Source organism: Sorex fumeus, unplaced genomic scaffold (genome assembly GCF_029834395.1).
Source record: "Sorex fumeus unplaced genomic scaffold, SorFum_2.1 ptg000015l, whole genome shotgun sequence".
Lineage (NCBI taxonomy): Eukaryota > Metazoa > Chordata > Mammalia > Eulipotyphla > Soricidae > Sorex > Sorex fumeus.
In genome coordinates, this window is record NW_026606072.1 from 2,276,822 (window position 1) to 2,492,180 (window position 215,359).

The window sequence follows — 215,359 nt, forward strand, 5'->3', positions numbered from 1 at the left end:
ACATACACTGCTCAGGACAGACAGAAGGGGCTTCTAAGTGGTAAAACATTTTAGGGGACATTTTTTGTGAGACTAGAGAGCCCCACTTTCCGATTAAAAAGAACCAGAAAAATGTAGGTGTTTAAAAAGATAGTACAGTGGGGTAAGGTGCTAGACTTGCAGGCAGTTGACCAGGGCTGAATCCCTGGCATCTCAAATGGTCCTCTGCACATTGTCAGAAGTGATTCCTGAGCACTGTGTCGAGAGTAAGTCTTGAATACAGCCGGGGTGGCCCAATTTCTGGGGAAGGCATAATTTCTGTTTCCTTGGTGGGAAGGCCCCACTTAAGCTGTATTAGTGACCTGGAAGGAGAGAGAATTCTTAGCCCTCTCTTCCCCATCCCTTTCATTAAGCTTGATGGAAACCAACAGAACCATCCTAGTCTCATTTACTGCTTTTCTAAGAATGATTAGCTCTCAGTACGGCAACCCCAAGGGCCTCTCTTTCCTTCCTCTTCCCTCAGTCTTCCTCCACTACTGAAGTCTACACCTTCCTAAATGCCTTTTTTCAAGACCACGGTTTCTCCACAACTCTAATAAATGTCTACTGAGTCTAAATTCCTCTTCTGAGATTTCAAAGACTTCCTCTGTCACCATCAACCTCCACCCTCTTGGAGCTGAGTACTTCCTCCTCTACATGCCTCAAGTGTTTTTTTTCACAAGCTGAACTGACTTCCAGTCTTCCTTCTCATTCTCTATTGAGTCCCACCCATGCTATTCCTTCCCTCTTGCTCCTCAGAGGGAGCCTAGCTCCTCAGGAGTCTCTCTCACTGACTGCTCTTCTCCCTCTGATTCTTCCTTTCCCTTAACAAGTATCACTAATGCAAACAGGTTTAACTCTTTATCAGAATCACTCCTAGGTTATGTGCAAATGGCTCTGTGTGTATATGAACCCTGCCTTCCACCAATATAAGACTCTCTTCCAGGACAGAAAAGTCCATTTCCTCTGATGACATGCAATTTGTGATGGTAGAAAAAGTTTAGAAGTGCAAACCAGATTTAAGTTGAATTCTCTGACATCGTCATGTGCTGGAAAGATCTCTGAAGTTACACAGATTAATTTCAGCTCTGTCAACTCTCAGGAGGTGAACCCCCACCCAAATATGTTTTCTTGCCTATAGAAAGGAAATACAAATACTTGGTAGAGGTGCTCCAAGTATTTAATGTAAAAAAATGTAAAGTTTCTTATATACAGTTTGACCTACAACTAGCTTCTCCATTTCTTATTAAACTCTGGAGGAATGAGGTGGCAAGAGTTGATGCTAGAGTTCAATAAGGATGCAATATTGCAGACTTTCAACCCAGATTCCTGAGTCTGAGGGGAGAAGAAGTGAGAGAAGGCTCAGTCTCTGCTCAGCCTAATCAGGGTCCGCTTGTGTTTAACTGTCAGAAAAGGAGGTTTACTTTATAAGGTGAGAAGGAAAGACTGTCCAGATGGGTCCAGCATTCCAGAGGCTCATTGCCTGAACTCAACTCCAAAGCTCTGTGCCTTAGAGATAATACAGAGCCCTGGTGGAGAGGTCGACACTGCCAGGCAAGAGCAGCACCCAGCAATGGGAAGCAGACATGAGGCCTTGGCAGAGAGATTCTCCAGGAAGTGGAACAGGCTAACAGAGACACATAAGGAAGGGCTCAGCCAATCCTTCAGTTACCTGGATTCTAAATGTCACAGAAAAATATGAGGGATAAAATAATAGCATTAGACTCTTTTTCTTTTTTGCGGGGGGGGGTCACACCCAGCGATGCACAGGGGTTACTCCTGGCTCATTCACTTAGTTATTACTCCTGGTGGTGCTTGGGGGACCATACGGGATGCTGGGAATCAAACCCGGGTCGGTTGTGTGCAAGGCAAATGCCCTACCCGCTGTGCTATCATTCCAGTCCCTAGTATCAGACTCTTACACAGAGTTAGCTATTTGCCCTTTTGCTCCAAGAATTTCTATAGCATTAACTTATCTAAAGTGAACATCTACAAGTTGTTCACTCGAGTCATCTTGAATAGGATTGGCAGAACACTAGATGAAGGACAACCATGCGAGCAAGCCGGGTTCCGGAAAGGATTCAGCACCATCGACCACATCCACACGATAACCAAGCTCATTGAGTTGCCTCGGGAGTTCAAGATACCAATCTGTCTAACGTTCATTGATTTAAAGAAGGCCTTTGATTCTGTTGAGACAGAAGCGGTCATTGAAGCCCTAGCCAATCAGGACATTCAAACTCAATACATCAGGATCCTCCGTGAGCTCTATTATGGATTCAGTACCAGGATCTCACCATTCTACAAAGAAGTAATCATTGATGTCAAGAGAGGGGTTTGGCAGGATGATACCATTTCACCGAAACTCTTCAGTGCCACCCTCGAGAACATCATGCGACAACTGGAATGGGAAGGAATGGGAGTGAAGATAGATGGTCGGCAACACACCACCTCCGCTTTGCTGATGACATTGTTTTAATAACATCAAACATCAGCCAAGCGGCACAAATGCTGGCCGACTTTGACCATGAGTGTGGAAAGGTCGGACTACAGCTGAATCTTACAAAGACAATGTTCATGAGAAACAGCCTTGTCCCTGATGCTCCATTCGCTCTCAACGGAACGACCATCTCTGAATGCAACAGTTATGTGTACCTAGGTTGAGAAGTCAATATGACAAATCATCTGGCACCCAAGCTGCGCAGGAGGAAGAGAGTGGTTTGGAACGCCTTCAAGAGCGTTGAAGAAATAGCTAAGAGGATGAAGAACCTCCAGCTCTGGGCACATCTCTTTGATTCCACTGTTCTTCCTGCATTAACATACGCTTCAGACACCTGGGCCCTACCGAAACAAGATGAGAACGCTATTCGGGTCTCCCAAAGAGGAATTGAAAGAGCTATGCTTGGAGTATCATGTTTCACTCAAATGAGAGAATGAATCCCGAGTTCCGACCTCGAGTTCCGACCTCCGTCAATGATCAAGAATCAGGGTGCTGTCCGTTTGCCAAGGCGTCAAAAATCAGGGCTGGTCACATAATGAGATTTAGAGACCACCGCTGGACTAGAGCCATTACTGACTGGATTCCACGGGATGTCAAAAGACCGCGTGGCCGCCCACCTACCAGATGGTCAGACTTCTTTATCAAGATCATGAACGATCAATTTGAGGCTCTTCGTGTTCCTAGAATGAACAGACACCATTGGGCTACACTAGCATGCGACAGGGACAAATGGAGATGTTACTGGTGCCCACTCAAGCAAATCAATGATTAACGGGAAGTCAAGTGATCAAGTGAACTTATCTAAGCCTCCTAGCAGCCATAGGTGGTGGTTACTAGCACTGAGAGGGATACCTGCCTTTCCAGATTCATTCACTCTCCTTCTGCACTCTCCTCTGGTCCCAGGAGGTTAAAGCTTATGAATGGCCCTAATCTGGCTCTGTTGTCTTCTGGATTCTGGTTGGAATTCACCATGGTATGGTGGGAGAGGGAGTCTAGCCAAAAGCACCACCATCCAAGAACGGGCATAGCAACATCAGCGGTGAGGGATGGCAGTGTCTTTCCCTGTAAACTACATCTCCTTTTACCCCATCCGCTTCAGTCAAACTGAGTTATCACCGATCTGGTGAGATCCCAAGGCCTCCAGCAATACCAGATTTCTGATGCTGCCCCTAGTGCGGATGCTTCACTGCTTCTTCTAGGTTCCCCCCAATCCCACTAACTTTAGTAAATAGTTTCTTGCTAATCAGTTCTCAATTGAAACACATCTGTTTCTTGTGGGGACCTTAGCTGAGAGAATGGTGGTCCCTCTTTTACAGATGATGACCCTGCTATTCAAAAAAGTTAAGTATGGCCAAGAATGCACTAGAGCCTGCATTCAAGCCAGGCACCCAGAAAAGTTAGACCCAGAGTTGAGCTCTGAATTTTGCTGTCAACATTATGGATGGGATCCAGAGAAAGGCCCTTGATAGCAAATTTGGACTCTGGTGCTCTACAAGCCCACCTCCATAAATCAGACTACCCAGCTCCCACTAACGGCAGACTGATAGGCTCTGATTCTGCATGCAGTCACTGACTGGAAGTTGCCACCTTGCCAGGGCATCATTTTTCACTGTAGTTTTTTTCCTCCAGTTCACAGCAAGAGCTCAGGCGAGAGCACTAATACAGCAAGCAGGGCACTTGCCTTACATGCAGCCAACCCAGGTGAGGCCCCTGGCATCCCATATGGGCCCTGAGCACAGATGAGTCACTCCTGAGTGCATAGCCAGGAGTTACCTCTGAGTATCCCTGCGTGTGACACTCCCCCCCTGCACACACACACACACACACACACACACACACACACACACCAAAAAAAAAAAAGAGAGAGAGTACAGTCTGTTGAACTATCTCTCCAACCAAGAATTTGATTTTGAGACTACTTTGAATAATTTACTCTTCCTTTGATATCCTTTATATTTATGGGCTGTCTTTAATATATAATAATTTGTATATAATAGACTCTGGAATCAAATTGTCTTAACTCATAGTATGGTATATATGCAAGACAAATCCTTCCCTTGCAGTTAATCCTAAGGCTCTTATTCTGCTCTTCTGATATTCTGGTACCTTTAACCCACACCTTTGATCCCCCAACCATAGCCCAATACTTCTGCAGGACTGTGTGCCCTCTGGGATCAGTTAGGTTGATTCTACTAGGATCAACTGCCCATCAACCAGCAAGACTCAGGACTTTCCCTGGTTTTCACATGTACTTCTTCCTATCCCTACTATGTAGACGTCACCTTTCTCTTTAGGATAATCAGGGTCAATTACCCCCCCAAATAAAGAAATTACTTTATTATCTTGCTAGATTATTGGTGCATGAGTTTAAAATGATCAAACATAAATTTTAGATGTGAACAGACATAAATTTTAGATTTGGGGAAATAAAATAATCCTTTGTAGAGACATGCCCCCTTCTTCACAACTGCCACATAATATATCCACTCACTTCTGAAACCAAGATATTCAGTGTAATAGAAATCAGAGCTGTAGAAAGAGGAAGAAAACTCCCCAAGTAGGTCATTAAGAATGATGATGAAAGGACCACTTCCTACTTCATTTTCTGGAACTTGTGTTTTATCTATCAGAGATGCAAATACCACATAGTGACTCCATGCATAAATTACAATTTGAAGACCCATGTTCCAGCCCAATGGTGAATCATCCCCAGCTGGCATCTTAGCTAAGCTTTTGTGAGATCATTCCAAGAATGCTACCAGTCAACAGCTTCCAGATGGCCTGGTGTGTGGTAGGATCTGTAGATCTTGTACTTCTGTGACCACTATCTCTACTTCTTCACCGTAAAGGGGCTGCTCATGAACAAGATATTGTATGGATTTCTGTGTTGGCAAAACATACTCCCTTAGTCCTTGAGTATAGGTGCTAGTGGAAATATGATGGATAGGGAAGGAAAGTTTATCCCCAGAAAATGTACTAATCCTAGGAAAAAACAATCACCTCCTCCCAAGAAAATCATCTCACACAAATTTCAGGTTAAGGATAGTATTTTAGTCTGGCTTTGAAACATATTTCTTATGACATAGGTGCTAATGATAATCTAAATTTAAAACAAAACCTAGGAGCAAATATGCCAATTCCAATGGAAGGAATCTGATATAATCATCCTTCTTCCGAGTGGTGAGGTGACTCCATGAGAGATAGTACAAGCCTTAGTTCAGTCTCCGACACTATCATCCACAGGATAGCTAGTTCGATACAGTGGTAACTATCAGCTTTGATAGGGGTTCCAGGCCATTGCCTTGACCTTGTCACCCTACCATCAAATTACTACTGGTTTTCAGTCACCTGTCCTCTGGCTGTAGATGTGAGTTTCTTTATAACTAATATAGATAATCTTTACTTTTCCATTGCATACCAACATGGGCCTGTTCCTTCCTTTCTTTAGATACAGTTGCAGTTAACAGCAGATGATCAACTCTTCAACCTTTGTAGTTGCTATTGTTTCTCTCTCCCCGACTTCTTCAAGAAAGAAAGCTATAATGTAAGTCAAGGCCTCCCTTTCCTCTTGTACTACACCCCAGTTTCAGGGCTGAGAGTCAGTACTTGAAATACTTCAGCTCACCAAGGAGTTTCCCGACTTCACTCACCGTGCACAAAGGATCCTTGTTACCTCTAACCAGTGAACCAGCTGAGCCTAAATCCCAGTCATAGTGTGTTTTCCAGGATCACGTTCAGTCCATCTGTGTTTAGTTTTTATCGCTAGATATAGATCCTGCAATAAGGTTTTGGGTAAAAATATGTTACTTAGGAGATGACAACAGGATGCATCAATAAGATAGTGATAGATGGGAGAGAGTGTTTTAAGGAGTGAACAAAATAGGACTCAATCCCAATGGGAAACTCTGGAATACTGTATGGCAAATGATACAGAAATTTCCTACTCAACAATTCTGGATATTGGGATATTTTATCCAACAATTTCATTAGTTAAGATCTGTACTTAGGGACATAAATTCTTGGAACTGTTATCCTGTCCTTTTCTTGGGTAAAGCATGCTGTTTGTCAAAGAAAGCTCCCAAGCTGGTATTCTCAGGAGCTCCAGGTACAACTGTTGTCATGGAAGGGATCTGAGAGTACTGAGAATCTAAGGGAGAGAAACAATGAACTCTCTAACTTTGGTCAAGTTATTTATCATCCCAGAATCTCGTTTCTATTGTCTAAGGATAATACTAGTATGTATTACAGAGACTCATACTAAAGACAAAATGGGATATTCCAAAGTATCTAAGTATATAAAGAGCACCTTTTGCTGAAAGTAGGGAAAGGAACAAACTTGATAACTTCTCAGTATTTGTATTTCCCGTAATGCCCCAAGTGGGAGAGAGACAGAGAGGGAGAGAGAGAGAGAGAGAGAGAGAGAGAGAGAGAGAGAGAGAGAGAGAGAAAGAAATAGAGACAGGCTTGGTAGGGTAGGGTATGGGTGGTGGGGGTGAGGCAGGAGGGAGTTGGGAATATTGGTGGTGGTAAATGTACACTGGTGGAGGAATGGGTTTTGGAACATTGTATGACTGAAACCCAATTATGAACAGCTTTGTGACTGTGTATCTCACTGTGATTCAATCAAAAAAATTAAAAAATTTAAAAATAAAATGAAAAGGCGAAAAATTAAATAAATAAATAAAAGAACACCTTGTCATAATAAGCAATCAACTATGGTATTTATTATTGTTGGTGATATTGGTTAACACAAATAAAATTCTCTCATTCAGTGCCTTACTAATTCAATAAGAGAGTCACATGTGTGAAGGATTTTTCAAGTTAAAAATGTTATTTGCAGTGATTTAATGGAGGAATGCTCAGAAGGGTCTTCTTGGTGGTGGGTTGGCACGAGAACTCTGGGAGTGGGAAAAGTGATAATTACACACATGTAAAGGTGTGACATGAAAGATTGTAAGCCAAAGGTAAGTCGTGAAAAAAGTAAATAAAAGTTAAATGCCTTGAATGGAGCTTTAGAGATAGGCATCTGCCAGGGTCAACTCTGGTACTAGACTCACTTCCTCTCTGGCCCTGACCTGGCTCCTGCCTGGCTAATTTCTAGCCTTCCTCCATCTTTTCAGCTGTCTCCCTGGGCTTCTGTGTTGCTCTCTATCTCCTCACTCTGCCCATAGACACTGTTCCTGCGTTTGGTGCAACGCCCTGGAAACATCTTATGTATGTCTCCTTCCCCAGAGATCCTAGAGCCACACCCTAACCTGAGATCCGATGCCCTGACTCTCATCCTTCTCAAATTCACCTCCCTTTGCCCAAATTACTACACAAGGACAAACTTCTGCTGCTGGGGCTTTTTTTTTTAAATTAACATAAACAAATACTTGAGAAAGAGAGTATGATTTTTTTCTTGGTTGGAGGGTTCTTTTCGAAGGTCCTTAGAAGGCCCATAGGCTGTTCTCAGCCAATGGGACTAGCAGTTCACTTCAAGGGCCCAACGATGTGGTACTATTTAGGGCCTTTGGTGGTGGGAATTATCTCAGTCATCCAGGGGGTATTTCAGGGCTTTCAGGGCAGCACCCATCAATGCTTCAGGGACCATGTGGTGCTGGGAATCAAACAGGGTCATGCTGTACCTTAATCCCTCTACTCTCTCTCCAGACCAAGAGAACAATTTCTCAATGAATGGTTCATTTGAACCACAGAGTTTAAGTTTCAATTTTTTGGGGAAAAAAAAAAGAAATAACTGAAAGGAGGGCTGAAGTATAGTTTGTAATTCACATTTTGTTGGCCACAACTGCTCATTTATCATCCAGGCGATCTTAACACATTATGAAGAGGGAATCCACAACTGGAATGATAGTACATCAGGCTTGCCTCACCTGCAGCTGCCCTGGTTTCAATCCCCAGAACCCATATAGTCCCTGAGCACTGCCAGGAGAGATCCCTGAGCACAGAGCCAGGGGTCGGTCCTGAGCACCAGCAGGTGTGGCTAAAAACAAACAAAATAAGAAAGGGAACCCATGCCTAAGAGTGACTGAAACTTAAAGTCATGGCAAAACTCTTTCATTCGACATTTGTTTTCAATCAGTCAACATATGCTCCAGTGCCTAAAGTATAAAACTGGCTTCCTGGAGAAAGGAAGACTGCTTTAAAAGCTGGGGTGCAGGCTTTGCATATGAAACCCCAAGTCACATCTCCTTACGCCCCCTTGGTTCTCAGACTCTGAACCAGGAGTAGTCCCCAGGCAACTGCCAGGTATAATCCCCAAACAAAACAGACTGGATTCTGGCCTGTAATGAGATCTGACAGTAATTTGTTGAATGAGAACGAGTGTTCAGATGTGATTTTTAGAGCAAACTTCATTGATGTGATTTTTTTGCTCAATTTTATTGAAAATTATTGACACAAAAGCTCTCAATAAAATACATCTTTCCTGGGTCTCAATTTCTCCTTATTTGGAATGTGCATATCTCTGTTCTCTTTCAGTCTTAAATTCATTTTGAGGGAACAGGGTTAAAGTTACCTTTTGAACCATCAATGAAATAGAAGCTCAGAGGGAGCTCTCTTGATAATTCCACATTAAATAGCATCTCCCTTCCTCCCCCATCACTCCCTATCTTTTTACCCTGCTTTACTTTGCTTCCTAGCACTATGACATGTGTAATCACTATTTGCTTCTTGTCTGCTTCCTGTTGTTAGAGTGGAGTGTCTTAAGAGTAGAAATTTTATCTGTGGTCTCTATAGCTGCATTCCAGCACCAAGAACAAAACAGATGTGTAGGGTGCTCTGCCTACACAATCACTGAACTTATCTCTGGATAGTCATAGTCACTGGATTTATAGGAGCTAAACAGGTTCCACAAAATAAGTATATGGAAAGAATAGGAAACTTAAAAAAAAATCAAGGGCTGGAGCGATAGCACAGTGGGTAGGACATTTGCCTTGCACGCGGCTGCCCCGGCATCCCATATGATCCCCCAAGCACCACCAGGAGTAGTTCCTGAGTGCAGAGCCAGGAGTGACCCCTTAGCAGTGCTGGGTGTGACCAAAAGGCAAATAATAATAATAATAATAAATAAAAATCAGGCTCCAAGTTTTTGATACTTTTTCAGAATTTTTCGTTTGCTTTCAAATTAATGCAGCTAATAGGAAACCAGTCCTCTCCTTTCTCCAAAGCCATCTGCCAGGCTGTGCTCTGCAAGCCTACTTCTCATTGCTCTTCATTTTCAAGGTAACCCTATTGCCTATTTTATAATAATCAAAATTCCATTTCCTCTATCCAAGTTGACTTTTTATAATTACAATATTCCAGACTAAGGAGTTTGGTAGCAGAGCGTTTGTTGCACTGTCTGAGCATCTGTAGAGCTTACTGCCAAGGGTTCTCGGGTAGCTTTGGCACTACCTGAATGTGAATCCAGCCTTTCCGATTTATTACCTGTGTGATGGGAGGAAAATCAATAGGATTTTCTTTGTCTCCAATTCTTCATCTATAAAATAGATAACTATAGTTATATTTTTTCCTCCAGTGACCATTGTGTTCCAAGTGTCTGACTTCTAGACTGTAGGCCCTGGGTTTGCAAGAGTTAGGTCTAGGGAGGCCCTAGAGAGGACGTGGAGAAAAGCAGGGTAAGGGAATAAAGTATATATCCTCTGTGTCCTCCCTCCTCACAGGGATTCTGCAGTGGGCGTCTTCCTTGAGCTTGACCTCAACACCCATCAGGTTCCTATCTGGCAAGATAAAAACTGTCACCTCATTATGGTGACTGTCCTCTCCCTTATTCTTGAGGCCTAAAATGCTGCAATTCTCTGTTTTTGCTAGTTCCAGATATTGGAATATATATCTACAGTTTAATATATACAACATATATATATATATATATATATATATTTGTTTTTTTGGCCACACCTGGTGATGCTCAGGAGTTACTCCTAGCTTGGCACTCAAGAATCATTCCTGGTGGTGTTTGGGGGCCCATATAAAATACTGGGGATCAAACCCAGGTTAATCTATGCAAGGCAAGGGTTTTACCTGCTATACTATCACTCCGGCCCCCTCTATCCATATTCCTTAAAGATTCTCTTATTCCGATCCATGCCTCTGGAAGTAATCCATTTCTTAAAACTTCTCCATTTAGTCCTTGGAGCAGTGCCTTCTGCTTTCCGCCAAATCCCGACCAAAGCGGCACACGTGCTAGATGTTAAGTAAGTGACTACATGTGACCCAACCCAGAACAAGGTCCAATATGTGGTAAAATCTCAATTTGCAGCTAACAATGATGATGCACACAATCATGGAAGGAAAATTGTATCAGACACATATGTGAAAACACATTGTTCAGAACTGACAGACATTCTGTCTCATGGAAAAAAGCTGGTACTATTTAGTCTTTTTGTCTCTGATTTCTTGAGCAAGTGAAAAAATCTCCCAGTGATTCAAAGGGTGGCCATGAGGATGACAGAAATTGATATCTAGGACAAAAATAGGCACAATTCTGGTAAGTACTAGATACTCACGCATGCTCAGTAAATAAGATTTTTTAATGTTTTTTTTTAAGGAGGGGTGAGTGCTGAGGGGAACTTCCCCAAGACTACTTCCAGCTCTTGGCTTTGGAATTACTCCAGCAGTGCCTAGGGGACTGTGTGGGGCTAGATATTAAACCACACACAAGGCAAACACCTTTATTAACCCCTTTACTATGTTTCTGGTTCCACGCTTGGTTTAATACTCTGCAGACTTGTAATTGTTACTAATGTTTAAACCAAGAAGCCTACATGTTCATGGTGTGATGGCTATACAAGTTGTACATTCAGTCCAGGAGGGGGTTCACTTTGCTTGCAAATCACTAATGTTGCTCTATAATTGACTTTTTTTGGGGGGTGTACAATATGATTGCCCAACTCCTAGTGACCTTTTAGGCTTTGATTTTGGATCACACATAATGGTGTTGAAGGGTCGCCTTTGGCTCCTCTCTTAGGGATCACTGCTCAGAGAACCAATATGATGTCAAAGATGGAGCCAGAGTCGGCTGCATGCGAGGCAAGAGCCTTAACCCTGTACCCTCGCTCCAATTCCACCATCTATCTAGAAGAACAGAAGACTCCTCAAAGTTGGAATGTGTTGTCAGACAGTATTAATCGATCCACAAAGGTCTGTGAGAGAGCTGGTATGTGTTAGGCTCTGCGCCAATGCCTCTGCGGACTTCACATTTCCTGCTTTACAATTCCAGGCTGAGCTGATCAGCCTGTAACAGGGTTGGAACTGACCTGGCTGTGAACTTTTCACTCATATCTGTGATATCTGAATCTTTGGGAGAAATTAGTTTCTTATTTCATCATAGGACTGTGACTTGGATGTTGGACAATGAATCATATAAACTCAATTAACTGAACTGGCAACTGAAATCCTCCAATTAAAGGATTCTTTCAGTCCTAAGACGCCATACCAAATTTGGTATGGCTTGAGGGAGGATGCTTAACTTTTTCAGAATTTCAAATCTACAAAATTGAACATACAAACATTACCTCCTTGAGGTTAGAGTTTATATCTAGTAGGCATCCTGGGGCTCGGATGGAGGGTGTAGGGTTAAAACAGTACATAGATGTACCCATTTAAGGAAAAAAATTACTCCTCTGAGCATCAGGGAAGGCAGGGCTGCCTCCAACCTACCCTGAGGATAGCTGAATAATATTGTGTCATGCTCTGAAATGATTCCTGTTCATTCCACAAATAAAGGTACAGCCCTAAAGAAAGATGCCTCCTCAGACAAAAGTCAGCCAAGGGATCAGTCAGCACATACTAATTTCTCAGGCGTGAAAAGAAGGGTTAAGGAATGAGTCTTCTAAGTTTGGCTGGAATCTTGAAGTATTAAATAAAAAGAATTTGGGAAACATAGCTCTGTGGTAAGGAATCAGCTTTACTTTTTCCACATGAACCATTAAACCAGAGTACTCCTCTCATGCTTATGTATTAAGCATATATTCTCACACACATGCATATGCAATGCATATATATGTACAGAGAGGCAACATGTTCACCTCTTGCAAAAAAAAAAATGATGTCATCTCCAAGAAACAGTGAAGAGATTTAGGTTTAATATGGTAAGCTGATAGATAAGGTAGCTGTCTAATGAGAGGAGAAATTCTAAGATGCAAGAAGCTGGTATTTGTCTTAATTTTTTCTTCAAAGGAGTCTTTATAAGTTTTACTATCTTTATTTTTTAGTTTAATTTTTTACAGTTTTACTAGTCCACCTCACCCTGCTACAGTTTATGCACTGAGCCTAAGAACATTACAGAGCTGCAACTTAAACCTAGGCTTCAACAGAGCTGTTTCTGATATAATATCTCAGAGGGTTTTCTTTTTTTCTGTTTTTTTTTGGGGGGGGGGAACCATAGCCAGCAGTGCTTAGGAGACATGCAGCGATAGAGCTCAAACACAAACCTCAAGCATGCAAAGCATTCACTCATTTAATTAGGTTGTATCCCTGGTCACATACTCAGAGCTAAAAAAAAAAATGTGGGGGTACTACCAAATAATTGCGTAAGGCAAGAGCTGAGGGATAATATAGTGGCTACAGCCCATATCTAGTATACGTCCAACCCTGGTTTGATTCCAAGAAACACATGGTTCGCCCAGGCATCCTGGATATGCTGGTATTTGTCTTCAGATTATGTTCCCATTAGGCAGTGGATTATTCAAAGTCAAGGTTTGGTATAGCATTGATCTTCTCGGAGTTTAGAGTGGAAGATAGTGCAAATAAAATGCAATGGTTTTTTCCTTTTGTTTTTCTATTCTTTTTCTTTCTTTCTTTTTCTCTCTCTCCCTCCCTCTCCTCCCTCCTTCTCTTTCTCTCTCTCTTTCTTTCTTTCTTTCTCTTCTTTCCTTCTTTCTTTCTTTTTCTTTCTTTCCCTTCCTTCCTTCCTTCCTTCCTTCCTTCCTTCCTTCCTTCCTTCCTTCCTTCCCTCCCTCCCTCCCTCCCTCCCTCCCTCCCTCCCTCCTTCCTTCTTTCTTTCTTTCTTTCTTTCTTTCTTTCTTTCTTTCTTTCTTTTTCTTTCTTTCTTTCTTTCTTTCTTTCTCAGGGATAAAGGACCTTCACTTTCTAGCTTCTTCTCTTGGGTCTCTAAATCTACCCGAACTTCACATCCCATCATGACTGTAGCAGCAACATTTTTTTTCTTTTTTAAATGTATCACCATGAGATACACAGTTACAAAGTTGTTCAAGAATGAGTTTCAGGGGGCTGGAGCGATAGCACAGCGGCTAGGACATTTGCCTTGCATGTGGTCGACCAGGGTTCGATTCCCAACACCCCATATGGTCTCCTGAGGATGCCAGGAGTAATTCCTGAGTGCACGAGCCAGGAGTAACCCCTGTGCATCGCCGGGTATAACCCAAAAAGCAAAAAAATAAATAAATAATTAATTAAAAACAAAGTATATAGTGTTAAAAAATGGATTTCATCCTAAACATCATTTCATTCTTGAACCCAGCTGTAGAAAGCAAATCATTTCACAATGCTTTTTCAGCATGGATGATTGGGGGGGGGGGGTGTAAACTCTAAATAATAATGGTGCAACTTTTATCGAAACAATGAAACTAGTCAAAGTAGATAGAGTGTTAACTAGAATTCATCTGCCCCACAGGCATTGTGGGGAGGTTTATTGGGGTTCTTCGTGGTGAAAAATAAGTATTGGTAAAGGGAAATGTGATTGATATTTGCATGACCGAGACCTAAACCTGAAAGCTTTGTAACTTTTCCCACAGCGATTCAATAAAAAAAATGGATTTCAGTTATAGAATGTTCCAATACCAATCCCTTCACCAGTGTACATTTCCCACCATCAATGTCCCCAGTTTCCATCCTGCCACCCTCCCCACCTGCCAACACCTGCCCAAATCTGACTCTACGGCAGGCATTTTTCTTCTTCTTTTTTTTTTCCTTTTGTAAAGAGGAAACCACAACTAACAGTATTTGAGACCCACTCCTGGTGCATGCTCAGGGGCCGCTCCCTAATACTAATACTGCTGCAAGTACCAGAGACTTAGAGATCCGCTGTGAAGCAGCTGCTCCAACAATTTTTTGGATCATCCTCTTACACAAGCAAATAACATCTTTACCTCTTCAGATTTCCCTTGATACTCTGGAAAAACTGAAGAAAATAGTCTCAGCAGCATATATATACATATATGTGTATATATACATATATATGTTAGTATACATATATGTATGTGTATATATGATATATGTATATATAAATGGACTGGAGCGATAGCACAGCGAGTAGGGCGTTTGTCTTGCACGTAGTCAACATGGCTGACCCGAGTTTGATTCCTCCGCCCCTCTTGGTGAGCCCACAAGCTACCGAGAGTATCTCGCCTGCACGACAGAGCCTGGCAAGCTACTCGTGACGTATTCGATATGCCAAACACAGTAACAACCAAGTCTCACAATGGAGACGTTACTGGGCCCAGTCAAGAAAATCGATGAACAATGGGAGGACAGTGACAGTGACAGTATATATACACATATAATATATTATATATACATATACCATATATACATATACATATATATGTTAGTATACATATATGTATGTATATATATGTATAAGCACACAAAGCTCAACCTTTGATAACATGCTACTAATCTCTTATTGAAGCACTTAATGACTTTTGGGTGAAATACAACAAACTTCACATGCTTTCCTCTAAGAAAACTTTTTTTGTTTGTTTGTTTTGCTTTTTGGGTCACACCCAGCGAAGCTCAGGGGTTACTCCTGGCTCTACACTCAGGAATTACTCCTGGCAGTGCTTGAGGGACCATATGGGATGCTGGGAATCGAACCCGGGTTGGCCAAGTGCAAGGCAAGCACCCCACCTGCTGTGCTATTGCTCCAGCCCCTAAGGAAATGTTTTTGGATCATTTTTAGCAGATTATTCATAACAAGCAATACAAATTACTTCAGATATGCTTTGGGGGCAGGGTTTGGGGTTCAGAATGAAAAAATTAGAAATATGGTTGTTGGAAGGTTTAATGGTGGTAGGATTGGTGTTTGAATATTAAATGTAATCAATTATTGTGGACAACTTTATGAAAATAAAATACAATTTAAATTTTAAAAAATAAAAAATGAAAATTAAGACGTTAAATAATAAAAAAATAAACAAAGTGTCATTCCTCTAGCATGAGTCTCTTGTGACAACAGGGGCTATGCCTAAGCAGACTCCTGTTATTGGCTATCTCAGTTATCTTATGCAACTTTTGTGAGCAGGTACTGAGTGACAAAAGGACCCACACAGGGATGGAGGCCTCTTAAGGACAAAAGTCAGTGGTGAGTCAAGTGTTTATGTATTGCTGGACTTTGGATGTGGGCCACTATAATATACGTTGGGAGATGGGTGTAACTATTTCATATGTTAATGAGATACCTTATAATAGAGTACACAATTATTAAGTGAATGTTGTTGAATATGCAGGGTTAGAAAGAATATATATCATAACTAAAAATATAAACTTGTACCTATAGGGATAAATCTTGCCATAAAGGAGTGGGGCAACCAGCTCGAATCTAAGGACAACAGTTTAAGTCAGCCGTGTTTGGGGAAAGCATTTGTTCTTGTCCTCCTGTTCATCTTACTGTTCTTAACCATTTTTTTTTTTTGCTTTTTTTGGGTCACACCTGGTGATACACAGGGGTTATTCCTGGCTCATGCACTCAGGAATTACTCCTGGTGGTGTTCAGGGGACCATATGAGATGCTGGGAATCAAACCCAGGTTGATCTTGTGCAAGGCAAATGCCCTAGCCACTGTGCTGTCGCTCCAGCCCTGCTCTTTAACCTTTTTACCTTTAAACTTCTCCTCATATCTCTTGACTCCTTTTACAGAGAGGTACTCTCAGAGTTAGAGTTTGAAGTTTATTTTACAAAAAATGTAATGAGAAGGAAGACCTGATCTATTTCCTCGTCACATTTTCAGTCTCTTTTATCAATTTCCATGCTTATGATCACCATTCTTTTTCCAGTAGTTCATCTTCTAACTTCTTCTTCTTTTGTTTTAGTATCTGTCTCCTCTCCTTTAGTTGACTATCCTGTCCATTGTAGGTGTTGCTAAATAAATAATAAAAGTCATAGGAACATCCACATTGATGTTTGCCAACAGATTGTAAATTACAAACTATAATACTGTCAGTATTATACTATATTGCTAATATGTTTTTGCTACCACCTTCCTGCTCTGATATTCTGAGATACATTTCTTTGCTTCTCATGTTGTTTACATTCTCTGCTATCAGAATTTCTGTCATCAAGATGATTCTCTGAGGGACCGAAGCAATATTACAACAGGTAGGGTATTTGCCTTGCATGAGACCAACCTGGTGTCCATCCCTGGCACACCATATGGTTTCCTGAGCTCACTAGGAGACCCTATGATCCTTGAGTACAGAGCCAGGAGTAAGCCCTGAGTAAGCCATAGCCAAATAAATAAATAAATGATTCTATGAGGCCAGTTAACTTTTCTCCATTACCATAAGAAAGAAACTGCTGTGGGTTGGTAAACTAGTTGAAGACTTTACACTGAAGGAAAAATTTCAGGTTCTTTACTTAATTTTTATTTTTTTGACCACACCTGGTGATGCTCAGGGATTACTCCTGACAGTGCTGAGGGGACCATATAAGATGCCAAGGATCAAACCCAGGTCAGTCATGTACAAGGTAAGTGGCTTACCCACTATATTATCTCTCCAACCCCCCTCAACTGACTTATAAAAATTTATAGGGTCCAAGCAAACCAGCAACAAAAAGAAGAGAATTTAGGTAGAGTTTCCTTTGTAAGACATAGGAAGAACCATAAACACAGATGTGAGTAGAAGGAAGAAAGTTGACTGGTATGAATGATACTATATGTAGGAGACAAGAGGGTTAAAAAGATTACAACATATGATGGTCCAGTTGGGAATGGTGTTGAACATCAAGTCAAGAGTTTAAACTTCAACATTGCTGTGAACAATTTGGGAAGCAAATAACAGATAACAGTTTCAACAAATATATGCCAAATAAGTGAGAAAACTTCAAAACAAAGGGATCTGGGGGAACTCAGGGAAGAATGGAGACCTGGAACCAAGAATTCAAAGCTATCAGGAGCTAATACTGCCAAATTCCAGTTCTTGATCCCTTAATATCTTTCACTTTCTCACTGCATGCATGTTTCATCTTTTTCCTATCTGCACACTGGATATTTTCTATTTACTGGAGCGATAGCACAGTGAGTAGGGTGTCTGCCTTGCACACAGCCAACATAGCTGACCCGAGTTCAATTCCTCTGCCCCTCTCAGAGAGCCCAGCAAGCTACCGAGAGTATCTCGCCCACACAGCAAAGCCTGGCAAGCTCCCCGTGACGTACTCAATATGCCAAACACAGTAACAACAAGTCTCATGATGGAGACGTTACTGGGCCCACTCGAGAAAATCCATGGACAACGGTAGGACAGTGACTATAAATGTGCTGTGAGATGATTCATGCACCTCAGTTTGAATGACCAGGAAAGGCACACAGCATCTTTATTTTTTTTTTTTTTTTTTTTTTTTTGCTTTTTGGGTCACACCTGGTGATGTACAGCGGTTACTCCTGGCTCTGCACTCAGGAGTTACTCCTGGCGGTGCTCAGGGGACCATATGGGATGCTGGGAATCGAACCCGGGTCGGCTGCGTGCAAGGCAAACGCTCTACCCGCTGTGCTATCTCTCCAGCCCCACACAGCATCTTTGACTTCCTTTTCCAGATCTCTATGAAAGAGAATGTGTTTGACCACTTTGGTAAAAATAGAGTGATATTATATGAAATAGAAATAATTTCTGAGGCTCACTTCCAGGATGAAGCAACTTTCAGAGAAGGAATATAGTTATAGGATGAACAAACATACTGAAAAATGTTTTCATGACTCTTAAGTCAACTGAATGATAAGAGGTGTGTGGATAAATAATGAAAATGACCTTAGGAAACTTTACCAGAGAGCAGAATGAATAAGCAGAGAACTAGAGTACATGCTCTATCCGTAGGAAACCCACATTCAACTCCCAACACCACAAGGTCTCTTAAGCACTCCTGAGCCCTAAGCCAGATGTAATTCCAAAGCACTGTCAGGTGTGGTGCCCCGCAAAAAAAGTAAATAAATTTAAGAATTAAAAAATAATTAGCTGGTAAGATTCTGGTAGCAGGAAGACCAAAGAGGTTCTATTTGAGTTTAAGCATTGAAGCTTGAACAAATATTTGGTTATGGTCAACCTGGCCACTAGAAAAATATTCTTGGCTCGACACACATAATTTTGTATTTAGTCATGAGAGGAACATTTCTTATTTTATAGCTCAGGGCCAAGCCTGAGCTATTTGATAATATATATGTGCTACTGATAGGCTGTCAGTTGATCTCTTTTTGTCCAGTCATTGCCCAACTTCCTGTTTTGAAGTTAGGACTTGGGACAACCTAAATTATTAGGGGGAACATCCATAAAAAGAAGTAAATTCCATGGCATCCTACTGGAGCTACTACATAGCACTTTATGAATTTGCCTTCCCTCAAGCTGATCAAATTTTATTTTTCATCTGCTGCTAGTTAATTTGATTGGTTGGCTGAGGTCATAGTCATCTGAGATCTAAGCCCGCTCATGAGATAGTTTTGCTCCATCCTTCAACCACAAACCATATCCTCATGAGGCTCAATTCTCAGGTCTAACTAGGGGAAGGTTGGGAGAGAAAAGACCAAAGCCCCAGACTTTTATCTAGAGAATAGGCTTATGGTGGGGGTAGGGTGGGAATTAAGATGCTACCACCATTCCTCCTTTCAACATCCTCAGTTTCTCCCTCCAATGTCTTGAACCCTAGATGGACTGTTACTCCTGGTGTTTATGACAGTGTTACCGGGTTGATCCTCCATGGTGTTTTGGCTTTTGGTGTTGGATGTTTCATTTCTATCTTCTGTCCTCAGACTTGCTTCCACTTATAACAGATTGTTGCTACAAAAATGTTTGTGCTTTTAGCAACACAATTAGAATAGTACAGAAAAATTCCACTCAGTGACCATGAAAACAATATACTTAAGCAAGGAAACAAACAAAATGTCTGGACTTATTTATCAATATAAGGAAATATGTTCATTTGCAATGACTGCCAAACAAAACAACACAGATACCATGGCTTGAAAAGTCAAAATTAACGTGCATGGAGGACCGCCAGTTTCAATATCCAGCACTGCAAGTTCCCCTGAAAGGCTAATGTCACAGTGTTAGAGATTCGATTTCTCCTAAAGCTTCTATTTTGTTTACAGAGGGCCACCTTCTAATGGTACATAAGAACTCTGTCTGTATCTTAATCACCTTCTCCCATCAAGACACAAGAAAGATGGAATGAGGGCCTCCCCCTATGATTTCATAGGACCTAATTTGACCTCCGAATACAATTCTATTTTGCCATATGTATAGTTAAGACTTAAACATCTGAAGTTTTGGAGAGACACGATTCAGTCCCTAATAACCGGGTCTGTGATTGGTTAATTTAATATTTTATTTTGCCTTGGGATCTGGTAATTGCCACCTCTGTTGCAGTCATCTGTGTCATATCCCTCAGGCTAGCACCATCCTGTTGTATTATAAATGATGAAGTTTGGAGCATCATATGCACATGTGAATGAGTTCCTAGAACAATAAACTGTCCCTTCCTATATGAGTTATCTTTGCAACCTTTAAGAAAAAAGCAGTCTTTTACTTTATTTTTTGGTTTTCGGGCCACACGCTGTGATGCTCAGGAGTTACTTTTGGCTCTGCACCAGGAATCACTCTTCAAAGATTTAACTTGTAACAGCATGTTAATAATCTCTTAACAAGGGTTTAATGGCTTGAGGGTGAGATACAACAACCTTCACATAAATTCCTTTAAGGAAAATTGTTGGATCATTTTTTTAATAAGGAATACAAAATAATTTATTTAGGACCTGCTTTTGGGGCAGGGTTGGGTGGTGGTAGTGGTAAAATTCAGCATAATGGTGGTGGGATTGGTGATGGGATATTGAATGTAATAAATTATTGTGAACAACAACAACGAGCAAACATATAAAACATTAAAAAATAAAATGAATTTAAAAGCTTTAACATAAATAAATAAGGAATCACACCTGGTAGTGCTCGGGGGATCATACGGGATTGCCAGGGATTGGATCTGGGTCAGCCACATGCAAGGCAAATACCCTACCTGTTGTACTATGGCTCTGGTTCCTTTACTGTCACTCTCCTCCCATTGTACATCTATTTGCTCAAGCGGGCCCAGTAACGTCTCCATTGTGAGACTTGTTGTTACTGTGTTTGGCATATTGAATACGTCACGGGCAGCTTGCCAGGCTTTGCCGTGCGGGCGAGATACTCTCGGTAGCTTGCCGGACTCTCCGAGAGGGGCAAAGGAATTGAACCTGGCTTGGCCAGGCCGGCTGCACACAAGGCAAACACCCTACCACTGTGCTATCACTCCAGTCTGGTTCCTGTACAACTTAAAAAAAAAAAAAGTAAAACTTCTTTTTTCCAACAGACCAGAATCTCTTCATGAACACACACTTCAATTAATCATACAAAGAGAAGAAAAGTATCATGATTATCTTGGGTGAAGAACAATTCATCCCCTGGGACTAACGTAGCATAATAACAACAATAAAAACAAGGAAATGCCTGCACAAACTCAGAGTCCCATGAAGAAAAAGGAAAAAAAGAAGTGGAAACCAACAATTCCTCCTGCCACGTTATGCCTTATTTTACTTCTCATGGATCATATCCCTGAATTTCATCATGACTATAGCCCTGGAAATCTCTAATATAGGAACTCCTGGAAACACCTGAAACAGACTTTAGATAAGCAAAACTTACCCAAAATAAAGTATGCACTTGATTTTTAAAAAGACATGAATCTACTTCTGGGGTCCATGAAATATTACTGAAGAAAATGAGAGCTAAATTAACTTTAGCTTAATTTAAGACTGGAGCGATAGCACAGCAGATAGGGCATTTACCTTACACGTGGCCGACCCGGGTGCGATTCCACCATCCCTCTCTGAAAGCCCAGCAAGTTATCAAAAATATCCCGCCCTCATAGCAGAGCCTGGCAAGCTCCCCGTGGCATATTCAACATGCCAAAAACAGAAACAAGTCTCACAATGGAGACATTACTGGTGCCCGCTCAAGCAAATCAATGAACAATGGGAGGACAGTGCTACAGTGCTAACTTAAGACAAGTCCAAATATTCCAGGTAGATGAGGAAGTAGGATGTTCCATAGAAAGAACAAATAATCTAGAAACTGAGAATGCGGCAAACATTGAGTTTGAGTAGAACTTTGATAACCATAGTTTCACCTTATGTGAAGATTTAAAGAGCTTCCTTAAGTGAGGGGCCACAATCAGAGATGATTTTGAAAACTGATGTCTACATGAATCCATTGTACTATCTATTCTACTCACTCTACCTAACCAGTTATCGTTTCCTGTCTTCTGTTCTTCCCATACTTGGCATTGAGAACCAGAAGAGATGGCTCACTGGGAAGTACTCAGACGTAGAGACATTTCACTATCATCCTAGTCACCAATCCTGGACAAGGTTTCCATTCCTTGATAAGCATTGCTACTCAACAGTCTAGTCAAGGGACAAGAATAGACTTCATGAATAATCCTCTTAACTGGCTTCTGATTTGTTGTCCCTTTAGACTTCATGAATAATTCCCTTAACTGACTTCTAATCTGTGGTCCCATTAACTCAGTAAATGCTATTTTATTTCAGGAGGTGTACTGCTCTTCTCTAGTGTTAGGGCCTATAATTATGAACTAGTTTAAATGGAAACTTGCCAAATTAATGATCAAATTTGTCACATGACTGATGATTATAAAGCTAAATTGAAAGAGTCATAAGAAAAAATTCCCTAGAAAAGACTCTTATCCCAGTCCAAAACAGCTGCATCAGGATGACCTCATGAGTTATTTCACCTCCAATTTCCAGATTGCAGGATCATTTCAATAAAGTTGATGCTGGGCAATTACTGAGTCAACCACTTGAGTTACTTGAGTTACTGCCTTCACGACTTTTACAATGGAGTAGAGAGGTGAGTCACATTTTATTACAGAGCATTTGATCTGAGAGAGCTTTAATCCACCCCATCATGAAAAAGTCAAGTATGAGGGAAAAAAATTCCAAAGAAGCCACAATAGAGACAAAATAATCGGGAGAATATTGCTTTTATCTCTGAGCACTGTTATATGATTCCAAGTTGTCTTTAGTTATCTATGAATGTTTTAGAAGGCAAAGGTGACCTCAAAATGGGAAATATAATGTCAACCTAACTGAATAAAATAGAAGGCATTCTTTTCTCCTTTTTCAAAATGACAAATTGTGTCACTTAAATATTGTTTTAAATCTCTGCGTTGTGAGGAAATGCATTAAAATAGCTTTCCATTCTGTATCTGGGTTCAGGCCAATTAATAAAAAAAAGGAAATGACTCAGTGGAGAGTCTGAGATACTCTGCATTTTAGAATCCGTAGCATCTCCCACACATGCAACTTTTCAGAATGGACTTGAGCTGTATCTCCAAAATAGAACATGCTGTTTTTCCTCCCTATTTGAATCCATGTTCCAGATAGTCTGCAACAGAGAGAAAGTAACATGTTCAACACAAAGAACCCCCAAGCAGGGCTGGAAGATAGTACAGTTCTCAAACTGTGCCTGGTGTGCACCCGATCCAGGCTGGATTCCTAGCATCACTAGGTCTGACCCAGGGGGCTCTCAGCACTGCCAAGGTGGCCTGGGTATCCCCAGCACGACCATGACCCAAGCAGCATCGCGTTCTCAGGCCCTTTCTCTGAACTGCCTTCCCTGTTGACCTCCCAAGCAAAGGAGCACTCCTTGGGAGTTTCCCTGCAAATAAATACCCACAAGCAGAATGAACTTTTCTTCATGCAACTACAACATGGCTATTGACCATTCCTGAATTCATTGTCAAGGCCTTTTCCAGTTCCTGTCCCACCAATGGGAGAGTCTCTCAGGGTAACTGTCTGAGTTTAACACCTTCTTTTAAATAATTTGACTTCTAATTAAGGGCTTAGGTCTCCCAATGTTCCCTTTGACAAGAAGAATGATTTCCAGTTGAAAACAGCTAAATATTGTAGAAGAAGTGAGGAAAAGGGGGTGAAATGCATGACAAACATGCCCAAGAATGAATAAGAAAATAACACGGCTGAAAGGATAATTCTATGGCTATGTGCATGCTTTGCATGCTGCAGGTCAAAGTTTAATCCTATGTACCATATGGTCACTTGAACACCACCAGGAGCAATCCCTAAGCACTAAGTTGGGAGACCCTGAGCACTGCTTAGTGGAAGGAAGGAAGGAAGGAAGGAAGGAAGGAAGGAAGGAAGGAAGGAAGGAGGGAAGGAGGGAAGGAGGGGGGAGGGAGGGAGGGAGGGAAGGAAGGAAGGAAGGAAGGAAGGAAGGAAGGAAGGAAGGAAGGAAGGAAGGAAGGAAGGGAAGGAAGGGAAGGGGGTAAGAGCATTCTTACCCTTGAATCTTGATCTTGAATCTATATGGCCCAGGTGTGTTCTAGAGAGAGTACAAGGCTGTCCTTGACTTGGGTTTATGAAAGAAAGAACAGGGAAGCTTTTTGCAGAGGCAGCCATCTAGGACAAACAGAAACTATATTGTGCTAATGCCTTTTCTTTAAGCATGAGAAGAAAAGATTTTTTTCCTCTTAATCATGAGGCAAACCTCAATTAAATGTGACAGGCACGGAGAAAAATTAGACCATTGGTAGAAAAAAATTGAAAATAAACAAGGTTTGGTGGGAAAAAAAATAAGGGAGAACAGCTAAGCAAAAACTCACAAATGTTGGAGTTGTTACAAAGGAAACTAAAAAGAGATGTGTGAGTAAGCTTCTAGAAGCAAATGAAATTAATGGAGGCAAGGAGTTGGAAACAGAAAACAGGCCTGGCCCAAGATAAAGAGAGAGAAGAGACGGGAGCAGGGAAAATGCTGTTATTAATGAAAAATGGTTAATTCATACTTAATGCACTTTTAAAAGGAGCTATTGTAGCTGGAGCATTCTAAGGCTGCCCACTGCAGAAATTATATAACTCAATGCATTTTTGTGTAGGAAAATAAACAAACCACAGCCCCGCCACTAGTGACTGAAAATAACTGCCAGTAGTTTGGGAATAATGGTTGTTCCTGATGTTCAAATATACCCTAGGAGAACCATCCTTAACATACGGGAGAGCCTCAACTTCAAAGGCTGTTTCACATCACACGCACACACACACACATACACACACACACACACACACACGCGCGCGCGCACGCATGTACTAAAAGCCTTCGTATGACTGTAATAACTTTAAACAATCCCAATTCTATTATTTATCTAGAATTCCTATTGTTCATTAATACTTTTTTGTTGATTACATAAAATAATAAATAAATGTGAAGGCTCCTTTGAATAACTGAGTCAAAAAATTCCTGTTGCGGTTCTAATAGATACCATTGTGTTTTCCTTTTATTGAAATTTTTTTCCCAGAAGCACAGATGCTGTTCTGTCTTTTGGAGAAGGATTACTTACGGATTCCCTGAAGAGAAATCTGATACAGAAAGGGACTTGGGGATTACGAAATTTAGTGTTTATAAACATGAAAGAGATTTGAGCTAAAATTTTTATTTACAAAGGCAACTGAAGCTTAAAGACTCACTTTGGTTTTTTTTTTGTTGTTGTTGTTTTTCCTTTATGGGAGGCACTTTCCTTCTTTTTTTTAAAATTTATTTATTGAACACCGTGAGAACTGTCACAAAGCCTTTCAGTTCAAGTCTCAGTTGGTCATACAATGATCAAACACCCGTCCCTTCACCAGTGCACATTTTCCACCACCAAGAACCCCAGTATACCCCCTCCCACCCATCCCCCACTCGTGTGGCAGATTTCTACTTTACTCTCTCTCTCTATATATATATACATTGATCACATTCAATATTATGACAAAAGACCCAGCATTGTTATTTGGAATTTTCCCCAACATTCAGACCTGCCACAAAGATATCATTAGAAAATTTGTTTTCTATTGCTGATTATGAAGAACATATGATGTAAAGACTCACTTTGAATGGTCAGACGCTATACAATCTCTGCTTCTCTAAGAAGCACAAAAGAAAAATCTGAAGAGTAGCTGGAAGAGGCGTAGTAAAGTAGAGAATTCAAACCAACCAACAATTACCCAGGATTGAATAAGGGGCAAAAAGACAAAGACTTGTTCTTTTTTTTTTTTTTAATTACAGGATGCAGGCCTAGTGCAATGTTTATGACTCCTTGATTCAGCACCATATGAGCCTACTGTCACTTATACCAGCATGAAGGGACAATTAGAGGAAAATCGACTATTTGGGCAAATTCAGGGGGAATCTCTTTAGTCTAATTTTCACTCGACACTAGTTGCCTAGACAACAAGTCATAAAAAAATAAAAATAAAAAAAACAGGCCACTATTCACACCTCCATCTTGTTGACCTTTTGCAATTCTAGAAATTCCATGAGAGTCAGGAAGGATCCTCTTTTAGGTGTGAATCACAACCTCCCACCCACTCACAAAGCTGAGTCTCTGCAGGACACTTTAGAACAGGTCCCAAATGCCTGAAAGCTGCCTTGGAAATAGAGAGTAGGAGGGCGGTTTTGCAAGAGAATTGAATTATCTTGCGTTATTCACATTTTCTACTCAGAAAACCCACATTTAGAAAAGCATTCTTAATCAATGACTGTGTATGATTGCAAAAATTTAGTTACCTGTCTGTTCATCACAGCTTAACATAATAAGAAATGAGAATCAAACCATAGAAGTTAGCTCAATAAACTACATATTTGAGTAAAACTGAGTGGCAGATTTAATGTGATGCGGCAGAAAAGGAAGAATGGATCTTTCCTCAAAATATGAAATGAGAAAAAGTAAATATGTGATGCCATACATAACATAGACCAATTGTGGTCAGAAACAAAAATGTATTAAAACATTCATAATGACCACCTTTGAGTAGTCAGACTGTGGATGTTTTTAAAAACTCTTCTGTTCATTAGAAATAAAATGTTTCTTTTTCAAAAAATTTTTATTAGTAAAACACCATGAGGTACAGTTGTAGACTTAGAAATTTTTGTGCTTGGGTTTCAGTTATACAATGATCGAGTACCCATCCCTCCACCAGTGCCCATTTTCCACCATCACAGATCCCAGTATCCCTTCACCCACCCCCCAATCCCACCCTGCCTCTGTGGCAGGGAATTCCCTTTTGTTCTCTCTCTCCTTTGGGGTGCTATGGTTTGCAAAAGAGGAATTGCATGGCAATCGTGTTCGGTCTAGAGTCTACTTTCAGCATGCTTCTCCCATCCTGGGAGGATGCTCCCAACACCCTTTATTTGGTGCTCCCTTCTCTATCTGAGCTGCCTTTTTCCTAGCATGTGTGGCTGGCCTCCAAGCCATGGAGTAAACCTCCTAGTACTAACTCAGCTATTCTTGGGTGTTAGTCTCCTATTTTGTTACTTTATGTTCCCCAGATGAATGCAATCTTTCTATGTCTGTCCCTCTCTTCCTGACTCATTTCACTTAGCATGATACTTTCCATGTAGTACCATTTGTATGTAAAGGGAAATAAAATGTTTCTTAATGACTATTACTTTTCAATAAGTTAGAAGCATGAGAATTTTCAAAAGCAAAAATACTTTCTGATATAAAAGGATAAAAGGATAAATAAAAGGATAAAAAAAATAATCCAGGTGCTAGAGAGATAGTACAGCAGAAACTCAAGTTTAATTCCTGGCACCTCATATGGTCCCCCAAGACCCACCAAGTGTGATCCCTGAGCACAGAGCCAGGAATAATCCCTGAGCACTGCCAGGTGTGGCCCCAAAATAAAAAATTAAAAAATTAAATCCAAAAACTTGTAACCAGTTTTATATTGAGTCTATTTTTCATGTGACAATGATACAAACAAAAAAACTTCCTATATGAATCAAGTGCTGACTAAGAACAGGGGCTGCTCTGCTCAGGGCTCTTTGTGACTACCCAGGGGTCCTGCCTATGAGGTCATCATAGGCTTTGGCCTCCTTATCTCTTACCTAGCTGTTCAAACATAAGGCATGGATAAGTATATTTGTCCTTGACCCTAAATATGTGACTCCAGAGAGACAGTTTAAACCAAACCAAGAAGCAATCTAGCAAATGTGATTTATCTCCTAATACCAGGGACCAAATTCTGCATCACCACATTGCAGTAATGATCACATAGTTCTGACTGTTCGTATTCAAGACCAGAAGTGGTTAGAAAAGAGAAGCAACGAAAATCTCACAACTAGCAAATCAGTATCCTGCCACCACCAACCCATCCCTCAACCCCAGAATGCTCAGGCATCGATTTCTTACAAGTTGCTATCTTTTAAGTATTTAGCAACTTATTATCCAAAGGGAGCTTTCATTAACTTTTATTATGAAAACTCTCATTAACAAGCTAAATTAGAAATGTGGAATCAGGAATGTAGTGTTCCTTAGGAGTCAAAAGTGATATAATACTGTTACCGAAAGGGTACCATGCATATCAATTTACCTCTTTTCAGCACTCGATTTGTGTCCAGAGTGATCATTTCCAACTATCTTTGTCATAATGATCCCTTCTCTGTCTTCTCCATCCTGACTTCACTCCTCTCCCTCTTTGTGGAAAGCTTCCTTCTACAGGCCAGTCCTCCTGGACTTGTTTCTACTGTCTTTGGATGTTGTTTATATATCTATCTGTACACACACAAACTTATATAATATACATGTATATTACATAAATGAGTGAAATCATTCTATGTTTGTCCCTCTCCCTCTGACACATTTCACTCAGCATGATACTCTCCATGTCCATCCGAGTATAAGCAAATTTCATGATTTAATCTTTTCTAACTTCTGAGTAGTGTTCCACTGTATAGATGTACCATAGTTTCTTTATCCACACATGTTTCGGGCACTTGGGCTCTTTTCAAGTTCTGGTAATTGTGATTAGTGTTGAACATAGGAGTGCAGATGCCTTTTCTGCATTGTGTTGTGGGGCCAACAGGGTACATTCCCAGGAGCAGCATTGCTGGGTCTTATAGAATCTCAATTTCTAGTGTTTTGAGGAATGCCCATAATGTTTTCCAAAAAAGGCTGGACCAATCAGTATTCCCACCGGCAGCAGTAAATAAGAGTTCCTTTCTCACCATATCCATGACAGTACTGGCTGTTCTTTTTGATGTGTGCCAGTCTCTGTCGTGTGCGATGATATCTCATTGTTGTTTTGATTTGCATCTCCCTGATAATCAGTGATGTGGAGCACTTTTTCTGTGCCTTTCGGCCATTTGTATTTCTTTTTTGAAGGAAGTTTCTGTTCATCTCTTCTCTCCATTTTTGATGGGTTTGTAACAGTACTGCAAACCACAGTGCCTAAAAGGAAAATGAGAGTAAGACAGACAGACAGACAGAAACAGAGATGTCTGCCTTAGAAGTTGTTCATGAAGGTGGGGGGGGCAGGTGGCGTGGACAGGAGAGAAACTGGAATTATTGGTTGCGGGAAATGTGCACAGGTAAAGGGATGAGTGTTGGAACATTGTATGACTGAAACTTAATCATGAAAAACTTTCTAACTGCATAACTCATGGTGATTCAAGTATTTTTTTAAAAATAGTGATAATACATGATTAGCACTTTTTCTTTCTCCAACTTGAAGGGTTCAGAAAACTCTAGCAAAAGTATCTCACCTGCATGGAAGATCTTGAGAAAAGTTCCAGTTACTGCCAGTGTAAAACAGTGGTGAAAATCAGGTGCTCTAGGTCCAAGCGGTATGATTTGATTTCTTCACCTGCAACTGTTCTGTGGTCTGAACAAGCTGTTTTAATTGCATCTTTGTCTTCATCTCTTAGATGATAAGAGGGGAAAAATTAATACAGCATTGTTGAAAGAATAAAATGAATATAAAAATATTTGTAAACTTTTTCAAAATCCTGAACATAGATAATAGTTTCTTGCGATTACTTTCAATAAAAGTCTTTGGGATATGCCACTAGAGGGAAATGATCAGGAACTAAATATATATCCTGTTTTCCTGTAGGAGGAAATCATTTGCTTTCCTGTATCTAGGTTCACAGTGTACATCTGTACAAAATGTTTTGTAGAAAAGGAAATTATCACCCCATGCATCCGTTAGTCAGATGTATCTGATTGATTTTTATTCTGGAAATTGGATAAGCCTAAGAATCTCTCCACATTAAGTAGCATTTAACTAAACCATGGAATAAAGAAAGGTTGCCTGGCCTGCCAGAGTTACAGCATAGTTATTCAAAATAATGTTTTATACTTGAATCTGCATTGCAACAGAAGATCTTAGTCATAGACTTGAATGTGACTTCAAATCTGGGTCTGGAGAGATTCTTGGTAGGGCACTTGCCTTGGGTCCTGTCCTTGGTACCCCATATTGTCTGAAAGCCCTACCTGGAGTGATTCCTGAGAGCAGAGGCAGGAATAAGCCCTGAGCGCTGCTAGGTGTGACCTCAAACCAAAAACCAAATCAAACTAAAATAAAGTTAACTTAAACTTTATCTGATTTTCACTTTAATCTTCCTTGTATATGCACTTAGGTATCACTTGCTCTGACCTGATGTAATGACCTGGGTCATGAAAAGGTTGCCATGGGTGATATGAAGAGAGAAAGGCAACACTTTGAAACTGTGTGTATGTGTGTATTGGGAATGGGGGAGAGGTTAAATTTAATCTGACCCTACTGAGGCTACATAAAGTGAACTGTGAACAGATGCCTCTCCAGCCTCTGAGGGCCATGTTTTAAAAGGGCTACTCAACATTATATTTGAAGTCTGAACAACAGAAATCAAGCAAGAAAAGGAAATCAATGGGTCAAAATAGAATATCCAAAGACAAACCCCCATATATATATAGTCAGCTAAGTTTTGACAAAGGAGCTGAGAGCTTGAAATAAAGACAGTCTCTTCAACAAATGATTCTGGCAAAACTGGATAATCATGCATAAAAAAATTAAAGCTGGATCTGAATCTCATACTTTACCCAAAAGTTTATTCAAAGTGGGTTGACAAACTTGAGATCAGACCAAAATCTATAAAATATATTTAGGAAAATATAGGCACAGAGCTCCAAGATCTGGACCTCAAAGGTGTCTTCAGTGATTCAATGCCACTGGCAAAGGCGACAGAATCAAAAATTAATAAATGGAACTATATCAAATTAAAGAGTTTCTGCATGGCAAAATAAACATGGAATACATCTTATGACAACTAATTGAATGGGAGAAAATACTGTAGTCAACAAATCAAATAAAGAGTTCATATTCAGGTTATATAAAGTACTCACAAAGATCAACAATATAAAGCATCCAAAACTCCATCAAAAAATGAGGATAAGATATTAGCAGGAACTTCTCTAGGAAAAACCAATGGATGGCTAACAAGTACGTAAAAATATGCTCAATAGCACAGCGGGTAGGGCATTTGCCTTGCACGCGGCAGACCCGGGTTCGATTCCCAGCATCCCATATGGTTCCTTGAGCACCGCCAGAAATAATTCCTGAGTGCAGAGCCAGGAGTAACCCCTGTGCATTGCCGGGTTTGACCCAAAAAGCAAAAAAATAATGCTCATCAACAATGGATGGACTTGGAGAGTATGATGCTGAGTGAAATGAGCCAGAAAGAGAGGGACAGATATAGAATGACATCATTTATTTGTGGGATATAAAACAAAAACCAATATAACACTAATATCCAATGCCAGGGAAAACGAACCACGAAAACTGGTCAATGGTTTGTCAGTGGTGTGGTAGTTGGAGGGTAGGTAAGATAGAGGAAAATCCATCATGACAATACTAGTAGTAAATGATCACTCTGGACAAGAACTTAGTGTTCAAAGCAGGTAAAGGGATATACATGATAATATTTCAGCATCTGTATCACCAACCATAATGCCAAAAATGAGAGGGAGAAAGAGAAAGGGAGAGAGAAGAGAGGTATCTCTCATAGAGGCAGGCTGGGGTGGAGGGTGGCCTGAAGGGGTGGGAGGGAAAATGGGGACACTGGTGCTGGGAAATTACACTGGTGGAGGAATATTGTATGATTAAAAATCAATCATGAACCCTGTTGTAATGCTCTATCTCATGGTGATTCAATAAAAAAAATGCTCACCATCACTTATTAGTAGGTAAATACAAATCAAGACAACAATGAGATACCATCTCACACCAGTGAGAATGACACATATCAAAATTCCTGTGAACACATTCAATCAATCAACATAATCCATCATATCAGCAAAAGAAGAGATAAAAATCATATGAACATATCAATAGATGCAGAGAAAGCATTTGACAAGATCCAGCACCCATTCATGATGAAAATCCTTGCCAAAATGGGGATAGAGGGGACTTTCCTCAATATGGTTAAAGCCATCTACCACAAACCTACAGCAAACATCATCCTCAATGCGGAAAAACTGAGACCCTTCCCCCTAAGATCAGGGACGAGACAAGGATGCCCACTCTCTCCACTACTGTTCAATATAGTACTGGAAGTACTTGCAATAGCGATTAGGCAAGAAAAAGATATTAAGGGCATCCAGATAGGGAAAAAAGAAATTAAGCTCTCACTATTCGTAGATCATATGATACTATACTTAGAGAACCCTAAAACCTCTACCAAGAAACTCCTAGAAACAATTGGCTTGTATAGTAAAGTGGCAGCTATAAAATCAATACCCAAAAATTCATGGCTTTCCTATATGCAAATAGTGAAAGAGAAGAAAGTGACATGAAGAAAACAATCCCATTCACAATTGTGCCCCAGAAAATCAAGTACCTGGGAATCAGTTTAACTAAGGAAGTAAAGGAACTGTACAAAGAAAATTACAAAATGCTACTTCAGGAAATAAAAGAGACACAAGGAAATGGAAAAATATCCCCTGTTCATGGATGGGGAGAATCAACATTGTCAAAATGGCAATACTTCCCAAAGCACTGTACAAATTCAATGCAATCCCTATAAGGATACCCATGACATTCTTCAAAGAAATGGAGCAAACACTCCTGAAATTTATATGGAACAATAAGCCCCCACGAATAGCTAAAGCAATTTTTGGGAAAAAGAAAATGGGAGGAATCAACCTACCTAACTTCAAGCTCTACTACAAAGCAGTAATAATTAAAACAGCATGGTACTGGAACAAAGGCAGAGCTGCAGACCAATGGAACAGAGTTGAATATACTGACATCTCCTCCCAAGCATATAATCATCTAATCTTTGATAAGGGGGCAAGAAAAGTGAAATGGAGCAGGGAAAGCCTCTTTAATAAACTGTGCTGGCAAAACTGGACGGCCACATGCAAAACAGTGGGCTCAGATCTCTGCCTAACGCCATGCACAAAAGTAAGATCAAAATGGATTTATGACCTCAACATCAGACTGGAGTCCATAATGTTTATTGAAGACAAAGTTGGCAAAATTCCCCATGATATTGAAGCTAATGGTATCTTCAAAGATGTCACGCCACTCGCTGAGCAAGTGAAAACAGAGATAGACAAATGGAACTATCTTAAACTAAGAAGCTTCTGCACCTCAAAAGAAACAGTGACCAAAATACAAAGACAGCCTACAGAATGGGAAAGGATATTCACCAAATACACATCCGACAAGGGGTAGATATCAAGGATATACAAAGTACTGGTTGAACTCCACAAAAAGAAAACATTCAACCCCATCAAAAAATGAGAGATGAAATGAATAGAAACTTTCACAAAGAAGAAATCCAAATGGCTAAAAGGCACATGAGAAAATGCTCCACATCATTAATCGTCAGGGAGATGCAGATCAAAACCACAATGAGATATCATTTAACACCACAGAGACTGGCCCATATCCACAAGAACAAAAGCAACCGGTGCTGTCGCGGATGTGGCTAGAAAGGGACACTCCTTCACTGTTGGTGGGAATGCTGACTGGTTCAGCCCTTTTGGAAAACAGTATGGACGATTCTCAAAAAATTAAAAATTGAGCTCCCATTTGATCCAGCAATACCACTCCTGGGAATATATCCCAGAGAGGCAAAAAAAGTATAGTCGAAGTGACATCTGCAATTGTCTGTTCATTGCAGCACTCTTTACAATAGCCAGAATCTGAAGAAAACCTGAGTGCCCGAGAACAGATGACTGGTTAAAGAAAATTTGGTACATTTACACAATGGAGTACTATGTAGCTTTTAAAAAAGATGAAGTTATGAAATTTACATACAAGTGGTACTACATGGAAAGTATCATGTTAAGCGAAATGAGTCAGAAAGAGAGGAATAGACACAGAAAGATTGCATTCATCTGGGGAACATTAAGCAACAAAACGGGAGACTAACACCCAGGAATGGCCGAGATTAGTACCAGGAATTTTGCTCCATGACTTGAAGGCCATTCACACGTGCTAGGTGAAAAGGAAGCTCAGAGAGAGAAGAGAGCACCAAATAAAGGGTGTTGTGAGGATCCTCCCAGGGTGGGAGAAGCATGCTGAAAGTAGTATATAGACCAAACATGATTGCCACTCAATGCCTATCTTGCAAAATACAGTACCCAAAAGAAGAGAGAGAGAATAAGGGGGAATGCCCTGCCACAGAGGCAGGGTGGGACGGGGGGATGAGGGGTAGGAGGGATGCTGGGACCCGTTGTGGTGGAGGATGGGCACTGGTGGAGGCATGGGTGTTTGATCATTGTATAACTGATACCCAAGCACAAAAATTTATAAGTCTATGACTGTACCTCATGGTGTTTCACTAATAAAAAAATTTTTTTAAATTTTAAAAAATTTTTAAAAAATAATAAAAATGCTAAAAAAAATTCCTGTGAACAATCTCTGTTGGTTGACAGGGATGTGATGAAAAGGGAACTCACATCTACTGCTGGTGGGAATGTTATCTGGTTCAACCCCTATGGAAAACAGTATGGAGGGTTCTCAGCAAACTTAAAATTGAGCTGTCATATGACGTCGCAATTCCACTTCTGGGTATCTACCCCCAGGACAGTAGAACACAGACTCATAAATCTCAAAAGAGATGAACCAGCTGCAGAGATGCTTCCTGACCACACACCAGGCTGAGTCTCATACCTGGTGCATCCTGGAGCATGACCTTACTACCCTCCAAAACAGAGCCCTAGCCACCAAAAATCTCCACACTCCAATCACTGCCATGTTCACGGGTGGACTCCATAAGCTTGAGATGAGCCTCATCCAGGAATGAATTTTTTTAAAAACTCACATATGCACGTTTTGTGACTGAAATCACCAGGCTCTCACAGAGTTAGAGTTGGAATACCTCCCCCCATCTCCCTGTTCTTCTGAGAGCCTGGCATTCACACCCACAAACTTCTTCTGGTGCCAAATAAGCTCATTAACCAGTCATGATCCAGAGACTCATGAACAAATCTTGAAAGAGATCAACATACTGCAGAGATGCTTCTGGACCCCAAAGTCACTATCCAGTTAAAAATTTAACGCCAGTTATATCACCTCATTTAAAATTTTAGAATTTAAAAATTTTAGAATTCTGGGAGACATCTCAAACTCTCCACCACTGTTATATAAGGAGTAACACACAACATTGGATAGAATGTAAAGTAGAACTCAATCAATCTTGATTAAGAAAATATTAACACACAAGGCTTAATTTGTAAGAGAATATCAATAATCTCTTATACAAGGGCTTAATGGCTTCAGGGTGAGATACAACAATCTTCACATACTTTCTTGTAAGAAAACTTTTTTGATCATTTTTAGCAAATTATTCATAACAAGCAATATAAAATAAATGATTTAGGGCCTGCTATTGCTTTAGGCTTGGATGGTGTTTGGGAAAATTGGAAATAATGGTGGTGGGAAGGTGCAATGGTGGTGGAATTTCTGTTGAAATATTAAAGTAAAAATAAATCATCGTGAACAACTTTATAAAAATTTAAAAATACATTAATTGAAAAGGATGGATAAACACCATTATTCATTGCAACACTCAGTATAATAGCTAAGACTTGGAATCAACCTATATGTCCAACAACAGATCAGTGGATCCTGAAGATGTGGCATATATATTTAATATATATATTGAATACTATGCAGTTGTAAGTTATTATGAGATCATGCAATTTGCTGCAACATGGATGGAACTGGAAGATATAATGTTAAAATGAAATAAATCAGAAGAAAAAGAATAAGCACAGGATGATATCACTTACATGTGATATTTAGAATAACTGGATGAGGAATGGCAGTGGTTTAAAGGGGGAAAGCCTAAATCACCCTTGGTCCCAAAGTATAGGGAGAAGCAAAAACAAGTGTAGGGGAAGGGGAGAAGAGACAGATGAGAAGCAACAGGGGGCAAGTTCAAGGTAAACCAACAAGACCCCAAGTCATCACCCACGAACGGACTCTCTGGCTCCTGATCAAGCCATTTAATGGCCATGATCCCAGAGACTCAGAAACAAATCTCGAAACCCAACAGCTTTGGCAGAAATGAGTCAGGACTGGGCAGTAAGTTACAGGTGCTGGACCACCCCAGGTGGGAGTAGGTTTCGTACCTTGGCCTGTTTTCCCTGGTGGCCCAGTGGCAGCCATCCTCCAGAGGCCACTAGACAGTCAGGTTTGGGCCTGCAGTGACGAGACACCAGGGCCTCACGGGATGGGGGTGGAGCCGGCCCTCTCTTCCTTGTCCCAACAAGACCTCGATTTGCCGCCCACGAACGGCCTCTCTGGCTGCTGACAAAGCTGCTTAACAGCCATGATCCAAAAGACTCAGAAACAAATCTCAGAACCTAGTGGCTTTTGGCAGAAATGCGTCCAGACCCCGCAGTAGGTTACTGTCGCTGGGCCACCCTAGGGGGGAAAGGGTGTTGTCCCTCTGACTGCTCCCCCTAGATGTCTTGGTGGCCGCCATCCTCCAGAGGCCGCTGGATAGTCAGGTTTGGGCCCTCAGTGATGAGACACATGGGGCCTCACTGGATGGGGGTGGAGACGGCCCTTTCCTCCCCATCCCAACCATACCCCAAGTCGCCGCCCACTAATAATGGCCTTTCTGCTTAACAGCCATGATTCCAGAGACTCAGGAACAAATCTCGGCACCCAGCACGTTTTGGCAGAAATCCCTCTAGATTTAAGTGTTAAAATCATGCAGCCACTACTGCAGCCACGCAACATCATAGGTTATTCGTAACCAGGAATAGAAAAGAAATTGTCTACTGTTGTCTTTTTAGCAGATCTGAGTGTTGCGGTAAAATCCCAAATAATAATGGTGGGTCTGGTGTCAAAATATTGAATGTAATCAAAGTAGAGAGGAATGTGAAAATCATCTGCCCCACAGGTAGGAGGAGGGCTTGGGATGGGGGTATACTGGGGTTTTTGGTGGTGGAGAATGGGCACTGGTGAAGGTATGGGTGTTTCATTGTATGACTGAGACTTAAACTTGAAAGCTCTGTAACTGCTCTCATGGTGATTCAATAAATAAAATTATAAAAAATAAAAAAAATAGTAAGGTGGAGTTCATGCCCAATTCAATCAGCTAAGCTAGTGGATGAATAAATAGCAGTACTCCTACATAAAAAAAGATTCAAGGTACATTGGTGGTGTTAAAGAATGAGAATGTTAAATATCCAAACCTCAAAGTCAACCACACTGAAATCATAAGACCCGAACTTCAGTACCAAACTTAAAAAGATCCCTGTCTAGATGGCAGGCTGAGGTTGGGTGTGGTGGGGTGGGACAGGAACCTGGAACACTGGTGGAGAGATGTTGACACCAGTGGTAGAATCAGTGATGGAATATTGTATGTTTAAAAGCCAACTATGAATAACTTTATAAATCATGATGCTTTAATAAAAGTTTAGGGGAAAATGTAAAAAAGGGAGGGGTCTATTCAATTTTACGTGAAATTCACATTGTGATGGTGATGAGGTCAACATTTCTCATGACCTGAAGGATGGTCACCTGCCACTACAACAACTGTGACCTGGTTTCCTCCTCTGCAGAAGCACGGTCATTTCTTCTTTGGCAATTCCACAGGTTGTGAAGATTAAATGAGATCAGTAATTCAAATGTGTTCTGTAAGCTGTAAATACAGGCCTAAATAGCAGATGAGCAGGAAGAGTCTCATATTTGTTGACTGAATGTAGCACTAATTGAGTAAATGCAAGTTATATTCCTCTTTAGGTCAGTTGTATCTTAAAAACTTAATATTTTTTTTCCTCAGGGGCCAGGCAGAAGTTAGACCACATACGGCTGTGCTGGTGGTAATTTCCAGCTCTGTTCTCAGGGGTCATTCCCAGCAATGCTCTGGGAACAATATGCTGCCAGGGATTATAAAGGAGTAAGCTGCATGCAAGGCAAGAGCCTTAACCCCTGTACTATCTGTCCAGATCTTAATTTTAATATTTCTGGTTATATATAATGGAGAATATATTTAGGAGTTTTAGGTTTATGTAATGTCCTGTCTTAAGAACCAAAAGAGACATTGAAGAGAGTTGTGAAGTTGAATCATGTTTGGAGTCAGTTTTATTAAGAAAATGTGAAGAAAGATCCAAATATATGTTTGGGTAATTGAATGAATAGCAACTTATATATGGCTGCTCAAACTGCATTTGCACAAAATTAGTTCTCCATAATCAAACAATTTCTCCTTGTTTCACATTTATCATGTGACAGTTGGGAGAGCTTGTGATGTATGAGGATACACCCCTCCACATTTACACAAGGCGTTTGTGAATAATGGAAGTGGATGCTGAGGACATCCCATGGAGAAATATTTTAGAGTCAGTTCTAAAGGAGAGGAAGAATGCTTTCATAAACCCCTAAGACAGGGATCAGAGCAATAGTACAAAGAGTTGAGCATTTGCCCTGTACATGGTCAACGTGAATTTGTTCTCTGGCATTCCATATGGTCCCCAGGAGTAATACCTGAGTGAAGAACCAGGAGCAACCTCGGAGTATCACTGGATGTGACCCACCCAAAAACCAAAAAATAAAAATAAAGCCTCAAGACAAAGGCTAAATGATTAAGGAGGCTCATTCACTCAAGGAATGTTTATTACTGAAGACACAGTGGTGATCAAATTGAAGTCCCCATCTTTCTCACCAGATATCCTACTGAGGAAGATAGAATCATGAATCTGGAACCATGGATAAAGGAGAGGCTTCCAGTTCATGGTATATGTGAAAAAAACAAGCAAAGTATAGAGGGGAAAGTGATTAGGGATAGGAACTGCCCCCATCAGTGGGGAGAGAGACCTGAAGAGGGCTTTGACCTGAAAATGGAAACAGTGAAAACCCAACTATGGCTTCTTCTGGCAGACAGAAAACCAACGGTCATGAATAAAACCTGGAGAGAGACATGTAAGAGGAACTCTGGCTGGAGCTGAGTGAACAAGGAAGAGACTGGTGTGATATGAGGTACAGTGTCGTAAACACCAAGGCTGTACAGTGCCTTGCAGGCTGAGGAAGAGTTTGGGTTTGCTTCTGAGAATGATGGAAGCCACCAAAATGTTTGAAGCAAGAAATTGACTTCAGTAACTACAGATTAACTCACTTTTAATAGTTGGGCAGGAGAGGTGAACACATGGAGAATAAGGAGCAGAGATGGAGGGAAAGTTCTGCAGTGGCCAAGTGAGAATGGAAATGGGGGTAAGGGTTGGCAGAATTCCTTAGAACAGTCTTTTGGCCTCTGTAATTTAAATTTACGATACTCTCTTTGCTGTCTGTCCTGTCTACAAATCAAAGAAAGACTCGACTGCAGAAATACCCAATCTTTTCCTAACAGTTGTTTAGAAGCTTGCCCATGTTGGTAATCTTTTTCTGAGAGAAATCATTGGCCAACAAATTACAGCTACAGTTTAAGTACCTTTCAAGTCTAGAAAATTCTAGAAGCCCGAGGGGGTCAGGAAAGTGAGCACAATGGAGCTTACAGATTAGAGATTCACAATTGGAGGTGGGGGAAAGGGGTGGTCCTAGGATCAATGAGTAAGTCAGAATAGACTGAAGGTCCTCTCCACACGTTCTGGAGTTGAGGGTAGGAGAAAGAAAAGGGAAACAGCAAGCTCTGCACAGATAGATAATCAGAACCCACCAGAAACAGCCACATTACTGATTACATCTTCAAGGTGTTTTAATAATTAACTTTTATTGTTTTTAGTAGTTTGAAGACATTCTGGAGATACTGCCGTAATATTTGCTTGACAAAATTCTGAAATTCCCATTCCTCTCTGTAGTTTGAATATACTTTTCTCAAATCTATTCCAAACTCCATGGTGAGTTTCCTTGGCAGCAGAGTCTAATGGAAAGAATGTAAGTTTGGGAGTCAGAGGAGAATCTATTCAAAACCTGGCTCAGCCATGTTATAACTCAATTGTCTTAGTGAAGCCTGCTGGGACACATCCAACAGTTTTCAGGATCTACCCCTGACTCTGTGCTTGGGAGTTACTCCTGGCAGGACTTGGGAGACCATCTGTGGCACTGGGGATTGAAGTACCTTCAAGGCAAATACCTTCCTGACTCAGGTATCTCTCTGGCCCTTAGTGTCTGAGTTTCTTTCACCTTCCTATTTGTATTTGTGCAATATATGTTGTAAGGTTTCTGAGTAATCATTATAAAGTGTCTGACTCCTGCAAAGCACTTGATATCAAAATCATAATTATTGGGCTAAGGATGCAGATTTCTTTCTCATATGAAATAGATTAATAACTTTAAAAAAAGGGAGAAAGAATCCTCTTTCTACACCCACAGATTTTGTCAAGTCCTGACAAACACAGTTACATAAAAGATTCCACAGGGAGTGAGAATGGGCGGGTACACACCTTTCCCACTATCCCGTTATCCCTGCTGTTGGCACCACTCACAAAGATTCGGGAGCACTACCCCCATCACAGTCATTCATTACTTTTTACCATCCTTTTGAGGTTATGGATGGAAACTATTAAAGTTAAGGAAATGACTGGAATAGTTTCCCCCTTCATGAAATTATGTCCATACGAAAGCTCCAAGAATGTTCAACAGCCTCAAAGCTCATAAGGGCGGAGAGCCTGAACCTCTTTTGCCTTTAAAACATCCTTGAGAAAGGATCTTTAAATTTAACTTCTTACTTTGCCCAGAAATGAAGATTCCAGCTTGTTGCTGATCTCTTACGAAATCTGCAAGAAGCTGCTGACTCTCGTAGACAGGATCCACATAAAACAGCCCAACTCTGCCCTCATTCCTCCATTTGCTCTGTGTTTGGTTACAATTAAGTGTTTCGTTCTTGAGGCTTTTTAATCCACCAAGTCTCCCTGTAGACAAACAGTTACCAGAGGTTTGTGTCTGCCTTTTCAAAGCAGGGAAGAGGTTTCCCCCCACCCCACATGTGCCCACCTCTGTTTGAACATTAAATCAAAGGCACTGGGAGCTGTACTGTGCCCCACCTTCCAATCCTTTGATAATCTTTCCAATACCTCAGGGTGCAAGACACCAAAACCCAGAAAACTGTAATTTTTTTTTAATTGAAAATGTTGACTTAATTAATACGGATTCTTAGTACTTCCTTCCTCCGTTTTCCTGCTTAAGGTTAAACCTTGCAAAGAAAAACTTCCTGGAGGGGGCGGGAGCAATAGGACAGTGGGTAGGGCATTTGCCTTGTATGCTGCGAACCCTGGTGTCCCATATGGTCCCCCAAGCACCGCCAGGAGTAATTACTGAGTGCAGAGTTAGGAATAATCCCTGAGCATGGCTTTGGGCCTGGAGGGAAATGTGGAATGGGAAAGCAAAACATCAGAAATCACTCTTGGTTTTTGTTTCTGTCTTTGTTTGGGGGGGTGGGGTCACACCCTACAGTGTTCATAGGACCCTCCCTATGTTGCTCAGGGTTTGGGGCTTGAACAAAGGCCTCCTATATGCAAGGAATGCAGGCCCTCCACCAGTTCACATAAGGCATATGACTGTGTCCATTCTGTAGGTCTGCATTCAATGACACCATGAGTATTGAAAATACTCCCTGATGGGAGGAGGGACATCTAGGTTCTGGGCCAATGCTACAAATCAAGACTTTATTGGTTTTGAAGAAATACTTTATCACCTATAACTGTCAAAGGGGAAATTCATGGATTATAAAGAAGTGTCTCGAGGAAGCCTTGCTAGGATCCGGAACAAAGTGATATAAAATTATATAGTGATATAAAGTTACCAAGAGCGAAGAGAACTTTTATTTTTTCCCTCATCCTCCCCATAGTCACCTGGCCTCTTACCTCTTCTCAGATCTCTCTGCATTTTGAGACCACCTCGGGGATAATCCGATTAGTGTTGAGACATATAAGAAGCAAACTTGACTAGACTAAGTTCCCAAGAAGGGGAATGTAGAGACAAGAAAAAATGATGAGATCTCAGCCTCCTTAAAAACAGTTGGTTAGGACAGTGTTCACAATCTTTTCTCATTTGAAGCCTCTTTTCAAATCTTGTTTCTGTCGTGTGCCCCTTCAATTCTATCAATTAGCCTCTTAGTCTAGTGTCATGTTCCCCCACAAGATAGGAAATTTTGCAACTTCTCAAAGTTGAAAATGTATGCAATTTTCACTATGGTTCCCTTGAAATACCCTGGGTATCCATGTGGCCCCCAATTGAGAAGTGCTGGGTTAGGGTTGAAAAAAAAAAGATTGAAAGTGTGTTTACATTCCAGATGGAAGTAATTGTGTTTAGAGTTGCTAGACATCCCCACAATGGCAATTGGGCATGATGGAAGAAACAGCTAAAGAGATGCACAAAGGCCAGGCCTCAGGAGTCATGTTGATGGGCTTGAGTGGTATTCTGTGCATGGCACAGTCTCCAAGTCCTAAGCAGTCAACCTGGGAGAACTAAAAAGAATTCTGGGAACCCATAGGCATGCAGAGTTCCCAGAGACGTTACAGAGCAAAGGATACTTAGGAGGCAGTTGGAAGCTCAGGTTGTAGATGCTTCCTTTAACCAACTCAGTCCATAACTTTAGCAAGTCAGTACCCTTCTAATGTTTCCATCTCCTGTCTACAAAGCAGAGACAAATAATATTTACCCTCTGATAACCTCAAAGGGTCCTTGAGAAGACAAATGATAAAATCAATGTGTACCAACACTCTTAGAACTGTAGAACGTGTTTCAAGTACAAGGTATTTGCTCATCTGTAAAATGAGGGCTTTGGCCAGATGGGATCTAATGCTCTTCTAGTTCTAAAGTTCTACAACTCTATTATTATCTTTATTATTTGATGATCAGACTAAAATTGTGGGTTTATGAACCTGAGCAACCCTTCTCTCATCTTGCCAAGAAAACTTAATGTGACCCTCTTAGCCTGGGAAATACCACTTCCTAGGTGGTTATTTCCACAGAAAAGCCAATAACCATAAAGTTATGCAGGAATGTGAGCTGTTTGGATTTGAAAAGGAAGAGGAAATTGATGTATAAACCAGGAATAGAACCAAACTCCTAAAAAAGAATAAGGGTTTCTTTCTGTACATTACATGTAAATATGTAACCAAATCCCCCAGTCAATGACCCCTAAGATTTATTTTTAAGTTCTGCACTTTATGCTACAACTGAAATGCCAAATGATTTAAATGCGGTTTAGAAAATGATGGCTGAAAGTCTAGGTTTAGAATGATGGGGTCTAGATAATTTTTTTCCATTTCTTAATGGCCCTTCAACCACAGTGTTTAATGTTTAACAGCTCTGGTCTCCCAGACCCCACCCCCAAAGAAAAAGAAAAAAGGAAAAAAAGAAGAAAAGAAAGAAAAGAAACATAATCCTCTATCCTGGAAACATACCATCAAAAATGGTACAGTGAATGGCCAATAAAAAACTGAATCCTCACAGAGATGTAAGGCACAAGGCAAACCGGCTTTTACTTCTCATTGAGTTTTTACAAAATCCCTAAAACGACAGGCATCCTTATTGGCCCCATTATACAGATAAGAAACCAAGGCCCAGCAGAGCTGTCTTGTGCCCAAGGCAGCAAGTGGAGCTGAGATTCAAAGCTGCTGAGCCTGGCTCCAGATTTCACCCCATTATCTTGTGTGTTAACTTGCCTCTGATTATTTACTATCATTTCCTCAAAACAGTTTTGTTTTGTGTTTTTTTTTCTCAAAGCAAAAGAGAACCCCATGACATGCATTGCAGAAGCTCATTAGAAGCGGAGGCTCTGGGACGCTTTGTTTACAGCAGTGAAGACTGAGTAGAATGTGCTGTGTTTTCAGCAGATACAAATGGTTCATGTTTGCTAGAATGGTCAGCCGACAACATAAGAGGCATCAAGTTTCAGGAAAGGCTCAGACCTTCAAAAATGCCTTTTGTTCCATAAATAAATGGTCCATTTCCTGATCCCAACTAGCAAGGATTTGGCGAGAAGGCAGGAATTCCCCATCCCAAATGTGGTCTCTAGTGCAGCCCTTGCTTCCTAGAGTTCAGAGGGGTAAACTTGTGGAAAGTTGAATAAGCCTATGGAAAAGATTTTCCTCATTTTCCATGCAAAACCTTTTCATCAAATATCCTTCCTTCACAAGCATTTAAGCAGATTTTAAAAATATACACAGAGAAAACCAAAAATTACATTAGATTCTCCTTTTCTTTGGTTAACCATAAGTGTGTAGAAGGCACAAAAACCCATGGTGAATATGAAAAGAATAACACAGCTCAATAATGTGCTTCTATTTCTAGTGCATGATTACCAAGGAAAGAGATCGAGTGGCATGCATTTACTGAGAATTTACTAAGTGCCTAACTGTGTGGGATTAAAAAAAAAAGGTCAGGAAGATCTAATGAACAGATTCCCAGGAACTAGACATTGTAAAAACAAAGAAACAAATAAGTTTCTCTGTAAACTGTGCAAGTAAAACTGCCTAAGAATAAGGGAAACATCACAGAGTTGGAAAATTTTGAGTATAACTTTTCTTGTCAGATCTTTTGGGATCCTTTTCCCCTCAGAGGAGAAATATTTTTTCTCAAACTGTCTTGCCTTTCTCTTTGACTTAACAGTCTGTGGTGGGTTCCCTGGATCACTGGGTAGGAGTTGGGAATCCAAAGAAGGAATGACATTCTACTAAGGAGCTCTATCTGCAGCTAATATCATACAAATCCTACACTTTCCTCTTCCAAGCTCCTCAGCAAAACCAGAATAAAACCAACACCCCACTTCCCTCAGCATGATAACCAACAATTCACACTGATCAGTGTGAGGGATTTATCACTTGCAAGTCAAACAAAGTGCATTTGCACTAAAATGTGGGCCTCCATCATGCTTTACGTTTTAAATCTGTTTCTTTCAATTGCAGAAAAGAAGTTTTAGATACCCCTAAACTGGTTTTAGAAGCCAAAGGGTCACCTGAGTCCAATCTGGCCTGAGAGTGACCTTAGTCCTACCTGGCTGACTCTAAAAGTCTCAGCTAAAGTGTTTCCTATTCAGAGAGTACTTTAGTGACACAGGAGATAATGTTGGCACCGACTATACTTAATTTTACTCAAAGCTGTTACCACTATTATAAATTATCACGTTTATTTATTTTTTAATAGATTTATTTGCCAAACACAGATGAGAACTTAAGAGGCAATCAAAATATCATTGTTTATGAGTGAGTGTATTTGATGAATTCTGAGTTCTTCAAGACTAATCATCAGGGGTTCGATCTCAAGATTGTACAGGGCTTAAGAAGTTTGCCTTGCATGCAGCTGACCCCGGTTTGACTTCTGGTACCACATATGGTATTCTCCCCTCCACTTAGCACTTCTAGGAGTTACTTCTGAGCACCAGTGGGTATGACTCAACCCTCCTTCAACCCCCTCCTCGCCCCCACCACCACCACCTCCAAAGAAAAAGACTGGTTGAGAGGACAAAATTAATCTCTGACAAGGGAGACAAGGTTATTGGTAAAAAAAAATTCTCTTCAATAAATGGGTGCTAGGTAGAAGTACAGAAGTGCAGAAGTACCACATGCAGAAGTACAAAACTGAAGTCCTGTCTCATACCACTCAAAAAATGGTCAAAACTCAAAATGGCTTAAAGACATAGTCCTAAAAGAAGATATAGAGAAGAGATTCTTGACATAGGTCTTGGCTGTAATTTTTTATATGCCACTGAAAACATATGTATGCCACTAATCATGGTACAACAAACAAACTAAAAGTCTGTGTAGAAAAAATAACAATAAAATAAAAAAGGCAACCAATGGAATGGGAAAACAGATTGTATCTCTAACACAGATTTACTATGCATAAAAACTCATACAACTCAACTATAAAAAGGTGTTCTGGTTAACAGATGGGCAGAGACATTAGATATACTTGGCCAAGACATTTTTTTCTGTAGAAGACACAGAGAGACAACAGATACATAACAAGATGTTCACTATCCTTTTGTAGCCATGTAAATGAAAGTCACCACCACAATAAGAGATAACTTCTCAGGCATGTTAGGTTGACATTATTAAAAGAATAAGACATAACAAGTGTTGGAGAAAATGTCAGGAAAAAAGAACTCTAGCGCATTTACGGTGTGAATGAAAATTTTGTAGCAATAATGGGAAACAATATGAGAGTTTCTCAAAAAATTAAAAGCAAAACTATTATATAACCCAGGAGTAAATTTCATGGGTGTATACTCAAAGGAAATGAAAATAGGATCTATACTCCTGAGTACAAATCTGTTCTAAGTTCACTGCAGCATTATTTAATGTAGTCAAGATAAGGAAACAACTTAAGTGTCCATCAGCACAGGAAAAAAGAATTTGTGAAGTATGCACATAGCACACATACATACATACAATAGAAAATTATTTAAAAAGAGAGCAGAGGAAACCTACTATTTGGAACAATATGGATAAAATTTGAGGACATTATCTTATGTAAGATAAACCAGAAAGAAAAGGGCAAGTATGATCTCATTTACATGTGGAGTCTAAAAAAGCTGAACTTTATAAAAATGAAGTAAAGTGATGATTATGAGGGGTCTTGGGGTTTAGAAGTGGAGAGATGTTGGTCAAAAAATACAAGTTATAAATTGAGTAAGTTGTAGGGATCTAATGTACAGCCTGGTGATTATTGTTAATAACACTGTATTATATACTTGAAAGTTGCCAGGATAGTAGATTTTAATGCTCTTACCACAAAAAAGAAATGGTAATTGCATGACATGATGGGACTGTTGGCTAATGCTATGGTAGTAAACATTTTGCAATATATGAGTGCATAAAACCAACTCATTCTACACAGTAAACTTTGACAAAATGCTGGATGCCAATTATATCTCAGTAGAGCTAGAAGATAAAAAGTAATGGCTGACAGAGATTTGGATCATAAGGACCAGATGTTAGTTTCTGTGCCCTAGACCAGAGGTAGGAAAACTATGGGTCAGCTGTGTTTTTCTTTATTTCTGTGGTTATGGGGCCACACCCAGTGGGGTTCAGGGGACTGTAAGTTCTACTAGGAATTGAAGGTAGTTAGTTGTATGCCAGGAAAATACCTTAACCCTGTTGTCATCTTTTTTGGGGACTAAGCTGCCTTTTTTCAACAAATAAAGTCTTATTGGAACACAATCACACACATTTCTTCTTGCCTATGTTCACTCATGAACTTGCAAGACAGAGTAGAATACCTGTAATAGAGACCATATAATCTAAAATATTTGCAAGCTGGTTGTTTTAGAAAATGTTCTTAGAATCCCTCCAATATTAACCCAAGGAGAATTGAACTCAAACTGCCAGAAGCCCAGTCTGCAGAGGAAGACATTCTCTCTTAAAACATTGTCCTCCATTGTTCCATTAGCTTTTGCAGAATACAAGCCTAAATCAGAAAACTTTTTATACTTTAAAATTTTTGAGAGTAAAGAATAATTTTTAAGTTGAGTTACCAAAGAAGAGTCTATTTTTTATTTTTGCCCAGAAAGTTTGGATTGTACTGCAGTTAAGAAACCATGTGAAATCTAGGTGCCCCAGAAGGGGGTGGGTGAGACCCCTCACCCCCAAGGGACCAAGCCCTGGCAGCCGAAAACCTCCAGAACTCAATGGCCACCATGCTCATGGCCACTCTCCACACACTTGGGCCCAGCCTCACCGATGGGTAAACCTTTTCCTGGACTGTGTGGCCGCATTTGTGGCCACATGACACTTTATAGGACACACCCTACCCATACACCAAGAGTACTGCACCACATTTGATGGGATTCAAAATAGGAGGCAAGGGGCCAAGTGATAATACTGTGGGTAGTGCGTTTTCCTTGCACACAGCCAACCTGGCTTCAATCCCCGGCATCCCATATGGGATCCTATCCCATCCCATACCACTAGCAGTAACTCCTCAGTGTAAAGCCAGGAGTAATTCCTGAGCATCGCTGGGTGTGACCCAAAAAAGAAAAAAAAGTAGGAGGCAAGCAACCTTAGAGGAAAATATTATATTATTTCAGTTCTGCTTTGGGGCAGGGATTGGGGTTTGGGATGGAAACACCGGAAATATGGTGGTGGGAAGGTGTAATGGTGGGTGGTGGGATTGGTGTTTGGATATTAAATTTAATCAAATATTGTGAACTACTTTATAAAATAAAAAATAATAATAATAGGAGCCAGAGTGATAGTACAGCAGGTAGGGTGTTTGCCTTGCACTTGACCGACCCGGGTTCAATCCCTGGATCCCCCAAGCACCTCCAGGAGTAATTCCTGAGTGCAGAGACAGGAATAACCTCTGAGCATTGCTTGATGTGACCCAAAAAGCAATGATAATAATAATAATAATAATAATAATAATAATAGTTTGCTGCAGGTTGACTTTAGGTTGACCTTGCGACCACTCACTACTTTCGGACTAGCCCATAATAATGGGCTGGAGCGATAGCACAGCGGGTAGGGCGTTCGCCTTACACGCGGCCAACATGGCCGACCCGAGTTCGATTCCTCCGCCCCTCTCCGAGAGCCCGGCAAGCTACCGAGAGTATTCGATATGCCAGACACAGTAACAACAAAGTCTCCAATGGAGACGTTACTGGGCCCGCTCGAGCAAATCGACGATCAACGGGAGGGCCTTTACCTTTACCTTTACCTTAATAATAATAATAATAATAATAATAATAAAAAGAAACCATGTGAAGATGGAAGCTGTTTTACAAAGCCAGGTTTCTTATGCTCACTTTGTGTTCCCTGTGGATGTAGGGAGGCAGGGGGTCTTCACACTGTGGCCACTGAGGAACCCACAGCTCCACAGGGAAGGCCCATCTTCCACAGTTTCTGAAACTGAGAGTGGATTGGGTTGGAAGTGTAGCGGGAGAAGAACACAGCATTTTGATGGTCTGCCTTCAAGTGTGCCATTTCTGTTCACGTCATCCCCAAGCAAGACATGGTCACATTTTAATTCTTGGAGGGAGTGAGGGTGAGGTTTCATAGTCTCTCCCAAAGGAGCAAGCATTGGATATCTGTGGCAACTCTGTATGTCTTTATTTTCTAAGTACATGATTTAAGAGAAAAGTAGTGGATTGAGGTCAAGATCACTGATACTCATGCCAGGAAGAATTGAATTCACTAGAATCAGAGCATGCACAAGAGGATTCTTGTCTCCAATTACCATTGTTTTAAAGTACTTGGTGGAGTTCGAGATCGCTGCAATATTCTATGAACGAGGTCATTAATGCCGAGAACTGTTAATAGGGAAGCTTTTAACTCTGAAAATGCTATAAAGACCAAAATTGTGTGAGCAAATATGACTTTGGGACTGCTTTGCATTTTACCAACTCTGAAGACTGAGAAAGCTCTTCCCATGTGGTTTTTGGTGGTTGTTGTTGTTTGTTCATTTTGCAGTGGGAGGGTTCCAGATTGTTCACATCAATAGAGTAACACACCTCCAGGGCACAGCATAAGAAGCATATGGAATGCTAGTATCTGGGGTGGAGAAGTGTCTGGCCTGTGCTTTCAGTGTCTTATTCATCTTACTCCTAGGACTCATTGCAGGAGAGAGAGAGAGAGAGAGAGAGAGAGAGAGAGAGAGAGAGAGAGAGAGAGGAGAGAGCATTCAGGGGTATGGATAATACAGGGAGCAGAGGCATGGCACATTTAGGGGAAATCAATTTTCTGCTCTGAGGAAGTCTTGAGGGAGAAAAGGAGCAATAGGAGGAACTTAATGGCAAGAGAAGGGAAAGCTCATATCTAATGATCTCATGCAACCCAGGTCTGAACTAGCTCCTGGTTAGTCTGCCAATGATATTGACTAGTTGATGCCCTAAAGCCCTTCATGAGTGTCCTAGAGGTGCAGAAGGCTTGTTCTGACCACGTTATCCCTCACGAATTCTGACCTGGAAAAGTGAAAGCTTAATGTTCAATGCCCCAAATCACAGATTCTTTTCATGAATATACCTAACGGAGGCAAGGTCTATTTTCAAAGAGCAGAGAAGGCTCTTGGTTTTCTAAGGTTTTCAAAGTTAAATACCAGACATCACTGCCACTGTCACTGTCCTCCCTTTGTTCATCAATTTGCTCAAGCGGGTGCCAGTAACTTGTTTTACTGTTTTTTGGCATATAGAATACGTCATATGGAGTTTTCCAGGCTCTGCCATGTGGGTGGGACACTCTCGGTAGCTTGCCAGGCTCTCTGAGAGGGACAGAGGAATCAAACCCAGGTCAGCCTCATGCAAGGCAAACATTCTACCCTCTGTGCTATCACTCCAGCCAGACAAAAGGGGATATAAATAGAAAATTACTTTTTTAGAGTTCAGAACGATGGAAGTCCAAGATCAAGGCACTACAATGATTGTTTTCCTAAGGCATCTCTCCTCAGCATGCAGATTGCCACTCTCTTGCTGTCTCATCATCTGTTGTTCCTCTGATACACCTACTGTGTTCCTCAGGATGTCCTAATCTCTTATAAAGAGCTCATTCAGATTAGATTAGGATCCACCCTGGTAACCTTATTTTAACTTATCAACTGCTTTAAAGTACCTATCTCCAGGGCTAAGGAGATAGTCCAGAGAGTTAGAATGCAAACTTTGTATGCACACATCCCTGGGATGGTCCCTGGCCTGCCACAGTGCCTTGAGCATCTCCAGAACAGTCTCTAGCACTGAATCAGGAGTATCCCTGAGCACTTCTGGGGATGATATGAAACAAAATAAACAACGAAAAAAGCCATCATTTTCTAAACAGTCACATTTTGAGTTAATGGAGTCTAAGGCTTCAACATGAATTTAGGGACACATTTCAGCTTATAGCAAAACCTCTAAGGTATTGATAGACCAGAAACTCTTCCTGCCCACATTTATAATAAATATCAGGTATGACTACTTGTCTCTTGAACTATTTCTACTGTTCCTAAATTCTTTTTTAAAATTATCATTATTTTTTTAAATCACTGTGAAATACACAGTTACAATGTTGTTTGTGATTGTATTTTAGTCATACAGTGTTCCAACACCCATCCTTTACTAGTGTGCATTTCCCACCACCCATGTCCCCAGTTTCCATCCTGCCACCCCCTTCACCAAGCCTACCTCCATGGCAGACTCTCTTTTGGTCATTATGGTTTGCAATGCAGGTTCTGAAAGGTTATCATGTTTGTCCCTTTATCTCCTTTCAGCACTCAGTTCTTGTTCAGAGAGATCATTTCCAACTATCATTGTCATAGTGGTTCCTTCTCTGTCCTAACCTCACTCCCACGCCACCACTTTTGGCAAGCTTCCAACCATGGACCAGTCCTCCTGGTCCTTGTTTTTACTGTCTCTGAATATTAGTCTCATACTATGTTGTTGTTTTTATTGCACAAATAAGTGCCATAATTGCAGCACTGTTCACAGTAGCCAGATTCTGGAAACAACAGGAGTGCCCAAGAACTGGATTAAAAAACAAAACAAAACAAAACAAACAAACACAAAACGAAAAAACTATGGCACATCTACACAACAGAATACTATGCAGCCTCCAGGAAAAACGAAGTCATGAAATTCACTTTACATGGATGAGCATAGAGAGTATCATGCTAAGTGAAATGCTACAGAAGAAGAGGGACAGACATAAATTCTTTTTTTAAACTCTCTCTATTCCCTTTGTCATGATTGATACTGTTGACAAGACTGTAGTTTACACACATTTGTGGTCTATCTCAGTTGTGGTGCTTATTGTGGGTCACCCATCAGCTTGTGGTATGCACACACACAGCCCAGATGCTCGCTGAGGATCAGACTCTTCTCATTGTTGTGCTCCAAGCACTCTCTGGATGGAAATCCCTTGTGGCATCAGAGATGGCACAGAAGAGCTGCCAGATAGAAACAACAGAGAAGTCAGGATCACTGTCATTGCATGTGGCAACACCAGGGATTGAAAGTGTGACCTTATGCTTGCAAGGCATTCTAAACATTGAACCCCAAGCCATCAAATTGTTAGGGGTTTGTGTATGTGTGTGGTTGTGTTATTTTTTTATTTAAATTTTTACTATAACACCATGATTTGGGCTGGAGCGATAGCACAGCGGTAGGGCGTTCGCCTTACAAGCGGCCAACATGGCCGACCTGAGTTCGATTCCTCCGCCCCTCTCCGAGAGCCCGGCAAGCTACCGAGAGTATTCGATATGCCAGACACAGTAACAACAAAGTCTCCAATGGAGACGTTACTGGGCCCGCTCGAGCAAATCGACGATCAACGGGAGGGCCTTTACCTTTACCTTTACCATGATTTAACAAGTTGTTCAAAATATAGTTATTTCAGTCATTAAATGTTCCAACACCAATCTCACCACCAATGTCCCCAATTTCCCACCAACCATCCCATGCCTGATGCCCTGCAGCACAAACAAATTTACTTGATATATTTGTTATAACATAAAGGCAAATAGAATTATCAAAACTTAGATCAATAAGAGTCAATTTGTGATAATTGTCATACTCACCACCACATTATTAAAGTCATTGTCTGTGCTGGTTAGTGCTAGTTGAGCCTTCTGTGTTCCTGTTAAAGCCTCCTTTAGCTTGGTGAGCTTCTCTGTAATTTTCCACTCAGATTTGCTGTGATCCTACTGAGCTAACAGTACTATATATTTTTAATTTTTTAGTTGAGTAACAGTGATAAACACATTTACAAAGTTGTTTATGATTGAATTTCAGTCATATAATATTCCATTGCCCATCCCTTCACCAATGTACTTTTCCCACCACCAATGGTCCCCTTTTACCTCCCGCCCCAGAGTTCTCAGCCAGACCAATTTACCTGGGAAATTTTAGTGCTATTGTGTGATAGCACAGCGGGTAAGGTCTTTGCCTTACACGTGGCTGATATGGCCAACCCGGGTTCGATTCCTCCACCCCTCTCAGAGAACCCGGCAAGCTACTGAGAGTATCTTATCCGCACCGCAAAGCCTGGCAAGCTCCCCATGATATATTCAATATGCCAAAAACAGTAACAACAAGTCTCACAATTTATTGTGAGATGTTACTGGTGTCTGCTCAAGCAAATTGATGAACAATGGGAGGACAGTGCTACAGTGCTACAGTGTTCTTTGGAGATGTGACACTGGGTTGTTACTCTGCCCTCAGGATGGGAGGTGGGGTGTGACTGAGGACGGCAGGATTTTCCGGTGGCTGCAAGTGGGTGAGGTTTTTGGAGGGGTGGGATTCAACCTGCTTCGAACCTGAGACTACCCCAGAGCTTCCAGTTCAATGACTGGTCCCACTTGGGGAGATTCAGCTGCTCATTAGATGTCAAACCATTGAGTTTTGAGGCTGTTTTACAGCAATAGATAACCCTAATATCCATGTCCTCCCTTTTTTTCTTTTTTCAAATTTTTATTTTATTTTATGCTTAATGAATCACCATGAAATACAATTAGAGATTTACAAACTTTTGTGATTACTTTTTAGTCATACAATGATCGAGTACCCATTCCTCCATCAGTGCCCATTCTCCACCACCAATGTTGCCAGTATCCCTCCCGCCATCCCCCCACCCCACCTCCACCCACCTCCGCCTCTGTGGCAGACACATTCCCTTTTACTCTCTCTCTCTCCCCTTTTGGGTGTTATGGTTTGCAATGCAGGTAATAAGTTGCCATCATGTTCCGTCTATAGTCTACTTTCAATATGCATCTCCCATCCTGAGCGAGCCCTCCAAACATCATTCACTTAGTAGTCCTTTCTCTATCCCAGCTGCCTTTTCCCCTAGCATGTGAGGCCAGCTTCCAAGCCCTGAAGCAAGTCTCCTGGCTCTTATCTCCATTATCCTTGCGTGTTAGCCCTTTCTATATTAGCAGAATCCTGATTTTATTCAATGGGCATTTCTCTCCCTTCCTTTCTTATGGGAGCGGCCATGTGACTCAGGTGGGACTTGGCAAAGCTCAGGAATAGTGCTAAGGCTCTGGACAGCAGCGTGGAGCTGCACATTGGCTGCTTCTTTTGGCTGATTCACATCCAAGTGTGTTCACCTGTTTGCCTATTTCTTGCCCCAAACAGAAAATTGATGCCGGAGGTGGGTGAACTGTCTAATGAATTTAAATAATGAATTCAAAATAATCGCAAAGTTAAAATCCAGAGAATCACGAAGCCAACAGAGCTGGCTTCTTTGAGTGACTGATTCTAAGCAAGCAAGTCTTCAAAACAAACCCCTATTGTGTTCAAGCCAATGTATTCTTGTAATTGGCAGCTGACCTGGATGCTGCTGCTCTTTCAATTATGACATTATTTATGAGGATAAAAGCTCTATGACATAGTCATTCTCAGTGGGGCTTCTCATTAGAATAGGAAACTTGAGGGGAGGAAAGAGGTTGCTTAGATTTTGGTTTTCCTAGCACGCTGCTTCATACGCCTTCTGCAGAATAGTATGCCTCCATATTTCAAGAGCACGACTTCCAGGCATCACAGACTGGCCCGCTTCTGGAGTGGCACTGAAGATGAAGAGCACACATGGGTTTCTTCTCAGCCATCTTTTGGTGTCTGTCTTCCTCTGAACACCAATAGGCCACCATTCCCAATTGATCAGAAGCTCTCTGAAGGTCAGGTAATCTCATTATTTCTGTTTTACTTACACGCATTCAATATCATACCTGTCATATCACTCAGTATGGTTTGTACATTATATTTAGCAAATAATACCCTCGAAATATTTGAACTAGGCGTTGAAAATATGGATCAGGGAGCACTTGCCTTGCATCTGTGTAGCCCTGGTCTCAACTCCTGGCTCTGCCTCCCTATCCCTTAAAAAGGAAATACTTGCCCTATAGGCTACAATATTCTTAATAACAGTTAATTTAGTATTTTTTTGTTTGTTTATTTGTTTGGGGGCTGGAGCAATAGCACAGCAGGTAGGGCGTTTGCCTTGTACGCAGTCAACATGGCTGACCCTAGTTCTATTCCTCCGCCCCTCTCAGAGAGCCCAGCAAGCTACCGAGAGTGTCTCGCCCACAAGGCAAAGCCTGGCAAAGGTCTGTGACGTATTCTATATGCCAAACACAGTAACAAGTCTGAAAATGTTACTGGGCCCGCTCAAGCAAATCGATGAACAATGGGAGGACAGTGACAGTGACAGTGTTTGTTTGGCTTTTTGGGTCACACTGGAAATACTTAGGGTTTGCTCCTGTCTCTGCACTCAGGAATTACACCTGTCAAGGCTTGGGGGACCATATGGGATGCTGGGAACCAAACCCAGGTTGGCCACATGCAATGCAAGTGCCCTACCCACTGTATAGTCTCTCCAGCCCTGAGTCAATTTAGTCTGTACCATTGTTTCCTTCTCAGGTTTTATGACTCTAATCTTATTCCATGTTAGTAATAATTCTCAACGTTATTTATTTTGCTCTTATCCTGTGCCAGTCATTATTGTACATGCTTTCTATGTCTTAGTTATTTAATCTCCAAAAGACCCTAAAAGGCAAGTTCTAATATTATCCCCACTTAGCAGATGAAAAAACTGAGACCAAGAGCAATGAAATGATACAACCCAAATTGTACAACTAGTATGGAAAGAAGCCAGAAAGAAGCTACCCGACAGGAATGTCCTCTGTATTTTAAGTTCTTCAATTATTATCTCTAGGTAATGTTTTAAAGCAAAGAGAAAAAGGAAACTTGAAACAATACCAGTTACCACCCAGTAGCAGAAGGCCCACCTTGGGGTCTCTTGGGGCAAACTCCAGCCCTTTTTTTCCTAGGCTATGACACCCACCAGATTCTAAACTGGGAGGTCAGTTTCTGAATTAAGTGAGCACCAGGATGGCCAGCCCTGGGACAGAAGTGTGGAAAGGAGGACAGGCCTGAAGAAAATGTACAATGCATGTTCCCAAAATATATATTTCTTTGATGGGTATCGGGGGCCCACCAGCTGTGCTCAGGGCTTACTCCTAACTTTGAGTTTAGGGATCACTCATGGCAGGGCTTAGGGGACTATATATGGTGCTGGGGATTTGAATTGGGATTGGTCACATGCAAGGCAAAGCACCTCAACCCCTGTACTCTCTCTTCATCTAATTTGTACATTTTTTGACAATTTAGTTTAATATTTAATATACTTTCTACTAAAAATCAAGCTGTTGAGATAGAAAAATATTACTAGTTATCCTATTACCCCCTGGGCTGGCGCAATAGCACAGTGGGTAGGGCGTTTGCCTTGCACGCAACCAACATGGCCGGCTGACCCAAGTTCGATTCCTTTGCCCCTCTTGGAGAGCCCAGCAAGCTACCAAGAGTATCTCGCCCCCACGGCAAAGCCTGGCAAGCTACCCATGATGTATTCAATATGCCAAACACAGTAACAAGACTCACAATGTTACTAGGCCCGCTAAAGCAAATCGATGATCAACGGGAGAACAGTGACAGTGATCCTATTACCCCCAAAAGTGAGAATTTTTAAATTTACAAATAAAGAAAATACAAGACAGTGCTCTCACCACAGATCCACTATTATAATAAACTGACTAGTTTCAGGCTAATACAACATTCAAGACTTCACTACACAAATACATGCTTTGAAACAATAAACAGGACAAATTTGAACTTTGATGTTTACTAATTTCCTCCATCTTAAGAGCCCGCTAAAGCAAATCGATGATCAACGGGAGAACAGTGATCTTTAAAGACACAGTTTAAATAAAGATGTACCAGAGAGGCCAGGAGATAGTATAGCAGGGAGGGCACACACATGAATAAGACCCAGGTTCAATTCCCACCACCACATGGTCCCCGATGTGATTCTGGTCATTGGGGGTGAGTCTGATCATCTCTGACACCACAGAGACCAGGCCTTAAGGCATCTCTAGGGGCCTTGTTGAATCACAGGCCCAGTTGCTGAAAATGACTGATGAGACCCCTGGAGCTCCTATACACTGCTTAGAAGGACATCCCACCCCCAAACAAATAGTTTCAGAAGACTGCTCAGAAGTGCACCAAATGAATGGAAGACCCTGGCAGACCTCCAGGGTCTGTCCCTGAGCCCTTGTTTTCCTGCAACAAAATTTCCAGACTAGCTCAGTGCCAACTAGGGCTTCTCCCCAACCTCCCCCACCCCAGTCCTACTTCCTGTTACCTAACTAACCCTCAAACACACACACACACACACACACACACACACACACACACACACACACACTCTCACTCTTCTCACCCTGAGTGACCTCCACACCCTGGATGCCCGAGCCTAGTATCCTCATTTGGACCCCTCTGTGTTGGGCTAATCCGTTTGTCCTTTTGCCATCTGTATCCTGAGGGTTCTAGGAATCCACAGGAGGAAGTTGCCATAGCTCCTTCCCTGTCAGCTCCCCCATGACCCTTCCTTAACCCAAGTCAGTTCTGTGTCAGGAGTACTGTCCCAAAGGTCCCTCTGGCTCCCTCCCTTCTGTCTCTCTATTTGTTTCTGGCATGTCACCAGACAGTCAGAAATATTTTCATGCTCCTAATTGGTTTGTTCCAAGTCTCCTAACAGGAAGTCTAGAACAATAAATTACCGGATTCTTTTTAAAAGAAAAAGCATGGGAGTGGGTGGGGGGAATGGTTTTACCTTAGAAGAACCTTCATTCTGAAGATGAGATGCTTTTGTGCATATTTGGATATTTGAGGGATTTGTATTTAAGACCAACAAACAAAGGCCGTGTGGGTTGGTTCTAAATATCTTCTCAGCAGAGCGATCCTATAGCTTAAACTCTAATTGTCTGCTGTGAAACATGTCTCTTAAAAATGTGTTTGCTCCCAACACCAAGACCAATTTTGAAAACCACCAGCTATCTTCCAGTTGTAGGGTTTTAAAGTGATCAAAATGGAACCGTGAAAGTGAATCGCAGAAGTTAACTGACTGGAAATCCTGCGAAGGAAACAAACAAGAAGTCATAAGGGAGGCCAAATAACTCCTAGACAAAAGATTTATGATGGTCCAACATGAGTTAAAACATCTCATAGGCAAAATTTGAATTCAAAAAAGACAAAAATCTCAGCCTCAGGTTTAATACCACAGCAGAAAACAAGTGCATCAAGCCAACAATAACAGTGGCTTGCTTTAGAATCACTCTATCAAGCAATATTTCTGGACCATCGACTCTTGTAAGGCCCATTGCAAGAACCACTCCACCCTCATCACTGAATCTCCCTCTGCTGGGAATGCTGATGGAGAATCAGCTGCTCTGGGCAGGGCTGGGACCACCAATAATGCTGTGACCCATTTTGTGTTACCTAGAGGAGGGGGTATAAACACCTATGCCTCACACATACTGTAATCATATGGGAATGGGGCCAAGGCACTGGCTGCTTTTGAACAGCAAGTGATTTGAATAGGCTGCCAAGTTTGTGGCTCACTGCAGAGGAAGCGAGAAGCCTAAATCTGATTCTCTTACTGCTTCACATGCTATGATATAGCTTCTGACTCCAATCTGGAGTGGAGCGTCCAGGAAGCCCTTTATCACCTTCTGATAACTCCCGAACTGCCTAAAGGTGCTGTGAGCTCATGTCTCTCCTCCACTACCCAAATGGGAAACTTTTCTGGAGTTTCTCTCATGCACGGCCCAACCAACTTGGCAGCCCAGGGGACTCTTTGGAGATCTTAACCCGAGCTTTCAGGGCAGATGAGCTTAGGATGAAGGCGCATAATGTGTATGCAGCAGATAACCAGCCTCACGTGGTTCCCCAAGTAGCACTGGATGCAGCCCCAGAGACCCCTGAGGACCACCAAGTATGGACCAAGAAACTTCCTTAGTACTGCTGGGATGGACAGGAATTAATTCCCAGTACCCCATATCATCCCGAAGCCCTAACAGGAGTAATCCCTGAGAGCAGAGTCAGGAGTAAGCTCTGAGCACAGCTGGATGTGACCCCAAAACAAACAAAAAAAGTGTCAAATGGATACTGATAAGATAGTGAAGGTCACTGTAGTTAATGTATATATTCTTTTAGAAAGAAGTGCCTGATTCAGAGCAGATGCTAAATGTGTGTCAGCTGCCAATATCAATGGCAATGTAATGCACACTGTAGCACTGTAGCACTGTTCTCCCATTGTTCATCAATTTGTTCGAGCGGACACCAGTAACATCTCACAACAAACTGTGAGACTTGTTGTTACTGTGTTTGGCATATCGAATACATCTTGGGGAGCTTGCCAGGCTTTGTCATGCGGGCGAGATACTCTCAGTAGCTTGCTGGGTTCTCCAAGAGGGGTGGAGGAATCGAACCCATATCGGCCATGTCGGCTGCGTGCAAGGCAAACGCCTTACCCGCTGTGCTATTGCTGCAGCCCAAATAGGAATTTTTAATTGTCTAGTCAACCACATACTTTTTAACTTTTGATTTGGGGTCCCAGCCCAGCAGTGCTCAAGGCTTACTCCTGGTTCTGTGTTCACATACCACCGTATGTGGTACTAGGGATCAAACCAAGATCAGCTGCATGGAAGGCATGCATTGGAACGCCTGTCCTAGATCTCCGACTCAAGTCAGCCACATTTTAAAATATAAAAAAGAAGTAACTGAAATTAGGGTGGATCACATATTTAGTGTAATATGTCCAATATATTATCATTTAAATATGTAATGCATATTAAGTTACTAGTGAGACGCTGGAGTGATAGCACAGCGGTAGGGCGTTTGCCTTGCACGCAAGCCAACATGGCCGACCCGAGTTCGATTCCTCCGCCCCTCTCGGAGAGCCCGGCAAGCTACCGAGAGTATCTCGCCCGCACGGCAGAGCCTGGCAAGCTCCCCGTGACGTATTCGATATGCCAGACACAGTAACAACAAAGTCTCCAATGGAGACGTTACTGGGCCCGCTCGAGCAAATCGATGATCAGTGGGAGGGCCTTTACTTTACTTTACTTTAGGTCTTTGAAATCTGGTGTGTATTTTACATTTATAGCACATCTCCATTGGCACTAATGTCACTTTAAGATTCTTTTTATTTTAATAATGTTTTCATTGTCTTATTATTGGTTGACAGTATTAATGAATTTTAGGGGTTCAGCTTTACCCTTTGCTATATGTTGTCACTCCTCCACCAAAAAGATCTCTGCTCATTCCCCCTATATACTTTAGCCACCAGTATTTATTTTCACCAAGACTAGGAATTAATTCTGTTATTTCTTGCCAATCTATTTGCTTTAGTTAGTTATATGCCACATGAGGGAGACTATCCAGTTATAAATGTTCATTTTCTTATTTATTTTACTTAGCACAGTCACCTCATAATTCATTCATTTGACCCACATGGCATGACTTCATTCTCTTTTAATGGTACATAAGAGCGTTGTATGGAGTATATAGACCATAGCTCTGTACTCTATGACCAGTATCCTGCTGATGGACATTTAGGTGGGTTGGAGTGATAGCACAGTGGCTAGGGCATTTGCCTTGCAAGCGGCCGACCTGGCCAACCCAGGTTCGATTCCTCCACCCCTCTAGGAGAGCCTGGCAAGCTACAGAGAGTATCTCGCCTGCACGGCAAAGCCTGGCAAGCTCTCTATGACGTATTCGATATGCCAAACACAGTAATAAGTCTCACAGTGGAGACGTTACTGGGCCCGCTCGAGCAAAAATCGATGAACAATGGGAGAACGAACAGTAGTCAGTAGTCATGTTTTGACTATGGTGAATAACTTTACTCTGAACACAGAGGATTTTAGAACTAGTGCTTTCACGTCCTTTGTACAAATGTCTAGGAGTAGTAACACTGGATCTTATGGAGTTTGTTTTTTTGTGTATTGTTTAAGGCATCCCCAGCCCATTTTCCACAGAGGTCGCACCAATGAACAAGTGTGATTTCCATGCCTATGTGTGGTGGTGGCTACACACTAAACACTTCCCATTCCTAACCCAGGAGAATCGCTACACAGAGGCAACGCCTTCTCAAGCCTGTCATATCACAGCTGAGATCCTAGTTTCTTAGTCACTTTCATACATGTGGGGGTCTAGAAAGGGCTTGGACAGGGTCTTCTCAAACATCCTGGTCTCATTTGCTAAGCAGGTGCCCAGACCTGCATCTGCGGGGGAAGCTGGAGGTACCCACCCTGGGCTGCCTGCTCCCACCGCTTCCTGGCATGTGCAGAACCATGGTTAAGAGTGAGTTTGTAGGCTACTTTCTTACTAAATTTTGAAAAACAAGGCCAAAGCTATTTTCTTAATTGCTCCCATGTTACAGTTTCCTCCTATTTGAAAACACTTCCCAGAAAATACAGAAGGAAAAATAAAAGCTGCTTTTCTATGAATGTTTGGATTTGGATCTCTCACCTCCTACCCTCCCCAAAGATTATCTCTCTCCAACCATCTGATTGTGTTTTTGTTCTGTTCCCTGGATTGGGCCCAATATCACCACATTCCTCTAAATCAGGCTGCCTCTAACCAGGACCACAAGTTCAGTCAAATCCTGATCAAACTCTAAAAACATTTTGGCTGTGGTGCGTTACCTATCTTGATTTCCTCCTTCAGGGACCGTTTCTTGTTACCCTGACAAGATTTTGTTTGGGTTCCCTGGGTCTTCCAAGTCTGGGGAGAACTGATATGGAGGGTAGATAGATCAAGAAGAAAGAAAAATGATATTTAATTTCAAAAATGAACATTGAGCCCTGCCAATCAATACATTTCCTTTATGGATGGATCCTGTTGAATTCTGGAACCATTCTGAGGTGACAGTCTTGGGAGGTGACAGTCTTGTTAGCATGACAAGACTTCTCGGCTACTACAATTAGAGAAAGATGCTTTGTCTTAAGATGTCTGGACAATATTGCTTGTGAACATGCTTCACAGTTAGTGAACAGGCGGAGAAAGTTCTCAGGGGCGATATACTTCAGTGTTCTTAGTTACTGACTAGAATAGTGGAAGCACATTCAAATATTTGGTGCCATTAGGGAAATTGTGGCCTTTTAGAAGCTATTCTTGGCTCTGTGCTCAGGGGTATCAAGTGCGGTTTTGGGGGTTGAAATGTGCTCAGAGGCACGCCTTACCTGCTGTACTTTCTCTGACTCCTGTAGGTGAAATTCAAATGGAGAGTTAATGAAGAGTGGGGCAAGGAAACTCAAATTTTTTTTGTCTAATTAGTACTATGCTCCAAGACAGAGTTACCTGGAACTAGGAGTGATTCTCTTAGGGAAATGCAACATTTCTTCCCGAAACGATTTCACCCCCTTTCTGAAGGGAGATGGTTGTTTTAATTTCGCTGCGTTCTCTCAAAGCCTTTCCCTGGGTCTGGTCCCCATCCAAGAATGGTGCTCACAGGATATTGAAACCAGTCGGCCTTTCTAAAAGGCCTGAGCCAAAATCCCAAGGAGAAGACACTGTTCCATCCAGCACATTCTGGGTTGGAGACAGGACTCCAAGGGTTGAGCATGTGCTTTGCCTGGTGGGGGCAGACCCAGGTTCAATAAAAGGCACAACCAGAGGCAAACAAAAATTCCATCACTGTCCACTAGTTTACAGGGGTGCAGGGGCCAGAGGGTGGCAGGGCACAGAAGTTCAGCTGTGGTCTGTAAGGGGTGGGGGCTTAGTGTACAAATTTACTGGAGTTCCAGGGAGGGGAGTGCTGGCAAAGGATCTGGGCAGATCAGTGGAACAATGAGACCTCCTCCCACTTCCTCCCCCTAGGATTGGATTTGCAGTATCACAGGTCAGTATGACAAAGAGCAGAGTAAGCACCCAAGACACCCCCAGAGCAGCAGAGCTGATGGGGGGGGGGGGGGGGAAGGCGGGGCTCTGGGAGGTAAGACCAGACAACTATGCAAAGAGGAAAAAGCAAACACTGAACTTCTGCAAGAATACACGGTAGATGACCCTGACTCACACACCACTGTTTAATGTCCGATATTTTTAACTTCAGCTACAGAGTATACCGCTTTTCATTTTCCAAGGCAGCCTGCTCTAATTTGCATGAAGTTCTAAATCCCACCGTCTCCGCCACAATTCGCTCTCCCTCCCTCAGAAATGCAGAACAGGAAAGGCCCGGGAGACGCTATTGTTCCCGGCTCCAAGTGCCCCACCACACACCATTAATAGGCACCGCCTTGGAAAACTAGACTGCAGAAATTGCCCGCGCTGAATAGTAAGAAGTTGTCAGTTCACACTTCTGTTTGCACATGCTTTTATTTGAGCGAGGCGTGAAGGGCAGGGAGGGGATTGTACATCTTCTTAATTCAAACGAGCTCTTCTTCACTTTTTTCGAAGAACTCTCAATGGTTTGATTTAGGAAGGGAAGACCAGCACAGCATTTGCTTTCTCTTGGGCAATTCACCTGTTCAAGCGAAGACAAGCTTGTCTTAGCTCTCGGGAACCGGGGTTGGGGTGGGGGTCCGGCATAGATAAAAAAAAAAAATCTCCACCGTAGGCTGCTCAAGGTAGAGCCCAGAAAAGCACACTAAACGGAACCGTACCAGGGAATTTTACTTCCGTTGGAATCATCTTTTTTCTTCTTTAACTTCAATGGATTACCCCACCCACTCCAAAAGGACTCAAAGTTTCCTGCCCCGAGCAAGGATGAAGAGCGAGGGAGCGAGGGCCTTTGGTGAATGAAACCAGGACTGTAAATTAGCTCGAGTCTAATGAATGGAATAGCCGCCCCCAATTAAACGAGGAGGTGGAGAGCTTTGAAATCCTGCAAAGTAAGGCGTCCTTATTCGAATGCTGGTCTTAGTCAACTGGGGCTCTTGATGTGTGTGTGTGTGTGGGGGGGGGGGGTGGGGGGGTGGTGTGGGGGTGGAGGAATGGGAAAGTGGGGATTCTGGGGGGCGAAGCGGGTCTGGCCTGCTTTGCATTCCAGGCAGGGCTGGGAGGGCGGCCCCGAGATTTGCCTCTCTCACTTCATGGCTGCTGAAGTCTTCGGTGTGACTGCAGGGCAGGGCGACACTTAGGCGGCGACTTTCCTCCGGATACCTGAGGAGTGTTCGGGAAACGGCCTCCGCAGTCCGTGCGTCCCGTCCGGAGCGCGGGAGCACCTTCCAGCTCGCTTTCTGTTCAGGCATTTGCCAGGCACGGAGCCGATTTGATTCTCCCGGGAAGGCAATCGGGCCAGCGCCTTCCCCAAACACCCTCTCGACCCCCAAACGACGTGGGACGTGGACCAGAAAACGGGCGGCGGGTTGGGTGCTGTCTCCGCCGTCCTAACCCCTGGGGCCAGAGCACGGGGGTTTGCCTCCGAACTTCAGGTGCTGAAATGACAGATCGCGGGGACGGGGGGGGGGGAGGACTCCAGTTCCACGCCAGCCAGGACTCCCCCAACCCACCGTAGGGCGCGCAGGCTCCCGCCCCCCCACGCGCGGGGCCCGGGCGGGCGCGCAGGGGCGCGGCGGGGCCCGAGCGCCTCCCGCAGGTCGGGGCCGGAGCGCGGGCGCGGGTCACCTGACTCGCGGAATTTGGGGCCGCGCGGGGTGGAAGGGGAGGAGAATGGTTAGTACCTCCCTTCCCGCTCCCGCGGGATCCGGGCCACGTGGTGGAGCCGCGGCCGCCCGCGCCCCGCCCGCCCGGCCGGCCCGGGAGCCGCGCGCCCACTGACCCCGCGGCGGGGAGGCGGCGGCGCAGGAAGCCGAGCAGGAAGCGAGCCCGGCGGCCGCGCTTTCCTGGGGAAGCGGCAGCCAGCGGGACCCGGGGAGCCGCCTCCATGGGGTGAGTGCGCGGCGCCGCGAGTTGGGGAGGCGTCCCGGAGTGGGGTGCCCGGCCCGTGCCCCGCGTCTTTGTGTCGGGCAGGCGGCGAGGCGCGCGGGGAGCGCGGCGGACTCGGGCAGGAGGCGCCGCCCGCCGGTGGGGGGCGGGGGGGTCCCGCCACCGGCCGCCAACTCGGCGGCACACCTTGAGCGTGGGGGTCGCGCCGGCGAGGAGGGGGATCCGAGCCAAGTTAGGAACCGGGAGGAGTCGGGGCACAGCTCTCCCCGGGCCACCCCGCCGCTCTCCCGGCCACTCTCAGGCCGGGACCGCGGGGTGGCCGCGCAGCGCGCGCCGTGGGAATGAATGACCTGAGCCGGCGGGGCGTGCTGGCAGCGCGTCCCACCTGCCTGGCCGGCTCCGGGGCCGCCCCCGGCCCCCGCTTCTGGGCCCGACCCCGCCTGGCCGCTGAACTTGGAGGAGCCGGCGAAGGAGGCGCGAACCGGGCGAGCGCGGGTCCGCTATTGTTCCTTCTCCGACTCCCGGGAGCCCCGCTCTGGCTCAGGGGTTGCAGGCGAGGCCGAGACGGTGGCCGCCCCGGTGCTCCCCGCCCCTCCGCTCCTAGTCCCAGCCAGGCTCAGCCGCTCCGAGGCGTGGGGATCGGGGATGGGGTATCCCGGGATGCTGGAGTGCGGGGCAGGCCCCGGACTGCGAGCATTTCGGGGGCGGGGCGCGCGCCCGCCCTCTACCCCGACCGACTCCGTTGCAGTGAAAAAGTGGGCATCCCCCCCCCCCACACACACCCCGACACCTTTCCATCGCCGCCGGCTCAGGCAACCTCTTGGTGGAGGTTTAATTTCTGCAATTTGCGGGGACCGTCTGCGAGCGCCGGACTCCGCGCGCTCGGTGTGGGGACCCGGCGACCCCCTTACTGTGGAAGACGGGTGGAGTGGTCCCCGAGCCGGGAGAGGGAGCCGTGCGTGCACTGCTTAGACGTGAGCTCCTGGAAGCCTTGGTTTGGAGCTCTCAACTCCAGACTGGAGCGCCTCCAAGGAGCCCGGGCTCCGCGCAGCTTTACCTCCCGCGCGCCAAGGGGGTCAGATGTGCGCGCTGGAAGCCGCCCCCCGCCACCAGCGACCTGCCCCGACCACGGTCTCGCCGGTGGTTTTAGTTGGGTCTCGGCTTTCCTTCCGCGGGGAGGACAATATCAGGCTGCCCGGGATGGCGAAACCTTGCCAGTTCCCCGGAGAATATGATCTCCGGGCTGGAAGGGGCTGGCGAAGGAAATGCTTTTGTCCATAGGATGGACTTGGACGAAGCTTGTCGTAAGCCGGAGAATCTCCCCTCTTTGAGGTTTGGAGTTTGGAGTAGACGTTATTGCCTGGCCCGGAAGGTGGATTTGAGTTGCCCCGTTCTCAGAGTCCGGGGTCCTGTACTCAGGTGTGTTTGGGATGAACGTAATCTGATCTTGTTTTAAAGAGGTGGGGGGGGGGGGGGCTTTCCTGTGCTTCAGTCCCCCTCCAGCCGGAACCCAGCATCTAGAGCTTGTAAACAGCTTTTCTGGTTCTTCCGATTTTCAACAGTGTTTGCATAACATGGACTAGAAGAGAGGTCCCCGGCTGGAGTTTTGCAGGTTTTTCATTTCTGTTCACTGAGATGCTTTTATGAGTAATTCGTTTACGGTATCGTTTGCTCGCCTTGGATTTGTTTAACGACTTTTGTGGGGTGGAGTGGATGTCACCCGGGTAAAACATCTTATTACTATGATGTGGTGACGTTGAATGAAGAGAATGGGGGCCGGACTTGGAGGTTGGATGGGGCTTGATACAGTGTTCCCGCCTAGTGCAGCCCCTGACAATGAAGTTCTGTGTTTAGACTGGGCGCTGGGGAGGCAGCACACTCCAGATCACCCACCCTTTAAAGACGAGGAAGGTGCGTGGGGCAGTGGGGTAAGGAAACTGGACCTGGGATTTAGTGGAATTTGATAGAGGAGCTTTGTTCATTGCTCCCTTTTCTTTCAATATAAAAACAAGTATAAAATACTGCGAACAAAAGGCTGTAGGTCAATTTCCATGACCCACGCTGAAGAATTTCTGAGCTGTCAGTATTTGTTCCAGTAACCCTTGTATATAGCCCACCCCCCAGTAAAAATAAATTGCACTCAGAAAAAATTTTAGCCATCCTTCTTCCTCCACCTTGATCCCCAGGTTAAGATTCAGTAGGAGTTAGTATAAATGGTTGCCCAGCCTTGAATGGTATGTACCTGCAAATGTCACAGTGTTGAATGTTGCATGTGGTTAAATTTATGTGTATGTGTATATATATGTATGTATATATATGTATATGTATGTATATATATCTATATATTATAGATATACACATTATAAGACACTTCTTATCCATTTTCCATAATTGCTACACCGTATTTGATGGGGTTCAGGCAGTAGGCAACAAATCATAGAAAGAAATATATAAATATATGCCTCTCGGAGAGCCAGGAAAGCTACCGAGAGTATCCTGCCCACACGGGCAGAGCCTGGCAAGCTCCCCGTGTCATATTCTATATGCCAAAAACAGTAACAACAACAGTTCTCAGTCCCCTGACCCTGAAAGAGCCTCCAATTGTTGGGAAAAGATGAGTAAGATGAGGCTGCTAAAATATCAGGACTGGGAGGAATAGAGACGTCACTGGCACCCGCTCAAGTACATCGTCGAACAACGGGATGACAGTGACAGTGATACAGTGATAAATGTATATATTTGCATGCATAGCTTGAATGTTTTAAAAAAACTGTCCTGTTTCTGGAGTATATGTAGATCTTTAACTGACACAGAAAATTCTAATATGTGAATAAGTTTTGTATACTCATTCCCTCACCAAGAGACAAAAGTGTTTCCAGTTATTCCTAGTTTCAGACTCTTCCTTTGCTGAGGACAGTGAATTCGTTTCCACTGTGCACTTCACGAGACAGTGCTACAATAAACAGGAGCTTTCCTTTCCTGTGCACTGGCTTCTCTTGTCACACCCTGACACAGTTTTCCCTGGGGGTGAGAATTGAACTTACACGCATGAGTTGATGTGCTCTGCCAAGGAGCCATGTACAGGCCAACACACTTGGGCGGTAATTCAGGAGGGGTGAGTGACCATGCTGGGGAAAGGGAGCCTGGGTCATGGTACAGATTTCTTTCTGTCCACAGCAAATGTGCACGGGGCATGTAAGGTCTCTCTTGCTTATCTGTTGAAGGAAAATTTGAAATTGATCCATTTCTGGCCCCGTTAAGTTCTGAATTCTCAGAATTCTCTGAGTTGTCCATTACTGTGAGAAAAAAAAAAGTAGGGCAGCTAGGCCTGAGACACGGAACAGGGGTTAAGGCACCTGAGGTGTATGGTGATCCCGGTACCACCTGGTTCCTCAAGAAGCCATGGAACAGAGCCAGGAATTACCTCCCAAGCACCGTTGGATGTGCCCTAAAATCCCCTTCTTCCCCAAAAGGAAAAGTAGAGCTGGGGCAATAGCCCAAGTGGTGGTGCTATTGCGTGTACGCGCTCTGTCGCGTGTGAGCGACTCCTAAGAGAGTTCAGTCCTGGGTGAATAGACATCTGCCTTGCACACGACCCACTCATGTTCGATTCCCGGCATCCCATATGGTCTCTGGCCAGGAGTAATTCCTGAGTGCAGAGCCAGGAGTAACCCCTGAGCATTCCCTGCGTCCAAAAACCGAAACAGAACAAAAGAGAGTTTGATCCTGGTGCTGCCTGGCACCGTGCCCCCAGCAGTTGTAGGCATAGCCCTGGTGGTCTCTGCTTGCCCTGCCCAGCATTGCCAGTTTTGCCCCTGAACACAGCCAGGCCCAAGCACTGAATTGTGGGGCCAGCATCCCCACACCAAACATTGTTGGGGGTGACTCTGCCCCCCACCCCCCACTGCAGCGTGTGACCCCGGGAAAGGCCTCTTCCTGAGAAAGGTTGAGAGAGGAGATGAGAAGTGTGCTGACTGCTGAGACGCCTTTTCTCGGCCAGGCCAGGGCCAGCTGCCCTCATCCTGCTCTTCCTCGTTTCTTCCTTGATAAGACTCAGGGATTTGTGTAAACACTGACAAAGGCATGTTCTGGTTCCTAAGAATTTGTGAAAATATGGCAGGGGGTGAATGACATTTTGCCCCAAATTGTAACCCCTTAGTCTGGAAACAATTTAAAACATTTAAACATTTGGGGTTACTCATTAGTCCTGCATCCTGCTGGGCCCTATGCCTTGCCTGTGGAGGCCCTGAATTAGGTCTCCTACAGCCATTCCTGTCCCCTACGGCCCCCAACAGGGCCAGAGGGGCCCTGGTGGACCCCAGACCCTGACCTCTATCACATCAGCAACCTGACCATGGTCCACACAGCGGGAGCCAGAACCCTTGAGCTCTCTTTGGCCCCCACGCCCTCCAAAGAAGCTCATTACAGCTCACTACAGAGGATCTCTTTCCTGTCCTATGCCACTATCTGCTATTGTCATATTTGAGGGGAAAGTAATTGTGGGTGTTTACTCTCACTTGGAAAACCAGTCATTGGTGGTTATGCCAACCCGTCTCTGTCCCATTGACCACTTTCAGGGGGGCTCTCCTGTGGGATGCAGTGAAATGCTGTCTGCCTGTGATCCCAGGTGAGCCCGAGGTCCGCTCATTTCACCGAGAACTGGTGGACTCCGAGGCAGGGCTGGCGCCCGGCCACCCGCACCCGCTGGATCCTGCTTCCCAGAGACAGGATTTTTCATTTTTACTTTTTGGCCAGTGGAATTGAGCTGCCCCAGCTCACAGGGAGGCTTCCCGTGAGGAGCCTCTTCCCCCCTTCACTCTCCCTGCCCTTCTCCAGCCTCTCAGGCTGAGGGGCAACAGGCTACGTTTCCTGAGAGGGAGCAGAGCGCAGGCTGGATGCAGGGACAAGGCTGAGCCTTGAGGGAGGGACTCTGTGGCCCATGGGGCGGCAGCTGCAAAGACCAGGGGACGATGCCCGGTGGGTGACGCCAGCCCGTCCTGATGCTCAGCAGACTGAAGCGGACACTGCCAGACGCTCACTGCAGGACCATCTGTCTTGGAGTTGCCGCAGAACCATCTGTCTTGGAGTCTAGGTGGCCAGGTCACTGTTGGGAACACTGTGGGATTCCCTGGGGAACAGGCCTGGAGGAGGATTCAGTGGTGATGGCGGATCCCTGGGTCAGGACCGGGGATGGCTTAGAGGACCTGGGGCGGGGGATGGGGGGTTACTGATTTCCCTCTCTTCTTCTCTTCCCTTTGTTGCTGCTATTGCAGTGATCGGGGGGCCTCACCCTCCTGGTGTAGCACTGAGACACTCGTTTTCAGAACTCAGTGGGGGTAGCACATTCAAGCATATTTTCGACTGTGATGTTTACCGAAGGGTGTGCCATTTTAATTATGCTCACTGAAGGTGGCCCTTCTGCTTTTTATGTAGTGCTTTCTGAGATCAGATTTGTTGTGGCCCTTCACATGTCTGGCTGTGGTGTGTCAGATATCACACACTCTGCTGAGAGGCACATGTGGGTGGCACTGGGGATAGAACTCATGACCTCTGGCTTGCAAGACACATGTGCTCTTTTTACCACTGAGTCATCTCCAAGAACTCACTTTACAGCTGAGCTCAAGGCCGAGGGGAATGAAAGGATAAACTCTTGGCAAGTGACCACTGATAGAGATGTGAGCCTTAGTCCTGGCTGCGCACAGCTCAGGGCTTCTAAACGCATTTTTGATTCATATGTGGACCCTCCCCTTGGAAGTCTGAGATGTAGCAGTAGAAAGGAACTGTTGCCCAGGGGGACTGCCAGGGATTTGGGTAACCATGTCGGGGATGAGGGGAGAGTCCCAGGTGAAGCTGATGGCATTGAGCAGAGATGGAGGTCAGGCAAAGAAACCGAGCACTTAGCATCCCGTTGAGTGAGCACCCTGCTGAGCAAGCACCCTCCCAGCCTGCAAGTGCTATGCACGGGTGCCACGTTTCTGACCTGGACAGGCCAGTTTTCAGAACATCTCCTGTGTAAGTGGACATGCCAGTGACTGGTCATTTTTCTCTATGAGGGTCTGCGGAACCAGAGGCTCGGGGCAGAGTTGCATGTTCTATTCCCAAAGACAGGCAGCCTGAAGAAACATCCAAGCATCTTCCCAGCCCAGACACTGGGCCTGGCCGCGAGGGCACAGAAGTGACCTTGGGGGGTTCCACACAATTGTGTCAGGAGGTCGCCTCCTCTGCCGAGTCCCTGCCTTGGCCTGGTCCACATCTCCAGGGTGTACTTTTCCTTGAATGCTTTCAGAATCTTTTTGAGTCTTTGTTTAGAAGCGTAAAACTCCTTAGCAGGTGAACCTATAGACTATATTTTTTTGGTGAGGGGGGCAGTTTGGCCACACCTGATGATGCTAAGGGGTTACTCCTGACTCTGCACTCAACAATCTCTCCCTGTGGGCTTGGGAGGACCCTATGGGATGCTGGGAATCGAACTTGGATTGGCCGCATGCAAAGCAAGTGTCCTACCTGCTGTACGATCATTCCTGTCCTCTTTTTCTCTTAAAAGTTTCACTATTCTTTGTTTTGTTTTGTTTCATAAACTCATTTTGTTTTTCTTTTTGTCTTGGGGCCACACCTGGCTGTGCTCTGGCTTTCTCCCGCTCTGCACTCAGGAATCACTCTGGATGGTGCTCGGGGAGCCTTCTGGGGAGTTGGGGATTGAACCTGGGTCTGCTGCATGCAAACTAAGCAGACAACCTGTTGTACTGTCTCTCTGGCCCCCTGCGTCTTGTTCCTCAGAGCTGTTTCTAATTGGCCCTCCCTTCCCTTGTCTCGATGACTGGAAATCAAATACACACAAACACACACACGCACACATGCACACACTTTGTTGTGGTTCCTTTAGTTGTGGTACTTGTACTTAATGCTTGGCAGTGGAGTTCGCTGAGACACTCACATGGCTTTTTAGCTCTCTGGAGCTGCAGCGTCCAGCCAGCAGAGCTACCAGGATTTTTGGTTTTTGAATTTTATTTTATAAAGGTAGTTCACAATATTCGATTACATTTGCTATTCAAACACCAAGCCCACCATCATTACACCTTCCCACCACCATATTTGGGATGTGTCCTTGCCAAGCCCCAATCCCTGTCCCAAAGCACAACCGAAATAATATATTTTGTATTGTTTGTTATGGAAAACTGCTGAAAATGCTACAAAAAAAATATCCATAGAGGAAATAGTGTGAAGATCGTTCTATTTTGGTAGGGGCCATTAAGACCTTCTTTAGGATATCACATGGGGCTGGAGCGATAGCACAGCGGGTAGGGCGTTCGCCTTACAAGCGGCCAACATGGCCGACCCGAGTTCGATTCCTCCGCCCCTCTCGGAGAGCCTGGCAAGCTACCGAGAGTATTTGATATGCCAGACACAGTAACAACAAAGTCTCCAATGGAGACGTTACTGGGCCTGCTCGAGCAAATCGACGATCAACGGGAGGGCCTTTACCTTTACCTTTAGGATATCACAGGGGCTGGAGCAATAGCACAGCGGGTAGGGTGTTTGCTTCGCAAGCGGCCGACCCGGGTTCAATTCCCAGCATCCCATATGGTCCCCTGAGCACTGCTGGGGTAATTCCTGAGCGCAGAGCCAGGAGTAACCCCTGTGCATTGTCGGGTGTGACCCAAAAAGCAAAAAAAAAAAAAAAAAAAAAAAAGGATAAAGGATATCACAAATATGTTAAAGGTTGAGTGACTTAAAGGTTGAGTGACGTGAACTTTCCTATCTATATCGGAAAAAAATATATGCATATATGTATAGATATATTTCCCTCTATGATTGGTTGCCTACTATTTGAACTCCATCAAATGTGGTGTGGTAGGGAGTGTCTTATGATGTGTTATTTATTTATTTTTGCTTTCTGGGTCACACCTGGCAATGCACAGGGCTTACTCCTGGTTCATGCACTCAGGAACTACTCCTGACAGTGCTTGGGGGACCATATGGAATGCTGGGAATTGAACCCGGGCTGGCCGCATGCAAGACAAACGCTCTGCCTGCTGTGTTATCGCTCCAGCCCCAAATTTTTTATTTTTAAAGGAGCAATGTACTTATGCCCCGAACTTTCTTCATCAGTCAGCGCACTTGACCCGTACTCTGAGACAGATGCTCTCTGTTTGGTCCCACGTCCATGGTGCCGTTGGTTACTCCCTGATGCTTTCCCTCTAGAGTCTGTTTTAAAAGCTAAAAATGATTTCCTCCTCCTGCAGCCTGTATCCCGGCCAATCTGTCGCCAGCTCTGTGTCTGCCTGTGTCTTATTTGCAGTAAGCTTTTCTTTCTTCCTGTCCCTTAAGACAACCTATGATTATTTTAAGTGTATACCCTTTGGTGTGAATCTCACTGCATTGAAAGCTGGGTCTTTTCTATCCAGGTTTAAAAACAACTGAAAGGACAAACTCCCAGTCCCCATCCCAGGTGACTGCTGCAGCTCCAGGTGTCCAGGGGACCTTATCCTGATGGTCCCTACTGTAGCTTCAGGTCCCTACTATAGCCTCAGGTGGGTCCTTATCCTGGTGATCCCTGCTGCAGCCTCCGGTGACCCTTGTAAGCCACGTTGCTTTTGTGTGTGGCATCTGGAGCAAAAGCCCCAGCACCCCTCACCTCTAATCCTATTGTGGGGTGAAATGTTTTAGGGTCTGCTACTAGTAGTACAACATGGGTACTTTTGATTGCTTTTAATTAATTGCAGTGTCTCACATCTTGCCACTTGGAGAGAGTTGTTCTACTGGATATTAGAATCGTTTTTTGATTTTGGCTCATACCCATCAGTGCTTGGGGGTCCCTCCTGGTTCTGTGCCTGGGGATTGCTCTCAGCAGTGCTTGGGCCCTGGGGTGCCGGAATTCGGGGCTGCTGCCTCCTAGAAAGCTTGTGTTCAGCCTTTGAGCTGTCTTTCCAGCACTTGATTTTGATTTTTCTTTTTCCTGTGTGCTTGTGGGAAGAGTTGGCATGCACCCACCGGTGCTTAGGGGCTACTCCTAGCCCTGTGCTCAGGGGTCACTCTGGGTGGTACTGGGGGACAAAATAATTTATTTTAAGTGGGATAGGCTGGGGTGAGGGGGGGTCACACCTGGCAGTGCTCAGGGCTTACTCCTGGCTCTGCACTCAGGTCACTTCTGGATGGCTCAGGGGACCATATGGGATCCTGGGGATAGAAATAAAACCTAGCCCCAGAATAATTTTTTTGGCTTTTTGGTTCACACCCAGCGGTGCACAGGGGTTACTCCTGGATCTGTGCTCAGGAATTACTCCTGGTGATGCTCGGGGGACCATATGGGATGCTGGGAATCGAACCTTGGTGGCCGCGTGCAAGGCAAACGCCTTACCTGCTGTACTATTGCTCCAGACCCCAGAATAAATTTGTAAGGAATGGTAGTGTCCCATGCATGAAGAAAATATTAAGTATCTGAAAGTTCTGATTTTCCGAATTATCACCACACATGGACACTTTCACTTGGATCTGTAATCCTGTGCGGCAACTGTCTCCATGATTGGACAGCAGTTGGAGCAAAGCGCGCGTCATCTAAAAGGCCCTGTCCCCCAGCACCACCAGGTGCCTGGAGATCTTATGATACATTCTAGTCCCTAGTGATATTCTTGGCTCCGTTCTCCTGCCTTTAGCCAGTTTCATGGGTTTTTACCCTCACCTTTCAGTAAGCCTCAGAGAAGTGCAATAGTAACTCAAAAGCTTCATCTCAAACCAATTATATATGATATAATGGAGATGCCCACTCTAGGCATACAGATCTGCTCTTCTCTCTGCTCCGGCACAAGCACAGTAATCTTGAAGAACCTTCTCCCCTTTCCTGTAGGCAGAGTTGGGTGTGGTCCACGTGTCAAATCCTCTGTGTGTGTGGCCTGCAGTTGGGCTTTCATGCATTTGAGTCAATAGAGTATAACTTGCCTTTCCCTTCTTCTCTCTCAGCTCTTCAGTGACCCTGTTTTCAGCCTGTAAACCCTCCTGGCGATCTCTTATAGTCTAGTTCTTCCTCTGGGAGAACCCGGCAAGCTACTGAGAGTATTCCACCCACACGGCAGAGCCTGGCAATCTCCCCGTGGTGTATTCGATATGCCAAAAACAGTAACAATAATGGGTCTCATTCCCCTGACCCTGAAAGAGTCTCCAGTGTGGCACTGTTGGGAAAGACAAGTAAAGAGAGGCTGCTAAAATCTCAGGGCTAGGATAAATGGAGATGTTACTGGTGCCCGCTCGAGCAGATCGATGAACAATGGGATGACAATGATAGTGATACAGTGAAACCCTCCTGGCAACCATCAGGGGCTGTGTGTTGGTAGGTTTATGTGTATGCATGAGTGGATTGTGGGAGGGAAATAGAGTCAGTCTTCTTTTGCTCGATCATTGTGTGTGTGTGTGTGTGTGTGTTTGTGTGTTGGGGGGTATGCCAGGAATTGCACTTAGGAACTCTTATCTGTAAAACATGTGCTAGGTAGACCACTGAGCCACCTTGCCGGCCCCTTATGTTATGTTCAAGGGTGCACAAGTGGAGATGCCGGCTTCTTATCTGTAAGAAAACGGTTGGAAAGCAAAGACAGAAGGCTGGACGCAGGAACATCACGTTTGAGCAGCAGTACTTGGCTGGTCCCCGGTCCTCTGCGCAGCACCAGCACGGAACAGCCTGGCTGCTAATGGAAACACCGGGGAAGGCTTTTCCATTTGTTCTGCCAAGGCAGTGGCATCGCCCCTCCGGGCTGGCACCAGAGGTGATGAGCCTGGGTGCAGTCAGGGTGGCAGCCTTCTCCGCAGGTGTCTTGTTTGGACTGAACTCAGAGTGACAGCGTGTTTGCGTGTGGAATCCTCACCCTCTTCCAGGATTCGCTGCCCAGAGGCTCCTTGGATGGAGCTTTCCCCTCCCACCCTCCAGTTTTTTCTTACTCATTTCTTGCCTGAGTTCAGAATGCCCTGGGCTCTGTGGAGCGACAGCGAGGCCCAGCCCATGGTCGCCACACACGCCCTCACCCCCCCTTCAACCCAGTTCCCCTGTACCCCTCCTGTTTGTTTCAGGGACTTGCTTTTCTTCTTCTTTTTTTTCCTTTTTGGGTCACACCTGGCTCTGCACTCAGAAATTACTCCTGGCAGTGCTTGGGGACCATATGGAATGCTGGGAATCGAACCCGGATCAGCTGCGTGCAAGGCAAACTCCTTACCCGCAGTGCTATCACTCCAGCCCATTTTAGGAACTTTCTTTTGGCGGGGGTGGGGGGGCAGTGTCAGTCCAGTGCTCTTCACCAGGTGGGTGACTGGCTCCTGCTTCTGGCTGAAAGCAGTCCAGAACACCCAGGCTGGGCTTTCTCAGGGCAGGTCTGCGTGGTTGGAGGCCTGGGAGATGCGGAGCAGCGGAAAAACTGCCCCCCAGCAGCTACCTCAGCCCCGTAGAACTCCCAGAAGAACCTAGTTCACTTCTCTGGGTTCTTGGACTGATTGTGGCTTTCCTCTTTCCCTCCCCTCCCCTCCCCTCCCCTCCCCTCCCCTCCCCTCCCCTCCCGTCCCCTCCCCTCTCCTCCCCTCCCCTTCCCATTTCCCCCTTTTACTTTGCATTCCTGTCCCCTTCACTTTCCTTTCTCCTTTCACCACCTTTGATTTCTTCTCCCTTTCCCTGCCCTCTCTCCTCCCCTGTCCCCCATCCCCTCAACTCTGAAAACCCCATTGTTCTGACTCTCAGTCCCTGCATCAGCACCGACCTTTCCTGGGTAGTCCGTTGCACAGTTTTCCGGGGGCAGAGCGGCAGGCCGTAGAATGTGGGATGCTGAATGTGGGATGCTGATTTTTTTTGAAGTCAAAGCAGACCCCTCAGGCCCAGTGATCCAGGGAGCCTGAAAGGAAGAACCCAGACCCAAGGGGAACTGGTGGCCCTGCTGCTGGATTCGAGGCCAGGCTGGGAAGCTTGGACTAGAAATCACCTTTTGGAGATGATGTTAAAAATCACCTGCATGCAGGGGCGATGCGGGGACTTCCTCAGTCCAGTAATGGTTCTGTGTTCCAGAGTGGCTTGTTAGATTGAGCCCATGCAGTTGAAACTGGATGGGTTTGCGGCATGAGGTGACCTCAGAGCTTTGGTGGGCTAATAAGGGTGTGAGGAGCAGATGTGGCCCACCAGATCGTAACCTTGGCTGGACTTCCGCCACCCTGGGCAGTGCTGCTGCCTCTGACTGGTTCCTGGACCTCCATCGGTCAGCTGGATTTTTTTTTTAATTTTGTAAAGAATGATGTATTTGTTTCTCCAGAGAAATGTCATTTTGTGAATAAAGGTGAGTTGTGGATATGTTCTGAAGAGGGTTTTCCTACAGGATTATTATGCTGCACTATCGGAATGACTTCTACAGCTTGAAAAGAATGTGGTTGTTGATTGTCTTTGGGGGGGGGGAGTGAGCTCTGAGTATTTTGGAAGGGATTCCTTCCCGAATGACACAATCACCTATTATTTGATTGTACGTTTTTGGTGGGGAGATTTCCTAAGCAGTGCGTGTCCTCCAGCCCTTTGATCTGTCTCCCTAGTCCTTATCTGGATCCTTTTAATAAATCTCTCCCCTACTTAATTCATAGACGGAAAGACTTGCATGCAAGCACTGAACGCATCATGTTCAGTTGAAATTGCTTGTTTGTTTGCTCCTTCATTCATTACTATCTAGTTTACTAATCAGTAAAAGCCTCCTCTTAATGGATTCAGTGACGTTCGTACCACCTGCCTCTGCATGCCACCTATGAGTTCAGTTTTGAATGCTAAACTGCTCTTAACTCAGAATTCCTGGTGTTTACTTTTCAAATAATATTAATACTAATGTGTGCAACTTTGCTTTAAACGAAGTTCTCTTTCCTACTTTCCCTGCAGACCCTGCTGCATTCATGTCCCCGTTGTGCTCTGGGACTTGATGACAGATGTCGGTCGGGGAGACAAGAGGTGGAGGGATGAGAGACAGTCTGGATGGTGATATGATTCTGTGAACCTGGCGGGTGCTCGGAGCTCAGTGCTCTTGCTTTGGGGCTCTTTCTGGGGGGCGTGTTCTGGCTTATGCGATGTACTAAAATTCACACATCTTTCTTGGAGGAGAGTTCAGGTTTGGAACCACAAGCAGCGGTGCTCAGGGGTGTTCCCCATACTTTGGAGACTGGCCATACGTGGTGCTGGGGTTGCCTTACCCTGCCTCAGCTAGCTGCTTGCACAGTAAGTGCATTCCCTCCGGTACGCTCTGAGCCCTGAAATTCAGATGCTGCAGTGCACAGCACCCGTGAATGTGTCTGTATTTGGCGATGAGGCGTTGAACGAGGGAAGTAAGGCAGATGCAGCTCTTTTATGGTGAGGCCTAATCCACAACACAGCGGGTGACCTCCTGTACTGTCTCCTCCACCCCCACTGGACTAGATTTTTGCCCTTCAGAACTGTAAACTGTTGGGGAATCCCTTCCCCTGCACTCCTGCCTGGCCTGCACCCTCGCATGCTCACTATACCTAGCCCTGGTGGTGCTCCGGGGCTGTTCCTGGCTCTGTGCTCAGGAGTGACCCCTATTGGTGTTTGGGACTGTTGGTGGTACCAGGGATTCAGATCAACGCTGCAATTGCGTGCAAGGCCAGTGCCTCCCTGACCTCCTGTTTGGGCTCTCCAGCTCCTAGGAAGGTTTTATGGAAGACAAATGGGAAACATGTCAGAACGAGAGCTGGCTTATCCAGAGAGAGGAGGGAAGCCAGTTAGTAAAGAAAACTAAACTCCGAGTTGGAATGGAGCTGTCAGTGTGGTCACGGTCACGGTCCTCCCGTTGTTCATCGATTTTCTTGAGCGGGCCCAGTAACATCTCCATTGGAGACTTTTGTTGTTCCTGTGTTTGGCATATCCAATACATCACGGGGAGCTTGCCAGGCTCTGCCGTGCGGGCGAGATACTCTCGGTAGCTTGCCGGGCTCTCCGAGAGGGGCGGAGGAATCGAACTCGGGTCGGCCATGTTGGCTGCGTGCAAGGCAAATGCCCTACCCGCTGTGCTATCGCTCCAGTCAGTGTGGTAAAGAACATACATTTACATACCCTCCTGGAGCAGGGGGCGAGAGAGAGTTGACTTGCTTGCAAGAGGCTTTTGGAGCTGTCTTGCAGATAAGAGTGGTCTTGACATGGAGAAGGACTTTGAACTCTGGTGGTCTTCCCTCCATCTTATCAGGCCCTTTGTTCCTCCTGAATCGCCTGTCTGGGTTTTGACCGGATTCTTCCATTGAGCATCATGGGGCTGGCTTCTTTTGAGATGGTTTCTTATCTCTAAACATTGCTTGTCTTTATGACTTCCTGAAATCCATTGCCAAGCCCCTTCACCCCCTTCTCAACTGCCTTTATCCTCATGTACCTGCCTTGAGTGTGTACCCCCTGACATAGTGAGCTTGGGGAGAGCCCCCACCTGGCAGGAAGGACTTTCTCCTCCTTGAGAAGCTCCCTGCCCAGAAGTAAGAGTCTCTCAAGGGGCCTAACAGGGAAGGTCTGTTGCCAGCTTTGGAATCCTTGAGATGTTTCCGGGCCTCTCCAGGCTCACACTGACAGAGAACTCAGCCTTAGCCTCATGCCCAGGGTGGGGTTAGCTCATTGTGGACCTTCCCTGTCTGTCTGAGCACATGCTTGCGTCATGCTGCATGGGTGTCATGTTGAAGAGGAGAGGGGAGGTTGCCCCAGAGGATCTCAGCAGGCCAGTGAGTGTTGTTTCTGCTTTCTCGGGGGGCCCTGGGCGTGGACTCAGTCTCTGTGTGGCTTACTGATGTTGTCCTTCACCTCCTTGCATTTGGGACACAGGAGAGCCTTGCTGAGGCCACCGGTGAAGTCTGAGTGCCATCTAGATGCTAACCCATCATGGTCCGACACTCTAGATTTAAATTTTTTTTTTAATTTTTAAAGATTTAAAATTTTTATTTTAATGAATCATTGTGAGATACAGTTACAGATTTACAAACTTTGGTGACTACATTTCAGTCAAACAATGTTCGAGTACCCATCCCTCCACCAGTACCCATTCTCTACCACCAATGTTCCCAGGATCCCTCCTGCCACCCCCATCCCATCCCTCCCACTGCCTCTGTGGCAGGCACATTACCTCTTACTTTCTCTCTCCTTTTGGGTGTTATGGTTTGCAATATAGGTACTAAGCAGCCATCATGTTTGGCCCATAGTCTACTTTCAGCAGGCATCTCCCATCCCGAGTGAGCCCTCCAACCATCATTTACTTAGTGGTCTCTTCTCCATCCACCTGCCTTTTTCCCCAGCACATGATCCTACATTTTGATTCATGAATACGAAACAGGAAGGAAGGTGGGGTGGGAGAGGACTGGGAAAGAGTTTCTCAGAAGTACTAGAGAAATTGTCCTATCCCTTGTTCTGGATTAGCCCAGACGCATTTTCTTTGGAGATGCTGATTCTGAGGTACTGACCAAAAAAGGGTGGACTGTACCTAGAGCAACAAAAGAATGTGTAAGAGCTGGAGTGGTTGCTGAGAATTCAAAGGGTTGGGGGGGGCAGTTTAGTTTGGGAGAAGCTTGGCAGAACCAACTTTGCAAAGAGAAGCAGGGTGCTTTCCCCATCCGGGCGTTGCCTGTATCTCAATCTGAGATATCGGATCCTCTTCTTTTTACTTTGTGGTATTCCTCTCCCTCTGTAGAAGCCCACATTCTCTCCCCAACCCTTTCTGTTTGGGGGACTCCCCTGGCAGTTCTCAGAACTTATTCCTGCTCTGTGCTCACAGATCACTCTTGGAACTGCTCTGGGTATCATATGTAGCATTGGGGGTCAAATGGGTTTGCTGCATACAGGTCAAGCACTTTGAGCTCTGGACTAACTTTCTAGCATCCCTACATCCTCCCTTGAACGTATCTCTCCACACTCATATTTCCCTGAATAAAACTATTTTACTTTGCTGATCCCTTAAATTATTTTCTGTGAGAGCAGACATCAAGTTGGAAAAATCTGGGAGATGTTAGGACGGATTTTCCTATTCCTTTATTTTAACAAAGTATTTTGCTTTATTTTTTAATTGAATTACAGGGAGATACACAGTTGCAAAGTTGTTCATGATTGAGTTTTAGTTATACAGTGTTCCAACACCCATCCCTTCACCAGTGTATGTGTCCTATCACCAGTGTCCCCTGTTTCTCTTCCACCTTTGCCTGCCTCTATGGCAGACACTTTTCTTCTCTCTCTTTCCTTTTGGGCATTAGGGTTTGCAATACAGATACTGAAAGGTTATAGAGTCTATTCCTATAACTACTTTCAGTGCTCAGTTCTTGTCCAGAGTGTTCATAACTATTATTATTATACTAATTCCTTTTCTACCCCAAATGCCCTCTGCCCCCAACATACTTGTGGCAAGCTTCCAACCAAGGGCCAATTCTCCTGGCCTCTGTTTTTTTTCCTGTTTTTGGATATTAGCTTCATGCTATTTTTTTTCAATATCCCACCAGTGAGTGCTATCATTCTATGTCTGTGCCTCTCCTACTGACTCATTTCACTCAGCATGATATGCTCCACATCCATCCATTTATAAGCAGATTTCATAACTTCAGTTTTCCTGGTGGCTGCATAATATTCCATTGTGTAGATGTGCCGTAATTTCTTTAACCAGTCCTCTTTTCTCAGGCACTCGGCTTTCTTCTAGATTCTGACTATTGTGAATAGTGCTGCAGTGAACATAGGAGTACAGATGACATTTCTGCATTGTGTTTTGGGGCCCCCAGGGTGTATTCCCAGAAGTATTGCTGGGTCAAACGTGAGCTCAATTTGTGGTTTTTAAAGGTATGTCCATACTGTTTTCCAAAAAGGCTGGACCAGTTGGTATTCCCACCAACAATGAAAGAGAGTCCCTCTCTCCCCGATTTTCCTGTTCCTGGGAGAGTAATCCCTTGCTCCGGCTTGAGGCCCTGGCTCCCTGAGATCTTGGGTGATGGAGATCAGCTAACTAGGCTGTTTAGATCAAGTGGAACTTGGATGCAGTCTGGCTGTAAGGGTACATGTCGAGCACAGAGCCAGGGGTAGCTCCTGAGCACTGTTGGGTGTGGCACCAACCCTGCAACTTTTTTTTTCTTTCTGGAGAATAGAAGACGGAAACTAAAATAGTTTCATTGAGGGAATATACTAGTGATAGGATAATGTGGCATTCTCCAGAGATCTAAGAAAGACAAGAATGGCTCAAAAGTAAAGGAGAAATGGCAACTCTCCCCTCTCTTGTCCATCGCCATCACCACTCAGAGCTTGGATTCAGGTGCTTCCTGAGTGGGTGTCACCCCTTGCTGGGTTTGAACTCTAGTGTTCCTGAGTATTTAAAATCTTATTGGGCCACCTTCCTGCTGTCTGACTCCAGTGGGATCCCCGTCCAGGGTTTGGGGCTGGGACTGAGTCCTCTTCAGTTGCGACTTCCTTTTGTTTCCTGTTTCCTCCTGTGCTTTGCAACTTTTTAAGTCATGGGTTCTCTGTAACTGTGAAGGAAAATTTCTGAAGCCTGTTGGCGCGTGTACCCATGCTTGCACACACTCTGGAAGCACCCCTGTATTCTGTGACCTGCACCCACATGGCCATCGGTTCAATTCACCTTCAGGAGAAGCCTTGGCAGTTGACTCTATGGCTGCCAAGCTGTGGGGATGGAGCAGGGAGTATTTTTAGTCTCTGTGTGAGTCTTGTAGGACCGAGCCCTGCTTGCTGATGTAGCGTGTGCTGGATGACGGGTGTGTGCATGCAGATCCCATCAGCCTTGGCGCGTGAACCTCATTCTTCAGTAGCCATGGGTAGTGAAAGCAACTCATTGCTATCCTAAAATTTCAAGTGGAGAGAACTCTCTTCCCATCCACCCGCTCCTGACTGCAGGATTTTGAAAGATTCAGTCAGTGAACACAGTTTCTTACTGCACACATCCATATGGCATAGCTACTTCTAAAATGTCTCTCTGGATTCTGGTTAACACATTCGTGCCGGCACTGCAATCTGCGTGAATTAAACCACATCTCTGTGTGTATCAACATGTTTAATGCCAGTGTCAGCCTCAGATGTGTATGACCCAGTCTAGAACGGTTAGTTCCCTAAACAACACGGAGCATCCAGATTGCCCAAGTAGTCTTAAAAACAAACAAACAAACAAACAAAAAAAAAAGATTTCCGGGCTGGGGGTGTAGCCCAGTGGTAGAACATGTATAAGGATCTGGGTTCAATTTATGTCACCGCACAGTGAGTAGGGCATTTGCCTTGCACGAAGCCAACCAGGCCGACCCGAGTTCGATTCCTCCGCCCCTCTCGGAGAGCCCGGCAAGCTGCCGAGAGTATCTCACCTGCACGGCAAAGCCTGGCAAGCTACCCCTGACGTATTCGATATGCCAAACACAGTAACAACAAGTCTCACAATGGAGATGTTACTGGGCCCGCTCGAGCAAATCGATGAACAACGAGAGGACTGTGCTGTGCTGTACTGTGCCAAAAACAAAGGACAGATTTGGATTTCACCTCTCATTACAAAACCAGAAAACCTGGTGGGGGTGGTAGGAGAACCTTCATGTGCTGACATGCATGGGCCCTGCCAACTCCTAAAACAATCTAAGGGTCATGTGTGGCGCTGGGGTGGGGGAGGGAGGGAGGGTGGAGCAGTCTGAACATAGAAACCTGTTTCCTCCCGGTTCCCCTTCTGTTGCTGCCTGCGGGAGTGTGGCAGTGACGGGGAGTTGATGCCGCCCTCCTGGGCAGTGGGGGGGTTCCACAGTGTACTCTGCTCACACACTCGGTCCCTGTGGTGACACTCTTGGTTGATGCACACACATTATGGTTGAGGTGCTCACACATGTGCTCACTGGGAGGCACACTTCTTGGCCATGGGTGCCTGCATATCTTTTGGGTTGTAGAGCTGACAGCTTCTGTGCCTCTTTATGTGTGACTTACACACACCTAGAGGTCAGTCCTATTTCCAGCCAGAAATCTCTTGCAGAGTGGGGAGGTCACGGACATCAGAGATGCCAGGATCAATCATGTAAGATACATGTGGGGCACGGGGAATTGAACCGATGGCCGTGTGGGTGCAAGTCAGATACGCTGAGACTCTGCTTTAAGTCTTCTGGGCCATCAGTTCCCTGGGACTTAGTGTCTAGAGGAACTGGCTTCTCCATGGACTGCTCTCAGTGTAGGCTTGCCAAACAGAAGTTTCTTGACTCAAGGTAGCCCAGCCTGGGAGTTGGGATTTGGGAATTTGAAGATTCCAGCCCTCCCAGGAAGGGGAGTCCTTGATTTGCTCAGGGGTCTTTCTGGGGAAGAAGGGGTGCCGGCTGGAAGGAGCCTCGCCTTTTTTTCATGGCCCTTGCTTCCCACCAAGCCTGACTTCCAGGTGTGAGATCCATTCCCAGATACCAGGAAAGCAGTGATCTGGCAATAACTTTTATAATCCCAGCTGCAGTTCTTGTTTCTGGAGTAATTTTTTTTCTGTAGGTTTTCAGAACTTTTTCCATCCAAGTGGCCCCTGTCAGCCGAGGACCACCCAGGTCTCACACACCCAGAACCGCATCTCCCGGGAAGACAGTGCCTACCTTCCCCTGCCTGGAAACTTTTGGAATTAGTGGTTTTATTTATTTAATCCTCTTCAAATAAGAGTTTGTATACTTCTCACTGCTTGCTGGGCTAAAATAAAAACAAACAAGAAGGGAAAAAAGAAACATCAAAGAACTAACCAACCACCTGCAGAAACGCTCTCCCCACCTCCAACAGCACCTGACCACCTGAGACATTTTCTTTTCTTTTCTCTCTTTCTTTTGCTCTCTCCTTCCTTCCTTCCTTCCTTCCTTCCTTCCTTCCTTCCTTCCTTCCTTCCTTCCTCTCTGTCTGTCTGTCTGTCTCTCTGTCTTTCTGTCTTTCTGTCTTTTCTTATGGAATCACCAAGATACAGAGTTACAAAGCTGATTGTGGTTGGGTTTTATCGTACAATGTTCCAACACCCATCCCTCAAGGGTTGGAAGCCAGCCTCAGGTGCTGGAGGAGAGGAAGTTGAGGTAGAAAAGGGGCCACTATCACAAAGTTTGGAAATGATCACTCTGGATAAAAACTGAGTGCTGAAAGTAGGTCAAGGAACAAACATGATCACCTCTCAGTATCTGTATAGCAAGTCATAATGCCAAAGTTGGGGATGACTGTGTGTGTTTGTGTGGAGAGAGAGAGGGGGGGGGTGCCACAGACAGACTGAGGGGAGGAGGTGGGAAATGTTGCTTTTTTTCTTTCCCAAAGGAAAAAGGTGAGGGGGGCTTGACGGGGGGGGGGGGGGGGGAGGCGAGAGGGACTTCTTTGGTGACTCTCCAAGCTGGTCTCTGCTCTCTGCATTCTTGCTGCATAAACCTGGCCTCTTGTGATGAGCATATCACCTTCATCAAAGGCTGATTTCAGCTGCGATGGGTGTAGGACCTTGAGCTGGTGGTAGGTTGGGAATCTCTGATCCTTGTATGTCTACTTGGATTCATCCAACCTGTGTTTGTCTTGACATGACCAAGGGCTGTTTCCTAAGTTAGCTCAGCCTTCCCAAGCGTGCTTTCCTGATCCATCTTTCTCAACTCCAGACTCTTAAGCTTCAGTGTGCAACAGAAATGAGAGACATTCGTGCCCCTTGTCTCCGTTTCCCTGGGTCACAGTGGACTTGTAGGCGACTCTTAGCAGAGCAGCCCCGAGTCTTTCCACCGCAGATTAGCTCGGGACCAACTTTGAGAAACAGAGTCCAGGAATTTGCACTCTACCGTTCAAACACTGGGCCGGCCTTCTTGGCATTTAAGTCCTTGGCAGTTAACGGGGTGTGATTCTGATACTGTTTCCAAGGCAACACACCTCCTGTCACTCCTGACAAGGCGGGGCTGATTCAGAAGGGACCTGGGGGAGGCTGCAGCCATGTGGTGACCTCCAGGTGAAGGTCATGGAAGTCCTTTACGACACCAGGGGTCTGGGTCATGCATGCCAGAGCCCAGCCGAAAGTTAGCAGTAATGAAGTAAATAGATTAAGAGCCCGAGAGTCTTTGGACAACTTCCGGAGGAGGTTGACAAGGACATGAGGAGAGAGGGATGAGAGCAGATGTTCTGTGGCTTGTGTTCCATTGTTGTCCCTTGCCTTGTCTCCACATCAGCCTGCTCCAGAGGGCCTTGAAAAAGCACTGGGTGAATCCTAGGGCACCATGGCGAACATTACAGCACAGGCTTTTGGTTTTATGGACAGCATTTTGTTCACATTCATCTGTTCTTTTATTTATTTTTTTTGCTTTTTTTTGGGGGGGGCACACCTGGCAATGCACAGGGGTTACTCCTGGCTTTGCACTCAGGAATTATCCCTGGTGGTGCCCAGGGGACCATGTGGGATGCTGGGAATTGAACCTGGGTTGGCCACATGCAAGGCAAACGCCCTACCTGCTGTGCTATTGCTCCAGCCCCCATTCATCTGTTCTTGATGTCAGGTGAGGCATGGACGCTGCCAGCTTTGAGTCCTTAGTATGTGACGGGAACTTGCACATGGCCTTTTATCTTATTTCATTTGACTTTTTGTGACCTAGTTGCCAGGAATTTGCACCCTACTGCTTTGTACATTTTCCTAGGTTTGATGAAAAGATAATATCTGTACCCCATTTTTGCTCAGGAATCTTTGGGGGGCTTGTTTAACTTTGAAGCTGGAGGGCAGTGGAAAAAACATTCCATGCCCACCAGGCTTTGGGGGCTGGCCCAGAATTCCATCCTAACCAGGCTTTCAGCCGCAGACAGCCATGCCCGACTCCTGGTGACCTGGCTTCTGCTGCTGATCAGGAGAGCTTTAGACTAGGTTGTAGACTTGGGAGGTGCCAGGAGGGGGACCCGGGCAGGAATGGGACCCAGGCCTTACACTTGCAAGGCCTGTGCTCTGCCACTCGGCCACATGCCCCGGCCAGTAGTCTTAGTTAAATATTGAAAGTGTCCACACCCATGCAGAAGCCATTAAAATTGAGAGGCTTTGTCATTAAATAAAAGTATGTACTTCAGCCCTCCTGTCCCCCCCCAAAAATCTACTACCTGGGGATACAAAAACATCTGCTGAATAAGGTGATTTCTTAAAATTTTTTTCCGATCCGAGTTGGAATTTCTGCACCTCAGGCTGTTGGGGTGGTATCAGCAGGGGTGGGCGGGGGTTGTAGAGGGGAGCTACTCTGTCGGTGTTTAGACTGACCTGAGGAATGAGCCTGGTGGAGGGAGGTTTTGTTGTTTCTGGCATTGTTTTACTGTCTTGTGCATTTAGGAGGGGAAAACACACTGAGAAAAATAAATAGGGAATGAATGGCATCTGGAATATGAACTGTTTTCTTTATTCTTGATTGCTGCATTCCTTCTGAGGAGGCGATGCTATATTTTGAGGAGTTATACCATCAGATGCTCATTTGAAGAGTTATTTCAGCTTACAAAGGCTGTGTCTGGTGTGGTGACGGTTAAGTTATGTAAATATGTTCTACTCCCCCTCCCCCGCCCCAACCCCAATTACTGGGTCACACTGGCAGTGCTTGGCAACTGCATGGTTCCGGGGATGGAACCTGAGTGTCCTGCATACCAAGCCTGTGCTCTGGCCTTTGGGACATCTCCCCAGCCCAGCTTGGTGCAGTGTTGGGTAAATTAGGACATGTTTCAAGTTTTGGTGAACTTGAAAATGAGAGAAGGTTCTGCTGGGGAGCGGCAGAAAAAAAGCATGTTAGTTACTCTCTTCCAGTTCTTACCTCAGATCACCTTTTTTTTTTTTTTATTTTTGGGCCACATGTAGGGGTGTGCTCAGGGCTTACTCCTGGCTCTGTGCTCAGGGATCACTCCAGGCAGTGCTAAGGGGATCATGTGCGGTACTGAGGATCGAACTGGGGGTCCTCCATGTGCAAGACAAGTGTCTTATCTGTACTGTCTCTCCAGCCCTTGATCCCCTTCTTAACTCCAGTATTCCACTTATGGCCCAAAGTCGCAATCTAGTCTGGAAAGAATAAACCATCAGAAGTGTTTATTTGGAACCCAGTTACTGAACTCTTTCCCTTTTCTCCACTTAGGTGTTGAAGAATCTCCATTAGTGCATTTGGAAGACTGAATGGATTAAACATGAAGAGCTTGAAAGCGAAGTTCAGGAAGAGTGATGTAAGTAAGCACGTGACTCACCTGCCAGCTCCCTGGAGGTTAGCCCCTCCCTCTCCATGCTCCCTGAAGCTGTAGAAGCAGTGCTCCACTTCTCCTTTGATAAGATGCTGGTTAATCAACTACTGAAGCTGGCAGTACTCAGTACTCAGCTTATGCTAGATCAGAAGCATTGAGGAAGGACGTGCTCCCAGGTTTTTGCTGTGTGTGTGTGTGTGTGTGTGTGTGTGTGTGTGTGTGTGTGTGTAGCTTTTCAAATGACCTTAAAAAGAAAAATTTCTGGGCTGGAGTGATAGTACAATGGGTAGGGCTCTTGCCTCACATGGGCTGACCTAGACTTGATCCCTGGCACTCCCTCTGGTGCCTTGAGTCTCCCAGGAGTGATCCCTGTGCTCACAATCAAGAGTAAGCCCTGAGCTCTGTTGGGTGTGGCCCCAAAACAAAACAAAACAAAACAAAAAAACCAAAAATCTCTATGGTTGATGATGCCTTGTAGAGGAAGTAATAGTCCAAGTAAAGCTCTTGAAGAGATGAATCAGTTAAAAGTTTCAGCATTTCTAAAATCCTCTAGATCTGACAACTGAAAGTCATTTTTGAATGCTGGTCTTGGAAACACAGTGAAGGAATAATAATGAGCTCTTGGTTCATCTGGAACTTTAGGAAATGTTTTAAAGACTCTCTGTTAGGGCTTTTTGGCTAAACAAGAATATCTTTCGCTGTCTGTACCTTTACTCCCCCGGAACTCCTGGGGTTCTTGCTCATGGGGTATCTGTTATAAAAGGCTTTGGATTGGAGGAACCGTTTGTGATGTCAGAGTTATGAAACAAAGCCTCACAGAGGAAAGAAGTGGAGAGAGAGATCCCACTGGGGAGCTTAAACACTGTGGTATTTAGCCAGGGGTCACCTGGGCAGAGCTGCTGCGATTACGTCCTTGGTTCTTTGCGCAAGATGCTGGGAGCACGCTGGTTAGACCAGAGGAGTCGTGGAAGGGAATTCAGTTGACAGAGGTCTGTCACCCTCTCGCTGGTCTCACTCAACTCCCATTTCGTATTAGGTAGTTCTTTGTGAGTCTGCTTTTATTTTGTTGCCAGCAATCATAGCTTGTCATGACTGCGTATTCACAAATGGAGCCTGTCCTCTGGCTAGCCTGTCATACTGAGTGCTCCGTGGAGCCAGACCTTATCTGCAGGTGACATGTACATCATTATTGCCCAGATGAGGCCCAGACCAGAGGAGATGTTGTAGGCTAATGTCTACAAGCATCATGTCTTAAAGAAGTTAGTGTTCCGTATGAAAAACTTGGTATCACCTTCTCATTCTTTGAAAAAAATTTTTTTTATTGAAGCGATATTGGTTTAAAACATTTATGTTTCAGCATATGGCTTTGTAATTTGACATCTAAATTATGATTGGGCCAAAAATCTAACTTCCCCCTGCCACTTTGTAAGTGATCTTTACCCAAATTATGAACAACCCCCCCCCCCACTTCCTCTGGTAACTGCTATTGTTTTTGTAATCTGAGGTTTTGTTTTTGTTTGTTCATTTAAATGAAGTCATATGGTATTTATCTTTTTTCATCGGACGTATCTCAGCATAATACCACTGTACATGCATCAAAGTCGCCTTCTCATTTCAACCAACTAAAAATTAGAGACTGTGTAATGACTTGGCCGAAGTCATTTAGGCAGCCTTGGGCCAGAGTGACAGGCTTGGCCCTTTGACCTCCTTAACCCTGTGCTTCTCCCTCACCCAAGAAAGTTTTTTTCAGCCTCAGCAACTAACCCTGTGGATGACAATCTGCACATCTCACTTGGCTTTCTTAAGAAGAAAAAGACAAGTAAATAGAGTTTGCCTGGTTGACCGGATATGGGTTTGTAATTTTGTGACCAGGTTAACAAATGTGTTTTCTACTCGGAGAGAATTTGGGTAACTTCCATTCATACAAGAGGAGATTATTTTAGCAAAATGTAATCAGTTTAGAGTTTCCTGATAGATGAAAAGGGGCAAGGGGAAGTCATTGGCGCATAAATGTTGGGTTTAAAAATTAAAAACTGGAGGCAGTTGAGCGGGTGTTGCTGGAGCCTAGTTTTTAAATAAAAACGGAAATATTTCCATGATAACAAGCATAGTAATTACACTATTTAAAAGCTTCTGTGGTTTGGCAAAAGAAAGGCTGCAATTTTGGCAGTTAGTATGAAGGGAAGAAATGTGAAAGTAGCAGGCCTGGGCGAGCAGGGAAGTGAAGGAAATTGGTATAATAAAGGGACCGGACAATACTAAATTCATCCCGAGTTGCTTCCCAGAACCACACAGCTAAATGGAGGGAATAAATCCCAGTTTATTAACCAGCCATATGATAGCAATAACCATTACGGAGGACCTGCCCTTCCACTCCATGTGAGGTGCTGGTCACAAATTCATTATATGGAATTCGTTTTATCCTGCAACAAACGTTCCGTGGTGGATGTGATTGTTAGGCTCCTTTTACAGATGCAGAAACCAAGGGCTAGGTACAGTAACTAGTCAGGGTTCTTGGAGCTTGAAGTTGTTCAACCAGTTTTGGTGCCAAAGTAGCCGGATTCCAGACCCTACATTTCCCAAGAGAGGAATTTAGACAGAGACATGATTTTATGAAACATAACCATCTCAGCTCAAAAGCTCGAATGGAGGTTTGAGCTCTTGGTCACGTCTCTTCCCTTTCAGAAACCTCAGGTTTCTTACCCAAAGAGTAGAGAAAAAAATCTCTTGGCCTCTGACAGAGGTGGTGAAAACTCAGTGTCAAACACACAGCTTTGGTCTGGCACTCAGGGATACTTGGTAAATATTTCTTCCTTCTTTCTATCCAGACATCTGTGTTATAAAGTGTAGATAGTGGGGCCAGAGATGAAGTACAGTGGCTAAAGTGTTTGCTTTTCTGATACCTGTAAAATACCCCTAGCACCACATACCGTCCCCTAGGTACTTTCACTCTTGAACACAGCCAGGAATAGCCCAGAGCACCACGGGGTATGACCCAAATGGCACCCATTATAAATCCCAGCATGTTAGCCAGCCATCTGGTTGGGGGCCCACCTTTGTCTCCAAAAAAGAGTGTAATTGAGTAGGAGGACTGAATGATCTGGTAAAAGGTGCTGTCTCAGGGAGATGCCAGGAGGGAATTGCTTTTTAATATATGTCTCTTGGTTTGATTTGGAAGAGAGGGAAAAAAATATATATATCTACAAATGCACACATAAAAACAATTTTTGACTATTCGAATTCTGTTAAATATGCCAAACCCTAATCTTGAACTGAAGTGGTCTCTCTTTCAAAGAAGTATCCGAAACCAACAAACCACCAAATCTTTTCATTTGTCTTTGTGTGAGGCTCCAAGGAGAGGGAAGAGAGGGTTCATTGTCTTTCTGGAGAGTCGGCAAAAGAGGGCCACAGTTTGGGTTCTTGTTTCCAGAAAGAAGGGAGTGACCCCAGGGGCATGATTGCATTTCAGCCAGCCGCCTCTGCAAGGCCCAGAGCTAGACCCATTTGAGGTCACTGGGAGAAAAGCTCCGGGTCAACAGTGACAAGAGTGTCCCAGAGGAGCCCTTCGTGGACAGCCTTAAAGCCCTTTTCAAGTGCAGAACTATCACTGCGTGGTAAACATTTAATCTGGCTCTTCTTTCTGGAGTATGTGGATCTAAGTGCCGCCGAGTTAAAGGCAGGTTTTTTTTAGGACTAGTCGGGGGTGAAGGGAGTGGAGTCAGCTGGTTTGGGTTTGATCATTTACATAGTGGCTTTCGTCCTGGAACCATTTGGGACTCTGCAGATGTCCACGGAGGCCAGAATTTTGAAACTTGGTGCCATCCTACGGCGGGTGACGCTTTTCAGGTCACATTTTCTTTATAACCTTATATGGGGTAGCCTTAAACTTGGGTTTGATACTAGGTCTACAGAATAATGAAGAGTGGATTTTGTTTCTCAGAGGCTTGTCAATGGAGGGGAGAGGAGGGAAAAAAATCACAAGTAAATACTGTCACTGCCCTCCCGTTCATCAGTTCATCAATTTGCTGGAGCGGGCCCAGTAACATTGTGACACTTGTTACTGTGACTCTCCATTGAGACACTTGTTACTGTGTTTGGCATATCGAGTATGTCACCCTTAGCTTGCCAGGCTTTGCCGTGTGTGCGAAATATTCTCCGTAGCTTGACTTGCTCTCCGAGAGGGGCAGAGGAATCGAACTCGGGTCGGCCCTGTTGGCTGTGTGCAAGGCAGATGCCCTACATGCTATGCTATCGCTCTAGCCCACAAGTAAATACAAACAGGCAAAATATAGGTAGTGGATTGTAGATACTACAGGAGACTTCAAGGTGATAGAGCCATTCATTATATTGTGGGGACCGGAAAGGAACTTCTCTGATTTTCAGGGAGAGATGAATCTCTGGAAATGGGAGAATTTGGGTGAGCTTTTTAGAGGGAGAGTTTGCAGGCCTTGCAGCTGGGTTGGGAAGGGTGGTTAGGAGATAAGTAGGCAATGCAGGGGGGTGGGATCATTTAAAAGCCCAGTGGCTGGAGTCAGTGTCAAAATCGCCTTTGGCGTGCAAAATAATACTACGAGAGCCTGGGAAAGTGCCAGGGATAGGCTCTGAGTCTTTCAATAAGGACACTATAAATTTTTCATTCTCGTTTTAAAAATGAATGCACTTGGATTTAATGGTTATAAAACGAGTTGCATTCTAAATCATCATTTATAATATCTTTTATGACTAGAGTATGAAAGTCACTTCTTTACCTCTTTAAATATTTGCAGCCACTATTATGTGGCTCCACATGGAAAAATGAGCTGTCATCATGAGACATTATGCCAAGAAGGTTGGGATTTCCCTTTGCTCATAAAATGCTCACGCTTCTGGAATTTCTTTGTAAATGCCAAATTTTAGTGCCTTGAGTGAAATGGGTGGAGGTTGAGGGATGGGAAATGGGAGTTGAAAGATCTTTGTAACCAAACTTGATAAATGCCTCTCCAACATGTTCAAGGCCTTTAGAGTTGAGTATGGGGGTTGTATTCAGTTTCAGAAAAGATTTGTTCCCAGTTATGTTTTCTATTGTCACAGGGAAGCAGCAGACATTCCATTAAGAAAGAAAAAAAAAATCCAAGCTGCCAGTTCAATGTGGCTGACTCCCCGAGAGATTAAATTCAGGGTGTTTCTTTACATAGCAGCTACGAGCGCTGGCAGCTTCCAGCCAAAGAAGTGCGTACACCCCGTGAATCTTGAGGAACAGACACATCCTGCTCAGACAGGAGTTTGAATTTGTTGCCTGTTGCGAGAGCAGCTCTTCTGTAGGTTGATAGGTTGATAATCCTTCATTTCTGCCAAGTTCTTTTTTTTTTAAACTTAGAGGTTTTGACCATTTTAGTAAGTTTTTGCAGATGTTCTAGTTTCCCTCCCCCAACAAACAGGAATATTGAGGATATTGAAAATCCTTGCCGTGACCCAGTCTGTTGCAAAGCTAAGCCTCTTTTATAGTTTTAGTCGTAGATATAATTTAGAAATATGCTCGAGATGACCTTTTTGGGTGGAGGCAAGAGGCGCTTGTGTCTGGATAGAACTCTGGGCAGGCTTATGTCAGCTCCGTGTTTGCCAGGTCTTGTAAGATTGAGCCAGCTGCCTGTGTTCCCAGGTACAGGGCGACTGTAAAGGCATTCTCCAAGGCTTGCTGTCCGCATCCAGCTGTTGACACGGAGGCTTTCTTGGCCAGTTGCAGAGGAGACATTATTCCTGCCTCTCCTAGCAGCTCATGTTTGCTGGCGAGTGTTGCCTTGCACACGCGTCACCTGGTGGACTGGGACTGTTCCACTGACCTCATTTTGACAGATGAGCTCTATTGAACTCTCTGATCATGGAAGATACTATTCTGCAAAACTTAAGACAGCAATAAATCCATTTTGAATGTGGGAGTGGGGGAGGGGAATCTACGTACCTCCAGTTCCATCGCAGAATAGGTTCCTGAAATCCTGCCATGTCCCTCCAAGCACACAAGCTCACGGAGCCTCCTGTGTGCTTCTGGACCTTTGGGACTGTTTCCAGTGTCTGTTAGAGAGATCCCAGAGTATTCCAACTTTGTAGTGGCTGTTACAGCATGACTTAATGGTACAAGTGGGAATGCTTATCAATTGCTGACGTCCGTGGCAGTCATAAGGAAGAGTTCTCACTTGGATTGCATACACCGTCCCAAGCTCTTTTTTTTTTTTAATCATGTAATGCTTCCCAAACCATTCGTATAATTCCATTTTATGGAGACCAGGGTTGGTACAAAAATTATATTATTTTTATTTGTTGTGAGTTGGGGTACCTGGCATTACTCAGGGTTTACCTTTTAAAAAGTCTTTTTAATTTTCAGATTTTTAATTTATTTTTTTAATCAAATCACAGTGAGATACAGAGTTACAAATTTGTTCATGATGGGTTTTAGTCATATAATGTTCCAACACCTGTCCCTTCACCAGTGTACATTTTCTATCACCAGTGTCCCCAGTTTCCCACCTGTCTCCTCCCCCTCCACCCCTCCATCTGCCTCTATGGTGGGCACTTTCTCTCTCTCTCTCTCTCTCTCTCTCACACACACACACACACACACACACATTATAGTTTGCAATACAGGTACTGAAAAATTATCAGGAATATCCCTTTCCCTACTTTCAACACTCAGTTCCTGTCCAAAATGACCATTCTCAACTATTATTGTCATACTGGTTCCTTCTCTATCCTAACTGCCTTTTGCTCAGGGTTTACTCTTGGCCCTGAGCTCAAAGATCACTCCTGCTAGTGCTCAGAAGGTCATATGTAGTGCTGAGGAATCAAACCTGGGGAGTGAACAAGGCAAGTGCTTTAACCCGTATACTGTCTCTGTGGCCAAATCATTTTAAATAATAAATTAAAAATACTGCTTTATAGAAGAAAGTTGGGTTACTTGGCCAAAGTCACACAGTTGATAGATGGCAGAGAGAGCTGAACCCTGTTTTTCTTGACATTCTAGAGCTCACACTGTCAAACACTGCATGCATTTGCTGACACAGAGTATTCACATTCCTCAGTTCCAAAGTTTCTGCTGTCTCCAGTGAGTGCTGTCCTGTACAGTGGTTCTACATCATTCCAGCACTCTCCGTAGTGTCTGAGTCCACCAATAGATTGCTGTCATTTTCTGTAGCAGACGAGGGCCTAGTGAAATTTTGTGTGTTGATTTTTTTTTCTTTTTGGGTCATACCCAGCAATGCACAGGGGTTATTCCTGGCACATGCACTCAGGAATTACTCCTGGCGGTGCTCGGGGGACCTTGTGGGATGCTGGGAATCGAACCCGGGTCAGCTGTGTGCAAAGCAAACATGCTACTCGCTGTGCTATCGCTCCAGCTCCAATTTCTTGAGAGATCAAATGCATTGGAGACTTTGTTTTTGTTTTTGGGTCACCCCTGGCAGTGCTGGGATGAGGGGTTGCTACTCTAGGCTCTGTGCTCCATCACCTACTCCTGGCAGTGCTCGAAGGACCCTGCAGTGCCAGGGATCAAACTCTGACCTCTAGCATACAAAGCATGTGCTCAACTTGTTGAGAACATATGCTATTTCTACTCTTCCAGTGGAGTTAGTAAATATCTGCTTTTGGGTTTTGTTTTGTTTTGTTTTGTTTTGGGGCCACACTCCACTGTAGTCAGGGTTTACATCCAGATCAGAGCAGAGAGATCATTTCTAGTTGTACTCAGGAGACCCTGAAGTCTGAAGGGCATTGAATCTGGCACTCAGTGCATAGCATGTGCATTAATTAATGCATGTGATTAATCCCATTGAGTCATCTCTTTGGTCCCAGTAGTCTTTTCCCCCTTGTGGTGTTAAGGGTTGAATCCAAGTCTTCCACGTGCAAGGCATGCCCGTTGTTGTTAGGCCACATCCTGGCCCATCAAAATAACCTGTTTCTGAATGATGTCCCATTGCTACTTGCTCGATTACAACTTCCTTTTAGTTACCCAGACCGTAACTCCAGAGGTTCTTTAAATCTGGGATCTTTCCAGGAGCATCTTGGAGAACAATAGGAGACTCAGAATGTGGCCCCCAAATTTGGGGAAATCTGATTAGTTTACAGAAGCTGTGAATACTTAGTTTATCACTTCCAGCTATGGCTGACCTAGATGAATTTAAAAAAAGAATGGGGTGCCACACGTAGTGGTGCTCAGATTTTACTCCTGGCTCTGCACTCAACTATACTGTTGGGAACCTGGGGACCATATGGGGTGCTGGAGATTGAACCCCGGTTGGCCACATGTGAGGCAAGCTCTCTACCCACTATTGCTACAGCGCCACCAGATAATTTTTGTTCGATGACTTCTTGTAGGTAACTTCTTGGAGGTAAATATAGGAATTGATTATGAATTCGCCCTCTGGAGATTGTCAGTTGAGTTTCCCAACAATCATTTCCATTTAGAGGGGTTAGTGTCATGGTTATGGCAGGTCACTGAGCAGAGGCCAGCACGTCTATAGAGGGGATGTTATTAACTGCCCCTCACTTTGTTTTTTTAGTTTCTACATTCTTTCCAACAAGGAACATCAGTGTTTTCTGATCAATTGATTATCCACTTAATAGGGTTGTTTCCATTACGTTTATGAAAAATATTTTCAGTCTCGGGAGACTCCACGTGATTTGATTTCATGTTTGATTCTCTCAGGAGGCCAGAATGATCTAAGGTTTCTCCCTCCTGGAGGGTGCAGTAGGCTGGTTTCCTGGGAAGTGGAGGGATTTGTCATGTGGGAACAGAACAAGAAAGTGTTTGACGAACCGCATGCTTTTCTGTGGATGTGTTTATTCTAAGATATATTTCTCAATGCCGAGAAATGTTTCTATGGCAACCTTTCAAACTTGGGCTGTGGTTGTTTTCATGGGAGTCAGTGTGAACTTGTGAAGCTGTTTCTTTTTGAGGGATTGTTTCATAATCGGTAGACTCGAGGGTCCTTCAATGAGGTCTCAGTGGGTCAGTTTTTTCCAGCGTGGCTGATACTGCTCTGGGGATGGATGGGAGTGGGGGTCGCTGCTGAAATAAGCCACAGAGTTGGTAGTAGCCTCGATTCTAATGGGAGAGGTGGTTTCGGTTTTTTTTCTTCCCCTTTTTGGGTCACACCTGGTGATGCTCAGGGTTACTTCTGGCTCTGTACTCAGGAATTACTCCTGGCGGTGCTCAGGGGACCATATGGGATGCTGGGAATCGAACCTGGGTCGGCTGTGTGCAAGACAAACGCCCTACCCGCTGTGCTATTGCTCCAGCCCCAGGGATGGTTTCTTTTTGGCTTAAAATAGGTAGCTTTCGATCATTGTATAACTGAAACCCAAGCACAAAAATTTGTAAGTCTACAACTGTACCTCATGGTGTTTCACTAATAAAAATAAAAAAAAGTTCTACTTTAAAAAAAAAGTAGCTTTCCAAGGGGTGTGCTAATTTTTTTTTTCCTGGAAAAGCGCTTGGTAGAAGGTCAATAAGTTAGGACTCTCTACAGTGGATATCTCTCTTATGGTATAGGATGAGCTGATATTACAAAATGCCTTGAAGTATACAATGGCTCAAATGAGGTGAAGTTTATTTTCTTGTCAAGGAAAATTTTTGCAGACTCTTGGGCTACCAAGAATGTTCTACAGATTCTGCCCAAATTCCAGGTCCTTCTCTCATGGGCTTCTTCTCTTCTCCAAAGTTGTGTTTTGTTATTGTCAGCACGAAACTCGTAATTCCTCAGTGGGTTCCTGAGTGGTTTATGAAAGATTCCATACAAAACTCAGAGGCTTGTGAATTACACTCATTTATATAACAGCCTTATAAGTAGGCAGTCATGGATGGCCCCTATACTCTGTGCCTCTTACTGTTTCCTTACTCATTACAGCTCATTTGTTGCTTCCTGGTTTCTGTATGTGCTATCCTTGGTCTGCTGTGGTCTCTCACTAGCTCTGTCCCTCAAAGTCCACTACTGTTCCTCTGGTCTCCAGCTGATGCTTTTTCTTTGTTGGGGCTCCATGATCCACCTCTCAGGACCCCAACTCTGACTCTTTGTCTCTGACTTAGTTCTCTGGCCATCACTCTACCACCGTCATCCTGTTGTCCATCGATTTGCTCAAGGGGGTGCCAGTAACATCTCCATTCGTCTCTGTTGAGTGTTAGTGTAGCCCAGTGGCGTCTGCTTGCTCCAGGAACACGAAGAGCCTGAGATTTTAGCAGCCTCTCCTTACTCATCCTTCCCAATGCTGCTGCATTGGGGGCTCTTTCAGGGTCAGGGGAATGAGGCCTGTTATTGTTACTGTTTTTGGCATATCGAATACGTCACTGGCAGCTTGCCAGGCTCTGCCGTTTGGGCAGGATACTCTCTAGCTTACTGGGCTCTCTGAGAGGAAAAACTGCGTCGCTCTCTTCTGGAAGTCATATAGGTGACCATTTAGGTGGGAAATGCTGTTTTTCCTTCCTCTCCAGGCACAGGTGAGGGCTCAGAGAGAAGCAGCTGTCCACCCTGGATGCATGTTATCTGGCTGTGGTGGGGGAACCATTTATATCTTACTGTTTCTCACCCTCAGCCATTCCATTATCTATTTTGACTGGCTTCCTTTTGACAGGTGAGATTTAAAGGGACCAATTAAATTAAGTAGATTACCTCGGGTCCTTTTCCATTTCCACCACAATACAGTGTGGTAGCCTTGGCCACATGTGAGCATTTGAAATGTGGCTCATCCAAATTGAGACTGCTGTAAGTCTGAAATGTACGCACCACTTGGACAAGAGAGGTCAGTGCATTGGGTAAGGTTCTTATCTGCATGCATCTGACCTAGGTCTGATCACCACCACTGCATATGGTCCCCTGAGCCCTGCAAAGAGTAATGCCCGAGCACAGAGTCAGGAGTAAGCCTGGACACAGATGTGACCCACGAAACCACATAGTATCTACCACAAGTCAAAGATGTGGAAAAAAGTAAAATATCTTAGTTTTTATCATTATCAAAGGGCTGGAGCGATAGCATAGCGGTAGGGTTTGCCTTACAAGCAGCCAACATGGCTGACCCGAGTTCAATTCCTCCGCACCTCTTGGAATGCCCGGCAAGCTACCGAGATTATCTTGCCCGCACGGCAGAGCCTGGCAAGCTACCCGTGACGTATTCGATATGCCAAACACAGTAACAAGTCTCATGATGGAGACATTACTGGGCCCGCTCGAGCAAATCAATGAACAACGGGAGGCCCGTGACCGTGATCATTATCAAAATGATTTTATCACTTAATTGATTTTATTATTTTATCATTATCAAAATATCTATAATTTTTTATCATTATAACAGCTTTTATCTGTGTGCATGGAAATGCTAACATGCTGGCCAAATTGCAGTAAATACATTAATATTCATTCTATCTGTTCTTTTTAATGTTTTTATATGGCTGTGTATATTTCTGAAGTTCTACAGTCTAATGATTTTTTTTTGGAAGGAGGTTGGACTACACTGGGCATCGTTCAGGGCCTAGTCCTGCCTCTGTGCTTGGGAATGAACACTAGCAGTGCTTGGGGAACCATAGACAGTGCCTAGGATTAAACTGGGTTGGCTGCGTGCAAGGCCATGTTCATTACCGCCTGTTCTCTCTTTCTCTTAACCCTTCTTATGGGATGGCACTGGTCTAGGGTGATCTACTGTTGCAAGTCTTCAGGACTCAGGAGGGAGATTAAGACTTTTTCCTTCTAAAGGATGTGACCTGATCACTGTGTGCTGTGTACTGATCACTGCTTTCCCCTCTCACCTCTCCATCCCTGTTCATGGAACTGACCAAAGGTTATCATGTCCTAGGCTAGCTGCATGGGAGGCAGGGAATGTTTTCTCTAGTTGGTAGCTGCAAAATTAGGTCAACCCCCCAGAGACAAGGAGAAGGGATCCTGGAGAAGATAACCTCAGTGGCATAAGTTGAATTGCCCCTCGTGCAGAAAGAGATCATGAAATCTTACCTCCCAGTTCCTGAGAATGAGACCTTGGAAATAGAACCTTTCCCAAGTAATCTAGTTTAAGGCATTAGGATGAGCTCTAAATCAGTAGAACTGGAGCATTTATTAAAGATGAAACTTCAAATTCCCAGGCAGACTGACATAAAAGAAAGGAAGACTTAATGTGATGAGACTGGGGAAGAAGTCATGTGACTATGAAGATGGGGATCTTGGGTAATGGAGCAGTAAGTCAAGAACTGGCAAAGATTGCCAGGAAAGCTCCAGTCATGAGGAGTGAAGCATGGAGTAGTAGATTCTCTCTCCTAGCCCTGCTAGCTGGGTTTCTAGCTACAGGACTGTAAAGAATGGATTTTTCTTGCTTCCCCACTGATGTGTGGTCTTTATTGTGATAGTCTAGGGAACTGAAATGTGGCCACAGATAATTTCCAACAGTGAATCACTTCTAGGAGTTGTTTGAAAGAGGCATGCCGAGTATTCTGTGTTCTTTTGTGTAACTTTCTCTCTCTCTGTCCCTCTGTCCTTCTGTCTGTCTGTCTCTCTTTCTCTCTCTTACTTATTAGGGGAGCGCTGGTGGTGGGAGGGTTGGGCCATACCTGGAGGTGCTGAGGGGATACTTTGTGCTGATTATTCCTGATAGTGATTGGTGGGGGACCATATTTGGTGGTGCAGGGGATCAAACTGGGGTCAGTTGCATGCAAGGAAAGTGCCTTATTCCCTATATCCTCTTTCTGGCTCCTTAAATGTTACTCTCTACATTCTTCATTACTTTTACGATGGAACTGAATATTGGTAGGTATTTGCCAGTTCCCCATTGTTCTGTTGGTGGCAGCCCAGAGCAATATGCTGTTTTGGGTAAAGTGAAATGCTTTTCCCATGTTAGAAATGGAAACTCCTTCTGAGTGTTCCCAGCTGGCGACATTTGGTTCTCAGTCAGGTTTTTAAGTGCAGTGATATGTTGGGTGGCCTGATGTGATCAGATACGGAGGTCAAAGGGCCTGCTTTTATGGGCACTGTTTCTTACCCCTAAATTGTAATTGCTGACCCCAATAGGAACTTGTGTGGATGTCTAGGAGGGATGTCATTATATGTATATATATATATCTATAAATATGGATATGTATGATATATATGATAATTTTAGTTTAAGGGTTTGTTGCAGGTGTTTAGTTATCAAGCAGTTTGTAAAATTGCAAAACTAGGGGATTCCTAATTATATAGAGAATTCAAATACTTAAAAAATATGTATTTATTTATTTTGATTTTTGGGTGACTCCTGTTGATGCTCAGAGTTTGCTCCTCATTCTGTACTCAGGAATTACTCCTGGCAGTGCTCAAGGGACCATGAGGGATTCTGGGGATTGAATCTGAGTCAGCTAGGTGTAAAGGAAGTGCCATACCGACTGTGCTATCTCTCCAGGCCCTATAAACATCATTTTGATCTGAACAGAGAGGCCAATTTGACTCAAACTGTGGGCCTTAGAATTCTGAACAAAACTTAAGCTTTGTTCCACAAGCACTTAAAATAGTAGCATTTCTACTTCTAACTTAATGACTAAAGCCTAATCTGATGCTAATATAGATGCTCTGGAGCGCTGCCCCCCACCCCTCATATATTTGGGTTGCTTTCTCCTCCCCATCCCCCTACTATAGCTGCTTAAAGAATTCTTCCTCTTGAAGCGATTGCACACAGATGAGAAACAGCATATTCCAGATAAATTTTACTTGGTGTGTTAAGTTAATTGAATTTTTTTCAGTAAGTCTAGCACTCTAATTTTGGGACCACTTAAAATTCTGATTCTTATCATGATTTAAATCACTCCAAGTTATCTGGAAGCTTTGTGGGCATGGCTATTTCATCTAAGCCATCCATGAAAGTGAATATCTCTGCCTTCGGAGATATTATAGCTGGCATTAAAATATGTAGATTAAGAGTTTGTTCATTTGGGCAGATATCAGTAGTCATGTACATGGAGCATGTCAGTGCCCTCTCTCTGTGGACATCTGACTCCTTCTTAGCCCTGCTTTCATCTTGTTTTATCCTTTAATCTAGATGATATGGAGCAATTGACAAAATCTCTCTCATCAAATCAGGGTGATGCTGGCACCTCTCATAAAGCATCCTGAAGAGAATTAGGTTAGCATCTGGCATGCAGTAAGTACTCAGTAAGTGGGAACAAATGATATCAATCACCTTAAATACTTTACCGAGTATACAGCATCAGTAGGCAGAAAGCATGGTGAATAATCTCTTATGTGTTCATAGGTGAGAGATAGAGACAGAGGCAGAGAGAGAATGTGTTATGTGTGTTTGTGTGTGTGTGTGTGAGAGAGAGAGAATGTGTATGTGTGTGTGTGTGTGTGTGTGAGAGAGAGAGAGAGAGAGAGAGAGCGCCCATGACTGCATGAAAACCAGTGAGTGTAGAACATTCATGCAGCATCCAAAGTGGAACCTGGAGGGCAGGCAGTAGCCAGCCCCCCTCAGGGTTTAGAGAGGACTTCACAGAAACAGAACATGGGGCTGGGTCTCTTGACTGGGGAGGTTGGCAGCAGCAGAGGGAGCCAGTAAAGTGAGAATGTTGAGCGTGGAGTGCGGGGAAGATGCAGAGACAAGTAATGGAAGGGAGTGGCCGTTTGAGAGGGCAGATTTGCACACGGCATAGAAAGGCCGGAGTGGACCTGGTGGGGAAATGGAAGAATGAGGTTTCAGAGAATTGCATTTTGAGCATGGGGTGCTTTGAGAGCTCTGAAAGATAGACCAGAGAAGAGGGCTGGGCCGGAGGCCAAGGCTAGGCTGGCGAGGGTAGGGGTGGGATGTGGTGCTTTGCAAAGGTGCGGCCTGAAGTGCAGGGAGGAAACAAAGATTCCTGTTGATACTCTCGGACAACACCCTCGTCTGGGCTGGGCCACCAAGTCTGAGTGCCCCTCATCTGCTGGGAAATCTGTGTGGGCTTGTGGGTGTTCCAGAAAACTAGGCGGAAAGAAACTGGGGAAACTTGGAAGCAACAAAGAAGGATCTATGTTATTCAAAAAGAACAGTTGGGGAGGCATTGCTTAACATTTTTAGGCGCTCCTCTGCCAGGCATTATTCTCTGCGGTGTAACGTGTGTTGGAGAAGTACCATTCTTAGCCCACTGGTAGTGAGAAAATGACACCCTGGTCACTTTGTGTGTGTCTGCTGGTATGGCTGTGCCACAGTATAAACAGCTGCTTACGCAAATCAAATGCATTGTCCCCAAGATTCAGGATTCAGACAATGCAAATCCCAGCTCAGGGTGTCAGTGACTCTGATGTGTTCTGTGCTCACAGTGTCCCAGCTTCTCTGTCACTGAGAGGCCAGGCCTCTCATCTCCAGTTCGCGGCTTTGCTGGGAGGCTCTGGTGTTCCTTGGTGTATAGCAGTGATTCTCTGCTCTCCATCTTCATCTTCACCAGGCATTTCCCCAGGAGGTCTTGCTGTTCAGATTGCCCCTTTCCTTAAAGATAAGGGATCCTAATCGGATCGGGGTCCACGCTATGCCAGAATTACCCTTTCTTCACTCATCACATCTGCAGTTTCTACCTAAGGTACATTCTGATGTCATGGAGTTCAGGGCTTCACTGGGTAGGACTCAGTTCAGCCCACACCCCTTGTCCAAGAGAGCCTGAGAACGCAGCTCCAGAAGCGCAGTGCCTGAGATGTGCATGGACTTTCATGTTGGAGGTACAAAAGATGAGTTCTCCGTGGCAGCTGACAGATGATCATCAGAGGCAGCTGTGACCCAAACACGCTTCCTGTAGCCTGTTCGCCAGATTTTCAGTGATCAGTTTTGTAAATCTTTTGTGCCAGCGATAAGAGCAGGGCAGAGAGTATGGAAAGCAAAGCAGTTAGACCTGTTTGTTGGAGATATGGGGAGTGTGTGTGTGTGTGTGTGTGTGTGTGTGTGTGTGTGTGTGTCTGTGTGTGCGCATGCGCACACGCACATGTAGAGGAGGGGTGGAAGAAAGACCTAAGTGCTAAATGGGTCCGGGACCTAAGGAATGTGGGTATTGTGTTCTGTTTTCAAAATAGCAAAGGGCACGATTGGATAAGGTTGGCTGTGTTTGTGAGGTTGGGACAAGTTGTCCTTGGGGTGGTGGTGTGTGTCTCTGAGATAGGTGTCCATGCTGTCCTGCCTGTGTCCGTGAGTACCTGGAATGTGGAATGTTATGTAACTTCTGTCAATGTGCAATCCCTACTGCTGTCCAGGGAATGCGATACAGATTCCTGCCCTCACCGTTGCCTGTGGAAAACCACCTGAATCCTTCCCTCTGGGAACCAGAGGGTTAGAGACGGGGTACAGTAGGCTGAGCATACAGTATGTATCCAGCCCAGCCCCAGGCACCGGACATTCTGTACAATGAATGAATGGTAAGAGCCATGGGGAAGTGCTGGTTGTTCGTCACCCCCTTTTCCTCTCTGGTTCTCCAGGGTCTGTGTTTGCTACTCTCCCCAGTGTGCTGGGCAAAAATAAAGGACAGTGGGGTTTGCTCGGTGGGTTTCCTTTGGGATGTTCTGACTGTCCCCAGTCACTTTTGTGTTACGTGCCATAAAAGGGCGTCATCAGAAGACCCACATTGTTATGTTTGATCCCTCTCTGCAAACACCCGCGAGCACAGTGTTTGTAGTCCATTTTGTGTCCGTAATTCATTAGCACAAGTGGTTGTACAAGCATGCTAAGGAGACCACTTAGACCCCGTTGTTGTCCGAGTTTAGTCTGGTTTAGGTTAATGCCTGTGTTCCTCCAACAAAAAATGGTCTAAATTTAGATCCAGCTTACTGACACGTCTCTTCGGTCAAAAGAGAGCCTGAGAATTGTGGATTAAGGACATGATCACTTTTTATTCAAATTAGAACCGCAGTGTGGTTCTGTTGGGGCAGCTGTCTGAGCCTCAGTGGGAAAATGCTCAAGTATCATTGTTACTCAGTTCTTACACATTTGTGGCTCACTGAACCTGCGTTTGTCCAAAAGGTTCTACAACGCTTACTCTTAGCTTGGGAAGAATTTTCCAGAAATGTCCAGTAAGCTCTCGGGATGTAGATAGATCTCAGCTCATGGCCCACGGTAGTATAATGTAGTGAAAGTTGCTTATCTTCAAGGCTGTAAATATTTTGAAGCCTCTCACCAACCCTGTGTCTCTGCTTATGTATTTATCTCTCTTTCTTGCCTTTGGATTTTGGTTTGGGGGCTGCCAGAAAAGTAGTTGGGGGTCACTCTCAGTGGTGTGCAGGGTACAATGAGGTGCCAGAGATTATAACCAGACCTCTCACAAGAAAAGCATGCACTCAGCCTGAAACATGTATCTCCTTGGCCTCACATGTCAGTTTTCTACTACAAGTTTGTGTTTTATAAACAAAACTATTTGAGCTGGTATTGCTTTGTTTTTTTTTTTAAATCCTCTTAGAGGAAACTGTATGATGGCGATAACCTTACAAAAATATTTCATTGAAGTATTATTCTAATAAAAATTAGTGACCTCTCTGTTCAAGAAGTAGCTATATAAATCATTACGTCCATGAAGAGAAATGTTTTAAGATAAGTTCGTCTTTTGCTTTTTTTTTCCATGCCATGAATATTGAACCAAGCACCACAAACATACTACTGAACTATGTCCTTGGCTCTAGAGTCACATTAAACTTGAGGGCCAGAGAGATAGAACAGAGGTTATGGAGCTTTCCTTGTTTGGGCTAGCCCAGTTTGATCCCAAACACCACATGTGGTCCCCAAATGCTGCCAGGAACAGCCACTTTCTGAACACAGAGCTGGGAGTAGCCCTTAGCATTGGTGGGTGTGGGAATGTGGCTCAGTTGTAGAGCAGCTACCTCATACACCCAAGTCCCCGTGTTTCGACCCTCAGTACCTCCCTTCACACACACAGACACACACACACACACACACACACACACATTTAAGCCTAAAAATCTGCCACAACTAGCAAAGTACATATGGTCAATTTACTTGGGAGAGGCTGGAGTTGCAAATATTACAATATAATTACAACAGATGAGAAACAAATGGCATGCCACCCATTGCATAATGGACTTTCACTAGGATTTCCAATTAGTGAGATACGGAGAAAATAAAATGGCCAAGACACATAGCTGGAAGGATATTCACCAAGTGACCCATCTGTTCAAGAAGAAGCCACATAGGGGGCTGGAGCAATAGCACAGCGGGTAGGGCGTTTGCCTTGCACACGGCCGACCCGGGTTTGATTTCCAGCATCCTGTATGGTCCCCTGAGCACCTCCAGGGGTAATTCCTGAGCGCAGAGCCAGGAGGAACCCCTGTGCATCGCTGGGTGTAACCCAAAGAAGGCAAAAAAAAAGCCACATAAATCAATTATATTTAAATATATAAAAATAAGAAATCACCTAAATACTATAGTAGGGAAATTGGCTAGAGTATATTTTTGAGTACTTATTGCAATCACTAAAATGACTGAATGGTTCAGTGGTCAGGCCCAGCACGGACACCACTGGGTCTATACTTGGTGGTACTCAGGGCCCAGGTGATGCCAGGTATTGAGCTCCAGTCCCTGTGCTTGCAAGGCATGCTCTTGATGACTGATTTGTTGCTCTGACCCATTTAATAGTTTTTAACGTCTTCTCTTCCTAGAACAGTTCTGGAAGATCTGAACAGGAAGAAGTGCTCTTCATGGGCAAGTTCCAGTTTTGTAGAGTTTGAGTTTATGTAAAAATACATGGAAAACAAAAGAAGTCAGCTTTTACTTGTGCTTATTTTAGGAATAGAGTCATCAGGTACTCAACACACGCAACTGCATGAGCACATTGTTAGACATTGGAAGGAATGAGCCCTAGAGAAAGGGTTTTGAGGCAGTCCCTGATGTCTTGGGCTTCTTTTCTGTGTCTCCAGTTTGAAGGAAGAACCAGCAGCTTGTGGCATCCACACTTCTCACGTGCCAGCAGTTCCCTCTGGCCCTCCACTTACGCCTCATGTGCTTATTAGGTTCTTCAGAGAGTTTGTGCTGTCATTTTTTCTTGTTAACTATATCCTTTTCTTCTAGTTCACTGTCATATCTAAGTGAGATGCATGGACCATCAGTCTTTCTGGAAACTTGTTCGAAATGCAGGTCTGCCCACCCTGCTCTGAATCATGCTCAACTGGAATGCTCCTGAAACCGTGGACTGTGGAACCCACTCCCGTAGATTCTTGGTCCAGTGAGGGAGAAGGTTGTGGCAGCCCTTCAAGGGAAGATGTTAGAGGCACTTCCTGTAGAAATGGAGACCTCAACAGATGAACACTTTCACCTGGCCTCAACTCTTTGAGGAAGCAGTATTGGTGATCATTTTATATATATATTTGAATATATATGTATATATATATATGTTCGTTTGTGTTGACACACAGAATCCAGAGAGCATCCCCATAAGATTTTTTACTTAAACTCAAACTCTGTGCTCTCCAACTTTCTTTCTCTAACCTCTTAGAGTCTCTGTTTAGTCCTTTTTCCTTCTTTCCCTCCCTCTTCTCTCCTTCCTTCCTTCCTACCTCATTAAGAAAAGAATTTTAGAAACTGTCTCCTAGGGTATTTTGAGGATTTCATAAGACTAAAACAAATGAAAGCACACAAGATACTCAATTTCCTTTTCCCCAAATGCTTCCTACTTTCATCTTTAGTTCCAGAAACATGTGAGCTATCGAATCTGTTTTTTTTTAAATCAGTATTCCATTTCTGTGTTCCATAAGCAATATTACATAAAGATTTGGGATAATGAAGAAATTTTTCATCTCAGTATTTCCAGTTTTTGTTGCTGCTTTATTGTTACTGTTCAGTGGTGGTGGATTAGCAGCTCTACTAGAATACAGTACTTCAATTTTGTTTACTGGTTGACACATGTTTACTGTATTTTATGAGAATTAGAAAAAGAAATGAGTCCTGGGACTGGAGAGATAGTACAAGGGTTAAGGCACTTGCCATGACTGCAGCTAGCCTCAGTTCAATCCCTTACACCACATATGGGTCCCTCAGTCACCACCAGAATGATCCCTGAGCACTGAGGCAGGAGCAAACCCTCAGCAGTACCAAAAACAAAACATGACAACTAAAAAAACAAAGAACATGAAAGTACTTGCTCTGTGGGGGTGAACCAACCTGTGCTGTCTTCTCTTGTAGCAACCTGCCATATGTGACACATGTCACCTATTGCTGAGCCTCAAATGTGGCTGCAGTGATTAGAAACCATTGCCTTTTGCATTTAATTTAATTGAATACATTTAAAATAGATACTTAGTGCAGATGTTGGGAAGTGGAATTACTTTAGGAACCACTCACATAATTTGGTTGAGGTTCTTTTTTCAAATAAATGTACATTTCATGAAATCAGCATGATCTCAAATATTTCTGATAAATGTAGAGGATTGAGTGATTAATGATGGCTCAAAGGGTAGTGTCTGCTTTGCATAGGTGAGGCCCTCCTGTGATCCCTGCTCCTGCCTGGTCCCTGAGCACCACCAGATATCACACCTAAGCAGTAAGCTAGGGGTAGTCCCTGAATGCGGCCAGGTATGGCCCCCAAACCAAATAGAAGTGCTCGCATCGAAGTCATGCTTTGATGATGATCTTTGGAGATATATGGGGAGAGAGATAAAAGTAAATTATATTTGATTTTTAACATTTTCACCGCCACCTGCATTGTATCTCATGTGTAGTCCTGCAAACCAAAGCAAGTGAACAAGCCAACAGAAAGTGCACGCTGCACACCTGCCAGGAGAGAGGAGGGTGCCTGTCGCTGCGTGTTCTTCATACATCAGCACATTCTGGCTGAGTCTGGAGGCCCCGGAGCTTCCAGGCCACTCAGAAAGTCCATTTATAGCCACTTTCCCTTTTCTTTTGATCTATGCAAACAGCTCTTCTATTTGAAAAAGTGATATCCTGCCACACGCCCTCTGACTGTGAGGGAATTCGGGCTGAAGCTGTACGTTTATCTGCACTAATTTCAATATGGAACATCTCAAACAAATGCTTTTTTTTAATTGCTGAGATTTGGGCCTTTGTATGATGTTCTGTCCCCCTAACTCCTGGCACTGTCTTGTGTAGGAATGTAATTGTTCACCCTCAGTGTTTTTCTCTGTCCACACAAGGGAGTAAACCATTCTCAGAACTTCAGATTTATAACCATTTCCTTATTTTTGTAATGCCTTCCAGTATACTTTTAAAAGGGGGCTTGACCTTCACATAAGTAATCATTTTTCTAGAAATATTAAATCGTCCATTTCAGCAACCTTGACTTTAATAGGACCAGTGGAATGTGTGTATCTTTTCGTATTTAGAGTTACTCGTTAAATGAAACACTATCAAGAGTTCTCATAAGAAAGCAATATGCATGTAATGTCACATCTGGTTTATTTTCTGTCTTCCCCCCACCCTCATTTTTTACTGGAAATACTTAAATTCCCTTCCTAAAATGTCTCAGGCTGGGTGGTAGATTTGAGAATGACATTTGGGTTGACAATTTTTTTTGGGGGGGTCATACCTGGCGGTGCTCAGGGCTTACTCCTGACTCTGTGCTCAGGGATCACTCCTGGTGGGGTTAAGGAGACCCCAAGGGGTGCAGGGATGAAACTCAGTTCAGCCGCTTGCAAGGCAATGCCCTACTTGTTGTGCTACCCCTCTGGCCCCTTGGGTTGGTGAGCACGAGGCAGCAGGTCTTGAGCATGTGCTGCGTTGGTGCTGGGCATGTTTGCTTGATTATGTTCCATTGTGCCATACATTTCTGATGTGCATTGTGTACTTGGTGCCCTTGGCTCTTACTCTAGCAGAGGTGGGTTTCTCAGCTCAGATCGCCAGTTTATTCTTGCTGCTGCACAGGACACATGCTTTTATCTAGTTAAGTGCTGGCTAGGCGTGCTTTGGCTTCTTGGACTGTGAACTTTGTACGGCAGATCATGTTGCATGAGAATTATCCTCTTTCCACTTGAGAAAAGGTTTCCGTTTTCTTAACCAAAGGTAGTAACTCCATCAAGACCCGCAGCTCTCCTTCTGCCCCTGTCATCATCAATGATAGCATGTTAAGAGATCATAGAGATATGAAACTGAGGCCAGAGAAGGAAAGAAATTGGCTCAAGGTTTTCGTCTTTGTTCTGGATGGCAGCAAGCCTTGGCAGATGGGCTTTGTAAACAGAAGAGCGCCACATTTGCGGATCTGAGCTCTGCCAGTCTGATGCCAGCCTCCTCCTGAACGTTCACCCTGAGTTCCCAGAGCGTCCCGTGTTCCCAAAGGTCTCGTTAGGTTTGAAGGCTGTGTAGTTCCTGTTCAGGTCTGTCTCCAAACCCCACTCTGCAACCACCAGTAATTGCTTCTGTAAGAGAGTTGGAAAGCAGTACGTTTATTTTTACTGGAATTGTATGAAGTCCCTTAGGATCTTGGAAAAAAAAGAAATCACGTCTAAATTGAAGAGTGCTCAAATCAGAAAAGATCTCTCCTCTCCTTCCTCTTCCCCAGGACATTCCTTGTAATCCTTGCTCATTAAGAACAAACAGGGAGGAAAGAACGAGACCCTATTGTACAGAGGGAGTATAATGACTCTGCTTTGAAATATACAGGCCGTTTGCTCCCACATTTCCTTAAGCACGAAGTGAGCTCTAGACAGGAAATCTCCTGTCTCTGACCTTCTCTTCAAGAGGAATATCAAAGCTTTGGGAAAAAAATAGGGAAAGAGGGGGGCCAGAGAGCCCTTGGAGCCAGAAAGGTGCTTGTATGCAGCCAATCTTGGGCTCAATCCCACATTTTCACATGCTTTTGTGAAACTGACACGAAGTTACCCAGACTTTGAAAACTGATTTAAGAAAACTCAATTTCTATATTAACTTTTCTATAACTGACTCACAATATTTTGACTACATGACTTCAGGCTCACAGATACAACTTTATCTATGACACAACTGTCTTCTTTATTCAACTCTATCTTCCATAGGATATTAATAGGAAGTACAATTTTATGCTAGAGTTTTAAAAGTGTCACAGACCTTTTAATTATTGCAACTTAGCAATTTTTTAAAAATATCTAAATTGAAAGATACCTACCATCAAACATGTCTGAAATAAATTTTCAGAAGCTGTTTTTTTGGTCTTGTTTATTTTTTTTGTTTTGGCTTTTTGGATCATGCCCAGTGATACTCAGGGGTTACTTCTGGCTCTGCACTCAGCAATTTCTCCTGCCGGTGCTCAGGGGACCATATGGGATTTGAGGGATCAGCCACATGCAAAGCAAATGCCCTACCCACTGTACTATTGCTCTGGTCTGAAGCTGTTTTGCTTGGGTGGATATGGCAAGAGAATTACTTGATAGTTACTTAGCAGATGATAAGATTATATTATTTGAATTCTATAGAAGTTTTTAAAGCATTCTAATTTTTCTTACTTAGGGCTATTTTATTACTTTAATTTGGTTTCAGAGTGTATTAAAGAATATCTTGGGGGCTGGAGTGATAGCACAGCGGGTAGGGCATTTGCCTTGCACGCAGCCGACCCGGGTTCAATTCCCAGCATTCCATATGGTCCCCTGAGCACCGCCAGGGATAATTCCTGAGTGCAGAGCCAGGAGTAACCCCTGTGCATCGCCAGGTGTGACCCCCCCCAAAAAAGCAAAAAATAAATAAAAGAATATCTTCAGTTATATGTAGATACATTCAGGAGATAATCAGATTTACACTACCTAATTTCTTGATAGTTCCCTTCCTTCCTGCACACCTTAGAACCAAAGTAAATTCGTAAGTACAACAGAGAGACTTAGGAGCCATTTTATTCTTTCTTCCTCTTTTTCTGTCCCTCTCTTAGTCTCCTCTCTTTGATCTTTTGGGGCATATGTGCTGTGCTCAGAGCTTGCTCCTTCTGGCTCTGTGCTCAGGGATCTCTCTTGGTTGATAGGACGCAGGGATTGAACCCGGGTTGCCTGTACGCACCAAGGGCAAGTCAAGCCCCCTACCCTCTGTATGATCTCTCTAGCCCAGTCTGTCTGACTTCTTTCTTTCTTTCTTTCTTTCTTTCTTTCTTTCTTTCTTTCTTTCTTATTTTTGGGTCACACCCCACGATGCACATGGGTTACTCCTGGCTCTGCAATTACTCTTGGCGGTGCTCAGGGGACCATATGGGATGCTGGGAATCAAACCCGGGTTGGTGGAGCAAGGCAAAATGCCCTACCCGCTGTGCTATTGCTTTAGTTCCCCCAGTATTTATTTTTAAGACTCGTTCAGGGGCTGTCCTAATCTGAGAATCTTTAAATTTACCAAAGCAGGATACTAATGGTCCTTTACAAATGAAGTGGCGGTGTGGTGGGTATTTCTGGTCAAGAGGCATTGGAATAAAACCCTCCCTGCTTGATAACAGGTGGGAAACCTGGTTTTCAAATAATCCTGAAGAAATCCAATGCCATGAAGGGCCTTGATTCTTTTATTTTTTCTGTTTAGTTTTATTGTAAGCGCCGTGGTTTACAGTACGCTTAATGATTGAGTTTTGTGCATAAGGCATTTCAGCACTCACCCTCCAATAGATTGTCTACTTCTCTCCAACATTGTCCCAGTGTCCTTTTTTTTTTTTTTTTTTTGCTTTTTGGATTACACCCAGTGATGCACAGGGGTTACTCCTGGTTCATGCACTCAGGAATTACTCCTGGCCGTGCTCGAGGGACCATATGGGATGCTGGGAATTGAACCCAGGTTGGGATGCATGCAAGGCAAACACTCTACCCTCTGTGCTATCACTCCAGTGTCAACCTTACCCCCCCGTGCTATCCACCCCCTTCCCCTCTTCTGAGGTAAGCTTCCAAATGAAGACCAATTTTCAGTTCCTGTTGTCTTTGGACATTTGCTGTTCCCTTCCTTTGTTTCTTTGTATCCCATATCGGTCATTCCGCATCTGTCCCTCTCCCTGACTTACCTTCATCTCCATGGCAATAACTGGCACGATTCTGTCTTTACTTATAGCCCAGTGGTATTCCATAGTGCCCCTGTACCATAGCTTATCTAGTCATCTGTTCCTTGGACATGGGTTGTTTCTGTATTTGAGACCATGCTCATTTGCAAGCAACATTTTTTGTTCTTTTGTTCTGCTTGAAGACTGAGTTATATGGACAAATAGTTTTCATGTTTAGTCCAGGACCATGGATTTTGGCCTGGTGGAGAAATACATATCACTAAATACTAATATGTATGTGTTAGGGCTGCCATAGTAAAGTGTCATGAACCAGGAGGCTTAGAACACAGAAATGTATGACCATCAGTGTGTGAGACTCTTGAAATCAGGTACTTTGGCAAGATCATGTACCCTTGAAACCTCTTTCTTGCTTCCTCTGGCTCCTGGTGGTTTGCTGGCAATCTTGATCACTCCCAACTTCTCTTCATGGCTATCTTCCCTCTCTAAATTTCCCATTTTTAGAAGGATACCTGTCATAGTCGATTAGGACCCTTCTTCATGACACTGTTTTCATGGAATTAACTTTTGTAAAGACACTTTTCCCAAAAAAAGATTGAGGTTAGGACTTCAACCTATTTGTTGGAGATCTTAATTCAAATCCTAACCAATGTATGAAAGTGAGTTTTCCTCTAATAGGTAATGTCATTTTTTTCATCCATTACATGCTGAGGGTTTAATTCTTCACTCACAAAGAAACATCAGACTGTAAATTGGCATCATTGTCCTCTGTGGACACGCCACCTCCAGCACTGGAGTGATAGCACAGCAGGTAGGGTGTTTGCCTTGCATGTGGCCGACCGGGCTGACCCGGGTTCCATTCTTCCACCCCCTCAGAGAGCCCGGCAAGTTACCAAAAGTATCTCACACACACGGCAAAGCCTGGCAAGCTACCTGTGATGTATTTGATATGCCAAACACAGTAACAACAAAGTCTCCAATGGAGACGTTACTGGGCCCGCTCGAGAAAATCAATGAACAACGGGAGGACAGTGACAGTGGCAGTGACAGTCCTCTGTGGAAAGGTCATACCCAATATGAAGCAGTTTCTAATATAATTAAGTCCCCCCCAACACACACACACATACACACACTCATCTACCTCACTAGATTTTCTTAGCATTAGCTTGGCCTGGACAATAAGACCAGAATTCCCCCCTTAGTTGTAGTTTCAGTTCATCACAGATCATGTCCTAAGAGTGATAAGGAGTGTTGACAGATGTCTGAAGTGGGGAAGTGAGCTGGAAAAACAATCAGAAATCACTGGAAAAACCTCTATAAGGAACAGAATTGATTTAATACAATAGTATTAGTTTATGATTATAACACTTGGTTGTTTGATTTTTGTGTTGGGTAGGTGCTCAGGGATTGCTCTTTGTGGTGCTCGGAGGGCCATGGGGTGCCTGGGATTGAGCCCAAACTGAGCACATGCTCAGCCCTTTGAGCTTCTCTCTGGCCCAGCCGCTTGATTCTTCCCTTATTGTTGCTGTTTAGTGGTGAGGGCCATACCTGATAGTGCTCAGGGGACCACCGTGTATTAGGGCTCAAATTCAGTGCCGCTTCCACACCAGACATGTGTTCCTCCATGTGAGCCGCACCCCCAATCTGAGTAATTACTTTTATAACCCCTTTATGGTGAGTCTCCCTGGGTCTCCTCTTAAGATTGCAGTTGCCTCAGTATGAGAATGGCCTTCTGTGCCTCTTGCTGCTTTGGGGTGGACAGACTGCTTCCAGGGCACCCAAGGCTCAGGAATTTGCTGAGACTGCCAAGTTGGGTGGAAGATTAGATTTCAAAGTTTCCCAAACTTGCTTGATGATAAGAATCACCTAGAGTACTTGTTGAAAACAAAGGACCCTGGAGATTCTGGTTCAGTTGGTCTGGGTGGAGCATGGGAATCAGAATTTCAAGATCTCTTCTTCTATCACTCTGCCACCCAACCCATGAGGGTGATTCTTATCAATGAATATACTTGAGCCACACTGCACTGAGTGACTTCTGACCAGCATTGCACGACAGGATTTGAAAATCTTTTGAAAATCTTTTCCCTTTCTTGTGGCAGAAATTGGTAATAGTCTACCCTATGTCTGTTCTTCCATTCTTTTTTTTTTGTATTTTCATAAAGTTGTTCACAGTAATTGATTACATTCAATATTCCAACACAAGTCCCACCACCATTACATTTTTCCACCACCATTATTTTGAATTTTCCTACCACCACCCAAGCCTGCCCCAGAGGCAGATGCTAAATAATGTATTTTGTATTACTTGTTATGAATAATTGACTAAAAATACTCCAAAAAGATTTCCTTAGAGGAAAGTGTGTGAAAATTTTGTATATCACTTTGGAGCCATTAAGCCCCTGACTAAGAGATTACTAACATGTTGTTGCAGGTTGCGCCTTGTGTGCTATTTTTATCAAGATCAGTTACCTTCTACCTTACACCCCATCAAAAATGTGGAGTGTTACTCTTGGTATATCAGTGGCATAGAATATGAGATGTTGCTCCAGGAATGCTGAAATTTTAATTAGGGTGCTATAGCTGGAATTAATTTTTTAACTGGATGGTGATTTTGGGGTGTGGAGGTGTCTCTGCAGTGTGTTGCTCTCATCCAAGATTTATTTGGCAGTCTCTGGATCGTGGTCGTTATTGAGTTGTTATGTGCTCAGAGGCAGTTCATGGGCATACTGCCAGGAACCTGGAAGTGTTCTCCCATTCTTAATACTATCACTTCAGTTTTAAAATTTGGGATGCAATTTCTCACCTAAAAAAAAAATCACATTTCCCAGATTCCAGGGCTAGAGCAATAGCACAGCTGTAGGGCATTTGCTTTGCAAGCCACCAGCCCGTCCAAGCCAGGTTCGATTCCTTCGCCCCTCTCGGAGAGCCCTGCAAGCTACCGAGAGTATTTCACCCACTTGGCAAAGCCTGGCAAGCTTCCTGTGACATATTCGATATGCCAGACACAGTAACAACAAGTCTCACAATGGAGATGTTACCATGTTACCGGGCCCGCTTGAGAAAATCGATGAACAACAGGAGGACAGGACAGACAGTACCAGATTCCTTGTGGTTGGCTGTGTGACAAGGTTTTCTCCTGAAACTACATCAATATTTATTTTGTTCTGTTTTCCTGCCTGGGATGAAGACACGACGGTTAGCATCCCAGCTGCTATTTTGGAGCCTGGGGTAATCTTAGAGATGAAAGCTTTGTCTTAGGTTGCTGAAACAGGTAGATAGAGCTCCAGTTTCAAAATGGTGTGGGGTCAAACTCTGGACTCTAGCTTATGTCATTGTTACTTGGGGTTTTCTTCTGCAAGGTGTTGAACCCAATCCTTTTGAATAGAGCCTGAAGTCCAGAACTTCACGAATTTCCCTAAGCTAAAATTAGACTGCTAATCAAGTGATTTAATTTCTCTAAGTTGTCAAGATAGATTTCCTGAAACTAAAGCCTGTCTTCCTTCCCCCAAAGAGCAAAGGGAACTATTTGGATTTCCACCTAAGGACTCCTCTCAGTTCCAGGATGATGGGCCAGGTCCCTTCATGAGAGGAGTTGTTGAGTCTCACTGTGTTAACAGTGAGTAAAAGAGTCATTTTTGCCGGAGGAAGGAACAGTGAAGAGACATACAGGGGATTGAAGCAAAGCAAAAGTGAGATTTGGCCTTCTTTATAAGGCCCCACTTTACAGGTCTGTTTGTTGAATGAGTTCAATTGTACTGGTGCTTTGAAAGTATTTTAAATATGCTATTTGCTGAGCACTTAGTTATGTCTAAGATATTTTTCTGATATTTTATAATTATTTTACCCAGGAGTCACTTCTGGGTGGTAACAGGTCATTGGAAATATTTTCTATATGAAGTAACTTTGAAAAATAAGTAAATAGCAAAGTAAATAAATAATATTATTCCCAGATTACTCAGTGCCTTTATGTGTTAATCTGTGTTGTCAGTATCTAAAAATGGAAAAGATTTAGAGGATAAGAGTAGATATGCCACATGGTACTGCATTTTTTACTGTCAAGTCTGTGGGTGTATAGCTTAAAGAGAAGAGCAACTTTAGAGAAATGACACTTTAGAAGAAAACATGTAAATATATCAAAATACATATTTAGTATCTACTAGATGCAAGGTACTAGGTCCATATCCAAAATGGGAAACAGGATTCTTGCTTTCAGGCAAGCTCCAGTTTTGTTGGAGAACAGACCATGTACATGTAGAATAATAATATTCAAAACTAAATCTTAGTTCTACCCAAGTGAAATAAAATACTTGAGAAATTCGGAAGATAGTAGAGTCCCTGCAGGGTGATATGGAAGGTGAAGGTAACGAGCTCTCTCTGAGCACCTTTGGTGAGTTAGTATGACCCATCCCTGCCTTCTACGAGCCCGTGCTGTTTGGGGGTGGGGGGGTGATGGTGGCAGGCAAGGATGCCGGGAATGGTTGCTTGGCATGAAATTGGAGTACAAAGACATCATGACAAGGCCTAAGAGGAAGCCTGTCAGTCACACCTTTGGGTGTGACTTCAAACTTAGCTCAGCTGCATTTCGGCTCAGTCTGCATTTCAGCTCATCGTATAAGATACTTATACAATGTAGTATAAGTGTAATGTATACAATAGTACTCACCTTATGCAATGAACTGAAGTGCAGATGAGCTAAGTTTGAAGTCATTCTTGATTGACAAGCCTAGCCATCACAGAGGTGTGCAGGGGACTTCCTCAGTATACCCAAGGGCTCACTGTAAGGAGAAAATAATGTAGCAGAATCTAGGTTTGTGACTTCTGGGATGCAGTGCTAGTGCTTAATTTCTTCGATAGAAGGAATGGCTTTTGATTAAGTTTCTTCCTGAGTTCTTGGAAGAAATGCAATGTGGAAGGGCTATGGGGTTTGGCAGTAAGGAGAATGGGTTAATGGGTGGTTATTTGGGGGAGAACGATTAAGGGGAAAAGGCAAAGGAGGGTCAAACAGTCAGAATACAATAGGTTCAAGAGTTATATCAGGGCTGGAGAGATAGTACAGTAGGTAGGACACTTGTCTTGGATGTTGCCAACCCAGGTTGGATTCCTCAGCATCCCCAATGGTTCCCCAAGCACCACCAGGAGTAATTCCTGAGCATCCCCGAAAAAAGAGTTATGTTGACAGTCTACTGACTCAAAATCTCTGCGAATGCCCTGATGAGAAAGATGATTTCTGATAGCTCTGTTCCAGGACTTGGGGATAATAGTAAGAAGCTTACATCGACACACTGTACTTCCAAAATTGCAAACATATGTAAAGACACAGCGAAGAAGTGCTTTTGAATATTGGAGTTTGAAACTCTTGCCAGAGTTCATGGCTGGAACACATGCAGTTCAGCGCCTGACACCGCAGGGTCCCCTGAGTACTGAGCGCCCAGAGTAGCTGCTCCCCTTCCCCCCAAGGAACCTGAAACAGAAGCACAAAACTTTGGTGCCAGGGGGAGCTCAAGGTGTGAGTGCTGAGTTTGAGCCCCTCCCAGCACATGGCCCTTCACACCAGAGAGGGCAGCCCTGGTGTCCCCAAGCACCGCTGGGCCCAAGCATTGAACCATTTGGCCTGGTTAGCTGAGAGATTCTGGAACCCCAAGTCCCTTAGCCTCCACACCATACCCCCCGAAATGCATAAAATTAAAAAAGAGGAAGAACCACTCCTTTGACTCCTTTTTTCCTTTGGGAATCTATTTAATATGAAATTCATAAATTGTATTCGTTTTTTGGTAATCCCTGACCTACTCCTGCTCTTCTAATCAAAAAGCAAAAAAAAAAAAATTTTTTTTTCTTTTTCCATTAATGCGCTATAGTTCTATTAAAACTGTCTTAATTCTTCAGGCATATTGATGATTTGTTGTGAAGCGGTGTCAGGAGGCACACAGTGGGATTGGGGGTGTATGGGCAGGGGCCTCCGGGGCTGTCTCTGACAGTGTTCAGAGGGCTCATGTAGCGCCAAGATATACCTTAACCCCTATATTATTTCTCTGGCTGCTATCATTTCGAAAGTATCCATCAGTAACTTAATTTTTGATATTTTTTAAGTTCAATTAAAATTTTTTATTGATTGAGATTCTGTGGTTTATAATACTATTAATTTATAATAGCACTGTCCTCCCGTTGTTCATCGATTTGCTTGAGCAGGCACTAGTAACGTCTCCATTGTGAGACTTGTTACTATTTTTGGCATATCAAATATGCCACGGGGAGCTTGCCAGTCTGCTGTGCCATCGGATACTCTTGGTAGTTTGCTGGGCTTTCCAAGAGGGTCAGAGGAATTGAACCTGGGTTGGCTGCGTGCAAAGCAAATGCCCTACGCGCTGTGCTATCACTCTAGCCCATTAATTTATAACAATAATAATTTATAAATTATTAGTTTATAATGCTAATAAGAATTAATAATGGTTTCTCATGCACATAATTCCAATATCAACTTATCACCAGTCTACCCTACTCCCTCTCCCAAAGACCCCAGCACTGCCCTCTGAAACCATCTCCCCCCAATTCAGCTGTTTAACTCAGTTCTCCGGTTCTGTTGTTTCAGCCTTTGTTTAGACTGCTAGTTGATGGTTCTGTTTTGCAGCCCATTTTCCTTTGAAAACTCAAGAGTAAACGGGAGCACTAGAGAGAGAGTACAGAAGGTAGGGTGTTTGCCTTAACATTCAGCTGACCTGAGTTGTATCCCCCCAGCAACCCATAGGGTCACAAACCCAGGAGTTAGCCCTGAGCGCCATCATCTGTGGGCCTCAAATCATACCCCACCTCCCCCCTCCACACTCATCACAGAAAATGAAAATGTGCGTTGTAAAAATCATCTACATATTTAGAAGCAGCCTTATGTGTATGGCATCGGGCTCCTCTGGATGGGGCGAGTGGAGGAAGGCCAACTTGAGTTACATGCCCTTTCCCCTGCTGCTGAGTGCTGAGTAGTCCAGCCAAAACATCAGAGAATGGTTATCTATTTGATTTTCAAGGCTGAGTGGTTCCACTCCTTGCTAGACTCAAGGTCATATGCTCTTGCTCATATGTTGACATAAGTAAGAAATATTGGCCTGACTGTAATTATTGGACAGGAAAGGAGGCAAGAACTCCAGCTTCAAAAATCCAATTGTGTATTCTTATAATTAACTCTCTTTCAGGCCAAGGACAGGGATTTTAAGAGGAATTATATCCTGCCCATATACCTTCCTGGCACTGTTGGAAATTGGTAGTCCCGGGATTCTGTTTTTTGTTACTGCTTCTGTTCACCTTTTTGGAGAAGGGTATGTGGATGGAGTTTGTTGATTCTATTAAGATTAGAACCATAATAACCCAACCTTGAAAACAACAGCAACTCCTGAAAGGATAAATGCGTAATCATAGTCAACTCTAGTCATCAAAAAAAAGGGGAGAATACTTGCACCCTGTCCCAGAAGAGGGTGCTTAGGACTGCGAAATTTTTCCTGAAACTTTTCTTACAAGACTGTTGTAGTATGGGGCATCTGGGATAACCAAGGATGAAGAGAATTTTTTGTTGATGTTCTTTCTAGTAACAGGTATTTTTAAAAAATTAATTATTTTTAATTGAATCACCCGCTCGAGCAAATCAATGAACAACGGGAGGATAGTGCATTGCAGTGCACCATGAGATAGAGTTACAAAGCTGAACGTGGTCGGGTTTCAGTCATACAGTGTTCCAGCACCCATCCCTTCACCAGTGTACATTTCCCACCACGAATATCTCCAATTTTCCCTCCTGCCACCCTCCCTCAGCCTGTTTCTATGGCACTTTCATTTCTCTCTCTCTCTCTCTCTCTCTCTCTCTCTCTCTCTCTCTCTCTCTCTCTCTCTCCCATTTTTTTTAAAAAGCAGCCCCCAGGTACTGTACATGAGATGCTTACAGATGGTACCTCTGCCTTAAGGTGCTGCTATCCTTGTTTTACAGAAGAAACAGACTCCGAAGTTAAAGCATTTCTCTCGAGTCTCATAGCTGGTAGGGATTAAACTCCATGCCCATTGGATTCAAATGTCCTAATTTTTCTGTCACATCGGCAAAGCAGTCCCACTCTGTGCCTACTTGCACCCTGTCCCAGCAGCAACCATGTCCTTAGGACCTGCCTGCAGCTTCTCCTGGCTTCCATACTGATCTCTGCAGCCAGGGAGCCTGCTGGAGACTGTCCTGCGTCCCTGTGTCCTTGCATACCCCCCGTCCTCCGCCCACTGCATGAAAGTCAAGTAGTCGCTGGAGCTGCAGGCCTGCTTGCTGAACCTCTCTCCACCCTCATAGTCCTCGTGTGTGTGTGTGTGTGTGTGTGTGTGTGTCTGTGTGTGTACACATTTATGTGTACTCAAACACCTTAACAATTATCTTTTTTATGGCCCCTACCCAGTGGTGCTTAGGGAATGTGCAGTCTGGGGATTGAACCCCAGGTTCTAAAATTCAAAGCAGCCATTGGAGCCATTTCCCTGTTCCACTCCATCCAATTAATTTTCTAGCAGGGAGCGTCCCCCAGCAGTGCTCAGGAACCCTGGGGTCCCCTTTTGTGGATGACCAACCCAGCCTGCATGTTAATGCAAGGGCTGTGCCTTGCTGGGTTTAATCTGGGGTTCCCCTCAGGCAACCCCTGTCCTATAGTTCTTGAGTTCAGTTGCTCTTTCCAGCTCTTAATCGTGTTCATGCTCCCTCCTGCCCACACCCCCCCCCCACACACACACACTTTTTAGGCCTTGATTCATATGTCACCAAAGAGGTCCTAGCCTCATGATTCACCCCTTGCCCACTTACAAAATTGTCCACTCCTGTGACTTTCTTCTTCCCACTTCAACTGGATTTTTTTCTCTCCCTTGACATAATACCTGTAAATTTATGATACAGCCCTCTACGGCCTGTTTCTTCCCTGACAATAGCACTCCTGTGAGGAAATGGGCTTTGGCTAGCTTGCTGCTGGAAGCCAGCAGGCAGCTCTGAGCAGCGCCATCCTTTGTGGAGTGAATGAATGGATGGTTGAGTGAATCAGTTTCCTAGTGATAAATTAAGGTCGTTATCATTCGTCTTCCCAGAATTCTTACAACACCAGACACTTTTAAAGGAAACAAATGAGGCTTTATTATTTTTTCAAGGGGGATTTCCTGGCAGAAATTTATGTATTTGTATGCAGTTTGAGGTAGTTGTACAATGCAAGAAAAACAACCCTATTTCCTGTCCTCTAGGAATTTGAAATCTGTAAGGAACTCTGCCCTTGGATGTGTCTAATTGCACACATCTGGAGCGGTGCAGGGCCGTCGTAGCCAGTGTTCTGCATGGTAGGAAAGGCCTTGGTCTCAAAGGGGAAGGATGGGAGGGTGCCCGTGCCCACATCCTTTGCGATAAAGTGGAATTTGGATTTGATCATCCAAGTGAGGCTGAGACTTCCTGGCTATGGCCAGTGAGTCAGCAAATCTGGCTTTACTCTGAAGAACCGGAGCAGAGAGAGAGGAAGGTAAGCAGTTGTCTTGTGGCATCTAAGAATTCCATGGGTCATTTGTTTTATTCCTCATGAGGCTCTTGGGGACCCATCCAGCAATATGCAGAGACTATTCCTGGTTCAGTACTGAGGAGTCACCTTTGGTGGTACTCAAGGAGCCGTATCCTGTTTGGTTTGATCTCTGGTACCACATATGGTTCCCTGAGCAACAGAAATGACTCCTGAGCACTTAGTCAGGAATAGTTGCTGAGTACTTCCAGGGGACACACCCAAATCCCTCTCTTCCCACTTCCCTATCCACCCCCCCCAAAAAGTTTATAGGCCTTTAACTTATGGTAGCTGTTGAGAAAATATATAATGTCACCAAGAGCATAAATGAAATGGAGACCAGTAATGTGTGATATGAACTTGAATTAGAATTGTTACAGGATTTACGATATTTGAAAACTGCATGGGGCATATTACATATAATGGTAATGGCAATATTACATATAATGGTAGCTTCTGCATCAAGTGGTATTTTCTTGTTCCCCACCAAATTGATTCCACCCCACCCCTACATCACTTTTCTGGTCAAGGGTCCAGGTCCCACCAGATGGGCCCTTTACCACTTCCTGTGTGATAGAAAAATGACTACCCTAATTTAGTCAGAACTCTGTCTTTAAAATGGAGATTACACACAGTCTTCAGGAATTTGGGGGCAATTGGAGGTTCTCCTGCTTCCCTCAGGCCTGCTCTTTCCTGCCTTTAATGCATTTCTGCTTCCAAGACCAGAAACGTCTTAAACTGAAATGAATTTCTTCATTCTGTCTGCCTCTCTGTATAAACTTGAACTGTAACATCCATTTCCGAGACTGGGTACTGTTTAAACAAGGATGCTCACATTGGTGGCATAGAACGGACTTCGGGTTGCTCACAGACTGTCTGGACACAAGACTGTGGAATAGCTGGCCCCTGATCCTCGATGTGTGACCTCAAATGGGGAGTTTCAGAGGCTGTCACAGCTGGTAGTTCCCCAAAGACCTTTGCTGAGACTTTAGGCCAGAGCACGCATCTGCCCCTGGGCTTTCTCCCTATAGTGGTGTGGTGGCTTGGTTCCTGCAGACACATCTGAGAGAGAGCCCGGTGGGAATCACATTTGCCACAATGACATAGCCCTGGAACTGCTGGGATATTTCTGTCCTGTATCATTTCTGCCACTTGCCATCAGTTCTCTCAAATCCTGCCCAGGCTCAAGGAGAGAATTAATATGCAGGGTCCAGGCTTTGGAAGGTGCAGCATATGGGACCAGAAATCTTGCTGTGACAACTTTGTCTTTCACTTGTTTTTCATTTACTTTTAATTATTTTATTCTTTTTGACAATTGTTACTGTGCTTGGCATATCGAGTACAGGAGTAGCTTGCCAGGCTTTGCCGTGAGGATGAGATACTCTCGGTAGCTTGCTGGCCAAACACAATAACAATGGTCAGAATGGAGACGTTACTGGGCCTGCTCAAGCAAATCGATGAACAACAGGAGGACAGTGACAGTGACAGTGATTCTTTTTGAAAAACTTATCCTGTCCCTTACTCTCCCATTCTCCTCTCCTTCCTTCTTCCTTCCTTCTCTTCTAGGGATCAAACCTAGGACCTCACACAAGCAAGACTCTGGGTCAATTCCTCAGCAAAATATTTACATAGAGTATTTGAATATTTTAATTTTGGTTTTCTTTTTTCAGGCCACATGCAACAATGCTGTGGCAGGGAGGGCTTTTTCTGATCACAGCGCTAGGAACTGAACTGGGGCTGTGGCATACCAAACATGCACTCCAGAGATAGGCTCCTAGGCCTATCTCTGGAAAATCGATGACTGTCTGTGAGCAGTGTATAAGTTCATAGATGGAAGAGCTTCCAGAATGTTCTAGGACTGGTGTGGGGTGGGTCAGTGCAGTCGTGCTACCGCAGATACACTCAGCAAACACCAAGACCCTCACATAGGGACCTAGAAGGACTTTAAATTCTGTTCAGAACTGTATCTCACCTCTAGCTTTGAACCTGGGCCTGAGTTTTCATCTAGAATTCATTAAAGTACCAACAGTGTGTTGATAGCAACCCAAAGCATGCAAGGCCAGGTTCGGACTCCTTTTCCAAATAGCATAGTCTTATTTCAGTTATGCTAAAGAGCCATGTGACCTGTACCCTACTTTTTTCCCACAGATAAAGGTGCATCAATGACATTATTTTTGGAGATTTCATTTTTTAAAATTTATTTAGATTAATCAAGAAAAGTCACAGTGTTTTGAAGGCCATTCTTGAAAAATTAACATCTACTCTCTGGGATAATTTTTTTCTGCTATTATCACTGGTTTATTTTTTTTTTTGCAGTAAATATTTATTTGTTATTCCTCAGAATTGTTTGCAAGAGGAAAATATTTAACACTAAACACATTAGACTCTTAGGAGAAGGGAGCTCAGAGGAAATTTTGTAGAGAAATTATGAACACAGAATTTCAAAGATACATATATATTATAGTTTGATTATATATGAGTCAGAAAGCTTAAAGGTAGGATGTTGGGGTAGAGAGCAATTGTAACTTTTTTACATGTTTTACATGAAATGAAATGTTTCATAGAAATGAAATGTTTTAAAAAAAATTTTTTTTATTTCCATGGAACAGAAATGTTCAATTGCTTCCAGACTCTGCAAGTCATTTTAATGATCGTGTGTCAGCTTTTTTTTCAACCTGTCAAATAAAAATAATAGAACTTCCATGAGGTCTTGCTGGGCTGTTTGGAATACGCAAGGGAGAACAGAGGTGAAATGCACATGTGCTGTTCACATGGAAAGTTCTGGCACTTTCCGCTGTTAGTCAGAGGTGCCATTCAGACACTTTGCGTGAGAGGAGAAGAGAGAGATTCTGCTTTCCCAGGCCTCCCTTTCCTGCTGCTCGCATCCGTCCCATCTCTTGCCACTTTTCTATTTTCTTCTGCATCTTCCTGTCTTCCCCTCCCTCTGCCCTCTCTGAGTTCTCCAGTCTCCTGCAATGCCTGTAGATCTACACATGGGCTGGGTTGGGGTTAAAACTTTGTCTTCAATATTTATGTTTACCAGGATTTCACCTCATGTCTAATCCGTGACTTAAGAGGGATTTGTGTAAATGATTTCATTATTACCTTCTTGCCTGTGGGGAGAATCATTAATGGGTCTCAGAGAAGTCCATGTTGTTTCCTATATACCCGACCAAGATACAAAATGTGGTCTGCAAATAGATCCAGGAAATTCAAAGTTTCTGCTTTGATATCTTTGATTTGAGTCTCTTGTTTAAAATTGTCTTATTTTCTCTGTCTACCAGTAACCAAATATATTGCATATTTTCTAAAAGTCAAGAAAATAGTCAAGCTTTTAGCTGCCTGCTCACAAAAATGAATTTTATGTATGCTGGTAGCTGTCTATTCAATCAGATTTTTCCAGCTATCCCAACTGTTTAGAACTGAATTGAGCCCCATGTCCAAGTTCATGCACTCCCAAGTGAATTATCTTCAAGGTCTCACTCCTAGTCCTTCAGAATGTGACTGTATTTGGAGGCAGTAGAGAGGCAGCTAAGTTAGAATGAGTCCTTCGACTGTGGGCCTCAATTCAGTCTCTCTGGGACCAGCTATTTGCACACGCAAATACTAGGCATATTCACACAAAGGAAAGGCCATGTGAGGACACAGCAAGAGGGAAGCCATCTGCAGCCCAGGAAAGAAGCCGATGGATCTCTTGCTGTCTGCATTGCTCTTTAGAACTGTGAGAAAAAAACAAAACAAAACATAAAACTAGGAAGTCTGGGTATTATAGCGTCAAGTCCCAGTAAACAAATACGTCTTCCAGTGTTAGTGAAAAATTTGTAATGTCATGTATTTTATAACGTGGAAACAGTAAGTGCACACTTTCAAAGGTTGGCTGTAGAATGATGGTTATTTTGTGTAATAATTAGGAATATCTTGTAGTTTCACTTCCCATTGCCATCCACCCACCCATTTAAATGTTCATCTATCCACCACCATCAGCTGGATGTGACCCAAAAAGCAAATAATAATAGTAATAATAATAAAAGTTGACATCACATGATGATCATGCAAGAGCAGGACTGTGGCTTCATGTTATCAGAAACTGGGTTTCAGAAGCTGGTTTGCTAAAAGCTAATTTTCAAATGCTATCAATATCATTAGTATTGGTGTTTAATACAGTTAACCTCACTCATGTCAACCATCTTTTTGTTTTAATACATGAGTTGACTACATGTTCAGTCATAATGTACTCATTACCCATTAGTGTCTGTGAATGAAACAAGCATGACATGTAATGTAGACTCTACTGTTACGTACACAGTACCTCAAAATTTAACTTTCTTGTTCTACTTGCTTTAGAAATCACTTGATCTCTGCTTTTTTTTTGGCGGCGGGGGGGAGGAGGTTTCTTGGTATCTTAAACAAAATATAGAAAACTAAAGCAATCTCTTGGGTACTGGGACTTTGTGTCCTAATCCTACTTTGCTACCGTGGGAATTTCTGCTTGGAGGGGGGAGAATGTAGGTCCATTGTTGAGGTCATATTTGAGGTTTGGTTTTATTCTGCTCCTCCTACTGTCCATTTGATTGAGGCTTAGAAGTCCTTCCTCTATTAAATGGAAGCTGCCTTTCTGAGGAGAGGGTATCTGGGAGAATAGAGAGGTGGGGTCTCCTAGGAAACCAGCATCAATGCCCTCCTTCTAAAAGGCCTGGATCTATTTTAAATGTGTTGGTAACTGTTAAAGAAGAAACCATTAAAATCCCCTCAACAGCAACCTTATTGTGATTTAAATTAATCCCTGCTTTTCATTCTTGCATAGAACAAATTAACACCCTAATTATTTAGAGTGCTTTAAAATGAGGTGACAGGGCTCACTTTCCGTAGAGATTGGAATTTCTTTAGGAGCAAGTGGAACCATCTTTCTAGGGGGTTGACAAAAGGATTCAAATCAGAAAGATACCACTATTGTGAAACATTCTCTTTTATTTTCTCAGTGTCTGATTTAAGGTCATGGAAAGAAATTCTAGGGGTTACACAACCAAAGTAGCTTTTTAAGACTCTAAGAAGACATGAATGTAATTGACAGTGTAACTTAGAGAAACTGGAGAACATAGAATTGAATATTCATTGTGCTTTTGAATGAAGGAAGGCATTTGTGCATGCTGAATCAATGGAAGGAATCACAAAATGTATGTTGGGTAGATTAAGTTTTGTGGGTAGTAGAGACACACCAGGACCCCTGCCATCTAACATTGATAGAAGACAACAGGCTTAGAAAATATTGGTTGCCTACATGGTAAGTAGCTCTTACTGTTGTCAGGCTACCAACTCAGTGGAAAACTAACAAGTCCAGGATGCCCAAGCTATTTTACAGCCAGTACTAGACTTGGAAAATGTTCTCACTCACCAGTAATCAAGTGTTGCCAATTAAAATCAGATGTTAAAACTATCTGAGAGTACAGTTGAGGAAATGTGAAGATTAAAAAGACATCAGATATGTTAAAGAGTTGTTCTAAAGTTTTTCATTATCATAATAGTACTGTGGGGGGGTGGTTCTCTGTCTTTTAGAGTTATACACAAAAATACTGCAATATCAAATCATACATTGATGGGATTTATTTAAAAAAATGGTCGGTGTTAGAGCAGAAAGTGAGGACAAAATAGAGGATAAAATAAAGGAACAGAAAGTGAATAAGCTATTTGCTATTAGGGTGATGTGTACATTATTTTCTCCTTTTTGAAATTTTTGTAGTTTTTAAAATAGTTTCATGTTAAAAAAATTTAATGCCCACGACTGTACTACCTTCATGAGAATAACAACTTGACATTTTGTGCCTTTTGATGGAAATCAAAGTACTGCCTATAAAATATTTTTTGTACTAAGAAATTGAAGTTAAATCTGTTCAGGCCTTTAGAATGTACTATTAATCTATAGGAAATGAGCTAGAGGAATATAGTAAATGTCATTATGAGATTTGTTCAGTATAGACTGTAGGGGCAGTTGGCCTAAATTCTTCAAAAAACCATGTGAGTTGGTTGGTACAGGTATGTTAATTAAGCCACATTCAGGTGTGAGCCACCAGTGGTACATGCTGGCATTAAGATGTTAAGGAGAAAAGGGGTGAAATGATGGAAGCCAGTAGCTTAAGAGACTAAGGAGATGGAACCATTATAAAAATGTTAAAGAACTTATTTATATCCTGATTCCAACTAAGAAAAATTTATGAGACAATTGGGAAATTTGAATACTGACTGAATATTTAATATATTAAAAGCATAGTGTAAAAGTTTTAAAACTTTTTTTTTTAGATTATATAATATGGTGTGTTCCTTTTTATTTTTTAGAAAGAGGTCACACATTCCAGACGCATTAAGATGTTGGATGATGTGAACTGGGATATTTTTTCAGATGATCTGCAGAAGGAAGAGTTTTTTTTTTAAATTTTTGCTCAGGGATTACTCCTGGCTTTATTCAGAGATCACTCTGGCAGGGCTTGGGGAACTCCATGGGGAGTGAACTTAAGACAAGTGCCCTACCTGTTGTATTATCTCTCCAGCCCTGAAGGGGAGAATTTTAAAGTCATATCAGACTGAAGGAATAGCTGAAGCAGAAGCCCCCAGATCCATCTGTGAAGGCTCATGTCTCTCTCCAGCCACCCCCAGCACCACTGAAGTCACCCCAGTATAGCACTGCCGGGTTGAGAATTGAAGGGAGGGATCTTGTTCTCCGTAGTAGAGGGGCTGGCCCCTATTGAAACATTCACCCAGATGCTGGGGAGACAGCTTAGAAAGCTCGTGCACATGCTTTGCATGGGGAAGACCTAGGTTCCATCCCTGGCACCGCATCATCCTCTGAGCACTGCCAGAAGCAATCCCTGAGCACAGCTTACCAAGTAGCCCCTGAGCAGGTTTTAAATACAATAAAATAGGAGTATAGCCCAAACACAACAGAGCCAATGAACCTCTTTGAAAAGGATATGTTATTCTCTTGGATATATGTCTTTCTGTAATGAAAGAAAATGCTGTTTTTTGCTGTTTATAATTACAAACATTTTCTACATGCCTAATATCTACTCAGACACTGCTGGTATCCTGTATGGAAAGCACTTTCCCTCTGAGACATTTTTTTTAAAAACTGTATCCACAGAAATGTCTGGCTCTACTTTTCTCTATCACTTTCTTGGAAAGAACCTAAATGCTAAGCAAGAAAAAAATACTGTTTTGAAAGTAATATGTGGAATTTTATGAGCCTATATAATAATTTATTGCCCCTTTAAGGTTGCTTTTGTATGTTAGAATGAAAGAAAGCAGGACAAAAAGCAACATCAGGTGAATTTGAAGAAAGGAGATGCTTAAGATGTTTGAAAGAAAATGTCAACTTTGCGTTTAATTTGGGAGTACCAAATTAAGACTTAAGTTGGTGGTATTCCTCTTACCTCTCTGGAATTGTCTCTTGCATGCTTGTAGTTTCGCTTTTAAAAAACCTTAAGATGAACAGTGAAACTCTGTAATGTTACAAGGGGAGAAGTTATAGTCATATACAAAACATACACAGATAGCATGCAAACCACAGTGCCTAAAACAAATAATACTTAATGTTGGGATTTTGTTGAAGTGAATGAGAAGTTATTTTGTAATGATCTGTACCCTAGATAAACTCTGCTATGAGATGTAGACTTGCTTGTACATTTATATACTTACAGTCTTTAGAGTAAACCAGAGACAACAGCCTGGGCACTTTGGACATCTGGGAAACTTTCTGTTTTTTGTCTTGGGATGTGGAAATGATTCCATACTGCTCTTCTGTCTTTCACTGTCTTGGCACATGTACTTGGCATCCAGCTCGCGGCGGGGAGAGGGTAGGGAGAGAATAATATTTAATGTATAGGGGAAATAATGTCAGAAAACAGCCAGTTACATTGCTGGTACACAGGAAAACCTTGTAAGAGTTAACATTTTGGGGCCGCAGGGCTAGTACCCGGATAGGGTGCTTGCCTTGCACACGACCATCCCAGCTTCAAACCCCATGTGGTCCCCAGAGCACAAAGCCAGGAGTAATTCCTGAGCACAGAGCCAGGAGTAAGCCCTGAGCGCTGCTGGGTGTGGCCAAAAAAGCACAGACAAGGAGCTCAATCTCCTGTCTTGTCCTGAGAGAAGACGTTGGCACTGGAGTCGCGTTGCTGCGTGAATTCACTTGGACCGACTCCAAGCAGGAGAAGTTGGGAATTAACCCAGATGACGGAAGGCTTGACCTTCCAGCGAGGCCTGCTGTCCGCCAACACTGCAGGTGGGGAGATAGCCAAGCGGCTCCCTCACCCCCCGCTCCTCCCTGTGTTCTGTCTTGGCAAACCTTGGCAGGGAGAGAGGCGCAGATCCCTGAGTGGGAAGGCTTCTTGGAGAGGCGTTATGGAGGGAGAACAGCAGCTCTGGGCTCTAGCCCAGGAGCGTGCAGGAAACAGCCAGTCTTCTTGGGATTGCCCACGAGGCATGTGGCTTGAGTCAGCCCACAGGGCGTGTGCCACTACCGGGGAGCGTGGGCTGGAGCTTCAGGCTGGGTCCGCTTTCTGCTCTGCCTTGTGGTTGCTCTGGAGCCTGTGGCCAGTGCTTGGAGAGAGCCTTGTTCCCTACAAATAGCCAGAAAAGTTTGGATTTAATGCTGTGTATTATAGATAAAGCAGGAGTAGTGATTGTGTGGACTGAATTACAGTTACAAAATATTTTTTGTTGGGGGCCACACCCAGCAGTGCCCAGATCTTACCCCTGGCTGTCCTCAGGGATTATTCCTAGCAGTGTTCTGGGAGACCATATGCAGTGCCAGGGATTAAACCAGGACTAAACCGGATTCAGGGCAAGCACCTTACCTTCTTCTATACTATCTCTGACCCCTCCCATCACTGGTTTTTATCAAGACAGTTCTTCTGAGACTGACTTCATCAAAGTACTGTGGCAGTATAGCACTGTCCTCCCGTTATTCATCGATTTGCTGGAGTGGGCACCAGTAACGTCTCCATTGTGAGACTTGTTACTGTTTTTGGCATATCAAATACGCCACGGGGAGCTTGCCAGGCTCTGCCGTGTAGGTAGGATACTCTCGGTAGCTTTCCAGAATCTCCAAGAGAAATCAAACCCGGGTCGGTTGCATGCTAAGCAAACACCCTACCTGCTTTACTAGTGTTTACTATTCATTTTGTGAAATATTTACCCTTCTTGGTATTTTTCAAATTATTAATACAAAAATGTTGGTACTGGGAGGAGTTTTCTCACCGTATGAAGCAAAGACAGCAAGGCTCAAACTGATACCCTAAGCTGGATCTTTCATGTCCTTCAGCCTGCAGCCATTTTCCCTGCTCTGTTTCAGGAGTACAGGGTTTAGATGCTCTGTTTAGATGCATCCATGTGATTTGTGCTTCTGTTTTGAAATACAAGGGGCTCTTCTCAGTTTAGTTTAAAGTATGTGTTGCTGAGATTTCAAGATAAGAAAGCCCAGGTTGTTTATCGTAGTAAATTTTCCAGATTCTTCTAAATGAATTTGAGAATATGAAAACAAGATTCAGTGAGGTTGCTGGAGAGAGCATAGGGATTGGGGCGCTGTCTTGCATGTAGCTGACCCTGGGTCTAATGCCCAGCAGTGCAGGTGGTGCCCAGAGCACTAATAGAAGTAACTCTTGAGTCCGGAGAGCACTGCCTGGGCATTGCCAGGTTTGATGCCACCCCCCACCAAAATAAAAGAATTCAGTGAAGAACTTGAGCTTTAAGAAAGCAACAAAGTGCTCTAGAAACTCACAGGTCCCTCCACAACTCAGGTGTCATATGCTCATAGCTGTGCCTGGACCATAGAGCATGCTCAGTAAATACCCTCTGCAGGAGTGAATGGATGGTCTAACCTAGAGCCCAGTTCTAGGTCAGTACCATGCTCAGACCCCATTAAACCCAGGCATGTGTTTGTATTCCAGATCAGTTCCAAATGTAACTGGTCCTTTGGCCAATTCACCATGAGATCAGAGGGCCTCATTTCTTTGTTCCTTGCCTTCATCCACTCCAGGTTCTGCCTCCCTTTTTGTCCCCCTCAGTGTGCAGCTTCTCAAAGCTTCCAGGCATGAATCTCTAAATGAGTGTTCCAGGGAGCCAGGTACAAACCTTACATGCTTTGAGGTCTGGCCCCGGAGTCCCTAGGACATCACTGCTAACACCTCCTTTTGTTCCCACTCCTCTCCTTTTAAAATTTTTAAAAATCTGGGCCCCTATGCTTAGCACTGGGCTTGGTTTCTGGTGTGGAAGGCAGTAGAATCCACGCCAAGATTTGAGCTTAGCCTCTTAGGTGACAAAAGCATTTTGGTAAGAGGAAGAGCACTTCTCCTATGCCTTGCCATATGTCTTCTAAAGAATTGGAGCAATAGGCAGGAGACTTGGATCCATCTTGTAGTAACCCTGCTCTGTAGATAGAATGCCCAAAGATGTTCCAGGCAGAGCTCGTTATAATCCTGGAAACCCAGGACCAATGTAGAAAAACTTTTGATATTACTTATTATTGATACGGGAAAATATTTAACTTGTATATCTCTAGTGAGAAAAGCTATTGCAGAATTGTTACTAGTTTAAAACTGGGCAGGGTTATTTTTGATGATCGAATTTAAAGCAATTCTAATAATTTATTCTTTTTAATTCTATTTTAACTTCTACAATGAATCTCAGTTACATATAGAAAAGGAATTTGGGGGTATGTGTTTGGGCCATATTCAACCATGCTCCAGGGCTATTCCTGGCTCAGGGGACCATGTGCAGTGACAGGAATTCATATCATGGTCATTGGGTTTGAAGGCAAGCTACTTGATTCCTGTCTATCTCTCTGACACCTGAAAATATATATTTTTAATTATTACTGTTATTTTGTCTTTTATTGTCCTACAAATCACAAAAAATGTTAATATTTTCGATCCTTTCTGAATAGTAAAACTTTTCCCTCTTAGTCATTACTTCATTTCATGATCTGGGTTATATTTCAGCAAATGAGTGTCTGAAATTTTTGGCATTTATAAATAAATGCATGTGGTAATTTGGAAAAAGCCATGTATCACAGTATAAATCTTCCAGTAACTTTAAAAAATTATGTTGTTGTCTTCAGATCGAAGATGTAAAAATGTGAATACTCTAACTTGTGGGAAGAAACTCCACAAAGCTATTTGTCTTTTGTTCTGACTACTTTGAAATTTGTTGGCCCCACTGAAGGGAATGAGTTCTGCAGTATTTTTGCTTCAGTGCTGAGAGCTTGGTCAGAAGCGTCTCAGCATGCAGAGAGGTGGTGGCGTCCCCGCTGCTTCTCTGACTGTAGAGTTGAGTATCTTCCTCTATGCTTTGCTGCTGAGCACTGAGCACTGCTGAATGAGAACCCAAAATAACAACAATACAACAACACAAAACAAAAGCAAAAATCCTGGTGCCCTGCTTATTACTTACTTTTGCTTAGATTTCTCAGATAGCTTATGTAGCTAATAAATTTTTTCAGCTTCTAAATCTATGTGGAAATCACATTGTGTGTCCACAGTATGTAAGTCTTCAACTCCAACAAAAATTCAGTGACTCAATAAACAGTTATGGTTCACTGGCTCTGTGTCAGCCCCGGTGCCTGGAGCACAGATGTAAAAGCCTGTTGCACTGCCCTTAAATTCAGGACACAAGATGTTCACCAAGTGACTTTGTGTAGAGTTTGTCTGTGTGATAAGTTGTATGTAGTGTGTCCTAGAAAATGTAGTTTCAGAATTGGAGAGAACATCTATACGATTCCTTTTTAAAATTAATGTGATTTAAAAAAGGTAATTTCATGATTGTAGCCATTAATAGGTACTTTGATTTTTATAGATACGTACTGATTTCTGACTTCTCCATCAGATTAAGGTCAGAAATCTGCAGTCCAAGACCACACACAAGGCTTGTGAAGTTCTGTGAACGTGTGTGTGTGTGTGTGTGTGTATGTGTGTGTGTGGGGGGGGAGAGAGATTAGGTACTTGGCATCTAGCTGTATCATAAAATGGAAAGGCAAGACATTTTGGGAAATCCCTGATGGCCTCTATAAAGGAGACTTCACTTCTGGGAACCCCGATGAGTTTCCAGAACTCTACTCCAAACCGCCCAGCATCCTCAGTTTTGGCATGTCGGTTGCCCCATTTAAGAAGTGTATAGTCTCGGGGTTTCACTTCCCAGGGAGTAGAGGGGTGCAGGAGGTCATGCTCTTGGGGTCTGCCCCAGAACTATCAGACTGATGAGAAATGCCATCGCCCCTTGTTTTGGACTCAAGATCATTGCTCTCAGCTGTCATATGTCAGGCAGAAATTAATTTCTCCAGATCATATTTTCCCCTCCTGTGGGTAATATTGAAGCTTATTTTAGGTTTGCTGTTATTGGAGTGTAGAAAGGCTCTGACAGATATGCGCTTTAACTACAAGATTTCATTGTAAATAATCAGTGGTGTCCCTTACCTCATATTTATTAAAGTATTCAGACTAGTTAAAATCAGCCTCTCACAGCATTAGTGTGCTTATCTATGTCTAATATTTTGATTATCTTTGGTTTTTGAGTCCACAAAACCCACTTTCCAAATAGATGGAAATTTGAACTGCTAACAGTGAGTTAGAGCATTGTTGCTGGAAAAGTTTTACTTTGATATGTTTGTTTTTTAAAAAAAAAACCAACTTGATATCCAGCAGGAGGGACATCATGGAAGAATATTGAGGTTTCTGCCTTCAAGTTCAGTCTGTTTAAGAAGTCAGCTTGATTAAATCGATGAACAGTGGGATGACAGTGATAGTGACGGTGATTTTGGGGTTTTGGGGCAGCACTCTTTGATGCTCAGGACTTAATTACTGTGATGAGTAGGGAACCCTTAGGTATTATTCTTGAGGGACCGTATATCCTGCGGGGGATTGAACCCAGGTTGGCTGTGTGCAAGGCAATTACCCTACCTACTGTACAATCACTCTAGCCTCAGAAGTCAAGCATTTTCAAATGTGCCTTTTTTTACTAATTAACAAATGTGACAGCCAAAGAACAAATTTCAGCAAATTTTCAATTAAGTGATAGAACCCAGATTTGCATTTGGGAATCCAGATCTCAGCTCTTATACTCCCTTGTGTCTTTAAGAGATATCTGCCCTTTAAATGCTAGTGTAAACCTTGTTAAAGTGAGAGATAAGACCCAACTTTGTGTCTTCTTAACAGATGGCAAAGAAAAAAACCAAAACAAACCCTAGTGAAGAAGAGTTACAAATACAGGCAAATTAATAGCTGGTTTGCAGGAGGCTGACCCAGGTGCAATCCTGAGAATTCCATATGGTTCCCGGAGCATGCTAGGAGTGATTCCCTGAGTGTAGAGCCAGGTGCAAGTCCTGAGCACTTCCAAAAACAAACAAAAAAGTTACAAATAGTTGCGGTGTAAAAGAGGAAAGAAGAACTTGAATAACAGAGCCAGGAGCTTGGCTGAAACATGTGAGAAGGGAAAAGTGGAATTTTCAGGTTTGAAATTGTATTTGGAAAGCTTTGAAGGGGGGGGGGGGGCAGGGGACAAAAGTATGCCGATAATGAATTTATAGGAAAGCCTGTAAGAGTGCTAGGCAAGGAGATTTAACTACCAGGGAAGTTGGCCTGGGAGAAGGCAAAGTTGGGGGGCTGGAAGTAGAAAGGGCAGTCAAGAGGCTCTTGAAAGTCCCTGAACAGTAATAATCATTGTCAGAGATTCTGCTCTGGTTCTCCTAGTGACTAGATCTGCTAGGGTACACCCAAACGGAGGTAGAGGGCTCCGTTAGCAGTAACGCAAATGAATTATGTTCAGTGAACAGAAGAACCAGAGAGGTGCTTGCAAAATTGAACTAGGTTAAATAAAGGCTTTGGCAGTAAGCGGGAGGGATGCTAGGGAAATTAGAAAGGCAACATCACCAGCCTTTGGTGAGTCATTGGCTGGGAAAAGGAGGAAGAGGAAATGGCAGGTCATGCTGGGGTGATACTGTGATTCTAGAACCAGTTACAGCGGGTTTTTCCACACAACCCCAAGTGATTTGGCTACAACAGCCCATTTGATGGTAGTATCCTGCCATTCAACTCCATTCTGGCACTACGCACCCAGAAATGGTACCCAGTACTACAGGCTATGAAGTTCAGTCTCACAAGACTGTCCGCCACTTCGGAGCCAATCAGAAACCCAGGTTGCCATCGTATTTCTGATTGGCAAAGAGAAAAATGAAGGTTACCACGTTTCCTCTCCTTGGGTTTGATTAACTTACTAGCGCAGTTCACATGATCCAGGAAACACCCTTACTTGATGACTAGCTTATCATTAAATGATATAATTGCCTGTTCCTGAGCTGCCAGGTGAAAGAAATGCGTAAAGCAGGGGAATGGAAAAAGGACAAAGAGCTACCAGGCCCTCTTGACTTCACCAGAACTTACTGCCCAAATCTCCACGTATTCACCATACCAGAAACTTGTTGGTTGATTTGTTGGTTCTGGTTTTGTGGTATACTGACAGTGCCCAGGGATCATTCTTGGCTGTGCTTTGGAGCTCATATGTATTGGCTACTGCAGAGCGAGTATCTTAACAAACTATCTCACCAGCCCCATCCCAGAAACTCTGAGTCCTTTCTTTTGGGAGATATACTGTGCTGTGTTAAGGGGGTCAGGTGGTGTTGGGGGGTTAATCCGGGCTTCCTGCATGCAGAGTTTGTGCCACCTTCTGAGTCCTGTTCTTTAAAGTTTTTCAGGCTTAGGATGTCCATAGGTATATTAGATGAAATAGTTGACCACTGGCAGTTGTTTCAACTTCTGGCCTTTTCCCCCTTACCTGGGACCAGGAGGGTGGGATCAAAAGTTTCTATCCTTTCATCACAAGGCTGGTTTCCTGGCAACCAGTTCCATCTTGAGATTACCCAGGGTGTCCCAAAAGCCACCTAACAAAAGATACTTTAGTTGTTCTCTCTTAAAAATTTCCAAAGGCATTAGGAACTCAGCTCCGAAAATGGGGACAAAGACCAAGCCTATTTCTTATTATAAACTACAGCATCACGGGGGACGTTCCTGCTCACCCAGACAGCAGCTTCAGGGTTTCTGTAGGCAGAGGTTACAGTGAGCTCTGCTTCAGCCCTTTTCTCTCTGTGGGGTGTCCCAATGGCCTGTTTGCACTCGCTCTGTCTTTAGGTGTTGAAAGGGATGAACATGAGATTCTCTCTCTTGTCTACTTCAGGGTTTGAACAGATACAAATGTGGTGAACATTATGCTAATTTGTCATCCTCAGTGTTGTCCAGGGAAGAATAATATTGGCTGACAATGGGATCCCAGGGAGAATTTTTGAAAGCATTCATCATTTTTCAGGGTCCTAGGTGATTGTAATGCACAGTCCTGCAACCTGGCTCAGTGAGAAGCAATCGGGTGAAACACAATGTGTCACAAATTGTTTCTTTGAAAATATTGAAAATCACAACAGTAAACTTGGGGGGTGGGTAAGGCCCCACTGGGTGGTAGTCAAAATCTATTTCTGGCTCTGTGCTGAGAAGGGACACCCCCCCCCACCCCCGCCCATGCCCGCCTTGTACTCAGGAGACCATACGTTGTGCCAGGGATTTAAACTGGGGTTGGTGGTATGCAAGGCAAACATTGTAATCCCTGTACTGTCTCCCCAGCCCTAGACCAGTAATTTTTAGTTGGCACTCTCCCCCTTTTCCCAACTCCAGCCTTGAGAAAAATGTGATACATGGCCATCTTCAAGCAGTGTCTGTGCCCCATGATACATGGGCACTGCCCCATGTGTCAGGACAAGTTGGAAGCAAATCGGACTTGTGTGGGTCTGTGCTGAAGGTGGTTGTCTGCGCAGTCAGTGGGGATGGAGGAGTTAGAGAGGGAAGGCATGGCGGGGGCGGGAGCAGGGCGGAGAGTAGTAGTATTGAGTGTCTCTTTCTCCATGTGCCAGTGAATGACCTTCCTGGGACCACCACAACCTGGGTGACTTCACAAGAAGACTTATCCTCTTACAGTTCAGGATATCTCATTTCCATACCCAGTGCACATGCTGCATTAGCTCTTTCTGGATGTTCATGCTTATCCTTTAGCTATCTCTGGTTGCGGGTTATCTCTGGTATATTCCTATCTCAGATATGTCGCCTGATCCCTGCCGCCATCTTCACATTACCCCTGTGTCTCTTCTCACTTCATAAAGGTCCTGTTTGGCCCTTGTTGAGTCCAGAGTTATTTTCTTCCCCCAGATTTCTCAATATTTCATTTTACCAGGTAGCTGTGGCAGTAGTTTTACTGCACCATTTTCATTATCCGTTGGGTGTAGTACAATAAGCATAATCACTTAACATTTTTTGAATAAGTAATATGACTGTTAGAATATATATAAATGATAAACCAAGCTTGTATTTTTTGACTAGATGCCAATAAATATAACAGCTTGAAACAACACCAACAACAATGTGCACATTCAGTTTTCACATCTTTAGTCCAGTGTAATTTCATCCAAAGAGTTTATTTTCTTTGAGTGTCATGTTCTGTGGTTTTAGGTGGATGTGAATGTTTGGGGGTCAACAGTCAACTCTCTGTGGTCACTTACAACTTACACTTGGCTAGGGTGAGAGAAGGGAATTCACCCTGGCCCCTCTCCTCAACTTGGGGTCTTTAAACATCCTCTTAGTCCCAGGACATTTGTCAAGGGCAGCTTAGAGCTGATGTCTACCCCATTGAAGAACCTGTCAGCTGCTTCTAAGGGAGTATGTGCGGGTGTAGAAAATACTTCAGAACACTCAGATCAACTTACAGGAATTGTAGCTGTGAGGACTTTGCACCGCTGGTCATTTTCATGAGCTAACTCTTTGTCTCTGAGTCATCATTGCATCTCTGCACAATGCCCAGGCATGTCAAGGGCAAGTGTTCTGCTGGTCCCTGCTCCAATCATCTAGACACTTTCAATGCACTCAAGTGTTTATGACTTTGTGGATGAAATAATTTTGTCTGGATTCTTCATGTGAAATCTGTATTGTGCCACTTGGGTAAAGAGCAAAGCCAGGGGCCAAGGCTGCTTATTATGCTCAGATCACTGCCAGAAATACTTTTGGTATGTGCCTGGATCATAGCCAGATTAATCTTTATGTGTCCTGTCTGTGTGCAAGGAAAGCCTGGCTTAGACATTCCTGGTTACCCATTGTTACAGCAGGGAATATTTCTTTGAGTAAATTCGATCCTGTTTCTGTGCATATATATGAGTTTAGTATTCATAGAAGCCTTATGATGAAACTGCTTCAATAATTGTATTTAAAATGGTTTTGGAAAACTAGGTTTCATGTATGATACTGAGTTTACTTTCGTTGTTATTCTTGCCTTTAAGAGAGCTTGTAGAGCTCAGGGTTTCCGGTTGTAGAACTGCCCCCTTCCCTACAGATCCTTCACGTGCTTTGTGTGTTCTGAATGGTCTTCCCCGGGGCTATGGGTTCACCCCATCCTATGTGAGGGCCAGGACTGTAGAATGGAAAAGACACCGGGAGCCTGGGCTTTCAATCCCGACACTCCCGTCTTTCTGGCCTTGTCATAGGGAGCAGGAAAAGTTGCCATTTTTCTCAGCCTCAGTTTCCTCATCAGTAAAATTAGGGCTCTGTGACTTCCCCACAGGGTGTGGTATCAGTGTCATAGGGCTGCTCTAACCTGCTGCCACAGACCACCTGGCCTACGCCAGCAGAAACAAACTCTGAAGCCTCCGGTCACGGCAGCCACAGGACCTTGCTTCTCCCGAAGGCTCCAGGGATGACCGCTCTGCTGCTCAGTCAGTGGCTGGTGCGGGTCAGTCCCTGCGCTCCACTCTCAGCCTCTGGTATTACGTGGCATCCCCCCCGTGTCCATCGTGTCTTCGTCTCCCCCTCTCCTTAGGCGATGCCCGACATCGCGGGTGGGGCCCATCCCTATCCAGTTGGCCCCCATCTTAACTTGCTTGCCTGGATAAAGACCCGACTTCAAAATCAGGCTCCCTCCTGAGATTCATGTGACTTTTAGAGGAAAACTGTCCACCTCCTGTACAATGACTTGAGTGACTGAAATTAATTCAGCTCTTGATGGCACATGGAAGGGACTAGAACATGGTAGAAATTGCTGTTTACAAGAAGATACTTAATCCTTAAGCTTCACTTACTATTCTGAAACCTCAGACTCTTCTCAGCTGATAATCACTGGGCCTTGTTCTTTTTTTTTTTTTTTTGGCTTTTTTTGCTTTTTGGGTCACACCTGGCGACGCTCAGGGCTTATTCCTGACTACACTCAGAAATTACTCCTGGTGGGCTCAGGAGACCTATGGGATGCTGGGGATCGAACCTGGGTTGGTCATGTGCAAAGCCTTACCCACTGTACTATCCCTTTAGCCCCGGCATTGGTCTTATGATGCTCTCTCATCTGCTTTTCCTTACCATTTGCGGGGAGCTTCAGGGTCATTCCTTACTCTCTTGAGGTTGTTGGCTCCCAGCTCCGACTTTTTCTCTCGCCTTTTGTCCTGGGAACTCAACCTTTATTTATACAAATGACCCATCTGACAAATGGCCTCTGATCTACAACCAAGCCTTGAACATTACCCTGACATCTTCCTGACCACCCCCCCCCCCCCCGTCATTTCAGATACCCACTCCTGGCACCACCCCCTTTCCTGCTGGCCCTGGAATCTGCTCGACCTCCCTTTCTGTTTCCTGTCTCCAGTTGTGACTCAAGCAGCCCATTACTTACTCCCACTCTACCCATTAAAAATCCACCCCCGACTCACCCCAATGGTTTCTTTATGGAGTTAGAATCCCTACTCTCAGCTGGGCCTTCAGAGCTGCTCAGAAACCTCTTTACTCATTGCAAGTGGGGTTCTTTCTTCTTTCCCCCAGGAGCTGTTGGGAGCAGTAGCTTTTGGGAACATTTTTCAAGCTAGCTCACCACTCACCCTATGTTCTTTGCTTCCTGCTTCCTGAGAAAGTAGAAGCCATAAAACATGAACCGACTTCCTCTCGCTGCGTGTCGGCTCTTCACTGTCTCAGGGCTGCCTCTGCCTCCTCTGAAGCTCCAGTACCGCCCTGAAGAGTTGGCCGTCCATCTTTCTGCTGACTCCTTTGCTCGCCTCGGTCTGGAATCACACTTAAATCTTGCTCATCTGAAAAAGTCCCTGCATTTTCCCTGAAAGTGAGCTGCTTTAGTTTCCTGTACTAGACGTATATTGGCTCCATGATTGGTATTTTCTTTTTAATTAAAACACTGTAATTTACAAAGTTGTTTAGTTGAGTTTTAGGCATACGATGTTGCAGCATCAATTCCACTACAAGGTTCAACTTCCCTCCACCAGGGCTCTCAGATTCCCACCCACCACCCCCAGCCAGCCATCTTGATGGGCACATTTTTAAGTTTGGTTGTTGTAGTTTGGATCTTACATTTTTAGATTTACTGACTCTGGATTAGCTATATAACTATACTACCGATATACTCGAGACACTTAGCCTCAATCTTCAATTACTTCTTATTTGCCTCTTTTTCCCCTCCTCAATTTCTTTTCCTTCTCTATCACCTTCTCCCTATACTTTGAGGTCAGGGGTTATCTAGGTATCCTCCCTTTACTAGACCGCATTCTCTTATTCAGTTACTCAGTAAACTACCAATAATCAAGAGATCATCCTATGTTTGTCGCTTGTTGTCTAACTTCACTTACTATGATATATTTCAGTTCCGTCTAAATCATGGCAAATTGCATGATTTCATCATTGCAAGGACTAGGTAATTTTAATCCCGTCCACCTTCTCTACCTGTTAAAGCTCATATAGTCAGTTATGTCCATTCACCACTGTGCTCATTTTACTACTCTAATAACATCCTGTTGGTGCTGTTGGCACCATTCTCACATTGCTGTATTTTATCATCTTGACTGGATAGAAAATTAAATAAGGATTGTGCTGGCCATATAAAAGCCACTCAGTAAATATTTGTTACATGAATGAATAAACGAATGAAACATGTGGAATTTTTTAGCCTACTTTGCTCCATGAAGATACCTGCAAATCCTGGCTCGAATCATTGATAGAGAAAAACATCCTCTGGGCCTGAAGCTTGCTTGTGTCTTGTCCTCTGTCTAAAAAAAAGATGAGGTGTGCATTCTTTTGGAGGACATTATGAATCAGCAGCTTTTCTAGCGAATACACTGTCTCCTTTGTCCAACTTCCACTTTAACCTTACTGATGATTATTTTGGCAAAACACTTTGCCCTCCATAAACTCAAGGCTCCAAGCAGCTGCTCCACCCTTTGTCCAACAGGAGGTAGGCTGATTGGTGGTGAAGGTTTGAATATCTCTCCCAAAGGAAGTCAAAAAGAACTCCTCTTTCTGGATTGTTCTGTGCCCCTGATTATTTTGGTTGGGTTGATATATTCTAAAACTCAGAACTTGTCCACTAGCCAGATGTCTGAGACCACTGAGTTCCCACTGTTCTTCAGTTCCCAACGATACGACCAAAATGAGTTAGGCCATGTCTGGCCAAGGACAGATGCCGCAAATGGCCCAAACATCACGTTGTTGACATGGTGTCTACCACCCTTGAAAATGGCTGGCAAGTGATTCAAAAGTGTTTACAAAAACTTCAAGGCAAAATGTTTAAACGAGTGGTTGTCATTTGGTACTGATTTGATGAATAGGAAACTCCGTGCAGACCAGCCATTGAACGTCTCGTTTGTGATGTAGTAGCAGGCATGTTTGGAGCCCCCATGGAAGGTAAGGGTTGCCTCTCCACATGCAGCCCTTCATAGCTGACACATTACACATGTCTCTGAGAATAACATATGGCTTTGCTGCATTTGCAAATGTGGACTAATGTGCTGTTGAAACAGAGTCTGTTTAAACAGTCTCCTGGAAAAGTGAGTCATATTCAATAAAATAGTTAATTTTGTGTCTGTGAATGTTTCCCTTGGGCCCTTTAAAATGTGAATTTTTTTTTTAGAAAGAGAAATTTTGCAAATTTAAATTTGTCTGATGGCAGCAAGTTGTGTCGGCAGCAAGTTGTGTCTCTGGAGTCCTAAATGATCAAATTTAAAAGATCAATAGAGAGAATTAAATTTTTCTTAAACTTAATTTAAGCCATCAGTAGACTGAATAAATTATCAGTAGATAAAATTTAAAAGACCATGAAGGAAGTACGCAGATCATCTAATTCAAGTAGAATCAGGTTACCTTTTGGGGTACCTAATATGTGCCAGGCCCCATGTGTATATTGCATTTCTATCTTGGGATTATTTGTAAATAAAAGGAAGGATTTCCCTCCACTTTAGATAAGAAAATGACGACTCAGTGATGACAATCTGCTGGAGAACCCCTGCCCAGAACTCGTAGAGTTGGGATTTCAACCCCAAAGCACTAAATGTAGAAAGCTATCTTTTCCATGTACCAGGGGATGTCCTCAGCTTGGACGTCTGGAGTTAGCAGTAGCTGAAGAATCTTCCGAAGTTATATGCAAACTTCTGAGTGTATATGGTATTCCATGAAAATGCCATAACTTTATCTGATTTAGAGGGGATTCTGAGCCATCTTAAGAACCAGACTGCAGCAGGCTGTAGGATTGTCTTCTTTCTAGAGATGAAGAAACAGCAAATGAGAATGCAACATTGACCAGAATAAACAGGCCCACAAGACCCTCTAAAATGTGTGTGTGTGTGTGTGTGTGTGTGTGTGTGTGTGTGTGTGTTTGAGGGGAGAGAGAAGGGAGGAGGATGGGGGTGAGGAGAACACAATACAATCTAGCTTTTAGCTATATAGCTCTACCACACTCCTACATCACCAGTATAACTGGAGCCCTGACCCCTGGTCCCCCATTACTTCCCCTTCTCAACTTCTTCCTCCTCCCCCTCTTGATTTCTTTCCTTCTCTCTCCTCCTTCCTGAACTGTGAAGTCAGTGGTGAGCTAGGCGTTCCCCCTTTACTATATTTCCTCATCCCATTATTCTGTGTACCACAGATAAGTGAGATCATCCTGTGTTTGTCTTCTCTGGCTTCCTTCACTCAATATACTGTGCTGCTGGGACCACCAAACTTTGTAATAATATGCCTGTCGAGATGGCAGCTGCTTGCGCACAGGGTTGCGGGAGAGGGGGAATACAGAGCATGAGAACATTGGTGAAAGGAAGTTAACATTGATGGTGGGATTGGTGTTGAGATATTTGTATGCCTAAAGCTCAGCTAGATCAACTTTATAAATTATGGTTCTTTAATTAAATAAAACATTTTAATATCCAATAACGCTTTTGAGGCATAAATCACCATAGTCATAATCTCATCCTTAAATTGGTCACAGCCTCACCCATCTTCCTGACTTTCATGGTATCTTTATCTTGGCTTGACTTTTTTTTTTACATTTTTCTCCCGTTGGTTCCATGTGGTGCTGGGGTACCCTTATGCAAACCATGCTTATTAGCCCTTTGTGCCATCACCTCAGCCCTGTCTTTGCTCACATCTGTGTGTGCATCTCTGTACTATAGTTTAGCATCTATGTGTGTGTTCCTGTAAAACAGGGATCCGAGTTTCCTGGGTTTTGTCTTTATACACACGCAGTCATACCGTTGTTTTCTTTGACAACTTGTGCTCCCACTGATACTGTCTTTTTTTTAAATATATATCCAGCCATGTAATTACAATTTGTTCCCTTTCCTTCTATTGTTTGCTTACATTTTAGTTTACTCATCCTCCCCGGTAGTTGGATAGCTGGTATTTTTTTCTATCATATAGTAACATGTTTTTTAAATAATTTTTTCATTAAGGTGACCAAAGTATCTTAATGTTACACATTTTAAAGGTACAATGTAAACATATCAAATCTGCGACCACAGAGCCAGTAATGATCCATCACAGTCCATGGGATCTTTCAAACACTCCCCTTCTTTGTTAGCTTCAGTTTGGTGGTCAAAGTCCTAGGGTTTATTTACCTTGGACACTGTCCATTCCCTTGTTTTGTTTCGTTATATGCCACATGGGACCGAAATTAAGTAGCATTTGTCCTTTTAATTCTCATTTATTTTTCTGAGCATGGTCCCCTCCCATTCCATCTATGTTGTAGCAGAAGGCAAAGTTTTATCTTTTTAAATAGTTGAATAGTATTCCACTGTGTATACATACACCACAATTCTGTCCACTCCTTGGTCACTGGGGATTGGGTTATTTCTAGACCTTGGCTATTTTATAAATAGTAGTACAGCAAACATGGGTATTAGACATCTTTTTGATTTTATATTTTATGTTCCTTGGGTAGACACCTAGGAATAGAACTGCTCGATCATGTGTTAATTATACTTTTAAAATTTTGAGAAACTTCTGTACTGTTTACCATAGAGGGCAAGACAGGGACAGTCCTGTCAGCAGTGAATGAAGTTTTTTGGTCTCCGTCTCCCACCAGCATTTGTTTCTGGGCTTTTGGTATAGGTCCTTCTTGCTGCTTTGAGGTGATAACTGTTTGTCGTTTTGATTTGTATTTCCCTGATAATCGGCACTGCTGAGCATTTTTTCTAGTGCCTGTTGGCTATCTGTATGTTTTTCTTGGAGACGTGTCTGTTCAGTCTTCTCCTCATATTTTAATGGGATTGTTTTCTCGTGGTTTAATTTTGTACGTTCTTTATATATCTTGAGTACTAGCACTTTGTCAGACATTTGGTATGTGGGCATTTGCTCCCATTCAGTAGGGTGTCTTTTTATTTTAGAAATCATTTCTTTCCCAGTGCAGAAGTGTGTGTGTGTGTGTGTGTGTGTGTGTGTGTGTGTGTGTGTGATGATTCTATTTGTTTATTTCTGCTCTGTTTCCCTTGCTGTGAAGTTGAATTACTGTGGTTGAGATCATGGAGTGCTATGTCTATCTTTCACGTATTTTATGGATTCAAGTCTAAAATCTTTCAGTCCATTTTGAGTAAGCTTTAATGCATCCGTCGTGGGAGATAGTCACCCAGACTCGTGCTTTTATGAGTCACTAGCCAGTTTTCCCATCACCATTTATTGAAGAGACTTCTTCCATTTTATGTTCTGGGCACCTTTTGTTAACATTGCTATGCACAGATTGCAGTTCTTGGGAAAAACCTAATATTTAAGTTTTTGTGGAGGGCAGAAATTCCTAGTTCCACGAGGAAGTGTGAAGCCCTCCTCCTATCACCTTCTTTAATAATGTATCATGGAAAAGGGAATCTTTTCAAGTAACTTCTCTGATTAGCTGAAACTTAGGTTTCTAATAAGAATCTTGGTAAGGCTTGGAGCCTGTCTCAGATTCCTGGATCCAGAATCTGCAGTAATGGGGCCTGAAGGCAGAGTATTTGATAAGTACCCAGGTAATCCCTGGGACTGGAGACGGTGTGTAAGACTTAGCTCATTAGTTGTGAACCAGTTTAGGAAAACTGTACTCACAATTAAAATCTGTAGACAGATTCAGGTAATTAGAAGAACTGAGTTCATAAGATTTTTGGGGGGGCGAGGGGATGGATATTTGAGCCCATTGAGCTGCACTGCTGACTTAAGCTTGACTCTGTGCTCAGGGTTGACTCCTGGCAGTGCTTTGGGGGTTGTGAGGTAGGAAGAATGATGCCATAGGTGGGAATGGAGCCCGGGTTGTCCATGTATACGGCAAGCACCTTACTCACCGCCCTAGCTCTCCAGCCCCTTGAAGAAAAATTTTAAACCTAAAACATGGCAACATGGTATTTCGCAAAAGAAAGACAGACTTTTATAAATGAAAGAGCAAGCATTTGCTATGTCAGGAGAGTTTTCGGTTAATCAAGAAAAACCTCCTGTTAAAATCTGTAGGACACGGGCATTGGTGAGGCACCACGGGGGTAAGAAATAAAGGCGGTTTGTCAGTGCTTTCCGGGAGCTGAAGACAGGGAGACAAAATGAGCACACACTGAGCTCTCCAGCAAAAGCCCGGCTGCGATATTTCATCAAGTCTAGACTGTGGGCTTGAGTTGTGATGAGTAGGCGGCCCTGTGGGAGGCCGCGGGGGAGAGGGGCAGAGAGGTCACCTGGAAGGGCCCCGCTGGAGGCTGCGGGGCTTGTGCTGGGCTTTTGGCGGAAGCCTTTGGGAAGAGGCAGACGGGCCTTCTAAAGCAGGGCTTTCCAATGTCATTAGCATGATTCCCCGACAAGCAGCATGTTTCCTCTAACCAACCAGTGTCCACAATACGCAAGTGTCATAAACCCCTTCACCTTATTACATACGATACATCTGATGTCCCGATGTTTGTTTTCACGCTCTTTCTTAATGTTGGCCTGACCCATTCATAGCATTGGAAGGGGCCTTGCCCAGTGTTGAAGCAGAGGTAGAGCCTGTGTTTCGGAGAGTTCACCAATCAAGGAGGGACCCCCATAGGCAATGGCGGGGAGGGGGGCCGTTGAGTATGTTCAGAGTCCACTCCAGTGCGAGTATATGAGCTTATGGTTGGGAGATGTTATGGCAGAATGTCAAAATCCACCTAGCCCAGAGACATCTTTCTAAAATAAACTTGTGGAATTCTGTGCTTCACACCAACTTATTCTTTGTTTTTCACCAAGCTGGGTACCCAGCAGTTCCGTTTGTTGAATGACCCAGAGATCACTTCACACACCTCAGTCCCACAAGACTTAAAAAGCCTCAGTCCCACAAGACTTAAGACAGATCTATCTCAGTGCCAATTATGAACCCTTTCCTGAGACTTGACAGGCCAGCTAAAGTGTCGGGGAAAACAGAGATGTTCCATGAAACCCTTCCTGGAGTTTGATGATTGACTAAAAAGATCGACAGAACTCAAGAAGGTCCTTTATGAACTGGAAAGTACCATTTTAGTTTAGTTTGAGGATTTTTTGTTTGTTTGTTTGTGGGGAGGCCGCACTGATGGTGCTCAGGTCTGACCACTGGCCATGCCAACAATTGAAACAGCATCAACCTTGTCTCTGGCCTACTGCTAGTTTATTTTGAGGGCTGCAACCCAGGAACAGCATAAGGTAAAAAGCAAAAGTGTGTGTGTGTGTGTGTGTGTGTGTGTGTGTGTGTGTGTGTAGCATCTAGCCCATCCCCACATACACCCACCCCTTCTTCCCCAAGCTTCATGGATGGCTCAGAACATCTGTAGGTGATTGATTAAACCATTGGCCATTGGTGCATCACTCAATCTGCATCCCTTCCCCGCTAGGAGGACACCGCAAATTCCAACCGCTAATCACAGATTGGTTCCTCTGGCAACCAGCCCTGTCCTGAAGCTATCTAGGGATTTCCCGTGTGTGTATGAGGGAGATCTCATTAATATGAACTCAGCTTTGCTTGAAAGAAGCTTCTGAGGAGTAACAAAAGAGGCTCCTTTCAACCATTCACTAAGGAAATTCTTTGCCTCTAAGAAGCTCTTGTGTGGGAACCAAGGACAGAGCTGTAGAAGTATTTCTTGTTATTTCTCAATATCATAACCTCTTTGAACAGCCCTACCTCTGGACACAAGACGGAGCAAGATAAATCTTAAGCATAAATGCTTCAGATTCTTGGTGATGCTTGAGTTCAGTTTTGTCTCTCCCGGCAGAGGGAATGAGAATGGGGAGAGGAATTTGCATCTGGCTTTGTCAAAGCAGTGACATTAGAAATGTTTATTAAACACACATTTTTATCTCATGTTTGTGATTGGCTGTGGAATTTGGGGCATAGAATGCGCTGGATAGAATAGTTTCACAAAAGAATTTCTGCAGGGACAGGTTTAGAGTGACTGAATAAATGAATGAAATTCATTAAATGTGTAACCATGTCCTCTTTGCCTCATCTGGTCTAAGAGAAATGTACCTTCTGGCTGCCCTGAGGAGACTAGATGAAAGAAAATTTTAGGGTTTGAGGGATGTGTCATTGACCTTGTCCTTCAAAGAATGTGTCTGGGAGGATGGGGGGGGGGAGCGCTTTCCTGCTGTCTCCTATAGAAATGGAGCTCCCTAAGAATGCATGTGTAACTAATTTTAGGGAGCCCCCACAATCAGATTCTTCTCCCTCAGAACTGAGTGCCTTTAGCCACACTGAAAAGGAAAATCCTTTCATGTGGTCTTCCCCTGCTTAAACGCTTTCAGTCATGCGCTACGAGAGTTAATATTCTTTTGATCTTCCCAGCCCAGTTCTCATTTGACTGGTTTACACTGAGAAAGGATGTTAAGAGACAATACTAATAATACACTGTGGGTATAATGTAGGTAGGAGACATTGGGCCCAAATGTACTTCAGTAAACTTGTAAATTCTGTTTTGACATAAAGAATGCAATCTGGGGCAAATAAGCTGCAATCTGTTGTGGGTATGTGGTGTCTTTTGTTGTCAAGGAAAGCTTCCTGTTCTGCTAATGAATTCTTGTGCCAGGGGCAGTATATTTAGTCTTTCCCTTCAATAAACAGCCTGACTTAGGATTCAGACCAAAACTTGATGTCTTCTTTGCAAGTGGATTGTTATGGAAGTGTGCACGACATTGACCCAGACACGTTTTTGCTTTGTTAAAAATATTGACTCATCAAAGGGTGAAGGACAAATGCTAAGTTATCTGTCTCGTGTAATAAAGAGTGGCCAGCATCTCAGCCCATGAGGCTCCACCTGTGGAACTGATTGAAGAGGCAGAAGATGTAAGAGGTGGAGGCGTTTGCCTTCTACACAGTGGTCCCTGGTTCCATCCCCTGGACCAGAAAAGGTCCAACAGCACTGCCAGGACTGATCCCTAAATGCAGAAACAGGGAGGGGTCCTGGAGCATTGACAAGTATGACCCAAACTGTCCCACTGCTCTGTTTTCTCAAATAGAACCGAGTTTGCTGAGGGATTGGGGGAGGGAGAGGAAGCGTGAGAGAGGACCAGAGACCAGGATACGAGGTGGAGGGATGCTTGGACTCTGGCGGTGGGTGTGGTGTAGCAGCACTGTATTCCCAAAACATCAGTATTAGCAACATTGAAAATCACTGACCCTCAATTTTAAAAAAGAAAGAAAAGGCCCAGTGGGGATACAGTAAGGTGGAGGTAGACAGTACTTTGTTCATTAGCCTGGATAACTGAACTCATTAGCATCACTGTTTTGTGGTCATGAAAATGCCCCTTAACTTTATTTTGCAGTTGTGTCTTAGCTGTTTGGGGTTAAATAAACAGGACTATAATAGATCAAGCTGAATATAAATATATTGACTCGCATGGAGCTGCACTGGTGTGGGCTGGCCACTACCTACAGGCACTTGATGTCTAAAATTCGAGTTGAAAAGTCAACTCTGGGGCTGGGGGATAGCTCAGTGGAAGAATATATTAGCATATTCCTCCACTCCCCTTCCCAGGACATACATATCACACTTCCCAAGATATGTGCTTCATCTCACTAGCTACATTCCCTGGGTCCAGTAGCCATGTGTGACTCATTGCTGGTTGTTTGTTTGTTTGTTTGCCAGATGATTCTTTTTGGGTGCTGTTGGGGCCACACCGGGTGATGCTTTGATACTTCAGGGCTATTTCTGGTTTTGTGCTCAGGAGTGACCCCTGGCGGTACTCAGGGTACTATAAATGGTGCCGACATCAAACCAGGGTTGTAGACTTGGGCCTTACCCCTGTACTATCACCCTTAGCCCATAGGTCAGATAACTATTTTGGGGGAGTTGGGAAGGATATTTTGTCCTTTGTAGGCAGTTGAGCAGACCCTCAGCCTTTCACCTTCTAGTGTCGGTACAGTTTCCCAAATCCTGACAACCAGAACTGTCTGCAGAGATCTCCTGGTGTTCCCGAGGGACACCATCACTTCTGGGGCCCATCCCTGGCCTCCTGGTGTAATTAATTCCTGATGTGCACAGAGACAGCATTCTCCTAACTTTAAACAGTACTGTTCTAGAGGAACCCTTTGGTAATGTTTAGTTAGGATTTTGAGCTTTAGGAAAACCTTGATCCTGTAAAATTCTCCCTTGTTCATTTTCAAATATCCAAGATCTGTGCCTGGATATTCCGGTGGTGGGGGGAGTGGGTCTTGATTTTGTGGCAGTGGGACCAGGAGTGATCTTTTGTGGCACACACTCTGCCCTGTCTGTAGATGCATCTTTGGGGGCATTAGGAAGCATCAGGGACAAGTCAGTGGGAAGGACCGGGAAGGACCGTCCACAGCTGAAGGGGCCAGCAGGAGTCTCAGGAACGTGCTGCAGGGAAGGGCAGAGGGCAGACTGGGCATGCTTTGATGTGCCCCAGACTTTCTGTCCCCGCTTGAATGAGGCATATATTCCCCCCCTGCACCTCGTGATAACCCTCCTGTATTCTCCCACTTCTGTTTTATAACTTTCCTTGGCTCCCTGCTGCCAGTTCACATTGGAAACTTCTTAGACTTGTGCTTCAGGCCCTCTTTTTTCTTGATCGAAGCCTTGTGTGCCTGTGTAAGAGTGGAAAATACATTTGGGGTGCCCAAGAGTTTTATTGCTCCTATGACTTCCAGAATTATTTTATAGATGGTGGTGAAGGCTTTGCCCAAAGTTGGGTGAGGTTAAATTGTTTGCTTGAGAAGAAATTTTGTTTCTGGGCATATTTTACCAAAATGGTTGCCTGGACAACCACTTTAAGTCAGTGGGAGAAAGAGAGGAGGGGAGGGAGGGAAATTAGGGGACACGGCAAACAGCAAAGAGTATCAGTAAAAGCAGAGGAGAAGCCTGGAGCCATAGTACAGTGTGTAGGGCTCTTGCTTTGCATGCGGCAAACCTGGGTTCAATCCCCGCTACCCCATAGGGTCCCCTGAGCACCACCAGGAGCGAGCCCTGAGCACAGAGCCAGGGGCAAGTTCTGAACATCACCAGGTGTGCCCCAGAAACAGTCAAAAAAGCAGATGAGGCATTGTATCTAGGTGTCACCTTGAACTAGTGGCTATGCGGTGCCCTAACACAGCACAGGTCCTCTGAGCTGTGACCTGGGTCGAAGGCCAGGACACTGAGAAGCCAGCTGGAATTGAGCTGGAATTAAGCTAATGTGTAAACGGGTCCTGTCTCAGTAAATGACTCCCTCTTCCCCAGCCCACTTAAAAGTCACTCGATTGCCGAGTTCGGTGACAAGCTGCGGTTCCATCGAACTCTGGATGTTTTCTTTTGGGAAGCCAGGCTTCTTGGGGGTGCCCACGGTGAGGACGAAGGTATTGCTTAAGATCACTTAGTTGGGAGAGATTTTTAAATGCTGTTGCTCTCTTTAAAATAGCAAATTCGAAAAAATTATGTGGGTGGGGGCTCCCTGGTAGTGCCAGGGACTAAACCCAGACCACTGGACATGCCAGCCATGGGTTTCAGTCCTGGGAGCTGTCCCCACTGATTCCTGGGTTTTGATGTGAAAGAGAGGGGAGACGGGGAGTCCTATTAGGGTGGTTTTGTTCACAGCCTATGTTTCCCTTTTGCTCCCACAGACGAATGAGTGGAACAAGAATGATGACCGGCTGCTGCAGGCCGTGGAGCATGGAGATGCGGAGAAGGTGGCGTCGCTGTTGGGGAAGAAGGGGGCCAGCGCCACCAAGCACGACAGCGAGGGAAAGACCGCGTAAGCTACAGAGACCGCGGCTGGGTGTGCTCGGGAATCTTTTGGATCCACAGGGAACTGCCCTACTGTTCTAGTGGCCCCTTCGGAATAAGGCCCCCAGAGTATGTTCAGATATGAAGGAGGGTGTTTGTGTGCATGTCGTGTCTCAAGGGAGAATCTGAGCTTGAAGGAGCAAGCCCCTCTCGGAGTTCCCGACACACCTGGGGCATGACTTTGCATTGGCTCTATTTGTTCTCAGCAGTAACCAAAACTCACACCAGAGAAACAGCTCCAGGATCACAACCAATGACGGAGGGGTGGAAGAGGCGCTCTATCATAGATTAGAAGCAGCATAAAAGAGAAAAAAAGTTGTTTTTCATAATCCTCAAAATTCATTCTATTAGCACACTAGAATCCTTTCTTAACCTATTACATGAATCATAAAAGTTTTGCTTTAGAAGTTTCTCGTTGTGCTATTCTTCACCACCTTGATGAAATATGTATTCTGGAATGTGTGTCTCAGTGAATCTGTATCCAGTCTTACTCTGGCAGTATTATGTAAGGTTTGATCTTTGACTTTGGACCCAGTGATAGTCTGGACTGTCTGTGTGTTCCCTATAAGATGAAGTAATAGAACATAGCCTCTGGTGTAGATACAAGTATCACAAAAGATACTGACATTAGTTGGGTGCGCCCAAGCCATACTGAGGACGTGAATGTAGGGTGTTTCTGTAACCAGTGACCCAAGAAAGGAGATGAAGCCTTTTGCTTGTTTATTATTATGGTATCTGGGATTCATTTCGAGTCATGACCTTTGGGCATCTGTTTAGATATGGACCAGATATTGGCCCACACTGGCCCACTGTAAATCTTTGTAAATAAAGTTTTATTGGAACGTAGTCATGTATGGGCTGGAATGATAGCACAGCGGGTAGGGCATTTGCCTTGTACACAGCCAACCCAGGTTCGATTCCTCCGTCCCTCTCGGAGAGCCTGGCAAGCTACCGAGAGTATCCCACCCGCATGGCAGAGCCTGGCAAGCTACCCATGGCATATTTGAAATGCCAAAAACAGTAACAAGTCTCCCAATGGAGACATTACTGGTGCCCGCTCTAGCAAAATTGAACAACGGGATCACAGTAACAGTGATACAGTGATAGTCATGTATATTCACTTAGCAGACTGCAGGCTGCTTCTGCCCAGCAAAGGTAGCTTTGAGTCATCAGAACAGACTATAAGTCCCACAGAATTCCAACATCTGGATTCTCTGACTCAACTGGTTGACCACCTCCTGGTTTATCCCAGTTATCCTACCTCGAGTAAGGAACCTGGAGTTTGCTCCCTGACCTCCTGTTTCTCTAAGGCTGCAGTGCTGCCATACTGCTCTCGAGCAGAATGAAGCAGGTAGGTGTGGGAGAGGGGCCTACAGGTCTGGTTATGGTAGGGAAGATGCTAGCCCAAAGCGAGTCCTCAATAAAACTCAGGCCCTTTCCTTCTCCATCTGGCAGAGCTTGGCTGAAATCCCCTAGGATAAAAAGAGCCATGCGTGCCACTTCCAGATGTTCTGGATCAGTAGGGAAGAAAGCTGTATTGTTTTTATTTGCCCCATGTAGGTTCATTTAGAACAGCCTTCTTGTACCTACAGACAGGAAAACAGGAGAAATGCTACATGGACCAGCTGATAGAAACAGAAATCAATGCAGATATCATTTAATTTTTTAAATCCAATGTTAGGAAAATACAGTTTTAGCTAGTGTGACCATCTGCTGCTGTGCAGAGCTGCTGCATGGTTGAGGGTAAATTTTTGATGGACTGAAGACCACAGGTTGAAGAACAGGGATCTAGACATTACATTAACTGTAGACAGAAGAACAAAAATGCCAGGACACTGTCCAATGTTAGCAACTTTCGTCACAGAAACCCCTCTTTCCAGAACTCCCTGAGTCGCGTAGCTTGATGCCATGCTGATTTCGGGGTCCCCGCATGGAATGGGACTGAGCTGTATGCAGGAGCCAGGCTAGTCGTCTCCAGAGGGAAGAAAGATTCCTGGCTCAGACCATAATCTCCAAGCCAGGCAGTGTTCAGGCTGAGTTCCCCTGCTCCTCCTTCCTGCCTCTGTTTATTTTCTTCCACATTTTCCAAGGATGGCCTCTCCAGGGTACAAGGTAGAACACTTGACTTGATCATTGGGACCCTCTGAGCAGTGGATGGACGTTGGTGATTGGTTAATATTCTCTTGAGTCATTTGCCTATTCATGCTTTCCATGTTTTCAGTTTTGATCCTCTTGGACTCTGATGATGATTTCCTTGATTGGAGGCCTGTGATTTTTTCCCTTTTAATTACTTTTATTTTTATAAAGTTGTTAACAATAATTCATTATGTTTAATATTCAAACACCAATCCCACCCCCATGCACCTTCCCACCACCATAGGATAAAAGTGTATAAAGATTGTTGTATTTCATCTGGAGCCACGTAAGCCTTTGTATAAGAGATTACAAGCATGTATATTAAACCTAAATAAGTGTGTGCTACTTTTGGTACATCTGAAGACTAGGGTGGTCCAGAGAGGTCCAGTAACTCTGAAATTTAGAATTTGATTATAGAACAGATTTACACATGGGTAAGGTCTATGCTGCTCTATTCTTGGCCGTTGATGAGATTATATGGCGCTGGGGGCAGTTTGTGGATGTAACTTCCAAGCTACTGGAAAACTGGGGATCTAGGAGGAGGAGGAGGCCCAGACCCGTCCCAAGCGAGCCTGGAGCTTTCAGTCACGGGTTCTCATACTGGGTTTTTTCTGCAAATTCTCTCGTAGGTGAGGCCTGTCCCAGCCTGTGGAAGGTGACCTAGAGCATGACTGTGGTTGAGTTCTGGAGGTTTCTCACTGCCGGGGCTCTTCTGGGGTCCAGAAAAGACCTGTGACTTGACTGCACTACTATTATTAGAGCATCAAGCTCACTGCTTCTCTTATGGTAGACAAATACACATTTGTGAACAAAGTTGGCCTGCCTCCCCCTTTACCGACCACACACACACACAAACACACACATGCACACATGCACGTACACATACACACACACACAAAATATCACATGAGAGGCAGAGCTCTCTGAGCACAGTGCCTGAGATTACACTCCTGAACGTGTCCTGGGATTTGGGGTGTTGTAGACACATTCTACAGCTGCCTTTCCCCTCTGCTTCTCCCAATCCAGCTGTGCAGGTCTGCACAGGACAGCTTTTATAGCCATCCTGAGAAAGAGAAGATAAATGCTTCTGATTATTTTGTCTAAGACCAAAAAATGAAGAAGATAGAAAATGTAGATTAGTGACTTAGCCTCAATTGTGAGCATCTTTATGAATGTGTATGTTTTGCTGATGAAAGTGTGTCTGCTCTTTTTGTTTATGGGGCCAAGTTACACATAAGATAAAATATGAACCACCTGAAAACCTTTGCTGGAGCATTCAGTACATTCATGATATTATGCACTATCATCATTATCTAGTTTCAATAGTTACTCAGCACCCAAATGAAATTCCAGTGATACTCCTCCCCCCCAGCAATCACTAATCTGTTTATGTCCCTAGGAATTTACCTGTTCTTGCTATTTCATATGAGTAGAATCTTGTTAAAAGAGGTAATTTGTCCTTGCTTCTTTCACCTAGCAGATTGTTTTCAAGATTCATGATGATATGTATCAATATTTCATTTTCATCTCTTGTAATAATAGAAATGCACACAGTATGGGTTTTTATCATCTTTTAATTTAATTTAATTTTTATTGTTTTAGGGTCACACCCAGTGATGCACAGGGGTTACTCCCGACTCCTACACTCAGGAATCACTCCTGGTGGTGTTCGGGTGACCATATGGGACCTGGGACTCGAACCCTGGTTGGCTGCATGCAAGGCAAACGCCCTATGTGCTGTGCTATCACTCCATCCCCAGCACTGGTTTTTAAAACAATCACTTCCATTTTGCAGATGCTAACAGTAAAGCCCACGTGATACCCTGCTGAGCTCTAGAACCAGAGCTTTTGCCTAGTATGGCTGCTTTTTTTTTTTCTCTTTGACTATGTCATTTTCTCTTTGATGACTCTTGTGTAGGAAGCTAGAACTGTATGAAAAAAGGGAAAAAGAAGAGCATTATTTTTAGTGCAAGATTTTTCATCACTCATCATTAATATGCATTTAATTTTTCTATTTGTAATATCTCTTTGGATAATACTTTGTTAACTGATCACTGGGAATTCAGTTTTTAAAGAAGCCTTGCAGTGAAGTCTGGTAATATCCTGGGTAAATTCATAAAGAGTGCATTAACTTGGTCGTTTAAGAGGAATAGAGCTAACCTGGTGAACATTAGAGTCTGACGTAGACTCCTCCTGATTCCAGAGCCTTCACTCCCCAGAGAACCCGATGTTCCTGAAAGTGCCTAGAATGAGGCCACCAAGGCAGCCATCTTGGCAGACGTTCTCCAGAAGCTTCCATTACCCAAGGTCAATAACCAGATGTGTGATTTGGTCACTCTTCCAACTTCTCCGTTTCTTCCTGGAACATTTCCTGTAGGGAAAGATAAGAAACCTGGTCTGAAAAGTCTCTCCCTCTACAACTGATCTCAGAGGGATTTTTTTTAAGTGAAAGCAATCAGTGACTGGAACTCATTTAGGAAAGTCTGGAAGGGTGATATCTTGGGTCAGAAGAGGACCAGAGAGAGCAGGGCTGAGAGTTAGGACCGACAGGCTGTGTTTATGGAGTCACGCTTGGCTTCCCTCGGCCGTCTGCTCCCTTCCATGGCAGTGGTGAGGAAGTGGGAGGATGCTCTAGCCTGCAGCCCTGCACCGGAGCGCAGCCTAATTGTTTCAAGATGGTCTCCTCTCTGGATGTGCATTTAATTAAAGTTATGTGTGTTTGTCTTAGGAACAACCAGACTAAATACAATTACTGCTAGGACTGTAGTATTTGAAGAAATACCACCCAGGCAAGTGTGTATGTGTGTATTGTGAGATATATATAGAGAGATATAGACATATCTATATCTATATATATATATGTGTATATATATATGCATACATACACACACACACACACATATATATATATATATATATGTCTGCATGCATAGACCACATTTCAGAAACTCGACCTCTTTGGCTTTGAAAGCAAGAACTCTCATGAGTATTTTTAGATGGCTCTACGGAGCTTAAATATAAACCAGGGGAAGCAGTCTTTGAGTTTTGCAGTTTAGTACATGGAGGGGCTTCTGGGAGTGCCTTGTTGTACTTCGTCTCTTCTTGTCTTCTCAGAATAGGATGCAGTAACGATTTCAGCTGTTCAGGCTTAGAACTCACCAGATACCCCTGGTCAGTTTTCTCCAGTTCTTCTCATGGGTAACAGCCAGCTCAGTTCACCCAAATCCACTCCATTCTTTCCATGTAAGTGGAGTCTCTTCCGTACAGCACCCCCTCTATACAGAATCACCCCAGGTCTTTCCTAAAACCCATTGCTGTTTCACAGGAAACACTGAAGGATGGAAAGACTGTGTCCACTCTGCTATGAGGCTTGTGGTTATTTGAAGTGATATGTAAACTGTGTTCCTACTTTGCCAAGGTGTCTGAATGTTTTTGTTTCATGAATGCCAGTTGGGAAGGACTGTTTTGATGGCAGCTATGATTGATTTTATCTTTTCTATTGTAAGTACATACAAAAGAAAGAGAAGAATGGTCCTTGCCTTAAGACAGGATGACAATGAAAGTTCTAGAGAATAAGTGCTGAACTATGAACTACTGCAGGGAGGGGTTCAAGATAGGATCCCCTTCCAGGCATACTGGATGGGAAATGCTTCCTGCATTTGATGGGAGGTGGATATTTGATGTGGGGATATGATGGGGGGGGGAGCCTTAGCAAGATTGGGATGGTCAGGGATGTGTTTCAAGTGGTATAGTAGGTGCCTTGCACGTGTGAGGCCTTGGGTTTGATCCCTGGCCCTTCATGATGGTCAGACATCACTGGATGTACCTCCCCCACACATGCACACACATATATACCCTCAGTCTTTTGTAAAGAATGGATCAGGAGGATTTAGGTGGGGAAAGGGAAAGACAGGAAGCAGCTGGAATAGAGGCCACCCGAATGTCAAGAGCAGCAGAGGACCTCCCATGGGCAATTTTTGCCTCTGTTCAAGTGTATGCAGTAGATGTTCCAAGTTCAGGGCCTCCACGAGTACTGAGTTAGTGAGTCTCAACTTTATTCCCGAATAATCATCAAATTCAGGGCCTCCACGAGTACTGAGTTAGTCTCAACTTTATTCCAGCAGAATCATCTGCCAGCTTTAAATGTTCCTATTTTCATTGGTGTAGGGTACAGATTGGGCATGGGACTTGTGTTTTGGGGGTTTTTTGTTTGTTTTGTTTTTTAAAGAACTCCAGGAGATAAGACAGTGTACACAGACGCCCACTGTGCTAGTACTTTGCAGTGAGACACCCCCCCCCCCCCCCCACTGCATGCACATGCGCACACAGGCTTGCTTCATGCTCAGAGCATCCAGCTGGCTTGTCCCTTGGTTGATTATAGGAAAGCTATGAAAGCCAGGGAGTCCAGGTGACTTTTGTCCTAGCACAGACAGGAACATATGTGTCTGCGTGTAATGCTTATATCTACAACAGAAACAATGAAATGATTTTGGTTTGAAGTAAGTTTTTTTGTTTTTTTAACAGAAAACAAATTTTAATAATTTATTAAATGAAATGTTAAAAATTATTATATATAGTACTTTTTCAGAACATAATGACATAAAACTAGAAATCAACCCCAAAAGAGGTAAATCTGAAAAAGCTAAAATCATGGAGATTGATAGAGTGCTATTGAGTAACTACTGGATCAAAGAGGAAATAGAAAGCGAAATAAAAAATTTTTTTGGAAATAAATATGAAGACAGTCTATGAGAATATATAGGACTCAGCAAAAGCAGTACTAAGATGGATGCTTATAGAAATACAGTCTTACCTGGGTAAAACTATCTGCACTAATCTAACCCTAAGCATAAATGAACTAGAACAAATAAAACCTAAAGGTAGTAAAGAAAATAAAATCACTTGATCACCTGACATCCTGTTACTCATTGATTTGCTTGAGTGGGCTCCAGTAACGTCTCCATCCATCCCTTCCACATCCTAGTGTAGCCCAATGGCGTCTGCCTGTTCTAGGAACACAAAGAGCCTTAAACCGATTGTTCAGGCTCTGGACGAAGAAGTCTGACCTAAAGAAGTCTGAATAGGTGGGTGGCCACACGATCTGTTGATGTCCCGTGGAATTAAGTTGGTAACGGTTCTAGACCAGCAGTTGTCTCCAAATTTCATTTTGAAGTAAGTTTCGTTGCTCAGACACATTAATTTTATTAAAGTGAGGCCATTCCCAAGGTGTGTCAGAGGAAAGTAGTGTCAAACAATCAGAATCCAGCGGTTCTGACACAGTGTTGGGGAACCTTGTTTCTGCCAGGACTCTTGAGTATTTGTAGCATTATCATGGGTTATGCAATCTACGCAGATGCGCCTTGGGTAGTGGATGAGAAGCACATGCATCTAACCTGTTTTATACCAGGATCAGACCTCGGGATTTTATGTCTTACATTGCCCGCTGGCCCGAAGCTCCCCAGCGTGCTTAGAAGGAAGTCTTGGAGCCACATCTGTATAAGTTGATGGAGACATTTGTAGAAATTAAAAACTATGTTGATACTGCAGGGGTGGGATCACAGTTCTTCTCTGAAACCTTTGTTTTGTTTCGCTGCGGTATTTTTAAATTTTTTTAAATTTTATTGAATCACCATGAGATACAGTTACAGACTTGGAAATGTGAATGATTATGTTTCAGTCATACTCGAACATTGAAACCTCTCCCTCCTCCCTCAAAGCTACAGTTAAGTTGCAAACGATGCCATACATGCATGTGACTCTGTCGCTGAGGACCATCTAGGTCTCTCCCTCCACACTGTCCTCTGCACCCCCTGAGTACACGGGAGTGGATCAGAGAACCTGGGAGGAGCCTGTCACTGGCAGGGTTAGAAAGCAGAGCAGGGCAGCGGGCGAAGTCTCAGTGCTCTCCGGCACTGACCCCATCTCACTCCAAAGTAGGTGGGAGCCCTGCATTGTCCGGGCAGAGGGCGGGGCCTGGGGAGAGAGAGCTCCATAGCTAGAGTTCAGGATTTTCATGGTATACCACATGGTCCCCCCTGGGTCTTGCTGGGGCTGGGGGCAGGGAGGGGTGGACATGCACTTCTGGGAGTTGAATTCAGTGACCTGAGTCACAGTCGCAGGGTTTGCCTTTGTCACTGCGTCCCTTCAACCATGGAGGATTTGACTGGACTCTGCTTCCTCTGTGCTGCTCAGAACGATCGTCAAGGTTACAACCTTGCCTTGCTCAATTACTGAGAAAGCAATTGTTTTGAAATCTTGTTACTGTTGATTGCTCCAGTACTAGGGGCTTTCCGAAGTGCCAGTCAGGAAATGGTTGATCTTACACCCCTTTTAGCCTGATGCTAAGTCCCAAGGATGCTGTGTTGCTCGGTCCTCATGCCAGGGGTGCTCAGGGACCTCCAGGGCTGTCATTGGGTGATCATATGGTACAGTGGGAGATGATCACACCAGGCCCAGCTGCATTGAAGGCACATGCTTAACCCTTGCTTTGTCTCTGTGAGCCCACACAGTGTTAATTTCCCTCAGCAATTTCTCATCTGAAGGGCAGAGTTACTCAGGAGCAATTCAGTGTGCATTAGAAAGGTTGGGGGGGGGGGGTTATTATGAGTCCCCGTTCTAGTTCTTAAGAGTTAGAGTGTTACCGTGAAAACCAGAGACAAACCAGGTGCTCAGTGGAGATTTCCTAATGCTCTAGTGCAGTTGCTAGAACCTTCTACCATATTAAAATGAGGGCAAGTTTTGGACGGAAGTCATGCCATTCCCAAGTAGGCATTGCTGGTTTTATTCCAGGCCTGGCTGCTGCTGGGAGGGGTATGTCCAATCATTTCCTTGTGGGTGGGTTTGCTTGATTTGATGGAATGAATCTTGCATGCAGGGACAATAAAGGGAATTGAACCCTCAATTTTTTTTGCTGGACCTGGTAATGGTACCAAGGTAGCACCCATTGGCATTCTTGACGCCATGCCACTGACTCTTTGTTCAAGAGTGCAAGGTAGTGTGGTTTGAGTAAAATTTTCTGTGAATGAAGCCTTCTAAAAGTAGCCATGGAAGTTGGAATTTCCTCCAAATATATATCTCAGCGGGCACTGAGAAGCCCACAAACGGGAGTTTGTTATTGCTCTCCTGAAAGATAGAAGGAACCTTCCAAGGTCAGTTAATCAGGGCCCTGTGAGTAGCAGCAGTTCAAGTCCCCTCTGGGTGAAAAGCCTTGAGAAACTTCCCAACTGGTCCTGGTGTATTTATTTTGGGAAACTCTGTACTATTGGTCAAGTGGCTTTGTAGCAGATGAAGCCTCTGCTGCGGGCTCTGTTTGCTTGGGTTTGGCTCATGTTCCTAGCCTTTCCAGATTACTGGTAGCCCTAATCTGCCCTAGCAAGAATCTGGGTGAACACTTCCATTCTTTCAGTTTGAACTTTGTTGCTTTATGATTTTTTTTAATCAAGAGCAGCTCAGCCAGTATGTTTGATTATATAGTGTTTCACAATTTTTAGCGTGAGGTAACTCTGGCTTCTCATCTCAGCAGGGGAAGAACACCTCAGTCAGAATTGACACCACACACCTCAAGGTGTTGGCCCTGGCTACTCAACTTTATGCCTTAGTTTCTTCCTGTGTAAAAATGGGAATGATAATAGTTACCCTTTTCTTTAGGCTCCTTGGGGATTTAATGAATTAAGACATGGCCAATATGGGTCGATATTGTTATTAAATGCCTTAAATATGCCTTACTGGTGCAGAAAGGGAAGAAAAGTATTTGAGTTACCAGTTCAGAGTAGCCACACAGCAAAACCAGCTGTGGTCCCTCATCCCCAAGCCACTAGCACAGACAGCTGCCACCTGGCTGTTACTGCAGCTGAGGACATCAGTGAATCACAGTGGGAGAATGATAGGACAAAAAAGAGCACTGCCAGTTTTACTTTTGGCTTTAAGGTCATACCTGACATTATTCAGGGACTGCTTCTGGCTCTGTGCTTAGGGTCATAAACCCAGTCTCCTGCATGCAGTACATGCCCTCCGCCCCTGGAGTTATCCCTCCAGCCCCCGACCCCTGTGTTCTTTCTCTGACTCCACCACCTAGTAAACTTTCCAATTAGCCGGAGCAGAGAAATCCCAAATATAAATAAGTGGCCCAACCTAGGGATTGAAATACACTATGATTTTCAGGCTTGTTCTCTGTAACTCTTAGTTACTGCTTTCTTGAAGGTCCAGCTGAGTTTTGTAAGGAAAGCTAAACATTCCCCATTGGAATGGAACCTGAAACTCATTATGTGTGTGTGTGTGTGTGTGTGTGTGTGTGTGTGTGTGTGTGTCCGTCCCATCAGGAGGATTATGTTTTCCAAAGGATGTTGCAACCTTGGCCGCCCAATATAGTGATGGTATGCCTCTCTTGCCCTTCCCCTACAAATAAGTTTCTCAGACAGGAAGGGACGTGCAGATCCGCTGGGAAACTTGTAAGAGGCAGCATGGATTCAGCAGATGCGGGACCATGCAGAGCCTGCTTTTCTAACAATCTTCCTGTTCATCAGCTGCCTGAATAGCCAGGTATAGGCTATTGAATGCAATCCCTTTTGCCACCATGGAATCTGGAGAGTCCTCCTGGTTTCTGCCAGCAGTGACAAGTGTCCCTATCCTTGGGCCTGGTGTAGAGAAGAGAATAAAAGACTTTTTTTTGCCCCTCCTTTCTCCAGCAAATCTTTAACCTTTCTGAATGAAGACATAAGCAAAAATCTCTCCTAAAAATACGTTGCTCTCTAGACTCTTGAATGCCATTTCTAGGCTCTGTAAGAAAAAGCCAAACTTTAATTATGAGTAAAAAGCCAACAGAGAGGCAAAGCCTAAATTGTTTTGAGTTTGCAACTTTATATTCCTTTTAGGAGAAATTCAGCTGATAATTAACTGAACAACCCAAAGGGTTCATTAAGGAAAATGTAAATGTTGTCTCCTCTATAAATTTTAGGTTGTAATTAAAATTTTCATCTCTAATTCAAATAAATGTGCTGGACAACCAAAAAGTCTTGTCAGGGCACAGAGAAAATTGTAACTCTCTTAGATAGTTGCCAGGGATGTTAGATGGTGCAGGGCTTTGGAAAATAGCAATTCCTCTAAGTTCAACATGGCTCCCCTATAGTTTAGTAATTCCACTCCTGAGTATGGCAGTAATCCCACTAGAATTGAAAAACGCACTCACAGAAATGCTTTAGCAATGTCCTTAAAAGCGAAAGAGAAAAAAATGAAAAGCACCCAAAGTCCATAAATCCACAAATGGTAAACAAAACATGATCTCTCTGTACAATAAAATATTTTGGAAAAAGGATTGAGGTATTGATAAAGTGCTTGGATGTAGATGAATTTGAAAACCTGCCAAAAAAAAGCAGCCAGACACAAAAGACTATAGAACACGTGATTCTATCTTCATGGTGTATCTTATCAGCCAGAAAGCAGCTGAGTGGTCTCCAGGGGCCCCATGGAATATGGAAATAAGGAACAACTGCTAATGGGCACTGGGATTTTTTTAAGGCGATGCTCTGAAGAAGAGAGTGATGTCAGTTAGATGTTGATTTATAGATGTCTAACAACCCCTCAATCGCACATTTTATTTGGTGAAGTTTGTTATATGAATTATAGGAAAAGAAAAATCTCGTGTTTCTTCAGTATTAGTAGAATTATATTTCCTTTAAGTGAATGACCGCATTTGCCCCACTCAATCATTACTGCCGTTTCCATCATTGCTGTGGGATGCTTTTCTGTGTAGGATATTTAGCTGCATCTCTGGTCTTAACACAATACATGACAGTAGAAGTCACTTGTGCACAGCCCTCCCGCATGAATAACCAAGAATACCTGTACAGGGATGGAGTGATAATACAATGGATAGGGTGTTTGCCTTTTGCACACGGCCGACTGGGTTCAATCGCTGGCATGCCAAGCCTGCCAGGAGTGATCCCTGATTGAAGAATCCAGAATAATCCCTGAGCATCCCTGGGTATGACCCCCTATCAACCCTCCCAACAAAAAGAATACCCTTAGAAGGTCTGGGGATGTTGCTCCACAGTTAGGATACTTGCCGTGCATCCTTGCATGGGCTCGATTTGCTAGCTCTGCAGAACTCCCCCACCACCACGGGTGGGAGGGGGGACACGCCACACACAAAAATATGGGTACTGCCTTCTAGATACCCTGGATTAGGGGACATGATCATCTGTGGGGAACCATTGGTCTGATGAGTCTCCAACTGAAAGCAGAGCTTCGTGAGAACAGGAACTTGGTCCATGAAAGCACAGGCTTTATTTACCATGTGATTCTCTGAGCTTAGAACACTGTCTGGCACATAAATACCCTAGTGCCATAGTAAAGATATAAATGGATGAATATATTTAGCTGTGGCAGCACTTACAAAAATATACAACTATAGAAATAGAAAAACTAGCCCATCCTTGAGTTAGTTCAATGCACTAGAATGAACAGTGGTATGACGACTTGAGTATGGGCTGGAGAGATTGATTGAACCTGTTGAGTGCAGACTTTGCATGTGCTCAGCCCATTGCATGGCTCATCCCGACACTGCCAAGAATGACTCCTGAACACCATGCCAGGAATAGCAACTTCTGAGCAACTGCTGGATACAAACACATACACACACACAAAAAAAAAAACCCTAAAAGTACGTAAATCACTCAGTTTAGTTGCCTCTCCCATCTCAGGCCAATCTGCAGATTGTCTTTTTTTGTGTGATGTACAGGGGTTACTACTTGTTCATGCACTCAAGAATCACTCGTGGCGGTGCTCAGGGGACCATGTGGGATGCTGGGAATCGAACCCGGGTTGGCCATGTGCAAGGCAAACGCCCAGCCCCTGCAGATTGTCTTGAGGTTTTTTTCTTTGGCCAGCCATCCAGGACACATGGCATGATCTTGTCTGTAATTTGAGGGAACCCCAAAGATGTCTGTCTGTCATCCAGATGGGGTAGACCCCACCCCATCAGTCACCTTGTCTGCCACCAGCTGAGACTACCCACATTTATCAGTCACTGCATCAGACAGGAAGTCTGTCATCTCCAAATCCAGGTTGTGTCACCGACTAATCATGTTTTCCCACCCACCAAACCCAATGTTCCACTTGAGGATCCTATTAAAAGTTGGCTCTGTTTCTTGTTCCCATTCAGAGGCTAATGCTAATGTCTTGCCTCTGCCAAACCTTGCTTTGGGGATTATCGCTTCCATGCAAGGTGCCAGAATCTTGGTAGCTGGAAGATGAGCTTTCGACAAGGCTGGACTTGGATGAGTGTTTTGTCTTCTGAGAGGCAATTGAGTTCCCAGGTTTCCATTCAATAGAAAGACACATAACTTTTGTTCTTCCCTGCCATTCTCTTCTGTTCTTCCTAATCATTCCCCTTTTCTTTACTTCTGTCCTTCTCTGTCTCTCACCTGCTCTCTCTTTTTTTTTTCCTTTCTCTCTTTCTGTCTTTTCTCTGCAGGGATTCAGCTGGCCTCTGTTTTCAGAATATTGTGACAAGTCCTTCTTTTAAGTGACAGCTCCCAGACATGTGTGTTGCCTCCTGTTGGTGGCACACTGTAGAATGGGTAGGATTTCCCCGTGCTTATTACTTCACATTTTACTAAGTACTATTTATGTGTAACCTATTACAACCCATTTTACAGATGTGAAAGCAGGATGCCCAGAGTCCTTCTGCCCAGGATCACACAGTTATAAATGAGAAAACTCAGATGCAGGCCCAGTTAGCCCAGTCCTTTAAAAGTGACATGGATTGCATCTCCTGTGTCCTTGTCAGACCACCTCATCTGGCATAGTCTGCCTTCTGCTCAGTTGTAATGATGTGCCAATGGTGGAAGAGTTGTTTAACTGATTTTAAATCATGGGTATTAGGAATTTGGGCTAGACTTCCTGAAGTTAAACCTTAAAATGCTTTAAATACACACACAACACACATACACAACTCCCCCCCCCCCCCCCATCGCCTTTGCTCTACTGCAGAGTGGGTTTTGTTGCACTCCTGATTTCTAGCTGCTTCTAAGCAGGGGGGTCTCGGGTGGAGGATGAAAGAGAAGGTGGTGACCCCTACCTCCCAGCCACTTTCTCCCTAAGAAGAATGAATAAAACTCTTCTCGTTGGCATTTGGTTACTGTCCCAGTCTAAGCACTCCAGATGAAAAGTGTGGAGTGGCCATAACCAAGGTCGTTAAGAAAACTGCTAACAGTCATCCATTGTCTAATTGCACTTGCTCGCTTCTGCATGTACGCCATTTCCCTGAAAAGACAACTTGTTATCAGTCACTGGGGCTCTGCTCACCTTTGATGTGGTAATGGGCAAACTCTTTAGGTTATTGATACCGTGTCCCCGTTTTATTGGCATTGATATATGCCAAATATCTATGGCAATGATATGTTATTGGCTAAAATTAAAAGATATTTAAAGGAATTCGTTAGAATAATCAATGGATATCAAAAAAATACATTTTGATAGTCTTTTTTTTCTAAGCCTGGCAAGCAGATTATTTTAGGTAGAACATAATATACATCTATATGTATTATACATATTACACATATACGTACAACTATATATACTATATTAGTGTATTTTTTATGGAGGAGTATGTAATAAATATGTGTGTATGTTGTGGGGAGGGGGGGGATAGGACAAGACAGGACGGAGATCTTCAGCCTTTTATGCCTGGGACTAGTACCAGTCTGTGGACCAATGGTTAAAAATTACACATCATAGAAATTTTTACTAAATCTTATTTCTCATTTTGAACTGGAGAGCACCTTGGTATTCCACAGGATATGCCTTGAGAACTTGTCAAGACTTTCCCAAATTTAGGATAGATTTATAGCATACACAACTACTCGTGCCCATGACCAAATTCACTGTCCAAAATCTGAACTTTAGTGTGCAGACTAAGACTGGAATAAACTGAGTGCTGACTTTCATTGAAATCAGTTGTTTTCGTCCTTGGGGAGGTGATCTCTTCAGCTGCTAAACTGATTTCTACATTGGCCTAAAACTATTCCAGAAACAATTGATTTTTTTTAACCTGCGTGGGAACAGGGCTGAGCTGTTGTCTGTCAGTGCTCAGCAGAGTGTAGCCCTAGTGTAGGGTTACTAGTTGCCACTAGGACAAGGGGTGGTGGGCAACTAGTTCCCAGAGCTACTGTGGCAGCTGTGGTAGAGCTGGTGCAGAGCTGTGTGCTTCATAGAGAGAGATTGTCATGGGGGAGTTGAGGAAGAAGGGAACGAGTCCCGGCACACTTTCCTCTCATCTTCCTGACTCTCTCAGTGCCTCTTACTGGCCCAACTCAACCATCAACCAAAGGACAAAGCAAACCTTTGAGTTGAGGTCTTTAGATGCATATCTCCTGGACTCTAAAACCCCAGGGAGAAAAAGTACAGGGGAGCTTTGGCTGGGGTGGGGGTGTGGAGACAGGAAGCACAGTATTTGTGAGTATTCTACAGGAGCAAACAATGCCAGTTTCCTGGCTTTGCTGCCATTTCTTAGAAATGCATTCTCAGTGTTTGGAGCTCATGATGCATACCGAGGTCACTGTCTTATTTGGAAATAAAAATCAGAAAGTCCTGGCTAAAGATAAACTCCAGTGTTTCACGTTCATCCCATGCCCGTGTATCTGAGAAGTAGCAGCATCTTTGTGGTGATACATGATGAATACCAGGAAACCAGAATCTTCGTCAAGAAATACCTTGAGGAGATCCGCACTTGTATGTTCATTGCTGCACTGTTCACAATAGCCAAAATCTGTAAGAAACCCAAGTGCCTGAGAACAGATGACTAAAGAAACTTTGGTTTTCCATACACAATGGAATACTATGCAGCTGTTAGAAATAATGAAGTCATGAAATTTGCAAACAAGTGGTTCTACATGGAAGTATCATGCTAAGTGAAATGAGTCAGAAAGTGAGGAACAGACATAAAAAGACTGCACTCATCTGGGGAATATAAAGTAACAGAATGGGAGACGAACACCCAAGAATAGTTGTTGAGATAAGTACCAGGAGGTCTGCTCCACAGTTTGGAAGCTGGCAACACATGCTGGGGGTAAAGGCAGCTCAGATAGAGAAGGGAACACCAAGTAAAGGGTGTTTGGAGGACTCACTCAGGAAGCAAGATGCGTGCTGAAAGTAGACTATAGATCAAACACGATGGCCACTCAATACCTCTATTGCAAATCACAACACCCTAAAGGAAAGAGAGCAAAAGGAAATGCCCTGCCCCAGAGGTGGGGCAGGGTGGGGGGACTGGGGGTCTGGGAGGGCTACTGGATTCATTGGTAGTAGAGAATGGGCACTGGTGGAGGAATGGGTACTTGATCATTGTATAACTGAAACCCAAGCATGAAAGTTTGTAAGTCTACAACTGTACCTCATGGTGTTTCACTAATAAAAAAAAAAAAAGAAAAAGAAAAAAAGGAATACCTCGAGAGACCAGAGTGAATAGTCTAGCGGGGAGGGTGTTTGCCTTGTGCGCAGCTGACTTGGGTTTAGTCCCCAGCATCCCATATAGTCCCCCAAGCGCCACCAGGGGTAATTCCCAAGTGCAGAGCCAGGAATGACCTCTGAGCATTGCTGGGTGTGACCAAATCACAAAATTTAAAAAAAAAAAGAAATGCCTTGAAATAATGGTGCAAGAATTGAATTATCTCAACTAGGAATGATTTTACTGGTGAAAATACATGTAGTAGTGTAAAATTATAAGCAAGTTCACTTGTCCTTATGTATCTGTGGTTTCTATTTATCTGTGAATGATTCCTGAGTGCAGAGACAGGATTAACTCCTGAGCATAGCCGGATGTGACCCAAAAAGCATTAAACAAATAAATATGTGCTTTGCTGTAAATGCATGCTTCAAATAAAAGTTAAATATCTTTTTACTCATGTTTATCATTCCATTATTTGTATGTGCTAATCATTAGTCCTGGTGTAGCCTAAAATGTGGCTAAATGTGGCTTTTCTCTTCTAGATAGTTCAGAATTTGTTCTCCTCTGAGGGAGATAGCAGGATGGACAGCTTAGAATCATGCACATAGATATTAAGAAAAGAGGATGAATATTTTAGAACTAAATAATCTGAAGGCAGACTAGTAGCCTTGATATCAGTTTAGTGTCAAAGAATCACGTGAAAGGAAGCAATTTGCTTAAAGGTAAGCTTAAACAGTGAAGTCACATGTGGCAGATTTCTTGCTAAAATAAAAAGTATTATCATGTAGACTTTTACAAAGGTTCTTTTGGTTAAGCTGTATTTAATGTGGAATTTTATTTAAACAAGTCATTGCACCTGATCGAAGTTTCAGTGTAGCATAAAATCAGTAAATTAAAAAAATTTTATGATTGAATCATTGTGAGATACTCAGAAAAAAGTAAGATACAAAGTTGATCGTGATTGGGCTTCACAGTGCTCCAACCAGTGTCTTTTTTTTTTTTATTAGTGAAAAACCATGAGGTACAGTTATAGGCTTACAAATTTTGTGCTTGGGATTCAGTTATACAATGATCAAGTCCCCATACATCCACCAGTGCCCGTCATCCATCCCCATGGGTCCCAGCATCCCCCCCACCCTCATCCCCCCCTCCCCCCCCCCCGTCCCATCCTGCCTCTGTGGCAGGGTATTCCCCCTTGTTCTCTCTCTCTTCTTTTGGGTACTGTGTTTTGCAAGAGAGGCTTTGAGTGGCAATCATGTTTGGTCTATCGACTACTTTTAGCATGCTTCTCCCACCCTGGGAGGGCCCTCAACCAGTGTCTTTTTCCCACAACCACTATCCTCAGCTTCCCTTCTCCATACCAGCCTGCCTCTATGGCAGACACTTTTCTTCTCTCTCTCTCTCTCTCTCTCTCTCTTTCTCTCTCTCTCTCTCTCTCTCTCTGAGTAAATTTTTAACATGAAGAAACATTATACACAGACAGTTGTTCCAATGCAGAAATAATTGGAGACATCAGAGCAGGTGGCCAACCTTAGAATGTAGAGATGGAGGACACATCAGATGTCATCAGGGGGCGGAGCCATAGCACAGCAGGTAGGACACTTGCCTTAAGGGTTGCTGTCCCAGGTTGATTCCCAGCATCCCATAGGATCCCCCAAACACTGCCAGGAGAAATCATGAGACAGAGCCAGCAGTAACTCCTGAGCATCACCAGGTGTAGCTCAACTCCCCCCACCTCCCAAAAAAACCCTCAGTCAGTCTTCACTCTTACAGAAGAGAAAATTTAGGCACATAGAGGTTGTATGACTTCCCAAAGCTGTATCACTAAATTTGAGCTGATTTGCAACAAGAAAGCGAAGTATCCTGTTTTGCTAGACTGCCTTTCTCTCAGACTCATTCTCAGGACTAAAGTAGCGAGTCAAGGTAACTTAGGTTTGAACAGACTTTAATCTTCCCTTTGCTAGTTGGGTGTGACCCTGAATGCCAGTACCAGATGAAAAAAAATATAGCCTGGGCATTGATTCAGAGGCCCAGATACTAAGGGACTCTGTGACAGAGTCCTAAAGGCATCTCATTAAACTAGGCTTACGGCGGGAAATCTGGAAGTCTCATTACCTTTCTCCTCAGGAATATGACAAAGGAAGGAAGGCTCCATGGTGGAGACTGTCTTAAAATGTGGTGCCTTCTCAACCTCTTGGCCTGGGTCCCAAGTGGAACTGCATGTCCTCCCTGTCCTTCCTGCTTGCTTCACTTCTGTGGAGCAGGGGTGATTGGTGTCATGTTTACATAGGACCATCTTTCAATGGCAGGTCTCAACAATCTGAACATGGTGTGTACTTTTCAGCAAGTTTAAACTAGTTCTGACTCTTATGCTTTTGATGTACATGTTAGTTCATCTCTAAACCACCGAAGTGTCCAAGACTTGACCAGTCCAGCCTCTTGCCGCCATTCCCAACATCTCCTTTTAATCCAGGGCCATGGGTTTGCCATCATTTGATACCTTTCATTCCCTGTCTGTTTTCTGTAAATCTCAGATTAGTGATCAGTAGGTATTTGTCTTTCTCCCTCTGACTTACATCACTTAACACAGTTCCCTCCAGTTCCATCCAGGATGCAACAAACTGCATGATTTTTGTCTTATGGCTGCATAGTATTGCATTATGTCTGTATACTACAACAGACTTTAATCATCTGTCATTGGACATTGGATGGACTCCATATCCTGGCTATTGTACTAAGCATTGCAGTGAACACAGCTATGCATATAACTTGTTAAATTAATGTGTTTTTTTTCTGTTTGGGAGAGGTAGAAGCCAAAAAGAAGACTTGTTGGGTCATATGGGAGCTCTAGATGTACTTATTTGAGGAATGTCCATTTATTTATTTATTTATTTTCAAAATGACTGAACTAGGCAAATTGCTACCAACAGTGAATGAGGGCTGCTTTCGACCACATCCCCACCAACAACTGGCTGTGTGCAGTGCTCTTGATATATGCCATTCTCTCTGACTTGAGATGATACCTCACTGTGTTTTGATTTGGATTTCCTTGATAATATGTGACAGTGAACACTTTCACATACTTTATTCGCCATCCATATGTCCTTTTGGTGGAAGTATCTTTCGGGTTGTACTCAGAGAACCATATGGGGTGCCATAATTCCAACTGGAGTCAGCCACATAGAAAGCAGATGCCTTACCCCTGGACTGTCTCTCCATCCCTGACTGTTGTGTCTTAAGACACAAATGATATCATTGAAAACCTCGGCTCTGGCTCCTGCTTTCAGTATTTAATAAGTGTCTGTGAGCAAATGGACCCCTCACAGCCTCCTCCTCATTTTTAGAATGAGGTCGGCAGTGGTAATCGCTTGCTGAATGGTTGTGGCGCTCAAGCTAAGGGCATACAAGCAGAGGCAGGAGATGTGGGCAAGGAGCTCTCTGAGTGGAAATCTTCAGGAGCTTGTGTTACCTCTTTTCCAGATTTCATCTTGCGGCTGCCAAAGGACATGTGGAATGCCTTCGGGTCATGATCACACATGGCGTGGATGTGGCAGCTCAGGACTCTGCAGGTATGTGGTATTTCTGACATCGCACACCAGCAGGAGAGTGGTCTCCCCAGGGTGCTTCATGGTCATTGTGGAAACTTTGTGCTTTGTGATCTGCAGATAAGCCTGAAGGAGCAAAGGGAATGGCCTCCAGTGGCAGGCTCCGACACAGTTCCTTCATTTGTCTCTGCCTTTACAAGCTTGTTTCCATGTTCTCAGTGATTTATCCGCTACAGGCTGTTTCTCTCTATCTTTTCCCCGATCTTCGTATCTTTCCCTCATGTCTTGCTTGCTAAGATTGTATTTTAGAGACCAAGTAATGTTCCCTGATTTTTGCTTTGATGGAGCATGGCGTGAGGTGACAGAGGAAGGATTTAGGCACTAACTTCCCCAGCTGTCTCAGTGAGGTCTGAACTCAGAGCCAGGATTCCCCGAGCAGTTGCCAGCAGTTCTTGCCTCTCACCACTTCAGTGCATCTGAGTCTCATGGGAACAGGAAGGAGGCAGGATGGGCTCAGCTGGGATGACGAAGGGAGGAAAAGGGAAGGAGAAGGAAAAAATATAGAAATAAACAACTTCGCCCTTTGCCCCCACACCATCCCACACATATATGCTGAGGCTGTTCCCTGTAAGACTCGGATTCCGTTGTCTGGAGGTTGCTAGCCAACTGGTATTTTTGTGAGGGGGGGATATCTCCCTGGGTGATTCTGATGTGAAGGCAGTTGGTGACATATGTTGAGGAAGGCAAGTGGCCTATAGGTACAGTGCATTCTTTTCCATTTTCTTGGGACCGGCCTCCCAACCAGTGCTCAGAGGACCCTAGAGTCACACCCTGAGAATCTCAGTGAACTAGATTGGAAGTTCAGTGCGAGGGCCTGAGGAGGTGGTGTTTCAAGGCCTCTACAGTGCCAAGGACCCTGAGGGCCACACCTGGCAGTGCTCAGAGTCCTCAGACTGCAGCTGGTGATGCTTAGGAGTAACCCCCAGACTTAGACCTAGAGATGCTCCTGGCACCCCCCTATGGTTCTCTGAGTACAGCCCAAAAGATACTTCCAAGAGGGCATATGGATGGCCAATAAAGTACATGGTCACATGGCATTAGGATGGAACTTAGGTCGAGTGTGTGCTAAGTGGGTGCCTGAACCCTGTGTGGCTTCCCCAGCCCCTGGTCTTCTCTTGGACATTGTTCTATGGGAAAGACCCTATGAGGTCTCCAATCTGGGGATCTGCCCTATTGGCCAGACCAAAGAACCTACATAAATACTGTGGCTTTTCTTTTCTCTACTGTACTTGAAAATCTTTACCTTTTCATTGACTTTTGCTAGTCTTTACTGAAATAAGAAATAGTCTATCTCTGTAGTCTTTTTATTGGTTTTTTTTTCCTTTTTGGGTCACACCTGACAGTGCTCAGGGCTTGTTCCTGACCCTCCACTCAGGATTTTTTCCTGGCAGTGCTTGGAAGATCCTATGGGATGTAGGGGGTCAAACCCGGGTTGGCTGCATGCAAGGCAAATGCCATACCCATTGTACTATTGCTCCAGCCCTATCTTGGCTCTTTATGAACTTATAATGACTCCCTTTCCCTCCCCGACAGAAACTTTGCTCCTCCACTCAGAATAATCATCTGGGAGAGGGGGATCAGTCATTACAATAATAATTGCTCAAAATATGGTTGGAAAACTTAGGTTTCAGAATTGTTTATAGCACATTTTTTAAAAATTTGAATATTCTCAGTGATTAGCGATCTTTTTTTATGTTGAAAGGTTAGTTCTTGGTTTTTGTTGTTGTTGTTCTGAGACAAGCCAGGAGACACATAAAGTCAAATGAGGTAAACTCCGTGTCAAATGGGTAAGACCATTTTAAGCAAAAATAAGGGATGGTTGCAATACTGCAGTGGTTTTCCTAAGGAGTGCTGTGGAAAGCTCCAAAAACACTTTGTACAATGGTGGTAGGTACCATTAGAAGAGTGAATGCTTTCCTTCAGTGACTCCCTTGAGGAAAAACACAGATTTATGTTGTAGATCTTTTCCAAAACTCTGTTACTTGGTTTCTATAGTCAATTGTCAGAGTCATACCACACACATATACATAGGATGGAGGATTGGTTAACACACCCTTGCTAAGAGGTGTGTCCTCTGGGAGTGGTGTGAGGGGCATTGGGGCAGTCTCCCAGGTACTCCCAGGAGTCAAGAGAAACTTCCTGCAATACCTGCACAGGCAGTGTCGGGCCTGCTGGTTCGATGTTCGGGGCTCAGTGATACTGGGGTCACTGCTCTCCCTGACATTGCTTGGCATCAAGTCTAGCGCCACACACACATGGAGCATATTCTCTGCTCCTTTGGGCAATCTCCACAGCCCCGGTATGGCCAGAGGATTCCTCTGGGCAGAGTTTCTTCTCTAAGAAGTCATAATCTAAAACCAGTTTCAAGAGAATAAAAGGAAGCCCCTGTTATTCGTCAATTGCCTCGAGCAGGCCCCAGTAATGTCTCTTTCATCCTAGCCCTGAGATTATATTCAAGGCTCTTTAGGAGAATGAGACCCATCATTGTTACTGGTATTTGGCATATTTGGTACGCCACGGGGAGTTTGCCAGACTCTGCCCTGTGGGCAGGCTACATTTGATAGCCTGCAAGTTTGTCCAAAGTAGGAATGAGACAATAAGATGTCATAAAAAAAAAAAAGTTCTGATAAGATGTTGCGTGGCCGCAAATGCGGCCACGCAGTTCCGGAATCTGGATTTTATAGTCTCTGAGTCTTGACCGCTGATGGTATTACAGGGGGCCAGGTGGTGGGTGTGACCCCCGCCTACTGGAATTTGGAGGATCTGGGTGGAAGATGCTCGACTCCAATTCAAGTAGGCTTGGAGGTCTCGGCCCCGGAACCCACGTGGCTTTGTCCCTCTGCCAGTACCTTCATGTGTGCGGAGAGTGGTCTCAGCATGGTAGCGGCTGGTCCTGGAGGTCTTCGGCTGCCGGAGCCCTGGTCGGGGCGGGGAGGAAAGCTCAACCCGCTCCCCTCCAAGGGGCCCCAAGAAGGAACACCCAGGCGCGGGGGCAGAAGACTGCACTGTTTTCGTCCGGGATCTGGATTTTATAGTCTCTGAGTCTTGGCCACTGATGGGATTACACGGCGCCAGGGGGCCAGGTGGTGGGTGTGACCCCCGCCTACTGGAATTTGGAGGATCTGGGTGGAAGATGCTCGACTCCAATTCGAGTAGGCTTGGAGGTCTCGGCCCCAGAAACCGCGTGGCTTTGTCCCTCTGCCAGTACCTTCATGTGTGCGGAGAGTGGTCTCAGCATGGTGGCGGCTGGTCCTGGAGGTCTTTCGGCTGCCGGAGCCCTGGTCGGGGCGGGGAGGAAAGCTCAACCCGCTCCCCTCCAAGGGGCCCCGGGAAGGAACACCCAGGCGCGGGGGCAGAAGCCCCAATACAGCTATATTTCTGAATTTGATGTTATGAAGCTGGTCTGAGAGCCAGGGGCAAGAGGGGTCAGTGGGCTGGAATGTAGGTTTTGCATGTAGGAGCCCTGGGTTTGCTTCCTGGTGCCACATAACCCCCCGAGCATTGCCAGGAGTGACTCCAGAGCATTGAAATGGCAAGTAGCCCCCATGCACTAGCAGGTGTGCCCCCCAAATCAGAAGACACAGATGTATAAATAAAATTTGACAGGAATGGAGGTAGTTCCATAGCTGCCTCCTGTCCCTTTTGTACAATAGGAGAAAATAATGTACTGTAATCCATTCAGATTGTCAACAATGCGAGGAACATAGAACTCTGCAGTGCTTCTACTCTTACAGGGAGAAAATATCTTTTTATTACATGTCCTTCTAGATCTTTACCTGGCATAGTTCGACCTCAAGGAAACTCATTTTATAGTAAGTTGTAGATTATGCCTTTGAAAAGTAGTTTGCTGCCAGACTCATTCCTACACCCCACCCCCACCCCCGAAACTCTTTAGTGTTCATTTCGCAACCGCATACCACCCTGTGAGTTGAGCCCCACACACCTGGTGTGCACAAGCTCTGTGAAGCCCTGGGTAGGACGACCTGGCCGCCCCAGCATGGGCCCTGCCTCCAACCCACTCACGGGGAGAGTCCTGCCTCCACCACGCAGCTCTGGAGGGGGACACGAAGGCTCAAGGATGGGTGGGCTGGCCGCATGTTTCTGGGGGCTGGCCTGTGGGAACTGCCCGTGCATTTGTTTCCAGTGCTGAGTGCAATGAGTGGAATCCGTCGCGCTCACAGTCGAGAGCCTTGTCCAAACATTCCAGGAGTTGACAATGTCTCGGATCTGCCAGGCACTTCCCCTCCGCCGACCAATTTTAGCAGTGAGGTCAGCACGCCGGCCCTTGACTTTTTGTTTTAGTTTGGTCTCAAGGAGGCACACACGGCTTTCTCGGGATTTCTTGAAAGCACACAAAGAGAGAACCCAGTAACAAAAGAGGGAAAAAGCTGGCCGGGCAGGGGGGAGTGCATTCTTTGTCCACAGCACAAAGTTAATGCAGTCATACATGATATAAACAATGCTTAGAATCAGGGTGGATTCCAGAAGTTCGTCTGTGAGGCATTCGTATAAAATTCAGAGTGGTGGTGTCCCCCAAAATGCTGAGGGTCAGGTTAGCCCACGAGAGCCTTACAACTACCTGGTGTCACTGGGCTCCAACTCCTTGCTCACAGTCTTCCTGGAGGGAGCAGGTCTCAGTAGAACAAGGGGAAGAGGGAGCACAGAGCTCTGTCGTCACACTCCCCAGGGCCTTCTTCCCTAACCTCTTGCACGGCCCTGTTGGACAGGAGGTAGAGAGTTGGGTTTCTGCTTTCCATTGCTTCACCTCCACAGACAACTCCTCTGTGTGTGTGTGTGTGCCCTTAATTTTCTCAGCACATCTGATCTCAGAAAAGGAATCTGCTCTTTTGACCTTCTACATGCTCGTTCGTACGCACTTCACCCTGGGCCTAAAACCCTCTAGTGTTATTTTCCAGCCATAGAAAATACAACTCCATAGGAGGCTCAGGTCTTTAACAGATTTCCAAGTTGTCTGAAGGAGTCATTCAGAAAAGAGAAATCGTATTTGAAAACTGGACGGCCACCATATGAGAATTATTCCTCTAAGCCAGTGATTCTCAATGGTGTGATGGCTTATTGAGCACAGCTGCCAATGTCTGGTCGTCTTTCTGGCTGTCCCAATGGGACATCAGATGGACAGAGGTCAGAGGTGCTGTTTAACTTCAACCATGCACATAGCCCCATTGAACCCTCCCCCCATCCCCACCCCTGCCCCCAGCAACATCCTCAGCCCATCTTCAAATACCGAGAGCTCTGATACTGAGACACGTTGCTTAAAGCATGTCTCCAAGTGGAGGTTGGCTATTTGCAGTTTCCTTAAAGAAATTACCTGGAAGATGTAGGCCTCAGAGTCTACATGGTTGTGTGAGGGAAGTGGCTCAATAGAGTATAAAAGGTGCAAATGCAAGGACCACTGTGCCTGGCACCACCAATGTGGCCCCCACAAGAAAAATGAGAGTGTTTGGCAGGGGGGTGGAATAAGGTGTTTTCCAGGTGAACTGGGATCTGACATGATGATAAAAACATTCAGAAATGCAGAAATGCCTGACATATCATTGCTCAAGCAGCTCTTTTCAAAAGAACTTGGACTGTCTGAGAAGTCCAGGTCATTTCTCTGTCTGGGGCTGGGGTCCATTTGAGGAGAGCGGATGGGAGGTCAGAGGTCAGGCCTGACATGCAGGGTGGTGCTTCTGCTGCTCTGAGTCAGCTTTTGTGAGCTTCCCTGACCTGAGGCTGGCTGCCTGCAGTGGTTGCTGCACCCTGGCTAGACCCTGGAGCAAACCATGAAGGCCCTAAGCGCAACTTCCATGGAACCTATCCCAAGTGCATTCACCGGAAGACCAGCCCAGAGAGAGCAGTTGGAGGGGGACCCTGGATGCCATGCAGGCAGCAGGCGTTCACTTGGGGTTCTCCCCACTTCTGTCACAACATAGGTTCCAGATAAGAAATCCAGGACTTATTCTCTCAAGAAACAATTCCGTCTTTGTTGGGAGCAGATTGTTTCCTCATAGTTGTCTTCATTACAGAGATAAGAATGAGATTTTCAAGGCATGACCTCTCCCCTTCTTGTGTTTTCTTTCATCCATTTAGGACACAGTGCTTTGCACCTCGCAGCCAAGAACAGCCACCACGAATGCGTCAAGAAGCTCCTTCAGGTAAAATAGCAGCAAGCAAACACTGTAAATGTGTCACTTTTTTTTTTAAATTTGTAAGTAATTTTGTCTGTGAGAAGTCAGAATACAGTTTTCTCCCTCCCTCCCTTCACTCTCACTTCTCTCTTCTTTCCTCTTTTCTCTCTTCTTCCTTACTCCCTAACCACACACACACACACACACACGCACACACACGCACACACGCACACACACCTACATATACACACTGTCTCTTTCAACACTGTCCCTGAGCCTTGAATTTCTAACAAGCTTAATTATGGTTTGCTTTCTTTAATTCCTGCTCAGGGCTGAATCCTGGCTCTGCCGGATCACTCCTGGCTGGCTCAGGGAGCCACATGGAGTTCCAGAAATTAAACTCTGGTTAGCCATATGCGAGGCAAGCATCCTACATGCTCCTATGTGAGCCCGGCAAGCTACCGAGAGTATCTCGCCTGCACAGCAAAGCCTGGCAAGCTACCTGTGACGTATTCGATATGCCAAACACAGTAACAACAAAGTCTCACACTGGAGATGTTACTGGGCCCGCTCGAGAAAATTGATCAACAACGGGAGGACAGTGACAGTGACAGATATAGATAGATAGATAGATAGATAGATAGATAGATAGATAGATAGAGATAGATAGATAATTTATTTACTTGTTTTGGTTTGGGGACTATACCTGGTAGGGCTTGGAGGCTACTTGAGGCTCAGTGCTTCAGGGGACCATGCAGTGCCTGAAATCAAACCTGGGTCTCCCGCATGTGGAGTAAGTGCTCAGTCTGTTGAGCTCTTCCGAACTGTCGAGGTGCATTTTTTTTATCTCTCTCTCTCTTTGGTTCACACGCAGCATTGCACAGGGGTTGCTCCTGGCTCTGCGCTCAGGAATTACTCCTGGCGGTGCTCGGGGGACCATATGGGAGGCTGGGAATCAAACCCAGGTTAGCAGTGTGCAAGGCAAATGCCCTACCCGCTGTGCTATAGCTCCATCCCCTCAAGGTACATTCTTTATTGAACTGATCACCCGAGGAGCTTCTTTCCGTGTCACTCTCCTCGTGGGGAGGGAGCTTCTAATTGGTCTTTAGAATGTCTTCCTGCTGCTCTGATGGAGCCTTGCTCTCGCCTTTATTCAGCATCTTTCCTTCCGCAGGGCTTGTGCTCTTAAAATAGTTAAAAACAAACCCCAAAAAATGGTGTTTGTTCCATGCCACTGGGGAGCCTGCACCCTGAAGTTCTCCTTTAGTCACTAGTCAGAATAGAGCTCTATGTGAGAAGCCAGATTTTGGCCCTGATTTCCTTTGTATGTGGCTTAGTGTTTTGCTTCAGTTCATCATTTTACTCATCTTTCTAATTTTAAGCCAATTCCGTGGTTTGATGACCTTGGCAGGACGATTCTAAACGATCGCTAAAGGTGATGACTCCTGTGAATCTTTAAAGAGGAATATTTACTGAGTGCCCAGTAACAGCCCATACAGTTCAGTCAGCATGCAAGCTGACTGTTTTCAGGATCAACAGAGCACAGTAAAACACGTGTTTGGAGAACAGGAGGTTCTTGGTTCTCGGTGGAGAGGCCAGGTTGGGCCTAGCATTTGTTTTCATTTGTCTTTGCAATTCTAATGCAGCAGTGCGGTCACATTCTTCAGCTTGTTCTGTTCTGGTGATCTCCCAGTTTCTTGTCTTGCATTACATGATGCAAATGACCACCAATGCCAGGAACGCATTAACTGGAAGGGATCTTCGAAGTGAAATTCAAGAAAAAATAGATCAGCAGCTGTGATGATTGTTTTTATTTTTTATGAGGTTTCTCACGAAAGACAATTAAATTAGAATTTTTTTCCCCCGTAGGGTGGGAAGGTCACATCTGGCCTCCTTGGGAGACCATATAGTTTCAGGGTTCCCCCAGACTCAGTTCCCACATGCACTTCAGCCCTTGAAGCATCTCCTCAGCCAAGGTGGAGCTTTTTCCCCCTGTCTCTTCTCAGACTGTCCACTCCAGAAAAGTGAGGATCATTGATTTGCCCCATCACCTACCTTCCTGTTTTCGCTGCTCTTTTCCAAAACAAACATATTTGCGTTTTAAATCTCCATTCCTGTTCTGCTGTGGGGATCCATACTTTGCATCTGACTCTGATTTTAGGGAAGAATGAACCTGTCAAGCTGGAAATCCTCATGGGGCAAGACCAGATATTCTAGCCTTGAATTGTAACTTTATATCTGACTATGCAAATGGTTGGTTTTTCTCTGGGATCTTTGAAGCCTTTAAGCAGTTCCTTGTGTGGTTCTAAAATTAGGCCAGCGCATGATAAGTCGTGACTTGATCCCCATTCTTCTCAGGCAAGGACCAGAGAGGCACGGCTCCACTCTTTCCTTTACCTGCTCTCGCCTACTTCACCATGCGAATCGTCTGTATGCTGTTTTTCTTTCTGAAGAGATTTTGACGCTTGAGCCATCTCTGTCTCCAAAGGGGGTTCTTTCCTCAGGCCTCTGGTCACTTCACCTCTCTTTTGGGAACCCTTATTCTCTTGGGATGTGACCCCTATAATCTCCCACTAGTCCTGTACCTTTTTTTTTCTTTTTGGGTCACACCCAGCATTGCACAGGGGCTACTCCTGGCTCTGCACTCAGAAGTTACTCCTCGCGGTACTGGGAGACCATCTTGGATGCTGGGAATCGAACCCGGGTCGGCCGTGTGCAAGGCAAATGCCCTACCTGCTATGCTATTCCTCCAGCCCCAGCCCTACACCTTTTATAGTGACTCCTTGTCACAGCTTTCCCTTATCCATGCTGTGCCCATGCACTGAGTCAGGCAGTAAAGGTAAGAGTCCCCGGAAGTTCTAGCCCTGGTGCAGCTTGGAAAGAAGCCCACCAGCACCTGGTCCATGCTGCACACCTAAGGACACTCGGGGGACTGTGGGAGATCAATGAGGGCGACTGTTCAGGGAAGGCCTGGGGACAGAGCTGGTATTTGACCTGAGAACTCGGGCTGGAGCACTATTACAGCAGGTAGGGCTTTTGCCTTGCATGCGGCTGACCCAGGTTCGATTCCCAGCATCCCATATGGTCTCTGGAGCACTGCTAGGGGTGATTCCTGAGTGCAGAGCCAGGAGTAGCCCCTGTGCATTGCGGGGTGTGACCCAAAAAGCAAAAAATAAATAAAAAAATAAACTGAGAACTCAGTGGTGCAAAAAAGCTCAGGCAAACGCTTTTGAACAGTCTGAATCACAAGTCACAAGAGAGGAGAAGAGCCGACGAGTGGGCATGGTACGTAAGGGAATGAGGAGAGAAGTCCAGATGCAGGCCTTGGATTTTGTTCATCAGTTTTGCCTGGAGCTGTGGAGTGAAGGGCTTTTGAGTCCAGAGTGACCACATGGAAATATCTCTCAGTGAGAGGGAGGAAAGTCAGTACCAGGGCAATCCCCAGGAGGCCCTCAGAGCTGCCAGGCAAGAAGCTGCTGGCCTCCCTGAGATATGGTGATAGTGGCAGACAAGGAGAAGGCAGATGAGCCCAGAGTCGACAGGATGTGGTCGAAGATGAAACGCCAGAAGAGGGAGCGAGATCAGAGGTGACTGACTTCTCACATTGGGGGTGGGTTGTGACGCCAGATTCGGAGGGGAACCCAGTGGTTTCACTCCACATGATTTAGGTGCTGATGTCACTGTCACTGTCACTGTCCTCCCATTGTTCATCAATTTTCTCAAGCGGGCCCAGTAACATCTCCATTGTGAGACTTGTTGCTGCTGTGTTTGGCATATCGAATACGTCACTAGGTGCTGATGAGGCTGTTGAAATGAAATTAAAGTCAAGTCTGGCCAACAGAGGACATATGCCATGCAGGGACAAGAATACCGACTCTGCTGCAGACTGCCTGGGTCGGACACCGGAGCCTGATACTTAATTTGTGACCTGAGCAAATTATTGACTTCATTGTGGCTCAGTTTCATGAAAAACATGGGGGCAGTAGACATTCTCGGAGGCTCATAAGGAGCCTTAACACAGTCTGTGCTGTGCTGGTACAGAGTGACTAAATAGACTTCGCCTGTTGTTATGTTAAGATACGTTGGCAGTTATTCACATTTAGTTGTGGATGCAGATGAGATTCTGGAGGAAGAGAACTGAGGGCCCAGAGATGCTCTGAGGCATGGGCAGGGCGGGAGGATCAGCCAGGCCTGGTCTGGCCCAGGGAGCTGAGGACGGAGTGCTGGAAAAGGCAGTGGACAGCAGGTGAGAGGTTGCTAAGACAGGACAGAGGTGATTGTCCAGGATGGAAACATGAAGTCACTGGTGACCTTGACCCAGGCCATCTTCGTGGTGTATGGAAGGTGACGCTCCACTGCGATGGGCTCAGGAGTGTTGGAAAGGCGAGAAGATAGGGACCTTAGGGGATTCTTCAGAGAAAGCTGGTTTTGTGAAGGGGACAGAGAATACGGGCAGGAAAAGGGGGAGAGGTGCCATCAACATGGGTAAGGCAAGAACTGGTTTGTTAGCTGGTGGGGATGACCCAGGGCAGCGGGTGCTGAGGGAAGGAGTGGAAGGGAGGGTGGTGGGAACAGCGGCCCAGTAGCTCTCCTGCCCTGGATTTGAGTTCTCCTTCCCGGAGCTGGCGTTGCAGAAGCAGGGAGCCGGGCCTGTTCATGCCCTGACCCTTCTTAATAAGTAACATCATCCCTGGTGGGAGCAGGAGGGAGAAAAAAACTGAGTTCTCTTAATATGCATTTATTTTTGTCTTGTAGTCAAAATGTCCAGCTGAAAGTACTGACAACTCTGGGAAAACAGCTTTACATTATGCAGGTAATGTCCGTTCTCTTATTTCATTCTTATTTTATTCTGCTATTTGGGGGGGGGAAAGTTACTTTAAAATTAATGCACGTGAGAAACCACAGTTAACAGTATCGTAAATCATAGAACCCCGATTTCAAAAAATTGAACTTTCAGCCTTTTAAAATATAATAAATTAATTTAAAATGTTATGTTTGGGGCTGGAAAGATAATATAGCAGTAAGGTGCCAGGAATAAGCCCCCTGAGCACTCTGGGTGTGGCCTTATAAAAACAAATAAGTAAATGAATAAAATTTAAAGTGTTAACTTTTTGCTTTATTTTCATTCAATCCATTAATGTGGCATGTTATTCCTGGCACACTTTGCTGACCTCTCATGACCTAAACATCTCCATTCCACTCAGTTAACCTAAATATTTGCAAAATTCATGGATTCTAACTGAGGAATTATGTCTTCAGCTGCCTGCCCAACTACCAGTGAAAATGACCATGGTTCTCGTACTTTAATGTTCTTGTTTAAATGAAAGAGATAGTCATAAATATTTGTAAACTGCAGGTAAGGTCTGATTCCAGTTTGTGATTTGGAGAGCCAAAGGAGCATCAATTTGTTTTATTCATCCATGTTTTTACTATCAGTCATGCTTCATGTGGCAAGACATTGCACACTGAACTCTGAGACTACTCCATTTCTAAGTTTTGAGCTAGTTGTAGAAAAATCCAAATCTTATGAAAAGCTGAAATAAACACAGGCTTAAAGGCAACAGCACAACCTTCCAACACCCATACCCACCTGCAAAACTCAGCAGTAAGTTAAAATAATACCTTGGAAAGAAGCTTCCGAGCACCATCTTCTTGCAACTAGACTGAAAGAATTCAGAAGGGCCGACTGGGGTAGTTTCCTTACAGGGTATGTTGGGTGTCCCAGGTGTGAGAGCAGTTTTGTCACTTACTCTTTGTCTTTCCTCCCCTTAGCTGTGCAGGGCTGCCTGCAAGCAGTGCAGGTTCTCTGTGAGCACAAAAGCCCCATCAACCTCAAGGACTTGGTAAGTACTGGGAGGCCACAAGAGGTGAAAGACTGATGCTGGCTTAAGAGCACCCAGGGCTACTTTTAAGGGTCACTGAGTCTTTAGACCGAAATCTGTGGCAAAATTCCTTTGCCTTTCATTGAATCCTCTTTTGCAAAATGCCCTTAACTTTTTTTTTAATTTTTATTAGTAGAAACACCATGAGGTACAGTTGTAGACTTACAAATTTTTGTGCTTGGATTTCAGTTATACAATGATCCCCTCCCCCCCATCCCACCCTGCCTCTGTGGCAGGGCATTCCCTTTTGTTCTCTCTCTCCTTTTGGGTGCTGTGGTTTGCAAAAGAGGCATTGAGTGGCAATCATGTTCGGTCTGTAGTCTACTTACAGCATGCATCTCCCATCCTGGAAGGATTCTCCCAACACCCTTTATTTGGTGCTCCCTTCTCTGTCTGAGCTGCCTTTTCCCCTAGCTGGCCTCTAAGCCAAGGAGTAAACCTCCTGGTACTTAAATCTTAATGCTCCCCGCTCCTGAAACTGTCAGCCACACCCTTTTGTAGTATGCACTGCCTACAATGTGTGCTTGTTTCGATGAATCTACATGCCATCCACCATCACCCTAAATATTAGTAAGATTGACTTTCTTAATCTCCAGAAGTAAGTCTAAATGAAGTTCTTTTACCTTCTCATTTTTCTTTTCCTTTTACTACTTATTTTTTTGTTTTGAGCTCACACCTACTAGTGTTCAGGCTTTCAGCAGTGTCCAGGAGGCTCCTCCCAGCTCAGGACTTGGGGCCTCTCTCCTAGCAGTGTTAGGGGAGATGGAACCCATGCCCCACAGAACACAAGGCATGTACTCAGCCCCTTGAGTCATATCTCCTGCTCTACTTTTCCCATTTAGTGGAAACATAGCCAGTGGTGCTCAGGGGCCACTCCTGACTGTGACTGGGATCAATCCTAGAGATGCTCCGGGACCATATTGCTGCCAGGGATCAAACCAGGGTTGGGTGCATGCAGGGCCAGCTGTGCTCTCTCTCTCTCTAGCCTTCATCTTGTTTCACCTTAAGTACCCCTGGTCAGGATTTTCCAACTTTGAGGACCACTTCTAGCTTATTTTAACCTTGCTGGGCTAGTTTACAAACAATATATGTCTACAGTGATAGATTTCCTGCTATATCATTGAAATTGACAGGCACTTATTCCTGATAAGGATAATATACAGTGAGTATTGAAAATGTACAAATAAATTCTCACTCCCTGACTGTTAAATCACCTGGGATGCGATTTAAGCTCCTAATTGAATAATAATATTTTTATTATTGATAATGTTACTGTGGTTAATAACTAGGTATAAAACGTATAGAAAACTTTATAACTTTCCAGAGAAAATATTTCAGAAATATGGCTAAAAATCTACTTTAAGAGTAGACTCTATATTGCTTCTCGGCCTTTTGGCTAAGATCAAAGAAGAGTAGACACTGTCATTAAGTAGCAACTATAAAAATCCCTATGTTGAAATAATGGGAAATTTTTGGTCTTTTTTCTTTGCCTATTTGAATACTTTCATTTAAAAAAAATTACCGCCAACTCCTTTTATGGGTCATGTTCAGGGAAGGAGTAAATTCTTCTCTTGATGGTTTGTATCATTTCATTTGAGTCTTCTTCCTCAAGAAGACCATGAAAGCACTCACTTGAATATTCTATTATTTTTCATTTGTTTCGTATTGCAATATTTAAATTCCTAATCTACCTTTCATATTCTATGTGTGAAGCAGGCCTCTATCTTTTTGTTTTTCTGAAACAATTTTTAATTGTCGTAACATTAACAGAATCAGTTTTTCCTTAAGTCCTACATCAGTAAGGGGCACCATCTTAGTTCTTTCGTGTTTTGATACCTAGAATGATTCAAGAAGAGTGAAATTTCTGAAAATGAAGTGGCAGGATATGTGAAGATCACTCAGATAAAGCTTCTAGAATACACTGGGACCTACTGATGCCAACTGGAATGAGTCCTTTATTTCTCCAAGACCATCAGCCCTTTTTAGACATAGTAGCCTTGCTTCAAGCCTTTGATATTTGTTGTTAACATATTAATCACCAGACCGAGTGACAAGGGAATAAGCAGCTCAAGAGGTGGAGAATCCTGAGGAAATTCCCAGAGAGTCGTACTAAGATGGACTGGTGGTCCTCTGGGAGTAGATTTTCATGGCAGGTCAAACATAGCACCAGCAGAATAATTCAGGAATGCCTGCAGAAGTCCATGGTTCTTGAACACTTGGTTCTTTTTCTTTCTCTCCCCTCACATTATTTTAAACTTGTTTAAATAATTTTTTAATGTTTTTGTTTCCCTAAAATATAAAAAAGGAGGAACAGGAATCATTACAAATTCAGGCATTCTGTGCCTGAGTAAAAGCCTTAATCTGAATTTGTCTCCTAGGATGGAAATATACCATTGCTTCTTGCAGTACAGAATGGCCACAGTGAGGTCTGTCGGTTTCTCCTGGATCACGGAGCAGATGTCAATTCCAGGGATAAGAATGGAAGGTACCACAGAATTAATAATCGTGATTTCTGTGATGTCCACGCTCCAAGAGTTTTTCAAGTGATCACTGATATTCGATCCTTTGTTACAGAAAACTTTTAATTTCTTTACAGTTTTTTGTGGGGTTGGAGGGAGTTTTGGTTCATACCAGGCAGCAGTGTTCAGGAGCTACCCCTGGTTCTGTGCTCAGGGGTCATTCCTGGCTTTGCTGGGCGAACATATGCAGTATCAGAGAGTGAACCAGATTCAGCTGCATGCAAGGCTAGTGCCTTAACCCTTGGAGTAGCTTAATTGCTTTATTTTTAAAAATCTTTTGCATTATTTTGATACTGAAGAATCTGTCTTGAGTTTTGAAACTTCCCCCCAAACTCTTGGCACGTTTATTGCTGACTGAGTCTGTGATGAGATTATTAAATGTTAAAGTTGAATAAGTCATGTCTTTTGACTTTCATCAAGATAAACACATTTGCTGCTTTGGGAGAATAATCTCTTTTTCTTTAAATTGAGCAACCAAAGCTTTCATGTTTCAGTCACATAGTAATCGAACAGCCATCCCTCCATCAGTGTACATTTTCCACCACCATTGTCCCCAGTATCCCCACCCCCACCCAACCCATACCCTGCCTCTATGGCAGTTTCCTTCTTTCTCTCTACGTTGGGGCATTATGGTTTGCAATACAGATACTGAGTGGTTATCATGTTTGGCCTGTCGTCTACTGTCAGCACACATCTCCCATCCCGAGTGATCCCTCCAACCATCACTGACTTAGTGATCCATTCTCTATCCCAGCTGCCTTCTCCCTCAGCTTGGAGAATAATCTTAGCAATGCATGGACACTTAAAACAGATCAAAGTGGAGGGCATTATTTGTGCTGGCTGTATTAAATTCCATTGTATTTATATTATAGAAGATGAGGGCTGTGTTATTGGATATAATATGGTTCAATGTTTTCATTTCGTCTAAAGTGTTCAAAAGTAACTACCTCATTTTATCTTGATAGCATTCCATTTTGAATTCCCTAGAAGATTAAGTGTAGTAAAGGTTTAATCTTCCCTTTTTATAAGATAGTTGGAATGAGGTCCCAATGAAAGAGTTTTCCTCATTTTATTAGTACTAGTTTGATGTCTCATTTTCTCTTTAGAACCGCCCTTATGCTGGCTTGTGAAATCGGCAACTCTAACATTGTGGACGCCTTAATTAAGAAGGGTGCAGACCTCACCCTGACAGACTCTCTCGGACACAATGCCTTACATTATTCCAGACTCTCAGAGAATGCAGGAATTCAAAGCCTTCTATTATCAAAAATCTCTCAGGATGCTGGTATGTGAAAGAAAACAGCCATTGTTGTTTTAAGTTTATCCACTCCTCTTTCCCCAAAGGATGAAGGAATTTGCGTGATATTATTTATTTCATTATGATTTTAAACACATTCTTGAAGAAAAATGAAGTGTGATGTGTTGTATGTGTATATGCTTGTGTACATACTTGTACACATGTATGGCTGTGTGTATTCCCCCAACCAAAGTAAATATGAGAATGGATATGAGTTATGATGCTTTTTATAGTTATTTTTTTCCCTGCTTTCTCCTCTAGATTTAAAGACACCAACCAAACCAAAGCAGGTATTTATCTTTGGGGGAAGGGATTTTTTTTTAATCTTTGTTGCATTTTGAAAACTTTCTGATTAAAACACTGGTCTGCTAGAAAAGTGAAAAGGCTATGTTGAAGATACTTAAGAAATGAAATGTCTTTAGGATTTTTATTAAGATGATAATTGTTTTTTAGTGACTTACTCTATTTCAAAAGCATGTGACTTATATGTATCTTTTTCTGGGATGTACTAATATTTTCTATTGGTGTGAAAATATGATTTAAATATCTGAAATTCAGTAATGGTATTTTGAATACTTATAATACCATATGCACTGTATAACCACATTCCTGAAATGTTAGATATTTGATGAAAATAAGAGATTTACCTTTCCATTATATTTTAATTTGGGCTTTTTGAAAATGTTAATTGTGTTACATAGGTAGGATTAGAAGTTTGCCCTTTCATTTTATAGTTTATCCTAAAAGGAAAAAGTTTTCTTTACTTTATTAACATGATACATGTTTGATTGTTCCATTTATTTACTTACACATCAAAATCCCTTAAAAATATCATAACAAATATTCAATAATGAATATATTTTTGATTAATTGTGTTACTTATTTCTACCTAACCTTCATAAATAAGGTTCTGCCTTCCCCGGTCCCATGTTCATATTTTTTAAAGGAAAGGAATTTAAGCAAAGTTTGGGAAATAACCACTGCTTTGCATGAAGTTGGAAACTAGATTGTGAATACAGTCTGGTTCTAAATTGTTATTGAAAGCTCTTAATCCTCCGACTCTCCCATTTCTCCATATCAACTTAATCTGGTGTTTTTTATTTTCTTGCTATTAAAACACGGGCTGCTAGAAGAAAAGTTGGGGCATGCATACTACTTATTTTTATATTGAGAGCTAATTTCAAATCTTGATAAAGTAAGAAATGCATGAACTGTTATTTTTTTTTCCATTTGTTTATAAAAGCTATTTGCTCGAACTATACTAACCTAACTAACCCACCTCCATTCTTTGAACTGTGATAACTTTCAGCATGACCAAGTCTGTAAAATAAACTCAGAAAGAAGTGGAACTCCAAAAAAACGCAGAGCTCCACCACCTCCTATCAGTCCTACCCAGGTAAAAACAAAAGCAAAACAGTAGTGAACAGACATACAACAGAAGAGTAATAGTTTTGTTGTACATTGAAAAAACAAATGTTTTGGGAATGACATTTAAGTACACATTTGTAATTCTCTTTAGTGATTTAGTTAAAAATAGTGGTATAAAGGGTTTGATTATTCTCATGGAAATAATATCAATTCTTATTTATTTCACAACTAAAAAGTTGAATAGCATCACATTTTGGCGGGGGGGGGCAGTGTTCAGTCATACTCAGCCGTCCTCAGAAGTTGCTCCAGGCTCTGTGCTCACCGATTACTCCTGGCATTTCTCGGGAACATTTGTACTACTGGGGATTGAACCAGGGCCAGAGGTGTGTAAGGCCAACACCTTAACCCCTGGACAAGCTCGTTGGCCCTGAATAGATTCTTGCTTTGTTTTGTTTTGGTTTAGGGTCACACCTGGCAGTGCTCATGGCTTACTTCTGGTCCTAAACATCTTTCCAAACATCCTAAAAAAACATTATTGAAATCTTACGCCAGGAAATTGTTTCTTATGATAATAAACTTGGACTATTTTTACTTCCTCACATTAAAGCTTTAATAAAGCTTGGAAAAATAGGTTGCTGGTGAGGTGGTTACTTGAAATTGAATTTTATTTGGTTTCTTAAAATGTTAAAATCTGCCTTCCAAGTACATTGAAGGTTAGCTAATATTAAAACTGCTCTCATTTCTCAGTTTACAGTGTCTACTGCATAGAGGCAGAAGTTTGGGTATCTATGAAATGGTCAATAAAAAACCAGGCAGGATTACGGAAGCAGTCACAGGATTTTGTCATCTGATAAATAATTTCAGTGTGTTCATATATTCACTAATATCCTAATCTGCATTAAAAGTTTTATAGTTTTAAAGTGGTTTCCAATAAAGATAGGAGAAAAATTGTTTAGTTTCTACTCTGCAAACTTTCAAAAAGTTTTTGAGGTAACATTGCCTTGAAAATGTTACCCCTGAATTGATTAAAGTGAAGAATAACTAATTAGGGGCTGGAGAGATATTACAGAAAGTAAGGTGTTTGCCTTGCATGTGGCCAACCCAGGTTCAATCCCCAGCATCCCATATGTACCCCTAAGCATCATCAGGAGTGATCCCCTGAGTGCAAAGCCAGGAATAACCCCTGAGCATTAGTATGTGTGTCCAAAAACAGCAACAAAAAGACCCCTAAAAATAAAATAACTATATTTTTTGCTTTCATTCAATAGGAAGTTCTTTGTCATTGGAGAAGAAATGACTTTGAAGATACTTTCCTTATCATTGGTCATAAACTTGTTGTTTTGTTTTGTTTTATTTTGTTTTTCTTCAGCTAAGTGATGTGTCTTCCCCCAGATCAATTACTTCTACACCACTGTCAGGAAAGGAATCAGTATTTTTTACTGAACCACCTTTCAAGGTAAATACCTTTTCGTCTTCAATTTTGCTATTGAATTTAGTCGTAGATCTGGTTTCAATTTTAAACACTAGGCAAACAAGATAGGCCTCTCAGTGATTGACTTTGTCTTTCTTGAGGGAACCCCACTTGATTATTTTTCCTAGCATGGCCTATGTATGAAAGAACTTGAGTAAACAAATTACGTTAATTAACTAGTAATTCATTTTCACCATGTGAAAAGACACAGAGATAAAAACTTACCTGCCAACCACCTTCTTGCAAACTGAACTAATAAGTTTGAAAGAAACTTTTGGTATTCTCTGATGTCTTACTGAGAAGTAACTATGGTTTGGGGTACATGTAGTGATGCTTTGGCTGTTTTTTGGCTCTGTGCCCAGAGGTAGCTTCTGATGGTGTCCAACTGGGAATTGAACCCAGACTATCTCTCTGGTCCTGATATCTATCTTATTTTAGTTGTATTTTATGAAGCACCATGATTTACAAAGTGAGTCATAGTTGGGTTTTAGACATACAATGTTCTAGCACCAATCCCACCATAGGTGTCAGCTTCTCTCTACCAAGTTCCCAGGTTTGCTCCTATGCCTCTCCCCTCAGCCTGCCATCTTGCCAATTTAAGTTTGGTTGTTAGTTTGGGTCTCACAATTTCAGTATTGTTGACTCTGTGGTTTGGATATTTAGCTCTATATTTCCTTAACACTGCTGAGGTATCTGAATTCCCCCTATTGCTTTTAGTCTCTTTCACCCCACTGCCACTTGATTTCTTTCCTCCTTCTCCCTATATTGTGGGATCAAGGATGATCTAGGCATTCCCTCCTTTAAACCATTACAAATACCACACATAAGTGATATCACACTGTGTTTATCCTTCATCTTCTGACTTACTTTATTCAACATGACATCTTTCCATTTCATCCAAGTTGTGGCAAATTGCATGATTTCATCATTACTTACTGCTTATGTAATATTCCATTGTGTTCCTATACCACATCATCATGACCCATACTGTTGTTGGACATCTAGGTTGATTCCAAATCTTAGCTATTGTACTGAGTTCTCAGTGAATGATGGTGCGCATACATCATTGTGGATGAATGTTTTTCTGTCCTGGGGGTAGATATCCAAAAGTGTAATTGCTGAGTCATATAGCAGCTCAGTTTTAAACTACTTTTAATGAAACCTCATTCCTGATTATAGCAATATTATATAACTATTTCTTTCAGGAATTAAAAATCTATTAGGTCTTATTCTACCTGGTTCTAAAGATGTATTGTTAAAATTACTTTAAAGAATAAAAGAACATTTCAGTTCCATATTTATTTACCTATGATCATTAGAAAAATGTACTTGCAGAGTAAGAGGTATATATTTAATTTATTCAAATTATTGATGTATTTGTTCAAATAATTTATTCAAATTATTTAATTTGTTCCAATTAAATTTCAGTGCTATTGTTGTATTTCCTCATCTAAGAATTATTAAAGACATGTTTCAGTAAGATGAATAACTCTACAGGGAAATTCTGCTTTTATTTGCTGTCTAATGTCTTCTAATACAGTTACTACTGAAAGAAGACAGGCAGCGCATTGTCAAGGACTGTATCAAAATGAATAACTAAAATTTAAAAGAGTTGAAAGTTTTTGGTAAGCACAAGGGAAAACTAAAACTCTTATCCTGTTGGTAATAATATAAAATGTTAGGACTATGCTGGAAAAGTATTTAACAGTTTATTTAAATATTAAACATGTACTTATCAAGTGATCTATTTTCTCAGATATTTGTCCAAGAGGAGTAAAAATGTCTCAGAAATCACATGTAAAAATATTTCTACTTTTTTGCAGATATATATAGATATATAGATATATAGAGATGTATCCCCAAACTGAAAATAATCCAGTTGTCCTTCTACAAGTGATTGGATAAAGACAGTAATAGTGGTCTGTTCAGGGACCGGAGAGCTAGTACAGCAGATAGGGCACGTACCTTGCACATGGCTGACCCAGGTTCAATCCCCAGCATCCCATATGGTCACACACTGGGTACAGAGCCAGAAATAACCCTGACCATCACCAGGTGTGGCCTAAAAACCAATAAATGAAACAATAAAATAAAATAAGTTCTGTTCATAGAATATATGGGGCGGTGTGTGAAATATTACTTAGCTATTAAAATGTAGTACTGGCAAATAGCCTCATCAATGAACCTGAAAATCGCTGTACTGAGTGAAAGAAGCCAGATGCAATGAGATTAATGCCATAAACATTCCATTTTTAGAAACTCTACAAAAGCCAAAAAAGGAGGGTAGTAGTTGTCTGGGAATGGGGTGGGCAGAGATTGGCTATAATGAGCATCAGGAAACTTAGAGGTAATGGAAATATTTAACAGCATTCCTAGAGTGATGATTCCCTAAAAACAGATCTTTTTAGAACTCTCCAAACTGTAGATTTAGATAGTTTATCAAATTTTAATCATGTTGAAAGTAATAGTATGCATTTTCAAAAGTGAAAAGAGAGCTTTTTGGAAAGATAAGCATTTGCCAAAAATAAGTCACTTTATTTTTAGCATTTTGAACCTTTTCAGAAGTTTCTTTGATGAAAAATTATATCTCTTATCATGGTCTGTGGCTCATCTAAATGAAACATAGTAATTGCTGGCAAGTCACTGTATTTTGTTTTGAAACAAGAGTCTGGTTTTGAAGTTATAAGAATTTTTGGAATATATTCATAGACCTTTGGGGAAAAAAGTTTATAGGAAATCTTTAAGAGGATCAGTTATCAATCCAAGACCAGAAAAAAAATTATTTTCTTATAAAATTACCTCAGTTGTCACTGACAGGTCTTATTTGCTACCCTTTGTCTTGAAAGTATTAGTTAATGTGAAGAGTGATAGTAAAGCTTGACTGGCACATGGCCAACCTGGGTTCAATCCCCAGCACTCCATATGGTCCCCCTGACCCGCAGGAGTGATCCCTGGGCACAAAGCCGTGGGTAAGCCCTGAGCTCCATCATCTGTGACCCTCCCAAATAGATAAATATATATATATAAAGGTAAAGGCCCTCCCATTGATCATCGATTTGCTCGAGCGGGCCCAGTAACGTCTCCATTGGAGACTTTGTTGTTACTGTGTCTGGCATATCGAATACTCTCGGTAGCTTGCCGGGCTCTCCGAGAGGGGCGGAAGAATCGAACTCGGGTCGGCCATGTCGGCCGCGTGTAAGGCGAACGCCCTACCCGCTGTGCTATCGCTCCAGCCCATATATATATATATGAACTAGTAATGTCTAGGAGCTGAAGAGACAGTACAGGAGTTAAGGCACTCGCCTTGCACATGGCCAACACCAGTTCAGTCCCCAGTACCACATATGGTCCCACAAGCATGAAGTGATCCCTGAGCACAGAGCCAGGAGGAGTCAGCCCTAAGCCTTCTGGATGCAGCCCAAAAACCAAAATTAAAAAGTATTAATGCCTATTAACGGCAGGTAATTTATAAAATTGTACAGCTAAGTTATTTTTAATATGTTTTAGTACATTTCCCAGACAGAACTTCCATTTGACTTCCTTGTGTAAATAGTACTTGGTTTAAAATAAAAGACTTTTATCTTACTTTTTTCATATGGGACACACTCAGAAGTACTTTGAAAAATGGGGGACCATTTGGAGCCAGGGATCGAACTGAAGACTTCTCACATGTTAGACACGTGCTTTACAACTTAGTTTTCTAGCCTTGTGAAAGTGATGCTTTCTATTTCAGAATTCAGCTCTAGCCCACTAAATTAGCTATTTTCTGACATTATTGGAATCCTAAAAATTGTCTTATACTTAATGACATTGCTGATAGATACATTACAGATAATAGTCCTCAGAACCTCTAATGACTTCAAAAGTAGACTTTAGTCTTTAGTAAGACTTGAAAAGGAAAGTCTGGTTCTTTTTAGTGGAATGTGATCTTCTAAAGTGCTCTTCTAAGTCCTTTTTATGTTCCCCCAGGCTGAGATCAGTTCGATACGGGAGAACAAAGACAGACTGAGTGACAGCACCACAGGTAAGATGAAACAGCATCACCAGTCAGTCTGTGTTCTGTGTCCTTTCAAGAGAGCAGGGACCAAGTCAGAGAGCCCTCAACATTGGGAAGTTAGAGGACCCCAGAGCTTCCAGTATCACATGGACTGTCATACTCCAGGTGTTTTCATATGGCTTTTAAGGCACCTCTGAGCTTGGATGTGAGAAGATGTATCTCTTTTTCCATGTCTCTCACTAAATGTTAGTTCCTCTTTCAGTGAGGGGTATGGGCAATCAGCGGTCATGCTAGACTTAGACAAGAGAATTGACTTGAGTGTCTTGTCACTGAACTGTGATTGTGGGTATCTTCAAATATCATTTACAGTCTCTCTACGGAAAATTACAGCAGTTATTAGACATATTGCCTGACTTCACTCTACAGTGTCTTATGAAATTAGTTCTTAAGTTATTATAGCCACTATGCCCAACCGCACCCACTGAGCACATCCATAACTGCCCACCATAGCCCATCTACTTTGGATTTTAAATGAACCCATGCAAGACAGTGTCAAAGCATCATACACTCACAAGCTATTCCTAAAAAACAGCTTTAATTCAGAGGATTAAGAGTTCGTCCTGCAGTTGGACCTGTGAAGAATATGTTACCGAATCACATTTAAAACACATTGTTTAAAATGCTCCTTTTGGCCTTAGCTTTTGGTTTCTTGGTCTGACATGTATTTCATATGTGAGTGAAGACTTTAGTATACAGAATTTAGAAATATTAGATTTTCTGTAATTCTTGGCAGAGTTCAGCATTAAGGTAACTGATTATTTGTCATACTGTATATGCTCCTCATTACATCCTAGGAGTCATTATTTGCTTAGAATTATAGTTAGGAGTTGGAATGATGGTACAATGGGTAGGGCATTTGACTTGCATGTGGGTGACTTGGTTCAGTCCCCAGCACCCCATGTCCCCTTAATAGAAATAAGCATTTCTCATCTTTCCAAAGGGTCCCCTGCACCCTGCCAGGAGTATTCCTGAGTGCAGGCCCAGTAAGCCCTAAGCAACATTGGGTTTGCCCCAAAAACAAAAAAGCAAAAGAAGAAGAAGAATTACAGTTATACTCTAGTCCCCCATGTTCATTCCAATCTCACTAAACTTCATGTCAAGGAAGTTGTTTCATTTTGTCATAGGCACCAGAGAATAGAAATAAGTATTTCTCATCTTTCCAAATTGAACATTTTCATCTTTGCATTAAATGACTATGAGAAAATAAAAAGACATAACGGTAAAATAATGTAGATCAGCACTATTCAAAGTCTGCAATAAATCAGGAGTTTTGCCACAGGAAGTCATTCAGTTATATCACACTGTACGTTGCTTTGTCTGCTTGCTATTTATTTCAATAGGAAGATTTTTCTGGACAAAGGAAGCTGTCCATTGAATTCTGTTCTGGAGCAACTGCCTTTCTCCCAGGGAGCACTTGCGCCTGCTTTTGATGCTATTTCGGCATGATATCAGTAGGCTATCAAAGCTTGCTTGCCAGCAGCAATTCCTGTGGTATTCAGAGAAGACTGATTCCTGTGGATGTCGGGGGCAGTGAATGCTTCAGGAAGGAGGCAAACCCTGCCTGCATTGTTGAAGGCCACCTAAAAGGTCACTTTTCAGTGACATGATGAAAGGACTCTCATATGGTTGAGAAATTGAAGCAGCAGCCTTGGCTTGAGAATATAGAGAATTTAGACTATGATGAAAACCATGGCTTGAGGGAAAGTTGAAAACCAGAGAGACAGGTCATGAATCATAAGCCTGAAACGGGAGATTTCAGGGACCAAATCATAGAAACCTTAATCAGATAGAGGAATTTAGGAACTATGTTTTGAAGAAGACCAATGAAAACACTTGAACTAAAGCACTGAACTTCTGAAAACATGAACTTCCTAAAATAGCTATCAGGAGGATTGGCCTGACTGTGATGTGCCTGCTGCTTTGTTTTGCTTTTGTATTAGCAAGAGGAGAGAGGCAGATTGGTTAGGGAATGTTTGCAGAACTTGCAATTTGCAGAATTTGCAGAAATTGTGGGTGAGATGAGCGAGATACTCTCGGTAGCTTGCCGGGCTCTCCGAGAGGGGTGGAGGAATCGAACCCGGCTCAGCTGCTCGAGCAAATCCATGAACGGGAGGACAGTGCTACAGTGCAGAAACTGTGGTGATAAAGTTTGGAGTCAGAGTAATGATGGTGCAGATAAGACGTGAACTAGATTATGGAAAGATTTCACAGAAATACAACTTCATTCACATGGGAAGAACAAAAATTGGGGTCAAGGTATAACAGTCAAGTGATTGAAAAATGTAAGAGCAAATCAATCAGTTTTCACATGCTCTTCCACACATCCACGCAGCTAGTATTGTGCTAGGAATAAAGCCCTAGGAAGAACTCTGTAGTGCCTGAGAAACACTGTTCATGTATCTAGCTGGTGGGAGTTTCATAGTACTAAGCGAAGAACTGGGTTGGTCTACAAAGTTTGGTAGAGGTTAGAGAAGTAACAGTTCAATTTGTAAAATGTTCTCTCTTTTTAAAGGTGCTGATAGCTTATTGGATATAAGTTCTGAAGCTGACCAGCAAGATCTTCTTGTCCGGTTGCAAGCAAAAGTTGTTTCTCTGACCTTACACAATAAAGAGTTACAAGATAAATTGCAAGTAGGTAGACATGTGACTGCAGACTGTTCTTTATGGTTAGTTTATTAGGCTTTCAACATCATTCAGATGATAATTTATTTCAAACACCTACATTGGTTTTGTTCTTTCCAAATACAACCTTAGCATTGTGTTGTTTCAGATTATTTGTTTCTCGAGAGTTATTCATTGACTCTGAAAATTGGTAAATTGTACATATACATTATATATACATGTATACATTTATGTGACATATATATGATTAGTCATTTACCTCAGAAAGTTATTTAACTAACAGATTTAATAGATTTAAAACTTTATAGCTAGTTGCACTAAGCCAATTGCTTCTCTTGACTGCTAGAACAAGATGAGAAACAAAAGAAGAATCTAAGTCAGGGTCTTTATGACCAAAGTAATTCTGTTGTTTTTCAAGTGTCCTAAAACATTTTTCTAAGAGAGCACAAAATAAGCTCGTCAATCAGCCTTTCATGTCTTGGGACATGGGACATAGGAATTTTTCATAGGTGCAAGAATATACACACTCAAGCCACGCTCCCAGCCTGAATTTGCTGATTTATTTTTGTTCTTTTGGAGGAGATTTTTTTGGAGGGTGGGTGGGTAGAAGCGGTTATTTGGGAGAAGGATTTTACCAGTACTGAGGGCCACTAGGGCTACATCGAGCAGTGCTGGGTGATGCTGGGTGTCACCTGTGCTTGCCAGTCTTGCTCCAGCCCTCCGAGCTGTCTCCCCAACACCCCAGACCTAAGTTCTAGGTTTGTTTTTTCCTTTCAGTTTTTTTTGTCTCCTAACTGAGCTTTGGTGCCTTTTTCCTCCTCCCTTTTTCCACAGGCCAAAGCACCCAAGGAGTCAGAAACAGATCAGAGCTTCGACTCCTTCCATTCCACTCAAACTGAGTTGGCCCCATCCCTGGGCAAAGCTCAGGAAACATCTCCCCCTGACTCCAAATCATCTCAGTCTGTCTTAGCACCTTCCTCGAGTAAATCCTCCATTGATGGTGATGTCAGAATTCAGCAGCTCCAAGAGACTCTGCAAGACTTGCAGAAGAGACTGGAGTGCTCCGAAACAGAGAGAAAACAGCTCCAGGCTGAGCTCCAGTCCCAAAGGACAGAGCCCAGTGGCTTACCCAATGCGCAGATTTCAGAAAACGGTTCCGACCTCAACCAGAAACTCCAAGAAAATCAGAACAAGTACGAGGAGGCCATGAAAGAAGTCCTGAGCGTGCAGAAGCAGATGAAGCTGGGCCTCATCTCAGCTGAGAGTGTGGACAGTTATTCCCACCTCCGTGATCTCAGGATCACTGAGGAGGAAATAGATGGATTGAAGCAGGATCTCCAGAACGCACGAGAAGAAAGTGAAAGAAATAAAGAGAAAGTGAGAGAGTTGGAGGAGAGGCTGGGAGAGCGGGAGCAGGGGGTAGACACCAGGCCACCGGTGGAAGATTACGAGGAAATGAAAAGTTCCTACTGCTCTGTGATTGAAAATATGAATAAGGAGAAAGCATATCTGTTCGAGAAATACCAAGAGGCCCAAGAAGAAATTACGAAGTTGAAAGAGACGCTCAAAAGTCAGGGGTCGCAGGAGGCCGGGGATGAGACTGGGGACATGAAGGAGGCCATGAACAGAATGATTGATGAACTCAACAAGCAGGTGAGCGAGCTGTCGCAACTGTACAAGGAGGCCCAAGCTGAGCTGGAGGATTACCGGAAGAGGAAATCCTTAGAGGATGTGACTGCAGAGTACATCCACAAAGCCGAGCATGAGAACCTGATGCAGATGACGAACATCTCCCGGGCACAGGCCGAGGAGGCCCTGGATGAAATGAAGTCCCAGTATTCCAAAGTGTTAAACGAGCTCACCCAGCTCAAACAGCTGGTGGATGCCCAGAAAGAGAACTCAGTCTCCATCACAGAGCACTTACAAGTGATCACCTCGCTGCGGACGACAGCCAAGGAGATGGAAGGAAAAATGAGTGGTCTCAAGGAGCACCTTGCCAGCAAGGAGGCGGAAGTGGCCAAGCTGGAGAAGCAGCTCCTGGAGGAGAAGGCGGCCATGACCGAGGCAATGGTGCCGCGGGCTACCTACGAGAAGCTCCAGGCATCTCTGGAAAGTGAAGTGAGGGTCTTAGCCTCGAAACTGAAGGATTCAGTGAAAGAGAAGGAAAAGACCCAGTCAGAGGTGTCCCAGGCTAGAAGCGAGGTCTCCCAGCTGAAAAGGGAAAAGGACAGTGTCCAGACCCTCTTGAAGTCCAAAGAGCAGGAGGCACAGGAACTTCTGCAAAAATTCCAGCACACTCAGGAAGAACTTGCGGAGCTGAAGAGGCATTCAGAGAGCTCTTCCAAGCTGGAGGAGGATAAAGACAAGAAGGTCTGTGACATTTCTGTGGCTGTTGGGTTTCAAGCTCCTCAGCTCTGGATCAGCCTTTATTTGTTTGTGGGCAGGTGTGTCACTTGGTCATATTGGCCTATTGTGACACCTGACTGTCTCCCAAGCCGTAGTCAGAAGAGTAGGTTTCTGGGGCCCGGTGTCAGCCTGGGTTTGATTCCTAGCACTCTGTGGTTCCCTGAGCACTACCAGATGTGACCCCAAAATTGGAGAGAAAACAAAGAAGAGTAGGTTGGGCCAGGGATACGGCACAAGTCCGGGAGCACATTCCTGGTTCTGACCCCTGTGCCACTTCCCTCCGCCCCGCACCCCATACCCCGGAGTGTGGCCAGGCGGCCCCTGAACGTTGATGGATATGGTCCCAATTTGTAAAGGGAACAGAAGGTTGAACATCTATTTTTAAAAACCCAGATCTTCTACACTCTTTGCACTAAAGCACTTTCACGTATATAGTACAGATTTTGCCTTTCAAAATTATTTCAGTGAAACTCTGCCAAGTGTCAGGGCCAAAAGTGAATGCACAGACTGGAAAGTATTTGCGACCCAACTTGAATTTCAAGTCTTCAGGAATCCAGACAGATTCCTGCATCATATGATAACCTAAGTACTCTGAGACTTAGTCCTGCTCAAAGAAGCTCCAGGACTTTTCCTGTGGGTGCATTTCTAAGGTGTTTAGGAGAGGAAGGGAGCACTAGGGAGGACCATGAGGAGCAGGCAGGAGAGGGTAGATTGGCTGCAAGAGGAGAAAGAGGTACTGGTTTTTCTCTACCTGAATCTGGGTCCACCTGAGTCCTGCCAGAACCAGTCCCTGAGCAGAGAGCCAGAAGTAAGCCCTGAGCACCCATAGGTATAAACCCAAAAAGCAACAACAAACCTGCAAAAAAGACAGTGATTATGGCTCCCTACTCTGCTTATTTATTGCAGTGTGGGGAACTGAACGTAGGCAAGGCATGACCCTTAGCATTGAGCCGCATCTCTGGCTCAAAGATTACTCCATGGCTTTATTTACTTACTGATTTTGGCAGTGCTGGGATTGAACCTAGGCCCCAGATATACAAGGCATGTGCTCTACCACTGAGTTACAGCTGCACCACTATATTCACTTTAAACTAAGATGACAGAGAGTCAGAATGAGAACTCAAAGGGCTGAGTGCATGCTTTGCATGCAGGAGGTCAAGGTTTGATCCCTGGCACCTTATGGTCCCTTACGCACTGACAGGAACAACTGCCATGCATAGAGCCAGGAGTGATCCCCAAGTACCACCATGTGTGTGACCATCAGTTTACTCCCCCAAAGAAAATGAATATAAAGTAAAATTTCAGAGAAATCAGGGCTCTAAGAATTTATTCCCAATTGTCCATGTCAGCATGATAAACAAGGTCTAATAGTCTCAAGATCTGATTCATTCTTCTGTCCCAGTTTTAGAGGCCACCAGAGACTGGGGCCTCAAAATAGCAGGATGTTTGCCTTCTGCAGACAGATGCGAGTCCAGCAGTGGCATTTCTTCCTTTCTCCTAGATCAACGAGATGTCGAAGAAAGTCACCTGTTCTCATGAGCTCTTTCCAGCTCTTTTGAAAATTCAAAAAGAAAAAAAAAATCATAGTTGTCAGGCTGAAAAGACAGTACAGCAGTTCTTGATTTTTTTTCTAATTTTTTTTTAATAGTGAGACATCATGAGGTACAGTTGCAGGCTTACACATTTTTGTGCTTGGGTTTCAGTCATACAACGATCAAATACCCATCCCTCCACCAGTGCCCATTTCCCACCACCACGGATCCCAGTATCCCTCCCACCCCCCATCCCCCCCATCCCACCCTGCCTCTGAGGCAGGGCATTTCCTTTTGTTCTCTCTCTCATATTGGGTGTTGTGTTTTGCAAAAGAGGCAATGGGTGACAGTCATGTTTAGTCTATAGTCTACTTTCCGCATGCTTCTCCCATCCAGGGAGGATCCTCCCAACACCTTTATTTGGTGTTCCCTTCTCTTTCTGAGCTCCCTTTTCCCCTAGTATGTGTGGTTGGCCTCTAAGCCATGGAGTCAAGTTCCTGGTACTAATCTCGGCCATTCTTGGGTATTAGTCTCCTATTTTGTTACTTTATGTTCCCCAGATGAATGCAATCTTTCTATGTTTATCCCTTTCTTTCCGAGTCATTTTGCTTAACATGATACTTTCCATGTAGCACCACTTGTATGTAAATTTTGTGACTTCATCTTTTCTAACAGCTACATAGTATTCCATCGTGTAAATGTACCAAAGTTTCTTTAACCAGTCATCTGTTCTCAGACACTCAGGTTTTTTCCAGATTCTGGCTATTGTAAGAGTGCTGCAATGAACAAATTGCAGATGTCACTTCGACTATACTTTCTTGCCTCTCTGGGATATATTCCCAGGAGTGGTATTGCTGGATCAAATGGGAGCTCAAGGTTCTTTATTTGCTTGCACCCAACCCAGGTTTGATGCCCAGCACCGCATCTGGTCCCCAGGGTACCACCAAGAGAGTGATCCCTAAACACAGAGCCAAAAGTAATCCCTGAGCACTTCCAGGTGTGGTCCTAAAAGACATAAACCCTACATTGTAGTTGTTGCCTTTATTTAACATGTTAGCTTCATTTTACCTCCACACAACATTTAATCCTGGGGCTCATACTTGAATGGGACGATCTTAGAGGCATATGTTGGCTTGCCCAGTTGTAGGGTTCCCTTTATGGGATTTCTTTTTAAGAAACAGAATTGTTGGCCAGGATTGTAGCTCAGGGTTAGAGCACTGAGATGGCATGTATGGAGTTCTATGTTGGATCCCTAGCACCAAAAACCTTAACAACACAACAGGATCCAAGAGATTTGACTTGGGGTTGGAGAGACAGTACAGTGGGTAGGGTGTTTGTCTTGCATACAGACAATGGGGTTCAGTTCTTGGCACCCCATGCAAGTCCCCTGAGCATAATTGGGTGTGGCCCCCAAACTGAAAAATAGAAAACCCAAAACTCTGACTCATTCTTCTGTCCCAGTTTTAGAAGCCACCAGAGACCGAGGCCTTGAAATAGCAGGACATTTGCCTTCTCCAGATAGACGTGAGTCCAGTAGTGGCATTTCTTCCTTTCTCCTAGATCAACGAGATGTCGAAGGAAGTCACCAAATTGAAGGAGGCCCTGAACAGCCTATCACAGCTGTCCTACTCAGCCAGCTCATCCAAGAGGCAGAGCCAGCAGCTGGATGCACTGCAGCAGCAGGTCAAGCAGCTCCAGAACCAGCTGGCGGTGAGCGGGCTCATCCTCATCACTCCCAGGGATGGGGCGAGGCGAGGAGGCGGCTCCAGACCAACCCAGCTGGATGGGCAGGGCGAGGTGAAGGCGCCAGGATCCCCAGCCAGCGTCCTGAGCTCAGATCCCCAACATCTGCGGACTCAGCTGGACTGTGTCCTCAGAAAGGAGATGTGTCTGCGACAGGATGGCAGGAGAGCGCTATGGTTCTCCTCGTGCGTCCTCTCGGGTTTCAGCCCTTCCCCATCTCTCCACAGCACTCCTACCCTCTCTGGCAGTGACCCATGTCTTTCTTGAGCGAGTCAGTTTCACACAAGTAAAATCATGGGGTCAGTTGGGAAGGTTCCTGCTCCAGGGGAGAATCCATTTCCTTGGGCACCTGATCTCCTTGGCTCCCGGCCCTTCCTTTCTCCTCAGGCTGACTCACTTCTGCCTATGCTGCTGGCCTCTGGCTCCTCCTTCCTCCACTCACCCTCTTTCCCTCAAAGGAACATGCATACATGTAAGGCCCTCCGAGCTCACCAGAATCACTGTTCTCTCAAGATCCCGTCACTGCAGCTGGAGCAATAGCACAGCGGGTAGGGCATTCACCTTGCACGTGGCCGACTGGGTTCAATTCCCAGCATCCCATATAATCTCCCGAGGTCTGCCAGGAGTAATTCCTGAGTGCATGAGCCAGGAGTCACCCCTTGTGCATCAATGGGTGTGATCCCCCCCCAAAAAAAGCAAAAAATTTTTTTAATTAAAAAATAAAAAATATATGTGCTCAAAAAAGATCCCACATCATCCTTCTGCCCTCTAGTTAACATTCATAGCTTCAGGGGTTGAAAAATCTATCTTTGGAGGCCTTTGTTTAGTCTCCCTGAGACCTTAAGATTTTAGGTGACAAGAGTAGGTAACATTTTCCACATGAATTCAAAGAGGAGTCTGTTCTGGATTTCCTCTAGTTTCCACTTACATACACAGCTCAGATCTTAGGATGCTTCAATACACTCTGTAGCATTGTAGCACCATAGCACTGTCCTCCCGTTGTTCATTGATTTGCTGAGCGGGCACCAGTAACATCCCACAACAAATTATGAGACTTGTTGTTACTGTTTTTGGCATATCAGATACGTCATGGGTAGCTTGCCAGGCTTTGCCTTGCCGGTGAGATACTCTCGGTATAGCTTGCTGGGCTACCAAGGGGGGCAGAGGAATCGAACCCGGGTCGGCTGCATGCAAGGCAAATGCTCTACTCACTGTGCTATCACTCCAACCCGAATACACTTTAGGTGAGGTAAAATACTTAGGACAGAGGAGACGGTGCTTATTATGAACTCTACAGTTAATTTTTCTGATAAAATAATTATTACAGACTTAGTGATAATGATTTATGTAGTCATGCTTATAAAGTATAGCATGTCTTTAATGAGCTATAGTCTATCAGTATTGTGTGGTCATATAAAAATGAATGAAAACTACCTCTGCCCTTCCGTAATTTTAAAGATATGCCCACTATGGTTGTGAATCTACAGAGGAAACACGCTTCCTCAGGGGGGAAGTGGGTCATCTCCTAAGACTGGGAGGTTCAAGCTTGTGCTCTGTCTCAGAAATGCACAGAAGGCAGCAGGACCAGGGATGTGGCATTCAGAGGGCCCCTGGAGTGTCGGGGAAAACAGATACAAAGGAGTAGCATGGAAGAATCTGGATGGCATGGTGAATAAAGGAGCGCTATCAGTGGGCTGATTCTTCATAGGAATTAGGGGAAGCCTGTGTGGGTGTGTTGCAAAGATAAGGCACGGTGGCAGGTTGAGTAGGGAGGGGAGGAAGAAGCACCTGTAAGGCCTGGAGTTCAGTCTGGCACTTCCTGCCCCCCAGACCCTGGTTGGATGCCCAGGCAACAACAGACTTGTGTCCATACAGTCTAGCTCAACATCACTGGGAGTGGCCCAGCTCCCCCTGCCTTTCCCTAGGGCTCCTCACCTGTTTCACAGTGTCCAATTTCCCTTTTCTAGGAATGCAAGAAACAGCACCAAGAGGTCATATCCGTTTACAGAATGCATCTTCTGTATGCTGTGCAGGTATGGTCACACCCCACCAAGTGTCTGAGCATCCCAGCGAAATGCTGCAGCAAGTTACCCCAGCTTGCATGGAATGATTTGAACAAATGAGAATTCGGGGAAGTTCTTTGTGAATGGGGAGCTGTAAAATATCTCTTGCTTGACTCTGGATTTTGTGGCAGGAGCCATATTTACTGGGGCACAGGGTCCTCATTTGTCGAGAAATGGAAGTGGATGAGGCTGCTGTGTCCCACCTTTAAGGAGGAGCCCACACTTTTCTTTTCCAAGCATGCCAGTGTCTCTTTCTGTCTCTGCCTGCTGCTGTTCTAACTACCTGGGCGGGGTTGTATCTTTGGGGCCAGATGGGGACAGAGCTGGAAGACTCCTCACAGGGCCTTTCTGGGCTCAGCTCCTCCTGAGATGTGGGAATGAGCAGAACTCACAGTCATTTGAAAAGTCTCGAGACAAGCCCAGGGCTGCTTTGCCTTCTCCTCAGAGGAGAGACCGCTAGGATTTTATTTAGTGCTTAATGAGTGGGTTTTTGTTTATATTTCCTTTAGGGCCAGATGGATGAAGACGTCCAGAAAGTCCTGAAGCAGATCCTCACCATGTGTAAACATCAATCTCAGAAGAAGTAAAATGTATGTCCTAGCAGGACACTGCCCCCTTGTTGTCCATCTCTGTGTTCGATCCGAACCCACTGGCCAGCACTGGCCCCTGTTCTCACGTTCTCAGTGACCTAGCCTAGCTTCTTCCTTTTCCAAAAGCTTCCTTCTCGGTCCCAGGAAAAGACTGACCTGGGAACTGCAGAGGAATTGCCAAGCGGCTGAGGTGAGGGGCCCTCAGCCCATCTGGTTTTTGAAATTCCCAGGCCACTGACACTAGCTGGTGGACTTCCTCTTTAGTACCCCGGCAGTTGCCGAGCTATGTGTGGGTGTGGGGACCTTCACAAGGTTGAGGGCTGCCTCAGTTCCTCTCCCTGGTCTGTGCTGCTCAGAGTGGCGCACTTGTTTTGCCCCATGATTTCCAGTCCCACACCCTGGTTTCTTGTCTCCCCAGATTAAGGTGGCACTAGTTTCTACAGTGCATGCTTAAGACCTGATGCGAGCCTGTGGATTTGAAACTCAGATTCCGTCTTCTGTCCCCATCTGCCTTATCTCTCTCAGCTACCCGCTTGTCAACCGCACAGTTGGATGAGCACCAGTCCACTAAGCTACGAACCTTCCAAACAAAAGCCAGTTTTCTTTTTAAAATTCTTTTTGAAGTAAATTGTTGACATATTGCAGAGCATCTATGCACAATTGCCTCCTGCTGTTCTCTGTAAAACTCAGGAAATCTGAACGTTTTTGTTTCAACAAGGGACAGTAAACTGCGTGTTTACAGCCAAAAGAAATGCCTCAGCATTCTTAACCTCAGTTTTTTAAGTGTTTTTATTTTTCCCCTCTACAATGTTTTTATTGGCTCTTAAAGATGTTTTCCTATCTATATCCCTAAGTAAGTGAAATTTACTGTAGACTATATTAACAAGATATTTTTTAGGTAACCATGCTTAAGATTTTCTCAGAATATAAGTTTTTCCTCCCAAGTTTTTGGCTATAGCGAAAGGTAGTTAAGTATCCCAGATTCTACGCCAGTTGCTGCCAATAGCCCCCAACTTCCTGCAGTTGGCTTTGTCTGTCCTAAGAATGTCGTCTGTGTATTAATATCGCCAATGGCTTTTTACCCTTTGGATATTTCTGAATGCCCTAGCTCTAGGGTGCCCATACGTGATTTCCGGAAGGACTAGAGGACCAAACAAGTTTTTCACCTTTGAAACTTCCGATCCTGGTAGAGACAACCCGGATGGCGCCAGGCAACGATCTTGGCAGAAACTATTCTGTTTGCTTTACTTTCAGGTTAAAAATGTTTCAAACATGCTTGCAGCTTCCCTGATGGCGTTGATCCTATTAACAGATGTAAACCGAGTACACAAATTGCTGGCAGGTTGCTAACTAGAAGTGGGGTCGTGCTCTTAGAAGCCAGGTGCTGCAGGATTGCCTGGTGCCGACGACACTCAGCTGTACTTGAGAGTGTGTTAATCTCTTATTAGATGACCACCAATAGACAGCCAGCCAGGCAAAAAGTGGCTTTCAAGCTCAGTGTGACTGTTTTTTTTAAGTCGTTTATAAGTTAACCAAGTTCACAAATGCTCCAAAGAAATGTGAAAAGACTTTTTTGTCACCGCATTTAAAACACAAAACACCACCCCCTTCCTTCTGGCCCTATCCGGCAGAGAAATGCTGCAGAGTATAAAACTTGAGACATTTTCTAGGATGCCTGACAAAGTGTAGCCTTTTATCTTGTTTTCAGGATGCATATTTATTACGAGTACCCTGATTAAATATTAAAAAGTTATATATTAGTTAGTGGTTTTCCTTTGTAATTTACACAGGGCGTCGCAGAAAATAAACTCATTTCTTTTTGCATCTCTGTTGGTGGTTTTTGGAGATTGTTCTCTGTTGGCTCACGCATCTCATCCTTTTAAAGTGTTGTGGAATGTTTCATAGTACGGTTGTGCTATCTGTATATTTGGAGGGGGGCTCCCAAGCAGTGCACGGGGGCTTAAAGGGTCACTTCTGGCAGTTTGTGGCAAATCAGGCCCTATGGCTCACTCCTAAGAACTAAGGATACAGTGCTGTTTAGATTCTGTGGGGTCAGGGAGTGCCAAGGCCACTCCAGTAGTGCTCAGGGGATCTCCTGGAGACTCAACCAGGATCAATCACATGTTAAACTTATACTATCTCTCCCACTTCTCATCTGCATTTATCTGCTTCCAGTATTATTCTGTCCATAAAAATGATATGAGACTATCTTGTATGTAAATATATTTCTGCATGTGTATGAGGATTGGGGGAGATAATTTTCAAATTCCTATTTTCATAGACAATTAGCTTTCATTGGGCAGTATAGGTGGGGGCTGGTGGAGGGCAGTGGATTAGTCTTTGCATCATCACATTGAATGAGAAACTGACCTTTTCTTCACATTGGTTGAGTGATCCATATGTTTTTCTTAGATTAAAATCAGAATCCAGGGGGCTGGGGCAATAGTACAGTAGGTGGGTGTTTGCCTTGCACGCGCTGACCCGGGGTTCGATCCCCAGCATTCCATATGGTTCCCCAGCACTGCCAGGAGTGATTCCTGAGTGCAGAGCCAGGAGTAACCCCTGAGCATCGCTGGGTGTGACCCAAAAAGAAAAAAAAAAGAAGAAAAATAGCACTGCGTTGTAGCACTGTACTCCATTGTTCATCAATTTGCTCGAGCAGGCACCAGTAACATCTCCATTGTGACCAGACTCCAAAGCTTTTGATTGTTAAAGCCACTCTTTTTAAAGTAAACAAACCTTGTGGTATGGCATAGGCAAAATGTTCCCAGAATTTTGGGAGTGGGGGAGTGCCCAAGCTCTGGACTGGGCACCCAAGTGTAACTCCCAGTGATATTTAGCCAACTGTGCCAGGTGGTTGAGTGCTACAGCCCCCAGATGCAGAGGTACGGGGCTTCTATAGCACTGGGGCCCTCCAGAGCCAAGCCCTGGTACACATAGGGGATGGTCATGTGATACTGGGGCTGAAATTAGGGTTACCAGGCCACATTCCCCCATCTGCTGAGCTATCTCCTTCCACCTGCTCTTGCTCCCACCCCCAAGATGTACTGAAGCCAGTCTGTTGCAATGTGGCACGACTGTGGAATATTGAGTGCCGAGAACCACTTTCCCTACTAAGGTGGTTGTGATGTTGTTCAACCAAGAAGAGGCAGGATTCAACACGAAGAGTATGTTGGGAAAAACAACAGACAAGACATTCCCAGAGGAGCAATTTCTGTTTGCAACTGAGGACAGAGAATCATCAAGCATTATGGGAGAGTGTGGTGGGTTTGTGAAGCAAAGGACAATCATTGAACCATGACAGTCACCATAAAGGGGTTAGGAAGGCTGAGTGAGAGATCAGTCAACCTCTGCTAATGCTTCCAGCAAATAGAATGGGTCCTTGAAGGAGAAAATCCAGAGTACACAAAAAGTGAGTGGAAGGGAAGAAAAGAGGTGTTGTAAGCCAGGTGTAATGGAAGGAAATCATCTAAGACTAGTGACTGGATTGACCAGATCATGACTAGCAGGTGAGTAGAAAGGAAGGGGAGAAAGATAAGACACTACCAAATAGTTTTTGATGGGAAAGTTAGATAGCAAGGATGCCCTATGGGCCATCTCCAGACGTTAAAATTATTCTACCTAGTAGAATAATGGGCCAGAGCAATAGCACAGCGGGTAGGGTGTTTGCCTTGCGCATGGCCGACCCGGACTCGATTTCTCCTCCCCGGGTTCGATTCCTCTGCCCCCTTGGAAAGCTTGGCAAGCTATCAAGAGTATCTCGCCCTGGCAAGCTACCCGTGACATATTCGATATGCCAAAAACAGTAACAAGAAGTCTCACAATGGAGACATTACTGGTGCCCACTCAAGCGAATCGATGAATAATCGGAGGACAGTGCTACAGTAGAATAACAGTTGTCTCTTCTCAGGATGCCCCTTCACATCCTAATCCCCAGATTCTGTAATTTATTTTGCATGGCAAAGGGAAATTAAGTTTGCAGATAGAGGGGCTGGAGCAATAGCACAGCGGATAGGATGTTTGCCTTGCACGTTGCTGACCCAGATTCTATTCCCAGCATCCCATAAGGTCCCCCGAGCACTGCCAGGAGTAATTCCTGAGTGCAGGAGTAACCCCTGTGCATCACCAAGTGTGACCTCAAAAAAGAAAAAAAAATGTTTGCAGATAGAATTAGGGTTGCTGAGTGCCGTAGCAAAAATACAGCAGGTAGGGTACTTGGCTTGCATGTTGCTGACCCAGGGTAGAAGCTCGGTACCCCATAAGATCCCGAAGTACTGCCAGGAGTGATCCCTGAACTCAGAGCCGGTAGTAAGCCCTAAGCACCACTGGGTGTGGCCTAAACAAAACAGCAACAGAAAGCATTAAAATTACTAATCAGCTAAGCTGAAAATAGAGGAATCTGGACAGATGGATGCAACACTATCAGAACAATGTGTGATAAGTCCAAAAGACTTAAATATGCTACCCTGGTGGTGATAAAGGTGAAGAGACCACAAACCAAGGTATACAGGCAGCTTTTAGAAATGAGAGAAGACCAAATTCTCAAAAGCCCTGAGAAAGGACTCATCTTGCCCACACCTTGTCTCCAGTGGCAGCTGTTAGAGGTTTCTCTTCTCAAGAGCTCTGGGATAATAAAATTCTATTATTTGAAGCCACTAAATTTGTGGCATTTGCTACAGTAGCAGCAGGAAACAGATACACACTGAGAGGCCAGAGTCCCACTGCTGGCTGGGCTCTTGGAGCTCAACTTGGCTCATTGGACATGATTGAACACTAACAAACCAGACACACAGTTCCTAGTCACAAACAGGGAGCTAAAAGAGCCTGCAGCCAGCAGGTCTCAGGGGACAGATACTTAGATGGATAGTTTACATATAAGGCCTCAGCAGGATCTAATGTCTGTCCTTCAGCTGACCCTGCCTCATTTCTCCTTGCCTCTTAATCACCCTTTTGCTGTTCCTTGATCTTGCTCCTAGCTCAGGGACTTTGCCCTCTGCTACTATCATCTTAGAATGCTATTTTATACATTGGCTGGCATCTCATTTTCTTGAGGTCTCTGCTCAATGTCATCTTGTCATACAAGCCTCCTAGAGTTACATTGTATCAGCTAGCACAGCCTTTTGCATGCCCACCTGACTTTCTAAATCTCTGCCTGGTTTTCCTTTTCTTTCCCCTAAGGTGATTCACCTGACTGAAGGAGGGATGGGAGTCCTGAAGTTTGGCTCATTCTATCCCCCTTCGCAGGTACCTAAAAAAAAGGGCCTTTTGGACCTAATTTATTTCCTAAGTTATATGCCTCTTTCTAGCTTTCAGAAATCCCATAGTTTTATTAGCAGCCTTGTTAGGGATTTTTCAATAGAATAGAAGATACAGGAGAGCAGAATCTTGGTCTATTGGTGTTCATTATTGCTTCTCTAGTGAACAAAACAATGTCAAGCATGAGGTCAGTTTTCCACAGGTGTTTTGTTGGGGTGGATCCACAGATGCATGGGAAATGTGAGAGACTCACAAATAAATGGAGAAATGTCATGACCGGGGGCACCACAATGAGACTGTGGACAGGAGACTCAGACTCACACCAGACATCTAACCCTCCCTTGAGAGGTCAGAAAAATGTGTTTTTACAAAATTAAACAATTCAAGAGAAGATTTGTTTCGATGTCCTTGTTCTTAATACTTCATAGTTCCTGGGCTTGAATAATTAATTTGGAGATAAGCAAACGATTTGGAGTTGCAAGTCAAGAAGTGTCCTCTCTACAGGTTTCCTCTATGGTTTCTGCAACATGCACTCACACTTCTAGCTCAGGACCACAAGAGGGAATGTGAGGGAACCCATTCTGAGTGCACGGGTTCCAGAGTATGTGCACATTCCATCCCAGAGTTCTAGATCCTACCTCACACCTCAACTATCAAAAGGTTCTTATGTGAAAACAGGGTTAGTTGTCCAAAATAATAACAACAACAATAAATTTTGAAACCCTAAGATTCCTTAAAGTCCTTTTAACTTGATTTCAGCTTTTACAGAAGTAGGGTCAGTTGTAGGAATGGGAATTCACTGTCTTTTCCCAAATCTTATTTCTCTTCACAATTACCCAGAAAAGCAACTGTTCAGGAAATAGAAGTTATCTTTAACATCCAAGCCACTTCATAGCCATTTCCTGGAATGACAGAATGGCATTTCAATGTGATGCAGACCATCTTAACAAAGAGTAAGGTAATAATTGTTAGAGAACAGGGAAATAGTTCTTCCTTTTTATCCCCAGACATGTTAAATATTGTTCCTAGTCCATGAATCTTTGCAAATTGCCATCACAGAATCATGAGACTGGAAAGGATTTTTAAAAGCAAGTGATAAAAATACTCTCAAGGGCAAAAAGGAAAAAGGGCAATAGTATGTATGTTTTGCACAAAGGAGGCCCAAGTTCAATCCCCAGGACCACACTCTCTCACTACCACCACCACTAATACCCACGCCAGGAGTGACTTCTGAATACCCTTAAATGTGGCCCCAAAGAAACAAGAACAAAAATTGAGGACTCCATGGGATATGACTTGCTTTTGGCCACAAAGTCAAAACCAAAATTTTGATACTTGAAGACAAGTTTATTGCTCTCATTTATTCCATGCCAAAGGCTTTCTTAGAAAACAAAGAGGATGAAATTGTCCTAAAACTTTGGCTTTGTAACTTAAGAATACTTATTTAAACGTTGTACTAACAGCTGGAGCAATAGCAAAGCAGTAGGACGTTTGCCTTGGGTCGGCCTGACTGACCTGGCTCGATTCCTCCGCCCCTCTCCAAGAGGCCAGCAAGCTACCAAGCATATCTTGCCCGCATGGCAAAGCCTGGCAAGCTACCCGTGATGTATTCGATATGCCAAGCACAGTAACAAGTCTCACAATGGAAACGTTACTGGGCCCGCTGAGCAAATCGATGAACAATGAGAGGACATTGAGTGACCTAGAGCGCCTACACCCTCATTACAGAAAGGCTAGCTTGGTAGTCTTGAATCAATAGCAATTAAACTTCAACCTTAGAACTGCAAAAAATGAACACCCAAAGTAAACTCTAACCTTTCAAGTTTGGTAAATATTTTCCTTCTTTACCAAGCCTACTCGTTTCTGAAAACAAGGGGGATCGATAACCTTCAGTTTGGCTTCTCATAGGCCCCTAGTCCCACAGAAGCTTTATGAAAACTCTTTTACGACAGCAAAAACTGCCAGACACAGGGCAGCTCTGGCCACCGCTGCCCCGGCCAGGTCCTACTAGGTGTCTTAGCAGAGTGTGCCTTTCTGGCCGCTGAGGAGCAACAGTGGAAGAATATGTAGCTGCATAACCTGTGACTCCAAGCCTGATGTTTGCCTAACACACCTTTCCCTCTAGAAAATATTCTCTTAAGCCCTCATCATTAGCAGAACTTGTGGTCCAGTTTTTATGCTACTCATTTCCTGTGCTTCCCTTTCCCAATTAACTTTGTCTCAAATCTGCTTCAGGAGGCATCACCATCAACACTTAATAGCTGAACCTTTCCCTCCCATGTCCAGACTGATAGCTGAGGGGGGGGGGGGGCAGGGCGGGGGGGTGTGCAAGGGGATGTTCCAGGGGTCCACAGCGGTCTGCAGGTTGAATAAAGCTGAGTACAGCCTTTACAGGGGTAGGGTCATGGACCCCAGAGCTGCCGAGCATGCTCGGATGGGACTTAATCCAACTCCAAAAGGGACCATCCAGAACATTCCAACAACAGGAGAGAGAAGTTTGGAACCTGAAGTCGCTTGCGTCACGCCGTCGGAGACCGGAAAGAGGATGCAGCGGAGGCTGCAATTGGGCGGGTGTCCCGGGGGAAGGGGGGGGGGTGGCAGTGCCCCCGTTGCCAAGGCTGCAGGCGCCGACGCTTTCCGTTTCCATAGCAACTTCTTTGCCTGGTGAGCCAGAAGCTCGGATGTGGATGCTAACGCCGGACTTGGGGCAGCTGCTTGCTAATGCGAAACAGCTTTTGCGGATCCCCAAGCAAGGTCCGCGAGGCCAGCACGACGCCTCCACCAGGGAAAACCGAGCAAGCCCGGGGTGAGGCGCCCAGGAGGCCCAAGAGCCCGGCGGAACCTCCCAGTTCGCTGCCCAATACCTGGTACGCCGCGGGAGCTCAGGCCTCTGCCCCTTCCCCCACTTGTAGGCTTAGAAATGTGGCGCCGGGCACGACTGCGAGACAGGAAACAGGGGGAAGAAGTCAAGAAGCGCCTACAAATCTCGGGATGTGGCGTCAGGGTTTACGAACCAGGGAGAGAGCAATGCGGAAAGGAAGGCAGCGATTTGCATTGGCAAGAAGAAGCCAAAGCTTGGGGTTAGGATTCAGGGCTTGCACGGAGCCTCGTCAGAACAGAGTCTAGGGGCCTGAGAAGTCCAGATCCTTTTTTGCCTTGGCCACAGTTTTGAAAATGGAGATTAGGAAGACAAAGTAGTGTCTCCACTCTTTTGGTTTCTGGGTTGTTGCTGAGTCAGTTTGGGTGGGATGAATGACATTCTGCAAGGTGAAAGGAGTTTCACTGTGTGCAGAAAGTAGATAGAGGACCAAACATGATAACCTCTCAGGGTCTGTATTGCAAACCATAATGTCCAAAGGTAAAGAGAGATTATGGGGAATCATATCTGCCATGGAGGCAGAGGGAGGGTGGGAAAGGGGGGTTATACCTGGGATATTTGTGGTGGGGAATGTGCACTGGTGGAGGGATGGGTGTTTGATCATTGTGTGATTGTAACCCAAACACGAAAGCTTATAACTATC

General features: G+C 43.9%; 1 protein-coding gene across 4 annotated transcripts; it reads left to right on the top strand.

Moving 5' to 3' along the window:
• The first annotated feature begins 64,481 nt into the window (after nt 1–64,481).
• RAI14 (retinoic acid induced 14) lies at nt 64,482–208,385 on the top strand. 4 transcript variants are annotated; one of them, XM_056112118.1, is made up of 18 exons: nt 64,482–64,641; nt 87,691–87,775; nt 152,558–152,688; nt 172,780–172,868; nt 178,995–179,059; nt 183,788–183,845; nt 184,805–184,875; nt 187,293–187,399; nt 188,540–188,718; nt 188,992–189,020; nt 190,040–190,126; nt 191,468–191,554; nt 195,539–195,593; nt 198,139–198,257; nt 199,083–200,618; nt 203,747–203,896; nt 205,897–205,962; nt 206,502–208,385. In XM_056112118.1, the coding sequence occupies exons 2-18, from the start codon at nt 87,740–87,742 to the stop codon at nt 206,577–206,579; spliced, it is 2,943 nt and encodes a 980-aa protein (XP_055968093.1). In that variant the 5' UTR covers nt 64,482–64,641; nt 87,691–87,739; the 3' UTR covers nt 206,580–208,385. The 4 variants fall into 4 exon arrangements, with proteins under 4 accessions (XP_055968093.1, XP_055968091.1, XP_055968094.1 ...); XM_056112116.1 differs by lacking the exons at nt 64,482–64,641; nt 87,691–87,775 and adding an exon at nt 152,185–152,293; XM_056112117.1 differs by lacking the exons at nt 64,482–64,641; nt 87,691–87,775 and adding an exon at nt 152,194–152,281.
• The last annotated feature ends 6,974 nt before the right edge of the window (nt 208,386–215,359 follow it).

Coding starts and splice junctions, on each gene's coding strand:
- RAI14 (XM_056112116.1), top strand. CDS start 152,240: ATGTTTTCTTTTGGGAAGCCAGGCTTCTTGGGGGTGCCCACGGTGAGG. Junction 188,719..188,991: donor AAAAATCTCTCAGGATGCTG/GTATGTGAAAGA, acceptor TTTCTCCTCTAG/ATTTAAAGACACCAACCAAA. Junction 200,619..203,746: donor AGGAGGATAAAGACAAGAAG/GTCTGTGACATT, acceptor CCTTTCTCCTAG/ATCAACGAGATGTCGAAGGA.